The sequence below is a fragment of the Cricetulus griseus genome, chromosome 2 (assembly GCF_003668045.3).
Source record: "Cricetulus griseus strain 17A/GY chromosome 2, alternate assembly CriGri-PICRH-1.0, whole genome shotgun sequence".
Lineage (NCBI taxonomy): Eukaryota > Metazoa > Chordata > Mammalia > Rodentia > Cricetidae > Cricetulus > Cricetulus griseus.
The window spans coordinates 157,431,296-157,719,653 of NC_048595.1; the positions used below are offsets into that span (position 1 = coordinate 157,431,296).

The 288,358-nt window shown below is 39.4% G+C and overlaps 1 protein-coding gene across 2 annotated transcripts; it reads right to left on the reverse strand.

Moving 5' to 3' along the window:
• Positions 1-42,075: 42,075 nt before the first annotated feature.
• Positions 42,076-237,750, reverse strand: LOC113833778 (oxygen-regulated protein 1). Of its 2 annotated transcripts, XM_035439017.1 has the most exons (22): positions 237,121-237,744; positions 235,977-236,148; positions 195,479-195,642; positions 191,654-191,740; positions 179,474-179,606; positions 161,906-162,057; positions 158,295-158,373; positions 153,184-153,259; positions 151,235-151,311; positions 151,093-151,124; positions 150,808-150,937; positions 146,027-146,118; positions 144,253-144,429; positions 142,364-142,576; positions 127,215-127,392; positions 117,580-117,711; positions 91,252-91,451; positions 85,944-86,030; positions 71,811-71,943; positions 71,037-71,188; positions 68,281-68,435; positions 42,076-42,145 (listed from the first exon to the last, which is right to left on the reverse strand). In XM_035439017.1, exons 1-22 carry the CDS (start codon positions 237,742-237,744, stop codon positions 42,076-42,078), a joined length of 3,315 nt encoding a protein of 1,104 aa, XP_035294908.1. The 2 variants fall into 2 exon arrangements, with proteins under 2 accessions (XP_035294908.1, XP_035294907.1); XM_035439016.1 differs by lacking the exons at positions 42,076-42,145; positions 68,281-68,435; positions 71,037-71,188; ... (15 more) ...; positions 191,654-191,740; positions 195,479-195,642 and adding an exon at positions 228,533-234,108 and having other exon boundaries at positions 237,121-237,750.
• Between the last annotated feature and the right edge of the window lie 50,608 nt (positions 237,751-288,358).

The following is a 288,358-nucleotide window of genomic DNA, read 5'->3' on the forward strand; positions in this document are numbered from 1 at the left end:
AACATTCTCCATATCAAACTAGCAACCTAATAACATTCTCACAATTCAAATCACTGCTCTTTTTTCTTTTAGTTAATTTTAACACTATATTAAATATTTATGTGCTTCCAATTAAAACTTGAAGATGTATGTACACACACACACACACACACACGCCACAAGTCTTGCTTCTATGTCTGACCCCCTAGTTTATCATCTATCAGATAGATACTTATTTATTATCTTATGGTCTGCCAATTTTTATTTTTAATTAAAAACATGTCTACATGTGTTTGTATAAATATCTTAGGTAGGGTTCATTTTCTTAAATATATAGCATAATATATGTTATCCAGTTTTTAATTAAATATCATGTAAATAACATTTACTACAAGAAAATCACTTTGTTATACAACAAGCAACACGTTTTTAACTTCTTTTTGGTCTTTGTGCCTTTCACATCATGTATCTCCATGCCATTCATTTCCCTGTCCCTTTGAACAAGCAACTCTTAAAGAAATCATCCCACAATACCTCTTCCTATAACATTTGGAGTACAACACTCAGTGATGATGGTGTATGCCATGCTTTGGACCCATAGACCAATCCTCAGTTGCCTCAATTCCTCTGGGAGTCAATGAGAGTCAACACAGTGTTCATAGTGCCCAGAAATCGCTGGTGATCACTAATATCCCAGGAATGTTCCAGAAGTTCTCTTCTGTGTTTACCCATGATATCTGACTATTGTACCAACCACTACTGAGTCCTATACAGACTCTCTCCAAGCCTTTCTAAGCACCAAAAGTATAAGTCTTAGAAGCTGAGTCCTTAAGTCAGAGAGGACCCTCTGTTATAGTTACAAAATTTTAAAATAAACCCTGGTTAAACTTAAAACTATCACAGAAATTTGTTGTTTGGAAAAATAATACTTTGTAGCATTGATTTCCTGGTAAGTTCTAGATGTGGAAAATGGTGAGTGGGTAACTTTTATTGCATTGGAGCCTGAGAACTGTGGGAAACACAATGGAAAGCTGAGCTGCAAACCCACAGCTTCTTTCTATCCTGAATCTGAACTTTATAACTTACCTTGGTTCAAAGCCACTTCTTGTACCCAGATGAAAGGTCCATTAGTGCCTTTGTAGATTTTCCTTCCCCCAAACCCAAAAGAGAACCAATAATCCTTTCCTCAGTCCTTAAAGTACTCAGTAGTAAACTGCCCTATGGGCCCCTATGAAGCATTTCTGAAATCTTATCTTTGGATGTATACAGAGCATATACCCCAAAAGAGTTATTGCTAAATTTTATGGCTCTATACTTCATTGAGCAGTGTTATGTGGGATGTGTGTCCTCTGCAAGCACTTGAATTGACTAACACCTTTTGAAGACCATCACACTTGTAAAAAAAGTAGCAAGGGCATGGGGATGTACCTCAAAGGTAGAATGTATACTTTACCCAGCAACAATAACAAAAAAATGGATAGAGAAAGAAATAACAATTTGGTCATCCTAAAGTGTTTTTTGAGCAACTCTATGAAACATTTAATTTGGATTTTTATTTTATTTGATCTAAGAATTTTGATGGTGGTTTTTTGGTCTCTCCAGCTCCACATTGGAATTTGAACATTTATTTTGCTTTTTTCCTCATTAAAAAAAGCCTATGTTCTGAATGTTTAATACTCTGGACTGAGCACCATGGTTACACAGTTTTTTATAGACCCCATCTCTTGCTTATATGTTTGTTTCATCTAAATCAGGATATACTGAAATTGTCCAAATGATTGCTTAAATGCCTGAGGAAAAGAAACTATGATAAATATCATATCAAAGTTTGTTTGCCTTGATTATTTAGATCTTTCTTGAAACTTGAGTTTCTTTTGTTTCTATATAAGTCATTTGTACTCTTTTCAGAGACTATGGGGAGTTGATTTAGGTTTCTGAATAGTAATGTGTGTGTGTGTGTGTGTGTGTGTGTGTGTGTGTGTGTGTGTGTGTGTGTGTGTGTGTCTGTGTGTGTGTATTATCAAAGGTAGTAATGACAATTCTGAAAAATTGAAAAGAGAAGTAAATAAATCGATCTAAATATTTAAATAGTTATAGCTTAAGCTCAGAAATGTAAAGTCTGGAAGAATATATTGCTGTAGTTTCAGGAGAGTAAAAGCTACTCCTACTGCAGTTCAATAACCCCTATGGTGAGTCGTTATCACTGGAGATGACCATTGCTCACCTCCAGCCCCTAGGAAGCAGGGAACAGGATTCAGTTCTGAAGGACATCTCTTGGGTGAACTACTTCTTTCCAGATTATCCTCAGCTCCTATACTTCCCAGAACCTCTCAAAATAGCTGGAAACCAAGTCTTCAATATGGAAGTCTTGAAGGACACTATATCCAAATTCTAACAATGGCCTTCCATGAGAACTGGCTTTTTAGGTAAATATTAACCAGAACTCTTGGTAGAGGCCCAGAGAGAAAGCATACTTAAGCATCTGCTCATGGCGATCAAGTGCCAACAGCTGTCATGTAAGTCAGTAAAAGAATTCACCAATAAATTTTCAACAAATTCATAAAACCTGAGTGGGAGCCAAGTCAGGGCCCTGATCTCCCATACAGAGATTTCCTCCCAGAAGCCCATTGCCCCACTCTGTTTCAGAGTGAATATGCTGAGAAGTGTGATTTTCAGGTGTTGGCTATCACTGCTGAGTTCCTGAAACACATATTCTGTCTCTGATCACCGGGGAGAAGAGCTACAAAAATCCCTTCAGCCATTCATAGAATACCCTCCATCTTGGGGAGAACAACATGAAAAAACAAAGCCACTGGTATTCCGCTGCTGGTGGGTTCATTCCAGGCACACCTTGTCTGAATGAGTGTAAAACACTAGGAAGAACATGTCCTGCAGACTCAAGCTCCCAGAGCCTGTCTGAGAAGAGACCAAACCACAGCACTAAAGAACACAGCCTATGCCCTTTCATCACCACACTAATAAGTGATGTGTTAAAATAATCATAAAGTTCTGCTCAGGGGACTGCAATGGACATATCAAAGTGAAGTAGATGACCAAAACTAGCTGGGAAGGAAACACTGATTAATTAAATTATATGTCAAGCATCAGGGAGGAATGAGAAAATTAGGATACACTGAGGGTACCCACAGCACTGACATCATTATCTTAAGAGAGAGATGGTGCTAGAGGGTCAGTTCAGAAGTTAAGAACACTAGCTGGTCTTCCAGAAGACATGGATTCAATTCCCAGCACCCACATGACAGCTAACAACCATCGGTAACTCCAATTCCAAGGTATCTGGCGCCCTCCCCTGGCACCCATAGTCATTTGGCATACAAGTGGTGCAGACATATATGCAAGAAAAATGCCCATACATAAAATAAAATTAATTTTAACAAAAAAGAGAGAAAAAATAGAAACTTAAAAATTATGTTGCAGCTTTACATGTGCTGATGTTTAAGAAACACATGAGCCAAACCCAAACTGGTATTTTACCTTTTCAGACATTGCATTTTCTTGTAGAAGGAATTTGCAAAGTATCTCAGCATTGAGTTACTGTCAAGTGATAGAAGGGGGTCATCTGGAATTAGAAAGTTTCACCACCAGTGTGTCCAGGTAATGCTCATAACACACATGGTGCACTAAAGTAGCTGATAAACTTGAAATGAGCATGTATGTGTGTGTACATGTGTGCCCCTCTGTATGTGCATGTGTGTGTGTGTGTGTGTGTGTGTGTGTGTGTGTGTGTGTGTGTGCATGTGTATGTAGATGTGTGTGTGTCCCTGGGTGTGTGAATGCATGCATGTACAAGCACATGTATGTGGTTTCTATAGCCCTACATGAACTACTTCAGCCAAGTGGAATTTTTGGCATTCTTCGAGGGTTTCTGGTGGGTAAAATGTGCATGTACAATTAGGAAGTTTTAGTTTATGCTCAAATTGTACTTTAATGTATCAGTCCTGTTGGAACAAACTCACATTTTCAAGACTAGTATTTCAGCCAAACTTACTGTGCTTTGCCTCTTAACATCTGTTATCACATCTATTTCATATCCTAATTTCCTGTCTCAAAACTAAGAAGTGATGTCTTCTTGGTAAAAGTAACTCTTCTGACTGTAGCCTTGATAGTTCTTTAAATGCACAGATCTGAAAATTTCCCACAGAAAAAAAATGTCTCCCACCTGCCAATTTGGCTGTCCATCCAAAGTGGATGGGGTTTTTGTTTGTTTGTTTGTTTGTTCATTTGTTTGTTTGTTTGCTTTATGGTCAGAGTCAGTCCTACTGTCTACCTTGTCATCCCTACTCTCTTGTCACTTCTTCTTATAGTAAATGTGAAGTATATATAGCTTTCATTTCTCCTCATGCCAGGGAAGACATATTAGTACACGTACGTCATGTAGGGGCTCAGCAAGATCAGCAGCATGACTCTTCTAGAAGGCACTGAAACTCATCTTCCCACCCACCCACCTCAAGCCCTGCTGCAAATTCATCTCCTTTCCATTTGTCATTTCCAACTTAGTGTGGGATGGAGAGATCACCTTGGTAATCTCCTGGTGCTTTACTAGCAAAACACTAACAACTGGGGATCTTAAGCAATAGTCCCTGCTCTTCAAGTTCTGGGGACAGGGTGCCCTGAACAAACTGCCAACAGACCAAGCAATTTACAGATTCAATGCAATCCCACAACATTCCACAACATTCTTCACAGAAATAGGAAAAAATCCTGAACAAAAAGAATGATGCTGGAAGGATTACCAGTCCAGATCCTAAAACATATTACAGAGATATAGTATTAAAAACAATATGGTACTGGAACAAGAACAGACAGGTAGAAATGGAACATAATAGAAGACACAAACATGAGTGTATGAAACTACAGAAATATGGTATTTGGCAAAGATGCCCAAAACACACAATGGATGAAAGAGCATCTTCAGCACATGGTTCTGATAAAACTTGGTGTCCACATGGAGAAGAATGAAATTAGACCCATATTTATCACACTGTAACAAAGATGAGCTCCAAGTGAATCAAGATCTCACTTTGAAACCCAAAGTGCTAAATGTGCTAGAAGAAAGTACAGGCAGTACCCTACAAGATGTAAGTGCAGGAAAGGACTTTCTGAACTTTCTCCATTTGTCCAGAAATTAACGCCAATAATTGACAACTGGACCTTGTAATCTAAGATGCTTCTGTTCAGTGAAGGGAACAATGACATGAAGGAGAAACTCACAGAATGGGAGACACTGTCAGTTGCACATCTGACAGAGGATTAATATTCAGAACAATGAAGGAAACAAATGGCCCAGTTAAAAATGGGCTAGGATTCTAAACAGAGTTCTCGGTAGAAAAATAAAAATAACTAAGAAATACCTAAAAAATTGTTCATCAATCCTTAGGAATTAGGGAAATTCAAATCAAAACAACTCTGAAATTTCATCTTACCCTAGACAAAACAACTAAGAGCAACAAATCAACTGACATAAAAAGAAAGAGAAACCTTCAGTCATCGTAAACTGGTGCAGTCATTATGGCCTCCATTTTGTGCTTTGATTCCTTCCCTTTATATTTTATGTATCTACTACAGTGTTGTGTGTGTGTGTGTGTGTGTGTGTGTGTGTGTGTGTGTGTGTGTGTGTGTGTGTGTGTGGTAGCTAGTAGATCAGCTCTTCTAAGGGATGTATCATTCTAAACTGTGTAGATCTCACAGCCTGAAGAAATCAGTCTATGCCCTGATGCACAGTTCTCCACCCTGGACAGAGAGTTAGAAGCAACCCTATGCTGTGGTTTCACAGGCCCTAATTTATGGATCTATCCATTACTTCCCTTCTCAATGCTTGTAGTGGTTTGACTAAGAAATGCCCTCCTTAGTCTCAGACATTTGGATGTTTGGTCCCTAGTTGTTGTTGCTGTTTGGGGAGATTTTGGATGTGTGGCCTTGCTGAAGTAAGTAGTCATTGCAGTGGACTGTGAAAATGTAATTCCTCACTCTCTTTACAGGTGACTTTCTCTGTTTTTGTGCTTACAGTTCAAGATGTGAGAGGTCAGCTTCCTGGTCCAGCCTCTACACCTGCTGTTTGCTTTCCCCTGGATAGAGATATAATCCAATACAAACTCTCTTCCTTGGGTTTCCTTTGGATGTGATAGTTTATCACACCAACAGAAAAGTCATTAATACAATGCCCCTTGTCACATAGACTATTTGGACCAAGTCCTGTGCTGTACAACCTCTGTCCAGCACACGAAAGGATGTGGGTCAGATGATTTTTTTTTGGTGGAATTACTCTGAAACTCTCCTCTGGGACTCCTTCTATTATACTTTTCATGATAGGTATCTCTACTACTCTTGCTTTAAGTTACATCTTTTAAGGAAACTCCTCTTTGTGTTTGAAAGGGAAGTTTCTCTTTCTCTTTAAGGCTTGATCTCTAGTGTGAGCTATAATTCCTTTTCAGTGCTCTCTCATTTCAAGGCCCAATCATGATTCCCATGGTTACAAAGCCCCTTTCTCTTAAAGTTCATTTCTCAATGATGATTGTGCTAGGGTTTCATGGCAGAAGAATAACTTGGCAGATGTGGGGCAAAGAAATGCCACAAAGTCATACCATGCAACAGATCTCACTCAAGAAAAAAAAAATTGAGGAGAAATGTCTACAAAGGCTGCCTCTGAGTGAGAATGGAGGGAAAAGAGAACATGGGCTTCATAAAGAGGTACAGGGAGAATATGTGACTCCTGGTGACAGTAGAAATGTGTTGCAATTGATGGCTAGTGGTGACATGGCTGCTGGCACTGAGTTACTTAAGGGGGCTGATGAGGTAGGTCCTAGGTTCTGGAATGCAGGTGGTTCTTGGTTTTCTAACAGATTGTGTGTCAGCTCCTTCCCTGAACTAACTCATATACACCTTCTGTTTCTAGCAGTTGCCATAAGGCTGACATAAAATATCTTCTAATTTTCCCTTTCTGCTTTATAGTAACACCTAACTTCAAGTACACATACAACTTTATACCTCTGACTCTATCAGATCTTTAAATCACTGGTATGCAGCTTCTATTTCTTACATGTTCTATATGCAAAATAAATCATAGTCGTTTTGATTGGTGTATCTTTCACATTATATTTGAACTTGATCTATGTAGTATCATTATGAAGCTAGAAAATTCTGACTTTAAGCATATGTATTTAGAAGGTACAGAAACATCTGTTCATTTATGTGTCTTTGCAGTGAGAAGTAGCATTCCTTCACTTGAACTGGAAGATTGCTTTTGTCATTTCTTTTTTGTTTGTTTGTTTTTGTTTGTTTGTTTGTTTTTCAAGACAGAGTTTTTCTGTGGCTTTGGAGGCTGTCCTGGAACTAGCTCTTGTAGACCAGGCTGGTCTCGAACTCACAGAGATCCTCCTGCCTCTGCCTCCCGAATGCTTTTGGCATTTCTTATAAAGCAGATCTAGTTATGTTGAATCCCAGCTTCTGTCCATTTAGAAGTCTTTCTCTTGCACTTATGAAGAACAGGTGTCCTAGAGATAATATTGCTAATTGATATTTTTCTTTCAATTAAAAGACATTGTTACATTCATTTTGGACACAAGTGGGGCATATGCTACAACCTGGACAAAGGTCAAAGGACAATTTCTGGGAATCATTTCTTTCCTTCTACCATGTTATTCCAGTGGTCGAGGTCTGTTTGTCAGACTTAGTTACATGTACCTCCAACTCCTGCACCATATCACTGGCCCTATTTCAATATTTTCATCATATTATTCTGAGATTTCCAGGTCTACGAGTTTTTCTGCCTAGAAATTTACTGGTTGTTGTAAATGTAATCAATCATTTTCCTCATATACTTGCAAATTTTTCCTTGTATTTGAATTTTTAGAAGTCAACTATTATACATCTCCTCATTTCATCCTCTGGGTTACTTTTGTGCCACACTTATCGGTCTGTCCATTTCTCTACCCAAATTTGAGACATTCTCAAACATTATTTCTTCAAATATATTATCTCTATTTTTGTCTTCTCCTGAAGTCCTAAAATTCTATATATTATTTCATTCATTGGTTGCCCATAAGTCCCATAGGCTGTCATCACTATTTCAATCTTTTATGTTTTTTGCACTAGTGATGATATTTTCAAGTGGCCTGGTCATCAGTCCACTGATTCTGTCTTCTTTTTGAGCATGCCACTGAATCCCTCTGTTATGTAGTTTTATTTGTCTGTCACTGTATCTCTCACTTCTAGAAGTTTCTTCTCTTCTTCTTCTTCTTCTTCTTCTTCTTCTTCTTCTTCTTCTTCTTCTCCTTCTTCTTCTACTTCTTCTTCTTCTTGTTGTGCTGAGAGTTTGAGTTGTACTGCTCATCTGGGTATTCAACTGGCAGGTGAAATGGTTGGACTCTATGGTCAATGATATTGCTGCACTGGCTCCCTGGAGAGACAAGGACATCAGCTGGACTCTTTGGTCAGACAGGACCACAGACTGGGCTTCTGACTTGCATAAGTCTAAGAAGAGTCACACTACATAAATTGGCATCCATTGCTGTGATAAACACTATGACCAAAGAAAAATTGGAAGGAAAGGGGCTATTAAAGTTACAGATTACAGTCTATCATCAAGAGAAATCAAGGTAGGAACTCAGAGCAGAAACCTAGAGGCAGGAACAAGCAGAAGCCATAAAGAAATGCCGGGTCTTGGTGGCACACGCCTTTAATCCCAGCACTCGGAAGGCAGAGGCAGGCAGATCTCTGTGAGTTCGAGGCCTGCCTGGTCTCCAGAGCGAGTGCCAGGATAGGCTCCAAAGCTACACAGAGAAACCCTGTCTCGAAAAACCAAAAAAGAAAAGAAAAAGAAATGCTACTTACTCAGCTTTCTTTTTTATACAACCCAGACCTACTGCCCAAGGTGGCACCACCAACAGTTATCTGCCCCTTCCCCACATTAATCATTAATCAAGAAAATACCCCCTCAGATCTGCCTGCAGGCCAATCTGATAGATTTGTTTTCTCCATTGAGATCTGCTCTTTCCAACCGACTATCTTATGTCACCCATTAGAAAAAATATAAATACAAATTAAAACTAACCAGTACATAGGCTATGCTTTCTGGTCAAACTGCATAACTGCTTGGATTAATTATTGGATAGGGAGTCAGGCTGGGTTGGATAACTGTCCTTGAATGAGTGGGACTTCAGTTCTGCTCCCTGACAAGACAGTGCTATTGGCCAAAATCCACATTCAAGTGGAACAGCAGGCAGGGTTCTGCAAGCTGTAGTCTGGGTTCTCTTGATTGCATGAAGCTGTAGGTTATACTTTATAGTAAGAGCCATTGGCTAGTTTCTTTGCCTGCGCTGAATTTCTGTCTGTACTCTACAACCAGTAAGAATTAGTATGAGGCTTCAAGACTGAAAACATGTGCAGATTGTATGCTGCAGTTAGGCAGAGCTGCAAGGCTGTGGTTTGCTATTGACTGGGCTCTCTGGACTACTAGAGCTGTGAATTATGCAATATAATCAGGCAAGGTGTGAGTTGGACACCATGGCCAATCAGAATTTCCTCTCTCCCTGGTCAGGGACCCCAGAGTTGAGCAAACTTGCTTCTTTGTGAGAAGCAAGTAGAACCAATGTGAGTGGTTCCATATTTTGGTAGAGCCGTAGATTGTGCTCCATGACCAGTCTGCACCAGTCACTGGGTACTCAAGAAAACGAAACTATGTATGGCCAGTAAGTTCAGCTCTATGAGGAAGTTGTTTCAATGTCTGAAATTTCTGCTTGGGTACAAAAATGTCATCGGGGATGCAATACTTCCCTCATCTGTGCACTAGTCTCTCAGAACCTTACCACATTTCTGTGTTCATGGTTGGCTCGGGTGGTCTAGCCCTGCACATCTTTCCCACTGTTACCTATAAACCCAAGTGGACCTCCAAATGCAACATGGAACAATGGGATGTCTGCCTCAGATTTTCCTTTATCCACTATAGATAATGTAGGTCAGGGGAACCCTGTTTACGCAGAGTTGTGCACAGCAGACTGAGAAGATATTGACACAGGCAAAACTTCACTGACTTCTTCAATACTACTCTTCTAAGGCTCTTGTTTCAAGGAGTGTTTTAGCTTCACTCTTGGATTCTAGAATTTTTACAAAGTAATTTTAATAAGTTGATAGCTGGGAACTGATCTTTCAGTAAAGACCATCTATTCTGCCACCTTTCTGAGGTCACTTGTACTGGTATCTGTGGTGGTTAGTTTCATTAACTTGGGACAATCTAAAATCACCTTTGAAGCAAGTTTTAATGAAATATTAATTAGATTGGGTTGGCCTGTGGCATTATGGTTACATAATTTGAGATGAAGACTCAAGCACTGTGGGTGGTACCATTCCCTAGGCTGGAGATCCTGAACTATACAAAGATTGAAAAAGCAAAGGACTCACAGTGCTTGTTCTCTGCTCTTTACAATGGACACACCTGCTTCAAGTTCCTATTGCCTTGACTTCCTTACAATAATTGACAATAACCTGGTATTTCGAGCCAAAATAAACCCATTCTCTATAAATTGTTTTGACAGGGCATTTTATTACAGCAACAAATAAGAAACTAAGCCAGTATCTATTTCAAAATTCATTCTATATTCAAGAGAGAAAGCACCATTGATTCTACTGATAAGAACTCACAAGTGAAAATTCAGTGATTCAAATTTAGATGGCATTTTAAACAGTTTTAGGCTTTGTGACTGAGGTAAAAAAGCTCAAGGTAAACTGTCCCTAAACTCCAGTTGGTGTTGTGTATTATTATCAAGCCCCAAACTTTAATTCCACTGCAGTGGGAAAGAACTTACAAGAAAAGGAGTTAAGGGAAGAAAAGAAAAACATATAAAGAAGAACACAACAATACTGCCAAAATCAAGATAGCATGCTGACATATATCTAGTGTAGCAGTCTTTCTCTTTCGTTTGGATCACCAACCAGCTCCCAAATTATGACATGGAGACTTATTAGTTTTGAATGCTCAGTCTAGCTTAAGCTCATTTCAGCCTAGCTTTTAAAACTTAAATTAACCTGTTCTTTTTTATCTGCTTTTTGCCTGAGGGCTTTTTAACTTCTTTCTTTCTGTGTGTCCTACTCTTGTCTGTTGGCTGGTCTGGCCCCAGGTATCTCCCTCTCTTCTTCCCTCATCCTCTCCTCCTTCTTCTCTTCTCTTGTTCTTCTCTCATGAGTCTAGTTCTCCTTCTATTTATTCTTTCTTCCTGCCAGCCCTGCCTATCCTTTCTCTGCCTAACTCTTGGTCATTCAGCTCTTTATTAGATCAATCAAGAGCCTTATATAGGCAAGGTGAAGCAAATGCAACATATCTTTACACAGTTAAAGAAATTTTAAATGCCCTTCCCCCATAATGAGATTGCTGACTACCTTAAATGTCATCATAGAGCTTTCATCTAGTAGCTGATGGAAGCAGAAGCAGAGATTCACAGCTCAGCACTGAGCCGAATACCTGGAATCCAGTTGTAGAGAGGGAAGAGTGAGGAGCAAAAGGATCAAGACCATTCTGGGGAAACCCAAAGAAACAGCTGACCTGAGCAAGTGGGAGCTCATGGACCCCAGAATGATCGATGAGGAACCTGCATAAGATTGAATGAGGCCCCATGAATGGGGGTGTCAGTTGGGGGGGCTTGGGCAGTCTATGGGGCCTCTGGTAATGAAACCAATATTTATCCCTAATGCATGAACTGGCTTTTTGGAGCCCATTCCCTATGGAGGGATACTCTCTCAGCCTAGATACATGGGGGAGGGCCAAAGTCCTGTCCCAAATGATGTAACACTCTTGATGATCCCCCAGACTTGATGATTTCCCCATGGGAGGCCTCACCTTCCCTGAGGTGTAGATGGGTTTGGGATGGGGAGTTGGTGGGAGGAAATGGGAGCATGGGAGGGAGAGGGAACTGGGATTAGTATGTAAAATAGAGTGTTTTTATTTTAAATAAAAATTAATTTTTAAAAGGAGATATTCCATAGAATAAACAAATGTAACACATCTTTACATAGTTAAATATTCCACAACATTCTAGCTAATGGACAACAATGTGGGTGTCCATGACCATCTAACTTTCAAACAATGAAAAGGCCCAGAATAAATGTTCCTGCTATTACTTGGGCTCTCAATGACTTGGTCTAGGTTAGCCAACCTACTCTTGGCTCCATCTATTTCTTCCTCCTACTCCAGCCTCCAGACTCTTCTACACAGACCCCCATGCCAGCAATAGCCACCTACTTACCATCTGCCAAAGCTGCCTTCCTGCCTTCATTCATCTAAAAACCTGTCTAAAAGCCCACTCCAACAGCATCCTCTCCCAACTTGTGGGTGGGATCAAAAGAGTCAGTCTCAACAGAGTAATAATGTTTTATACTTTCATAAAGTATTTTAATATTAACTCTTTTAGTCTGTACTATAATAACAGAAGGGATTATTGTAGCTATTTTCCATGACTTCTGAAATGGCTAATTGAGGCCACTCTACAAATCTACTTTTCCACAAATGAATAACAAAAAGATTTCTGGAACTATGGAAATTTGCCAGGCAGTGGTAGCTCATGCCTTTAATCCAACACTCAGGAGGCAGAGTCAGGTGGATCTCTGTGAGTTGAAATCCAACCTGGTCTATAGAGTGATTTCTAGAATGGCCCTGGCTGTTACAGAGAAACCATGTTTGGAAAAAAAAAGAGAGAACTATGGAAAATTATCAAAGGCCATTTTAAAGGCTGGTAAGAACAAGAATCTGTGCTTTGTAGATTTATTGGCTCTCTCCCCTAATCACAGCTATACAGTGTCACTGAAAATTAATAACCCTGTAAGCATAGAAGTTGTGGAAACCAACAACAGTAAGGTGAGGCACATCTTGACATAACATAATCACACACTAAAAGGCACAAAGAAAAAGAACCTTGTAAGTAATACAAAGAAATAACATCACAAAGATGGAATCCTTTGTGATATCATGGATGACTTCTTGTCATAAACCAGGAGGTCCACAGATAGTAAGTAGCCCAACATCCTCAAAATGATGATGGAAAAATATCACCAAAGACCTTTATGTTCATAACTGAGATACTTTCAAATAGAGTAAACCTGGAATTCACCGGCAGATAATCCTACTAGGTACACTAACAGGAAGTCTCAGGGTGACTTGAAAGGGCACTAGGAGGCAATGAGAATATGTGTCAAGACAATGGAAAGAGAAAATGGGGAAGTGTTTGTGAATGAAATATAACATCAGAAATTCATATTCAGACTATATGATCACTCATTAACTTAAAAATCCATTTAAAAATGAACAAAGGACAATAATAGACATTTTTCAAAGATACACAAATTATTCATTAAGAACATTAAAAGAGACTGAACGCCCTTAGTTATTCAGCAAATGCATCTGAAACACATCGAGATAGGACTTTATACCCACTAGGATGCCTTTTTAAATAAATGACAGACAATAAAGAATTTTGGTAAGCTGGTGGCACACACCTTTAATCCCAGCACTTGGGAGGCAGAGGCAGGTGGATCTCTGTGAGTTCGAGGCCAGCATGGTCTACAGAGCAAGTGCCAGGATAGGCTCCAAAGCTACACAGAGGAACCCTGTCTCGGAAAAAAAAAAAAAAAAAAAAACAGAAGAAGAATTTTATTGAGAATCTAGGAAAAGAAGAAACCTACACAGTTTTGGCAGGAATATAACAAGTAATGAAATCACTTTTCAGTAAGTCAGCAGTTTGTTAATGTTAAGTGTGCTGTTGCCACATGACCCAAAAATTATATTTGTAATGGAATGATAACATGCTAACAATAACAACAACAAAAAAAACTTAGCCCATCAGTGGTGGTGCATGCCTTTAATCCCAGCACTTGGGAGGCAGAGGCAGGTGGATCTCTGTGAGTTCGAGGCCAGCCTGGTCTACAAGAGCTAGTTCCAGGACAGCCTCCAAAGCCACAAAGAAACCCTTTCTTGACCCCCCCCCAAAAAAAACCCAAAAACTTGTATAGTGATATACACAGTAATTGATAGTGGACATGACCCAAATGCCTATCAACTAATGGATGGATGAATTTCAGTGCATCCAGACAGTGGAATATAATTTAGCTACCAGAGAATGAAGTACTGATGCATGCTCTAACATGAGTTAACCTTAAAACCATTATGGAAAGTAAAAGAATACAGACTCAAAAGTTTTGTGTTATGTCACCCTATCACTCTGCTTTTGTGAAGTGCCCAGAGCAGTCAAGTTTTATACAGACAGAAAGAACGACAATGATAACGGTTTCCTAAAGTTGGGAGATAAGGAATTAGAAGGGAACCTGCTTTTGATTATGGCTTTTCTTTTAGGGTAAAAACAGTCTAAAATTAGAGTGTGCTGATTAGTGTGCTAATCTATGAATATATTAAACACCGTGAACTAGAGTGCAAATGTGTGAATGTTATAATGCACAAATTGTATTTCAATAAAGCTCTTAAAATAAGAAGACAAGCTTTAACATTCCTGGTGCCACCATCCCTGTCTGGAAAAGGAACCCAGACATTTAAATCAAAAGGTATTAAATAGTGTATATGACAGGAATAGAGGGCAATATGGTGTGCAGCAGTGATCAATAACAAGTAAAATTTATCATTTATTCACTGTGTCCCACTGGGTACTATACTTTATAAAGCAGATGTTTTAAAAAATGAAATTGGTAAAGCAATTCTTATATGAAAAGTATTATTTCTCAGAGTTTGTTATAAAACAGTTTTGTTAAAGAAGGAAGAAAGTTGAGGTCAAAGTTATGTTTACTGATTGCACCATTATTTATAGTGGTAAAGACTTAGAAGCCATTTAAGTGTTTAACAGTACCAAGGCATTTCATTTATCTGTGGCATAATCCTATAACCAATGAAAGCTATGATTAAGCAAACTATGTGGCTCCTTGCATGAGTTGTAAAATATGCACACAAAGTTGCTACAAAATTACATGTGAATTACAATCTTCGTCATAAATAGTTGAACAATTCAGACCATATAATAAGGATGATTTCATTATATCCTTTTAGAGTCGAGTTAAGGGGGAGTTTGTGGAGAAAACTAAGGCATGTGAAGTACTATTTACAGGCCACCATGTTTGTAGGTGTCAAAGGCAGCCTTCAAAGCCTTTCCATCAAAGCAACTCCATGACTTACGGCAGGTGCTGCCTTGGGAAGACAGGCATGAAACAGATACTGAGAAACAAAAGCATTCAGATTGCGGGGAGCATTAGTAATAATCTGTCCTGCTCTGTTTTCAAGATTTCTGCATTCATGTGTTTGTCCCTTTATTTATACAAACAAAACATAAAGAAGAAACAAAGTATCTTATATTCCTATTGCTTTTGAGAATTCCAAATTGACTTAACATAAAAGTTTTCATGCATTTAAAAAGAAAATGTGGTACAAATACATCACCAAAACAACAAAAAGTCATTCTTAAGTCCATTTTTGGGATGGTATATATCTTAAGGCCTTTATTGCTGTGAAGAGATACCATGACCATAGCTACTCTTATAAAGAAAACATTTAATTGGGGTGACTAGCTTATAGATTCAATGGTTCAGTCCCTGGTGGCATTGTGGAATGAAGTAGACTTGGTGCTGGAGGTGGGATTGCTAATCTTGCAGGAAACAGGAAGTCACCTGAGACACTGGATATCCTGAGCATAGAAAACCTCAAATCCCACCCCCACAGTGACAACACTTCCTCCAAGGCTATACCCAGCTCACATCTCCTAACAGTTCTACTCTCCTTTTGAGATTATGGAGGCCAATTACATTCAAACCATCACATTCCACTCCATGTGAACCCCCATAAGCTTATAATAATAGCATAGTAGCATAATTCAAAATGCATTTAGTACAACTTCAAAAGTCCCTGTTGTCTATCACAGTCTCAACAATATTTTACAGTCCAAAGTTTAAAGTCTCTTCTGAGATTCATGCAAGCTCTTAACTGTAATCGCCTGTAAAAATCAAAATAAAAAAGCAGATCACATCCTTCAAATATTTAATGGCACAGGATATACATTACCATTCTAAAATGTAGGGGAAGGAGTATAATGAGGAAATACTAGACTGAAGCAAGCCCAAAAAACATCTGTACAAACCCCAAACTGCATCTCCATGTCTGATGTCAAAACAACCTTTAGATCTTCAGTTCCATTAAGCTTGTTGACTGCAACACATTTACTTATATTGGGCTGGTTCAACTCCCTCCCTGTTAGCAGTTCTCCTCGGTATGTATGCCATGATTATGGCATCTCTAACATCTTGGGTTCCCCAAAACAATCTTCACAGCTTCACTCTATGGTCTCTTTACTAGGCCTCCATTCAGGGACACCCCTTACACATGCCTGGCCTCGGCAGCTTTATCTGGGCATGGGAGCAAATGTCATAACTTCTTTCTTCTATCCTTAATTCTAAAGCCATACCATGGCCTGAAAGTGCCAGGTTCTTCTGCTTACTGGGGTTAGAAGATGACCCCTATTTCAAGTATATCTTCACCAGTTTTCCATTCTTCACTGTCTAAGTTTGGCTGTCCTGATCAGGATTGAGTCCTGTCACAAGTGCTTCAAGAAGGGAGGAATGAAGGGAACATCCCCCTACCCCGTTTTGCAGCCATGGCAGGCTAACAGGTGCTTGCCTGAACTTGCCCTTCCTGTCCTGGTCACTAGGAGGTCAGATGCCCACCTGGTGGCAAGGAACCAATCAGAAGCTAGCTAGCGGGGCTGTGCTTTATGGCTCTGGGTGTGCTTTACAGACAAGTGCACAACAGTGATGTGCAGAGCATAGCAACTGCCCTGGGAGGCCCTATAGGCCATAACCACCAGTTAACCAATCAACACAGGGCAGGTTGTCCAAGCCTTGAAGCACACCAATCCTGAGTCTGTTGCATACCCCTAGACGCTCCCCTTACGATGCCCTATATGACCCCTGCCTCTTGGTTTCTCAGGGTCATTCTCCAGAAATCCACCACATGGATGGATGAAAGGCCCAAGCTAATGGGGTTAGCTCATTAAACAACTGCAATAAAAGACTCTTTGCTTGTTAAGAATAGTCACTGACTTGACTGAAGGAGTGAACTGTAAAAAACAAAAACAAAAAAAAAAACAGAAAAAAAAAAAAAAACAGTTTGGCTGTCCTGAAACTGGATCTCTAGACCAAGGTAGCCTCAACTTCAAAGAACCATGTGCCTCTGCCTTCCCAGGGCTGGGATTAAAGGTGTGCCCCACTACACCCAACTCTAAGCTTTTCTTTAGTTTCCTTTCACAAGTTGGAAACTTAGCTGGGTGGGACCTTGTCCAGAGGTAATCTTTTATTCCATTTCTTAAACTTGTTATATCCTTGAACAAAGAATTTAGTTCTATCCACTTTTTGGTGTTCCTTTTTACACTTTGTAACTTTACATTTTGCATTTTGTAATTTATCCTGCTCAGCTTGCTTGTTCTTTTTCATTATAAATCTTCATTAGTTACCTCTAATAACCACACAACAGAGTCTATACTAGGCTGTTTTGAGATTTCCTCTGCCAACATAATTAATCCAAAATTCTTCATTTTAGCCTCAGGCAAACTCTTTGGACAAGGGCAAAAATCAGACACTTTCTTCACCAAACTGTCACAAGAATGATCTCTAGGCAACATACTAAAATTCTTCCTCTCTGTAAACTCTTGAGCCAGTCCCCAACAGTTCAGATAACCCTTACCATCTATGTCTTAGATGTTCCTCCTAGTATGGCCCATTAAGCAGTGCTTAAAGCATTCCCCTGCTTTTCAAACACAAACTAGCAAAGTTACTTCCCTTCAAACAAAAACATGGCTAGTTCTATTACAGCAATACCCTGGTAAGAACTTCTGTCTTAGAGTTCCTATTGCTGTGAAGAAACACCATGACCATGGCAACTCTTATAAAGAAAACATTTAATTGGGGTGGCTCACTTAAAGTTTCAGAGGTTCAATCCATTGTCAGCATGGAGGGGAGAATGGTAGCATAGTGGTAGATGTGATACTGCAGGAGTAGCAGAGAGTGCTACATCTTGTAGGCTACAGGAAATCAACTGAGACACTGGGAGGTATCCTAAGCATAGTAAACCTCAAAACTTCCCACCCACAGTAACACACTTCCTCCAAAAAGGCCATACCTACTCCAACAAAGCCACACTTTCTAATAATGGCACTCTCCATGAGATTATGGGAGCCAATTATATTCAAACCACCATAGCATACCATAATATATCTTAGTGAACGAGTCAGAGTCAAGTGTATTTTACCTTGAATATATCTGCACTGTTGGGGTTAAACAGGTGGTGCTTTCCAGACCCCAAAATTATAGGTCCTGAACATTTTGCTTCTCCATAGACACAAAGGGATACTGTTGCCGTGGTGCCAGCATTTTCAAGATCTCCAGTGACAACTGTCACTTTCCAGTCCCCATCTGCAAAGAAAAAGGAAAGTGATAGAGGAAAACCCCATTGCTACTAGAAGACAGAGAATTCTGCTTAATTGGCTTTAGTTGGAGAATGAAGTTTGTGAACTAGATGGAAAATAACTGCTTACTGTGAACATCCTCTTTGGAGGCTAGCATATGAAAAAAAAAAACAGTTTTGGAAATGTTGCAGCATTTTAATTACAGAACAAACCACAGCGGTCTCTTGAGAACAATAAATGTTCCTCTTAGGAACAAAGTGTCTGAGGTGGAGGCATTTAGCACCACACATTGGCTGAAACATACAGAAGCGGGTTTCGGTGTCACAGTCAAAATCTTTGGAAATGAATGTCAGACATATCCTGGTAGGCGGACGTGAAGGCATTGTCTATCCCAGGGAACACCCATAAAACTGGCGTTAATGGCAGCGCAGTCAGCAGAACAGGAGAGCATTAGGGATAGGGAAGACTTAAAAAGGAACAAAGCAAGCTTTTTTTCCCATGAAAAGATGCTGAAATCACCTTAGAGTTAAACCTGCAAGAACAGGGAAAGAGAGTTCTAGATAAATAGAACTTTCTAGCAGAAGGAGCTGAGCTTGGGGGGATGCATGAAGAAAACACAGACTGAAAATACAGAAAGACAATGCATCCTGTAAGCAGAACAGATAATTTATCTCCTGCTGCAGCAAGGCTACAAGCAAAAAAAGGTTGAGACAGGCAACACATGATAAGAAACGTTTTCTCAAAAGACCTGTGCATTGTTTTATGATTGGTTTGGTTGGGAAGACAAACTGAGATAGTATTCATTTTAGCCTGTTTCTTTCTTTGGAAACTGCATCCTGAAACCCACAGCTAGAAGCTACCGTGACCTTTCAGCAGGTATTGAGTCCACACCATGCATACCAACACTACAAGAAGGCAGTGTTGCCTACCTATGCTGTGTATCACGTACATCTCTGCTCATCACAGATGCACCCCTAGGGCAGGGCAACTTAAAGATATATTTATTGTCATTCGGTAATGTTCCAGTAACATGCAGTCTTGTGTAAAAGTTTGACAATTCCAAGATGCTGGCATTATGACAATTCCAAGGCATTATGCTGGCCTGCCCCTGTTACCTGGCAGAACAGGCAGTGACCTGGTCAGCCCAGGATTCCATGAGAACTAAATCTGCACGGAGGTGCAGGGGACCCCTTTAATCCCTGCCCATTTATGCTCTCTCTACACTCTTCTTCTCTCTGCTTCTGCTCTTCTCTCTGTCTCTTTATGCCCTCTCTGCCTCTCTATGGCGACCGGCCATGGCAGTCAGCCATTAACCATGTTCCTCTTCTCTCTTAGTATCCCTACTCTGCCAGCCCTATAATAAACCGATTAATATGTGTAATATGTCTCTTAGTCTTATGTCTCATCTTGTGCTCCTCTTCTTTTCTTCTTTATGTCTAATTTAAGCAAAAATTTAGCACTACCACAATTGTGATTGAAGACTTCAGGATCCCCCACTGTTGTGGACATCAGAGTTGTCAATATTTCTTCTACTAAGATGTCATCTTTCCTTGTAATGTTTACTTACGGCCATTTCCTCAACCTTGTAAGCACAAATACCATTTAAAGGCCCCTAGCCACATAGTAAAGTTCATATCAAGGGCATCTTGTGATATTACATGTCATAATAAAGATGGAAGTAAAGCCTCAGCTCTGAGTTCCAGAAGTTTAGCAGAACCCACTGGATGAACCAGAGGGTGTCTACCCTGTAGCCTGTCTGCTTTGAAGAGCTTAGACTTGTGTGAAAAAAAAATGAACCAGAGGATTTTCAAGATGCAATCCCATTGAGAAGCCTGTGGTAATACTTGTTACAGAAAACCTCACACCTTTGCTTTGGTGCATAATCCAAGAATGTAAAGAGCATCCTAATTCTAGATTTTCTTTCCTTCTGCATCCTTATCTGCTTCCCTCCATCTGCAGCAGCCCTGGGATTTTCATCTCACACTTTAACCAGGAGAGGGACACACATGAATTTACATAGAAGCTTGGACTGTTGTTCATTAAAATAGAGATGACTAACAAAGAGCTGCTTGTACATGTGGAAATTTCCATCTTGCTGGGTCCTGCAGCCTTTCAGTCCCAAATAAACACAAAGAGTCTTATATTAATTATAAACTCTTTGACATATTACTCAGGGTTATTGCTAACAAACTCTTGCAATTTATAAATTAATTAATCCATAATTCTTATCTATGTTTTAGCCATGTGGCTCAGTATCTTTCCTCAGTGTGTCATTCTCATCTTGCTTCCTCTGTGTCTAGCTGGAGACTGTGTCTCTGCCTTTCCTCTTCTCTGAATTTTCCTAGTCTGGCAGTCCTGCCTATACTTCCTGCCTGGCTACTGGCCAGTCAGCATTTTATTAAACCAATTCGAGTGACAAATATTTACAGTGAGCATTATCCCACATCAGCTGCTAATTTATGCAAAACTGTGTCCTCCCTTTTCAGAATTAGCCTATTGCAATGACTTAAGTCTTAATGAAGAAATACTAAGCAAGCATTTTCTGCAGTTACTTCTGCTGCCCCTCAAATTTTCCTAAGCTTATTTTTCTTTCCTTAAAGTAGAAAATGTTTTTCATAATTTCTATAATATACTTTTAAAATTTGAACACTCTGTCTTTTTAAGGATGTCTCATTTCCTAAAATACAAAACAAAACAAAACAAAACAAACAAACAAACAAAAAAAACACTTACGGGCAGTTTGTAGCTGACAGTGATATATTTCATCTAAAGCCCAGGCACTCTGAAAGCTGACACAGAGGATCCTGAGTTCACAGTCAGCCTACACTACAGGATACCTTGTCTCAAACATCAAAGTGGCATTTGTAAATAAATAAATAAATAAATAAATAAATAAAAATAAAAAACAAAAAACAGCAAAACATGAGTCAATATCTAAATTCAACTGTCCTGTGAATAATTTATTTATAACACCGCTAAAAATATCTTTACAGTTTTTGAGTTGCTAATTTATGTGTCAAAAATTGCAAGCAGTCTTAAAAAATAATTTTCTAATGGTAATTTTCCACCAATAAGGAAATTCCCACAAGTTGTTTTTATTTCTTTTTTAGGTTTATTTGTTTTGTTTTGTTTTCTGGTTTTTTTGGGGGGGAGGGTCTTTTGTTTGTTTTTGTTTTGGGGTGTGTGCGTGTGTGTGTGTGTGTGTGTGTGTGTGTGTGTGTGTGTGTGTGTGTGTTCAATTTCTCATTCTTAAATGTCTTTTGAAAATCTTTTTCATTGCAGATTTAAAAAAAAAAGAAGAATGCATTGTGATTGAAGTCTAAATATTTACCTTACATTTGCGTGTATTCTGACAAGTTTCTAAAGTTTGTTGCTATGCGATGAACTGTGAATGCTCACCAGCCTTAAGTGGCCACTGTCTGTCTTTGGCTTCACCTGACACAACAGTCAGTGGCTTCCATTTAGAAAAATACTACTTTAGAAAAGAGGATTTTTTTTTTGGACACAACATCTAGGAAACTTCTTTTGCTTTGTCTTAATGATAATTTAAAGGTAGTCTAGATTAACTTCTGTAAACCCCAAAATATTCCATAATAAAGTTACATTTTTTCTCCTATGATAAGTAGTTTACCAGGAACCTACACTTTTATAATAAGGAGTGTGAGCTCTGCTGTTTCTGCATCATGCAGCTAGTATAGATGCATTTAAACTGGAAAACCCCAAACTAAACTCTAGGCCACACTTCTTTGATGGCAAGGGGAATTCATTACTTTTAGACCTTTATTATTTCATGTTAAACAATAGACTCTAAGTGAGCATGTGTCACAAGATCAAATCAGATTTGATAGAATTTATAGGTCTTACCTCATAACCAAGTTTATTAATGGTTCAATAGCAAGACACCATCTTCTTTTCCTTGGGAGAGGTCAGAGACCAGGTAAGCAAGTAGTAGTCCTTGGGTCAAATATGTCTTGTCATCTGTTTTGTGATCTAAGGTTCATTTACTAGATTCTGTGTAAAACAACCACCACATGGCCCATAAACCCTAAGGTGAATACATCTGGTTATTTCTCATTAAGGTTATCTGGAGGCTAGAGAGATAGCCCAGTGGTTTAGAATGCTTACTTCACAATCCTTGAGGATCAAATTGGGATCCCACAACTCATGTAACAAGCAGGGTGTCCTACAACTTCAGTCCTGAGGAATCTGGCACCCTCTACTGGCTTCTGTGCATGTACCAGCTTGAACATGTACACACACATTCTTATATACTTACAAGTAAGTGCACACATACAGAGGCATAATAAATACAATGAATCATTTTTGATATTAACTGGTTTCTCCCCTGTATAGCACCATACTTCAAAAATACCCTCCCTGCTGTGTTGGGACATGTGCTTATTGACATTAAATATTCAGGATTTAGCAATGGATGTGGAGGTATTAAGTGCTATTGATTATAATGCTACTAACTGATTACTATGCTTACTGACAATCGTAAGTTATGTTGCTAAATACCGACCACCTAGAGAGATTATCCTGCAGTGACATTTTACACTATTCATAAATGTCCTCACTGATGGCTGTCAAGCCACTTACTATTTTGCAAGATGGTAATTTAAACTTGGTGTGTTAAGATGTGAGATATTTCCATTTATGTGGGTGAGAGGCCTTTGGCCAGTAAACTGCTGCAGAATTGAGAAATTGGAGGCTTAAAGTTAGCTGGGCCTATGCAAAGCCTCTTCTCTGGTATTCTCTGTTAGAACCCAACAGCTAAGCTGTGAAAACTGAATGGCATAACAGGCCTCTGTGTAACCTCATTGGATCTTCTGCCTTATCAACAGGCAGCATGTGTAGGGCTCTGAAAGCCCAGTCTACTGTCTGTAGCTGTGGGTTGTCAAAGCTGAAGGGCTCCAACAACATCCGCCCAGCTAAGCTATACCATCCTGCTGAATCTTGACAAAGAGTGAAAACTATGAAGCTTGGAGTGACTCTCCCCATAGAAGTAGATGACTAGAACAACTGCTAAAAGCATTTCCCAATAAGCCCTCTCCATTGTCTTTTTATTCCTATCTCCAGTGTTTTTGGCAACCAAGTATTTTGAGACAGAATCTCACTGAGTTGCACAGCCCGAATTTAAAATAACTGTGTAGTCTAGGCAGGCCTTTAACTTATGGTCCTCTTGCCTCAATTACCAAGAATCTCAAATGATAGGGCTGTGCCAGCTTCCTAGTTTCCATTATCTTTTGATGTATAAATACTATGGTCTGCATATTATCATGGATAGAAGGGAATTTAACTAAGGTGAATCTTTCAGGTATCCCAAATAAAGGAAAAAGGAAAAAAAGAAATTGCAAGCCTGCCACTACCCATTTCCTTCACAGTGTTCTTACTAACTGAAGCTTCATTATTAGTATGGTGTTATTTCAGTGCAGCAAGTCCCCACAGCCAGGGAAGTTCCATAGACCTTCCTGAAATATTCACATTTGTCTTCCTCTTAGACTGCACATGCTGTCACAGAGGTTACGTGCATTTGACTTTGCAGCTCAGAAAATCAAAATCATTGTTGAATATAGAAACATCTGTGTCTAGACAGATTTTCACTTACTTGGCAACTTCCCACTGAATACTCAAAGATGTGCAGAAAGGGTGCATGAAAAATACGCTCTTACTATGCATAATGGGTAGTTTCTCCATATGAAAAGACTCACAGCTTACTTAAGGATCCATAGCACATAGAGGAAACTCCAAGACAACCTTCCTTGATGCAGCTGTGCAGCAGGCATTGGTCATGGCTCTGTGAGCCTGCCACAGTGGGACCCAGTGTGCAGTGGATGTGAGGAAACCCAGCAGGCCTCTGCTGACTGCAGCCTTCTACCCCTGATGGCAGTTGGATTGGACTGAGGCAGGCTGAGAACACCCCTATCATTGTGAAGGGACTGATTCCTTGGGCTTGGATGCTGGTGAAGGTGAGTATTGCAGTAAAGAAAGATGGAAAGTGGTAGCTTAGGAGAGAAACCCCTAGAGTGAAACAGATTCACCCCCACACAAGCTGTGATATTCCTGATGCTGTAGTGATTTGTCTGTACTCACTTCGATCCATGAGAAGGTCAGGGTAAATTAAACTTCCCCTGTTTGCTACTCCATGGTGGTATGTGTGTAGATAGATTTGTAAATAATATAAATGTATATGTAAATATATATGTAAAATACTTACAGATTACCATGCCTGTCAAATGTTCATTGTATCTTTTTCTATGTCTCTATTGCATTTCTGTTATTTTATGCTTTGTTTCTTTTTGAAGCAATCTTACTATGGCAAGACTGGTACTGAGCTCATGGTCTTCCTCCTTAGTCTCTTGAGTGATGGGTTTAGAGGTATGTGTCACCATGCCTTGCTCCTAGTTCTTTTTATGTTAGTGATGTCCAAATATCTATGATACTGTAGCATCAAGCACCTCTTCAGACTCCTCTTACATAGTGCCCTGCTTTATGATATCACTTGGACATTCTGGAGCACTCCAGGACTCCTACCTACCTCTAGGACTTGGTCAAATGCCTTTCTGATTGCGCTCTCTCAGCCTCCTCTGAACACCTTCCCTCTTTGTGCTCAGCTCACAAATCACCTTCCCTAAGAAGCAAACAACCCTCCCTGTAACTAGAAGGAACCATGCTCCCTGGATCCCTTGTTGCAGCCTGGCACAATCCACCTTTTCCCACGCAAATGAATCAATCTCTATCCACCCTGACTGTGAGTCCCTTAAAGGCTAAGTTCACACTGTTTCTGTATCTCTGGTGTTTAGTACAATATGTACACAATAGCTTCTCATACAAGGAATGAGACATTGATGTCTAGTACTCTATGATATCCCTTAAGAAATGTTCTAGGAAAACAAAGACTGCATGTGTGCAGAAAGATGTCCAAGAGAGTATTAAGGATTTCAGCAAAATACATAGCTTTCTCAATCACACCTTGTAGATGACGTGTCATTAGTGTTATTATATACAGGATGAGGCCATTGTCATTGCCTCGTAATTAATCTTATTACTAGCACAGGGATAGTGGAAACACAAATGTCCACATTTTGAAAGGCATATACATATATTTTAATGATAATTTAGCAAAGATCCTGTAAACAACACAAGTTATTAGTTTATTCTAATTTTTATTATTTTATCACCAAATTCTATGTATCTAAGTTCATGTCTTTCAAAACAATGACCTTGTAAGAGAATAATGTGATATTTTAAAATGTTAAGTACTTTAATAATATTTTTGTTCTTTCAAAAGACAAATATCATTAATCCTATTATTCATGTAGAGTAATATATAAATTATGTGCTGATTTCCACAGTATATGGGATTAGAAATGGTTGTTTCCTAGTCTAGGATAATTTCAAATAATGTTTAATTTTTTCTAAGTCCAGAAAATAACCACATGCAATTACCAGAAAATATTTTCTGTATATTTTATCTTGATAGTAGTTTAGCATGAGCCACATATCATGGGATTCAGTATATTGTCTGTTATTATGTGATGAGGAAGGAGCACCCTGCTATAGGGGGTTACTGATAACAAAGAGGACAAGAGAGGACAGGTGGGTATGCACCCATGGCAGTCCTAGGGTATACCAGTTGCACCCACTGCAGCTCTATGGTATACCATTTGCACCAACTGTGACCCTAGGGTATACCAGTTGCACCCACTACAACCCTAGTGTATACCATTTGGTCTGCAGCTACAGTGCTTAATTCCAGGTGCATTCTGTCTATGAAAAGATAAGCTTAAAGGTCAACATATTATAGACACTTCAGATGTCCTAGACTCTGTTCAATGTCTCACAATTTCATCAATTTCCCACAGCAGCCCTGAGAGGGTTTGTAATGAGGTCTTTGCTCCATAGGAGGAAACTTGAGGCACCAAGAGAAACAGCAATTTTGCAAATAAAGAATTTTGCAAATAAATGGTTTGGTTGGGATTCAGAATCTATACTATTACCAGGACAGGTGCTAGGAGCCTGGAGACTGTTACATAGCAGTATTGATTTCAGATGGCTAAACTTCAGCTTTACCTGCCCCTCTCTAGAACCCTCAATTCTCTAGCAAAGCATGATCATTGCCAGGCAGAACAGTGTGGTAAAGAATACCAAATTCTTACTGGTGCCTCAAGCTTTCACTGACCATTCTCAAGCTGAAGTTTCAAAGCTGGCAGTTCCACCTTGTCCTAACCCTGAAGCCCTTCAAGTTCATCCTGCGGTGATGCCTTCTTTCTCACGCAGCATGTTCTTGAACCAACACCTTTCCTTGGCTTACATTCGGACAGTGACTTACCTCTCTGTTTTGGGTTTTTTGGAGGGTGGTTTTTGGTTATGTTGCTGTTTTAATAAAAAATAATTAAGAACTCTCAAATATTTAAGTTTCAAACCTGAAAAGGCAAGTTTAAGATCATTTTAATATGTGCTGGTCAAGAAGATCACATACTTATGACCCAAGTCTTGATTTTGTATTTAGGTCTACATGAACAGCCCAGTTCTGCTAGAGTATTTTTACTGTCACGTAATAAAGCATTCTGTAGCTCATAACTGAAGACATTTTGTTTTGCTGTTGACTTTTCTTTGAAGTCAGGCTTGGCAAGAAAGATATCTTTGTTCCACAATGTCAGCTGGAGCCATTCAACTGTGGACAGAAGGGTTTGTTTCCATGACCAGCAAGTTACTGCTGGCCGAAAGCCCTGCCAGGATGCAAAGGAATAATCTTCACATCTCTCCACAAACATCTCTCTGTGTTGTCTAGGACACTTCAGAGTGTGGGGCTATGTTCCCTGAACTGACAACCTCAGATAGCCAGCAAGCAAGGGCAGCAACATGCAGAAGTGCAGCATTTCTGTTACATACTAAGAGTCGGCAAGCTGAAAGCCCTGCTCTGGTTGAGTCCGTCTATTCAAAGGAAAGTGGTGATGTTACAGAAAGAAACATGGAACACAAAATGTTGTTGCAGTTACAGGCATTTGTAGTTACACCTGTCTATTTTGATTTTATATTTAGGTCCACATGCACAGCCCAGTTCTGCTAGAGTATTTTTACTGTCACAAAATAAAGCATTCTGTAGTTCATAACTGAAGTTTTTTTTGCTGTTACCTATCTCAACAGTGTTCAGGATCCTCTTTAAACGGAACTCCCAGTCTCAAGGTCAATGGTTATCAATTGCGAAAGAACTGCTTAGGAATATTTAGTGATGGCAAAGACATTGTTTTGTAGTCACAACTCTGTGTGTGTGTGTGTGTGTGTGTGTGTGTGTGTGTGTGTGTGTGTGTGTGTGTGTGTGTCTGTGTGTCTGTGTGTCTGTGTGTGTGTGTGTGTGTCAGGTGAGCATCTGATATGTATGAACATGCATTTTTTTGGGGGGGTCAACAGTTCTTCACAATAGTCACAGTAAAATTTCAGTAGTCCCAAGGTTAAGACACCTAGCCTCTGATTCATTCTGACTGAGTCCTGTTGTGTCCCAAACCACCATGGTTTCTCTGTAAGAAGCATCTGTAAATGCAGATTAGTTGAGAAGTTGGCTTTTATGACAATGTTTCTGCAGATGCCGATAGCTCATTGTTACATGACCATTGTGGTGGCTTGAAAGAAAATGGCCCCCAAAGAGAGTGGCACTATTGGGAGCTGTGGTTTTGTTGGAGTGGGTGTGGCCTTATTGAAGAAAATGTGTCACTGTAGAAGCAGGCTTTGAGGTCTCATACATGCTCAGGCCACACCAAGTGCTTTGGACCACTTCCTGTTGCCTACAAGCCAAGACGTATGACACTTGCTACTTCTCCAGCACCATGTCTGCATGCACTCCACCATGTTTCACCATGATAATATAGCATAAGTGAATATACCCAAATAGTAACTGTTGGGTGTCAAAAAAGAGAAAACTTAAGCCAAAGGGGTACCTGAAAAGCAGTGTACCATCCTGGCATCTCACTGCCATGACAGAGTGTCTAGGAACCAAGCACTAAGAATAAGCAAATGCAGATGACTCCTAAGGAGAATCCATCAAGGTTTACCTTCTCCTGTTTTGATTCCACATGTGTTCAGACCGTTGTTGACTACTCTTTCCCATGTAGTTCCACTGGATTTGTTAACACAGCTTCATAATATTTGTATTGGGGCTAATGGGACAATCTTGAACATGGCTCTTCTGTCTACTTCATTTCTTACCATTCAACACTTCCCTAAGACAAAAACCTCTCAAGTACCCACTGGGTGTCTTCCTAGGCAAGAAACAAGAATGATCCAGTAGGCTGAATTCTCCAACCCAAGAGATCTATATATCACTTCATTATTATCCACACCATTACAAAAACAAAGTGTGCCCCAAATGATTCATGCCAAAGAATAATTGAAAGCCATCAAAAGTGTAGTAACAGTCAGGATATTTTATATATTAGTTCATGTTTAACTGAAACTTACATTTAACTTTCTTTTCTCAAGTAGAGACTAATTGGGTACCAAGACTAAATAAGCATAGTTGGGCAAATAGAATCAAGAGGACAGGGAAAATATTTTAATAGTCATTAACAGATAATCCACCAAAACACTAAAATTTATATTACAGTTATTAATTCCTGTTAACAAACAGGTAGTTTCTCTGAGAATTTAAATTCCCTCAAATCAAAATCTTTGAGAGTATGTTAGAAGCTGAGTAATAGAACAGTTTTGTGTAATACTTAAGAGTTCTAGCCCACAACTGAACTCTAAGAACCAAGGTAGGTGGAGCACAGCCAAGAATGGACTAACTCTGGCCTGCAACCAAACTCCAGCAAAGTGCCATAGGCACTAGGTGATGATCTTTTTGAGTTGAGAAAGCATGGCCCAGCCCAGCATCATTGTAACCTGAATGGGACAAGGAGACCCCCCCCCACAGGCCTGGAGCTGTCCACCCAGGCTCTGGGAAGAAAATAACAGCCCACTTGGCACCTTTGCAGCACCAGCCAGATGGGCACTATTAGAGAAAACAGAGGCATGGTGTGGTAGTGTGTGTGTGTGTGTGTGTGTGTGTGTGTGCGAGAGAGAGAGAGAGAGAGAGAGAGAGAGAGAGAGAGAGAGAGAGAGAGAGAGAGAGAGAGAAAGAGAGAGAAAGAAAGAAAGAAAGAAAGAAAGAAAGAAAGAAAGAAAGAAAGAAAGAAAGAAAGAAAGAAAGAAAGAAAGAAAGGTGTTCGGGTCCTGTGAACTGAGATATATGTGAAGAGGCAAGAGAAGGGAACAGGCTGAGATGGTAAGGAAGCTAACCCCTTGACCAGTGGCAACACACAGGAAAGGAAGATCTGCATGTTCCTGTGAGCTGCACAGCAGAGAGAGATAGCCCAGCTGATGAGAGCACAGGTAAGCCAAACCTGCGGAAAGGAGCACTGAAGACTAGCCCCACCCCTCATCTCCCACATTGCAGCATGGGCTGGGGAGAGAGGCCTTTTCCCACCCCCACCCATCAATGCCTAAGGCAGGTGGAAGAGTTGATCCGAAGGTAACAGCAAGAGTGCTGTTCCTGGCCCCCACAAGCTGCAACACTTGGGAGATCAGGCCCTGCACCTTGCCAGGGCAGCACAATACAGCCAAGTCTGTTAGCACAGGTGTGGGTGAGCCAGCCCTGAAGTTGCAAACACAGGAGAGCTATCCCCTTTATCATCTTGGCAGACCAACCCTACAGCTGTCCAGGACCAGACCCAGGGTTATGACTTGCCATCCCCCACCCTGAACATACACCCCATGTATGAACTGACTGAGCACAAGAAGGGACCTGACCCAAAGATACAATGCAGCAGGATCTCCACAATACAGGGCAACAACAGGATACCCAGGAGGAGTCCTAGTAAGGATCCAGAATCCATAGTGTAGTAGAAAACAGAGGACTAGAACCAGACCAATGACTCTACAATAAACACTAGCAAGTAATGTTTTATGGACAAAAGGGTTTATGGTGTGACTCACTAGATCATGCTGCAGATTCCATAACAATTTTTCCCTTTTCATTAATCCATTTTTGTCTTAAATTTTGTTTTATTGGGCGGGGGATGCAGGAGTGGAGGCCAGATGAGAAGGGATGGGGAAAATGAATGGAATCAAGATCCATGATGTAATAAATAAACAAACAAACAAACTCAAACTGGTATGGTTGTTCACACCTGTAATCAGCACTCCAGATATCGAGCCAGGAGAATTGCCACAAGCTTGAGGTCAGCCAGGGCTATACAGTGAGTTTTAGACCAGCCTTTGGTACATAATGAACACTTTGTCTCAAAAAATAATGACTAAAACCAAATTTCAATTCTAGTTCATCCACTTAAAAAATGCTTAGTGTTGGACAAGGTTCTTATACTTCTGAGCCATTTTTCTGGGAGAGTAATTTAAAACTCTCTCACTATTGTTAGTATTTGGGCATCTGTACTGGTCTGTCCTTGGAGTTCTGACAGGGTATGCCCTCAGCTTCAGCCACTAAGAGCAATACCTGTGCACATTCACTACGCTCCCTTTCAAAAGGGCCCTGTCCATCTTATATCTCTTTCTCTCTGCTCCTCTACCTGTCTCTCTCCCTCCCCCATCTCTGCCTCTCTCTTCTCTTCTGCCTCTCCTATGCCCAGAGGCCACTATCCCTTCTTCCCTCCCCCCTTTTCCCATTCACTTTCTCACAATAAAATATCCCTCCACACAAGCTCTGTTGCATGGCATCTTTCTCTTCTGCACTTTTTAAAATTACAACTATAACACAATTGGATTCTTAATAAAGTACAAAAGAGTCTCAGGTTTCTATCTCCAGGAAAGTAAAAAAAGTAATAATAATAGTAATAATAATAATAATAATAATAATAATAATAATAATAATAGTAACATTCAAAGCTACTATTAGCAGAAACTAAGTAATGAACATTCCACGGACAAGCTGCCTGGGCCTGTACCTACAACAAATGTCAAAGCTCTGGGACAAGAAAATTGGAGGCCACATTCTTCACTAGCATGAGAAAGACAACTGAGACTGTGAAGTAAAGCAAAGGCTGGACTCTAGATCAGTAGCACCAATGGAAGCTTAGCTGAAACCCAATCTACATTCACCATTCCAGATTTTTAAGGAAATGGTATATGGAGGGCTGGGAAGATGGCTTCATGGGTAAGAACACTCACTGTGCAAGCATGAGGACCTGATTTAAACCCCCAGGACCACCTTTAAAATTCCCAGGACTGTAGGGGGCAGAGACAGTAGAATCAGTATTGCTGGCATCAAACACACATGATCTTTCCTAACAAAAGCTTCCTTTCACTTGGACCAGGGACAAAGCAAATAACTATAGAACTAAAAAACTGGCCAAATGAGTTATACAATGCAACAAAATAAATCCAAACACATGAAAGATGTGCACCTGCCCACATACTCGATTAATGACCAGATCTGTTCGATGCAGCTCCTTTAAGCAAGCAAAGCTGCACCTCATCTTCAGACAAACCACTTTCATTCAAATTCTGAATGGGCTTTGGCCACCAGTGCAACCACAGCCAGTGGGGAAGAAACCCATGTCCTTTAGCTTGCTTGCATATGAAGTAGAGTAAGGACACCAGGCAACTCATGGGTTTATTACAAAGGTCAAATAAAGTGCTCTAGCAAAAAACACTTCATTATAAAGTATGCTAAATACCATGTGTTTCTTTAATGTTACCACAGTAGAGTCTAAATAGCATATTAGAAAAACAAAAGGTATCCTTACTAAAATATGAGATCACTGCCATCACAGATTTTTCAAGAAACACCTTGAAGAAATTTATTTAAATTAGCTTTTTAACTTATTTGCTGTACGTTGTAAATATGTTAAAATTAATGAATGGGTTTTCATCATAATGATGAAAAATAAAACCAACACTAACAGAAATTACTAACAGAAAATTCATTTCTAGATGTATTGATGATATGTATTCAATGTTCAACAATCTTAGTTGTCAGGGAAATGCAAATCAAGACTACTTTGAGATTTTATCTTATACCTGCCCGAATGGATAAAATAAAAATAATGAATGACAGCTCATGCAGGCAAGCATGTGGAGTAAGAGTACAAACTTGTACAGCCACTATGGAAATCAATAAGGATGTTCCTCAGAATATTGGGAATTGACCTATCTCAAGACCCAGCTATATTACCTTGGACATATACCCAAAAGACACCCCATCCTACCATAAGGAAACTTGCTCAAGTGTGTTCATAGCAGCTTCATTCATAAAAGCCAGAAATTAGAAACAACCTAGACTCAACCAAAGAATGGATAAAGAAAATGGGGTACATTTACACGACGAAGTATTACTCAACTGTTAAAAACAATGACAACATGAAATTTGCAGGCAAATGGAAGGAGGTAGAAAAAAAAAACACCCTGAGTGAGGTAACCCAGATCCAGAAAGATAAGCATGCTATGTGCTCACTTATTAGTTGACATTACCTATTAAGTAAATGATAATCACGCTACAATCCACAGACCCAGAGAGGCTGATCAATAAGGAGGGCTCAAGGTGGAGGGACACATAGATCTCCCTGGGTAGGGGAAATAGAATAGTTTTTGTGGGTGGACTGGGGTAGGTGGGGATTAGAACAGGGGCGTACATGTTGGGGAGAGGTGGAGAGAGGGGACACTGGGAAAGACTGGAATTGGGGGTCATCTGCGGGGTGATATAGGAACCTAGTACAGTGGAAACTCCCTGAAATCTATGAGAGTGACCATAGCAAAATATCCTAATAATGTGGGATACAGAGACAAACTATTCATCTTCTACAACCAGTCAAAGCTCCCAGCAGTGAGACTGGTACATAAACTCACCCAAAAAAAACCTTGAGCTATAATATGTCCTGCCTACAAGATGTGCTGGGGTAACGATGGTGCAGAATTTGTGGAAGTGGCCAACTAGTGACCAGTCCAATTGAAGGCCTACACCATATGTGGACGGCCAATAACAAGAAGCTCGGCTGCCCACAGTCCACAGACCTAGCATAGAACTAAATATGACTGGCAAAAATGTCAATGAAATGTTTCCTAATGAGATTCTGCTATAGTCATGCATAGATCAGTGCCTAGCCCAATTGCTGTCAGAGAGGCATCATCCAGCAACTAATGGGAACAGATGCAGAGACTCACAGACAAACAGTAGGCAGAGCCAAGGGAACCCCACAGAAGAGAGGGAGGAGGATTTTAGGAACCACAGAGGTCAAGGATACCATGAGAACACAATCCACAGAATCAACTAAGCAGGGATTATAGGGGATCCCAGAGACTGAATTAACAACCACAGACTCTGTATGGATATGAGCTGGATCCTCTGCATATATGTTATGGTTGTGTAGCTTGGTGTTCTTATGGGACTCCTAACAGTGGGAATGGGGATGCTCTGATGCTTATGCCTAGCCCTATTGTAATTGTTATGTCATGTATGGTTGATACCCCTGGGAGTCCTGCTCTTTTATTTTTAAGAAAAAAGGGTAGGGCCAGATCAGGCAGCGAGAAGAGGCAGTGGTGGCTGGGGGGGAGTGGAGGTAAGGGAAACTGCTGTCAGGATGTAACATATGTAAATAACAAAAATTTGAAAGAGAAAGTAAAAATTTTCTCTCAAACAACATGCCAATTACTCCCATGTGGTTCATATAATAAACTAGTGCCTTTGTATAAGTAAAAATCTACAGTGCTTTTCTAAAATCATATGTCAAGAAATATTAAATATTAAGATCATTCTTCAAATTTTTTAAATTAAATGAGAAAACAACTTATATATAATGATAGTACTACGTGAACTAACTCCTCTGACAAATCCACTTTTGTATGATAAAAATAGTAATCTTAATAAGGCTATTAAATATATAATAACCAACAAAGACACAAAAATAGTTTATTTTTATCCTAAGTATATTAATGGAACATGTCTAAGCAACACCTAGACAAACACTTTTGTGTAATATACCTTCATTCTCTCAGTAGCACACAGTAAATACTGTGGCCTAAACTGTTGTGTGAGTTGAAGTTCTCATCATTGTAACAAAAGCAGTTGTCAGTGGCAACTTAGGGAGGAAGCATTTGTTTGGGTTTTGATAGGATATATAGTCCATGATAATGAGAAAGACATGAAGGAATTCATGACATATGGGAGTGTGTAGCTGGGATCCCTCACATCTTTGGGAGACAGGAAGCAGAAAGCTGGGGCCAAAACCACAACCACTAAGGCCCACCCACCAGTAATCTACTTCCTCTAGGTATGCCTCTACATCCTAAATGTTCCATAACCTTCTAAAAGAATACAACCAGATGGAACAAAATGTTCCAACATGGGAGACTACAGGGAACATTTCATATCCAATCTGTGATAACCCTACCCTGTTCCCCAGGAGACATTTACTGCAATTTCAGAAATTCCCACGGTCTTAACAGTGCTAATTCTATTCAAAAATCTATTTTGTTCTGAGACTCTAAGCACTTTCTTAACTGTGAGCCTCTAAAACCTGTTTAAAAAATCCAAAAAACAAAAGAAGTTATATACTTCAAGTACACAATGCCACTGACTAAACAGAGATGAGGAGAGACACCTTGAGAAAGGACTGGAGCCAAACAAGATGGAAATCCAGTAAGGCCAACAACAAACCTAACAACGACAAAGCCAGCGTCCAGAGCTAGAGGCAGCAGCATCTGTGCTCTACTCAGTTTGGGAAGCCCGGCTCCTACAACCTTGCTAAGCAGAACATGTGAACTCTTCCTTCTGTCAGCTCCACTCAATGTCTTCCTTGACAGTTAGTCCATGTTCCCAAGATCTCCAGTATCCTGAGTCCTCCACTGAAACCTGGACATCAATTCACAGCTTCATGAATGGCATACACAGGAGCTCCATGCAGGAAATTCAATTTTGCTGCAAACTATCTTCATTAGTGTTTGTTAGAATACTGGTGCAAGCTCCATGACATTCAGATCTTGAATTCTTCATATCTACATAAGCAGGACTGCACGGATGATACCAACCCTTCCACCAGCTTGGGATGTACAAGGACCATAGCTGTTTTGGCTTCTCGACATCTACATGGTTTCATCTGAACTGGGGAGAAAATTTCCTTAGGTGGCTGCCTAGTCAGTGTTCTATTGCTGTAAAGAGACACCATGGCCATGGCAACTCTCATAAAAGAAAGCATTTAATGGGGGCTTGCTTTTAGTTTCAGAGGCTTAATCCATTATCATCATGTCAGGGGGCATGGTAGCACACAGGCAGTTATTGGAGCAATAGGTGAGAGCTTTGCATCCTGGTCCACAGGCAAGCAGGCAGAGAAAAATACGTTGGTCATGGCATGGGCTTTTAAAACCTCAAAGCCTACCCCTAGAGACATAACTATTCCAATGAGACTATACTTCCTAATACTTCCTAAACAGTTCACCAGTTGGGGACCAAACATGCAAATATATGAGCCTATGGGTCCATTCTCATTCAAACCACCAGAGTGGTCCTATTCTATATGAGAGCAGAGGTTCTGACTTCCCAAGTACTATCTTTTTAGGAATTCGCCTTCAAATTAATTTGCATTTTTATGCCTTGGGGACATCTTCAGGTGGCATATAGCCTTCAAGTCACCTTTCCTGCCCCCCAGTACAGTGTCGTATTTCTGTTTCAGAGCTACTTCCATTTTCTCTTTACCCACCTTGTCCACGCCTTTCTTGTGTGCAGTTTCAAAAGTCAACAAATATCTTTCCTCATCAAACAGTACATTTTTACAACATTCTGTGCCACATTTTGGTGTGGGTTTTCACTATAAAATACCTGGATAAATGGAGTGAGCAATAATGGTCTGAACACTTGGCTATCTTGAATTTTGGGCAACAACCAGCACCCAAATCATGACAGAGACTTATTAGTTGTGAATGCTGGGTCTAATTTAGGCACATGTCTGTCTAGCTCATTTAACTTAGATTAACCTGTTTCTCTTTAACTACCTTTTGCCTTGGGGCTTTTTACTTTTCTTTCCATCTGTACATCTTACTTTCCCTGATTCTGTGTCTGCTGTCTGGCAGTGGCTGGCTGCCATGCTTTTTACCCTGGGGCATGCCCCCTCCCTATTTCTTTCCTCTCTTCTCCATTCTCTATCCTAGATTTCTCCTCCTATTCATTCTCTCTGCCCACCAGCCCTGCCTATACTTTTTCTGCCTTGCTTTAGGCCATTCATTTCTTTATTAGACAAATCAGGTGACTTAGGCAGGCAAGGTGAAACAAATGCAATACATCTTTACATAATAAAACAGATGAATTACAAACAAGTGTAACACAGCTTTATACAGTTAAAATATTTCACAGCATAAACAACTATAACACATCTTTTGCCCAGTTAAAATAATATCTGACAGCATATCTTCATCAACACAAAATAGTGCCTAAATTCATTCTACTTCAAGTGTTCTGGACATAGAATGTAGCCAAACACTTTGCCATAATGTACTATGAATAGCATCTATCTAAGAGAATCTCTGTTCCCTACCTGAAACGTCATGAGGTTGACCTTGACTGTCCATGTTTCCATCCTGGCCTTTTGCGCTGTCACCAGAATAGTCTATTAAGCTCTGATCACAGCATTATGAGGCTCCTTTACACCACAGCTAAAGGGTTTCCTGTACCCTTCCCTCAAACCAGTTCCGAAAGCTTAGGAACCAATGGTCAGGTTTATCACTCTAATAACCCTACTCCTTGGTACCTTGTCTATATCAGTTACTGCCCTAGTTTGCTATACTGTTTCTGTGATAAACACCACAGCCAAATACAACTTGGGAAGGAAAAGGTTTGCTTCAGTTTACAACTTCCAGGTCATAATCCATCACTGAGGGTAGTGAGGGCATGAACTCAAGGCAGGAACTTAGAGCAGACACCATGGTAGAACATTTGCTTACTGGATTGCTATCAGACTCTAGTTTGTCTGAATTTCTTAAACAGCCCAGATCCACTCTCCTCGGGGTTTACCACAATAGGATGGGCCTTTCTACACCAACTAGTAATCAAGAAATTGCCCCCACAGACATGTCTACAGGTCAATCTGATAGAGGCAGTTCTTTAACCAACTTTCTCACGTCCCAGGTGACTTTCAGTTTGTGACAAGTTAACGAGCTGAAACCAACTATGAAAATTATTATGGTATTTGTAACAAAATCATCTGATAGAGTAACCTAAAGAAGTTAATCATGATGAGGAACGTGTGGGAGAGTCACAGTAGCAAGACAATATAGTTGGGATTCCTTATAAATCAGTGGATCAGGAAGCAGTGAGCATGGGCCAGAAACAGGGCTTGGCTTTAACACTCAGTGCCTTCCTCTTAGTGAACCACTTCCTTTGCCTGGGACCATATCATCTATAGGTTCTGCAACCTCCAAAAGAGCACCCTAGGGTCCAAGTCTTCAAATGAATGAAGCCACAGGGGGCATTTCACATTCAAACCATTGTAATTATTGACAATGCTTTTTACCATTTCAGCCATAAATAATTATAACCTTCTGTTCAAAATTATTGCTCTTTAACATTCATATGTGTTCTCTAATTTTCAGAAGTAATACATATAATTTATATTTAGAATGCCACTTCAAGCCTTATTATTTAAATATTTGTTATTTGTCACAAATGTTTTAAGTCCCCTTAAGATTACTAAAAGTTCCCAGAACACTGGTGAAATTTGCCCTACAGTATATGCATGCAAAATACTTTTCTTATAAAATCTTAAAAATAAAATATAACCTGAAGTAAAATTTTTGATAAAAGTAAATTCAAATGTTAGTCTTAATCAAATCTTTGTCTTTCAGTGGCAAACCTGATGAATATAATCTTAAGGAATGTCTCAGACTAATAGCTGGGAAATCAGCATAGGACTGATCCAGATCCCCTGAATGTGGGTGTCAGTGAGGAGACCTCGGAAATCTACGGGACCCCTTATAGTGGATCAGTACTTATCCCTAGCATAGGAAAGGATTTTGGGAGCCCATCCCACATGGAGGGATACTCCCTGAGCCTAGACACAAGGGGATGGGCCTAGACCCTGTCCCAAAGGATATGACCGACTCTGAAGAAAGACCCTCTATGGAAGGCTTACCCTCCCTGGGAAGCAGAAACGGTATGGATAGGTAGGGTGTTAGTTGGGAGGACAGGGGAGGAGGGGAGGGAGAGGGACTTGGGATTGACATGTAAAATAATCTTCTTTCTAATTAAAATTAAAAAAATTAAAAAAGGAATGTCATAGTATCATCATGAACCCTTCTTAGTTCCAAGTTATTGAAGAACACACACTTCATCTTTAAGATATGGAGATTTATTAACCTGTTGTGCATACTAATAATTGGAATTTATCCATCTTATCAAGATGCTCTTTAAAATATAAGCATATTATTTATATTATTAGCATGATTTCAGGTTGATCTGAAGAGGACCTGAGAGAAAAAAGCTAATCAAAAAGGACTTGCACAGAAAACTTTTAAGCCATTATAAAAGCACAATTAATAAAAAAATTTATAGAAATTTATTACTTCACAAAGTGGGTAAGATGACAGATTAGAAGCTGCCTAAGCATGGTCTGTAAATGTGAAGAGCCAGTGTAAAGAAAGTCAGCAGAACAAATGATGGGAAGCATAGAAAACATTAAATAATTCACTAGGACAAAGAAAGTTAATGTAAAGAAGTAAAAATGGTCCTCAGGTCCCGAGGGAGCTTAAGAGAATGAGGTAAGCCAGCATCCCTGACATCAGACTGGCACTACTAACAAGGTCATGATTTCAAGTTGACTGTGTCCCCATTGATATACTGGAGTTCTGTATCTGAGTGCCATCTTGAAGGAAGGGCTATTGCTTGAGATTGTTTTACTCTGGAGACCTGAGAACAAGGAGAAATCACAAGGCACCAAGCACAAGACACCTTGCCACAATGCCTTTGTAGAAATCAGCTGGCAGAAGTAGTCATGGAGATGGTTAGCATCTGCTTAGACATTCCAAGAAGTTTTCAGTGTTCATGAGCTCCAGTAAGGAACTTGGTTATTGGTGGCTGTATACTTTGTTATAAGTAGTAAACTCTGTAAGGGATGTGGTCTTTGGTGTGCTCTGTTGTAAGTAGTAAGTTCCATCTCCTCATGGTTACAGTGGAAGTTGATAATAAGTCTGAACCCACTGTCAGTAATTCCTCAGTGTCCAGAACTGTGTCCCTGCTGTTTATTGTTGGGTGAGAATGGAGCCTTGAGCCCCATATCCATGTACTGTTCAATGTTTCCTACCTATAAAACTGTGGACTGAATCTGTGGAACAGTGGGTAAGGGAATGGTTGCCAATAAGCAAAAATAAGAAGTCTCTAAGTGAGTACAGCCTGAAACTGACATCTAAACTGTGTGCTAGCTAATGTATAGTTTATTTGGATGCTGTTGTTTTATGAACTAGTTAATACTGGATATTGATACTGGAATGGATACTAAGGATTGAGCATACAAGAAAAAGTTGCAAAGAAGATGTAAAACATAGCCAAAAGAGAATCCCACCCTAACAGATGCACAGACTGCATGTTAAAAAGAAGAACAAGAGATATGAACAAACAAGGCAATGCGCCTCTGCCAAAAATACACAGCTCTTCAGTAACACAATATAGTGAAATGTCAGACAATAAAGTAAAATGTCTAGTTTAAAAATCACCCGTTACCACAAAGAGAATTAAAACAAAAAGGTAGCCTTGTCAATAAATGGTGGTGGGTAAGCTGACATTCACACTTAGAAGAATGGACTTATGTTCCTTTCTCTCACCCTGTAAAAAAAATCAATTCAAAATGGACCAAAGTCATTAAGGCAAAATTTAAAACTTGGTAGCTACTAGAGATAAAACACTTCAAGATGCAGGCCTAGGAAAAGACTTTCTGAAAGCTAGGACTCCAAATCCTAGAAAATAATATCAAGAACTGACAAATGAGATTGCATAAAATTGAGAAGCTTCTGTACAGCAAAGGAAAATTAGTAGTTTGAAGCCTACACAATGTGAGAAAATCAATGCAACATCCATGTGGCAGAGCATCAATGTCCAGAGTCTATTTAGAACTGTAAAATCTAAGTGCTAAAAGAACAATTAGCTCCTCCACTAAGTGGGCAAATAAAGTAAGCAGAAAGTTTTCAAATTGTGGAATACAAATGACTAAGTAATACATGAAAAGGGTTCAGCATTTGTGGACAGAGTTAAGACAAATCAGACTGTACTGTCATCCTATGTCACTTCACTCAGAATAGCTATCAAAAAATTGGCAATGAAGCTAGAAGGATGAGCAAAATTATGTAATTGACAGGAAAATGGATGAAATGAGAGGCCATCATATTAAGTAAAAGGGCCTGATTCAGAAAGACAAATTCTGCTTATTTATTCATTAAAAAGAAAAAAGGGGAGACCTGACATGAATATAGAAGGGGGGTGACTTTGGGGAAGGTAAGCCAAAAGAAACTAAATAGAGACAAAAGAATGTAAAAGATGAAAATAACCAGAGGTCATGATGAAGTCAAGATTTTTTTATATAAATAATACATACTAGAAAAGAGAAAACATAAGCCATTTGGAAGTGTTTGTTTTACATATATATTCATTAATGATAGGAGGGGCTGAATATGTTCATGTCTGCTTATTAAAATATATCAAATATTATGTTTTTAAACTCACTTAAAGTACTTTTAATCAATTGTTTAAATTTAATAGTAATATACTATAAAAATGTTCAAGACAAGAAATATCAAGAGTTATGTTAGATGATTAGAAGAATATGGGGGTCCAGACCAGGCTGGAGAAATCCACAGAAACAGCTGACCTGAACAACGGGGAACTCTTGTTCCCCAGACTGATAGCTGGGAAACCAGCATGGGACTGATCCAGACCCCAGGAACATGGGTTTCAGCGAGGAAACCTCGGAAATCTATGGGACCTCCTGTAGTACTCCTGTAGGGATAAGTTCAGTACCTATCCCTAGCATAGGTGTGGACTTTGGGAGCCCATTCCATATAGAGGAATACTCCCTGAGCCAAGACACACGGGGGTGGGTCTAGGCCCTATCCCAAATTATATGATAGACTCTTATGACCCCCTATGGAAGGCCTCACCCTCCCTGGGGAGCAGAAAGGATATGAGGATATGTGATAGTAGGGTTTTAGTGGGGAGGGGACATGGTAGGGGAGGAGAGGAAGGAGAAGGGAACTGGGATTATCTTGTAAAACAATCCTGTTTCTAATTCAAATAAAAAAAAGTTAAAAAAAAAGAATATGAAAACATTTACCATTTGCTTCCTCTTGTATTTTAGGTGGATGATTTATTTGCATTTCTGCAAAAGCAAAAGTAAAGTTAATATTAAATCTGTTTGATTACATTATAAGTGACAGCAGCAACAACAACAATAAAGGGGTGTGAGTTCAAACTCTTTAACAGTGACAAATCCCTCCGCTGATTACTAACACTCTATAGGGAAGGCATAAAACATCGCCAAGACACACTTTCATGTATTTATATTTCCTCTGTAAGGAATAGCCATCCATGTCATACTAGCAATGGGGACATTCAGGAGGTCATCTTCCATGATGTCCAGCTGGAACAAACATCTTGGACCTTCTTCTACTGCCAGTTGCCTTAATTCTCACCTTGACAATAAAGTTCAATTTCTGAATGCATTAAGCCTTGGGACATGAAGGGGATCCATCTGAAGAAAACAAAACAAAACAAAACAAAACAGAAGAAGAAAAAAGAAAACAAAATTCATTTTCTTAGTTTTTATAATGAATTGAGCTTGCTTCATTTCTGTACATTCAAAGGTAACTATAACAATAGCTTTAAAAAATGGCTAAGCCCAATCCAACATATTACATCCTCATTTTTAGGTTTCAAACCCATGACAAATGGCTGAGGTGCCCATTAGCATATCAAAGCATACCCTGGCCACTGGGTTCTTCTACTATCCCTAAGCAGCTACCTGTTACAGAGGCCTTCTGGCTGGCATACCCCATCCCTACCCTCAACTCTCCAACCCAGGTATTGAGCTAGGCTTTCCTCTCTCAGCTTCTTTATAATGAAGACGTTTTGGCTATGCCAGCTGTCTCTTGGCCCAGGTCATCCCTGGTTCATATGACCCAGCTCAGAGTCATGTTCACTCTGGACTCTCCCATATGTCTCTGTCTCTGCCTGAGCTCTCCTTTTTTATCAACAACAAACCTTCTCCTATCCCATACCTTTTATCTACAATAAAGCTTCTCCTCCACCATACCATGAAGAGCTCATTTCCTTGCTTTTTTATTTTCTTCATTCACCCAGTGCCCAGACCCTGGAGTGGCATTAAACGAGTTCCCTTCCACAGAATCAAACTGCTGGTTTGACTATCCTAAGGTATGTAGGGATCATTTGTTTCTGCTGGCTCCAGCCATCCATCCAATTTGACCCCAAATTCTAGAGTCTATCTACCAGCTACTTCTCCCTTCCACACACTCTAACCATTCCTCTCCTTATCTATGCTATTAGTGTCTCTCTGGCTCCTAGAGTCTTTTACACACACGCCCAGGCACTTATCATGCATCTCTGATTCTGGCCTATTACACCAGTCTGGGTATCTCTACTAAAGACACTTAGGGTCTCTCTTTTCCCCACTCAGCTAATTTTCTCTTACATCCCACTAGGGACTGCTGCCCTGCCTGTAGTCCCACTAAGCTATCTTCTGGCTCTTGCCTGCCTCCTGGAAGCCTTGCACCTCCTCTATGCCCTCATGGCCTCTATGATATTGGAACATTCCTTATGATGGAGTTCATTTCATGCATTCTCCTCCTTTTCTTCCTGGACTCAATTCCTTCCTTGGCCTCAAATATTTAGTAAAATCTTACTGCAAACAGCTTGGCTTTAGTACAGATCAATGGCCAAAGATGGCACACACAAGTTCCAAACTCTTGCAGATTGTAGGAACTTCTGCCACTGCACAAATAAATGATACCAAAATCTCTTCCATCTAAATTTTCTCTGCTCTACACTTCCCACTCTGAAAAATCTTTTATCCCTACAATTTCTCTTCACTTTGCTCTTTATAAAACAATCTCTTAAGACTATACTATAAACTCTGTCTCAGGATTTAGAAGTTCACTGGGTATAGTTTTAAAAAAATCTACAAAATATGTAACAAAATGTCTATATCTAGGTAATCTTAAACTCCTATAACTTACTATTTATTTGATTCAACTCATATTTAAAATATACTGTATTTTAAATAGCCACGTGACTGGCAGTCATCTTTACTAAGGTTGAAGAGTATATGTCATGTGACTTCACCACCTTAAAATGACCGCATTGTATAAAGCGGCAATTATAAACTTCTTAGTCATAATAAGCTCTCTGCTTTTCATTATGTCTCCTATTAGACTAAGGAGACAACAACGTATCTCTAAAATGTCTTGGATTAGGATGAAGTTTTTGATTAAATATAATCAAAGTTTTTAAATTCCTAAGGGTATAAAGACTGAAATAAACAAAAGCTGAGTTAAGATGAACATGTTATGTCTTTGCCAACTGTGCTCAACACCAAGTTTCTAAAAAATCTTGTGTGTAAGGAACAACACAGGTACATCTAATAAATAAGATTTGTAAATTCCTAATGTGTGCTCAGTTTAACAATAACTGACTTAAGGGTATTTGTCTTTGCTAACGTTATCAAGCTTTAGCTATCTGGATAAACTGAGTCATACAAGAAGCTATGATATTCTGTTACCCTATAAAATTATCAGGAAAGTTCCCAGCCAGTCTATGGACTATGTTTATGGTTTCAAGATTTATGTTGATGCTAAAGGATCTTCAATTAAATCTTCAACTCTAATTTTTCAATCTCAAACTTAACAGGGATAAAGCTATAAAATCCTAATCTTATTGGGATGGGGAGGTCGTGGGGGAATGGGAGGATGAGAGGAAAACTGGAATTGATATGTAAAATAAGATTGCTTCTAAATTAAATAAAATAAATACTAACTTGTAAAGTGTTGTGTATTGCATTAAATTACAAGCTTTATTTTGCCTCTTATGCATTTTCAAGGTTAAGCCTAAAGTAAGTAAATAACTCAAATACACTTAATAGATGGTCCTCAAACTCTTAGAGATCTTCTGGATATGACATTTTAAATGTTTCATAAAAAAGTTTCCCATAGTAGACATAAGTGTCCTCTCCTAGCAAGAACCCCAAAGGTCTCCCAAGAAGACAGATGGGACACTCCTCCTGAATTATGGTAATGCTAGCCACTGGGCAAAGAACTACCCCCATGCCTCACCTGTGGCCAGGGCCCTACACAAATGGTGGATGCTTTTGGGTTGACTGCTGTATTTTGCCTGGTCAACATAATGTCAATTTTCCCAAGTTCCTTCTCCACAAGAAAATCTCTCAGATCTGGATCTGACAGCCAAAGGCCATGCTGCTCTGTGTGACAGTTGACGATTGAATGCTGTCTTATATGATAGCTGGATACCTGCCACTGCCCCCAATGAAGCTGTGGAGATCATGGGAACCTAGGACAACCATCTAGGTAGTGGGTAAGTCTCTGTCAGTTTAACTGATACATAGGACATTTGGATTATGTTTCCAGCTACTATTTATCCTTCTCAGATCTCTGATGGTGTTGATGACTAGGCTAACTGTAGCTTTGTCAGTTTAGCAAAAGCAAGGACACCAGCTCCTCCTGCAAGGCTACACTGCCTTTGCTTCATACCTAAAAATCAGGCATCAGGCCACATTTTCCTATAGTACCAGGTCACCAGCTGAGGAAGACAGTTCACCTGCTACCAGACTCTGAAAAGTGATAAATTTACAGATGCTTTTAACCCAATATCATTTTGGGGTTCCTAAGTCTTTACTACAACTCAAAGGCTGCTCTTTCTACAGTGTGGATTTCAGTACCGATTACAAACAGTGGAAATGCTAACATATGTAAAACTTGTATCTCTTTATATAAACTCAAAAAATTCTCATAAGCTTCAGGGAATCAAGTTGAATCCACCTCCTATAGGTCCAATATGTTCCATTCAATTACTCCTAAGTTTCCCTACCTGCCTATTCCTGAGGCTGGCTCACCGGGTCTTAGCACTCACCTACCCCAACTACTAGGGCCCATGGGCCTAGAAGTTTCAAATGTACACCTTAGATAAAAATTTTCTCCTGAACTCATCAATTTTACCTCTCTGATATATATCTGTTCCAGCAGATTCCCAATCAACTAACCACTGCAAACTGCTCCAAACTCACCAGCCCCAGGCATTTCCAACCAGCCTGAGTACCTACATGCTAGATGACTCCAGAGCTACTGTCCCCAGGTGGTCCAGTCACAAACTGCTCCAAAGAGTCCTGCAGGTCCCTGGCCCCAGATGGTCCCACAGAGTCTGGACAGCTAGTGAAACAGCCTTCTTCTCCTGGCCTTGGCCAGTATTCCAGCTTTTTTTGTGTCTCCAACAACAACAATGTCAACAGGAAGTATTCATAGAAAAGACTACATCACCCCTCATTTATTTATTATCAAAGAAAAAAAAAAGGTAGGATGTTAGGTCTCAAACCCAGGACAAATGGCTAACCGAGGTGTCCATTAACATACCAAAATAGTCTCTGGCCACCAGGTTCTTGAATCATACCTAAGTTTCTACCTGTTACAGGTCCCTCCTGACTGGCATATCTGCCCACCCCTACCCTGAACTCTCAAACCAGGTATTGGGCTGGGCTTCCTCCCCGATGCTCCTCTGGCCCCTATATAACTCAACTGTTTTGGCCTTGCCAGTCTCTTGTCCCAGGCCACACCTTTTATCTACAATAAACCTTTCTCTCCATCATACCTAGAAGCAGTCACATCCTTCTTTTTTATTTCTTTTTTTTTCATTCACGCATCATTTGGTTATGTTGTAGCTATAGCGTGTAGAATAAAATGTCCCTGAGTTGGACTTAACAGACTCAATCACCAGCTTCCAGCGAAAGTCACAGGAGCTGCAGCAAGCTGCACTGAGCCAAACTGAAGGAAACTTTCCACAGAAAACTTAACCTTCACATCTTAATCTTTCCTTCATGGAAGTCTGTCTTGCTGTCACATGCCTTCATGTAAAATTCTTTCTTTGATGTCTGAATTATGTTATCTTAAAGCACATTGGAAATGAAGCCACTCTGGAGACTGTGTGTAAGGTAACAGTGCGTGCTAGCAGCTCCTCCTAATCATCCAAACTTCAGCGCCACAAGCTTCCTGTTGCAAGAGAGATCAAACCCGGATGGAGAAGCAGGCCATTTTTCAGTGACAAAATCCTAAGGGACAGGACCAGGATATTGGAAATAAAGAAGATAAAAAGGCTGGGCTCAGCAGGTCTTTCACAAGCTCTGTCTTATGCCAAATAAGCTTATTAAGAATCACGGCATCTTATATAAAGTTTGCAGAGGGAAAATGGGAAAAGGTCAGCAGAAAAATATCATAGGATGGGACGAAGTCAGCAGGAAGATAATCCAACAATGTTGCACAAACAGAACTCAGGATATCTCATGTGTCACAGACTGATAATCATAAGCGATTATCATAACCCTTTGGGGAGAAAGAATTGGTTTCTCGGGATCCAAAACTGCAGCTCCCCAAGGGCCTAGACCCACACCATCATTCCCTCAGCCAAACATATTCTTGATTTTAAACTAGGAACTGATTTTCTCCAAACACTATGCCCTTGGGGAAGTCTTGGATCAGCCTGGATCCCAACACTGGAATCAGAAAATCCATTTTCCTTTACTGATTGAGCTATCTTGGAGCCTAGTGTTTCTGACTAAATTATCTGCCTCATTCATAGAACTGTTGTCATGCTGAAATGAAGAAGCCATTAGAAGGATTTTGTGTGCTACTAAGTAATACAGAAATGCCATTATTGTACCCCTGCAAACCACAGTTACTACTACTCTGTTTTCAAATATACACCCATTCTTCCTGCCCACCTGTCTACTCAATAATGACCAAAATAAAGTCTCATCTGTGTGCCAGACAATTTGATAAATGTTGGGTCTAAAAGAGCAGCAAAATTATGGATTCTGACCTGGAGCTCCAACTATCATAGAAATATAAAAATAATGTGTATGAAAAATGTGGTAAATGTTTTAGGAAATACAACAGAAATCTCCAATGTCTTTTTCTCTTTACAATAAGCAAAATAACCAACAACGAATGGCAGGGATGAAAGGGTGCAAAAAAGAGCAAAAATAGTCAACAAAGAGGCAGCATTTAACAGAAGGATGGACAATAAGCAGTTGCCTGATAGGCACTGGAGAGGTCAGGAATGGTGCCACACAGTGAGACAGCAACAGTGACAAAACACATGATGAGATGGCTTCATGTGTTAGATATTAGGAGAGAGACTGGTACATGAGGCGGTAGGGGTGCAGGATGCTTGTGTGGGAAATCTGAGAATGTCAAGAGCCAAAGCTACAGGACCAATCCACCATACTAGCTTTGACATCACCAGATGATACGCAGATACATGCTTTAAGATGAACTGTCTGTGTGTACAGTCCTAGCCAGCTGTTTCGATCACTTATCTATTCATTTGAGAAAGCTACAAGAGATCTTATCTCCTGATTGTGGCAATTCACACTGTGCTTCATATTTCTTTGCTGCAATCTAATGATATATATGATAAATGTTAAACTTTCAGCTTTCCCCCAGTTACACAATCTTGATCGATTAAATGGATTTTGATTAATATACCCATCTTTCCAGAAAGAGTGTTTCCATAGTAAATGTGAACTATTAGGTACAGTAAACCTACTATCATTACAGCATTCAAGAGAATGAGATAGGAGAATGGTGAGTTTGAGGACTGAGCTAAATAGTGCAATCTTGTTTCAAAAATCTTTATATACGATTCAGATCTGGGGGATGAGGCCCATTTGGTAGACAATTCACATATAAATTGGGCACAGTAGTGAAAGCTGTACTTACAGCATTCAATTAACAATTGAAGACAAATCCTCAGATACAAAGTATATGCAATGCCAGGACCACATGAGACTTTCTTTCTTGGAGAGAGAGAGAGAGAGAGAGAGAGAGAGAGAGAGAGAGAGAGAGAGAGAGAGAGAGAATAGGATAAGAAAGGAAAGGAAAGGAAAGGAAAGGAAAGGAAAGGAAAGGAAAGGAAAAGGTAGGGTAGGGTAGGGTAGGGTAGGGTAGGGTAGGGTAGGATAGGATAGGATAGGATAGGATAGGATAGGATAGGATAGGATAGGATAGGATAGGATAGGATAGGACCTGTATCTCTCTAAACCTGTTTCCCCATCTTCAAGGAAAATAACCATAAGATAGCAAAATGGAATTAGACATGTATTAATTGAATCACGATTTCTGAACATGATAAATTAAGAAATACCAGTTAGTACTCTTGAGTATCATTACTTTATGCTTCATTGACAGCATAACAAATATGCTCAGGGTGATTGTTAGTGAACTAACAGGAACACATTCCTTCACAGACAGGCTATGAAAAGGTGGACCTTGGGTTTTAATGTTGGCAGTACAATGAGATGTCTGGATTAGTCAATTAGATATTGACACAGAAATGGTGATGAGATTCCTCTCACAAGGAGGCTCCACAGTATTCCTGAGGCTCATTTGGACTATGAGACCAAAAGCCAGCTAAGACTCAACAATATGTGAAAGAGGAACTTTCCAATAGAACAAAGAAACAGAAAGTACTTTAGTTTTACTTTTCTGTTGCCGGGACAGAACACCACCACCCAGGCAACTTATATATTGAGGCTTAAAATTTCCAAGGATGAGTCATGTCCATCATGGGAGGAGCATGGTAGCAGGCAGACAGGGTATTGGAGGGGGAGCTGAGAGCTTACATCTTGATACACAGCCACAAGTCAGAGAAAAGGCTAAGTGGGAATGGCATGGACTTTTGGAACCTCAAAGCCTTCTCCCAGTGATACACTTCCTCTAACAATGCCATACTGCCTAATGTTCCCAAACACTTCCACCAGCTAAGGACAAGTATTCAAACCACAACAGAAAACTTTGGTAAAGTGACAATCCAAAGGGAATGAATGGTTCTTTGATGTTATAATTCGTAAATACTTTGATCTCTTTCTTAAAACTGAGTCATATGATAGTCCCCATCAAGGTTATATTTTTTTCTTCTTTTTTGAGACAGGATTTCTCTTTAGCTTTGGAGCTTGTCCTGGAATTCACTCTGTAGACCAGGCTGGCCTTGATCTCACAGAAATCAACCTGTCTCTGCCTCCAGAGCACTGGGATTAAAAGTATACAGCTGGCTTAAGGTTATCTTTTGAAAACTAGTTTTCCTGAATTTTTCATTCTTGCCACCAAATCAGGGTATACTGAGTGACTTAAAAATATACTCTTAGTCTTGCCTCTTATCCATTTCTTTTTTCACCACTCATTCTTTTTCCTGAAAATGTGGGTTAAAAGTGATATAGAGACCCCCAAGCCACCACAGTGCCTGAATATTATTAGATACAATTCCCTCTAGATCCTGCTAGGCTCAGACTTATTGAAATTTTCACTAATTTTCATCAGTGGCAGTGGCCATCTCATTTGAAATAAATGAAGTCCTTAGAACTGATCCTAGGGATTGTTTAGAAAATAGTTTTATATTCTTGGCACAGTAAAACACACCTGTGATGCCAATACTCAGGAAGTCAAAAGAGCAGGATTCAGAGACTGAGGCCAGCATGGACTGTACAGTCACTCTCACTGTCAATCTCTCTGAATTTTAGCTCACCACCAAGTCTTCCTTCCAGAGTCTTTGCTCATAAAGACAGCAGAATGCATTGTAGCTGCCCTAAATGATCTGCCTACAGTATACACCTCCCCTATTTCATTTGTATTTCTGCAGGACTGTCTAACATGTAGTCAAGCTCCTCTCTTCTTTCATATGTCTGCTTCTCCATATCGGTCTAGGCATGCAGCCAAGCCCCTCATTGCATCCTTTAGTTTGTACATCAAACTGTGTTATGAGAAAACCCTCAAAAGCACAAAGTTAGCTAACCAGGGTTAGGAGTTAGACATTGTGACTCGGATTTTTGTATTAGGTCTGTAAAGTTCCCCAAAGTCCCAAACAGGAGTGGAGAGAACCAGGCTGTGAGGAAGTGATATAAAGGGAGTAGAATACAAAGCAAGCTGTTTAAGCTTGCAGGACCACTTTGCTGCACACGGTATCTAGACATTACCAAGTGAGTATATAGCATCCTTCTCCCAATTACCAGGGAGCCACTTTTCCCTGCCCTCATAGAACATCCAAAGCTAAAGGTTCTCTACATCTTCATGATAAGAATAGGAAAGGTTTTGGTAGCACTGCCCTATAGCTGCTTTTGCTGGCTTCCGCCACCCAACATATTTGACTCCAAACTCTAGAGGCAACATCTTCAGCCACTTCCTCCCTCCACCTCCTCTATCTGCCTCTCCTCACCTAATTTAGTAAGTGTCCCCTCTCTGGCTCCTAGAGCTTGGTATGCCCTTCAAGGCACCCAACACTTGGGCATCTCTCTTTTCTCTCTGTTTTCTGAAGCCCCAAGGAGGCATGGTTAGAGTGTTCCCTAAAATTCCCCTTTTAGTCTAAAAGAGATATTTAAGACATGCAATTTAAGCAGCAAGGCGAGAGAGCACCCATGTGCCTTGTCTGTCCCTTTAAACCTCTTCCGAGTCACCCTGACATGACCTTGGCACACCTGGAGCTAGCCCCGAGGAGGCATGGTTAGAGTGTTCCCTAAAATTCCCCTTTTAGTCTAAAAGAGGATTAAAACTTAACAGTGTAATGTATCCAAAATTAACAATCGAGATGGTCAAGTTGGGAGTGGAATGGAGGGGGAGGCCAACGAAAAAGATATCTTGATAGAGGGAGCCATTAGGGATTACGGAGAAACCTGGTGCCTGGGAGATTGCCACAAATCCACAAGGATAATACTCCTAGCAATACTGGAGAGGATGCCTGAACAGTCTTCCCCTATAATCAGTTTGGTGACTTCCCTAATTGTCATCATAGAGCCTTCATCCAGTAGTTTATGGAAGCAGATGCAGAGACCCACAGCCAAGCACCACACCAAGCTCCTGGAGTCCAGTTGAAGAGAAGAAGGAATTATATGAGAAACTGGGAGGTGGGGTCATCAAAATCATGACAGTGAAACCACTGACATAGCTAGAGAACCTGCATGGGACTGAACTAGGCCTTCTGTATGTGGGTGACAATTGTGTAGCCTGATCTGTTTGTGGGACCCTTGGCATGGGACCAGGATCTATCCCTGTGCATGAGCTAACTTTTTGGAGCCTATTCCATATGGTGAGATGCCTTGTTCAGCCTCAGCGCAGGGTCTTGCCTCAACTGAACAAACCAAGCTTTGTTGACTTCCCATGGGAGGCCTTACCCTTTCTGAGGAGTGGATTGGGTTGGGTTGTGGGGAGGTTGGGGGAACAGGAGCAGGGGAGGGAGCGGGAACCGTGGTTGGTATATAAAATGAATAAAATATTTTAAAGTAATATATCCACTAGGAAAATAGATCATTTAAATAGCAATCATGTGACTTGCCTCCATCATGGCTGATGACATCATCAAGATAGAAGCAATCATGTAACTGGCAGCCATCTTTACTAAGGTTAAGAGGTACATGTAACTTTATACCAACTTGGTTAAGATGACCTAAGATGACCATGTAGTATAAAGCAACGAAAGCAACAATTATAAAACTTATTAGTCTTACTGAGACTTCTGTTTATTATTCTGTCTCCTTTTTAAACTGAGGAACAACAACAGGTCTCCAAAATATCTTGGCTTAGGATGGATTTTTATAATTAAATGTCATTAAGGTTTTTAAATTCCTAAGGTTATGAAGGTCTACTCAAATTAACATAAACTGCCTTAGAGAAATATGTCTAACCACTTATGTCTTTCACAACTATGTTTAACACCAGGATAGATTCCTAAGCTTTACTCAGACTAACAAAAATTGACTTAAAGGTATATGTCTAAAGTTTTATATTTTTTTGAGGTGAAAAGATCTTCAATTAAATCTTCAACTCCAATTTTTAAGTCCTAAACTTAATAGGGATAAAGCTGTAAAATCTTAATCTTACAAAATCTACTAACTTGTAAACTGTTAAAGATATTTAAGACATGCAATTTAATGCTTAGTAACCTTATAAATGGTCAATTTTTAATGTTTTCAGAACTATGCTCATAGCCATTCTAAGTACAGATGTAATTCATTTAATGACAAATGTTATTTAGCTTCTTATATGTGTTTTCAAAGTATAGTCTAAAGCAAGTAACTAGAAAAAATAAAGTTTGTTAAAAATCAGGTATACTTGATAGATAATAGTTCTTAAACTTTTCAGAGATTTGCTGGATATGGCATTTAAAATGTTTAATGAAAATCTTCCCAGGCTAGACAGAAGTGCCAGCTCCTACACCCTAAGTTCTCCAAAGAAAACAATAGCTCATAGACCACCTGGATTGTGGTAATGCTAACCCCTGGGAAAAGAATTGCCCCATACCTCACCTGCTTCTAGGATCCTGCCCAAACTATAGACAACTTCGGTTGCCCTACCCTACCAAAATAGGTCAATTTTTCCACGTTCATTCTCTATAGGAAAATCTTTAAGACTTTCTAAGTCTGTCAGTCAAAGGCCAGTGCTGCTTTGTGTGGCAACTGAAGACCTATAACTTCTGCCCCCAACTGAGCCATGAAGACCATGGGCATCTAGGGTAAGCACCAAACACTGATAAGTCTCTCGCATTTCAGTTGATATGAAGACCATTTGGATTCTGCTATAATTTATCCTTCCCAGATCTCTGATGGTGTTGATGACTAAGCTACCTGTAGCTTCATCAGTTTAATAGTAGCAAGCAAAACAGCTCCTCTGCCAGCCCCAGGACTCACATTCCTAGGTGTCCAACTGAGAAAGACAAACATTTTATCTGCTACAAGACTCTGAAAGGAGATAAACTCATAGATGCCTTTAACTCCAAATCATTTTGGGGTTTGAAGTGTTTTACCATGACTCAAAGGAGTGAGTCTACTGCTTTTTCTACAAGGTGGATTTCAGAACAAATGGCCAACAGTGGCAATGCTGACATATCTAAATATTTATCTCTTTATATAAACTTAAAAAATTCATGTAAATTTCAGGGAGAACTGGAACCACCTCTCTCACAGGTCAAAAGTACTCCAGATAAATATCCCCATCAACAAACCAACATCCTTAGTTTCCCTACCTGCTGCTTAGTCTTGAGGGTAGGATCTCTCTCTCTCTCTCTCTCTCTCTCTCTCTCTCTCTCTCTCTCTCTCTCTCTGTATCTCTCTCTTTTCTGGTCTTGGAACTCCCCTCTCTTAACTACCAGGACCATGGGCCTGGAACTTTGCATTGTACAACTAAGATAAAATTTTCCCCCTGTTCTCTTTAACTTTACCTTCTGTCCCTAGTGTATATTTGCCCCCAACAAATTTCCAATCAACAGAAGACTATAAATTGCCAGCAATGCACTACCCCAGGTGTTCCTTGGAACCTACATCCCAGATAGTTCCAAAGTACCCTGTACTTCCCTGACCCCAGGTGGTTCCACAGAACCTGGGAAGGTAGTGAAACAGATGTGACCCAGCCTGCCCTTTGACCATCAGTCCAACCTTCCTGACAACACCCCAACAGACAATGTTGCCCTAATTTCAGCAAAAAGTAGCTATAGAAGATATTACTAAACTCCTTTATCATCAACAAAAGGCTAGAATGTCAGGTCTCAGACCCAGGACAAATCTTACAATGTGTGGATCCTTCCCAGCACTTCTCACCCCACACCTTAAATTTCCCTACCTCCCTACCAGTGAAGGGGAATGTACTTCTGTGTATGTTCATGTTATTGATTGTTGAATAAAGTACTGTTTGGCCAATGAGGCAGCAAGTTAGACGGGACTAGGAGTCAAGGAGGATTCTAGGAAATGTAGTAAAGAAGTGGTGATCCAGGCAGGAAGTGATATAACAGGGAGACTCATATTTAAGCAAGGACAAGCAGAAAGTGGTTCCTTTTCCCCTTCGTCCTTTCTCCTGCTCTCTGCTCAGAGCCACCATGTGATCCCGGGGATGAGGATGCCAACAGAAGGTGTTCGATGAGATAAGTCTTATAAAATATATAGATTTATGATAATTAAGACTGAGCTAGCAGATCAGAAATCCTAGTCATTGGCCAAGCTGCATTTGTACCTAATATAAGTCTCTGTATTCATCCACATGGCAGGCAGAACTCAAGCGAGTGGCGGAAAGATTTATTGTAACATACCAGGGGCTGGGCTTCCACTTCCCTTCCCCCAGCCTCATTCCTATATAACACAGCTATTGTAGCTACACAGATCTTTTGGTCTCTTGGCCCAGGCTGTCTCTCTTGGTTGGTGCCTCTTCTCTTGCTCTACCTTTCCCTCTCTCCTCTCGTGGTCTGGTTAGATCTGCTGACCAAATTCAGCATGGACTCTTCCTTCTGTCTGCTTTCTCTCTTATATCTACAATAAAAAACCTTCTCAATACTTAATAGTAGTCATGCAATATGTTTTTGATAGGGAACTGACTACTGGCATTGAAAATGGTAAAAGAAATATTTGAGTCTATGCCTCCACCCCCATCCAAAAAAGTGAGCAAGACTCATCCCTTTGCCTCATTCTGTCATTTTCCTACCATCACTTCTTGTCAGTTTCTCATCAAGGAATGGCTCAAAGTCACAAAGAAGAGCATGGAAATATGTGGCAACCAAATACATGCTCAGAATAGCAAGGGATGATTAATACTGGCCTCTTTCAGAAAAAAGTCAGTGAAGTTAAATGATTGCTCATTATTTCCTGATAATTTTTATTATTCTTTTCTTCTATAAAAAGAGTGTTTAACATTTCTGTACTTTATCAAAATGTCTATGTCTTTTTTAAATCTATATTGCTCATCATGTCCCTTTATTTTCAGAAAGGAAAAAGGAAATGATTTGTCCATAATTAATTATTTTGAAAATAAGCAGATGCGTAAAAGCTTTTAATGAGACACCTGACATTCCCGAGATAGAGAACTCACATAAATATTATGTTACCTCTAAGGGTTCCCAACTTAATGTTCCATGGTGCTCACCCTTTCCTCCCCTTCATCTTACTTTTCTTATTTATTTATTTTTTTCAGAAATATTGACTAAATCCCCACTTGGTACAAGAAACCATGCTGAAAATTAAAATGAAGTGCATGAGGCCCTATTCTTAAGAAGCTTATCATCTGGTACCCAAGAAAAAGACTTCCACAATGATAGTGATGCCATGTGTACATACTGAATAGAGGGATAATTGAAGCATGTGAGGATTTTAATGAGCATAAACATGAGTTTGCTCCTGATGAGAAACCAGGAAAAGTTTCATAAAATAGACAGCTGCTTGTCTTGCACATGGAAGGATGATGATTTCAACAAATAAGAGGGAATAAAATAAGCTACTACACATGAAGTCTTGAGAAATGAGCAGTGACCTGGAGAATACTTAAGGAAGGGTGCAAACTATACTGATAAGAATTTTAAAACTAGAAAGCCAGTGGCCAAAGTGTTTGACTGGTTCATTTGGAGCTCCACCACAACCCCTGCACACAGGGAGAGTCTTCCTATCAAATGGACTTATGCAAAAGAAGGGTACAGTGCCAGAGTCATTTCCTGTCCTTCCCACCACAGGACTGAGTCTATGACTTATTTGTAAGTCCACTAATTTAGAAAACACTTCCTGAGCCTCCATGATGTCTTCTTTGTCCTATGAACAAGACTTTGATTACAACTTCCTAAGGGCATTGGCATTTCCTGAAATCTTGGAATGACCTCAAGAACTTGCAAAGCCATTAAACAAGAGAAATGCTTGGTAAATCACAACAGTGGCGGTGAGGGGTTGAGCTTTGTGGGTAGATGGTAATCAAGCTTGCAGAGGCCCAATAATGTCTTGCTGTAAGTTGTAGCCCACCTGCCCTCAGGGACCTTGCAGGCACAGTATAGCAGTGGAGAGGTGGTCATGGGAGAATGTCTCTCATCCTAGGTAAACTGAAAGATTCCAGTTTTCAAGACTAAATTATCCTGAAACAAATATTGTGCTTTGATTAAAATTCTACATGAGCAAGACATCTATTGTTCCTTTCTTTCTTCCTTTCTTTCCTTCTTTCTTTCTTTCTTCCTTTCTTTCTTTCTTCCTCTGCCTTCCTTCCTTTCACATCCCTGTGTTAATTCTAAGAATCACTCTTGGACTTTGTTATTAATACTTGCAAATAAGAATTAAAAGATCATTTTGTTTATGAGTCATAGTAAGACTGAGACTTAAACCTTCAAGAGTTCATTTTCTAATCCCAAATAATCACCATGACTTTTCTTAAAGATCATGGTGTCTTGAGTACTCCATTATATTCTAGGAAACATGGTGGAGACAGAAAGTGAAAATGAGAGACATCTTCCAACATTGAAGAAATCTGTAAGTCTATTATAAGGTAAAATAAGGTAGGCAGATAAACACACACATCTGATTAAACACATTAGATGCTGGGTTAACAGCCTGTGTCCTGTGAAAGGTGATGATGGAAGCCACACAAGCTTCAGAAAACACTCCTGGGAAGAGGCTACCTGGCTTCTGTCAGTTCACTTGTGAATGGGGTGGTGAATGCCAAGTGGACTTCAGGCACCAGTGTCAAGAGTTAGGCAAGCACAGAAAGGTAGCACCAACTGAGAAAGCTGGAGGCCAGGGAGAGAAGAGAGCATTGTCTGCAGGTGCCAGTCTGGGCCTGCTGTGTGATACAGACAGCTTTAATGGCTCCCAGTGGGAGCAAGAAAGACCCAGTGAGTCTCACTGCCCAATGACTGGCCTTGTTTGTCCACAGAATCTGTAGTAATTTCAGTGAGGCAACTTACTTGAACACAGTCACTAGGACGATGTCAAGGAGTTTATAGATATGTACAGATTTGGGTCTTCTGATTTCAATGTGTGGTGCTCTGTAGTTCCAAGTTTTATAACAATGTTACTTAAAAATTAAAGAAATAGAAAGGCTGGATAAACAATCAGGAACTAAAGATGTCAGTATAACCAATAGAATTCAAGAGATGGAAGAGAAAAATCTCAGTTATTGAAGACTCGCTAGAGGATATACATTCATCCACCAAAGAAAATGTCAAGTCCAACAAACACCTAACACAAAATATCCAGGAAATATGGGACACCGTGAGAAGGCCAAACGCAAGAATAATAGGTATAGAAGAAGGTGAAGAAATACTGCTCAAAGGTACAGAAAACATATTCAACAAAATCATAGAAGAAAACTACCCCAACCTACAGAAGGATAAGCCTATGAAAGTACAAGAAGCTTACAGAACACCAAACAGATTGGACCACAAAGAGAAGTCCCCTCAACACATAATAATCAAAACACCAAATCTACAGAAAAAAAGAGAAAATATTAAGAGCAGCAAAGGAAAAAGACCAAGTAACATATAAAGGCAGACCTATCAGAATCACACCCGAATTCTCAATGGAAACTCTGAAAGCCAGAAGGTCCTGGATACATACCTTACAAACACTAAGGGAGCATGGATGTCAACCCAGATTACTGTACCCAGCAAAACTTTCAATCACTATAGATGGAGAAAACAAGATATTCCATGACAAAAACAGATTTAAATAATACTGATCCACAAATCCAGCACTACAGAAAGTTCTGGAAGGAAAATTCCAACCCAACGAAGATAACTACATTCACAAAAGCATAGGCAACAGATAATCCAATTTTACCAAACACGAAAAGAAACAGGAGGGCAAAATCCACACACAATGATACCACCAAAAATAAATCCAAAACAAACAAGAACCAACAGTCAGTGGACATTAATATCCTTAAATGTCAATGGTCTTAACTTACCCATGAAAAGATACAGGATAACAGAATGGATACAAAGACAGAATCCATCCTTCTGCTGTATACAAGATACACACCTCAACTTCCAAGACAGGCTTTTACTTCAGAGTAAAGGGTTGGGAAAAGATTTCCACTCAAATGGGCCCAACAAACAAGCTGGTGTAGCAATCCTACTATCTAACAAATTAGACCTCAAACTAAAATCAATCAAAAGAGATGAAGAAGGGCATTTCATACTCATCACAGCAAAAGTCCATCAAATGAAGTCTCAATCCTGAACATCTATGCCCCAAATACGAAGGCAGTCACATTTGTAAAAGAAACATTGCTAAAGCTCAAAACACACATAAAGCCATACACACTTATAGTAGGAGACTGCAACACCCTCCTTTCACCATAGAAAAGACTAACAGAAATTTAACAAAGAAACAAAGGATCTAACAGAAGTTATGACCCAACTGGTTTTAACAGATAACTATAGAACATTCCATCCAAACACAAAAGAATATACCTTCTTCTCAGCGCCACATGGAACCTTCTCTAAAATCGACCACATAGTTGGCAACAAAGCAAACCTCCACAGCTAAAAAACGAATTGAAATAACCCCCTGTATCTTATCAGATCACCATGCTTTAAAGCTAGAATTCAACAGCAATACAAATTGCAGAAAACCTACATATTAGTGGAAATTGAATAACACCTAATTGCACCATTCCTGAGGAAGAAATAAAAAAAAGAAAAGAAATTAGACTTCCTAGAATTTAATGAGAATGTAGACACAACATACTCAAACTTATGAGACACTCTGAAAGTAATGTTAAGAGGAAAGTTCATAGTGCTAAGTACCCACATGAAGTCACTGAAGAAAAGTCACACTAGAGAATTGACAGAACAACTGAAAGTTTTAGAGCAAAAAAAAGCAAACTCACCATGGAGGAGTAGACGCCAGGAAATAATCTAACTGAGGGCTGAAATCAATAAAGTAGAAACTAGGAAAACATTACAAAGAATCAATGAAACAAAGAGCTGGTTCTTTGAGAAGATCAACAAGATACACAAACCTCTATCCAAACTAACCAAAAGGCAAGGAGAGATCATGCTAATTAACAAAATCAGAAATGAAAAGGGGGACATAACAACAGACACTGAGGAAATCCAGAGAATCATCAGGTCATACTTTGAAAACATGTACTCCACAAAATTTGAAAATCAAAAGGAAATAGACAGGTTCCTGGATAGATATTGCTTACCAAAATTAAACCAAGAACACATAAGCAGTTTAAATCGACCTATAACACCTAATGAAATAGAAGCAGTCATCAAAAGCCTCCTAACCAAAATAAGCCCAGGCCCAGATGGCTTCACTGCAGAATTCTTCCAGAAATTCAAACAAGAGATAGCACCAGTACTCCTCAAACTGTTCCGCACAATAGAAGCAGAAGGGACTTTGCCAAACTTTTTACGAGGCTACAATCTCTTTGACTCCCAAGCCACACAAAGATACAACTAAAAAAGAGAACTACAGGCCAATATCCCTCATGAACATCGATGCAAAAATATTCAACAAAATATTGGCGAATGGAATCCAAGAACACATCAGAAAAATCATCCACTATGATCAAGTTGCTTCATCCCAGGGATGCAAGGATGGTTCAACATAAGAAAATCCATCAATGTAATCCACCATATAAACAAACTGAAAGAGAAAAACCACATGATCATCTCACTAGATGCTGAAAAAGCCTTTGACAAAATCCAACATCCATTCATGATAAAGATATTGGAGAGAACAGGATTAACAGGAACATATCTAAACATGATAAAAGCAATATACAGCAAACCAACAACCAATATCAAACTAAATGGAGAGAAACTCAAAGCAATTCCTCTAAAATCAGGAACAAGACATGGCTGTCCTCTCTCTATATAGCTCTTCAATATTGTACTTGAAGTTCTAGCTAGAGCAATAAGACAAGAAAAGGGGATCAAAGGGATACAAATTGGAAAGGAAGAAGTCAAAATTTCACTATTTAAAGATGATATGATAGTCTACATTAGTGACTGGAAAAACTCTACCAGGGAACTCCTACAGCTGATAAACACCTTCAGCAAAGTGGCTGGATACAAAATTAACTCAAAAAAATAAGTAGCCCTACTATATACAGATTATAAATTCAATGAGAAAGAAATCAGAGACACATCACCCTTCACAACATCCACAAGCAACATAAAATAGCTTGGAGTAACACTAACCAAAAAAAGTGAAAGACCTGTACAGTAAGAACTTTGAGTCTTTAAAGAAAGAAATTAAAGAAGATACCAGAAAATGGAAAGATCTCCCATGCTCTTGGATAGGTGGAATCAACATAGTAAAAATGGCAATCTTGCCAAAAGAAATTTACAGATTTAATGCAATCCCCATCAAAATCCCAACACAGTTTTTCACAGACATTGAACAAACGATACTCATCATTATATGGAAAAATAAAAAACCCAGGATAGCCAAAACAACCCTGTACAATAAAGGATCTTCTGGAGGCATCACCATCCCTGACTTCAAGCTCTATTATAGAGCCATAGTTCTGAAAACAGCTTGGTATTGGCACAAAAATAGATAGACAAATGGAATCAAATTGAAAACCCTGATACTAACCCACACCTCTACGAACACCTTATTTTTGACAAAGTTGCTAAATCTATACAATGGAAAAAAGATACCATCTTCAACAAATGGTGCTGGCACAACTGGATTCAGACATGCTGAAGATTGCAGATAGATCCATATCTGTCACCATGCACAAAACTTAAGTGCAAATGGTGACATAAATCTAGCCACACTGAATCTTCTAGAAGAGAAAGTGGGAGATAACCTTGAACGAATTGGCACAGGAGACTGCTTCCTGAACCTTACGCCAGTAGCACAGACATTGAGGTCTGCAATTAATAAATAGGACCTCCTGAAACCGAGAAGCTTCCGTAAGGCAAAGGACACAGTCAGTAAGACAAAACCACAGCCCACAGAATGGAAAAAGATCTTCACCAACCCCACCTATGACAGAGGGCTGATTTCCAAAATTTACAAGGAGCTCAAGAAGCTAGCCACCAAAACACCAAACAATGAAATTAAAAAGTGGGGTGCAGAATTAAATAGAGAATTCTCAACAGAGGAATCTGAAATGGCTGAAAGACCCTTAAGAAAGTGTTCAAATCCTTGGCCATCAGAAAACGAAACTCAAAACAACTCTGAGATACCATCTTATACCAGCCAGAATGGCTAAAATCAAAAACACCAATGACAATCTATGCTGGAGACAATGTGGAGAAAAAGGAACACTCCTCCATTGCTGGTGGGAGTGCAAACTTATAAGACCACTTTGGAAGTCAGTATGGCGGTTGCTCAGAAAAATGGGAATCAGTCTACCTCAAGATCCAGCAATTCCTCTCTTGGGCATATACCCAAATAATGCATGTTCATACAACAAGGGCATATGTTCAACCATGTTCATAGCAGCATTGTTTGTAATAGCCAGAACTTGGAAGCAACTTAGATGCCCCTCAACTGAAGAATGGATAGAGAAAATGTGGTACATTTATACAATGGAGTACTACTCAGCAGAAAAAAATAATGGACTCTTGAAATTCTCAGACAAATGGAGGGAACTAGAAGAAACCATCCTGAGTGAGATAACCCAGTCACAAAAAGACAAACATGGTATGTACTCACTCATATATGAATTTTAGATATAGAGCAAAGGATTACCAGCCTACAATCCTCTTCACCAAAGAAACTAGGAAACAAGAAAGACTCTAATGGAAAAATGCATGGACCCCAGAGAATGGGAAGGACAAGAACTCCTGAGCTAATTGGGATCATGAGGGGAGGGGAGAGGGAGCTGCCAGAATGAGAGAAGAGGAAGAGTGGAGAGGAGGAAATGGAGGAGCAGAAATATTGAGTTGGGGGAAGAATAGAGGAGAGCAGGATGAGAGATACCATATCAGAGTGAGTTATTATAGGTCCAAGGAGAGATCTGGCACTAGGGTGATTTCCAGTTATCTACAAGGATGACATGAACTGACAATCTAGGCAATGATGGAGAGGATAACCTAAATGCCCTTCCCCTATAATGAGACTGATGACTACTTTTTATGCCATCCTAGAGCCCTCATCCAGTGGCTGATGGAAGCAGAGGCAGACACCCACTGATATACACTGAACTGAACTCTGGAACCTAGTTGCAGAGAGGGAGGAATGAAGATCAAAGGGTTCGGTACAGGCTGGTGAAACCCACAGAAATAGCTGGCCTGAACAAGGGAGAGCACATGCACCCCAGACTGCTGTCTGGGAGGCCAGCATAGGACTGATTCAGACCCCTGAACATGAATGTCAATTAGGTAGCCTCTGTACTCTAGGGGGCCCCTGGTAGTGGATTAGTGTTTTTTCCTGATGTAAGAAGGGACTTTAAGAGCCCATCCCATGTGAAGGGATGCACTCTTGGCCTGTACACATGGGGGAGGGCCTAGGCCTGGCCCAGGATCATGTGATGGACTTTGGGGAGCCCTACTCTGCCTGGGGAGTGGAGGGTGGATTGTGTGGGGGTCAGTGGGGGGTTGTGGTGAGGGTTGGGGGAGTGGAGGGAGAGGGAGAAGCGATTGGCATGTGAAGCAAACTTGTTCATAATTTGAACTAATGAAAAAAAAAGAAAAAAATAATTAAGGTAGTCATCAATCTGTTTGCCCAAAGTATGTGCATTTAACCTTTCTCAAAGAGAAGAAGGAAAAGAAAAAGTAAGATGAGAGAGTGATGGTTGAAGAGGAGGAAGAAAGGAAGGAGGAGCTGAACTGACATAAGATTTTATGGTGTTAGCTGAGCTGTTAATCCTAAAGAACCCCCTGTTTCTTTAATGTGCCTGAGTGTCACTCTGCCTCTCTGCTCACAGTGTTGTTTGGAGGCAACAAGGCTGGTGGTGCTGTGCTCTGCCTTGAAATGTCAATTTAGTTTTTTAAATGTCAGGTTTTCAAATTTAACTTCATAATCCCCATGTCTGCCTTCCACAGGTAGGCCTTTCATTTCAAATAACTTGTTTTTGCAAGTTCGTATCAAGTCATCTTAGAAACAGCAGATGGTATCCATGGAAGTCTTGATATGCTGGCCTTTAAGCCTTTTAACTTACCATAAACATATCAGAAATCACAATGTTTCTATTAAGTATAGATAATAACTCATTGTTAATGATTTCACCACTACAAATAAGATCAAACACTCAAAATACTGCATGAAATTCAGTAGTTCAAAGAAATTTGCAGCTTTCAGTGAACAATATGTTGAAAGATTCTCTCCAGTTGCATCCTGAATTCGAATCCTTCCAAATCCACTTGCATTTGGACCCTCCCACTATTCAAAGCAGGCTCTTGCAAACAAAATCATTAGGTTCTCACTGGAGTTGGATGACCTTAGTCCAGTGACTAGTGTGTTATCAAAAGACACAAATGCCCCAAGTGGAGTCACATGACCATGGCAATAGTTTCCCAAATAATGCTGCTGAGATCCCTGGAACATCAAGGATCATAACAACCACCAGAAGCCAGAAGAGGCAAGCAGGAATAAGATCCCACAGTGTTCAGGGGCAGTATGGCTCAGCCAATTCTGAAATGCCTAAATTAATGTTATTTAAAAGTACCAGGTCTGTGGCCATTTGATACATCAGCCATAGAAAGTTAATGCAAATAGTAATAAGAAAATATAAATCTAGTCATAAAGTCATGCAGATATTTTCCTTATTCAACTAGGATATTTTTGTTGTTGTTATTCCAAACCTTAAGTGGCCAAACCTGCCTACATGACAGAAATTATGGGGTATGCAACTAACAATCTAAGCAATAATGGAGAGGCCACCTTAAATGACCTTCCCTGATAATGAGATTGATGACTACCTTATATACCATCCTAGAACCTTCATCCAGTAGCTGATGGAAGCAGAAGCAGAAGCAGACACCTACAGCTAAACACTGAGCTGGACTCCTGGATTCCAGTTACAGAGAGGGAGGAGTGATGAGCAAAGGGGTCAAGACCAGGCTGGAGAAACCCTCAGACACGGCTGACCTGAACAAGTGGCAACTCATGGACCCCAGACTGGTAGCTGGGAAACCAGTACAGGACCGATCCAGACTCCCTGAACATGGGTGTCAGTTAGGAGGCCTGGGCAATCTATGGGGCCTCTGGTAGTGGATCAGTATTTATCCCTAGGACAGGAATGGACTTTGGGAGCCCACTCCACATAGAGGGATACTCTCTCAGCCTAGATACATGGGGAAGGGCCTAGGTCCCGCTCCAAATGATATGACAGACTTTGAAGGCCTCACCCTCCTTGGGGAGCAGAAAAGGGATGGGTGGGTTAGGGGATCCGTGGGGGGCAGGGGAGGAGGTGAGGGAGAAGGAACTGGGATTGACATGTAAAACAAGCTTGTTTCTAATTTAAATTTTAAAAAGATTTGGCAGAAAAAAAAAGAAATCCTGTGGTATGTATTTTTCTCTATATTACACATACAAATGGCAGAAAATAGTATCTTTAGACATATAAATAAAGTGAAACCATAAGGACATGGGTGTTGAGGGGAAAGAATAATGATGAGAAACTCGTAGGAAGCGTCTATGGTGCAAAGTCGCGATGAGCTCTGCTCTGTTTTACCTAAGTGTTTCCACTTAGCTCTCAGAAGGCATGAGCAGCTGGCAATCCTTCACCCACATGCAGATGTCCACACTTGCTCTCTGAGAATTCTCCAGGGTTCATGACTGAGATGATATTGTTTTTCCCTTTGTGATGTGTCTACCTGCACATTTCTGTCCGCACAACTCAGAAAAAATGGCTCAAGGCACACCCTCCACAGCTCCTTCCTCTGGGGAAATGAGGACCTTATAGACCAGTCCTTGTGGAGCCGCTGACTCCTCTCACCCTGAATGCAACCTTCCAGACTCCATCTTTCCATGGAACACTACTCAGAGGCCATTGTTGGTGGCTTCTGAATGATCTTCTGCTGTGCTTTGCTCCATTTCCAAAGTTGTGATCCTGCTCCTTTCAGAACTGAGGAAGTAGACTCTCTCCCACCTCTTTTCTTTATGTCTGGAGGATGACCAAGCGGTGGTGGTGCATGCCTTTAATACAGCACTCAGGAGGCAGAGGCAGACAGATCTTTGTGAGTTCAAAGGCCAGTCTGGTTTACAAGAGCTACTTCTAGAACAGCTAGAGCTATGCCGAGAAACCCTGTCTCAAAACAAAACAACAAACAAAAAACAAAAGACTTATATCTGGAGAATGGGGAGGAATGGGTGTTTGGAAGGATGACCCACATCAGAGTACTGGAAGGATGGGCATCATGACCTACTCTGCTCTTGGCATTGAACATTAGCATTTGCTGTTCAGGGCATCAAACACTGGCATTTGATATGCCAGTATGGCACATATCTTTTAGCTGACTTTTGGTTGCTTCATGTATGTTGTCACTAAACTTATTTTAGCTCCAACTCTGTTAGCACTAATTATCCCTTCTTCCAAGATGATGTTATGTTAGCATCATAAATAAGAAGTAAGAAGACTTCGAATATTAAAGAAATCACCAGGGCTGGTATGACAGAATATAGGAAGAACATGAAAATCAAGGACAGGTGAAGGGCTCTCTCTAGCTCTCAGATGTACGGTGTAAGATAGGGTTGCCTATGATGCCTGAAAACAGTGTGGAGCAGGCTGTCTGTCTTCAGTGCTGTGTGACCCTATCACATGGAGATGACTGTGGCTTCTAGTTGACCACATCATGCTAAAGGTTAAATCTGAACAAGACCTTAAGGGGGGACTTGTGATAGGGAGAGGAGAATGTGAGCAGGCATCCCCAAGTAAAGCAGGGCACACTCCAAGGGTCAGAAGGCATGTAAGACAGAATGTTTACAAGTGATAAAACATGTTCCTGTTTCACAAAATCTTGCAAGAGGATAGTTATATAAGCAAATGGAAAGTTTTTGGGGACAGAGCTGGAGGACAAAGCCTTTAAAAGACAGAGCAACATGGTTTTTTGTTGTTGTTGTTTTCGTGTATATTTGTTTTGTTTAACTTTGTTTTTTATTAGGCAATTAAAATTGCTGAAAACAAAAACACAGAGAGATATGACTAAAATGCAGCTTTTAGAATATTTCCCCTCCTTTTAATCCAAAACTGTAAGAGGAAAAACTACCTGATAAAATATTAAAGGTATAGATTCGAATTACAACAAAGATAAGTGAGAAAAATTCAGGTGAAGTCTGAGTAATGCCAGAAACTTTAGTGGCTGGTGTAGTAAAGTTTCTGTTGCTACAATAAAACATTGACCAAAAGCATCTTGAGTACAAAGGGTTTATTTGCCTTAGAGCTTACAGACCACTATGGAATTAACCCAAGGTAGGAACCTGGAGTCAGGAACTGAAGCAGAAGCCATGGAGGAGTGTTGCTTATTGGTTTGCTCCGTAGGACTTGCTCAGCCTGCTTTCTTATACAACCCAGGACCACCTGTGCAGAGACGACACTGCCCACAGTGGGTTGGGTACTCCTTTGTCAATCTTTAGTCAAGAAAATGGTCCCACAGATGTGCCTGGAGGCCAATCTAATGGAGAGAGTTCCTCCACTTAGATTCTGCCTTCCCATGTGACCCCCCAAGTTGACAAACACTAACCAGTTCTGTGGTATAAGTGGTTTGAAAGTGGTGGGAAGGGTAAGTAAGAAGAAAAGGAACCTAATGAGAAGATGATTGCAATAATCTAGTATTGATGAAATAAGAACATTGGTCATGGTGGAGGCAGTAAGGGTAAAGAAGGAGGAAGACAGCCAAGGCCCTGGAGAGGGAACCTTAGTGACAAGAGGCAGGCAAAGGAAGAGCCCTGCAGTGCTCCCTGGTGTTCTCCCACTGCCCTTATGTGCTCTGCTGTCTTCAGATTTCCACGGCTATTCTTGTTAGTTGCATCACCTCCTTAAGTTCGGGTTCTGCTTTTTTGGTGGTACTCAAAGTTGAGATTGTCTTAGCATCTCTATACTCATGCCTTTGGGTTTCCCAATGCATTCATTCTGCCTGTCTTAGCTTATTTCTCCTGATTGTTTTATTAGGAAAGCTCAGCACAGTGAATATTCAAAATTCCAAGATGGAGCAGTGACTGTAGCCAGGAGTAGAGGGCTTGTCTCAGCAGGAGCAGCACTAAATTCAATCTCTATCACCACAAACAAAAAATTCAAATCAGACCCACAACTGGCCCACACAGTGTGTATAGTACTTTGGGGTTCAATCAGAAGCTCCATTCCATTCTTGAAGTTAGGGCTGGGCCCTTGCCTGTGACTGAGAAGCAAAACAATAATTAACATGGTCATCTTTAAGGCTGGGTGATTTGAGGTAGAAAGCCTAGGCAAACATTTGAAGACCAAGGCTGCCTCTTGTGTAAACAAGTGCTGCTTTTTCAGCAAGGTGTGGATTTCTTAGGAAGTTCTGGGCTTAAATCAGTGCTAGGTAAGGAATGGAGGGAGCTGCCTTCAGCACTCAAGAAGGCACACCCTACCTGGGGATGAATGTCTCTGTCTATCACATATTCTGTTCTGAAATTTCCCTCTAGGCTCCATTCATTATTGCCTCATAAAACTGTTTTAACTCTACACTTTACTAAACATTTCAACACATTGTCTGACTATTCACATAATGCTTTCCAGGGCTAAATGTTGACCTTTTATGACACATTGAGCAGACAGTGGAAATAGACTAAAATTCCTTAAATTCATAATGAAGAGCATTTACTGAGTCATGGATGAATGGCCCATTATGAGCCACCCTAGGGAGAGCAGGACAGGCACACACACAGGCTCAGCCTCAGCAGTTTTCTCTGGAAGACCATCAAGCACAGATTACCTTTCACACGTGAAGATGGATTCTGATGCTGTGTCTGGCTCTCTGATGATGACCTTCTCACAGTACCAGTACTGGGATTTGTCACTGGCCTCGCAGTGCAACAGCACCTTCTGCAGGTTGCCAAGAGACACTGCTTCTATTTGAAATGCATCAATCTGGTGGAGAAAACCCCGTGGAAATAAGTAGAATGCAGTAAATGACAAATGCTGGCAATAAGAGTAGCCCAAGGCTGTCAGGAGCAGTACAGCACTTGAAGAGAGAGAACGTTACTGCAACTAACAGCAAAATTGGCAATAGAGGGAGGAAACATAAGCAAATTACTATCTATTAAAATATATTTCTGGCTGTTTTCTCTTTTCCATTTTATTTTCTTCATTGGACTTTCAGATTTGAAAGAAAACACAACCAAAGGGCCTCCGGCTGCCCACCCTGAGATGTAGTTACTTAGGAAGCAGCTGGCAGCATGTTGAGTATTGATGCCTGAGAAGGCACAAGGGACAATTTTGATCTCACACATCCCTTTCCTCCTTTCTGCAGTAACACCTCTCATGCACCTTCCTCTGCAAATGGAGAGAGTGTGCCCTGGGGTTTGCTGTGACAGTGCAGCCTGTAATCCTCATTCCCACATAGAATCAGTTTATCCTGTCAGGATGCACTGATGTTCCTGTGATCCTCATTCCCACATAGAATCAGTTTATCCTGTCAGGACAAACTGATATTCCTTAGCAATGCAGGACCTCAGTGAAAGACTCTCCTGGTAAGAGTAAAGAGGCCTTCGTCATAGACTGCTGCTTTATCTGGGGAAAGGGTTGTGAGTTTAATTAAATTTGACAAATGTTTAGAAAAGACAGTTGCCTGCTAGCTACTGTTAATCTATTTCCTGGTTTTTAAAAAAAAGTGAATTCACACGTGTGTGTGTGTGTGTGTGTGTGTGTGTGTGTGTGTGTGTGTGTGTGTGTGTGTGTGCCTGTGTTGCCTTCTAGGGCTAGGCATTCTTAGCTTTGGTCTCCAATGTCACGAAGTTAAAGTTCAATTTAGTCACTGGAAGTACATTGCCAAGTCCGAGCTGTTGGTTGGTATTGATGGAAGCCTTCTCTTGCTTCATCCAGACTAAAGCTGCAGCTAGTTCAGTGGGGTGTGAATCTCCTGCACGGTCCAGAACACCTTTCGAAGCTTTCAAGGACATATTTAATGAAAAGTGTCACCTATTACAGCAGAGCTAGCTGGCTTCTTAACACTTTCAAGTCTATGAAATATCATGCATTAAGGAAAATGATTTTTTTTAAGGATAGAGTTTACAATGAACCATTTCTATGGTGATATCTTGCTAGTACAAATAAAGCCTGTCTGAAGATCAGAGGATGGAGCTTGCCACTAGCTAACCATATAGGTCAGGAGGTCTGTACAGACAGACAGAAGTGAGATGGCTGGGCCGAGAGAGGATATAAGCAGGTAGAAACAGGAACTCGCTCTCTTGTCTGATGAGATGCTAAGGATATAAAGGTGGCTTTGGCTTGCTCCTTCTCTCTAGTCTCTCAGCATTTTCCTATATATGTCTCTGGGTTTTTAATATTCAGGCCATTATTTATTATTTAAGAACTCCTTTTTACACATTTGTCTCTGATTCTAGACTTTAAATAATGCCATTGCACTTCTACTTTGACTCCTCTTTATTCAGCATGCAACTATACCTCCTATTCAAGTTCAGTTTCAATCCACAGAGCATCAGCCCCACTCTGGAGGAGATGCCATCCATGAAGGTGAACTGAAGAAGACCAGTCATGAAGATGCTTGTAAATGCTTAGCACGGCATCTTGGTTAGTTCACTTGATGTTGTGCTGCCTCAGAGCACTGCAAGTCAGGTGGGAATGTCGGTGCCCCCACCACTTATCAGAAAGTGAGAGGATGGGAGAGCCTGGACCTTACACAAATCCAGAGGACAATGTCACTGAGCCCTTAGAGTAAGATTAATTGCATAATATTTAAGCTTTCATTTCTGCTATGGCATTTTTGGCCTCATCCAATCAGAACTCATCTTGCTACTCATTACTGTGGAAACTCTTCTATAATATCCATGAGTAAAAGGCACAGGTTAGTTCCTCTGATGTTTCAGAGCTCATTAGGCAAACACACAAATCTGAGAACAGCACTATCAAACACTTCAAGGCACCGTTTTCTTAGGAATACATCTTTAGCTAACTCCTCACATTAATCCTACACTTACAAGTAGTGCCTTCTTCCCGAACACAACCAAAAAGTATTAGAAATTGAGGGATTTGCAGACACCCATAGAGAAATCCCAAATGTTCAATTACAGTCTTTTATATAGGGCAAAAGGGCCTAACATGGAGCTTGATTTCATTCTAGTTGTCTTAAAGGGAGGCCACTGTGGTAGTACATAAAATAAGTTGCACACGCCATGGCCTGACCGAGAACAATGCTTTGAGTCCATTGGGGGCATGCCTATGAGTATTTTCCTTTAAATCTTTTCAACTCAGTTTGTTCCTTTTCTTACACTACTAATTTAGTGTATTTTCTTTCTTGTATTGTTCACTATAGACTTAGCACACCCCATCGATTTTTCAAGAACAATCTCAAATAAAAGCTTTGAAAATGAACAAAAACAAGGCCCTTGAGGAAGTTAAGTCAGGACACTTGAATTACAGCTGCTCTAAAGTTCAGTGGAAGACTGCCAAGAGCCCTTCAGTATTTAACCTTCGTGGGGCCTCGTCAGAGAGAGCTTTGCACAAACTCACCTGTCCTCTTTGAAAGCGCACTGGCATGTTGGATCTGTGCAGCAGCCGAAGACCCGAGTCTCCCCTTTCCCCGTAGAGACAGAGGTAGACTTCAGACTCTGTTTCTGCTTGTTTCAACTGCCCAGTATACACATCAACATGGTATCTTACCACTGCCAAAGCAATGGGGAGAGAAATCAAGAAGAAATTTATCACCTTAGATTCAAGCCTAGATCTACATGTTCTCAGGCAGTAGCTATAAAACCTCACTTGGCAAATCTATCTATATTTCCTTCATACTGAAAAACCTTTGGTCCTTGGAGTTTAATTTTCATTCTAAATAGACATTTTCTTTTTCAAATGGAGACACAAAGAAATCCTTAAAAGGCTGGTATGCAAATGGCATAGAAAGGTATTTTATCCTTAGCAGTGAGAGAGATTTGCTTTTATGTATGATGCCTAATGTTGAAATGATGTCAAACTGTTCTGAGGAAATAAATGAAGGCTGCAAAGGTGGCTGAGTGGCCAGCTGACTCTGGGAAAGCCAAACAAGTCACATGTGTGACGCTCCTTATCTGACAGCCTTAGCTTTTCTGACTACTGCTGGGCATGAGAACCATTTTGAGATCTGTTTAATCCTGTATTCACCAATGACTGGGATGGTGCTTCTTAATGAGAAACAAGAATCTGAGAAGCAGAAAAATTATCCTCCAAATGCATAGTACAGAAGCAGATACAAGCACCTATAAAGTAGTTGGCACATGCAACATAGGCTACCAAAGATTAATGACACACATGGAAAAACAGGCTCTCCTTCTTTCATTACAGGAAGCTCACAAACAACGTCCCCATTTGCGTGATTCCGAGACAGCCTTGCATTTGCATCAAAATGTAGGGTCTTCTTGTTCTTCATATGTTCCATTGTTACCTGGAATTAAAATAATGGTCAAATTGAGTGATTTATAATTTTTCATCCATCTCTACATACGAAACCCACCATGGAGATTGTTCTAAGTGGCCGCTGTGGTGGCAGTGAGATGGTTGTTAGCAATGGCTTGTTAAGATCAGTGATCAGATCTTTATTTGGCAAATATTTTGCTAAATCATTTGTTTTCAGCTTTAAAAATTAATCTTTTAACCATCACTAAGCATGTTTGTAAATTTCTGATAATTTTATCCACAAGACAATACAATGGAAACTTGGGCATTTGGAATGGACTCTGTTCAATGGAAAGATCTCAATTCTGCCTGTGTCAGTGACCAAAAAGCAAACTACTGGAGAAATTCAAAAGGAGAGTTTGTGACACTGTTAATCACCGAAGTAAGGCATACAACAAAGTTTCTAGTGCCCTGCAAGTGCATTCCAACACACGCAAGCTGTAAAGAAGCCCCAAGCTGCTCACTCATCCTGGCATCAGGGCCCTTGCCTCCCCAGTAGCAGATTATCAGAAGCCTTGCTCCTTTGGGCCACTTTCCATGTCATTGTCTTCATATCCCAGCAAATCAGCACAAGTCTTCCAGATGGAACTTCACAATTGCTTGTCTTCCCAACTACATAAGGGATCAAATGTCCATGAGTTGTGTGAGTTTTTGGCCACCCAGTTCCAGTACCAGAAGACTCATTTGGTGACAAGAGATGACCAGTTGGGACTTGGTCACCCCCATTATTAAAGAGACCTCATCAGGGTCACCTTAATATATTTTGGGGATTTTCCACAGCACTAGGTTTCCTTACTATCCCTCAAATACACCTCAATTTTAGCCGTCTCTTCCTATATTCCCTTCCTTAACCCTATGTCACCTCCCCATCTGATCCTCCAATTCACATCTCACCCCACCCACAGTACACCCATAAAATCCATTCTATTTTCCCCTTCAGGGGATCCATGTGCGACCCGCCCCCAGTCCCTTACTCTATACCTAACCTCTCTATGTCAATGGATTGTAGGTTGGCTATCATTTACTTAATAGTTAGTATTGACATATAAATGAATATATACCATATTTATCTTTCTGATTCTGGTTTACCTCACTCAAAATGTTTTTTTCTAGACTCTGAGGGTTATCAAAAGAGAACTAAACACCAACCACAAAGTCTTTGACCTACAATATTTCCTCTCTACCAGATATTCTAGGGCAATAGTGGCATAGAACTTGCAGGAATAACCAATCAATGTCTGATTTGACTTAAATCCCACTCCATGAGATGGAATCCTTACTGAACACTGTTTGGGTGGCCAAAGGACAGAAACTAGATAGCTGATAGCTAAGAAACCTAAGGTAAAACCAAATGACACTAGTCTTAAAAAATGAGTAACAATAAAATGACTCTTAATGATATTCTGCTATACTGATAGATTGATGTCTTGCTCAACCATCATCAGAGAGGCTTTTTCCTGCAGCAGATGGGGACAAATACATAGATAGACCCACAACTAGGCATTAGAGAGACACAGAGAGAGGGGGAGACAGACAGAGGGGGAGAGAGAGATTTGAATTGAACACACCACTCTAAATGAGATGTCTCCATCAAATTCCTCCCCTTCAGAGCCCCTCAGAGCTCATGGAACCCTACATAAGAGGAAGCAGACAGGGTGTAAGAGCCAGAGGGGATGAAGGACACCAGGACAACAAGGCTATCTGAATCAACTGGGCAAAGCTCAGATGAGCTTAGAGACAGAAGTGGCAAGAACAGAGCATTCATGGATCTGTACAGGGTTCTCTGCATACACATTACAGCTTTCAGCTTTTTGTTTTTATGGAACTCCTGAGTGTATGAATAAGTGGGTCTCAGATTCCTGTGTCTACTCCTGGGACTATTTTCCTTCTGTTGGGTTGTCTTGTCCAACCTTGAGGTGATGGTTTTTGTTTTATCTTATTATACTTTACCTTGTCATGTTTGGTTGTTATCTCCTAGAAGCTTGTCCCTTTCTAATGAGAAACAAAAAGGGAGTGGATCCAGAGGAGAAAGGAGATGGTGAGGCACTGGGAAGAACAGGCAAAGGGGAAACTGTGATCAGGATATATTTTATAAGTCAGCAAACTGAGAGCCAACATCAAACTAAATGGAGAGAAATCCAAGGCAATTCCTCTAAAATCAGGAACAAGACAAGGTTTTCCACTCTTTCCATACATCTTCAATATTGTACTTGAAGTTCTTGCTAGAGCAATAAGACAACAAAAGGAGATCAAGGGGATATAAATTGGAAAAGAAGAAGTCAACTTTCACTATTTGCAGATGATATGATAGTCTACATAAGTGACCTGAAGAATTCTACCAGGGAACTCCTATAGCTGATAAAAAAACCTTCAGCAAAGTGGCAGGATACAAGACTAACTCAAAAAAATCATTAGCCCTAATATATACAGACAATAAAGGGGCTGAGAAAGAAATCAGAGAAACATCACACTTTACAATTGCCACAAACAACACAAAATATCTTGGGGTAACTCTAACCAAACAGGTGAAAGACCTGTATGACAAGAAATTTGAGTCATTAAAGAAAAAAGTAAAGAAGATACCAGAAAATGGAAAGATCTCCCATGCTCTTGGATAAGCAGGATCAACATAGTAAAAATGGCAATCTTGCCAAAAGCAATCTACAGATTCAATGCAATCCCCCATCAAAATCCCAGCACAATTCTTCGCAGACCTTGAAAGAACAATTCTCAACTTTATATGGAAAAACAAATGACCCAGGATAGCCAAAACAACACTGTACAATAAAGGACCTTCTGGAGGCATCACCATCCCTGACTTGAAGATATACTATAGAACTATAGTAATGAAAACAACTTGGTATTGGCACAAAAATGGGAAAAGATGTTCACCAACCCCACATCTGACAGAGGGATGATCTCCAAAATTTATGAGGAACTCAAGAAGCTAGTCTCCAAAACACCAAATAATTCGATTAAAAATTGGGTTACAGAACTACACAGAGAATTCTCAATAGAGGAATCTAAAATGCCTGAAAGACACTTAAGAAAGTGCTTAACATCCTTAGCCATCAGGGAAATGCAAATCAAAACAACTCTGAGATCCCATCTCACTCCTGTCAGAATGGCTAAAATCAAAAACACTAATGACAGTTTATGCTGAAGAGGATTGGAGAAAGGGGAACACTCCTCCACTGCTAGTGGGAGTGCCAACTCATACAGCCACTTTGGAAATCAGTATGGCAACTCCTTAGGAAAATGGGAATCAGTCTACCACAAGATCCAGCAATTCCACTCCTAGGCATATAACCAAAAGATGCACATTCATAAATAAGAATGTCTGTTCAACTATGTTCATAGTAGCTTTATTTGCAATAGCCAGAATCTGGAAGCAACCCAGATACCCCTCAACTGAAGAATGGATATAGAAAATGTGGTACATTTACACAATGGAGTACTACTCAGTGGAACAAAACAATGGAATCTTGAAATTTTCAGGCAAATGGATGGCACTAGAAGAAACCATCCTGAGTGAGGTAATCTAGTCACAAAAAGACAAACATGGTATGTACTAACTCTTATATGGATTTTAGACATGGAGCAGGGGATTGCCAGCCTACAATCCCATTGCCAGAGAGTTTTGGAAACAGGGAGGACCTTAAGAGAGACATGCATGGTCCCCAGGAGAAGGGGAATGTTATAGGATCTCCTGACCAAATTGGGAGCATGGGGGAGGTGAGAGAGAGCTGGGAGAAAGAGACAGGGAGAAGAGGAGGGGAGAGGAGGACATGGGGGAGCAGGAACGTTGAGTCGGAGGAAGAATAGAGGAGAGCAAGATAGGAGTTATCATAATAGAGGGAGCCATTATAGGTTTAAAGAGAAATTTGGCACTAGGGAGATTTCCAGAGATCTACAAGGATGATACCAACTGATGTGGGTGCGGGAGGAGGGGAGGGACAGGGAGCTGGGATTGACATGTGAAGCAAGCTTGTTACTAATCAAAAAAAAAATTAAAAATGAAAAAGATACATTGTATAAGAAAAGAAGCTATTTTCAGTAAATGAAAAAAATAAAAATAAATAAATAAAATTAGAAAATTGTGTTTCATTAAGAAAAATCCAAAGTCTATTTTAAAATGCAAAATGAAATGGGAATTTTTCAATCTGGTTTGGGATGTTTGGGGATCCTTTCTAATGTCTTCCGAGTGATATTCAGAGGAAACCTTAAGGATAAAGCTGACTACACACCAACACATTTTATGAGCATCTGAAGTGTGGAAGATATGCTACAAGGTCTGGTTCTGGGCAGGGAGTTCCACTGCCAAGGTCAGCAATTAACGTTTTCTTTCTGGTGCCAGAATGTGAAAAGGTCATAAGGCTGTAACTGCTCTTGAAGAACATTTTAAGTGTCCTTGCAAATCAGATGCAATGTCAGCCTTAGGCTCTGAATACTTACATTTTCTCCTGCACCTCATGCTACTTCTTTAGTTACAAGCACTGGAAAAGGGATCTGGGATAGATGACAGCTCTCTCAAATGCACAAATTTATCTTTGCTTCATATAAGCTAACACAACTTCGAGAGTGTGTCTATAAATTGTTGGCATCTTCTGAGATTAAACATTTGACTAAAGATTTTTCAGAAAGGAAGCTGGTTTTCTGCTGCTCAGTGAGCCAGAAACCATTTTTCCTGCTGTAGGTTAGTACTTGATCTTTTCTTTCAGTGGTTCTTTCTAGAACTCTGAAGTGAGGAAGTAACAAAAAATGAAAGGAAATGGAAATAAATACTTAGGATGTAATTCAGTTAAATCTAAAGATTTCCTGGGGTTCATACCAATTCTGCTATCATTTCATGTAATGAAAGTGTTACACAGATTCACCAAACCTATAACACATTCTAAGACTCGAAAGTATCAAGAGGTTTCCAGAGAGTTTTGTTCTATTTCAGCCACTTTATGAAAACAGTGTGTAGCAGAGGCAGACAGCCACTACGAGAAGGGCCTCTAGGCCAGCCTGGCCTCTTGAAGTATGAATGAGCCAGGCCTTCTAAAATGTTCCTTTACCTGTTCATCATACATGGCTATGGCTCAGCCATGGAATTCCAAGCAATACTATATGACTTCCCTTTCATTAACATGAACTTACAAAGTATTTCATACATCTTATAAATATTTCCTAAGTGAACAATATACATTTTATCAATTTCTTATTGATTTTCACAAATATTAGCCCAACTTCTGAAGAACAGCCCTAATGTAGGTTTGGAATCTATGGTAGAGTTCCTAGTCTGTGACTCACTTTCCAAATGAGGTCAGACAGCAAATACAAAGACATTAGATAAGAACTGTGGTACATAGAAAAGAAAAAGGGTTGATATAACTGAAAGCCCCTGGCTGCTCACTCTCAATTCTGAGTCACAGGCAGTCTGGGGCATGAGACCAGTGAAGCTTGAATGCTGTAACCAAGGGCATAGATGTCACAGGGGTGGGCAAGGCCAGCTGGGGATGAAGGTGATGTGATCTCTCTCTCTCTCTCTCTCTCTCTCTCTCTCTCTCTCTCTCTCTCTCTCTTGCTTGCTAATGATTAGGGAAAAGAAAGTGAAGCCATATAGGAGACTTTCAGCAGAAAGAAAATTAAAATGGAACTTGGACTAAAATGATGATAATTGAATGGAAAACTATATACATAATAGAGATATGCTCTAGCAGTGAGGTTACTGGGATTCCTGGGATTTTGGAAACAAGAGAAGTAACTAACTCAGAAGAATGTGTGTTTCTGAGATGGACTGCAGGTTGGGTGGCAACACCATCTATTCATGCAAGTAAGCCTGATGGAGAAGCAGGCTTGGGTCCCTAGTGAAGAATTCTCTAGAGTTTTACTTAACGATTTCACTTGGTATTTAGAATGTATGGGATAGAGCACAGTTAAAATTGTGCCTTACAGTTTACAGAAGCCTTAGAAAGTGTTAAGTTGTGAGAAATTAAACATTGTTTATACCTTTGACTTCAGTTTTAAAATTTATAACTTGATATGAAACAAGGAGAATTCCAGAGAAGGAAATACAAAAAAAATGAAAGATTAAAAAGTAATCAATTTTATTTGATAGCACTTGCTAAAATGCATTCCAGTCTTGCTTTCCTCAACAGTTGGAGTTAATTTCTGTCAGATGATGTTCAGTTATTGGAACCTTCTTTTGAGTCCAAGTTACTCAAAAGTTAAATTAGAATCAATTCAATCACCTAGATTACTGTTCTGTTATAATAGCATGGGCACTGACAAGAACAGATGGTCAATGTGTAAAAGGAAGTCAAACCTTCAAAATGCCCCTAATATTTGTTGTCAATAAGAAAGAAAAGTATAACAGTGTATAATACCATAGACTTCCTATTACACTGATGGCCCTATGACACAGACCCCCTTGTACCTGATGGCTCTATAACACAGACCCCCTTGTACACTGATGGCCCTATGACACAGACCCCCTTGTACACTGATGGCCCTATGACACAGACCCCCTTGTACCTGATGGCCCTATGACACAGACCCCCTTGTACACTGATGGCCCTATGACACAGACCTCCTACTATACAAGTAACCCTATGCCGCATATCTCCTACTACACTGAAGGCCTTCAGCAGTCAGAATGTCAGGGAGTAGGTGGCCGCTCCTTAAATTTTAATTTTGATATTTTACCAATTTTTTAAATCTTTTCCAAATTGAATTTGTTTTTAATATATTTGTAATCTTCCAAAATTTCAACAATATATTTTGATCATATTCACTCCTAATTCCTCCTACCTAAATCTTCCAATGTCTGCCTTCCCTTTCCTCATGCCTCCAAAATTCATGTCCTCTTTTTAAAAACAATGTATTCATTTTTGATTACTACACATTAGTGTTTTCCCTGAATGTTTTTTCTGTGTGAGGATGTTGGATCCCTGGAACTGGTGTTACAGACTGCTTTGAGCTGCCATATGGGTGCTGGGAATTGGATTCAGGTCCTCTGGAAGAGCACCCAGTGCTCTTAACCAGTGAGTCATCTCTCCAGCCCCATATCCTCTTTTTTTATATGTACACTTTTATTTTTTATGTTTTTTGAGAGTTTTATAAATGTGTACTGAATTAAATAAGCATGCTGAGAGTTACTGCAAAGTATTTTGCAGCTGAATAATTAAGCTTCCCACTGTGGGACAGAAATTAACATCACTGGAAGTTCCTTAACAACAGGAGGCCTTTTTATGGCCTGCCAATAAAGGATCCTGGAAATGTGACTGGAGAAGCACCAAAGGCCTTATGTAAACTATGATATCTAAGAAAGTAGCCTCCTCAAGTTTAGAAAACCATATTCAGGTGAATACCTTCTCATCAGTAGTAGACAGGTGTGCCACAAGAAATCTAAGTGTCCTCCAGATGCAACTCAACCATGTAAGGCCGTCACAGGCAGAGTCTGGTTGGTTCTCCAAATTTGAATTAATGGTGGAATCTTACGTGCCTGACAAAATCTGTCTTCATGTGACAGAAAGTTCTAGTTTGGGAGGTGAGTAACAGAGATCAGTGTATAAAAGTCTGGAGATACCACATACCATCCTACAATGCCATGAACAAGCTCAGACAAGGCATTTTACTTCTAGGATGCTATTCCTTATCCACAGAACAAGAATGAGAATCTAAGAAGTTTGCTGGGTGGTGACAAGTTTTATGAAGTGATACCTCAGAGCCCTCTTGTCACCAACACTAAGGAAATCTGCAGTGGTGAGATGCTCTAACATAGGGTATTAGATGAATAAGAAGAAACAGCATGTGCTAAGAATGTCTCTGCGGAGTTTCCACACATAATGTACTCAAAGATGGGGCTTTGTCCTTAGAAATGTCCACTTAAAGGAACCACTACATATTTAAGGCATCCACATATTTTCCCAGTGGTCTAGCCATGAGCCATAGTACACAGGGTGTTGTCATGCATAAGCATGAATGAATATAGATCCCAGTTGTATCTGTTTGAGAAATCCATTAATCTTATGGTTTCCTATATATTTGTTAATCATCTTGAAACTCTTAGAAGTTCAAATACTGGCTAGATTCACTGGCTTGCACCAAAGAGTAGCATGTTCTAAATGCATTCATCAGTAATCACAGATGCTATTGACAATAAGGGGTGCCTCAGTACCAGCTGGGGAAGGAGCATCATGGGACATGGCCTAATGATGGCAGATGCTCAGATTTCCTCACTCCAGAAAAGGCTACCATGGATCATCATAGAAACAAAGCTTCTCTTTAATTCATACATAGTATTTCTCCTGGCCTCCATACAGAAGCATGAACTCTTATTGTTCTATCGATATTAAAAGATCTGACACTGTGACTTTTGTCCTAGCTCTGATATAGAGCTACTAAGTATGAATAAGACCATGGAGCTGAGGAAAAAGTTCTGGCACCAGTTTAAATGCCAAATGAGGGGGGGGAAAGCATTAATTTCTAGAAGTAGGTTTTCATTGTAATATGAGCTATTTTAATGGGGGAATACCCTTCTGTATATATGTTTCTCTTATTGGTTGATGAATTAAACACTGATTGGCCAGTAGCCATCCTGGAAGTATAAGTGGGGCTACAAGACGAGGAGAATTCTGTGAAGAGGACACAGAGAGAGGTCAGGAGAGACGTCATGTAGCTGCTAAAGGTCTGGACGTTCTTTGGTAAGATAGTCATGTAGAAATACCTAGATTAAGTGTTATGGGTTAATAATTAAGAGAGGCAAGAAGAGACTTTGAGAGACATTCCCACGTGAAGTGTTACACTCTGGCCCTGGACACTTGGGGAAGGGCCCAGGACCAGCACAGGAAGATTTGGTGGACTTTGCAGAGCCCCCGTTGAGGGCCCTACCCTGCCTGGGGAGTGGTGGGTGGAGTGGGGGGTATGCTGGGGGTGGGGGAGGAGGATGGGGGTGAGGTGAGGGAGAGGGAGAAGGGACTTACATGTGAAACAAGCTTGTTCCCTAACTAGAACTAATAAATAAATTAAAAAAATAATTAAGAGAGAGCTAGTCAGTAAGAAGCCTGAGCCATCAGCCAAACAGTTTATAATTAATATATGAGTCAGTGTGTTTTTAGGAGGTTAATTGGCAGTGGAACCAGATGGGACAGAACCTCTGTCTACACTATTCATTTTCCTTTTTAAACAACAGAATGCAGAAAATAAGCATTGTCTTTACAATAAAATATTCAGCACTTGCTTTAGTTTCCTAAATGAATAGAAAGGTCTAGGAATCTCCTCAAGAGAAACTGCAGCTCAATTGCAGAGCTTGTCCTTATGAAGGATATCTTCAAATTCGAAGTGTTTTACAAGACAATATTGCTGTACAAAAATCACTTTATTTCTTAGAAACTTTTAATTTCTAGATTATCTTAAGAAATTACATCATATAGAAAAATTTCCAAAACATATCTGAGAGACACAGGAACATTTCCAATAACAGAATTACCAATAGAACTGAAAACCTAGATTAAAACACCTCAGCCACCCACCCTTTCTACTCAGAACCTCAGAGCAGGAGAGGAATCAATTCAGTTCTTCTAAAACTCTTTCAAGAGGGAGAGAGTGTCACTGGCTTATGAAAATTAACATTGTATTTTCAAGAATAGTCTAAGCATGTAACATGTCAATGATGGAATGAATTCTTGAAGACAGTAACTATACTTGTGTCATCTTGGCAAGTCCAAACATCAAGCATAATCATTCTTTATAATGTATGCACTAGAAATACTTGAAACATTTTACATATGAGTGAAATTTGTTAGTTTGTGCTGTGATTTATTTTATCATTAAAGTCAAAGGACTGAGCTATTGTTCTCTTCCTCAAACTGTGACATATTCAAGTATGAAATGAAAATCGCCATGGATTATCTGTCCTAAAACATCAAGTTAGTATGACTAGCCCATGCTATATAAGGAAGAATATTAAAAGACCAATAGATAAGACATTAAAATTACCAAATTATGCCACTGAGCAAAGCATATTGTCCACTGCACTCACACCAAGCAAAAAGACTGTCCGAAAGCTAATGCAAACATTTTGCACAGAGCTGTGTCTACACAATTGAGTAGTGTGATAAGAGATAATGGCAAAAGACCTCTGTACTTGTCAGCTGAATCTACTTGAATAAGAACAGGGGACATGCATCCATTCCATCTAGAGACCATTCAAGTAAAAGGAAACTACTTCAGAAACAGATACTTGCACTTGCAATGACAAATAAGCCACTTAAATGTGTGACTAAAAACATTTCATGACAATTTATGCCCCATCACTGATAACTGAGAGATACAACCTCTAAACATTTACCCCATTTACCCTAACTGGGCCCTCATTCCCCCCTCTCTACTCTCCAGGGTCCTCCCTTCATGAGTTCTTCCCAGCTGCTCTTGCTGGAAAATTGCTTTAACTATGGCTTCAAGTTTACTCATCCTCCAATTTCTGTTTACTAATAAATCTTGTTTCTCCTCCAAACTGACCATGAGACCCATTTTCATTCTAATTTGGGATCATTTTCATAGCTAAGGTTACACTCATATTAAATGTATGACTTTCTCTCAAATATACCATAATAATCCCTAATAACATACCACTCTTTCCAGATCAAAATTGTTTCTTGGGATCTCATGTTCATCATCTCATTTTCTAAGAGATAAACACCTAAGTAATGTTAATTGTGAGTAGATTCATACAAATATCTGTTGTTTTTCCATTTTATAATTGTCATACTAATGAGACAGAGATGGTCTCTGAATATTGGTCCCTATGTTTCTTACTACTTTTTGAAGCTTCAGCCCCAGGACAAAAAATAATCATGAACAATAAACTCAAAAACTTAAATATCCAATAAAACCTAAAATAGTCTATAGTGGGAAATTACCAATATGGAGTCAGGTAGAAATAAAAGGGTGGGGGAGGTGTTGCTTGTTTTTGTTTTGTTTCATTTTGTTTTTAGAGATATGGTTTCTCTGTATAACCCTGACTGTCCTGGAACCTGCTCTGTAGACTAGACTGGTCTTGAACTCAGAGATTCACCTGCTTCTGCATCCTGAGTGCTGTAATCAAAGATGTGTACCACCAATGCCCAGTCATGCTAATAGATTTTTTTCAGAAATATTTTGTCAATGATAAAGATAGTTTTAAATGCATTGGTAAACAGATCTCTTTGCAATCAGGCAACAAAGATACTCTACTGTATCTACTATGTACCTTGCCCCACTCAAGCTAGGAATAATAAGCTGTGTGCTATCACATTTCACCATGGAAACATTTACTAGGGAGCATCTTGTGAAAGCACATCCAGGCTCTCCCATCAAGGAAGTGTCCTCAGAGCTTAGGCATTAGTGGAAAATAACTTCTCAGATTGTCTCATATAAATAATGTTCAATCTTAACACCCTTCTCTGCTAGTGTTGCTTGAAATATAGCTGATTCTAAAGCCTTGACAAAAGAAAGTACCAAATAAGTCTGAAACATATTTTTAAGTGAGAAAGTTAAGAAGCTCTCATAAACCGAATAACAGCATATCAAAAGGATATAGAAGCTTAAAGGGTCAAGGATAATTTTAGCATCAAAACCAGAACAGAGAAAGCCTATCAAAATAAGAATCTTCTAGTGTAGGCACCCTTGATATGCCAGAAATTGGTTCTAGGGCTCCAAGGATATCAACATTAATGAATGCTTAAGTTCATATAATGAATAACATTGTCTTTGCATAGAGCCCTTATACTCTCATAAATAGCATAATAATTTCTAGATTATTTGTGATAACTAATACAATGAAATTCTGCAATAGATAGTTGTTAGACAATTTCAGGAATAATTACCTAAGAAGACTAGAATTTTACTGAAGACACTTTTTTTTCTCAAAATGTCTTCCATGTGTAGTTGGTTGAATGTGCATAGACAGTCCACAGATATGGAAAGCTGACTACATAAATGAATGAAACTTTTAATCAAGGGAAGGAGAGAGTTCTGTTTCAAAGAAGAATGACAGGACATGTGTAAGCAAAAATGTAACCAGAAATTCACTATTTGGCAACCAATGCAGTGATGACTGATTCAAGCTAGAATCTCCAGTGGATCCTACACTTTGTGGTTGGGAGTTTTATGATGAGTTAGATATTTCCACGACTAAAGTGCCACCGGTCTAAAACATCCTATAAATGACAAAACACACATGTCATAACAGAGATTGAAGAAGCAGATGGGTACCAGGTTAACAAGTGGCGACTGCTTTCATTACTGCAACTTTTATAAAGTTGAAGCCACCTGAAAAGAAAGTGTATACAGATAACCCTTCTTCCATATCACTTTGGTGTTTAGTTACAGTTCTAGGTGCTGAATTCATTTGCTGAATCTGTTATTTACTGTTCTTTTACTCTACTATTCACACAGGCCTTTACCACTGAGCAGGGGAAAGGATGGGCCCTTTCTTGGTTCCCGAAACTTGGTGGCTCTGCCTGCAGCAGATTCTGTTTGGGATTTGAGTTTGAAGGCTCCATGAGTTTTGTATCTTAGAAGTTCATTCCTGTCTATCTTTTGAAGTCTCTCAGTGCTTATGATTTCCTCCCAGTCTCCAGACCATTGACCATAATTCAGGGCTCTCCCAGTTGCTCAGACTTCTGCATTAACTACAATGCACTCACTTGTTGCCATGCTATAAAACTGCACTTTTTTGTGGTGGGTATGGGTATGATCTAAGCATGATTCATGGGTGCACAGATGGTCCAACAAGTGAAAATCTTCTACTCAAGCCAAGGGACCAAATCTCATCCCTGGAACTACATAAAGGTGAAAGGAGCGATCTAACACAAAATAGCCCTCTGATATCCACACACTATGACATACACACCACACATGCACATGCACATGCACACAAGTAGTAATGAGTACAACTTACACAAAAATTCATCAAATATCTCAGCAAACTTAACATTTTCTCATTCACCTTCATTATAAAACCAAAGATACAAAAATGAAAATCACAGATAAGATTATGAAATACTTAAAGCAGAAATACATTTTGTCAAATTTTACCAGTGCCATCCAAATTTTAAAGCTCAAATATTTTGAATGACATATCACACACTGTAAAGAAATCAGTGACAGATATAGATGTTAAAGTAGAGACATTCTATAACACAACTATATCATTTTACTCCAGTATAATTTGCTGTTTCCTTTAGAAATTTAAGAACAACTAAGGGTTTAATTACTATTTTTAAAAACAATGGATGAATGGCAATGCTTAAGATTCTCTAGAGACTAATGTACAAAACAGCCATTTGCTAAATGACTGTAGCAAAATTATCTGACTTCATTGAGCCTCAGTTTTCTCATCTATAAAGTAGGAACATCAATGGTAGACAAATTAAGAGTTAATGTTAAGTAAACATACAACAGCATTGGTAAAGCAGCTGGCATCTGGCAAGCTTTCAGCAGATATTGTTGACATGATTAATTGCAAACATATAAATAAATAGGATATCCAATGGAATCAAGATTTGATTCCATTAAAACAGAAAAAATGCACATTTGAATATAAATTTATTTATACTAACAAGCGCATATATTAACACTTTATACACAAGTGAATTGTATATACATATATATTTACAGAGACAATGAAGTTACAAGTATACATGGAAGAGATTCACAGAAAATGTTGCAAAGACCATGAACTACTTAGGTGATGATAAAGACCACAGAATTAAAATGTCCTTTGATTCTTACACTTTTTGTATTCTTTAAGTTTTCACCCATTAATAAATGTTTCCTTTACAAATATCATTATAAAAAGCTGTTGTTAAAATATATTTCACCATAGTGAAACACTTTAGAGTGTTGTAGCCACAATTTTTTGTTTACATTACTTAGGACAATTTGTAAAGTATTTTTCATTTCCCACTCTGTGTGGTCTGCCTGCTCTTTTCATCAGCATGAAACAAAGGAAGTCATTACCCTCTGTAAGCTCCATTCTGGTTGCCCACTAGTTCCGTCATGTCCTATCCTGATCTTGTATATTTCTCCGATGCTTCTCAGAACAACCTGGATGAAATGCAAAGGGGAAAAGTTGCTAAGGTGTTTTAAATTAGGCACAACACAATGTTCTTGCTCTTTTTCAGACTAAATGCACTTTGCAATTGTTGACGGCTGAGGCACTCTTAGAAGGACTTGCAGAACAGATTCCTCTCCAGAAGCCTGTCCATGAAACTCACAGACACAGAATGAGAAAAAAAAATGTAACTTGACTAAGAATATGGAAAAAGAAGTGAGATGAAAGAAGGAAATAAAAAGCATGTTATATTCTCTGACCACAATACATTTCTCACTACAACCAACACTTGTTGCATAGCAATGACAGCAAGAAGGGCTTTAATTTTAAGAAGAAAAACAAGAACTTTCATCAAATAAAAGCAAAATTATAGAAATTTTACAAGTTTATAGAAGGTGCCTATAAGTCCAGAACTTCCTTCTACTTTGAAAATCTTTGCCTCCTCCACTAAAACAACAATATCATAGCTCAAGGAAGAGACACAGTCCTACCCACAAATGTTTGTATTCAATTAGCTTTTATTTTGGAGAACTGGCATTGGAATTACCATGAGCTCAATGGAAATGCTTGTAATTTTAAACTGAAAACATTATGGCATACATCCCTGGCCCATATTTTTTTACATATTGAATGGACATAAGACATTTAAGACAAAAATCTAGACCTTGTTCAAGGTCACAAATATGAAACAATGAAAACAGTGGTACACTCTCATTTTGGGAAAATGTATAACATAGAGAAGAATCAATTTGAAGGCAGATATTTATAATATAATAAAATAGACCCAGATATGGAACTGTGGAGATTTAGAAAATGAACTATTGCACCGGACAAGCTAATTACTAAACAAAGAACTACTTAACTAATTGTTATGATAGGTAACCATCTACTGCTACAGACCACAGGTAGGAATTCATTAAAATGTCTTGCTGCAGGCTACTGTAGGCAGGTATGAGAAGGTTATGGCGAACTTCTATATTTGCCTGCCTGTGGCCCACAGAGATGACTCCAAAGCCATTAAAACTGTTTTACTTCCATATTCTAGGCACTAAAATTTTGATTTTCATTTTTCACGTGCCCACCACTGCTTTTCTCTGTAGACTAGGAGTTAGAGGAGCCCAGAGCCTGAAGTAACACCAGGTAATATGGTTTGTGCCAGAGCTGACTGGGAGATGAGAAATCGGGGTCTGGTTTCCTTATTTCCAGACTTGTGCTCAGTGGCAGAGCTGTAGGCTAGCTCTATGAGAGGAAGTAGGAAGTTGTTTCATGTTTGCAGCCCATTTTGTCTCAGAAAGGTAAATAAACCTTCAATTATACTTTTGTTGTCCTAAAACTCAATTTGCACTTGAGTATAAAATTACCCTTCGTCCACATGCTAAGTGAAGATACTAAAGGAGTATCTGAGCAGTATCTGAGCAGTCCGGTCACGTGAAACATGTAACTTTATGCCTGTACAGGTTACCACAGGAAACAAGAGCTATTCAACACAGCAATCAACTCCATAGCAGCCAAGTGCAAGTGCTTGGTATGCATTGCTTTTCAAAATGGCTTGGCTCCAGGGATTGACCTAACTAGGACAGCCAGGGAATAAAGAAAATACAAAAACAGAGAAGAGACACATAGAAAAGTTGGGAGCAGGTGGCAATGGCTCTCTGACAGAGAAACTGCAGCATGCAGAAAGATTGGCATGTTTACTATATACAGCTGTACAGGGAGGTAGGGTTTAAAGCATACAGCTGAATCGCTGAAGAAGGTACAGCTAAGCCCTGGAGTTGCTGTGTCTGGAAGGGAGCAAGCTGTGTAAATATCCAGGAGAGAAAACTATGATGGACATTTTCTGTACACTCTGATACTATCTGCACTTGGACCTGAGGAATGCTATGCCATCCCTCTGAGCCTTACCTAGGAAGAAGGCTTGCCAACTTCTATGGATCTGCAGCTTTGGTCTTTGACCCAGCAGAGTCCTGTCAGTAACACACACCCCAAGAACTTGACATACTTAGGGCTGCCTCAACCTCCCATAACGCAGGGTTTCTTCAATGGCTCAACACCCCACTGGAAAGGAAAGCTCTTCAAGAGTCTACTTTACAGGGTAAAGAAGTTAAGTCATTTCCTTAAGCATGCATGCACAAAAGGTTCTAGGAGTATAAGATGTGAACTCAAGTCCATTTGATCAGGTATGCTATGCTATCCTCACAGACACCTATATGAATACTTGAAGACTTAAAGGAAAAAGTGAAAGACAAAGTTAGAAGTGGCAAAGTATGCAGTACAAAGGAATACAGGAAACAGTACCACAGATTGAAGAGTGTGGATGAGCTAATCCTAGTTTAGGATTATCCAGTTACCAAGAGGCAGAGGTGCTGGCCCCAATGCCTCATGATCCCCAGCCCAGGCCTTCTTAAACTTTAGTATACATAAAACATTACCTGGGAAGCTTACTAAAACTTAGATTTTGAACCAGTCAGTGGGTATAGAAAAGAACCTAATATTCTGCAGGCTGCACTGGCTCCTGGTGTTACCTGATACTGTCCGAGTCCACACATCTACATTCTGAGGGACTTCCTAAACCCATCATCCATCACTGGAAAAATGGATAAGCAATCCATCCAAAGTAAAGGAACTAGTGAAAGGTTCATTTAATCTTAAATTCACAACACTGGGGCCTCTGTTCTTAACCAATTTACAATTAAGTTGGTGCAAAAGGAATAGTGGTTGCATATTGTAAACTTATTACTATACCTAAGCACAGATACATCTTAATTAATAAAACTAGGAACAATTATACGTTTTGTTGATAAAAATAAGTTTATTTATTCCTGTAACATAAAATTTGTGATTTGTGGAAGCTTTTCCCTACAAAAAGCAATGGATATATTTGAAGAGGTTGTAATTTGTTGCCAGAAGTCAGGGGAACACAGTGGATGAGGCAGAACTGTGTAGCCAATATTTTCATGCTCTGAAGCAGTGATTATGCCACGTGCAGTTAGGGATTGTGGGCATCATAGAGAAGAATTGGGCCCACTCCTGGAACAACACCAACACCACTGTTGCAGTTATGGGTGCATCCCATCAATTTCCTGAGCATATTTCTCAGGTGTGGTTTCCCTGGGATTTAGAAAGCTGTCATGGATCAGTCCTGCAGCATATGACCCAACTGTGACTGTGACTGTTTTATGCAAGTTTTGCTACATGCAATCTACTTTTTGACACACACCACAATCTCATCAAGAAACCATTCATTGGTGAATAGAATTAAGAGAGAATGACAGTTCAAAAATCACATTTTTTCCAGCCAGCTCATGGGCACCTGCTCATTGAACCTTTTGACCTTTCAGTTTGCTTCAAAGGGTCACCTCTAAGTTCTTTGGCAACTTCTCTATAGTATAAAAGAAGCAGATTTGACTCGCTCTCACTCATTGTGAATACCTAATGGTGGGACACTGGCTCCTGATGATGAAGCTTCTACCCTCTCTGCAAAACTACTTGATTCCCCACGCACTGCTCCTGAGCCAAATGTGTTTTGATGTTGCAAGTTCCTCTGCTGCTTTATAATCCATTTTGAACTCAAATAAGAATATAGCTTGAATCTGCTTTTTGTCTAACATAATTTCTGTAGTATAAAATAAATATAAAACAAACAGCAAGTCATTAGCCAAAGTCATAAAGGGATAGACATACACATTAAAATGATGTATGAGAAGGTATTCCAATTTTCAACACTGAAAATTTCAACACTGCAAAAACTGACACAATTGCTTTTTCACTGACCTGTTACATTTATTATGTAGTAAATAGGACTCTTTCTTAAGGTTTATCCATGTTTTCTGTCATACATCACCCCAGGGTTTACAAAGGATGGAAGTCATTGTCCCCATTCTACACATAAAAAGAAGAATACTGGTACAGAGAAATTCAATGACATATTCAAGGCCACACAGTTGTCACGCAGGAAGCCAACACCAATCCAGCTCACCTGGCTTACAGTCTGGTGTTGGAACCAGGACTACTGCTAGTGCTTGCACTTTAGAAGCACTTACGGTGCTTTTAAAAGCCTTGGTGCCCAGGTTGCACCCAAATGAAATGAGCTAGGCTCTCTGGGAGTGCAGGCAGTGGTCACTGGGTTTTAAAGCTCCCTAGGTGTTTCAGGGTGCAATCATGAGCCTCTAAGATTCCACAATGGCAAAAACTGTCCAGAAAAACAGTAACAAAATTTACCAGAACATCAATACATGTGGCATATGATACATTATGAGGAGCACCACGCTTCTGCTGGTGACTTGGGCTTCCAATCCTAACACACATTCTGAATTATGAACTATCATCCTCAAGAAACCATCAAAACACATGTATATAGGGAGTGAATGCCATGGGCCACATCAAAGTCCTCCTCTACCACTGTAGACAATCATGCTCCATCACTAAGGCCCCATTAATGAGTGTAAAGGTATAGTTATGAGCCCACAGCTGAAGATGCAAAAACCATCTGGGTATTGGTGAGGTCAGGTGCTAGCACTCCAAACAGCCTTGGCAGCCTGGTGACTCAGACTAGCCTCCATAATTTTCTATTCCCTAGTGTGCATAGGACACTGTCAAGGATGAGCAACTGCTGTTCAATTAATGCACTGAACAATTGTACAGCTACCACTTTGCAGGGGGTGAGAATTAGTAAAGTGCAACGTAGCTGTCCTAATTGAAATTGGCTAGTGCTCCTATAACTAGACAAGCAGACAGCTGTATTCAAATCACAGCAACTCAGACCTCTCACAGCAAGAAATAAGTGAGAGAGAGATTAAAATGGGCATGGGCAGAGCCTCAGAAGATGGCCTGTGAAAATGCTTAGGAAATTATTTCACACATTTGCAGTTCAGCTGAGCAATGTCTGAAAGTATAACAACTGTAGAAAGAGGAATTTCCATCACTCCAAGAGACTCATGTATCTTTTAATCAGGGTACAACTTGAGATGCACTTGATGATTTTTAGGATAATGGATTTTGATAAATTGTCCTTAAAAGAAGAAATTTTCTTCTGTAAAATTCTCACTTCCTTGCATAGGAGACTCGAGCAAATATTTTTTTTTATTATAACAGTAGGAAATAAGTTAACTAATGGTATTTATAACAGACTAAGTTTATTTTATATTCTCTCTATGTGTCCTTATTTCATACCTTTGTAATGTTCAAACAAATAAAATGACTGCTGATTTTGTTTACCTGAAACTCATCCTGCTGTCCTGGAAGGAATAGGTGCTCTGGGCTCTCCTTGGTAAGACTGATTGGTCCAGTGACTCCTTCGTCTCCATACACCCAGAGTGTGACATTGGCTTGAGTCCCCGTATCTCCAGTCAGCACCAACACCCTCCATTTATCTTCTGCCTGAAGAGTCTCAGTACTGTAGGAATGCCTGCTTTCTTCTGCATAAAGTGGGAGGAGGACATAAGGGGCAGATCAGGTACATTAGGCCAGCAGAATCCTTTGTCATGTTGGAGTCTAAGAATATCAAAGAACATCAAGAGGAGCATGGATGATGAGAGGTGAGGGGAGCACTGGAGTGTAAAGAATCCAGGGAGGTGGCTTGTGTTTATCTCATCACAGCAAGGTTCTGGACAACTGAGACTCGACTACTGAAGAAAACCACATTAAGGCAATAATCATGCCACGCCCCAGGATGCTTGTACTCAGTGATACAACACTGGGAGGTATGTTAGAGCCAACACTTGTGAGCCCATAGAGTTTTCATAAAGTTTCTAGGCTTTTACATAACCAGTAGCTACCAACAGAAAATAATAAAATAAATTAAAACATGCTTTCAAATAACATAAAAATATCATATCAAGGATAGAGAAAGTTTTTTCTGAGCTATTTCTGAAAATTACCAGGCTAGAGAGGGTTATAAAAAGGATTTAGAAATAAAGTGAGACCTTTCACATAAACAAATAGATAAAATGAACTAATTTTAAAATAATATGATGTATGAAATTAAAAAATGGAAATGTATGAAAAAATAATGTATGCTTTCTGAAAATTATTTTCTCTTGGTCTGGATGATCTCTGTCATCAAAATAATCACTATTTACTTATTTCTCTGCCCCCCTTCTGTGAGTGTGTGTGTGTGTGTGTGTGTGTGTGTGTGTGTGTGTGTGTGTGTATGATTGCTTGGTGGGTGGGTGGGTGGGTGGGTGGGTAGGTGAGTAGGTATGTATTTGGACTGAAGGTTGACATTGAGTATCTTTCCTTGATTGCTCTCTAATGTACAGAGTCTTCATTTTATGATACAGAGTCTTTCAATGTACATAAAGTTCATTGATTTGGTCAAGCTAACTACTCAGTGACCTTCTAGAAGTTACTTGTTTCTGACACTCCCAATACTGAAATTTTAGGCACCATGTCAGTTCTGTAAAATTCAGGTCTCATGTTTACATGGTGGTTACTTTATTTACTAAGCCATCTCTAGGCCCAATGATGACAATTTATCAAGACTCTACTATTTCTGAGCTCTGTGTTAAATGTGTCATATACAATTTTCACTCAATTATCACTTGTAAGTTTTAAGATGACTCAAATACTAAGGTCTGTTTTAAAATGTAGAAAAGAGGCAGAGATGTTAAATAATATGTGAGTTATATAAATAAACCACTAGTTATGTAAACTTAACTAACTCCACACCCTCTGAATTCAAACAAGCTTGAGTAGGTATTATATTCTGTAAACAGTTTAGCAGGTTGTAGCAATCATAGTATTGCTATTATTTAAGATGTTTTTGTGCCAAGTGCTATGCAAAAACTTATACAAATAACATCATTGTCATTCAGTTATCACATTAGTCCTACAAGATCCTTCACCCATGGAACAAGTGGGAAAACTAGGCCTCACAGATTAACAACTTGCATACTCATATATGGGCTTCAGCCCAGGCAGAGGAATGGCCTTCAAGTATTATATAAATTTGTCCAAGAAAACATTATGACACAGTCTAAATTTCAAAAGTCAAATAGTACCTAGGAGCTCCTCTTCTTACCATTTCTTATCAAGAACACTGCGAACTTCCCATGCAGTACTGTAACCAAATATCTCCAAGTTCTACTGGTACACCATGCATCAAGAGAGAAATTAGAGATCTTGGATCAGCAGTTATCCCTTGGAGTATCTTAGTTGTTTGAAAGAATCACTTTTATTGAAGAAAACTTTAATTCATTGTATTTACTAAACATAGACAAGTGCATTGCTCTCTTTCAATAATGGCCATGATGAAAATCAGAAAATATGTGCTATCTAGTAAAGAGGACAGGCAAACTAATATTTTATCTGAAGCATGCAAACACACTCATAGAAAACATAAGGAATATTGCAAAGTCCAGATGTAGCCCAGCCCAGAGAGTGATAGAGAAAGGAATTGGTAAGGCTTCATGGAGCACTCCACTGCTAGATAAAGGAAAGATGAAGATATGGAAGAAATGCTAGATATAAAAAGAGGAATCTAGATATTGTACACATAGACAGAAGGGACACTCTAGACAGAGATAACAACATGCCCAGCATGCCCATGGAAATTTTGTGTAGGTGTTACTGTAGAAAAACAAGGGCAAGGAGAAAAGAAGTTGAGACATGCTTGTGTATGTAACCGGGAGTGGTTTTAAAGTCCAGTGGTGTTCTTACACAAAGTGAACTGGGTTTCCGTGTGTGTGTGTGTGTGTGTGTGTGTGTGTGTGTGTGTGTGTGTGTGTGTGTGTGCTCACTTGTTTCATATAATCTGCAAATAATGGCTGTTAAGGATCCTTCTACACTAACATGTTCTTCCATCATTTGCATAAACACAATACAGACTGAGGGTGTGCTCAGAAAAATTGATGGTTTAATCTATAACATAATATGATGTAGTAAAGTCAGTACTGTCATCAATTAAATATGAATATCATTTAATGCCATGATCTTTTGGAAATGAACCAAAGTCCATTAGTCTCAGACTATAAATTTCTCCACCGAAGAACCATAAAAATGTTTTCTTTCTTGACTAAAGGTTTCAAAATGCCTAGAGATGGGAGAATATTTGAAGAAAACAGTGCCAGATTAAACACTAATCAACAGAAGGGTCTCCCTGAACAAAATCTAAAAGGGTTCTGCATGATTCAAGTATGTTCTTTCTGAACATTATCAAGCACTTTGATTATACTGTAACCAGGTTGACTTGAACAAAACATAACAAAATTCCTGACTACACTTGTGCTGCTGGTCCCCTGAAAGTAGGAAGAATAAAACAGCTGATGACCCTGACAACAAACAAGCAAGTGTTAATAGTTCACAGGAAGATGGATAAAAAGGTGTGGCATTCCAGGAGTTCAGCTCAGTGCTTAGCTGTGGATCTCTTTCGGAGGCCTCACCCTCCCTGGGGAGTGGATGCTGGGTGGGATGGAGGGGCTGGTGAGAGGGATGGTTGGATGGGAAGGAGAGGGAACTGGGATTGGTATGGAAAATAAGATTGTTTTTAATTTAAATAAAAAAGTTTAAAAGAGGAATACCTAAACATAATAAAAGCAATATACATACTGATCGTACTACAAGGGGCCCCATAGATTTCTGAGGTCTCCTCACTGACACCCACATTAGTGGGGTCTAGAGCAGTCCCATGCTTGTTCCCCAGCTATCAGTCTGAGGACCAAGAGCTCCCTCTTGTTCAGATCAGCTGTTTCTGTGGATTTCACCAGCCTGGTCTGGACCCCTTTGCACATCACTCCTCCTTCTCCACAACTGGATTCCAGTTCAGATTAGTGTTTAGCTGTGGTTGTCTGCTTCTACTTCGATCTGCTGCTGGATGAAGGGTATAGGATGGGATTTAGTAGATCAGTACTTATCCCTTGCATAGGAATGGACTTTGGGAGCCCATCCCTCATAGAAGGATACTCCCTGAGCCTAGACACATGGGATGGGCCCAGGCCCTATCCCAAAGGGTATGACAGACTCATAAGACCCCCTATGGAAGGCATCACCCTCCCTGGGGAGCAGAAAGGCTATGGGATAGGTAGGGTGTTAGTTGGAGGGTACGGGAGGGAGAGGGAACTGGGATTGACATGTAAAACAATCTTGTTTCTAATTCAAATTTAAAAAATTCAAAAAAACAGAAAGAAGAAAGAAAAAACATTTCTACTGGTACTAATAAAAGTATACATTAGCCTTAAACCTCAATACTTCCATTTTCTCAACTATAGAAAGTCTTCTAACTATACAGAATGGCTGTCTGTGGAATGGGTGGCTATCATCAACATTGACCATCTTGCAAAGTTGTCATAAGAGGAGATCAGCCAAAAAGTACCTGATCTGGCTCATATTAGAAAATTAACTGACAATGTGGTGGTTTGAAAGAAAATTGCCCCCAAAGGGAGTGGCACTATTGGGAGGTGTGACTTTGTTAGAATAGGTATGACTTTGTTGGATTAAGTGTGTCACTGTGGGAGTGGGCTTTGATCCTATGCTCAGGATACCACCCAGTGTCCCAGTCGACTTCCTGTTGTCTATAAGATGTGGGGCTCTCCAATACGACTCCAGCACCATGTCAGCCTCGACACCTCTGTGATCCCCACCACAATGATGATGGACTGAGCCTGTGAATCTGTAAGTGAGCCACCACAATTAAATGTTTTCCTTTTTAAGAAAACAAAAGTAAAAGCAATATACAGCAAAAAAGACATGTCATTGAAAGAATGTGGCAGTAGAGAGAGGGTTACAAACCTTTATAAAACTGATTACTTAAAGATAGTGTTTGAGTAAAGTGTTTTATAATACAATGTAAAGCAGACATTGAAAACAAATGACCTTTATCATTTGATAGATAGCATGCCATCACAAAAATGGTTCAATTTTAACCCAGCTTCAACAAAAGCATCACTATCTGGAAAAAGTATGCTCACTATAGTTAACTTGAAATGAAAATAAAATTTACTAAATTGACATTGAAGTTTTGAGTAATCACAAATTATCATTTTTTCTTCAAATTAAGATATAGCAGGCACTTAAACAAAAGGACGGGAAACAAAAACCTCATACAAACAGATAGCAAATAGATCAGAACATGAAATGTCTTCCAAAATGCCAGAGTGCTGCATTGACACACAGAAAAAAAGAAAAAAAACTAGCCAGGATCAAGGTAAAAGTCAGTCTCTGTACTCCAAACATTAAAAAGAGATTTTACACTCAAAGGATATGATATATAAAATATTCTAATAATCACAATATACAGAAGAAATAAAATAAAGATATTTAAAATAATATTTGCAAGTGGAAGCACTATGTACAGCTTTTCAAATGACATTAAAGCATTACTATCATTCTATACTCTTCCCATTTCATGGAAGGGGTTTTGAAGATTCAGAGTGTAAGGGAAATATTCATGCAACATCTAGAAATCATATATTCAGAGAAAGTAGTTAAAGAAAAAACAAAATAAATAAATAAAGTTAAAATAATATAAAAAACAACACAATTCACCTTTGGTGTGGATGATAGATAGATAGATAGATAGATAGATAGATAGATAGATAGATAGATAGATAGATAGATAGAAAGAAAGAATACATGTATAAATAACATGCTGAAAAAAATAAGAGCATACCAAAATTATAATAAAAAACAGCAAGGTTGTTTTATGCAGAAGGAAATTTGTGATATATTATTTATAATCTAATAAAGCTTATCTGGAGATCAGAATGCAAAGGTAGCCACAGCCATAGAGGCCAGGGAGTGGTGGTACACATATTTAATTTCAATAATCATACTAGTTATCCATATAAGCTGAGCAGTGGTGGCACATGAGAGAGGCATATAAGACAGAAGCAGGGTCTCAGAGAGGGCAATTAGTCCCCAGCCATGTTGAGAACAGGATTGCCCCAGACTTGGTAGAGGTAAGAGCTCTCTGGTGGCTTGGCTGCTTTGCTTTCCTTATCTTCAGCTTGAACTCCAATATCTATCTCTGGGCTTTTATTATTCATGCTACAAGGAACTGCTGAGCAAAAAAAGTTGAGTGGTTTTCTACTCAGTACTTAGAGGAAATTTGAATTGAGTCGGCTTATTTTAAATGAATGGAATAGTAGACTCAGACTTTTGGTGTGGACCTAGGATCACCCTATTCCCTCCTGGTAGCCCTTTTAGCATTTCCTTGTAATGTATCTTCTTTACATTACATCTGTTTACTACGCAAACAAACAGAACTGCTCTGTTTAGTCAGGGATCGCTAGAGAAAAAGAACTCATATATGAATTTAACTATCTAGCTAGCTGTTAACTATCTAGCTGTCTATCTATCATCTACTTATCATTCATACACATTTATGATAGCCATATATGTGTGTGTATGCATATATATATATATATATATATCGGATTTATTAGTATGTATTGCAGGCTATGGTATAGCAAATACAACAATGGCTGGCTATGAATGGCAAACTCAACAATCCAATAATTGTTCAGTCCATTAGGCTGGATGTCTCAGCAGGTCTTCTGTATATGCTAGAACCCTGAAGAAGTAGGCTCTTATGCTAATGAACGAATGGACTTGCTGGTAAGAGCAAGTGCAAGCAGGCAAAGAGAGAGAGCTCCCTTCTTCTATGTCCTTTATATAGGCTGCAGCAGATATATGGTCCACATTAAAGGTAGATCTGTCCACCTTAAAAGATCCAGATTAAAAGTAGGTCTTCCAACTTCAAGACATTAAGTTAAGATAAAACCCTCACAGGTGTGCTCAATCATTTGGGCTTTAGTTAAGTCCAGATACAGTAAAGTTGACAACCAAGAACAGATATATATCTCAAGCCTAAACCTTGTCAACTTGACACATAATCATATCTCCATAAGGCATACTTAACTTCCAAGTGAAAACAATAGCCAGGTCATATTTTAAACATGGTATAACTATCTACATGCAATCACAAATACATTACATATTTATACGGAAATAATTATGTCTAACATGATATAACTATGCCTCATGCAACCACAAACATCTTATAAATTTAGAATAGGTTGCAATGTCCCTTGAAGGACATTATTTTATTATTTCAAAAATAAATATGATAACCATTGATATTCTCTTTATTAATAATACATCATATGATATTAAAACTCAAAGAAAGAACACACAAATGTATGTATAAACACATTTTAAACAAAATATGACATGTCAATTTTAATTCTTATTTCCACAACTGGCCATATGGCCTTAGCTGATTTTTATAACTACCTTTCTCTACCACACATTCTGTATTTCCTCTACCCTCAGCAAGCACTTCAGCTGGTCTTGGCTCTTTTCCTGATGGAGTGACCTATGCCTTCATTCCTGATAGATCTGTACACTTTATCATCCTTCCTGGATTAAGCTATTGTAGTTTCCCATTGACTTTAATCACAGGACATGGCACCACTGAGAGATTCCCTAAAGGACCTCCTGCACTCCAGACATAATCTTTCTTACCACCACTGTGAAGAAGAATCCAATTTCCCCATGGTAATCTGGATCAATCACCCCTCCTAACACTGTTATTCCTTTCTTAGTCTTAGGCTTAAGAGCATCAGAACCTCAAAGTAGCCTGGGAAAGTCTGATATTCCAGATCACTGGAATGTTTGTTGTGTCTCCTAGTGGTGTGCTTCCACATCTAGAACCAAAATTAGGCTAACAAAGCTAAAGGTCATGGGAACAGAAGCAAATTTTTTTCCTAATGGGTCAATAGGGATGATGGTTGAAACTATTATCTTTTCCACCCCTTGATTCATGGATCTGTGGATTCTTGCTAGGGGAGAAATATACTGGGTTATGATTCAAATCATATACTGCCTTCTGGAGAACACTGGTACAGCCTCCAGGTTGCTGCCACTTAATTGTCATTGTAACTTTGAAAAGCCATGAATGCCTTTACTAACTGCTGACTCTCTGAGGCTGAGAATTGAATTTTTACTGTAATTGAGCCAACCTTGTAATGAGGGCTTTGTTTTGACTTTATGTAACTTGAGTCCTGTGGCTACTGGGGAGAAGATATTCTTTCAGGCACACTTAGAAACCTTTGGAATGATTATGTGCATGTGGATCCAGGCAATTTTATCACTGAGTTCATTACTGTCCTTCACCATATTCTGAGATGCTGAAAGTTAGTTATATCACAGAGCTCATTCCTCTCCTTTGTCAATTGTTAAGAGATGCTAGAAGCAACCAACCAGTATCATCGCTTTTGTTTTTGTCCACAAAATTTTAAAATTGTTATACACAAAATCACCAAATCTGTTCCTGCCTACAACTGGCAAATAGAAGTTTGTAAAACAGTTCATGGAATGGGATTTCAGTAACTGTAGGTGTTGGCAAATTGGAAAGCCTATTCCAGATACTTAAAAGATTCATCTTTATACTTCTGTTGTTCTAGAACCACTTCTGTTACCAAAATCTGTATTAACCTGTATTAGTCAGGGTTCTCTAAAGTAACAGAAATATATATATATATATATATATATATATATATATATATATTCCAAAAATCCAGTAGTTGTTCAGTCCACAAGCTTAACATCTCTGTTGATCTTCAGTAGACTCCAGAACACTAAAGGAGTAAGCTCTAATGCCCACGAAGGAATGGACTTGCTAGGCTGAACAAGGGCAATCAGGCAAAGAAAGAGAGCTCCCTTCTCCCATGTCCTTTATATAGGCTGCTGGCAGAAGGTGCAGTCCAAATTAAAGGTGGATCTTTCCACCTCAAAAGATCTGGATTAAAGGTTTACCTTCCCAACTCTAAAATCTGGTTTAGAAGTGGGTCTTCCCAAGTCAATGATTTAATTAATTAAAAAGTCTTCATGGATGTGCCCAGACATTTGGAATTTAGTTAATTTCAGATGTAGTAAAGTTGACAACCAAGAATAGCCATCAAAGTCTTTCTACCAAGAGCTCAAAGCTACCACACAAGGATAGGGCTCTGATGGGAACTTTCATCATCTTCTTGTCATGCTACATCAGTCCCTTTGGATTTACCCTTGGACCTGCTCCAACCTGTCCACAGGAGTCCCTTCTACCAGCCCATCCCCCTGCCCTAAAAACACAGCCTCTTGTTGCAGACGCACTGTTTCCTACTCTGTCTCAACCACCTCTCTCAGATTTTCCTTCTACGGTATGTCCATTCCTTCATGATTCTGCACTAATCTGCAGAGAACCTCTCTACTACTAACCCCACAACCAATACACTTAGCTAGGATACACAATTGCTCTCTACCAGGAACCTCACTACTGTCACATTTGGCTAGGGCCCAAATTGGACAATATCAATCAAAGAATGGAACACTCACCCAACAATGAGGAGACCAAGAAACACTTCAAATATATTCACTCCAGACACACTAATATGAACAACCAATACAACATCCCTCCTCAAGAAACCAGAAATCCAATTGTGTTAGGCCTTGGGAAAAGCAATTTATCAAATCACAAGAAAAATTCAAAATAGCAATCATCAATATGTTCATAGATCTTAATGATGACATGGATAAATAGCTTAGTGAAGAATATGAAAACATAAACATAGAATAAAATAATGAAAACAGTCAAGTTATGAGAGTAGAATTTAATACAGAAATAGAATTACTAAGTAAAAACTAAATTGAATTGGAACTGTAAATTAAATTTCTCAGGATGTCAAACAAAAACATGATAGTTAAGCTTCACCAGAATAAATGACAAGAAAGACAAAATTTGAGATCTTAAATATAAGGAAGAAGAAATGGATAACTCATTGAAAGAAAATATTAAATCCAAAATTATCCAGGCATAAAACATCTGGGGCATCTGGGACACTATGAAAAGACCAAATATTCTACTAATAAGTATAAAGGAAGAAGTAGAAACCTACATAAAGGCACAGAAAATATTTTCAACAAAATTGTAGGAGAAAATTTCCCCAACCCAAAGAATAAGTTGCTTATATAAAACATTAAATAGACCAAAAAATGAAACTCCCCACAACACCTGATAACACTAAACATACAGAATGAAGAAAAGAAATTAAAAACTGCAAGGGGAAAAGAATAGGTAATGTATAAAGGCACATCTATGAGATTAACTCCTGATTTTTCAATGTAGATTCTGAAAGCCCAGGGGGGATGAACTTACATTCTATAAGCTTGGAGAGACCAGAAATGCCAGCCTATTACTACTATCTCTAGCAGAACTGTCAGCAGAAAAATAAAAGCATCTCATGTTAAAAACAATTTTAAAAAATTTCTGGCCGGGTGTTGGTGGCATACACCTTTAATCCCAGCACTTGGGAGGCAGAGGCAGGCGGATCTCTGTGAGTTTGAGGCCAGCCTGGTCTCCAGAGTGAGTGCCAGGATAGGCTCCAAAGCTACACAGAGAAACCCTGTCTCGAAAAAAAAATTATGTCCACCAATCCAGACTTACAGGAGAAAACTTCAGTCTGGAGAAAAGGTTAACTGTACCCAAGAGGCCTTTTGGAATCAATATTCCCAAAATAGTCAAAAGAGGAGGAAAAGCAAAGCACCATAACAAAATAGCATGAATTATTTAACATCTCTTTAAGAAACCTCAATATTTGAAAACTGACAAAATAGACTTCAAACAAAAATTAATCTGAAGAAAAAATATTCATCAAAGTAAAAACCTACCAAGAGGATACTACAATTCTAAACAATACTCCTCAAATTATTTCACAAAATAGAAACTGGGTAAACATTTCCTGATTCTTTTTATGAAAACACTATTACCCTAAAGCCAAAATACACAGACCCAACCAAAAAGAAAGAAATAAAGGAAGGAAAGAAGAAAGAAAGAAAGAAAGAAAGGAAGGAAGGAAGGAAGGAAGGAAGAAAGAAAGAAAGAAAGAAAGGGGGAAAGAAAGAAAGGAAATTAATTACAGACAAATATCCCTTATAAGCACAAACACAAAAATTCTCAATAAAATACTTGCAAGCAAAATTCAAAACATATCAAAAATGATTTATCCATCAGGATCAATTTGGCTTCATTCCAGAACTGCTTTTGAATTTAAAAAAACACCATTGTTGAGAAAAAATGGCAGCATATAGATTGAGAAAAGATCTTTATCCATTACAAATTTACTAGAGTTAGTATTTAGAATATATAAGAATTCAAAACAACTAACATCAAGAAAACAAATACTACAATTTAAAAATGGGGTATAGTTATAACAGAAAGCTTTCAAAAGATGAAATGCAAGTAGCTGAGAAACACTTAAAAAATTGTTTGACATCCGTTGCCATAAAAAATGCAAATCAAACTACTTTGAGATTCCACATTATCTTTTAATTGTAATCCCCTATAGTATCAAAAATCAAAAAACAGGTCACATACTTCCAACATATAGTAACACAGGATATACATTACCCTTCCAAAATGGAGGAGAGAGAGCATAGCAAGCAAATACTGGAACAAAGCAAGACCAAAAACCAGGCAGGCAAACTTCAAACTATACATTGCTATGTCTGATGTCAATGTGCTCTTCAAATCTCCAACTACGTTCAGCTTTATTGACTGCCACACACTTCTCTCTTGGACTGGATCCATCCCTGTTAGTTTCCTCAACAGATATCCATAGCTCTGGCATCTCCAACATCTTGGGATTGCCAAGGCAATCCAGGCTTCACCTTCACAACTTTATACAATATCTTCTCTGAGCCTCCATAAAGAGACACCCCTGCAACATACATGGCATCAGCAGCATTCCTTGGTCACCAATGAAGATTCCATAACCCCTTTCTTCTATACATATGCTTATTTCATAATCACATGGCCTAAGCTGTCAAGTTCTAGTATTTGCTGGGGCTGCTATTCCATTACATCTTCATGGACTTTCTGTTTTCCTTGGTTTCCTTCACTAGTTTTCAACTGTGGCTGTCCTGAAATTTGATCTGTAGATCATAATAGCCTCAAACTCAGAGTTCTGCCAAACTCTGCCTTCTAAATATTGGTGTTAAAGGCATGTGCCGCCATGCCTAGACCTAAGCTGTTCCTTAATTCTTTTTCTCAAATTGGAAGATCACCTGGGTGGGGCCTTGCCTTGAGGACACCACTCCTTTTATTCCTAATCTGTTTATCTTCTTGAACACAAGACTTAGTTTCATTCCACTTCCTGTTGCTCCTTTTCTCCTCAAATTGTACATTTTCATTTTCCTTTCTCAACTTGAGATTTTTTTCATTATTGATCTGCATAAGAGTGATCACTAATAATCACATAACAGAATCAATACTAGGCTGTTTTTTATTTCCTCTGCCAACAGAATTAATTGAAATCTTTTCACTTAGTCTCAGTCGGACTCTTTCGAAAAGGGCAAAAGGTAGCCACATTCTTCACCAAAATATCAGAACAGCCGGGCGTTGGTGGTGTACACCTTTAATCCCAGCACTCGGGAGGCAGAGGCAGGTGGATCTCTGTGAGTTCGAGGCCAACCTGGTCTCCAAAGCGAGTGCTAGGATAGGTTCCAAAGCTACACAGAGAAACCCTGTTTCGAAAATATATATATATATATATTTTCAATATTATCAACAATCCCTAGGCAACATATGAAAATTTCTCTGGTCATGGTGTGTAGGGAGAATCCCCACCTACCTGAAGCGCTGACCATGCCCTTTTGAGAGTGGTCACAGGCACACAGAAGGAATGGGGTAAAAGGACTAAGGAGGAGCTCTCACCCTCTTTTGGGGGTTCAATTCAAGCCAGGTCTCGGAGTGCATCTGAGACTGGGCTGTTCCGAGTGCCTATCTGGTTATCAGCTACAATTATGCATTGTTCTCATTGTTATCATTTTTATAATATACCATCAAAACCATATCTTGTGTATGGTTGTATACCTTTTCACCTGGTGTATGGGCGTAGTCAGTGCTACAGGTAGGTGGGGATTCTCCCTACACACCATGACCTCAGAAACTCTTATAAAAGAAAAGATTTAATTTAGGCCGGCTTACAGTTTCAGAGGTTTAGTCCATTATCTTCATTGTGGTGTGCAGGCAGACATAGTGCTGGAGAAGGCGATGAGAGTTCTACATCTTGATCTCCAGGTAGCAGAAGAAACTATTTCCACATTGGGTGTAGCTTGACCTCAAAGCCCACACCCACACTTCCTCCAACAAGACCATACCTCCTAATAGCACCAATCTCTATGGACCAAGCATTCAAAGACATGGGTCTATATCTATTCAAACCACCACAATAATAAAAAATAAAAATGAACATATCCAAATCAAAGATTTCTCCAAGTAATGAAAACTTATGTCAACTTTTCATTGCTTTTTACTATACTAGTACAAACAGGAGACAGTAAACATATTTCATTCCCAATGTTGAGATGATTTTTAATATGGAAAGTTTTAGCAAGAAGAGCAAGTAATGCTGCCTATTACCCAGAATTTCCATTTCTAGAAAGTATTCTTAATATGCATGAGTGCTTTCATATTCAGACATGCAGTACAGATGAGTGCTCATTATAAGTTAGTAGAGTACCTAGTGGATATGTCTGTGCTATCTATTGGCTGTATTGCTTAAAGCAATTAAGTTGACTCACAAAAGAATATTTGATATTATTAAAATGTTTATAAATATTTGCTACTTTCTATTAACTGGAAAGCACATTATAAAACTCTGAACCCAATATAACCTATGTAGATGCTTTTAATTTTTGCTTTGTGCATTATTAATTCTACTGTTTTCAGAATAGATTTAATTTGAGAACTACTTATTTGAAAGAAAGCTTCAATTTTCAAATGGAAAGTAGAATCCATATTTTTTGCCCACATTTCTCTCTGTGTTTTAACATGCCAGGACAGGCACCTACATACTCTTGAAAAAAGAAGATACAATGTCAAATGTCAGCCCTGAAGACATACATACAGGTAGAATTATATGAACAGAACAGGTGGCATGATTGTAATTATATTATATATAATATATAATGTACATAATTATATATAATTCTATTGTAAACATTTATATAATGACAATAACAATAAAAAGGGGGATTTGACAAACAGGGAGGGTTTATGGAAAGCTTTTGAGGGAGGAAAGGGAAGGGGGACATGGTGTAATAATATCAAAATATTTAATTAAAATCTTAAAAAATAAAAGTGATGCAATGGCTTTGCTTCAAGAGACACCCAACAGCACCTCTTAACATTCACAGCAGACAGAAAATTGTGAGTGTGGCTGCCTTTCTGCCCTGGCAACACCAGAAGACAGGTGCTGACTCCATGACTGCAGGCAAAACCTCTAGCACTTTCTGGCCCCATGCCCCTCATCTGTAAGAATCTAGGAAGTTTTAGTTCAGAGGTCACATATATCTTCCCTGTCTATATTTGGGCTGAGTGTGTTTAGGTGAAGTGTTTCCAAACTTAAAACTAGACAGCAATAGCTAATTTTTAATAATATGAGTTTCTATTGTATTTATAAATAAAATGATTAGGTACATTAGATTTGCTTTTAAAAAGCCAGTTGGGATGATAGGATATTCTGTGGAGGGTCATCAAGGAAGAATGAGTTTTTGATAGGAATTTAAACCAGGTAATGGGTACATGAGGACTATATTATACTATAGCTATTTTTATGTAAGTTTGTGGTTTATATAATAAAATGTATAAACTTTTAATAAAAATAAGATTTCTGCCTGACATTGTCCATTATAAGAAAACTGACTATAATTTATCTTGATAATCTAAGCAATAGAGGAGAGGCTACCTTAAATGTCCTTCCCATATAATGATATTGATGTCTACCTTAAATGCCATGATAGAGCCTTCATCCAGTAGCTGACAGAAGCAGAAGCAGAAATCCACAGCTAAGCACTGAGCTGAACTCCTGGAATCCAGTTGTAGAAAGGGAAGAGTGATGAGCAAAGGGGTCAAGATCATATTGGGGAAACCCACAGAAACAGCAGACCTGAGCAAGTGGGAGCTCATGGACCCCGGACTGACAGCTGGAGAACCAGCATAGGACTGAACCAGGCCCCCTAAACTTTGTTGTCAGTTGGGAGGCCTGGACAGTATGGTGGAACCAGTATTTGTCCCTAGTGCACAAATGGCCTTTGGGAGCCCAATTCCTATGGAGGGATACTCTCTCAGTCTCAATACACATGGGAGGGCCCAGGTCACCAAATGATATGTCAGACATTGATGATCCCTCATGGGAGATCTCACCCTCCCTGAGGAGAGGATGGTGGGTAGGATGAGGGGTTGGTGGAGGGTATGAGAGGATTGGAGGGAGAGGGAACCAGGACTGATATGTAAAATAAGATTGCCTTTAATATAAATAAAAATTATTTAATAATAGTAATAATTTATCTTGATGTAAAGGAAAACCCTGTGTTAGTAATGGTAGAAATCCATCTGCTATTGCAGTGCGCTGTTTATTACACCATGCTGTTGTCAATTATTACACCATGCTGTTTTCAGTGCAGTGGGTTTTTTTTTTGCAGACTTTTTTATTTGAATTAGAAACAAGATTGTTTTATATGTCAATCCCAGTTCCCTCTCCCTCCCCTCCTTCCCTATCACCTCCCCAACTAAAGCCCTACATATCACGTATCCTTTCTGCTCCCCAGGGAGGGTGAGGCCTTCTATTGGGGGGGTCATCAGAGTCTATGTATACTTTGGGATAGGCCTAGGACCACCCCCGTGTGTCTAAGCTCAGGGAGAATCCCTCTATGTGGAATGGGATCCCAAAGTCCATACCTATGCTAGGGATAAGTAATGATCTATTGCAGAAGGCCCCATAGATTTCAAAGATCTCCTCACTGACACCCACATTCCTGGGGTCTGGATCAGTCCCATACTGGTTTTCCAGCTATCAGTCTGTGGGCCAAGAGATCCCCATTGTTCAGGTCAGCTGTTTCTGCAGGTTTCACTAGCCTTCTCACCACTAGTCCTTCTATGCAACTGGATTCCAGATCAGTTCAGTGATTAGTTGTGGGTGTCTTCTTCAACTTCCACCAGCTACTGGATGAAGGCTATGGCATGTCATATAAGTCAGTCATCAATCTCATTATCAGGGGAGGGCATTTAAGGTAGCCTCTCCTCTGTTGCTTAGATTGTTAGTTTGTGTGTAGATCTCCAGACATTTACCTAGTGTCTGATTTCTCTTTAAACCTAAATGTCTCCCTCTATCACAGTATCTCCTTTCTTGTTTTCTTCCATTTTCCCCCGACTCAAACTTTCTGGCCCTCATGTCCTCCTCACCCCTCCTCTTCTCCCAGTCTCTTTCTCCCAGTTCCCTCTCCCCTCCTGCCATGCTTCCAATTTGCTCAGGAGATCCTGTAACATTCCCCTTCTCCTGGGTATCATGCATGTCTCTCTTAAAGTCCTCCCTGTTTCCCAGACTCTAGCAGTGTTGATTGTAGGCTGGCAATCTCCTGCTCCATGTCTAAAATCCATATATGAGTAAGTACATACCATGTTTGTCTTTTTGTGACTGGGTTACCCACTCAGAATGGTTTCTTATAATGCCATCCATTTGCCTGCAAATTTCAAGATTCCATTGTTTTGTTCCAATGAGTAGTACTCCATTTCGTAAATGTTTTCTCTATCCATTCTCAGTTGAGGGGCATCTAGGTTGCTTCCAGGTTCAGGCTATTACAAATAATGCTGCTACGAACTTAGTTGAACAAATGTACTTGTTGGATGAATGTGATTCTTTCGGGTATATGCATAAGAGTGGAATTGATGGATCTTGGGGTAGAGGGATTCCCATTTTCCTGAGGAGTTGCCATACTGATTTCCAAAATGGCTGTATGATTTGGAACTCCCACCAGCAGTGGAGGAGTGTTCCCCTTTCTCCACATCCCCTCCAACATAAACTGTCATTGGTGTTTTTTGTTTTAGCCATTCTGACAGGAGTGAGATGGTATCTCAGAGTTGTTTTGATTTGCATTTCCCAGATGGCTAAGGATGTTGAACACTTTCTTATGTCTTCTAGAAATTTTATATTCCTCTATTGAGAATTGTCTATTTAGTTCTGTGCCCCACTTTTTAATTAGGTTGTTTGGTGTTTTGGAGACTAGCTTCTTGAGTTCTTTGTATATTTTGGAAATCAGCCCTCTGTCAGATTTGCGGTTTCCCAGTCTGTGGGCTGCTGTTTTGTCTTGCTGTCTCCTTTGTCTTACAGAAGCTTCTCAGTTTCAGGAGGTCCCACTTATCAATTGTTGAGCTCAATGTCTGTGCTACTTGTGTAATATTCAGGAATCAGTCTCCTGTACCAATTAATTCAAGGGTATTTCCCACTTTGTCTTCTAATAGATTCAGTGTGGTTGGATTTATGCTGAGGTCCTTGATCTATTTGGACTTAAGTTTTTCTGCATGACGATAGACATGAATCTACCTGCAGTCTTCTACATGCCAGCATCCAGTTATGCCAGCACCATTTGTTGAAGATGCTTTCTTTATTCCATCCTATAAATTTAGCTTCTTTGTCAAAAATCAGGTGTTCATAGGTGTGTGGGTTAATATCAGGGTTTTCAATTATATTCCATTGGTCTACTTGTCTATTTTTGTGCCAATACCAAGCTGTTTTCAGGACTGTAATAGAGTTTGAAGTCAGGGATGCTTTATTGTACAGGGTTGTTTTGGCTATCCTGGGTTTTTTGTTTTTCCATATAAAGTTGAGAATTCTTCTTTTTTCCATTCATTTATTTAGCTCATAAATAAAGTCATGTACAATTATGATACACAATACAGTATGTTCACAATGGCATGGATAAATTAAAACAATTAACATGTTATATCACACATATTCATCTTTTTGTTTTGAGAACACTTAAAGTATACTTTCTCACAACTTTTAAAATATAGCATATTGTTATTAACCATATTTATCATGCTCTCAGTAGACCTCAAGACATCACAGAGTCCATGCCTCTTGTCCAGCTGCAGTTTTATATCCTTAAACCAATCATTTCCCCATTGTTAAAAGTCCCACATTGAAGCCTAATAGCCACAATTCTGCTCTCTGTTCCCATAAGTTCATCATTTCTAGGTTACACATAAAATTGAAATTGTGTGACATTTGTCTTCCAGTGTGTCACTTACTTTTTTTTGGCAAGCATATAATTTTACTACTTACTAAAGATGAAATCAAATTTGCATGCACAGTGAGCACTCACTGAAACACCTTGGATTCATCACATATTTGAATATATATATATATATATATATATATATATATATATGAGCAATAATGGCAATATGTTATGCATCAATAGCAGCAACAGATTTTCTGGGTTCTGCAATCATTTGAACAAATTTGTAGAGACATCCAGCACACTCCATTTAAAAAAACAAACAAACAAACAAACAAAAAAAGTAAAAAACAAAATCCCAGAAAACAGCACAGTTCTGTTATTCTTGTGGTACTTGGCACCATTTTTTTTAAATTAACTTCTCAGTCATCATCTGGGAGGAAACCATTGTGAGCAACATCATTAAAAACAGCTCTGATAAAGCATGGTCACTACTATGTATCATAAAGCAGGTCCACATATGAGTGAGTACATATCATGTTTGTCTTTTTGTGATTGGGTTACCTCACTCAGAATGGTTTCTTCAAGTTCCATCCATTTTCCTGCAAATTTCAAGATTCCATTGTTGTTTTCTGCTGAGTGGTACTCCATTGTGTAAATGTACCACAATTTCTCTCTCCATTCTTCGGTTGAGGGGCATCTAGGTTGCTTCCAGTTTCTGGCTATTACAAATAATGCTGCTATGAACATGGTTGAACATATGTCCTTGTTATATGAATGTGCTTCTTTTGGGTATATGCCTAGGAATGGAATTGCTGGATCTTGTGGTAGACTCATTCCCATTTTCTTGAGGAGTCACCATACTGATTTCCACAGTGGCTGTACAAGTTGGCACTCCCACCAGCAGTGGAGGAGTGTTCCTCTTTCTCCGAATCCTCTCCAGCATAAACTGTCATTGGTGTTTTTGATTTTAGCCATTCTGGCAGGAGTAAGATGGTATCTTAGAGTTGTTTTGATTTGCATTTCCCTGATGACTAAGGATGTTGAGCACTTTCTTATGTGTCTTTCAGCCATTTTAGATTCCTCTATTGAGAAATGTCTATTTAGTTCTGTACCTCATTTTTTAATTGGGTTGTTTGGTGTTTGGGGACTAGCTTCTTGAGTTCTTTGTATATTTTGGAAATCAGCCCTCTGTCAGATGTGGGGTTGGTGAATATATTTTCCCAGTCTGTGGGCTGCCGTTTTGTCTTGGTGATTGTCTCCTTTGCCTAACAGAAGCTTCTCAGTTTCAGGAGGTCCCATTTATCAATTGTTGACCTGTGTCTGTGCTACTGGTGGAATGTTCAGGAAGCAGTCTCCTGTACCGATTAATTCAAGGTCTTTGTCTTCTAATAGGTTCAGTGTAGCTGGATTTATGTTGAGATCTTTGATCCATTTTGACTTAAGTTTTGTGCAAGGCAATAGACTTGGGTCTAACTACAGTCTTCTACATGTCTGCAACCAGTTATGCCAGCACCATTTGTTGAAGATGTTCTCTTTGTTCCATCATATAAATTTGGATTGTTTGCCAAAATCAGGTGTTCATAGGTGTGTGGGGTAATATCAGGGTTTTCAATTCTATTCCATTGGTCTACCAGTGTATTTTTGTGTCAATACCAAGCTGTTTTCAGGACTATAGCTCTGTAATAGAGCTTGAAGTCAGGGATGGTGATGCCTCCAGAAGTTCCTTTATTGTATAGGGATGTTTTGGCTATCCTGGGTCTTTTGTTTCTCCATATAAAGTTGAGAATTGTTCTTTCAAGGTCTGTGAAGAATTGGGTTGGGATTTTGATGGGGATTGCATTGAATCTGTAGATTGCTTTTGGCAAGGTTGCCATTTTTACTATGTTGATCCTACCTATCCAAGAGCATGGAGATATTTCCACTTTCTGGTGTCTTCTTTATTTTCTTTCGTTAGAGACTCAAAATTCTTATGGTACAGGTCTTTCACATTTTTAGTTAGTGTTACCCCAACATATTGTATGTGGTTTGTGGCAATTTAAAGGTTGGTGTTTCTGTTAATTCTTTCTCAGTCTATTTATCATCTGTATATAGTAGGGCTACTGATTTTTTGAGTTAATCTTATATCCTGCCACTTTGCTGAAGATGTTTATCAGCTATAGGAGTTCCCTGGTAGAGTTTTTTGGGTCACTTATGTTGACTATCATATCATCTGCAAATAGTGAGAGTTTGACTTCTTCCTTTCCGATTTGTATTCCATTGATCTCTTTTTGTTGTCTTATTGCTCTATCTAGAACTTCAAGGACAATATTGAAGATGTATGGAGAGAGTGAACAGCCTTGTCTTGTCCTCTATTTTAGAGGAATCGCCTTGAGTTTCTCTCCATTTAATTTGATATTGTTTATCGGCTTGCTGTATATTGATTTTATTATGTTAAGGCATGTTCCTGTTATCCCTGATCTCTCTAAGACCTTTATATTGATGTGGTGTTGGATTTTGTCAAAGGCTTTTTCAGCATCTAGTGAGATGATCATGTGGGTTTTTTTCCTCAGTCTGTTTACATGGTGGCTTGCATTGATAGATTTTTTTTATGTTGAACCATACTTGCATCCCTGGGATGGCACCTACTTGATCATGGTGGATGATTTCTCTGATGTGTTCTTGGATTCAATTTGCCAGTATTTTATTGAGTATTATTGCATCAATGTTCGTGAGGAATATTGGTCAGTAGTTCTCTTTCTTACTTGTGTCTTTGTGTGGCTTGGATATCAAGGTTATTTAAGCCTCGTAAAAACAGTTTGTCCATGACCCTTCTGCTTCTATTGTGTGGAATACTTTGAGGAGAACTGGTGTTAGCTGTTTCTTGAATTTCTGGTAAAATTCTGCACTGAAGCCATCTGGCCCTGAGCTTTTTTTGGTTGGGAGACTTTTGATGGCTGCTTCTATTTCATTATGGATTATAGGTCTATTCAAGTTCCTTATCTGTTCTTGATTTAATTTTGGTAAGTGAAATCTATCCAGAAAATTGTCCATTATCTTTAGATTTTCAAATTTTGAGGAATACAGGTTTTTGAAGTGTGACCTGATGAGTCTCTGGATTTCCTCTGTGTCTATTGTTATATCCCCTTTTCATTCCTGATTTTATTAATTTGCATGTTCCCTCTCTGCAGTTTGGTAAGTTTGGATAAAGGTTTGTCTATCTTGCTGATTTTCTCGAAGAACCAACTCTTCGTTATATTGATTCTTTGTATTGTTCACCTAGTTTCCACTTTGTTGATTTTATCCCTCAATTTGATTATTTCCTGGCATCTGCTCCTCTGGGAAGTATTGGCTTTTTTGTGTTCTAGTGCTTTCAGTTGTGCTGTTAATTCTCCAATATGATTATTCTCCTGTTTCTTCATGTGGGCACTTAACACTATCAACGTTCCTCTTAGCATTGCTTTGAAAATGTCCCATAAGTTTGGGTATGTTGTGACCGCCTTTGCATTGAATTTTAGGAAATATTTAACTTCTTTTTTTATTTTTTCCTTGACCCAGGAATTGTGCAATTGGGTGTTATTTAATTTCCATGAGTTTGTAGGTTTTCTGCAATTCCTGTTGTTGTTGAATTCTAATATTAAAGCATGATGGTCTGATAAGATACACAGGGTTATTTCAATTTTTTTGTACCTGTTGAGGTTTGCTATGTTGCCAGGTGGTCAATTTTAGAGAAGGTTCCATTTGCTGAGAAGAAGGTAAATTATTTTGTATTTGGATGGAATGTTCTATAGATGTCTGCTAAGACCAATTTGGCCGTAACTTTTATTAGTTCCTTTGTTTCTTTGTTAAGGAACTTGTTAAGTTCCTGTCTGGTGTCCCTGTCCAGTGGTGAGAGTGGGGTGTTGAAGTCTCCCACTATAAGTGTGTGTGGTTTTATGTGTGATTTGAGTTTTAGTAATGTTTCTTTTATGAACATGGATGCCATTGCATTTGGGGTATAAATGGTCAGAATTGAGACTTCATCCTGTTGGATTTCTCCTGTGATGAGTAGGAAGTGACCTCCTTCATCTCTTTTGATTGATTTAGTTTAAATTCCAATTTGTTGGATATTAGAATTGCTACCCCTGCTTGTTTCTTGGGTCCATTTGATTGGAAAATCTTTTCCCAACATTTAATTCTTAGGTAGCGTCTGTCTTTGAAGTTGAAGTGTGTTTCTTGTATGGAACAGAAGGATTGATTCTGTCTTCTTATCCATTCTGCTAACCTGTGTCTTTTTATGGGCGAGTTAAGACCATTAATATTGAGGGATATTAATGACCATTGATTGTTCATTCTTATTTGTTTTGGATTTGGTGGTGGTGGTGAAATTATGTGTGGGTTTCCATCCCTTTTTTCTTGTGGCTGTTGGTAAAGTGGGATTATCTATTGCCTATATTTTTCTGGTTGTTATTAACTTCCTTGGGTTGCAATTTTCCATCCAGAACTTTCTGTAGTGCTGGATTGGTGGATATATATTGTTTGAATCTGGTTTTGTCATGGAATATCTTGTTTTCTCCATCTATATTGATTGAAAGCTTTGCTGGGTATAGTAGTCTGGGCTGTCATCTGTGGTCTCTTAGTGTAGGTAGAATATCTATCCAGGACCTTCTTGCTTCAGAATTTCCATGGAAACGTCAGGTGAAATTCTGATAGGTTTGCCTTTATATGTTACTTGACCTTTTTCCTTTGCTGCTCTTAATACTTTCTCTTTATTCTGTATGTTTGAGGTTTTGATTATTATGTGTCAAGGAGACCTTCCTATTTTTGGTCCAGTCTATTTAGTGTTCTGTAGGCTTCTTGTACTTTCATTGGTATGTCTTTCTTTAGGTTGGAAAGGTTTTCTATGATTTTGTTAAATATGTTGTCTATGCCTTTGAGTTGGATTTCTTCACCTTCTTCTATATCTATTATTCTTAGGTTTGGTCTTTTCATGGTATCCCATATTTCCTGGATATTTTGTGTTAGGGATTTGTTGGACTTAAGATTTTCTTTGGTTGATGAATCTATTTCTCCTTGTGTATCTTCAACTCCTGAGATTCTCTCTTCCATCTCTTCTATTCTGTTGTTTATGCTTGTATCTGTAGTTCCTAGTTGTTTACCCAGCTTTTCTATTTCTACCATTCCCTCAGATTGTGCTTTCTTTATTGTCTCTATTTCAGTTTTTAGGTCTTGAAGTGTTTCCTTGAAAGATTTGTTGATATCTTGTATTTTTTGCTTGTTTTCTCCTCCATCTCTTTAAGAGATTTTCTCATATCCTCTTTGAGGCCCTCTATCATTTTTTATGAAGATGTTTTTAAGGTCCTTGTCTTCTGCTTCATCTGCATTGTGCCATTCAGTTCTTGCTGGTGTAGGGTCCCTAGTCTCAGGCAGTGTCATATTGGTTTTTCTGTTGTTGAATGTGCTTTTATATTGTCTTCTTCCCATCCTTTCTTCTGGTGGGTGTAGCAGGAGTCTCTTCCTCTCCTCATGGGTACAGGACCAAGGTTCCCATCTGGTAGATGCAAACAGTTCCAATACTCTGATGTTTGACATCTTCTCGTGGATGGAGGCTGAACTGTTACTGGGGCCTTGGCAGTCTCTGGGTGTGTTGGATCTTGCCGAGTTCAGGTCCCCTGAGCAGTCCCCTGGCTTCAGGTGTCTCCAATCAGGGCAGTGGAACCCGAACCGGAAACCCAGTGCAGTATTTATTACACTGTGGTATTGCCAATTATTACACCATGCAGTTGTCAGTACACTGTTTATTACACCATGCTGTTGTCAATTATTACACCATGCTATTGGCAGTGCAGTGTTGTGTTTATTACACCATGGTGTTTTCATTGCAGCATTTATTACACCATGCTTTTGATAGCTTCTAATTTCTGTGCCCCCTGGTATAAGTGACAAAAGTTTTATCCTTCTTGATAATTAAACATTTCACTTTGGGGTGGGTCTTACAGGAACTTCTTATGTCTTATAGGACATATGCTTAAAGGAGTTTCTAGAATATCCCTTTCTATCTTCCTCTCCCCCCTACTCTCCCTTACTCCCATCTCCCTCTCTCCCTTTCTCTCCAATCTCTATTCCAATTTGAAATGTAATCACTTGTTTGCTTCCAAAATTCATTTCTACCTTTGGCCTATGAAGCAATGCTATAAAAGGTCATTCCTGTTTTATACTATTATATGGACTTTGTAATTCAAACCTTAGAGCTAAATAAAATTTTTCTCTTTGTAAGACAATTGTCTGTGGTACATAGTCATAGTAATGCTAAGATAACTAGTAAATTTCATTTGCTTTATTCAAAAATTCTATAGTTCCTACACTCAAAATTTTAACAATGGCAACATTTAAAATGTTTTACAAGATCAATTTTATAGGAAATATGAAAGTTTTCACTAAGCTTTTTCTTCACTCATAAAAAAAAGTCTATTTCTGAAGACTTCAGCTAGCACACTATTTGAAACTATGCCAAATTTTGCTTGAGGTAGCCAACTTTAATTTAAAAGCCTTTACTTTCTGACTCAATTTGAATTCTTTGAGAAATTTTAAATAAGCACATGTTTCTTATGAGATTAATTCTTTACACTATTCCATGAATCTATGTTGTGTGTAAATACAGTCCATGATTAGTCCACTACAGTAAAAAGTCACAGTGGTGTGATGGTGGATGTCCTTTTGTATATGTTTCTCTTATTGGTTGATGAATAAAACACTGTTGGGTCAATGGTCAATGAGGCAGTAAGATAGGTGGGACTAGGAGAGGAGGAGAAGTCTGAGAAAGGCAGGCAAGAGAGGCCACCAAAATAGTAATGATGTAGCAGGCAAAGGAGTTGCAGGTCTGGAATTCTCTGGTAAGCCAAGACCATATGGAAATACATAGATTGGTAGTTATGTGTTGATAATTAAGACAGCGCTACCCAATAGAAGTCCTAGTCATCAGCCAACACTTTCATAATTAATATAATGTCCATGTGTTCATTTGGGGTAAGGCAGCTACAGAACCTGCTGGGCCAGAAAACTCATGCTTACAGTGGTGACTTACCTATGGCTAGTGGGCATCAGTGAGACTATTTATTATTTGACAGTCTCATACCTGTACTTGTTGGTTTTGAGGCATTTAACCCCTTTTGCATTCTCTTTCCCCCCTCTTCCTCTGAAAACCTTCTTTCCAACAAGCCTCCTTCTACTTTGATATCTGTCCCTTCTTCCTTTCTTCCTTCCTTTCTTTCTTTCTTTCTTTTCTTTTCTTTTCTTTCTTTCCTTCCTCCTTCTCCCTCCCTCCCTCCCTTCCTTCTTTCCTTTTTATTGTTTTCCTTGATTCCCTATTCCCTCCCTCTCTCTTTTCTTTCTTATTCATCAAGTTTGAGGTTGCCTGCATGAGCATAGTGGGGGTGGGTTTGGGTGTTATTTAATGGAATGTAGGAAACTTATCAGTAGCTATGCTACTGAAGAAGAATATTACCTCAGAACCCACTACCTGTCCATAGTCCCACAGTGAATAGAGACCTTAATAGTCCATCTTCATACATAACAAAATAGTAACAAGTCTGGTCTTCTGTGGATTTGGCATGGGTAACTACAGCTTCAGTGAGTTCACAGATAAAATGGTCATGTCATGCCCGGAAAACGCTTTTGTGGCACTATTCTCCAACCAGTAGCTCTGAAGTTCTTTCTGTCCCATATTCCCCATATCCCCTGAGCTTTGGTGGGGTGATATACATGACCTGTTTCAAGCTGAACACTCTACAGTCACTTATTCTCCATAATTTGACTAGCCATGATCTCCATATTGACTGCCACTCACTGCAGAAATAAGTTTCTCTGATGATGTTTGACAGACACCAGTTTGACATCATGTCCATTTAACAGAACAACAACAATGAGTTCTGTCTTAGGGCCTATGACCTCTTAAGCTACAGGCTCCTGGGAAGATTTACAGTACAGGCATCAGTTTTCTCTTGTAGAACAGGCATCAAACCCAATTAGAAAGGGTTTGGCTGGCCCCATAGTATCATGCATCAGTAGGCATATCTTGCCATGCAGGTCATTTTTATCAATTGCTATTTGAAAGAAGTAATAGTATAGCCAATATTTAATTATTAAAAACTGTTTTGTTAAAGGTAACATCCAAGTTATATATAAAAATGGGTTTGTTGAAAAAAGAAAACAAACAATGACTCAAAGGCTGGTGTGGTGACACACAACTCGCTTACAGTCTTCTGAGAGGGGAATCACAAGTTCTGGGCAAGACTGCGAGAGTACTCTACTATTTCCTTCTGTCCATTGATGGCTACATCACAAAGCACAGAACTTGATGAATGTGTATATTGCAACTACCAGTAAGGATATATTTGGGAAAAAAGAAAATCATCAAACAAACATAGCAACCAGAAATCCAAAACTTTAGGATTTGGAGTACTTTGTTCATGGTCCATCCGATTTTATAATCATAGAAATGCAAACTACTTTCATTACATTGAATAATACATTATTCTTCCTAAAGCAAAGTAGAAAAACAAACCAAAAGAAGAGGAAAAGGTTGCTGCTTACCTTCTGTTGACAACAGTGTGGGACGTCTGGCCTTGGGTTCTGGTGGCACTTCTTTCTGGTGTTTTGACACATGGATCTCATCTTCCCCTTGGCTTGGTGTTGCAGACATTCCCATTGGGTTTTCTCTGCCAACTGACATTCAGATTTTTAAAAACTGAAAGGCACTATCCTTCTCAAATCTCTGCTTCTTCTCGGAATGTTTACCATGTGCTCAGCACCAAGTCTAAGTTTCCCCATTGTTTGCATTTGCCCACTCAGATCACTTTACTCTTATTACCCCATTCGTAGAAAATGACTGTTCATTCTTACCAGCAGGCTGTGTATAAATGGCATTCCTGTAAAGCCTATTCACTGTTCTGTATTCCAAGCAGCAGCCTAACATCACAATATGAATCAAATGATGTATTCAAGATGTTTCCCATACAGATCTAAATGGGAGCTACTTGAGTAATCTGCTGGTTTGCCTCCTTCAAAAGAAAAAGCTGACTAAAGCAGCATTCAAACAGAACTTCATGCAATCTTACTAGAACAGCTAACCAAAGATATATAGTTATCTACAAGTGAAGAAAAGCACTAGCTACTTTTCTGTCATCTATATAAAAGCAAGCAGTTTGGGAGGCTGAAGCAAAAATAGGTATCTCCAGCTTTGTTGAAAAAAATGTGTATTAAAGCTGTATATTCCAAAGTGCTATTTATATTTAGAATTCCAAAGTTAAATTGTGTTTGTTCTTTAGAATAAAGCACAGGATGGATGATGACTCTTAGGTGACAGTCATTTAGACTGTGGATGTCAAGTTTCAGAGAGTGCACTGCAACATTTATATAGAAGCCTGACTGTGTAAGATTATAAACAGGAACACCACAACTTCTCTCAAAAACTCAGATGAGGCATAGAATTGGACAGCAAGCAAACCTCCTAGGTGTAGAGTGACCGACACTATGATATAAATGGTGCACAGACAACAGTATACTGGTGTCTGAAAAACTGCCTGAGCCTTTGTGCCTTATTTATGTCCTGCAAAGGTTATAAGGTATAATTTCAAAATAATGAGCTTTTCACCAACAAACCCATGAAGCACTGGTTTGCCCATTAAGTTTATTTATGGAATAATGGTTAAGCACTGGAGATGGATGATAATAAATGAATTCAAAACAAAACCGAAAGTTGACTAGACTTCTAGGTGTTCACTAGGATGAAATAAGAACTTAAAGGAAAAATATTCCTAAGCATAACTTAGGGTCCATTTGCCTATGTACATAATAAATATCTGGAATTATGATGGACTATGAACCAGTCTTCCAGTCACTGTCATAATCTTGGGAAAAAAAGGAAGTGCAAAAGACATGGCTTTTGGTGTTTATGGGGTTACAGTCCAGAGAGGATATGATGACCTCATATACTGGTGGAGAGTGCTTCACAAGACTTATGCAAAGGTATTCAGGAATATAATGAAGAAACTAATATCCCAGTCAAGAGACTGGAAACAAGCACAGACAGGGCTGCACATAGGTTCAGCTTAGACATGACTATGAAATAAGAAATAATGTCTCCAGTTTCTCTACCTTCCTTATACTAAATTCTCAAGGTCCCACCTGGGACTCTCCAACAGGTTGATGACATCTATTTCTATGGAAAATAAGTTCTGTAAATTCAAGAACAAAGAAACTCCCTTCTCTTTATGTAGAGGGAGCAGGTGACTCACAGAATGTGGTTCAAACTTCAAGTACCAAAGTAGCCCTCTGATGACACTCGGGATTGGGGTCTCTAATACCACTGTGCTCTCTTAACTGATTTTCACAATTGTCAAAGGAGTGTGAGGGGCTGTGAATATAGCTCAAGTGGTAGAGTGCTTTCCTAGCATATGCAAAGCTCTAGGTTTGATTCCTAGTACCCCATAAAACTGAGTGTGGTGGTACATGTCTAAAATCCTAGCACTCCGGAAGAGGAGAGAGGAAGACCAGTAGTTCAACAGTCATCTTTGGTTATTTGGGTACATAGTGAGTTTGAGAATAGCCTGAGCTGCATCAGACACTGTCTCAAAAATTAATTAAATTTAATTTAAATTTAAAAACTAAAATTAAGAAAATTAAAAGTTGAGTGTGAAAATTCATTAGCAGCAATGTAAAATGATAATTGTAATTAAGGTAAAAGAAGTATAATTTTTCATCTAGACAATTATTCACTTCTGATGGTATCATTATATGTAGAATGTCAGTTATGTCAGGACTCATCCAGACTTTACAAAGTCAATTAGTAAAAACATTTTGTATTATATTTTAAAAACAAAAACACATAAATAACTACGATAATGAATCTCTGTCATATTTTATAAGTTAGAGTATTATACACATAATTAGAATGTGATGTATTAGCTATTATTGCACTTAGATTTTACATATGAATAATTTTATTTTTAGATTTTCTTCAAACAAAAATGAATTTTCTGAATGTACTTTAACACAAATGTCTGTAAGACATCATAGGGGCATGGAGGTCTTTGACTCACAGACAGGCACCAGTGGAGCCTGAAAGGTTAATCACCCAGGGTTTTTCCCTCAAGGGAAGGAATCCAAAACCTGTTCTCCTTACCCAAGGTGGCAGCAGACATGCTTTCTAGCCTGGTGATCTTTGTGTTAACTGTGTGGCTGGATATCTTCTGGTACTGGATCCTTCCCCAGACTTGGACCTTAGACTTGTTTTTCTCAGTCCAGCTATAGAACCCACCTTTTGGACTTTACAAAGAGTTTTGATGTAGTCACATCTGATCTGCTTTTAGCTTACTTTCTTGTTAAGGAGATTTATGTATGCTTTGCTGTGCATGCAGGAGTGATATAATTATCACCAAAATAGTTTTCACCCAATTGTGCTGTGCTTAAATATGCCTAAAATAGACCATTTGAGGTCAAACTCCCAAAGTTTGAACAAACATCAGCTACTGAGTCCTGTTGAGCTGAACTACCTTTTTGCCTCCCATGGCTCATCACTTTGCTGGTTGTGAAAGTCACAGAGACCCTTAAAGACTTAAGCCTGAAATTCCTTTTATGACACTATGATGATGACATTGGTGTGTGTGTGTGTGTGTGTGTGTGTGTGTGTGTGTGTGTGTGTGTGATGACACACTCAAGTCATGGCACAAATGTAGCGTTTAAAAGGACACTTTTCTCATTGTTACTTTCCTTCCACATTTACATGGGTTCTAGGAATTGAACTCAATTTGTCAAACTTGTACAGAGAGCACCTTTACCCACTGAGTGATCTCAATGAACCCAAGAAATTCTTACTGTAACAAAAAAGTAGTAGCTAGCCAGTATCTTCAGTTCTATATCTTTTCAGATTATTGAGCTAGTGTCCATTCATTATTTTTTTTATAAATAGTGTAGCTCACACCATGTTACCTGGCCAGATTTATAATCAAAAAAGGCAAAATTTTGTATTTGAATTAAGCCTGTGTTCTAAAACTTTGAATGGGTCCGCTCTGGCTTCAGTGTTCTATAAGAGTAGGAGGACACTAAAGCTGAAGAACAGTTCAAGTTCCAACTAATCTAAATCTCTCTTCGCCCCACACAGAGGAGGTTTCATTTTCTGGGTTTATAAGTAATGGTATTGCCTGGTATAGTAGGGATGCATGAAATTCCCAAATAACCCATGGATCTGGATAACAGATAGAGAACTTCCTGCCAAGTTCAGCATAATAAATGCTCATATCAATTCAAACACTTTCGGTTTCTCTTATATATGAGGTTCATATGTTCTTAGTAAAAATTCATTAAAGAAAATGAAGACATTTTGCTATACAAACTGTCTGTCACAGCTAAATGATAGTGGGAATGGTTTTATTATAAATTCTCTATTTTCAATAATTAAATCAAATCCTAACCAAATTATACATGAAGAAATCAAGTTACAAAGAAATAATATGATTTGTCCAAAATGATTAGAAGTGGTGATGAAATCCCATTTCTTGCCTTCCAGAAATCTATGAACTCTTTAAATTATGAGACATACTATGAAATGTGTGTCTTCCGGAAATGACTATAACAGCAAATATGTGCACAGCACTCACGGAGTGCCAGACAGCCTTAAATGTTAACTCAGGTGGTTGTTACACCAGTGCTGAGTTAAGGCATTCTTGTCTTCATTTTACAGGAGAAGCATGAGGTCCCTTAGCTGTGTAGGTACACAGCTGCCAAAAGGCCAACTGGGGTCTGGACATTGACAGCCTTGCCCTTCCAGCCCACATGCTAAAACATCACCTCCCTGCTGAACCCAGCTACCCTCCTGAGCTTCTTGCTCTTTGGAGGGCAGACCCATCCATTAGAATGTCCTTGTCCTACAAGAGTATGCAACCTCCGTTCTCTTCCTGCCACTCTCTCCTCTCCACCCAAGCTCCCTTACTGTGCGCATTCTAGTCTGAATTTCAGACAAAGCTTGTGCTGTAAAAATAAGTTGTTGATTTGGGCTGTGTTGCAATACAAACAATTCAAGACTCAACCATTTCAAAGTTTTAGTACTCTATGCTTCTTCCTGGAGAAGATTCAATCTATCAACCATACTTACTTAGTACAGCTTCTATAAGATTCATATTATCTTAAAGTTATAAAACTACTGGGTAATTGCTGAAAAAGTTTTAATGTTCTGTCACACTCAAAAACCTTGAGAGACCTTTCTGGGTGAACACTGTATCTGTGGTACTTGGGACAAAACTAAGGCTTTGCACATGAGAGGAGCACTCTGTCTGTGAGCACTCTCCCACTCCAGTCTAGGAGACTTTTAAAGCATTTTCTGCATCACTTGTAAAGGATCCTTCGGAAGGACCTAAGGAAGATTGTCAATATATTTCTCTTTCCAATACACATCCCCACATATTTTCATAGGATTTATTTACTCAAAATATGCACACTTACAATTTCAAACATTCAAAGATTCAAGCAAAAAAAAAATCTCACCACAGTATAATGTACTTTTAAGTACATATGACAAAGCAAAATCTAAGATGTTTAATTAGGGGGAAAAATACCCAGACATGGCACATCACTGAGAAAATGCTACAACATTTGCTCCTTCAACCAATACACACAATTTACCAACTCTGAAGCAAGCACAATGTTGCATCAGCAGAAGCTGTGGGACAGAGTCAAGTGCTGCCTTGATGAACTTGGTGTTCAAAGAAGCCAGCTAAAGCCAGCGGGGAAACAAAGGCGTGGCGGGGTAAGTTACACAAATACCCACTCCTTTGCTTTCCTGGTCTGGGGAATAATTTAGCAATTCCTAGAAACTCAAGTGGGGTGAGGATGAACATCTGACCATGTAGGGCTCTTCCTGTGGCTCCTGCTCAGCCAACAAGAAGCGAGCTTTGTGTTTTCTTTCCCTGGACTGTTCAGTGTCTGTTAAGAGACGAAACTAAATCTCTGAGAGCAGTGGCAGCTGCTTACTCTGCAGTTGCACTCTCCATTACCCCAGATGGGAGGGCCACAAACTGGCCATAGAAGCTGAGAGGTTTCTGTGCCAGACTGTGAACATGAACTTCCCTGACATTGGGATTTCCCCCTCATAAGCACCAGAAACCAGCACTGGGAACTGCATGCAAGGAATGCCAACGCCTCTGCACACAAGTCAAGGTGCTATGATGAGACCTCTGAGACAGGGTCTCTGTATTTTGTGTTTGCTAAAATAAGAAGTTGCCCCTATAAAAGTTGTCCCTATAAACTGGGAAGGAAATGCAAAGTGCCCATGGCCTATAACAGAACAGATTGGGGAGTTTGTAAAGTGATTTTTGCCTATAAATTGACAAGTATGGTCTCTTAGTATCTCTCATCTCACTGCAGGTCACCCCTTCTTTTCATCCCCTCTTCTATTTATTTTAATAAATTTATTCATAATTATCATTATCTGTTCTTTATTATTATTTCTTCTCTGCTCCTTTCTTATCATGTGCACTTTCATCCTCCGTTTTCCTTCCACAGCTCACTACCTCCTGCTAGCTCTTCCTCACTGTTCCACTCCACCCTGCAACTTTCTGTGTTCTCAATCGTCTGGTGCCCTGCAGAGTTCCAGAGGCAGATTGCATACCCATTTGGCTAAATGGGGGTGTCACTCTCTGACAGCTTGTGGGAAACAGAGGGTGGAGCCACTGATGATTTTACTAGCCCGACAATTTATAACATCTTAAACTCAGAAACTAAAGGTTTAAATGGAGCCGATGCAGATAAATGTAAATAATTACTTTAAGATATATGGTCATGTATATACTCTCATGAAGTCAAACTACATTCTTGCTTTAAACCACCCTCTGTAAGATATTACACAAACACAGGCACCCACATACACACACACACACACACATACACACACATACACACACACAGGCATGCACACACACATACACACACATGAACATATGCATGCCCCCAAACACACACATTGGAGAGAAGAATCAATATGCTCTAACAAAAACAAACAAACAAAAAACAACAACAACCAAAAAAAGGAAGTCAAAAGTCACATTGACCAAGAAAAGCTAGATGTTGTTTTAACCACAAATCATGAAACAGCATCAGGCAAGACTTAAAAAGAAAAGGAAAACACCTTTGAGACAATCTTAAAATGCAGTATTATTACTTTGTGGCCTTCTTTGTTCAAGCCAGTATATTTCAAACCTAAATTATTTAAACAAATTTCTCAAGTCCTTAGTTTGTAAAGAACCTGAACTCAGATGTGTGAGAAACCACTCCAGAATATCCACACTTCTTTCTTATTCCTGGCCTTCTTTCCCCTGAATTTTATTTTTAAACCAAATCCCATTTATTTTTATCTTAATACTACCCCGTATCCCCTACTGTTTCTTTTGTTGTTGTTGTTAGGTAGCATATAGTTTATTCATAGAAGAATTGTTATCCCAAGTTGTATAACTTCAAATACATATTATGTAATTTTAACTAAACGTAGAATAATAACTTTCTGTGGCCTTTTCAATCATTCTTATTTGAACCTTCTTCTCTCCTTCTCCCCATCCCCAGATAAGTCTCTATCACCCATTTTCCCATTTTCCCCATTAGAGAAACTATGTTCCTCTCTAAGATTCCTGTCCCCACCAAACATCATGGTCCCTTTGTATCACTGGTATCTACAGTTCCTCAAAGTTATCAGTCACATCTGAAGATTAGAAACAAGGAACCACAAATAGGGGAAACCATGATTTTTTTAATCCCCTGCTGTTTATTTAAAACTGGAAACATTAAAAATTATTAGCTATGAAGCTAAGTATTCCAAGAGTTTTACCCTTTCTTGGAGTATACAGAAATATTCTTTAAAACAAAATATTTGATGTTCACTGTGCTGGCTAGTTTTATATCAACTGGATACCAAGGCAGAGTCTTCTGAGAGGAGGGAACACCAATTGAGAAAATGCCTCCAGAAGATCTGGCTGTATACAGGCAAGTCCAAAGAGTATTTTTCTTAATTAGTGATTGATGTGGAAGGTGGCGCCCATTGTCAGTGGGCTAGGCTGGTGGTCCTGGGTTCTATAAGAAAACAGGCTGAACAAGCCAACAAACAGCAATCTTTCATGGCCTCTGCATCAGCTTCTGCCTCCACATTCCTGCCCTGTCTGAGCACCTGCTCTAACTGCCTTTGGTGATGAATTATATATCTATATGTCTATATAGAGAGATAGATATATAGATATATATGGAACTGTGAAATAAACCCTTTTCTCCCCAAGTTGCTTTTGGTCATTCCATTTCATCACAGCAACAGTAACCCTAATCAAGACAAAAAATGGTAGCAAGATCATTGGGCATTGCTGTAATAGACCTGACCACATTGTTTGGGGACTTGAAATGTTGGGCTAGAAAAGCCACAGGGTATTCAAAGTTTCCTGAGTTGTTCTGTGGGAGGTTGGAGATAAGAATATTGAGAGGAATGCAGATTGGTAGACTCCTTATTTGTGAAGTTCCAAGGGAAGTGAGAGTGTCTCTTAAAGACTCTACTGGAGCTATTGCATATTTTGAATTAAGAATCTGTGGTGCCTCGAACCCCACCCCCCCAAAAAAAAAACTGTGGTTCCAGTTATTTGGGGGTGAAAATGGGCTGTGATTAACAGAATATCTAAACCACTAAAGTACTACTTTTCCTTTGCAGGGACACTTGATGCTGACCAGCTGGAGCTAAGAAATCAGCAGTGATTAAGAAGAAATCAGCATCACTGAGGTGAAACTTCTGGAAAGTTTTTCCTTGGAGTGAACATACCGAGGCTGTGTTCCAGAGCCAGCCAAGGTTGCACTTCATGCAGGCAACAGAACTTGGTGGTATAAGAGTCATACAGGTAGAATTGACTTTCAAGGCTCAAGGGGGTCATGGAAACTTGGAACTGTGTGGCAGGGCTGAAATTCAGGAAGAGAGACTGGAAGAGGCCATGAGAGAAAGGGCAGCCCAATTGTATCAAGAACCCCCAGCATTTTGAAAATGCCAGTACCATGGGATAACTATCAACAACAATGGAAGCTGTGGAGTGAAGCCAGCCTGAGCCTAGAAGATAAACTGTGTGTTCTGTAGAGAGCCAAGCCAGAGAAGTGACCCAGGTCCCAGGAGGAGCCCAGGAGACCCAGAGTGAATCCCAGGCATTGGACGGTAAGTTATTTACACTGTTGGGAATTGTGTTTTGCTTTGATCTAATTGTGACTGTGCTCTGGTGGTTCCTCTTGGAATTAGAGAATATTTCACTCTTTTTTTTATTTGTAGGAGCGCACAGCTGAGTGATGTTGAACTCTTAAATGCATTTTCAAGCTTTACAGAAACTGAACTCTGAAAGAAACTTTGTATATTTTAAAGACACTATAATCATTAAGTATTTTAATTGTTTTGTTTGTTGTTGTTTTTCCAGACAGGGTTTCTCTGTGTAGATTTGCAGCCTGTCATGGAACTCACTTTGTAGGCAAGGCTAACCTTGAACTCAGAGAGATACACCTACCTCTGCCTCTTGAGTGCTGGGATTAAAGTCGTGTGCCACCACCACTCAGTGAGTGTTTTAATTTTTAAAGACTGTAGAATTTTCAAAAGTTGAGACATTTTATACTATGATATTGATATTAATGTGTGATCTTTAGGATGAACAAGAAAAGAAAGGTTACAGCTTAAAACTGGTATGCTTGATTGTCAAGCTGACAAGGAGTTAATTGTGCTGGCTAGTTTTGTCTCAATTTGACATAAGCTATAGTTGTGTTCACATGCACATACAATTTAATGAAGTACCTCAAGATAGCCAAAACTCTGTACTTTTTATTACTTGAAAACTTGAGCCAGGTGTTGGTGGCACATGCCTTTAAATCCCAGCACTTGGGAGGCAGAGGCAGGCAGATCTCTATGAGTTCGAGGCCAGCCTGGTCTCCAGAGCAAGTGCCAGGATAGGCTCCAAAGCTACACAGAGAAACCCTGTCTCGAAAAACCAAAGAAGAAAAAAAAAAAGAAAGAAAACTTGATGGGAGCATTCTTCATTGTTTTTCTTATACCACCTTTAGTACAAGGAAAAGAGTCTAAGAACTGGCATTTTCTTATTAAAACTTCAAAGAAATTTTCAGACATTCTATATAGACCAACATAAAGTTGAATAGCTTTTAAGTATTTGAAATAAACATACATTGGATGACACGTGGATAAAAGCAAACATTCTCATCTTTAGTATAAATGACTGGTTTTGCCTGTCCGTCTGGCTGAAGTCCAACAAACAGTCCTGGGTTCTTCAGAGATTCCAGACTTATAGATGCATTTTCCAGGTTTCTCTTGATTTTAAAATGGCAATCAGTATCTCCAGTGCCCTACAATCAATATTAATTTCACAAATGTGAGCAAACACTGGACAGAACTGGAAACAACTCATTCTCAAGAATACTTTTATTTTTCAAGCCATCTGCATAAATCTAAGCCTTTTTTAGCTTTTTTCATAAGGTCCACAAACAAAGACTATATGACGGCCAAACAGAGAGCATAGGGCTGGGAACAGAGGGCTCCAAGTCACAGGGAAGCTTCGCCCAAGGAAAAGCTACTGTGTGATGTTTATTTCAGAGTTGCTCACCACCAAAGATGAATACAGAATATTAAAACATGAAATTATCCCTTTAGAAAATAAAGTCACACATTGCTTAATAACAAGGATACATCCTAATATATGTGTCACCCATCCATTTATCATTGTTAGAACATCACAGATTATTTATACAAACACACAAATGTGTGTATGTGTTGTAGGGGAAGTGTTACATCCTATTACTTCTATGGCCATGGTTATCAAAATAACATGGGATCCAACAAAGCCTGAGGGAAAATACTGCAATAACTTGTAAATGTAAGACCTTAAAACACATCCTACTATTTTTGTAGTAAACTTCTCAAATGTAAGAAGAAACATATTCTAATGTAGTTGTACATGGTAAGTAAATACACACCATTACAATAGTTTATCATAACTGCCAAGCTCTATGCACCATTTGTAATTGATCCACTATACTTTTATGCAACTGGCAGCACAGGTTTGTTTACACTAATATCACCACAAACACAAATAATGTCACATTATGACATTATAAATATGTCACCTGGTGAGAGGCATGTTTTAGCTCCATTATTATAAGATGAGCCTGCCAAAAAAAATCATCAAATGTGTGATATGACAGAACTCTAAAGCACAGAAAAGGGGGAAGCTTTGATCACACAGTCATTCACAGTGGAAACCACGTGTAATTCCACATGTGGCTGTGCAATTTTCAAGTACACATAGAGCATTTAAAGATTGTGAGTAGAACATGCAAGTCAAACACAGATGGCACACACCTTTAATCCCAGAGCTAGGAGGCAGAGACAGGTGGACCTTTGTGAGTTTGAGGCCAGCCTGGTCTACAGAGTGAGTTCCAGGACAGCCAGGGGTACACAGAAAAACCCTGTCTCAAAACAAAGCAAAAAAGAGTCAATATTAGAAGCCAACCAATATTGCCTCTGCCTTTTTAATTATTCATAATATTAGAAAATATTTCACTATTTTGAGCTTTGAAAAATTCATTATAAAATTTAAGAGCTCTAGAAAATGAGTTTTGTGAGAATGAAAGTTTCTTTTAGTAACTATTTTATTTATAATACAAGATTATGTTCTTAGTTCAAATGCTATGTTGCTGTAAGAAACAAATATCTGTGTCTCTCATTCTTGTCTTATAAATATGAATTAATCAGTGTCTACCTTCTTCCATTTTTACTTTGACTTGTCCATGGCCAAGCACCAGAAACCACCACAAAGAAAGGTAAGAATCGCCTAAATGTAATGGGGGTAGAAACAAGTTCTGGGGGCTCAGAAAATGCAAAAGAAAGGAGGACACTAAATTTGGGGGAATCAAGGAAGTCTTCCAGGAGATGGTAAAGTGTTAACTAAGTAGAGGATGGTAGGCTGAGTGTGGGATAGGATAGCTTCTACAAGAGGTCATTAAACGAGCTTCTGATGTGGGAAAACAGCAAGGTGGGGATGGCATTGGAGCAGTCAACTCAGTTTTCTGCACAACACTGGGGTTCAGGCCTGATCTTACACTGCAGAAGTCACAGGAGGTTTGTGAACAAATTTCAAAGGCTTTCAGGGCCAGCTCTTTAATACATTTCTTTTATGTCTCCAAAAGAAACTTTCAGCATTTAATCAGCTATGCATTCCTTGCCGTTTTCCAATAACAGTCTGAAGAAGTTCATTTCTTTTCCTTTCCTCCAGAGTAGAGCCTTGGGGTACTCTTTTAATTTAATCTTTTTATTTTTAATAGACTTTTTATTTTTTAGTTTCATTTTGTATTCCAACCACAGTTCTTCCTGTACTTAACTTTTTAAAAGAGCCTTAAAATTTCAAAAAACAACCCAAGAGGATGGTATACTGATCCCATCTTTCTGCAACTGTCACCATCTTATTTATGTTTAGTACAATAAATGAGCTAATGCTGAAGCATTATTAACTGATACTCTGGGCGTATTTCTTTTATTTTAGCCCAATGCCCTTTCCTACACCAATATCCTAACCTGTATACCCCATCCGTCTTCATGTCTCCTTATGTTCCATTTAGCAGTAAGTTTTCAGGTTACTCTTGGTCCTAACCACCTTGACATTTTCAGAAATACTGGTCAAGTGTTTGGTGGGATGATCACTACTAAAATGTGTCTGTTTCCCTCATGATTACACTTGGGTTGTGAATATAGGAAAACTGCAGAGGTAGCACTTAACAGACTTCTCCACCATAAGGCTTTTATACTGCCAAATTTGCATACTGTGGGCCTGACAGTTAGGGAAGTATGTTTCATCTCTTCGGAGGCAGGCCGCCTATATAAGTTGCTTTTCTCTTGCTATGGTAAAATGCTACGGTCTAACAAAAACAGAGAATGGGTTTATTTTGGCTTAGGTGAAGATATGGCCAAAGACAAGAAAGGCATGGTAGTATGAGTACAGAAATGGCTGATCTCATTACATCCACACTCAGGAGAAAAACAAAAAGTGGGGCCAGATTATAAAACTTCAAAGCCACCCCAGGGACATAACTCCTTCAGCAAGGCGCCATCTTGTGTGTGGTGTCTTCAACAAGAAGGTCTTTTCTTTAACTTGTGAAGGTTAGTCAATAGCACCGACAACAGCCTGTAATATTTGGGTGGCCTATAGGACTCCTTGGTTCAACATCTCAAAAAGATGTAACCCATCCCTAGTACTGCAGATTTTATTTGGTGTTTCACCGAGCCCTAATCAAAACAGCTATGATTAACAACAAATGATGGTAGATGCTGGTGAGAAGGCAATGAAAACTTATTCACACCTGTAGGGTTACAAACTAGAGCAGCTACTATGGAAATCAGTGGGTTCCTCCAAAACCTAGAAATCATTTTATATGGTGCCTGATTGGAGTATAGTTTAGAGTATCTATTTAGAGTATTGTCTCTACCATTATATGGTACTAAAGGGTTCACAAATTTGCCCTTGACTTACACAATTTAAAACATCTTCCTGGAGACTATCTTCCCTACCAACACCAACATGTGCTCTTACTTGTACTGTTGATCTTTTCACACTGGAGTATAACTGCCTGTTTACACTCCTTTAATTGAAGTTAAACAAGGGAGAAGGCATGCCATACTGCATTTACAACAACTCTGCCAACAGGCAGTCTCTACCTCCCCACAAAGCTCGACTGTTTGCTAGCACTGTTAAAAAGTTCCTGTTTTGCCAGTGTAATTGGTTTGTGTAATACCAAATGGGATTATTCTGTGTAAAATTCACCATCCCTGGAAACTTCTGACTACCATCCAATCAATGCTCTTTTTAAGCCTTCAGATAAGCAGTTGAACAGTAAATGGGATTTCTGGTTTTCTATTTTATCTAGATTATGGTTGTATACATATTTTTTCAGTGGCACCTCAAGGATGATATTTTTATCCTTTAAGCGAAAAACAGAGAATTAAATTTAATGTAACTAAATTTTAAAACACCATAGTTTTCCTTCAGTCCCTTTTCCTTAAAACCAAACAAACAACCCTGCTTTATATCTAACACAATATTATCAGGTTTAAAGAATTCATATGGAAGATAACAGAAAGTATGTTCATTCTATATACAAATGGGTGCTGTGTGGCCTCTTAATATTAACAACAATAACAAAGGATATGAAACTACTCTAGGGTATCAGGTACAGGCTTTTGCCATGCATCCTATGACCATGTCCCCGTGGCTAGTTAGAAAAGAAAATGTCCTAGTGACTTCACCCAAAGTGACAATTTTATCTTCTTTTTCATTCAATATTTATTGAGCATCTAACACATGTCAAGGATTCTGAATTGGGGAATAGTTTAACAAATAAAGCAACTACATCTTTTTTATTCTATTACCATAGATTCTCTATATTCAGTATTACTAATATTCCAATCAGCCATCTCTTCCAAGATGAATCACTTGTTTTTCTATTCCTTCAGCAAATCTGTTGGACCCTGATAATAAAATCATTGTTGCTATTTTAAGGCCCTCTGTATACCCTCAAAAACTAATGCATAAATTGTGGTCTAAAATTGCATTAAATATGAAGCAATTTGATAGAAAAGTTAACTGAACTACTTTACCTTGCATGTGGCTATACACAAATATGACTTTATTAAATTGATTTCTTTAAAAAATGTTTGATTTTATTTTCAAGTATCTTTTGAGTGAACAAAAAATGATAAATCTTCAATGAGATAATAGTCTTGGTTTCTTCAAACTGAACCTTCACCAGCATCCTGCTGGTGTAAGATAAGCCTGTCTGTACCAACTTAACATGTTGGTACACTAACCCTGGTTTTTATCAACTCCTACAGCTCTTTTTATTTGCATTCATTCTTAGTGAGCCAGTGAGTACCACCCATGCTTTTCTGAGGCTGTTTCTTCTTAAACTGTCCCTGGTGAACTGTGTGTTGTTTATTATGAGCCTAATCTCTGATACATCAAAACCTACTAAAGTGATTTACTCCTACAGAATAAGCATCTTCTGGTGACAGAAATAAAAACATTTGCTACAGGATCAACACACCTTGTTTAATGGTGTGTTTACCTATAAGAACTATTCTCAGATCTATGCTGGCAAACACATTGGAACCAGTCATGCTTTTATTCAATTCGATTTATTTACAGTAAGCGTTTGTGGAGTAACAGTCAGCACCAAGGCACTCAGGCTTTTAGGGCATTATGATATGAATGTGCATTACCATTTATCTCAAAGCACATTTTATATCCCCTTGGAGATAGTAAGCATGCTTTACCTCTGCCTCTAAATATATACAAACTATGGTAATTACGGTAATGTTCTCATTTGTTTCCAAAGGCAATGTTATTCCTGAAAAAGACTAGTGATTCTTGTCAGCCCCAAGGAGAGAAATGATGATGTTCACTGTTAGTCACTGGAGGAAAGGAACATGGGTATCTTGGCTACAAAGTCTCACTAACAAAACCTTCATGAAGAATTTCAAGTCACACAACCAAATTCAGTCATTAAATACATTATAACATGCAGAAAATGCTAAAGGGAAGTGGCCAGATTTTTTAACTTTAAAAACAAAGTAGGCAGTTGCTATTGACTGCTCCCAGAAGTTGAAGGTACAACTTTATTGCTGAAGGCACCATGAACTTTGGACATAGGACTCAAAAAGTGTGAACTGCATCTGCCCAGAAAGCATCCTCTCTGAGAGCTAACTTTCATGGTGTCAAACAGTGCTGAGTAGGCTGCCAAGGAAAGAAATCACTCAATAATCCTACCAAGCTATTACTCCTATGAACCACAACAATGTGGCTAGTGAGGTCATGGATCTTAGAGAACATACTACTACAACTTCTAAACAAATATACCTCAAAACTTCAGTCTAAAATTTATCCTTACACATACAGATAAGTCTAGTTTAATCCCTCATTTAAAAAAAATGAAGAAGCTTCTTTTTGCCCCAGACAGAGGCCATTAAAGAAAGCCACAACTGGCCAAAATGTAGAAAACAACTGACTATGGAGGTGCCCAGACCCAACTGATATATCTACAACTACACCTAAAGCTCACTGAAGAGGAGACAGAATGATTCTAAGAGCCAGAGGACCATGAAGCCTACTGAAAGATAGTGTCTTCCATATATGACAGGGTGGCTTCAATCATGAAAACTCAACAACATGGCTGCTTGAACAAGACCTAAACAATGACAACATCAGTGGATGAGGAGGATGTGGGAAATCTCACAAATTCCCACCCCTCGATGAAGAGCTACACACAATAAGAAATGGATGAGTCTCCTAGTTGGCTATTCAATACCAAGTGGCCAGGCCTAAAACCATATACATTCAAGCAACATTAAAATAATCCAGCAGTTTTGCATTTACTTACACACACACACACACAAACACACACACTAATTAAAGACAAAGAAGCCATAAATTTGAGAGGAAGGGGGAGGACCTGGAGGGAGAAGAGAATGTTGTAATTATATTTTCAATAAATTTAAAAACAAATTAAATGTTACACTTTTATGATGAGTAAATTATTAAATTCTGCTTTAAAAAGTGATGACTTTCTCTCTGAGGAGTGGGTGGAGGGTAGATGGGGCTATGGTGGGGAGAGTGGGAGTATGGAAGAGGGATCTGGGATTGGTATGTAAAATAAGATCATTTTTAATTTAAATAAAAAGTTAATAAACAGAGAAAAAAGGTGATGACTTTCCATGGAGACTCTTCTCTATAAAACCACCAGAGTAATCATAAGCACACCACAGGGATGCTTAGACATCACTCTTACTGCTATACCATTCACAAGATAAAGGAAAAAGCATATATGTCTATCCACAGGTGTACAGACACAGAATAGATTCAGATAAACATGAATTTGGCTTAAAGGAAAATAAAATTATGACATCCATATGAAAATGGATGGAAGTGGATATCATGACAAAAAAAAATGAACCAGAGACAGAAAAAAAAATGCATGTTTTCTCTCACATTTGAAATGTAGATTTTAATGTACGTGTGTGTGTGTGTGTGTGTGTGTGTGTGTGTGTGTGTGTGTGTATGAGAGAGAGAGAAAAAGAAAGAAATAAAAGATATAAAGGGGACTAGGACTTGTGTGTCACGAAAGCAGAAGGTGGGAACTCTGCAGGGATAAAGTAGACATCGAGAGGACAGAAGGGGGCAGTGGAGACCAGTGAGTATAAATACAACAAAGTATTACCATTTGTGGGTGTGAAATGTAAAAATAATAAAGCTAGGATAAAACTTATCTGAACCATACCTGCTTGTTTGAGGTGGAAAAAAAAAAAAAAAAAACATGATCCCAAAACATGGCACTGTAACTAACACTTAGAACCCATTTTACCTTCATTTTGTATGTTTCTTTTATTTTGGGTCATCTAGCTGCTTCATTCTACATGCAGCCTTTTAATCATTCAAGATTTCTGCTAAAAAACTGATGATACCCAACTCCTCTTATCCATTTTCAAGAATGAAAGTACAATTCTAAGACTAGTAGACCCATCTCACTGTCATCTTTTACAGTGTCCTGTTTCAGACCCCAGAAAGGTCTCTAAAGGATTCTAGTCATTGTCCTAACCCTCCAGTTACCTTCTATTCCAGAAATTAGAAGACTGATCAATAAGCATCTTTCTGAGAGATGCTTACTAAAACTACCTGCTGCTGCTGACAATGAGTTAATGACAATTATAGCTATGGTGAGCCTCAAAAATCAGACCAGTCCTCAAATGAAGGTGACTGAGGCTGTACCCTGGAGGATGATTAGAATAACCATCTCATGGCAGCCAGACTGCTTCCCTCTAGTAGTGACAGAGCCCTTCAACACCAGAACTGAGACAATGGTCAACTAGGTCATACCCTAGCCCTGTTCGCTAAATGTAAAGTTCATGTTAGTGTCCTGAAGACAGGTTGAGGGTCACTGAAGCTCTTATCTTTTCTTCACAACATTGTTGTGATTTAAATTCTCCTAGTCTTTGGAAACAAACAAGCCATCAAAACAAAATGAGGAACTGAGCTGAGTTGAGGGTTAAGACTCAAAAGGGCCACTGTGAAATTCCCCCCCCCCTTTCTAAAAATCCTCAGTGGCAGATAATCTACCAAGTAATCAGAATGACAAAACATCTCACAGGGACTCCAAGAAGCATTTGAAGAACTGTCCTTACTAAGTTCCCCACTATTCAGCAGCTTTGCCACTGAACAACTGGACTTACCAAGACCCTACTACTCAGCAGTTTTACCATTGAATGCCGGCTCTTACCAAGTCTGCACTATTCACTAGCTTTAACACTGAGCAATGGTACAATGGAAAGCTTTACTTCATCTCTACTACCCACCATTAGACCACACTCTTGCTCTTTGCTCATACCTCTCCCAGACTTTTCTGGGTCTTTGGTCTTCATCTATATTGGGTGCTAGATATTACTATTGGTTTCTCTGTCACATAATGTAAACCTGGGTTTTTCTGTTATTAATCTATCTTTTCTTGAATATATAAGCCATGACATTTCAATAGATGAGGAATGATATTACAACTAAAATCATTAAAGGTAGGATAGAAATTATCTTGTGGCAATTATTACAAGTACATAAAAATGAAGATCATTTACATGTGTCAGTTTTGGGTGCAAATCTGGGGTAATGATTGCTGCTTGCTGCTGCTAACAATGATGATAATGACAATGGTGTTGCCGGGCGTTGGTGGTACACGCCTTTAATCCCAGCACTTCGGAGGCAGAGGCAGGCGGATCTCTGTAAGTTCGAGGCCAGCCTGGTCTCCAGAGCGAGTGCCAGGATAGGCTCCAAAGCTACACAGAGAAACCCTGTCTTGAAAAACAAAAAACAAACAAAACAAAAAAACAAATAAGACAATGGTGTTAATGACTCCTTGATGGATAGCTTGCTATGTGATGTGAGGTAATGGCTATCTCTGCAGATAAGGGAGCCTACTGTATTCTTGCCTGTAGTAGACACTGAAACTGGTCCTCCCTTTGCTTTCCTCCCCAATCTGGTGATAATACCAGGGAGTGTGCTACTAGCTACAAGTGGTGCACTTTTTTATTTATGATCACTGAGCTGCCCATGTCCCCATATTTGCCACCCAAAGTAGAGACAAATTGCCAATGTTAATGATTAGAGCCATATTTATTTGTACCCCAGGAATTTTGGTGATTTCCAATATGCACATCACAGCACATATTACTTCAAAGTTTGCAAACCTTGTGCATGTTAATGATATGAATAAAAACTAACTCCTCCTATAGAGGCATCATTCTTAAGTAGTCCAAGCCTTCATTGTAATGCTACCTATTTTTATCCCAACTAGCCTGTGTATCTGTTTAAAGATCATGAGCAAAATACTTCCTCTGTCTAACTCAGCATTGATGGGGGAAATACTTCTGTGTATGTTTATCTTATTGATTGTTGAATAAAGTTCTATTTGGCCAATAAGGCAGCAAGTTAGATGGGACTAGAGTCAAAGAGGATTCTGGGAAATGTAGTAGAGAAGTGGTGATCCAGGCAGAAAGTGACATAGCAAGGAGACTCATATTTAAGCAAGGAGAAACAGGAAGTGTCCCTTTTCCCCTCTGCTCTTCCTCCAGCATCTCAATGTGATCCACCAGCAAGGGGGGGGGGGGCACCAATGGAAGGTATCCGATAAGTCTTATAAAATATGTAGATTTAAGATAATTAAGACTGAGCTAGCAGATGAGAAATCTTAATCATTGGCCAAGCAGCATTTGTACCTAATATGTCTCTGTATTATTTTGTCCATCCACGTGGCAGGCAGAACTTGGGCGGCTGGTGAGACTGCCCACGTAGCGGTAGGACTCGGGCAGCTTTTGGCAGAAAGATTTATCGTAACATAGCATCTTCTTCCGTGAAATTATAGTGTGAATGAATTCAATGTGTATTTGTAAGCTTATCTTCACTGTCAATTTAGTATGAATGTTAGCAAAAACTTTTTGTGTTGCTAGTATTACATATATATATATCCCAGTCAGAAGCAAAGACAGGAACCTGGAGGACCAGGGAAGTTCTGAACCTTCCCTGTCACTATCTCCATGAGTTCATGCATGATCCCCATTTAGCCAAGTATCAGGCTGGGAAGAAAGAAGAAGAACTGAGTTGATGGCTATTCCTGAGCATCAACTTGACTACATCTGGAATCAACTAAAACCCCAAAATAAAGGGCAAAGCTATAAGGGACTTTTGCTTAATTTGAAGTAGGAAGATCTACTTCTAATACAGGTCTTTGAGGTATGAAGGCACACATTGACTGTCATAGAACCTTCATCCAGTAACTGATGGAAGTAAATGAAGAGATCCACAGCCAAGCACCAAGCCAACCTCTGGGAGTCCAGTATAAAAGCGGGAAGAGGGATTATATGAGTAAATGGGGTCAAGAGCATGACGGAGAAACCCACAGAGACTGTTGACCTGAACTCCTGGGAGGTCACTGATTCTAGACCAACAGCTAGGAAGCCTGCATGGAATCAAACTAGAACTTCTGCATGTGAGTGACAGATGTGTAGCCTGGTCTGTTTATGGGACCCCTGGCAGTGGGACCAGGATTTATCTCTGGTGCATGAACTGGCTTTTTTGAGCCTGTTCATGAGCAGGGGGATGGTTTTGGTCCTGCCTCAACTGAACATGCCAGGCTTTGTTTACTCCCCATGGGAAGCCTTACCCTTTCTGAGGATTTGATGAGGAGTAGCTTAGAGGGAGGTGGAAGGAGAGGAGGAGGAGAGGAGGGAGGGGAACTGTGGTTGGTATGCAAAATGAATTTAAAAATTAATAAAAATATATAAAAACTAAAAAAAAATAAAAAGATATAAGATATATTCTCCCACAGAGGAGTGGATGGGGGTAGAGGGGAGGCGAGAGATAACAGAAGAAGAGAAAAGAGAAGAAACTGTAATTGGATATAAAATATTGAAATTTTTAATTAATTAAATAAAAAAAGAAGACATATTCTTTGTTTAAAAAAAAAGGCACGCTTTTAATCCTGACCCTTGCAGCTTATAAAGCCCACCTATACCAGTGACCATGTCTTCTTCTAGAAGCCTATATAAGGACATGGAAGAAGGAATCTTTTGCTCTTTGCCTCTTGCTCTCTCCTTGCTGGCATTGGAGCCTACTCCTTCAGGATTCCAACATATGCTGTATACCAAAGACCAGCTGAGACATCCAGTCTCAAGAATTGAAGAACTACTGGATTCTTGGACTTTCCATTAATAAACAGCCATTGCTACAGGATAAGCTGGCCCACAGCCTATAAGCCAGTCTAATAAATCATATATATATATATATATATATATATATATAGAGAGAGAGAGAGAGAGAGAGAGAGAGAGTCATAAGTTCTCTAAGTTCTATTACTCATTTGAACTAAGCCATTTCAAACAAAAAGATAGGAAATTTAATTTCCATTTAATATGGAAATTTAATTTGTGCTGGAAGTGGTGGTGTATGTTTGTAATACTAGCATCAAGAGGCAGGAACATGTAGATTTCTTTATATTTGAGGCCAGCCTAGAGCATATTGATTGGGGATGTCCTTCTGTATATATGTTTCCCTTATTGGTTGTTGAATAAACCAAACTGTTTGGCCTATAGCTAGCAAAAGCAGGGGCATAGGTGGGACTAGGAGATGAGAAGAATTCTGGGAAAGGTAGGTGGGGAGAGACCACAAAGAGTCGCCATGTAGTGGAGGAAGGAATAACAGGTATGGACCCTTCTCTGATAAGATAAGACCACGTGGAAATACATAAATAGATTAATAGAAATGGGTTAATAATTAAGACAGAGCTAGCCAATAAGAAGCCCTAGCCATCAGTCAACAGTTTAATAATTAATATAGCATCTCTATAGTATCTCTATGTGGCTGTGGGACCAGGCAGGAAAGAAAAAGCAGCAACAAAATGGCAGGTAAAACCTGACAAATCTTTAAAAGGGATTCTAAAAAAAAAAGAACAGAGACAAGCACAGCTTCTCAGGAGCAGCATATTCTCGGGTTGGCCCTGTTTGCTAGAGAAAAGCAGAGGCTTGAGGCTCCTTTAAGGGAGTCTTCCTGACTCATCATTAATGGCAAAAAGTGCATACAGCTCTTTTAAGACAATTAAGTGGTGTTTCCCAGCAGCCAGAAGCATGCTTATTCATGGTAGCATGAACTGAGAAACTTCACAGAGTTATGGCAATAAGCATGAAGCTAGAAATGAAGCTAGACTCTCAGAAAGCCAAGAAATAGAATGGGGCCACCTGCTACTTTAATTTTAGCAATACTGCTTACCAGAGAAAAGACTTGTGGCCAGAAAAAGATAGGGAAATACAGTAAAGACAGATTCAGATGAAGAAAAATCTCTAAAGGGTTTACAATGTGTTTAAAAATATAAGAAGGCTTGAGAGAGAAAAGAAAAAGGATAAATTGGTTAAAAAAGAAATAGAGTAGCTGGGTGTGGTGGCATGCACCTTTAATCCCAGTACTCAGAAAGCAGAGGCAAACTGATCTCTATGATTTCAAGGCCAGCCTGGAATAAATTCCAGGACAGGCAAAAGTACACAGAAAAAGCCTGTCTCAAAAAAAAATGAAAAAATAAAAGTAAAAGAAATAAAGTAATAAAAAAGCCACATAAAAGTGGAAAGTGCACACACAGAGTCTGGACACTCTATGTTATTGTGTTGTCTTTGAATTGTTTGATTGCTGAGGAAAGAGCAACAGCTGCTAACAGACATTTAATTATAAATGCTGCTGAATTAACCCAACCTATATATTTTGAAAATGCCTTGACTTCAAAATTTAAGTCTAAGGACAGGTTACTTTGGAAAAGAAGTTCTCTTTTTGTTTCCATAGAAAATGAAAAGCTATGGATTCCTTCCAGACTAATATGGTAGTTTGATCAAGCAAGACCCTCTGAAGCAGTGGCCCAGGTGTACCAACATCCAAAAACAACTGAGACAATGCAGCCTCAGACTACTAAGGCCAGGATTTGGCCAGGTTTCTGTACTTTCAAAGGATCCCCATGGTATTGATAGCACCCTCAAACAGCAGGAGGCAGTTTGGAGAAAACGATGCCCAAATTCCCAAATATTGTTTATAAATGTTTTTTCATTTAAATGAGATTAGTTATAAATGATTAATGATCACAGCCAATCTCTTTCTAAAGGAAAAAACGGAATATGAGATACAAATAAATACTTTGCATTGGTATGGATTTTGATTTATTGAAACAAATTTAAGGTCAATTGTTATAGGTATTTTTTCTTGTTTAGGTATTGTTTTTTATATAGCTCATTTTAAAATGAAATGTATAATTAAACACAGATTATAGTCACCTTTAATAATCAAAAATTATAGTTAGGTTAGGTTTTCTACATATAAAGAGATATGTTAGATGGATAGATATTCTTCAAACCTTTCAAAGACCTACAGAATATGGCATTTAAAATGGTTTAGGGGTTTTCATGACAGTGAGACACGACTGATCCTGGCAATACCAATTATGTCAGAGAGGAAGATGGGCATCAAAGAAACTCATTATGGAGCTTGCCTTTGACATGGCAAGACTAACCATTTGGACAAGAAACTGCTCTTGCCTGGACTATTTGACTGAATGCTTTATAAACTAGACATGCAGGACCCACAAGAAAGTGACTGCCGAATTTGCCAAAACAAAATGGGACTGAAAGATTCCTGCTTCATGGAAGAGTCTGCCAGACATTCTGCAAGACACAGAAAAATGACTGACAAACTGCCAATACAAGCAGAAAATTTAAAACTTTCTGCTTCACTGAGAAATCTGTAAGACACACTGTGACCTATGGGCTGAAGATGGATGTTCCAATATTACAAAGGGACTTAGAATGATTGTCCAGGCAGTGAAATGTCTCTGTTAATTCTAGAGTTTACATACTATCCTTCTGAGGTCTTTGATGGAGTTGGAGATAGATGGTTATGATTTTTAGTTATGATAAAAGATAAGTTACATATAAAACCTTAGACTCACAAAGATACAATAGATGATAAAATATTTTTTTTTTAATTTTGCCAAATGACTATGCTAGAGTTGAAACCTTCCTTTGTATTTAGGCAGAAAAGAGGAGATGATGGGGGATGTCCTTCTGTATATGTTTCACTTATTGATTATTGAATAAAACAGTTTGGCCTATGGCCAATAGAGGCAGGAAGATAGGAGGGACTAGGAGATGAGGAGAAATTCTGGGAAAGAAAGGTATAGAGAGACTGCCAGACACAGAGGACATGTAGCCAAAAAGGAGTAACAGGCCCAGGCATTCTCTGGAAAGCCAAGACCATGTGGAAATACATAGATTTATAGAAATTGGTTAATAATTAAGAGATAGCTAGCTAATTAGAAGCCCAAACCATCAGCCAACAGTTTCATAATCAATGTAAGTCTTTGTGTGTTCATTTGAGGCTGAAAGCAGCAGTGGGTCCTGGTGGGACAAGAAAATCCATCAACAGCATGTAGCAAGTTACAGGCTAGCCAGGGCTACATAATGAGGCTCAATATCAAATTTAAAAAATCATATATGCCTCTCACTCAAGGAAAATCATTCCTTTATATTCTCTTCAATAGCCTTCCTAAGGTTTAAGATTGCTAAAGTCAGATTTTCACTTAGAATTTAAAACTACTTACTCCCATGTATGGGGTTTTCAGGGGTGGGGATCCAGGCACTAAGAAGAAAAATGAGACAGTAAGTTGGGACTCTTTAGAGACTGGGTTTGTGGAGCAGGCTTGCCAAACAGCAACAGCAACAAGATCAGAGAGCTCATTAGAAGTGAAGGCATTCATCCAGGTGAGATGACTGCATATGCCTGGAAGCCTGGAACTCAGGAGGCTGAGGCAAGAGGACACAGCCATGGGTTCAACATTAGCCTGAATAGGAAGGGTCGGAAAGTGGAGGGAGGAGAGGTATAGGATAGGGCGGGAAGAAATGGAGACCTCATCTCCAGAGTCTTTGTCATCACAATCGACTTTGAATAAAAACACAATTCCCAGTGTTCTGTATGTGATCAATATTTCAAAAATCACCTTGGAGTCAGTCTTTGAGTATACCAGGCCAACAGCTACCCTCCCCACTCTGAACACCATACAAAGAGAATATGTCACATGTAATATCCAATTTCCAAGGTATTTGTAGATAAAACATAAAATCAATGCACTCAGAAAGTGCTGTCCTCATGGCTATTACACACAAACACCCTAAACAATTGCTGAGAGAAATAAGAGAGACGCTTACTGTTCCGTTACAGCGCCCATCCTTAATCCTCAGGTACATCCGTGCATTTTTCACACTTTCAAACATGCAAATCCCAGAACTGACTCTATGCACTCTCCAGTAGGATTGTTCTGACTGGTTGCCTGCTCCAGAGCAGGTCCCACCAGGCTGTAGACACAGGGCCTGACACAAGCTTGTTGCTAGTATAACCACAGCACTGTTGAGGAATATGCCCTTCAGAGAAACAAACAGAAAAGCAGTAAATATGAGGGTTTCATTCTGCTAGGAGGAGAAGGTTACAGCGAGGGTGCAGCAACCCACATCCTACCAACAGCTGGCAAATGAAAACGAACAAACAAATAAATAATTTAACAGCAGTAACAGCAAACCAGACTTATAGGAGGATTTATAGGTATGATTAGTTATTGAGAAGGTAAGGTTCTGAAGCTATAGACACTTTGAAAAGTAAGATACAAACATAAATGTTTCTCTCATGAAATTTTAAGAACTATTAACAAATAATTTTAATGTTCATACAAAATAATTTTTTTAAAAAAAGCGTGCTAGATACCTGAATTACAGAATGCATTGCATGGATTTCAATTAAATGGATGAATATAGGAAAGAGTGAAAAAAAAGCGAATACAATTAAAATATACTTGAATAATCCTTGTAATCCTATCTTAGGAATGTATAAAAAGCTCTTGAAATCTAATCAGAAATATGCTCACACCACAAAGAATTGGCTAAGACAAACTAGTGGGTTCACTAGTGTGGAACCCCAACATCACAAGATATGAATATGGGAAACAAAACAAGCAAAAGTAATCCATACTAGCAATTCAGAAAGAAACTATATGTTTATTCCTCTAGAAAACCGTCAGGGAAATACTATGTCAAGGACATACACACCTGACGTCAATGCTGAAGAGAGCAAGGGAATAAGGCCTAACTTTGACCTCATTTTCTGTCTTGTGATCTCTAAGCCCTGGAGCATTATGCCTGAGAGGAGTGTCTGACTGTATATCGAGGCTTCATGCTAGCCAGAAAATGGCAGTGTGAACTGCGGTGAGGATTTATATGCCATACCCCTTGTAGCAGCCAGAAAGTGTGAACTGAAGTTATTTTTGTGGCATACCTTGACAGTTAACCTATTGAGAACATGGAGACTAAGCCCAGCAATATGGACTCCTGCAGTGTGGAGCGTGGACCGTGGACCCCAGTGTTCAAGCAGCAAAGCTGTTGAAATGCCTTTGCAAGCCAGCCCTGAGAAATCATACCTGCCTGACTCCATAGGGAAAGGACAAGGGCAAATTCTGTGTGTTATCTGCCTTTCAGGGGCTCAGCTCTATATCTCTCCCACCTCGCTGATTTGATCTGTATCTTTTTTTCAGTGATAAACTGAAACTGTGAGCACAATAGCTTCCATGATTACACGAGTCCTTCCAGTGAATTATCAAGCCTGGCTAGTGAGCCCAGGGACCAAGCTGCAGTGGGGACAGACATGAACAGGTGTATACTGTGCCCTCTAATAGCGCACCTGCCTTAGCTTCCACAGGAGCAAAAACAGATTTCCAGAAGAAAAAAGTTGATGAATATTTTCCTTCAGCCTTAAATTTTTGTGTCTTAATTCCTAGACTCAATTTCTAGTTTTCAAAGCTAGGAAAATGAAAGGTATATGTGTAGGTACTCCCACTAGGTACAGGATGATACTGCCATCACAGTCTCATTGTTGCTAAAAATGTGCCCCAGTGCTTTTCAAAGTCAAGAAACAGAATGGTAATGCCATCAGTGCCCCCTAGTGGGAAAAGGTGTGATTGCTTCAGTAAGAGTTAACTCCAAACCTTCGGATAACACACAATTAATCGGGGTCTGGATCTGTAAGCTCTGATGATTTTCTTAGCGTTTACCTTAACAAAAACCAAGAATTCTTTTGAAAGCTCTGAATAGCCTACAGATGCCTCATCAGCTATTTTGCCATGACGATCAACAACCAGGGTATGACCCGGACACAGCGCTGACTCAAGCAGTGCACAGCGGTTGGGCTGATAGAGCACACGCAGCTCCGTGAGGGCTCCTCCACTAGGCTAAAAGAGAATGAGAGGAAACCAACCCTGAAATAGCAGGAAAAATAATTGAGCTTAAAATCTCTTGACATCAGTGTATAAATAATCCCTGAAGTAGGCATCAACTCACACCATTGTCACTCTCACATTTATTACCCAACCTTATTGGCAGTGACTTGTTCCAAGGACATTCTTTGGAAGCAAGAACCCATGAAGACTACTGGGTACAAATCACTCTGCTGTCAGGATGAATTCGTGAGATGTAATGTGCATTTTATCCTCACTTATTCTTTTTTTAATTATTTGAGTCCTTGTAATCTAAGACTTCTTATGACTGAAAAGTGAAATTAGCAACAATTTAGTCGCATTCGATATTTGCTTTTAAACTACATAACATTAGGAGAAGACACTTGAATTTCTGGACATGTTTAAGGGCCTATTCCATGCCCACTCTGTGCCCCACGGAGGAGGCAGGGCTCACTGACAACTCCTAAATGGCCGGTCCCAAGACCAACTTTGAGATAGTTCATCTAGTCAAAGGTGGCAGATACTCACAGAGCTATTGACCTTTAAACCACTAAAGGTTTCAGGAGAACATCACGGTGGGCAGAGTGGATCACACCATAAAGTTGGAAGCTCCATGCCAGTAAGACCTCATGTGAAACAGATAAACTCTGATAGTAGCTGACAGAATTCCCCACCAGCTGATTGGTGAAATTAGGAATCCCTACCAGCTGATTGGTAGAATCAGAATTCCCTACCAGGTGATTATATCCTAGCAAACAAAGGCTTAGGTGCCATTCAATTTTAGAAAAATGTAATGGAATTATTTTGTAAACATTTTTAAAAGAAAAATATAATGGGATTATTTTTTAGGTATTTTTTCTTATGTTCCCTTTGTATTAGTGTGTGTGTGTGCGTGCGTGCGTGTGTGTGTGTGTGTGCGTGCGTGCGTGCGTGCGTGCGTGCGTGCGTGCGTGCGTGCGTGCGTGCGTGTGTGTGTGTGTGTGTGATGGTGATGAGACTTTATAGACACTACACCCCGAACCACATACCTAGTCCTCTCATCTCTACATTGACCTGAGTAGAGTCCACCACATTCACATTGACTAAGCATTCACTAAGACCTTTTCCATGTACTATGAAGCACAATGCAGGTTACCTTTGTAAGTCCAAAGCAGAAAAGAGATGACTTCATAAAGAATGATAGCTTGATTAATCACTTAGCCTGAATTGTAGGTCTACAACTGACATTAGAAGCTTATTTAATGACATTTTTCCTTGTTAAATGTGGGTTCGAATCACTATGTAACATTATGTAAGGCAGATTGCCTGCTTCTATTTACTACACCATAACCCTGAGAACCTCAGCCCTATATTTCATGTCTACTTCTGTTAAATAGTAGAACATGAATTCTCTCATCGGGTAGATTAACAGATTAGACATCGTAATGCATATTAGCACTGAACACACTGCTTACCAATTATCCTATGTGGTATCATTTTAAAAAGAAATGCTGTAATCCCCACACTCAGGAGGGCAGGGCAGGAGCCTGGATTACATATATAAGTGTGGTCTGTATCTCAAAAGGTCACTACTACTCACCATTCCAGTGACAACATTATTGTCAAGGGCAAGGGACAGATGCCTCATCTCATGGCTTTGGAAAATGCATATATTCCCTTTGTTGAAAATCACATCGAAGATACCTGGAAAATATTCTTAATTGTGTAACAAGTACTTGAAAATCTCCTTCCACTTCAATTATACTCTGAAATCTTATACTAGTATATTCTAAATATTTCAGTTAAATGCTTGTAACTAGTAAAGAGATAAAGTATCTCTCATGATGTATATGAAAATTCATAACATATGGTATGTACTTTGGTTTGCTTATTAATTATTATTAATTATATTATATTAATTATTAATATATTTAAATTAAATGATTTTTAAATAAATGGTTTCTTGAGCCATGATTCATTTATTTACTAATAAGTATCTGAAATTTATTTTTCAATATATATATGTGTGTGTGTGTGTGTGTGTGTGTGTGTGTGTGTGTGTGTCTGTGTGTGTGTGTGTGTGTGTGTGTGTGTGTGTGTGTGTGTGTGTGATACCTTATATTGGTACACATAGATAATATAAACTACATAGATTAAGATACATAATATGGTGTGTCCATAGAATTATTGAATTGTCGCAAATTTGATTTTCTAAATTGAACCTGTCTTTCCTATCTATCCTACTGACGTAGCCTACTTTGCATTAATTAAAACATTGAAGCTTGTCAAAATATATCAAATGAGGGAGGGCTGTAGTAGCTATTCAGTGATATAAGTTCCTAAAACTCAATTTTTCACAAGGAACTATGCAATTTACTATATGTACAGATTCACATAGCATTGAGCAATGTAATTTATAAATTCAACATTTATATTTTTATTATAACTAACTACATGGTAAATAATTTTAGCTAAGAGCCAAGTCTGATGAAGAAGATAACTACAGACCCCTACATTAAAAAAACTCATTTATGTAATTACAGTTTAAATTCATTTAAAGTCATAGTTTTAATAGTGAAATGTTCAGATGACCATTCAGGATAGAAAGGCATTTGCTTAATTTAATCTGTCACTGGTGTTTTGTCTACTAATAAAGTATGTATCAATGGTTGATAATTAAACACTTGTGAAATTAAATCATACTGGTGAGTAATTACAGATTACTAGACAGGCTCCTAGACAATCCTAGTCATTGACATGTTATGAAATGACGAAAGAAGTAGGGGGCAGGAATCCTGACATGAGGCTAAAGGATGTTAAGTAAAGCAACCTTGAACAAATCACTTCTTTCTCAATTTTTTCATCAATAAGCTCAAGATAGTAGATCCCAAAGAAATAGTGTTCAGATGACATACTAATTGAGTGAACTAATGAGGTGATGATGAAGGGATCTCAGACTACAAATGTGCTAACACATTTTCAGATTAATTCAATTTCCCATTTGTTTTAATGATTCCATAAATGCCAAAATCTATATCCATAAATATATGTCTAATTTTATTGTTTTTAAACATCATAATTATTTTATTCCACATTTAAAAATAAGATATTTTTTTCAATTTGATGTGTATGAGTGTTTTGCATGCATTTATGTATGTGCACCATGTACTTTCTTGATGCCTGTAAAAAAGAGGACATCATATCCTTTGCAACTAAAGTTACAGAAGATTGTGAGCCATCATATAGGTGCTAGGAAACAAATCTGGGTCCTCTGCAAGAGTCAAGTTGACACAACCAAGAGTTACCTAGCAGAGGAAGATTCAACCAAAGAAATGTCCAGATCAGATTGGCCTGTGGCAATGTCTGTAAAGAATTGTCTTTATTGATGACTGCTTTGAGAAGGTGCCCCCTTATGTGGGCAATGCCAGCCACCTGAAGGTGATCTTGGTTTGTATAAGAAAGCTAGCTGAGCATAAACTAGAGAGAATGAGCCAGTAAAAGGCTCTCCTTCATGGTGCTTCCTCCAAGCCCCTGCCATGAGTTGCTGCCTTCACTTTCCTTGACAATGGATTGTAAAATAAAGTAAACTGTTTAATCCACTAAGTTGTTTTTGATCGTGGGGTTTAACACAGCCACAGAAAGGAAACTGGAACATACAATATCCAATTCATTCGTTGATTCATTCATTCATTTTAAAGATACATTGACAAAGTTGTGTAACCATTATCATAGTCAGTTTTAGAACATTTTATCACCCCCAAATGACTGGCAATCATTCCCTATCTCAGCCCCTAGTTCCACCTATTCTTCCCTCCTAACTTTGGACCCCACGCAGTCATTCACCTACTATCTATCTCTACATCTTTTACCATTGTAGATAATTTTTCTTCATATTTCATTTACATCGCTGTCCAACTCTCCCTGACATGACCAACTTTCTGTCCACCCAACTCCTTGGAAAACAACATTCTACTCCATCCTATGGAATTAGCATTTTCAGATTCCACAGAAGTCTTTCTGTTCCAAGAGGATTTTACTCACATTAAATTAATCCATTTCTACTTTTAATATCTAAGGATCCACTCTACGGTTTCCTTTTCTCCACATCTTCATCTCCATGGTTATCTGTCTTTTGGATGACTGCCATGCTCACCAGTATGAGCTGATATCTCATTGTGACTTTTATTGTCAATTGTCTGATGATTAATGATTCTGGGCAGTGACTTGTTGGCCATTTTCACTTTTCCTTTGGGAAAATATCTAGTCAAGCCTTCTTATAACATCTAGATATGAGGTTATTTTTCTTATTACTTAGTTGCCAGCTGGATGTCCTTATTTACTTTTGATACTAACTTTTTATTAGATACATTAGTTTTAAATACATCTCGAATTCTTTAGGATGTTTCTTTATTGGTTAATTCTTTTGTTATGCAGGAACTTTGTAGTTGGATATTCTACCATTTGTTTGCTTGGGCATTTGTTGCCTTTGCTTTTGAAAAGGTCATGCACAATGAAATCATTGTCAAGCACATGTTGGTTAATTTCATGCTTTTATAAAGTTTTTTCTTGAGTTATAATTTAATATCATGATGATCAGAAGATATTTAGTTAGTTAGTTAGTTAGTTAGTTAGTTAGTTAGTTAGTCATTTTACATGCCAAACACAGTTTCCCCTCCCTCCTTTCTTCCTGTCCCCTGCCTCCACTTCCCACCTCCCTTCTACCCCACCCCACACAAACACACCACCACATCCACTCCTCCTCCATCTTCATTCAGATGGGGTAAAGCCTCCCATGGGAGTCAATGAAGCATAGCATATCAAGTTGAGGCAGGACCCAGCTCCTCTGCCTTGCATCAAAGCTGGGCAAGGCATCCCACACCAAAGAGTCATGTGTCAGGGACAGGTCCTGGTCCCACTGCTAGGGGCCCCACAAAAGACCAAGCTACACAACTGTCACCCAGATGCAGGGGGCTTAGATAAGTTCCATGCCTGTTCCCTGACTGTTGGTCCAGAGTCTGTGAACTCACACAAGCTCAGGTTAGCTATGTCTGTGAATTTCCCCATCATGATCTTGACCCTCCTTGCTCATGTAATCCTGCCTTCCTCTCTTCAACTGGACTCCTGGAGCTCTCCTCAGTGCTTGGCTGTGGATCTCTGCATCTGCTTCCATCAGTTACTGGATGAAGGCTCATATTTGTCTTTCTAGGTCTGGGTTACCTCACTCAGGATGATTTTTTTCTAGTTCCATCCATTTGCCTGCAAATTTCATGATGTTATTTTTTTCCAGCTGAGTAATATTCCATTGTGTAAATATACCACGTTTTAATTATCCATTCTTTAGTTGAGGGACATCTAGGTTGTTTCCAGGTTCTGGCTATTATGAATAATGATGCTATGAACATAGTTGAGCAAGTATCCTTGTGGTAGGAATGAGCATCTTTGGGGTTTGTGCCCAAGAGTGGTATTTCTGGTTCTTGAGGTAGATTGATTCCCAATTCAGAAAAAAATTTTGGTATGATTTTTAACTCCTTAAGTTTTTCAGAATATGTTTCAGGACAAATATATTATCTTCCCTGAAGTTTGTGAAGTCAAGAAAAATGTGTATCTCCAACTGTTGGGCAGTACGTAAATATGTTTGCCCTATTTGGTGTAGAATAAAGTTTAAATCTGATGGAGTTTGTTAACTTCCTATCTGAAAAACCAGAACACTGCCGAGACTGGGGTGTATTAGTGATGCATTTCAATCCACTTCTTCAGAACTATCTGCTTTATATATTTGGATCCCCCGATGTAAATATATACAATCATGTCTAATAGAATATTAGTCAATATTACTAATAGAAATAGTCTGATAATGTGCCATTAAGTGATGTCATCATTGCATAGAGACTGTATATTTACACAGGTGTCGATAGTATATGTGTCAGCTGGGGGTATGATTGGGTTCTTAACTGAATTTGGGTATATAATATAAATTATATTGATAAATATAATTTATTTGTCATTTGTTCCTGTTGAAAGTGAACTCTGGGACCACAGCAGGCCCTCTAGTGTAAGACTTAAGCATATTTATCTCAAGTGTCTTCTGAGACTGTGTCCTAGAGTATCCTGGAGGCAACAGAGAAAAAAGAGAGCAGCAAAAAGAAGGGGATTAAAAACATCATGACCTTCAGAAAACTAGAAGGAAAACTCAACAGGGGTGACTATTTTTTTGTCCTGTCAGAGGTTGGGGGAAGCCTGCCATGAGAACGAGAAGTAGGATCTCATCTGATAAGAGGATGCTCTGTCAGACATCTACCAATCAGGAACCCTGCTCTGTTTCATCTGACTTCACTGAAGTTGAAGTTTTGAATGCACAACACACTCACTTTTCATAGGAAAGAATTACTTTACCGTATCTGTCTGTCTGCTCTCCAACAGCATCAACCATGCCATCAGGATGCAGACGGACAAACCCTCCAGTAAGTTTGTTGTAAAACTGAAGAGTATTTCCTTTCGTGAACTTCCAGCTCTCGGCTGCCCACTAAAACATAAGCAAAGCAGAGACCATCTGAGAGCAAACGAAGAGAAGAAACTACTAATCAACAGTCCTTACCAAAATGGCAAACTGTTTTTGTTTAACACATCAAAAAGCTGTTTTAAATTATTTGTACAAAATCATTTAAAATAAAATCTTACTATTTCTTTTCTCTTAAGTTCTAGCTTCTTCCCTGGAAATATAAAGGAGAAGTTGATTAATTTCTAGAATGTTGTGCTTTTTTTTTTTTTTTAGTCATGATAAAAATGTAATTTTTCCATGTATATTTATGATGACACTCACTCATAGAGAAGATAGTATTATCCCTAGCATATATTTCTCTGACAATTCTACCATCATCTTCTCCTTCATCCAACCATCTGTGGAAAGAAACATGTATCAGTTATCTTCAAGCTTTTTATTTACCCAATCCATTGGCACTTATCTTCCCAAGTCAATAATGGAAAGCAGGAATGGGGAAAATGCATGGGTACTGAGTTAATGAAGGGCACTGAGTCAATGAAGGTGATCAGTACAGATGGAAAAGAAAATTCTTATGTTACAGAAAGAATGTCAAGGGAGGAAGAACCAACCACCCACTGAAGAGCAAAAGTTTTCTTCAATCCACAGGCAGTCAGTCATCTCTAGTGCTAACTCTATGCCAATGGCATAGATTTTATATCCATTAAAATAATAACTTTGTCCTGTTCTTTGGCTACCAACTACAGTTCAAGCTCCTGTCAGATATTTAGACAATGCCTACTATTGATTTCATAAGAAAGAGGGAAGAAAAAGAGTGCTGAAAGAAACATTAAATTTGTCACTGCTGCTAGAGTAATGAGTTAGCAGTCAAGGTGATGGGGGAAGTGCTTCTGTGTATGTGTTTCTCTTACTGGATGATAAATAAAGTACTGTTTGGCCAATGAGGCAGCAAGTTAGGTGGGACTAAGAGACAAGGAGGAGTCTGGGAAATGTAGTAAAGAAGTGGTGATCCAGGCAGGAAATGACATAGCAGGGAGACTCATATTTAAGGAAAGACAAGCAGGAAGTGGCCCCTTTCCCCCTCCACTCTTCCTCCAGATTCACTATGTGATCCACCGGCAAGAGAGGACACCAATGGAAGCATCTGATAAGATAAGTCTTATAAAACATATAGATTTATGATAATTAAGACTGAGCTAGAAGATATGAAATCCTAGTCATTGGCCAAGCAGCATTTGTACCTAATATAAGTCTCTGTATTATTTTGTCCATCCACGTGTTGGGCAGAACTCAGGCAGCTGGCGGAGACCACCCACGTGGTAACAGTCAAGGTCCATTAGCAATGGCCCAGTGGTTTCATAAAAGTTACAATTAACAAATTGAGTATCTTTGAAGATAAGTTTGAACCTCATCAGAGAGACCACATTTTCACATAAACATTTACTTTGCTACAAAGGAAAATCATGCTTTAAGCTCTAACAAACTTTTCCAAAGTATTCTGTTTCAGTCACAAGAAGTGATTGTACATAAAATTGAGAATATTTTTACATAGAAGTATCCCTAAAGATTCATGTCCTCAGACTTTATCAAAGGAGCTTCACTGTGCCATGAATAGTAGCTCATGTATAGACTTGTAGCTGGTCAAGTTATTGAGATCAAGTAACTGTTGAGTGTTCATACTTAAATAGAACACCCATATTACCCCCTCCAAGGCTCAAAAAATCATGGGAGAGTGGATAGAAAGATTGTAAGAGCTGGATGATGGCAGGAATGAGGTACTTATAATAGATATGACATAGCTGTGACACAGTGAACTCACAGTAGCTGCAGTTGCCTGTACAAAACCTGGTCTATAAGCATGTAGTTATAAATGGACTCATGCAGCCATGCCTGGGATAGGTAATGGCAATCGATGTCTGCCAGGAGAGTTATTGTCTATAGCTCCACATACTTGTGCTCATGTGCCTGGTTAAAACTAATGGGACACAAAGCAGAAACAAGACCATCCCCAAAAAACATGAAAATGGGTGACAATTCATGGGAGGAGAGTGGAGGTTGGTGGGACAGAAGAAAGGTAATAGAGAGGTGGGGATAATGTATTATATATAAGCATAAAACTGTCAAAGAATAAATTAACAAAAAGATTAATGTTCATAAATGTTTTATAACAAAACCTCAGAGACCAGGAATAATGGATAAACTATCTAGTTCTCTTTAGTATATGAATTTATAACTATCTGATATGAGCCAACTTGCCTATGTAAACAGACCTGTGACAGAAGAAGGCATACTCATGGTTGGTAGTGGGATCCCTGACCACAACATCCTCAAGAAACCAGCCATTTCCTAAGGACAGAATTAAGAAGATAAAATATATTAATGGATATGTAAAGTATGTGTATTATTGCAGGATTTGGGTAACATGTCTCAATTCTAAATAAATTCTGTGCAACATAATGCTCTACTATTTCCAAAAAGCAATTTTTTAACAGAAGGATAATGGTAGACATGTTGACATAGTTCAGCAAAAGTACAACAATTTTTAAGGATTTTTATGACATATATTTCAATATGACTTTCCAAATAAATATAGTATAATTATACCCTTGATTGCAGAAATTATATTCACAATCCTAGACCTAACATCTTTAAGAATATATATTTCATGACTTAGAAATACTTTATATTTCCATAAAATCACCAAGGTTTCCCAAATACTATGTAAGCCTATATAAACAAAATATACATTTTCAAATATGCTAAAAATACAAAGCTACTTATAGCGTATCTAAGGACTCAGACAAGTAAAGATTGGTACATATAAATGTACCAATCTTTTTAAATGTTAAAATTCATATTCACTTGCAAACCAAACTTGGATAAAATACCATTTTATTTATTGGCAATGACAGAATATTCTAACTACTAATAGTAGTTTTGTCTGCACAGAGACACCCTTTTCAAATTAAAACTCATTAAGTTGATGTTCTAAGGCTGCACCACTTCAGAACAAAACTTAACAAAGCTAGTGTAGCCTCCCTTGTCTGTTCTCTGCCTTGTTCCATGCTTTCTCATGCTTCCCTGGCAGGCAGTGCAGGCTCCCCACAGTTCCCTGGACCACTGGTTGTCAAGCTTCAGTGAACATTTGAGTCACCATGGCCAATAATGATAATAAGCACTGCTGGCCCATACCGAATTTCTGGGTCAGGAGGGTTGAAATGTCCCAGTCTGTAGAAGAAGGAGGTGGTTTCCAGAACATGGAATTTTCTGTACTAATCCATAACAAACCCAAGAAAAATAGGATGGTTGTCTATCATAGATAAGACCCTAAGAACTGAATTTTCAGCAAGTTCCCAGATCACTTCAAAAATCACTGTCATAAGATGTTTTACAATCCATGGGTCATTCCTGTCACACACACACACCCAAAAAATGTTATTTTAATTTTACTCAGAAGTGAAAAAAATCTCTTTTTCTTTAAGAAAACCAGGTTACTAGAATTCTGAAGCAGGTTTAAGAAGCAACTGAGAAACCCAAGCAGTAACTTTTTTTAAGGTAAGCTTTAAATTTTGTGTTTTTAAGATATTTGAAAATTATTCTTCCACCCACCCTCTCTGAGAAATGGATGGGGGTTGGGATGGAGAGAGGGAGAGGGAAGTGGGAGGGCAGGAGGGAGAGGAAAGTGGGATTGGTATGTAAAATGAGATTATTTTTAAAAAAAAATTTAAAGGTCTAAATAAATCTAAAAATTGTTTTTATTAAATATTTTTCATTCAGTATATTTTGGTCATGTTTTTCTCTCCCCAACTCCTCTAGATCCATTCCACCCAATTTAATGTTCTTTCTGTCTCACTAAAAAACAAAAAAGAATAAACAAACAACAAAAAAAAAGCCCTGTAAGACAAAAAATGTCAAAACAAAACAAAAAGCCCACAAAATTGGATAGAGTTCATTTTATGTTATGTATGACTCTTCCTAGTCATGGGCCTGCCCTGGAGTGTGGTTGCTATTCCCACTGACACTCCATCGGAGAAAACTCGTTTTCCTTTCCCAGCAGGCACCCATTGCAAATAGCTTCTTGTTTAGGGATGGGACTTTGTGTCCACTTCCCCTTTTCAGTGTTGGGATTCTGAACCTGTGTAGGTCTTGGGCTTGCTGTCACAGTCTCTGTAAGTTCATATGAACAGCAGTACTGTTGTGTCTGGAAGACACAGTGCCCTTAGAGTGATTGATATACCAACTCCAGCTCTTCTGCCTCTTCTTTCAGAGACACCTGGTCGTTGAGACTGATGAAGACATCCCATTTAGGACTAAGTGTTCTAAAGTCTCTCACTCTCTGGACATTGTCTAATTATTGGTCTCTGTTTTAAATCCTATCTACTGCAAGAAGTTTCTCTGATGAGGTTGAAATTTGCCTAAGTACTAACTCTTAAAGGGAACGAGGAATTGATCTTACAATACCAACTTTGCAAATTAACAAGACAGCACAAAGCTATTCACATAAAAATATATTGTCTTGCCGGGCGTTGGTGGTGCATGCCTTTAATCCCAGCACTCAGAAGGCAGAGGCAGGCAGATCTCTGTGAGGCCAGCCTGGTCTCCAGAGCGAGTGCCAGGATAGGCTGCGAAGCAAAACAGAGAAACCCTATCTCAAAAAACCAAATATACGTGCATATATATATATATATATATATATATATATATATATAGTCTTTTTTCTCATTTTTGAGAAAAACTCAAGTCTAGATTTAGAACTAGACAGATTAATGACAGTAGTAAGAATTGGAGCCTTTAGGGAATGACTACATCATAAGAACTCTGCCCTTAGGACTGTTGTAAGTATGATATAAAAGGGCTACATAGGATACATTGGCCCTTTATGACCTTCCATCATGTGAAGATTAAGACAGATTTTCACCAAATACGAGAGAGAGAGAGAGAGAGAGAGAGAGAGAGACCGAGAGACCGAGAGACCAAGAGACAGACAGAGACAGAGACAGAGACAGAGACACAGAGAGAGACAGAGAGACAGAGACAGTGTTTCCTCAGTGCTAGGGATTGGACCTCCAGTTCTCTGTGAACTAGAAGCACTCTATATTTTGATGATAAACTTCACAGTTACTACAACAATAAGAAGTAAATCTCTGATCTTTATAAACTACCAAGTCAAGGCTATTTTGAAGCAGACTATAACCGAGATACTGAGAACCTGCTACCTATTATTTTGAGCCTCTGCAGAAAATCAGGCAATAAAGATACCATTGCACCACTGTATTACATTATAATGCTCTGATAAAGCACGGTCACTACTATGTATCATAAAGCAGGTCCACATATGAGTGAGTACATATCATGTTTGTCTTTTTGTGACTGGGTTACCTCGCTCAGAATGGTTTCTTCAAGTTCCATCCATTTTCCTGCAAGTTTTAAAATTCCATTGTTTTTTTCTGCTGAGTAGTACTCCATTTTGTAAATGTACCACATTTTCTCCATCCATTCTTCAGTTGAGGGGCATCTAGGCTGTTTCCAGTTTCTGGCTATTACAAATAGTGCTGCTATGAAAATCGTTGAACAGATGTCTTTGTTGTATGATTGTGCTTTTTTGGGGTATATGCCTAGGAATGGAATTGCTAGATCTTGTGGTAGACTCATTCCCATTTTCTTTCGGAGTCACCATACTGATTTCCAAAGTGGCTGTACAAGTTTGGACTCCCACCAGCAGTGGAGGAGTGTTCTTCTTTCTCCACATCCTCAGAATAAACTGTCATTGGTGTTTTTGATTTTAGCCATTCTTAAAGGAATAAGATGGTATCTCAGAGTTGTTTTGATTTGCATTTCCCTGATGGCTAAGGATATGAGCACTTTCTTATGTGTCTTTCAGCCATTTTATATTCCAATGGAATCTTGAAATTTGCAGGCAAATGGATGGAACTAGAAGAAACCATCCTGAGTGAGGTAACCCACTCACAAAAAGACAAACATGGTATATACGCACTCGTATATAGATTTTAGACATAGAGCAATGGATTATCAGCCTGCAATCCACACCACCAGAGAAGTTAGGAAACAAGGAGGACCCTAAGAAAGATATACATGGTCCCCTAGAGAAGGGGAAAGGGACAAGATCTCCTGAGCAAATTGGGAGTATGGCAGGAGGGAAGAGGGAGCTAGAAGAATGAGGAGAGAAGAGGAGGGGTGAGGAGGACATGAGGGAGCAAGAAGGTTGAGTCAGGGGAAGAATAGAGGAGAGCAAGATAAAAGATACCATAATAGAGGGAGATATTATAGGTTTAAAGAGAAATGAGGCACTAGGGAAATGTCTGGAGATCTACAAGGATAAGCAACACAGGAGAAGCTACCTTAAATGCCCTCCCCTGATAATGAGATTGATGACTGACTTATATGCCATCCTAGAACCTTCATCCAGCAGCTGATGGAAGTAGAAGCAGACACCCACAACTAAACACTGAACTGAACTGGAATCCAGTTGCAGACAGGGAAGAGTGATGAGCAAAAGGGTCAAGGCCAGGCTGGTGAAACCTGCAGAAACAGATGACCTGAACAAGGGGGAGCTCTTGGTTCCCAGACTGATAGCTGGGAAACCAGCATAAGACTGATCCAGACTCCTTGAATGTGGGTATCAGTGAAGAGTCCTCAGAAGTCTATGGGGCCTCTTGTAGTATCAGTACTTATCCCTAGCATAGGAATGGACTTTGGGAGCCCATCCCAAAAGGTCTCACCCTCCCTGGGGAGCAGAAAGGGTATGGGATAGGTAGGGTGTTAATGGGGGGGAGGGGGGCAGGGGAGGAGGGGAGGGAGATGGAACTGGGATTGACATGTAAAACAATCTTGTTTCTAATTTAAATAAAAATGGAAAAAAACAATAAAAAGAAATGTTTGAATTAACTCACATAGTTAATAGGAGGAAAACAGGAAAGACACATGAACAAAATGGAAGTAGGAAACAAAGCCAAGTCCTTACTGCCAAGACAGCTGTCTCAACCGACCACTGTTGGATAAGGAGAAGCCTTTCAAGAAATATCATTTCAGGAGACACTGTGGTTGCCTCCATCACATGCATGCTGTACAACATTCACACCCAAATACCACTTTCTGGCATCCAAGGCCTACTTTGTGGCATCCACTCAGTCAGCTTATTCCATTTTGAGGAAAAATACATTAATTTAATAGCAAGTCTGGGGAAATACTTTTATTTCGATAAAATATAATAGAATTCTCCTTTCCTTCCTTCCTTGGTTGCTTCCTTCTCTAAAGATTATCTTTCTGTAAGTTTTTCCTGCACTTTACTAGATTCATGCAGACTTTCGAACAGATGGACTAGAAAGCAGACATCCATTAGAGCTCTGTGAATAAGCCTTACCTTGGCCAAGGCCATCATGGCCTATCACAATCTTGCATAAATTTCCAAGGTTTACAGCTTCTAGGAAGAAGGTGTCAGTCTGCAACCAATAAACAAAAAGTAATTAGATGCAGATTGTAATTTTGATTTTTACCACAAATATAAATTCAGATGTGGCAAAACTCACTAGTAAAAAGTAAGCTCATTAAGAAAATATGCAAATCTGTCTACAGTAAGAAAATGAAGGCAAGTGTGAGAATGATCTATCTGTAACACTGGTCACCTGATTGACAAACAGGGTTAATTCAGCTGATCTGGCTGTGATTCTAAATCTGGTTGAGTTGACAATTAAGATTAACAGTTAAATCCCTGAAACAGGATTTGACTACACACTTAATGCTCCAGCTTCCAGCTACTGTCCATGGATCAAGCATTTTAGCCTCCATTTAAGAGCACAAGCAAAGGGCCTAACATTAGGCACTTCATACAGCTCTCCCCTGTGACTTGCTCCACATTGGAATTAGTCCCCAGCTAAGCATCTGTTTTTGGACTTGATGGGATCTGAAGGTCCCTGGCTACAATAAGCAACATAACAAAAGAGTTGGAAGTGCGAATTCTGAACTGGAGTACAAGCAGTTGCCATAGAATCCTCCTGGCTTTATAAAGACAATGAGAGAGAGCTGATAGCTCTTGGGTTCTCTAAGGAGAAAGGGAACAAGATTATTTGCATAACATACAACTGCTTCTCACAGACTGGCTTCCATCCTGCCTGTTCAGTCACTGACAAACTTTGTAACAACTTAGTGTTCTGGGGGAGAAACAGACAACACACATAAACAACATTTTAAAACTCTCCTTGGTGATATAGGGCCATAACTTCCTACCAGAGAAACTAAGGCAATAGGATTTCAAATTCAAGGCCAGCCTTCCTGGCTATATCCTAGACAAACTAATTGAGACCCAGTCTGAAAAATATTTTCTTTTTCTTTCTTTCTTTCTTTTTTTTTTTTTTTTTTTTTTTTTTTTTTTTTTTTTTTTTTTTTTTTTTTTTTCCCAAGGACAGACAGTATAGCTAAGTGATACAGCACTTGCCTCTCAGGCACAAAGTCATAGATTCAGTATCAAGTGCTAAAACATTAAGTAATAATTAGTAAACAAGAGTTTAGAATAACACTAAGTCTGTGGCTGGCAAGTTTACTTGCTGTGTGAAGCCAGACTGACAACATAGGACATGCAGGATTTGAACAAATACATAAAATCCAGAGGCGTAAAGAAGCAAGGTGATATGCTCTAAACAAAATGACAAAAGAAACTATAAATAAGTCCTAATGAAATGGAGAGAATTAAAAGTAACAGCCATAAGGATCTTAGGCCAGGAGGAGCAGTGAACAAACAAAGCGATAATTTTGATAAGGAGGAAATACAAAGAAAGATTTTGAGTCTACAGGCACAAATAACTTCTTTTTTGCCATTGTTGAGCTTTTGTGCTTTTCTTTTTGAGCACAAAATTACATTTCCTCCTTCCAAATTCTCTTAAATACCCCATCCTGCTCTCCTTCAAATTCTTCATCTCTTTTATTGAATAATCATTACTGTATTCATATGTGCATATGTATATACATACATAATGTATATTCCTAAGCATCTGTTTTTGGACTTGATGGGATCTGAAGGTCCCTGGCTACAATAAGGAACAAAACAAAAGAGTTGGAAGTGTGAATTCTGAACTGGAGTACAAGAATTTTCCATAGAACCCTCCTGGCTTTATAAAGACAATGAGATGCTGTTCCTTGGATGTATATTTTCAGAGATGACCATTTGGACTGGACAGGAAATTGTGGTGTTCTTCTCTGGGGAAGATGGCCTCTCCCATTCCCAACTTTACCTTGGTTGCCTATCATTTTTGTCTATGGGCTTCAAACTTTGTGGACTTTCCCCTGTCTACCTTATTGGTGTCATCTTTATTCAGTTCACACATGGGTGGTCATGTCAGTGAGACATTAAAGGTGTAGCTTCTGAGGTTGCTAGGAGACACATCTCACTGTAAAATCCCTGGCTCTTACAACCTTTCTACCCTTCTTCTGAGAACTTTTTATGATTCAACAATAACGGACAAAATTAACCCACTTAAAAACCACTAACAAGTCTTTCTATGCAAGTAGACAAGTATGTATGAATTGTTGAACATCACTAATTATTAGAGAAATGTAAATTAAAGCTAAAATGATCCATAACCCATGCTCACAAGAATGACTGTAGCTTAAGAAAGAAAATAATCAGGAACCCCTGGGATTGTCCATCATTGATAAAACTGTAAAATATTATAACCACTATTGAAAACAAGATGGCAGTTTCTCCAAGATTAAAAATAAACTACCATGTAGCCCACTAGTTCCCAACTCAAAGTAACTAAATAAATTATCTCAAGAATATTTGTAATTCCATGTATTATTTACTATACTCACAAAGTGGAAGCAATCCATTTATCTACCCATGAGTGAATTTATATACAGTGTTGTGTAGTATACAACAAAGTCAATATTAATCAGTATTTAAAAGAAGAAAATCCTATCACATCTGACTTCATAGATGAGATTTAAGATATTGTGCTAAGTGAAAAAAGCCAGTTATAAAAATTACTGTAAATCATTTTATATGAGGTATTTAAAGTAATCAATTCACACAAGCAGAAGAACAGGAAAATTACGTAATTTTTACTGAGTAATTATAGATTTACAGCTTGAGAAAATGAAAACTGTCTAGGAAGCATTTTATACATGGGACTATAGCTACTTCTTTAGTTATGATGTGGTCAAATTCCAATAAATCCATTGTAAGCTAAAGTGCATTTAATAATCTAATCTATGGAACATCTGATCTCAGCAATATATATAAATAGCCTTATCTGTTGCTCCAACAAATATGTGGCTAGGTAGGTACTATGGCTCATTTATGTCCCTCAGCTTTACTTAAGTGTCCCACTGTGTATCTCTAGCTTACAAAGGCAAAGAAAATGTGAATAAAAGTTAAAAAATTTAAGGGGCTGATTTCTACTAAGTGTGTGTCACTTTCACCTCCACCTTTTTGTCTTATTATCAGAAATTTTAAGCCAAACGATCTAAGAGGAATACCATCTGCCTTTATAAACTACTTGTCCCTGTTTGCTTTCTGACTCAACAATGGAACACTTAGGCCAAACCCAACCTTCGGAAGAAAGAGTTTGCTTGGCTTCTACATGCCAATTGCCATCTATCATTAAGTGAAATCTAGGCAGGAACTCAAGTAGGAGCAAAGGCTTGGACCATGGAGGAAAGCTGCTCACTGACTTGCTGGTTTTGTATACAACCCAGGACCACCTGTCCAGGCATTGCACCACCCACAGTAGGCTATGGCCCTCACACCAATCATTAATGAAGAAAATATCCCACAGACACATACACAGACCAATCTGTTGGGGCAATTCCTCAGTTCAGGTTCCCTCTTGCAGGGTGTCTTTAGTTTGTTTTATCTTGGCAAAAACTAAAGTGAACTATGTGTTTTAAATGCACAGGATGGCCACTGTGGCCAATTCCATGTGCTTTTACCACAATAATACTTTTAAAACCCAGACAAAGTAACTTTCATTTACTTACTTGTCCTCTTAAAAACTTTAAAGCGCTCTTTGATCTAAAGAGTCTCCTGGATCCTGTATCTCCTTTCTCCCCATAGATAGAAAGGTAGACATTTGCTACTGTTCCAGCATTCCAGAGCTCACCTGTTGTAATATGTACCTGATATGTGGTCACTGAGAACAAAAGAAAATAAATTTAAGTGCCACGAGTTACTGACATAATTGAAAATTAAGGTCATAAATATAGTCCTGAACCCAAACTTTAGGTAAGATGTAGCAAAATATGCCACCTAGGCATTATTATCCAATGCAGCCACATGACCTTCCTGAAGTGAGCTGCTGTGGAAGCACACAGGGAGAAGGCCAGTACAGTAAAGCAAGAATCACTTTAACCTTGTTCTTTCTTTACAGTTTCCCAGCCGGGACTCAGAGCACAGGAAATATGGATGTAGGCACTAGAGCTTAGACTCATGGCATCACAAGTCTCTGGTTTTGACCAGAAAACAAGAAATATAACTGCTAACATAAAGACAAAGGAAAGACACTACCTTCTTCCCATTTTCCAACCTCTAGAATCCCAGTGCCTACACCCAGAAGCCAAAAAGCCCACATTTTGAAAGAGAGGAAACTTCCCTTCTGTTCAGTGGAGCTAAACTGCAGTAGACTGAGCCATTAACACCCAATGCCTATTTTACTTTTCTTCCCTAAACAAAGGAAGACTGAAAGTATAGAAGACAATACAATTAAACCCCAGCTTTTCAGCCACTGGAACAAAAAGATCGGGGCTTGAAGAATTGAACAGATGTTTGAACCACAGTCCACAAAGTCACATGGGATCTGTGACCCAGAACTAACCAGTGTAGTCAACTGCATTCTAAAGCAAATCTATCAACATTCTTACTAAAGCTTATTAAGTAGAAACTCAAATTTCCAGTGTCCAAGATACAGTGTGAAATCACTCAAAATAATTAGCAATCTCAAAAATTGCAACTCATGTGGGTAGATTATAAAGAGACATGAACAGAGAGGTAGCAGCAGTTTTGGTTCACAGCTGATGGCATCCAAAGACACTGGTATTGTATAGCAAAGACTTTAGAGCATCTATCATACAAATGCCCCCACCAATAATTGTAAAGGCTCTTAAAACAAAACAAAGTCTCAGTCAGCAAACCTGAAAATTTAAAGATGATCCAATTAAAATTTATAGAACTGTAAAAACCCTCCAAAGCAAAATTTTAATTTCACTTAATAATCTCTTATAATAATAAGCAGACTAGAAAGGATGGAGAACATGAGGGAGAAACGCTTCGAAAAGTGATCAGAGGCTTCTGAATGCCATGTGTGGTGCTCCAGAGGCAAAGAAAGCTCTGATGCCAGAGTTCCAGGTACTCTTCCATACCATCTTCCCACATGTGTTCCATCCTTGGTATTTGAGCATCAGTGACCTTTTCACATGTGCCACTCATATACAAGTGGGATTTGCAAGGAGGAACCACTAAGAGCTACATTTATTTTGGAGAACAGCTACTTTAGCAATCATCCTCTGAAAGTTAATAACATGTCCCCATTAAAGTTATACCTCAGAGATATGAGCAGTCTGGTCTAGACATTAATTGTGTGCACTAAAGTAACTCAAATTTTGTTTTCCTAGTACATACAAAAGTTACATTCACAGAGACCAGGGCCAGTGCCACAAACCTGTAGTCCCAGATACTCAGGAGACTGAGGCAGGAGATCAGCTGGACCCTGATGTTCAAGGTCAATCTGCACAACATAACATATTTTAGACTATATTTCATTTTTAAATGCTATGTTCATACTATATTGTGTTGTATTTAATTCAATTTAATTGAACTTAGTCTAAAATTTGTGCTTCTTAATTTTTAAATACATCATTAGGGAAAATAAAAAGCTAAAAATCATTAGAACCATGTCTCCACCATTCTATGTTCTGCCAGTGGAGGATCTTTCTTTATGTTAATGGTGGCCATCTGGTCATGGCATGGTAGATATGGAAATTTCATAAAACAACAGAACTACACTGATGGATTCTACTTCTGACAAAGACTTTGTAGCACCCATCTGACAGAATTTTCCCACACTGGACTATCTTTCAAAATTGTAGTCAAACCTCTCAAATTATGGTGTTGCTATATCAGATATATTAATGTAGAATTCTAAATCCATTGTTATTATTTCAACAAAGTTCATAAATTTTTCAGCAAGAATATTTCCTCTCACAAAACCATTTTCTTTTTTTATCCACAAAAGGAAATTTTTCATTCTTTAAAGTTTTGTCTTGAGATTACTTCAAGCAATTCAATCACATCTAATGTCTTAGTTAGGATTTCTATTGCTGCAATGAAACACAATGACCAAAAAGCAAGTTAGGGAAGAAAGGGTTTATTTGGCTTAGACTTCCACAGCCCTGATCATCATCAAAAGAAGTAAGGACAGGAATTCAAACAGGGCAGAACCTGGAGGCAAGAGCTGATGCAGAGACCATGGAGGGGAGCTGCTTACTGTTTTGCTCCTCAGGGTTTGCTCAGCCTGCTTTCTCATAGAATCCAGGGCCCAGGAATGGCACCACCCACAATGAACTGGGCCTTCTCCCATCAATCACTAATTACGAAAATGTCCTACAGCCAGGTCTTTTTAATTTAAATTCTTTAATTACTGCTCATATTCACATACCCATCCCCCCATTCCCTCACCCTTCCATCCTCTCATGTTTCCTCTCAACCCCCCCAACCCACCCCTCAACTCCTCCTCAGGTATAGTGAGGCCCTCCACCAGGGACCTTTAAAGACTGTCATATTGTTTGGGGGAGGGCCTAGGCGCTCCTTGCTGTATCTGGGCTGCAATAGTATCCCTCCATAGGGAATGGGCTCCCACCAAGTCCATTTGTGCTCTAGGGATAAAGACTGGCTCCACTATTAGAGGTCCCATTGACTGTCTTGGTCTCCTAGCTGGCACCCACATTCAGAGGGCTTGGTTTGGTCCAATGCTGTTTCCCCAGCTTTATGACTAGGGTCTCCATGATATCAGTAGGTCAGGTCCATTGTTTCTGAAGGTCTCTCCAGCCCCTTGTTGGCTCCTATGCTCATCCTTCCTCCCTCTCCACAACTGAATTCCAGTAGTATTGTTCAGTGCTTAGCTGTGGTTGTCTGTTTCTGCTTCGAACAGCAACTGGATAAAGGCTCTCCTTCCTCTCCCTGCCCCCGGGCTCCCACTTTTGTCAGGGGTTCTTGTCCCCATCCCCTTCTTCGAGGGACTATGCAATCTTCTCCAGCCAGGTCTTATGAAAGCATTTTCTCAATTGAGTTGCCTCCTTTCAGATAATTCTATCTTGTGTCAAGTTGGCATAAAACTATGCAGCGATCTTGTTTGAATTACATAGCTAATCCCACCACATCTGCTTTGAAGTCTCCAACTTCTGAAAGTCATCCTTGAGGGTTACCATCAACTTCTCCAGACTCCCATTAGTATAGAATTATAATCTCTTCTCATCAATAATGAATATTCATAATGGTTTATTGAGTGGTGAATCCTTTGTAGAAGATTTTGCCAAGATCCACCAGAAGAATCAATATCTGTATTTCTTAGATAGACATTATGACTTAAAGTAGAAACAACCCTTGGGTCCACAGGCTATAGAAGGGATGTTGTGTTGATGGAATGAAAACATTAGTCCCATTGTACATCTCATCAGAGCTATTGGCTGACCAGTAGCATTGTCAGTAAGCAGTAATAATCTGAAAGGGTTTTTTTCTGAACAGTATGTTTAAATAGTGGACTTAAGATGTTCAACAATTCATATTGTAAACAAATGTCCTGTTATCTATGCTTTGCTGTCCAGTTGTGGAACACAGACAAGTACTGTAGGGTATCACCCACAGTAGCTCTGGGATTTTCAGAATAGTAAATGACTACTAACTTCAAAGTAAATGCATTCCCTAACAAAAAAATCAGTCCACCTCAAGACCCAGCAATACCACTCTATGGCATATACCCAAAAAACACACAATCATACCATGAGGATGTTTTCTCAACAGTGTTCATAGCAGGATTATTTGTAATAGCCAGAACCTAGAAACAAACTAGATGCCCATCAACCGAATTGATAAAGGAAATGTGGTACATTTACACAATGGAGTATTACTAGGCCCACTGAATGTAATGTATGTGACAGTTATATGGCTTGATCTGTTGGGGGTGGAGGCTGGCAGTGGCACCAAGTGCATGAATTGGCCTTTGGGAGCCCATTCCCTGTGGTGGGATACCTTGCTTAGCCTTGATACAACATGGGAGGGGATTGGTCCTGCCTCACCTTGGTATGCCAGACTTTGTTGACTCCCCAAGAAAGGTCTTACTCTGATAAATGGATGGAGGTTGGGAAAAGGAAGGTTGGGGGAGCAGAGGGAGGGGAGGGAAGGGGAGCTAGGGTTGGTATGTGAAATGAAAAATAATTTTTTAAATAAAAAAAGAGAATCAGTTTTGAAGACCAATAATGACTTCTTACCAGCTGCAGCACATGGGAGAGCCGGCACAGCACCTTGCCTGGGCAGCACAGTAGACCTGACCCTGTTGGCAGGGCAGAGGTGAGCTGAGCATGAGAGCAAGAAAGCTGTCCCCACTTCTTCCCTGATGCCATTGGATGGCAAAGGTAAGGGAAATATTCCATCCTCCCCATACACACCCCTTGCCACCTGCAACAGTAGAGAGAGACAACCTCAGGGGCAGCTGGTCCTGCCCCTCACCAAGTCAGCAATCAGGAGAATAGGCCCTGCACCTCACCTGAGAAAAACAGTAGAGCTGACCCTAGTGGTTGTGAGTATGGGTGAGCCAGACCTGAGGGTATGAGGGCAGAACTAGCTCCACTCCTTGACATCTGCCACACTGAGTGAGCTAGCAAGGGCAGTGCTGAAGAACTCACCTACATGGTGACAATTAGGGAAAGCTGACAGGCTGACCACCCCGTCTACCACCCAGGCTCAGAACCACGACTACAAGGTAGCCCACCCCATCACCCACCACATCTATGAACTGCTGTAGCATGTGAAGGTGCCGGATCTAAAGATCCAAAGCTATAGGATCTCCAGAACACAAGGTCACAACAGGCTATCCAAGAAGAGTCCCAGTGAGGGCCCATTATCAATAGTATAGCAGAAGTCAGAGGCCTCAAATCAGAACAATGACTCACTACAACACTTAAAAGTAAAGATGGACTAAAAGGTAAACTGTGAGACTCACTGTATCACACTACAGCTTCCAAGCCAAGATTTTTTTTAATTTAATTTTTGTTTGTTTTGTTTTTTAGCTTTGAAGTTTTTTTCTGTTTGTTTTCCTATTAAATTTTGTTTTGGGGGAGGTTTTGAGGGCAGAGAGTGAAAACAAGGGGATGGGGAGATGAGTGGGATCAGGATACATTAGGTGAACCAATCAAAAAATCAAGAAAAAATTGCATAGAATCAATAGGAGCACAGAGATTCAATAAAAAGTTTTTAGAAAGAAGGAAGGAAGGAAGGAAGGAAGGAAGGAAGGAAGGAAGGAAGGAAGGAAGGGAGAGAGGGAAGGAGGGAGAAAGGAAGGGAGGGAGGAAGGAAGGAAGGAAAACTCTTCAGCTAACATGAACTGGAGGGTGGGAGGCAGAGAGATTTTCCTCTAAAATAAAAAAACAAGATTAATCTATCATTTTTTCCGCTTCCATTCAACACATCAATGGAAGTTAGAGCTAAAACATGAGGCTAAACACATGGCTAAATCAACAGGAGGCTCCTGTGTCCGAAGAAAAGACAGTGTCATACATATAAAACCCAAAAGGTTACACATGATAAAGTCTGATAAAACAGCAAAGCTACTTTCAAAAGTAGTTGTATTACTATACATTAACAATAAGCATTCCAAAAAGGAAATAAGGAAAGGAGCTTTATTTTTCCAAATCTTTTTATTAAATAATTTATTTAAAAGTCATGCATGCACATAATGTGTTTGGATACAACCCACCCACACTATTTCCTCCAACCCAATTTCTCCTCTATCTCCTTCTGCTTTTCCCTGCCAACTTCATGTATACACTTTCTCTCTCTCTCTCTCTCTCTCTCTCTCTCTCTCTCTCTCTCTCTCTCTCTCTCTCTCTCTCTCTGCTATGAGATTCATCCCGTGCTGAAATGTCAATGGATGCGGGGCCATTGACTGAAGCATGGTAACCTCTCAAGTCCTGCATACCTCAAAAGAAGCGACTTTCCTTCCAGTAGCCATTGATTACCAACAGCCCCTCAAATAGGGGTGGGATTTAGTGGGTCTCTTCCCTATTCACACTGGAGCTTTGGCTGCCTTGACCTTGTGCTGCTCTTATGCACACAATCATAGCCACTGTGAGTTCATCTATGCAACTGAGCTGTCACAACCAGGAAATACTCTTTCTTGCTACAGGCATTTACCCACTCTGGCTCTTAAAAACTTCCCACATCTTCTTCCACAATAATCTCCAAGCCTCGGGTGGAATGGGGTGTGATATAGATGTCCCATTTAGAGATGAGTACTCCATAGTCTCATTCGCTGCATGTTGATCATTGTAGTTCACTGTATTTATCATCACCTACTGAAATAAAGGAACTCTCTGATAAGGGTTTAGAAATCCTCTACTCCAAATTTATATTTATAAGAACTTAAGGCAGTTTATTATTATATCCATGCAGCAGAATAACAATACAAGGTTCTAAGTTTTCCCATAAGGCCTATGACCTAACCAACTTCAGGTTTTGGCTCTGTTAACCGTAGTAGGCACTCCATCTTATGAAGCAGACTTCAAATGCAATTTTTAAAAAGTATCTTTTTTATTTCCACAACGTTCTTACCACTATTGCACCTATAGTTATTATATCTCTGTATTATATGTCACTATATCATACAGGTCACAGACAGATTATGACATTTCTTCCCTGATAGTATGTATAGAATCTTCCAGAATTGTGAAAGCTAGCAAGTAGGGATGAAGCTTCCAGCTTGACTTCTCTATACCCTATGTCTCAGGTATTTGGTGTCTTCATCAACAGTGTGTGATCATCAAGTTCCCCAAATCCCTCAAAAAATACTTTGGTCGATTTTCTAGGACAGATGACTGAAGATTGATGGTGCTCTGCAGTCTTTATTCCTGGACCCCAACCACATAGTTCTGATCACAGTGGATGAATCTAAGGTCACAGTCTAGGTGGCAGGTAAGCCAATCTCATTTGTCTCCGTACAGAGGCCTTATGGTCAGTCCCGCCTTCCTGCTCTAGCAAAACTTAGCCTCCACAGGTCTCTGTGTTGGGGGTTGACTATTGACCCCACAACACCCCAGATCCCCTGTTGGACATAATCAATGGCTTTCACTTGTCCCCTTCCTTTGTGGCAATATCTATCTGCCCACCCTGCCCCTTCATTAGAGGATACCTAATGCAATCTCTCCATCCTCCATCTCCCCCCAACTTCCCTCATAGTCAAATACTCTCTTTGTCCTCTCCAACATTTCCTCAAAACCAAAACCCATACCTCTCCACCCTCCTTTGTGAGTCCCATAGTATGGGACATTTCTAGCCTTGTTCTTATTTCCTATCAAGTTGACATATACCTCAGCATTTTCATTGTTGTTCTTGACAACCATCCCTCTTAAACATTGACTAGAAGTAAAACCTACCATCATTCATGAACTCACTCTTCCTGAAATGTCCCTATCCTTCCAGTAATTGAGCCAAATGACTCCTACCACTTGGTCCAGGACTCTGCCTCATTATCACTGCAGACCTATTTTCCCTGTCATTCTCAACCCATACATAGTTCTGCCTCACATCCTCTTAAGCTTGTCCTAGATTTAAAAGATGTTTTTTTCTATGCTGCTCCACCCTGACTCTTATGACTTCTTTGCCTTGACTGACCCAAATCTTAAGGAAAGGTGGAATGAGCTAATGCCATCATTAAACCACAAACTAACATTTACCATGGGTCCACCACCTTTCTCTTGTTCTAACCAAGACAAGACACACACACACACACACACACACACACACACACACACACACACACACATACACACCTGTGTTCCTTATTTTCTTAGCCCATTTGAGCTCATGTATGGATACCTCTTCTTTCTGAGTAATCATAATTACATGATTACTTTAACCCTCTCAAACACCTTCTCCCCTAGCCCATAGTTCATCCAACGAATCTATCTCCCATCCCTGGAGAACAGGTATACATTAAACAATCTCATTCCCAGAGCCTCCTGCTCCCCTAGACGAGACCTTACCTGGTCACTCTGAAGGTGGCTAACTTCCAAGGAGTCAGCAAAAGGGTTTACCTTTCAGCTCAAATGAGCCAAGCCAGGACAAGAAAACTCTACCTCACATGAAGGTAAGTATGCTTCTGATCCCACAGGGCCTCTTAAACTTAAGATCTCCTGTGTCCCCACACCTTTCCCAATACAAAATTCTTACTTTAAGATTGTTACTATCCTTTTCCACCATCCTCTTACCCCTCTACACAGAATTATGCTCTACTCCTCCATGTGCTTAGCATTTGGATGTTTTAGTCACTGAAAACAGGAGCAATGATGGTAAAGTCCTCAGCTCCAATTTCTGTCCTCTCTCTGGCTGCTCTAAGTCAATTAGTCCAGCCTTCTATTTCTGAGCTAACTGATTATAACACAAGGTACCCAGCCACACAAACAAAGGAACAGATCCTAACAAAATAGCTGTCTCACAAAAGACCAAATACAATCATGGTTCATCACATATTGACCACACTGAGGCAGCAGGTCCTTCCTGGAGGTGCCAGTAACCAAAGAACCATAAAGGGAGGGAAGAGAATCCAATCCTCCAAAGTAATTAAAAACAAAGAATATGTTACCTTCACCATCATAGGCCTTGCGATCTCCAGTGGATTGTGGGAATAAAAGGTATTATGGCTATTCATAAGTCTCACAGAGTTGGTAAACATAAAGATTATTAGATCTCTCCATACTTTTTACAGGTTGACCATCAGTCAGTCCAATAACCAATGAACTTGGGGGCTATAGCAGCTGCTAAAAATCAATTACAATGAAATCCTCTCAAATAATCCTTGAAGAATAATCCCAGAAAGATACACTCAGTGCCTCTTTAGTACTCCTCAAATCACTCAACTCTTTCCTCTATGTTCCTCTCTAAAACCCACTGATGACAGTAGTGCCCCTCATTGGGATCCTCCTCCTCCTCCTCCTCCTCCTCCTGCTCCTCCTCCTCCTGCTCCTCCTCCTCCTCCTCCTCCTTCTCCTCCTCCTCACTCCAGGTCTCTGCAATGCATTCAAAACCAGGTAACCAAATCACTCAAGAGTTATACTAACTCCTCCTAACCTGTTCATCTTCCTGCCATATCAGTCCCTAAGATCTGCTGAAGCAGATGCCACACTATGACATGAACAAGCCCCTGACCATCAGAAAGTAGGTAAAGGAGACTAGCAACACCCTGTAATCAATAAAAGGCTGGTATAATAGGCTGGTCCAAGTCCCTGGCCAAGAGGGAACCAGCCCCTTCCAGGAAATAAAAACTGCACATTCTACATGTCTCAGAAGTCTGGTCCAAGACAACAGCATCCTGTTATCTTAATTTCCACAGCATCTTGTTATCTTAACTCCCACAGCATCCTGTTATGACGTGAGGTCCCCTCATAAAAATTTCTATTTACGACAGTTTCTTTGTTTGCAGCAGTTCCCTTCCCCTTTAATGCTTCCCTGCCACTATTCCACAAAACTTAAACCATTCTATAAAAACCCAAACTCTATTTCAGTGGGGCTTCTCTCCCTTCTCTCAGAGACAGCCCAGCAGTGTGTAGATCACTAAAGCTTCTGGTGGTTTCACAGTCCTGTAAACTTTTATTAGAGAAAAAATAGATCTAAACAATGACTTCTAGACATGAGGAGGCTGATGCACTCATGAACTCACAGTATCTGTAGACTGATGCACGAGACCTACTCAAGATTAACCTTACAGCATGGAGGGCATCACAGGCTCATAAGCCCTCATCCTTAGCAGAAGACTTTTTTTTTTTGCATGTATCTGTTCAGTTCTTTTATTTATTTATTTATTAGTTCAAGTTAGGTAACAAGCTTGTTTCACAAGAAGGTAAGTCCCTTCTCCCTCTCCCTCTCCCTCTCCCTCCCCTCACCCCCATCACCCCCAAACTACCCCCCACCCCATCCACCCACCACTCCCCAGGCAGGGTAGGGCCCTCAACGGGGGCTCTGCAGTGTCAACCATATCTTCCTGTGCTGGGCCTGGGCCCTTCCCCATGTGTCCAGGCCAAAGTGTATCCCTTCATGTGGGATGGGCTCTCAAAGTCCCTTCTTACACCAGGGAAAAATACTAATCCACTACCAGAGGTTCCCTGGAGTGCAGAGGCCTCCTTATTGACATCCTTGTTCAGGGGTCTGGATCAGTCTTGTACTGGCCTCCCAGACAGCATCTGGGGTCGATGTGCTCTCCCTTGTTCAGGCCAACTCTTCCTGTGGGTTTCTCCAACCTGGTACAGTCCCCTTCGCTCTTCATTCCTCCCTCTCTTCAACTAAATTCCTGATTTCAGCTCAGTGTTTATCTGTGGATGTCTGTTTCTGCTTCCATCAGCCACTGGATGAGGGCTCTAGGATGGCATAAAGAGTAGTCATCAATCTCATTTTAGGGGAAGGGCTTTTAGGTTATCCTCTCCACCATTGCCTGGATTGTCAGATCGTGTCATCCTTGTAGGTCTCTGGAGATCTCCCTAGTTCCAGATCTCTTCTAGGACCTATAGTGGCTCCCTCTGATATGGTATCTCTCATCCTGCTCTCTCTCCTCTATTCTTCCCCCAACTGAATATTTCTGATCCTCCATTTTCTCTCCTCTACTCCTCTTCTCTTGCTCTTATTGTGGCATCTCCCTCTCCCCTACCCTCATGGTCCCAATTAGCTCAGGAGTTCATGCCACTTCCCATTCCTGGGGTCCATTTATCCCTTAGAGTCCTTCATGTTTCCTAGTTTCTTTGGTGAAGAGGATTATAAGCTGGTAATCCTTTGCTCTATATCTAAAATCAGAAAATGATATTTATGGTTGATGACTTCAGGGGAGGAAAATTCAGTGTTATGCTCCCATGCATGGTCCCACACCTATGAGCACATAAGTTATTACAAAAAAAAAAGATGAAAGCAAGAACAAGAAGTTGAGAGGGGCTGGGAAGGTGGAAATAGATCTGAAAGGAGTTAAGAGGAGTAAGGAGTATATATGATCAAAATATATAATATTAAATTCTCAGAGAATTCATAAAAATATTACTTTAATAAAGATGGAAAAATATATACAAACAAGAGGAAACTCAAAACTTAAAGAAGCAGCTCTACACACATCTTGAAAGTAAGTTTCATACTGAAATCAGAAGAGATGAGCAAGGGCAGTTGATTAAAGCAGGACATCATTGATAAAGCAACTACTCACTGAGAATGTCTTCAGTGACTATAAATATATAGAAACCAGTATATGCAGTTTCATAAAACAAACACTAATGGACAAGAAGGCAAAGATATACCAATAAGGCTTGCCTTCAATGTCCCCCACTCATTAATAGATACATACACAGATGGAAAAAATTCAATTAGGATATCCCATCCTACTTTAGTTGAAGAAAATTCTTCTCAATAGCTACATTTGTTTCTTTATCACTGTTGTGACAAGTTACTTGATAAACAAGGCTGTAAGAGAGGTTGGGTTTGTGGGCCAGTAAGACTGCTGGTCATGTCTGATGTCAAAGGACTGATAGGGGAGATCCTTCTGTGTATATGTTTGTTTTATTGGTTGATAAATAAAGTACTTTCGGCCAATAGGAAAGCAAGATAGTGGGACTAGGAGTCAAGGAGGATTCTGAGAATTGTAGTAAAGAAGGTGATCCAGGCAGGAAGTGACATAGCAGGAAGACTCATATAAGCAGGGACAAACCGGAAGTAGTCCTCTTCCTCTTGCTCCTCCTCCTCCTCTCTGTGGAGTCTCCTTGTTACCTCCAGGAAGATAGGATGCAAGACCTATGTCCATGATAAGATAAGTCTTTATGGTTGATAATTAAGACAGAGCTATTAGATGAGAAATCCTAGTCATTGGCCAAGCAGAATGTGTACCTAGTATAAGTCTCTGTGTGTTACTTGGGACCTTAATGCGGTGGTAGGTGGAACTTGGACGGCCTGGTGGAAAGTGCCCACATGGCAGCAGGGCTCGGATGGCTTGGCAGAAAGACTTAATTGTTACAAAGGACTCTTCAAATCTCTAACTCTTTTCAGCTGTGCTGACTGCAACATACTTCTCTGTCTTGGGCTGCTTCCATACTTGGTCTGCAACTTTCCTTGGCAAGTATCCCACAGCTCAGGGATCTCCAACACATTGGGGTCCCCAAGGCAATCCAGATTTCACCTTCACAGCTTCACACAGTGTCCTCTCTAGGCCTCCTTGCAGGGACACCTCTGACACATGCCCAGCCTCAGTGGCTTTCAATAATCATAGAGAGAGATTCTATAGCCCCTTTCTTGTATCCTTGACTTTAGAGCCAGAACCATGTAGTCAAAGCTGCCATATTCTGCTGCTTGCTGGGGCTGGAACATGGCCCCCTTTGAAAATTGCATTTTCATCAGCTTTCTATTTTGATGGTCTCCTTCACTGCTTAAGCTTTTCTTTAATTCTTTTTTCATAAGTTGAAAGCTTAGCTGGGTGAAGTCTTGCCCTGAGGTCACTACCCCCTTTATTACATTTGGCATCAGGCTTTTCTTTACTGTTTGCCTCCTTTAGTACACGACTTAGCCTTTTCTTCTCAAACTGTATGTTTCCTTGCTTAGCTTGCTTCTTTTCCTTATAGATCTGCATAAGACTCATTATTAATAACCATGTGACATAGTCAATACTAGGCTGCTTTGAAATCTCCTTTGCCAGCAGCATTAATAAATAACCCTTTAAATTAACCTCAGGCAGACTTTTCAGACAATGACAAAAAGAAGCCAGATTCTTCACAAAAAATATCACAGAATTAGTATTTAAGCCACTTACTAATATTCTTCTTCCATGAATCCTCTTGAACCAAGCCACCATATTCTACACCACTCTCAGAACCACCATCTTCCATACTCCTACTAGGATGGCCCAGTAAGCCCCACCTGAAGTATTCACCTGCTTTCCTAATCCAAAACCCCAAGGTCTACGTTCTACCCACATGCAGCATGGTCAGACCTGTGACACAGATTCCCTACCCCTTGGTACCAACTTCTGTCTCCGTTGCTGTTCTATTGCTGTGAAGAGACACCATGATCATGGCAATGCTTAGAAAGCATTTAAGTGGAATTTGCTTACATTTTCAGAATTTTAGTATATTATCATCATGGTAGGGAGCATGGAAGCACACAGGCATACAAGATGGTGAAAAAGGAGCTGAGAGTTCTACATTTGGATCCACAGGCAGAAGGAAACACTTGGTCTGGCTTGAGTGTTTGAAACTCCAATGTCTACCCCCACTTCTTCCAAAAAGGTCACAGTTACTCTAATAAGGCCACTACTCCTAATCCCTGTCATGTAGCACCACTCTCTAATGACCAAGCATTCAAATATAAGAGCCTATGGGGCCATTCCTATTCAAGCCACCATGCACTTTGAGGGTACAATTTATCAGGACAGAGAAGACATGGCAGCGGGAATATAAGTCAGATGTCAGGAAACACAAGCAAATGAATGTAGTTGTTCTGCTAGCTTTCTCCTTTCTATTCAGTGTGCAACCCTGAACAATGGAATTGTTTTGTCACATTCATGGTGGATCTTCCCAGTTCAGTGAAACCTCCATGGCAATGTCCTTATGGACATGCTTAAATAACTCTCTCTTGCCCAAGTGTCAAATTGACAATCACAACCTTAATACTCCCATTCCTTGTCAACTTGATAACCAAATGCATCACTTCCAAATAAATTCTAATCATGGCTCTTGGTTTTATTCATGATGCAAAATACACTTAGTCCATCTGTAAATGACCCCAAAGTCATAAATATCCCTAAGTTTCTCAAACCTATAAGTATAGATTCTATTCTTAGACTCATACAAACTATTAACTATGATTACTTATAAATAAAAATATACTTTCATTACACAGAACAAACATTCCCATTCCAAAAGAAAGATTGGTACCATAACAAAGAATATATCGGGCCAAAAAAAAAAAGATCAAAACCCACTTCAAGTGGAAGGTGCAAGAGGCAAGAACACAGCTCTATTTCATGTTGGCTCCTTAGCAAGTCAAAGCAAGATAATGTGGCCCACCAATGCTGCCAGAGATGGAGATATGTAAGGTAGCCTCCACAGAAATGCTCCACAGACAGGGATCTGGATGGCTTATGGAGAATTATTGTTTATTATGGAGTGTTAGACAGGATTGTGTACATTATTCTGTTGTGCCCCATACTAATCCTTTGAAGGATTAATACAAATGAGATCTTTTCATGTTGTATTGGACCTCACTAACTTTTAACTATTCCTCTAGCTGCTGTATTCCCAAGACAAAGTAAGACCTGCTTGGAGCATATGGCAGTGAGCTTTCAGAGATCCTGTTCACCCTCTACAAAGTGACTAGCTTATATATCTTGACACATGAACATCTTGTAGACTCACAGAAACACCTTGAAGAACAGTAAAAATAGCTCCTGAAGAGCTAGAACAAAGATTCAGCATGGCTTTTAAAAGCCATTTCCAGGAGCTGAATAGGTATCAGCAAGATCTTATGGACTACAAGTTGCTAGCTAGGGACACCCCACAAACAATGCAGTTATTATTACTGTTGTTAGTTTAATGACAGAAGTGCATGATAAAAATTTATTGACAAAAATAATGCGTAGTTTTGATGATAAAGACAGCAGGGAAGAAAAGGAGGGGGATCGTCAACCAAATATAAATACATATTTACATGCAATAATAACTGAATAAACAGAGACTGTTAATTTGAAGCAGGAAGGGGCTTATGGGAAGGTTTAGAGGGTAAGATGAAAGGGAGAAATGTTATAATTAAAGCACAATCTCAAAAATAAATAAAAATAAGGAAATTTAATACTAAGTAAGCTAATCAAAAATAAAATTTTTTAAGAAAAAAAAGCAAACAATCTAGGACTGAATTTGAAGTTCTCTACTTGATGGGTAGCACCTACAAATGCCAGAGTGTACCATGCAGACATTGAGGTAGAATTGTTTCTGACAATCATTCTCAGTAATGTAAACTATACACTATATAACTGTGCCTGTTGGTACAATAGTGGTATACTTGTTATAAATGCAACCAATGACTCTCTTTCTTAATAGATTTAAGGCATTAGATAAGTTAAAACTGGATACTTTGAAACTACTAGATGAGAATACAGATAAAAATACATTAGCATGTAGGCATATGTTGGTTTGAGCTAAGCTACTCCATGTCCTATGTCTGTAGTGTGTAGTGAGACCCAGCAACAAGGTCTTCAAGTTCTGGTAATTGTGGCCACAATGACAGCTTGTACTATTTGGGGTTTTCTTAGCCCCTCTTGACCAAAGATTCAAAGGATGCTTGCATATCTGGCACCAGAGTTTTTGTTAGTCTGTGAATGGCTCTTGTGGAGGAGCATTATTTAAGTTTATAAAATAATATTCATTCTATAGTTTTTACAAACACCTTTAATGTTATTTATCTCTCCATCCTCCTTCTCCCTCTATATTTCCTTCCAACTCTCCTCTCCAGTTAGGTCCTCTCCTCCTGTTTTCCCCCTTTCCATTCATAGCACCTGCATCCTACTAAGGTCTCCATCCCTCCTCCCATAGGTCCTTTCTACTATCCCACTTCTGAGGTTACTGCAGGTTACATATTCAAATCAAAATATTCATAACTAGGATCCACAAATGATACAAAAGGCTTTTTTCTTTCTAAGTCCAGATTCCCTCAATCAGTATATACTTTTTCTTATTCAGTCTAATTCAATCCATATACCTGCAAGTTTCATGACTTAATTTTTCTTTACAGCTGAATATAATTCCATTGTGCATATGCACATTTTTATTATCCATTCATCAGTTGAAGGTCATCTAGGTTGTGTCCCTGTCCTGGCTATTGTGAATAGAACAGTCAAGAATATGGCTGAGCAAGCATCTCTGTAGCAGAATAGTGAGTCTGGATAAATGCAAAGGAGTACTATATCTAAGTCACATAGTAGGTCTTTTTTTAGCTTTTGAATATTTTCCAAATTTATTCCTATAGTAGCTATATCACTTTACAATAATCCTTTCTCTGTATCCTCACCAGCATATGTTGTCAGTTGTTTTATTGGTTTTAGCCAATCTGACTGGGTAAGATTATATTTTAATTTGTATGCCCTTTTTACAAAGATATCAAATACTTTAAAGATGCTTATTAGCCACTTTTAATTGTTCTTTTGAATACTCTTTTCTCATATTCATAGCTGGTGTTTTAATTGAATTATTTGTTTCCTTGGTGTTTTTTAGTTTGTTTTGTTGGAGTTTTTAGGTTTTTTATATAGTCTGAATTCCCTCTAGAATGTATGGCTGGAAAAGATTCTCTATTACTCTGTGGGCTCCATTTTCACTCAGTTTATAGTTTCCTTTACTTTATAGTTTAATGGATTTTCTTGATCAACATTTCTTCAAGTGGGAAAAGCACCTTCCAGCAGAAGGTAAGGGGGCCCAATGGGAAACCTTTGTCTTTCTCCTGTTTGACTTAACACTTCATTGGCAAGTTCATCTGCCCTATTGCTGAATTCATCTACTCTATTGCTGCCTCTGCTGATACATTGCTTCATTGATAATAGAATATAGTTTCTGCATGCCTCCAGCACAGACTGAAAAGCAGTGCCTCTCTAGAAATCCTCCAGGCCTACAGTACCAGGTAGAGACGGCTGAGACATCCAACCTGGTAGATTGAGAAGGTAACCTGTTCTTGGTCTCACCAGTGTGAAGGCAACCATTACTGAACTACTCAGACTATACTATTACATGTATTATGTACAAGCTCTGCGAGACAGTAGAATAAGCCCACTTTTCTGTTCACTTAGTTCTATTCCTCTAGAGGAACAGTTTTTAACCTGTGGGTCATGACCATTTTGGCAAGCTTCTATCTCCAAAAATATGTATATTACAATTCATAACAATAGCAAAATTACAGCTATGAAGTAGTAATAAAAATGATTTTATTGTTGGGGTCACCACAGTATGAGGAACTGTATTAAAGGGTCTCAGCTTTAGGGAGGTTGAGGACCCCTGTTCTAGAGGATGTTGATCATTACCTTCTATGAATCAGTCTTATTTTCATTAAGTGGCATTTTAGTCAACCTAACTACAACAAAAACATATTACTGAACACTAATGTATAAAACAATTTAAAAACATTTGTATGCATTTGTCTTAAGAGCAACAATAATTGATTTAAACATTAACCATCTCAATCATTCACTCAACTACTTATTCAGCATGCATTTATTCAGTTGCTTGTTCTTCCACATCTGGGCATGCTGGTTTTATCTGTGGTACCTCTAGATGAGTCTTCCTTACCAGGAAGGACAGGTTGTCCTTTACTTAAAATCGGGAATTCTCGGCAGATTTCTCCATCCTCTTGCTCTTGTGCCAGCCATCGTTGAACAGGAATATAAAACTTTTCTCCAGAATTCATGTTTTGTAATTCTATCTGTAATAGCAAAAAAAGAAAAGGTATCAAAGAATAAAATGGATCTTGTTCAAGCCTCATACGTAGGTCATAGTTCAAACTTATAAACTATAGAGAATTGAATAAAATGGCAATAATCCATTATCAGGAATCTTTTTTAGCCAAAACAACAAACTATACAAGGCTTTTATTCTGCTCAGAATGAGAATCTGAATAAAGAATGTACCTTGTGTCTCAGGAACTGGAGGTAGCTCAGAGGTGGTGTAAGTTTACCATTCACAAAGCCCTGAGTTTACTCCCACAACCTCCCCTCCCTGTAACAGGAAAGTTCTCCTTTCTTCATGGGTTCCCAGGCAAAAACAGTGTCTTACAATGAGAATGTATTTGTGTTAGAGATAAATGGATGAGAGTGTTTCACTCTGAAGATCAGAGAGGCAAAGCAGCCAAGTCAACAGAGAGTTCTTACCTCTACCAAGGCTGGGGAGATCCTGTCCTCACAGTGGCTGGAAACCAATTGCGTAAGACTAAATGCTGAATCCCACATGAGACAATGAGCTCATGTCTTATATACATCTCTAGTGCTGAGATTGAAGATGTACACCACCACCCAGCTTCTATGGCTAACTAGTGTGGCTACTGGGATTAACAGTGTATACCATCACTGCCTGACCTCTATGGCTGTGGCTAGCTTTGCATTCTGATCTCCAGGTGAGCTTTATTAGATCATAAACAATATATCACCAGACTGATTGTTGTATTTTTCCAATGCAATCTGACATAATCTTTTCAAATCATTTAACAAGATTCCCAACACCCTAGCTTTATAGTTAATACAGTACTAATCAGTAGTTAGTAACTAAATGAGATGGCAAATGCATTTATGATAAACTTTTGCAAATTCATTAAACAATAAAAATGAAAATATGTAATTTTTAAAGTATCAACTTTAATAACCTACTTAGAAAGGTGTGAAAGGCAAAAAAGACCTTTATCTTACACAAAAGTCAGGGAGTAATTTGGAACGCTAACCACTACTTTCTGTATTTTCACAAAGTAGACTTAATTTTTCATCCTGCTTTGAGAATATGACTTTAAGGTAAAGGTGATGGTGTTACTAACAATTATTCATCCCTCATAACACAGTAAAAATGTGCTTTGGGTAATGATTTAGCTTCCATGAATTTTTCAATAATTTTCTCTTGTATTATAAAACTACAAGAAAGAAAACTTACCAAGTTCCTTAGTTACTTTTCCATTGGTGTGATAAACCACATGACCAAGGCCACTTATAAAAGAAAGTATTTAATTGGCTTATGGTTTCGAAGGGCTGGAGTTCATGATGGCAGAGCAAAGCAATGGTGGAAGGAACATGATCCACAAGCAGAAGGCAGAGAGAGGCATACTGGAAATGGCACCATTATTTTGAAACATCGAAGCCTATCCCCAGTGATACACCTCTCCAACAAGGCCAGAACTCCCAGTCCTTCCTAACAGTCTCACCAAACTAAGAACCAAGTGTTCAAACATATGAACCTTTAAGGGTTGTTTTTATACAAATTACAACATGTTACTCCCTAGTTCCCATAGGCTTCTGGCTATATCATAAGGCAAAATGTATTCCGTTCAACTTCAAACTTCTCTAATCTTTCATTGTCCTTTTTTGAAAAGTTATTTATAATTATTTCTATAAAAATAAATGCATACATCAACACAAAAATGATAGATTAATTACAAATAATTTTAATACATGATTAGTCATTGCACTAACTGGTTTTTGTGTGTCAACTTGACACAAGCTAGAGTCAACAGAGAGTAAGGAGTCTCAGTTGAGGTAATGCCTCCCTGAGATCCAGCTGTAAGGCATTTTCTCAATTAGTGATCAATAGGGGAGGGCCCAGTCATGGTGGGTGGTGACATCCCTGGGACATTGGTCCTGGGTTCTAAAAGCAGGTGGGTTGAGCAAGTCAGAGGAAGCAAGGCAGTAAGTAGCACTCCTTCATGGCCTCTACAAAAGCATCTGCCTCCTGAATCCTGGCCTGTTTGCTTTCCTGTGCTGACTTCTTTCAGTGGTAAACAGCAATGCTGAAGTGTAAGCCGAATAAACCCTTTCCTCACCAACTTGCTTTTTGATCATGATGTTCCATGGCAGTAATAGAAACCCTAAGACAAATTAGCACCAGCATGGTGGAGTATTGTTGTGACAGATCTGATCATGTTTGGAGGAAGATTGTGGGAGGACTTTGGAACTTTGGGCTAAAAAAGACATTGAGTATTAAGAGCTTTGTGGGAGGTTCTGTGAAAGCTTGGAAGATAATGTTGAAAACAGTGGAGAAGATGGAGGCCTGACTTGTGAAGTCAGAAGAAAATTTAAAGACTCTGTTGGGGTCATTTGTTTTAAACTAAGATTCTTTAGTCCTGGTTAGCTGGGGCTGAAGAATCAGCTGTGATTGACAAGATACCAGAACTACTAAAGCAAGACATTGCTTTGCTAGGATACTTGATGCTGGTCAGCTGGAGATAAGATATAAGCAATGAATAAAAAGAGACAAGCATCACTGAGGTGAAATCTTCTGGAAAGTGTTTCCTTGGAGCACAGAGAAGATGTGTTCCAGAGGCAGCCAGGGTTGTACCTTGTGCTGACAGACCAACTTGGTAATGTGTAAGCATCACCCAGGTGGTACTGGTTTTGAAGGCATGAAAGGGTTGTGGAGAGCAGATGAGGCTTGGCACTGTAAGAGGCCAGGAGAGGCCATTGATGAAGGTGCAGCCTCAGTGTCAGTTGAAGACCCAGGACTGAAGGAGTCATGCAAGAAGTTGAGGCTTGGCAATGTGAAAAGAGCCTGTGGGAAGCTATTTGTAAAAGCGCAACCCAGTTGGAGATGAAGGTGGAAAGGCCAGTACCATGGAATGACCACCAAAAATAGTAGCTGTGGCCGTGGAACCAGCTGGAGCCTAGAAGACAAGCTGCAGAATGTGGTATCCTGCTACTTTACTGAATGTCTTTATCAGATGTAGAAGTTCCCTGCTGGAGTCTTCAGGTCTGGTATGTATAAAATACTGCCATCTACAAATGAAAACACTTGTACTACATCCTTTTCTATTTGTATCCTTTGATGTCCTTCAGTTGTCCTATTGTTCTAGCTAAGACTTCAAGGACTATGTTGAAAAGGTTTGCAGAGAATAGGCATCCTTGTCTTGTCCCTGAGTTTCTCTCTACTAGATGTTCTCTGTGAGTTTATTTTGAGCTATGTCCCTCATATCCCTAGTTTCTTCAGGACTTCTATCATGAAGTGATGTTGGCCTTTTTCAACAGCCTTTTTTGGCTTCTAATCAAAATCAAGTGGATTTTGTCTTTCATTTGGTTTATGCAGTGTATTACATTTATGTATTTACATATACTGAATCATCCCTGAATCTCTGGAACAAAGTCAGCTTGATCATAGTGAATGATCTTTTTGATTTATCCTTGAGTTCAATTTGTAAGTATTTTGTTAAGAATTTGTAAGTATTTGTTGCTCATAAGCAAATTGGTCTATAATTTTCTTTCTTTCTTGGGTCTTTGTGAGCGTTATATATCAATGTAATTTGAGCCACATAAAAAGATTTTGGAAATGCTCCTTTAGTTTCAACTTTGCAGAAAAATATGAGGAATATTTATGGTAATCTGTTGAAAGTCTGAATCCATCTGGCCCTGGGCTCCTGGCTTGCTTTCTTGCTTGCTTGGGAGACTTGATTACAGCTCCTATTTCACTAGTTGTTATAGGTCTCATTAAATCGATTATTTGATCTTGGTTTAAATTTATAAGTGATATATAGAGAGTACATATTTCAGGTATGTCCTTATGATTATCTGGATTTCTTCTGTGTATGTAGTCATGTCCCCCTTTTCATCTCTGATTCTATTTATATATTCTCTTGACATCTTTTAGTTCACTTGGCTAAGCGCTTATCAATCTTACAGATTTTTCTCAAAGAACACAACTTTTTGTTTCATTGATTATTCATATTGTTTTTAGTTTGGTGTTATTTCCTTGATTTAGGTCTAAGTTTGTTTATTTCTTGCCATCTACTCTTTGGGGTTTTATTTATTCTTTCTGTTCTAGAGGTTTCTGCTGTGTCACTAAGTTGCTAGTATGAAATCTCTCCTTTTAATTTTCTAATGTAGACACTTAGTGCATGAACTTGCCTCTTAGAACTTCTTCAGTGTATCACATATTGAATATGTTGGTAGCCACCATCCTGGATTCTTCCCTCCCAATAAATCTCTTGTATGGAATTTTCCTGGCTCCCGACATTTAAAGTTTTTAATTTCTTAATTTCTGCCTTGGCCTATTTTTCATTAGGATTGAGTTGTTCGTTTCCATGAGTTTATAAGCTTTCTGTCGTTGATATCCATCTTTAGTCCATAGTCGTCAGATAGGATGCAGGGAGTTATTCCAATTTTCTTGTATCTATTGAGACTTGGGGTCAAATTGTGGTCACTTTTGAAAAAAGTTTTGTGAGTTGCTAAGTGGAAGGTATATTCTTTCATATTTGGGTGAAATGTTCTGTAAATATCTGCTATGTCTGTCCATTTGATTTATGACATCATTTAGCTCCAGTATTTCTCTGTTTAATTTTTGTCTAGATGACTTGTCTATTGGCAAGAGTTAAAGTCACCCACTATCACCATGGAAGGGTAAATAATGTGATTTTAGATGTAGCCATGTTTCTTTTGTGAACTTGTGTACCCTTGTGTTTGGTACATAAGTGTTTTGAATTAAAAAAACTATTCTAATTCTAATACTCTTGGTAGATTTTTTTCCTTTGATGTGTATCTGCTATGCTTTCCTAGCTCTCCTGATTAGTTTTGGTTTGAGGTCTGTTTTATCAGATATTAACATGTCCATATCTGTTTGTTTCTTGGGTCCATTTGTTTAGAATATCCTTTTCCATCACTTTACCCAGAGGTTACAGCTCTTGGGAAAATGTTTCCCCAATGCAAGTGTTATAGCTCTGAAGGGAAAAGTATTCTGGCAGTTGGGAGCAAGGAATACTACAAAGTCATACGACACAACAAACCTCATACAAGAGATTTATTGAGAGGGAAGAACCCAGGATGGTGGCTGCCTCTGTTCAGGTGAGAATCCACAGAGGACTTAAGAGAAGACGGGGTTCATATAGGGTTTCTTGGAGATGGAGCTTCTGTGGCAGAGATTTCCAGGATGGGGATTGGTGGGTTCTCAAATCCTGAGCCAAGGCTTTTTCCTCTGCAGGGTGCAGCTTGGTTGCCTATAGTCTGGCCATTACAGCTCCTAGTGTGTTCTGTGGGTGGAGCCTGATCATTGGAGTTCCTCAAGGTCAAGGGTCAGGGTCTGGCCACACACACACACCACACACACACACACACACACACACACACACACACACACACATACACACATACACACACACACACACACACACACACCTTAAAAGACTTTCAGTGATGCTTATCCTTGATGGAATAGAGTGTTTCTTGAATACAACAGAAAAATGGATCCTGTTTTCAAATCCAATTTATTGGTCTGTGTTTATTAATAGTTAATAATGAGTAATGTTTATTGATTCCTGTTATTTTTTGTAATGGTGTGGGATTTTTCTTCTTCTTTTGATTTATTGTTCTGGGTTATTTATTCCTTGTGTCATCTTGGTTGTAGTTAACCTCTCCAGACTGAAGTTTTCCTTCTAGTGTCTTCTAAAGAGCTAGATTTGTAGATAAAAACTGCAAAGATTTTGTTTTTCTTTATCCATTTATTGTAATTGATAATTTTGCTGGGTATGGTACTCTGGGCTGGGGTCTGTGGTATGTCAGAATTTTTAGTATATACATCAAGGCCCTTCTGTATTTTAGAGTCTCCATGAAGAAGTCAGGAATTATTATTTATAACTTTCTTGGTCTTTTCCCTTTGCAGCATTTAATATCTTTTTGGGTCCATACATTTAGTGTTTTGATTATTATGTGTCTTGAGAAATTGCCTTTATGATCCAGTATATTTGATGTTCTGCATGCTTCTTGAACCTTAATTACCACTGCCTTCTTTAAGTTGGGAAATATTTCCTTTGTGATTTTGTTGAATGTATTTTTGTGACTTTGACCTGTGATTTTTTTCCTTTCTCTATTCCTAATATTCATAGATTTGGTCTTTTCATGGTGTCCCAGATTTTCTGTATGTAAAGCACCTGGATTTGTCTAGATTTAACATTGTCTCTGACTGGTTTATATATTTCTTCTATCTTGTCTTCAATGCTAGAGATTTTCTCTTCCATGAGTTTTTTGTTTAATATCTGATTTTTTTCATTTTCAGCTTTATTTCAGCTTGGGTTTTTGTAGTTATTCTATTTCTATGTCCATGTCTTAAACTATTTTCATTATTGTAATTTACTGTTGTGTTTTCAACAGACTTCATTAAGGGATTTACTTTATCCTCTTTACAGTCCTTTAACATACTTTAATATCTATTTTAAAGTCTTGTACATTGGCTTTATTGCATTTCTCAGGGCCTAATGTAGTAGGGTTATTAGTTTCTAATGGAGACACATTATTTTGACTATTCATGTTTGTGTCTGCACTGGGGTCTAGACATCCAAATTTATGATAACTTGGGTGACTTCAGGTGTCAATATATGATATTGTCTTTGTTGGATGAGTGTTCTGTTCTTCTATTATTGTTGCCTTCTCTTGATACTCAGAAACTGTGGTTGCTATAGGTTGCCTAGTTGAGAGTACTTCTTTATATTAGTGGGTGGCAGAGAGGATTAGAAATGGGCTAGGAAAAAAAGGTTAGGAGAGGCTATGGGAAAGAGCTCTGGGTGTCCTGTGAACACAAAGAGCTGGGGGTCCCACTGAGTTGGAATTTTGGGGAGAGTGAAATTTCCTGAAAGTGGGCTGCAATAGGACAAAGTATATATCTGGAGAGACAGGGATGAGAGGGTAGGGGCACCCTGTGTCTATACCAAATGGCAGATCTATAATATATGGAGCTGAGGTAGAAGAGGCCCTTGTAGGAAGGTTGTTACTGGGGTGACAGTAAGAATTGAGAGTAATGGTGAACAAGGATAGTGAAAGTTGCCTAGCTGAGTCCAAGCCAAGTGTCACTGCTAGGAGTCTCTGGCAGAAAGTGTTTCAGAATGGAGATGGGAAAGAAGAGAAGTCTGAGAGGTTTACAAGAAAGAAATAAGCTGGATCAGCACCAAGCGGCAGTCCCCTGAGAATGGAGGTAGAGATGAAGAGGGGCACCTGCAAACAGGCTGCTACAGGGCTGAGGATCAGGCTAGGGAGGTTGCAATAGAACACAGAGAGGACAGTGAGAACCAGCTAAGTGTCGTCAGTGGGTGTTCCTGTGGCTATCTGAATGGAGTTGGGATAAGACAGAAGAAGTCTGAAAGAGATAATCCAGGCTCAGGCAGAATGTCCCTATTATAGTTTTATCTCTGTTTAAAGGTCCAAAGTCTCTTTTGAGACTTAAGGAGATGTCTTAGTTGCAAACCCCTGTTTTAGAAGCAAATTCCATACAAGACACATAATATGTTTTACTATTCCAAAAGAGAGGAATGGAATCTAATCATAGTGAGGAAACATTGGACCAAAGCAAGACTAAAAACTACAAATTCACATAGGCCACATGACAACCATTTGCTGCTTGACAAAGTTCTAGCAATCCAACTTTGCAGGTAATAATTCTCCAGTACCCCCTTGACTTTCATTTTTACTGATCCTCATTGTGTGTTGGGAGTTCCCTTAAAGGGACCAGCTCCCCATTTCAGCAGCCATGACAGTAACACATGCTTTTCTGACCTTGCCTTGGTCACTAGAGGTTAGGTGCCTGCCTCATGGCAAGGAACCAATCAGAAGTTAGCTGGTGGCACTATGCTTTATGGCTCTGGGTGTGCTTTACGGACAAGCACACAGCAATGACGTGCAGAGCATAGCAACTACCCTGGGAGGGCCTATGGGCCATAACAACCAATTGGCCAATCAATGCAGGGCAAGCCCTCCAAGCCTGGAGGAACACCAATCCTGAGCCTGTGAGTACCCCTAGACACTGCCCTACAAGATCTCCATGCAGCCCCTTCGAGCTGTCTTTGCTAGCCATCCGCCATGGCGTGTGGGTGAAAGACCCGAGCTAACATGGGGTTAGCTCATTGAAAAAACAATAAAGCCTCATGCAGTTTGCATCAAGCTCTCGAATCTGCCTGGTGATTGGGGTGACCACGGTCCTGGGCTGGGACCCCGGAGGCCTGACTTTTCTGGGGGTCTAACACCCTTGTACCTTTTCCTTTGGGAAATCTTGTGTAGGCTTGAAAGGATGAAAATGTGTAAAATGGCACATTCTTTAGACAGAGTAATTCTTGGGAAAAATCCCCACCTCTGTGAAATCATACAGCATGATAACTCTGCCTACCCTGACATAAATTAACAACAAGCTGCTAGACAATTTAAGTAAATGATATATGCTTGATAAATAAGGTATATAATCAAGATTTTTAATTTCCTAAGGTCTACCCAGGTTCACAGTGATATTTGTCTTGCTTTATCTTTGTTCTCTTTAAGCTTTAACTATTTGGATAAACTAAACCAAACAAAAACTGCAATATTCTGTAATGGAATGTCTGATCTCCCAAGAAAGTTCTTTTCCCAAGGTCAGCCATTTGGACAAAAAGTGCCTTTCCCCCAGGGGATGGAAGATATTTCCTGCTTGCTAAAAAAGAAGTCACCCTTCTTATCTCTGGCAAGAGGAAATTGTGGCCCTTCCATTAACATGTGACTATGGTGCCTATTACCCTGTCAAGGTCAATGCTAGCTTCCTCAGTCCAGCTCACAAGCCACACCCCAGCTCACAAGCCCCCTTTCTAAATCTTTGTGAAATTATAGAGCATGAAAGGTGCAGCCATCCTGATTCACCCTCAGATCATGTTAGCCTCCTCCTTCCCCTTGATGACTCCACACCTCCCTCTTTGAGACCTGAACCTCACTGGAGCTAGACTTAAGCAACAAATCTTGTACCTTTATTTCCAATGTTTAGGACTTAGATTTCTCTTCCCTTCAAGCTTTCTTGCCCATAACACACTCTTTTCTCTTAGGCCGGTTCCATGCCCCATATGCTGCTTTCCTTGGCAAATATATTTTTTCCTTGTTACCTCTAAGATTTTGGGTTCTCCAGTGCAATCCAGACTTCAATAGCCCTTCAGGGTTTCTTGCCCTTTCAGAGACTTCATGCAGACTATTCTGCTACATATTTATCCCCTGGCCTTAGGAGCTCTCCTTAACTGCAAGAGGAAGATTCTACAACCGCTTTACTCCTGTATCCTTAATGACTCTAAATCCAGAATCAGATGGACAACACTGCCAAGTTTTGCAGCCTCCTTGCAATGTAGCCTGGCTTCCTTTAAATACATTTATAGCAGCTTTCATATGTCCTATTTTTAGGAGCAGAAAATTCCATAGGCTTTTTCCTTTCACTGGTTGGAAGTTTAGCTGGGTGGCAGCATTTTGTCCTGAGTGTATCTCTCCCTTTATTTCTTTGCATATTGGGATCTCCTTAATTTCATTATTTCTTTCAGCATAAACCTTGACTCCAACAATAAATCTCCTGGTGTTCTTTTAATCTTTCAATAGTATGTTTTGTATTTCTTTTTTCCCTGCCCAATTTTTCACTGTAGACCTGTCTATCAGTGATTACTAGTAACCATGCAACAGAGTGAATATTAGGCAGTCTTAAATTCTCTTTTGCTATAGACATTAGTTTACTGCTTTTCAGGCAAATTCATAGGACAAGGACAAAAAACAGGCACACTCTTTGCCAAAATACCACAAAAATGGTCCCTAGCTCAGTTGTTAAAATTCTTGCCCTTTGAAACCTCTAATGCTAGGAGTCTACAGTTCACAGCAATACCATCTTCCAGGTTCTTATTAGAATGACCCATTAATCTCCACTTACAGCATTCAATCACTTTCTTAGGACAAGTCTCAAATTTTTCCATGTTCCTCTATTATCAAGTCTGTCACAGCAACCACCCACTTCTTGGAGGATGTGGGGAAAGAGGAACTCTCCTCCATTGCTGGTGGGAGTGCAAACTTGTACAACCACTTTGGAAATCAGTATGGCGGTTTCTCAAGAAAATGAGAATCAGTCTACCTCAAGATTCAGCAATTCCTCTCTTGGACATAGACCCAAAGAATGCACATTCATAAATAAGGACATGTGTTCAAATATGTTCATTGCAGCATTATTTGTAATAGCCAGAACCTGGAAGCAACCTAGATGCCCCTCAGCTGAAGAATGGATAGAGAAAATGTGGTACATTTACACAATGGAATACTACTCAGCGGAAAAAAAAAAAAAAAAAAACAATGGAATCTTGATTCTCAAGCAAATGGATGGAACTAGAAAAAAACATCCTGAGTGAGGTAACCCAATCACAAAAAGATAAACATGGTATGCACTCACTCATATATATGATTTTTAGACATAGAGCAAAGGAGTACCAGTCTACAATCCACACTGCCAGAGAAGCTAGGAAACAAGGAGGACCCCAAGAGAAGATTGCATAATCCCTTGAAGAAGGGGAGGGGGACAAGAATCCCTGACTGAAGTGAGAGCAGGATGGGGGGAGAGAGGAAGGAGGTGGGAAGGGAAAAGGGGGAGGAGGGAGGAGAACAAGAGGACTGAGACAGGGGAGGAATAGAGGAGGGCAAGAAAGGAGATGCCTTGATAAAGGGAGACAGTACAGGTTTGGAGAGAAGTCTGGCACAGAGGAAATGCTAGGGGATCCACAGGGATGACCCCAACTAAGAATCCAAGCAGTGGCGTAGAGGATGTCATTGACGCCCTTCCCCTATAATGAGATTGATGTCTAACTTGGTTACCATTCCTAGAGCCTTTATCCAGTAGCTCTTGAAAGCAGAAACAGGCACCCACAGCTAAGCACTGAACCATACTACTGGAATCCAGATGAGAAAAGGGAGGAGGGATGAGCAAAGGAGCCAAGACAGGGCTGGAGAAACCCACAGAAACAGTGGACCTGATCTACTAAGAGCATGGAGACCCTAGTCATAAAGCTGGGGAAATAGCATTGGACCAAACCAAGCCCTCTGAATGTGGGTGCCAGCTAGGAGGCCACAACATTCTATGGGACCTCTAACAGTGGAGCCAGTCTTTATCCATAGAGCACAAATGGACTTTGGAGCCCATTCCCTCTGGATGGATACTATTGCAGAGAGGGAATACTGGGAATGGGAAGAACCTTGTGAAACTTCAAAGTCAGTAATAACACACCTCTTCAAACAAAACCAGACCGCCTAATCATTTCAAAACAGATCCACTAACTGAGGACAAAGTTATCAAATACATGAAACTATAAGGGCCATTCCCATTCAAATTTCTATATCATGAATACTGGGAATTGGATCCAATTGTCATTTCTTCTTGAAAACTTTACTTAAAGATCCCTAATTTTTAATGATTGCAGCAGTAAATATGCCATTCACCAAAACATAAAACTGGAAATGAGGGAGATTACATTTACATCTAATAATGTAAATAAGCAGAATTTTTTTATTTTAAGCAGTATAGAAAAATTAATAGGTTTTCATCTTAAAGGGGGGGGGGCTTTCTCCTGATTAGCATATGTCTCCTAAATTCCAGAGCTCTCATCCAAGCCTAACAGGTTACTATGTCACTAAGGATGTATCTTCACACCTTCTATGAAGCAGACACTGTACAGACAATCATCACTTAATATTCAACATCATCTTTAAATTATGATCTTTAACTGTAATACAAGTACATACAGAACTCTTGAATTTCTCGGTGGGCCCAAGTATTCTCTTTTGTTTATAGAAAAGGAGAAATATTATTTAGTTGAAGCATTTCCCCTCAGTCAGTTGGGACTAATTAACTAATGAGAGCAAGAAGCAAGGCTGCCATCTAAGGAAAGCTTTAGCGACTCAGTAAGTTCACAGAACTTACAAAATGTATCACTGAAACAGATTTCTGGAGGGCATTTGTAAACATCTGTGTAAAATAGGAATGAAATAATATCCTTACCCCCTTACAGTGCCAAGAAGGGGAGCACCCAGAATTAGTGTGGCCAATACGAATCTTAAATGGCTTTCCTATATCCCCAACCGTGATCTATAAAAGAGTCAAGAAAACATGTTTTAGTTATACTTTTCAATACAGCTCAGACAAGAACATTGCAATCTATAAGGACATCAGCATGACAAACATGAACACCAAATACAGAGCACTGAAACATACAAAGCCAAACATGTGGTGTTATCAATTGAACCCAGAGCCCCACATATGCTGAGAACATGCTGTGTCACTATCCCAATGAAGCAAAATTTAACAAGATTGTGTAAAGAAATACCCACTCCACTATAATAAACTGTAGAAATATTGCTTAAATAACAGATAAAATAAACAGAATCAGAAGGAAGTAGAGAATACCAGCTTGGTCTAAGATCTATCCAACATTCCTTCAACAACAAATATACAATCTTCTCAAGTATGCATAGAACATTTGTTAGTATAAATGATGTGCTATATAATACAGCTAGTTCTTGACATTTTAAAAAAGATTATGAGAAGGTATGGCAGTACATACCTGTAAGTCCAGCACTCAAAAGGAAGAGGATTACAAGATTGAAGCCAGCCTGGTCCTATGCAGTAAATCGAAAGCCCATACTATATAGTAATACACTAACAAATAACGTACAGGGAGGAGGCTTTTTTAACAAACAAACATATGTAATTTTATACTATATATGATAGATATTATATAAATACAGTGGAATAAAACTAAAGATAAAGATTAGAAGGAAAATCAGGTTATATGTAAATTAAACAGAATAAACAAGAAATTCCACAGTAATTATAAAATATATGGAGATAAACTAAACCAAAACACAACATGTGGACAATAGTGTGAGTCAAGCTCAGAAGGAAATTCGTAACTATAACCACATACATAAAGAAAGAAACACCTTAAATACATAGCCTAGCTTTCTACCTTAAGAGAAAGTTCAGGGTAAATTAAACCTTAATCTAGCAGAAGGAATGCAATAATAAAAATTAACTCGATAAACACATATTAGAAAAGCAAAATAATCTGTCAAACAAAGGCAGTTCTTCAGAAAAATTATCAACAGAATTTACAGTCCTTTGTCTATTCCTACTATTAAGAAAAGAGAATGATTTAAAATGGTAAAATAAGAAATTTAATATGAGACATTATATAAAAACTTCACAAAATAAAAAGGTTTACAAAAATAAAGCATATAATTATAAAATATTGTGTATAATGTCAACAAATTAAATATACTAGCAATTAAATGTATTAAAAACTAAATTTACTAGAAAATTTATAGAAACACACAAACCACCAAAACTTATACAATCGACAAGACAAAAAGGGCTATAACAGGAGATTAGATTCATAATTTAAAAACATAGCAACTAAAAGAAGCATAGAACAGAAGTCTATTTTTACACATCTGATAGACACTGCTTAAATTTTGTTTTATTGTGGAATACTTTCTTTCTTTGTATATTGTGGTTGATAGTCTGGGCTGGCATTTTTGATCTTTTGGAGTCCATCCATCCAGGACCTTCTGACTTTTAGAGTCTCTACTGAGAAATCAGATGCTATCTAATGGGTCTGTCTTTATATATTACTTGGTCTTTTTCCCTTGTAGCCTTTCATATTTTTGTTGTATACACTTACTGTTTTGATTATTATATGCCATGGAATATTTCTTTCCTGATTATGTCTATTTGGTGTTCTGTATGCTACTTGGAACTTTTTAGGCACCTCTTTCTTTAGGGTTGGAAATTTTTGTTCTATGAGTTTCCTTGTTTTTTAAACATCTTCTGTACCTTTATCCTAGGTTTATTCTATTTCCTCTATTTCTATTATTCATAGATTTGATATTTCCACAGTATGATTTCCTGAGTGTTTGGTACCTGATTTTTTATTTATTTATTTAATATTTTCTGTGATGAGGTATCCATTTCTTCCTCCTTGTATTTGATGCCAGAGATTTTCTTGTCCATTTCTTGTACTATGTCAGTGAGTCTTACCTCTGATGTTTTTGTTGATATCCTTTTTTTTCATTTTCAGTTTTATTTTAGTTTGGGTTTTCTTCAGTGATTTCATGTCTTGAATTGTTTTCATCATTTCATTCCACTGTTTGTGTTTTCATGGACTTCATAAGTAATTTACTCATATCTTCTTTAAAGTCCTTGAATATAATCATAATTGCTATTTTGAAGCTTTTGTCTGAGGCTTTAGCTATAGTGCCTTTCTTGGGACGTACTGTAGAGGGATGTCTGAGTTTTGGTGGAGGGACAATGTCTTATTGTTAATATTTGTGTTTTATGCTAGAATCTAGACATCTGGTTTGGGATGACTGAGGTAATTCTAGCTCATGTTTTGTTGGACGGGTGTTCCTTTCCTTGGTTTCTGTTGCCCTCTCTGGATCTTAAGATACTGTGGTGAATGTGGGTTGTTTGGTAGAGTGCTTCTTAAGCTTCCTGGGTAGCACAGAGGATAGAAATCGGATAGAAGGAAAAGCCAAGGGGCAGTTCAGGAAGGAGCTAAGGGAATCCTATCCACACCAAGAGGTAGAGTCCCCAAGGAATTGGAAATGCAGTGGGAAGAAGGAAACCCACATGCAGGTGGCAGGAAGGCAAAGAATAATCTGAAAAGATAGGAATGAAAGGGCCAGGGGAACCCTGGGTCTGTAGCAAGAGCTGGTCTTGAATCAGTGGACAGAATTGAGGTGGGAGGGGTTACCTACAATCAAGGTGTTACCAGGCTTGAGAGTGAGAATAGAGATATCATAAGGGAAGGTAGGAAAAGCAATGTAAATCACCTACGTAAGTCCCTACCAAGTATGGTCAATGAAGGTCCCAGGTAAAAAGTTTCTAATTATCTGTGGCTGACACAAAGGAACAGAGATGTACTAGGAAGGTGTAACATGAAAAATAAGAGACGAGAGACTGATACTGGGGTTCAAGCTTCAACCTGAAGATCAAAGAAGCAAAGCAGCCAAGTCAGTAGATCTTATCTCTACCCAGCTGCAATGGCAGTCCTGTCTCCACAGATCCTCAGAGGCAAAAGGTCTCAGTCAGGTCCTGTCTCCTTCTCCTTATAGTCCTCTCTCCATCCAGCCATATCACTCCTGTCTCTACCTCCGTAGTTCTGGGATTAAAAGCATGTGATCCCAGATGCTGAGATTGTATTTTTGTGAGTTGTTTCTTTTAGATCTGGATCAATTTTGTGTAGTCATTGTGGCCTTGAACTAACAAAGATCCATCTGCCTCTTAATCCTGAGTCCTGGGATAAAGGTGTGTAGCACCACTGCCTGACTTCCATAGCTTGCTGCTGACTTTTCTTTCTGAATCCTCAGACAAGCTTTAATAAATCATAAACAATATATCACCACAGGAAGCGGTGCTAAAAGGGTCCATAGGAAGGAGGAAATCTGGGTTCACACCAAGGTTAATGAGGTTCACAGGGAATGGAAGTTGAATGGGAAAATGGGGCCCTGAAAGAAGTCTGCTACAGGGCTCTGATGAGACTGGGGAGACTTATCATGAAAGATAGGAAGGAGAGTAAAAGTTACCTATTCAGTCCCAACCTGGTGTGGCCAAGATCATATAAAATCACTATTAAACATAAAGCATTGCTCTCTAGCTCCCCCCCCCCATATTGTAGATTTAGTTGTGGTAAATCTGCTAGAACAAAGACAGCCATAAATTTCTGATCATCTACAAGACATATGGTGTTAATAGGAAGAGCTACACTCATTCCAAAGCTCCCACTTGCTGTATCACTTCATTAATAGGTTTTACTTCATGACTTACAGTAAAGATGTCTTTGTGTCCATCCTGAAACCGAGCCCCATCTCTTCCATAAAGATATATAGGCACTGAGCTTCTGTATTGTCCATACAATACAATATAAACTTGTGAGCTGGTCCCTGCATTTGGAAAGTCACTCGTGATTACTGAAACCTTCCAGTTTCCACCTACAGAAGCACAAATAGCATACAATGTTATGGCAGGCCACGGGGTTCAAGACAAATAAAAAGTTCTCTTTCTGCGCATCTGCAAAGGAATCATAACATTGGGCTTTTAATTTGGTTTTATACAGTCTCAATATAATCACAAAACTACACTGTAGTTGAGAATATTTCCCCAAATAAATTTTAAAACAAGGGTAGAGCTCCCGGCCTGGCTGGACCGTGTGAAGAATACTCTGAAGAATGCTGCAGTAAGCCTGAAAAGAAGGTTCTCTTGCAGTCCCTCCCTTTCTGCTCCTCCTCAGAGAACGCACAGCCCCTACAAAAGCGATCCTGGGGTGATAGAGTCTCCCACACACCAGCTTCCTGCCACTCCCTTCAAACTGAACGAAGCTTCAGGAGGAAGGCTGCAGCACCGACTCCTCAGAAGCGACTGCGCCTCTGCGAACAAACACAAAGGTAGGATGGACCACACTCCTGATTGGCTGGCCCTGGCGTCAAAAACAGGGCACTTGAACTGGTGAAAGGAGGGGACAAGGAGGGAAAGCTAGCTGTTGCCGGCGGGGATTGGCGGAAGGAACTGGTACTTTCTCTCTTCGTTGATAGGCAGAGAAGTAAGGAAGGGCCAATGCAGAAGCACAACTCGTGATTGTAGTTGGAATTGATCACACTTTTTCTGTTATACTTCAATCCTGAACTAATTTTTAAACACTTTCAAATATGGAGGCTAATCACCAATTTCTTATTTTTTGGTCCAGTTGGTTTCAATTTTTTGTTTAACATGATTTTTCTATTTTGTTACTGTCAAATGCTAGAAAAAGGCTCTTATTTATGATCCTTTTTGGTGGATTTTTAATGACTCTTTTTGGGTTGTTTGTCAGCTTAGTTTTTTTAGGCCAGGCCTTTACAATAATGCTAGTATATGTGTGGAGCCAAAGGAACCCATATGTCCGCATGAACTTTTTGGTCTTCTAAACTTCCAGGCCTCTGAAAGACCCCCGGAGGCTCAGGCCCCCAGGATCTCAGCCCAGGACCGAGGCCACCCCAATCACCATTCGGAGGCGGAAACTTCATGCAAACAGCATGAGGCTTTATTGTAGTTGTCTAATGAGCTAACCCCATGTTAGCTTGGGCTTTCATCTACACACCATGGTGGGTGGCTAGGGAAGCCACTGCATAGAGATCTTATAGGGCAGCGTAAGGGGAGTGTCTAGGGGTATGCACAGGCTCAGGATTGGTGTGTCTTCAGGCTTGGAGGGTTTGTCCTGTGTTGATTGGTTAACTGGCTGTTATGGCCCATAGGCCCTCCCAGGGTGGTTGCTATGCTCTGTGCGTCATTGCTGTGCACTTGTCCAAAAAGCATACCCAGAGCCATAAAGCATAGCAACACCAGCTAACTTCTGATTGGTTCCTTGCCACAAGGCAGGCATCTGACCTCCTAGTGACCAAGGCAAGGTCAGGCAAGCACGTGCTAGGCTGTTATGGCTGCTGAAATTCATTTCCCCATTTTCTTTTTTGGAGATTCCAATCATGGAATAGCTGTCTCTCCAGCATCCCCATCAGGGAGTGAGAGATATTGGCATCCCCTATTTAAGGGAGTTCCTTCTGACTTAGCATTTCAACCAGGGAAAAATGGGCAATGTATTCATTCCCATGCTACTTCCTGCTGACATTGGGACGAAGTTAGGGACCCAAAAAGGCTGAAATGCTTGTCAAAAGCAAAAAAGGGAATTTAGGCAACAGGGTATCCATTGGGAGCTTCTGGTTGTCAGACTCTGTTGCAGAGACAGGGGGTGTCCGCATCAACTTCACTGGTTGACATCCACAGCACGTCCAGGGCTCTCAGTCTACTTAGGAACAGCCTGTAGTCAGAAACTGATATACTCAGATGTGTCTGCCAGAAGCATAAACCTGTTTAAGACATGTTTAAACTAGGAACAGAAGTTAAAACTTATTTACTGAAGCCCACAGAGAAAAAAAAAAACAAATCAGATATCTGGATATCTGTTCAAACAGCAGGAACATATAACTTTGAGTCCTAGCAAAAACTACAGATTTGGGCTAGAAGCATGAACATTTTTCTTATGTCTAGAGAGCCAGGTATGGATTGGACAGAGTTGCCTTTGGCCTGATGAAAAGCCCTTTAAGTTTATAGTTAGATGACAACCAAAATAAACCTAAAACCCTTGAACTTGTAACTGAACAGTAGGTAGTTACTACTTTATCAGTGGATCTGACTGTCTGATGCTGTCAAGCTGACAACTATTAATACTTCAGAGATCTGAGAAGGGTAAATTTTATACAGTTTCCAAATCTATTTAAAAAGTGACAGAATCCAGTTAGAAGCCAGTCCATATACAGTTCGCCATACCCATACCTCCATTAGCATTGGAGGCAGAAGTATCAAAGAACAGCAATCTTTGCCAGGCCTATAAGGTGAGAGTTTTTTTCTCTCTATGGAAGATGGACATGGAAAAGACTGACCTTGTTTTGTCTAGGCAAAGGGGGTGCAATCAATTTTCCAGTGTCCAGCAGCTTTGTCCATAGTCTTGGCCAGGTCCTGGCAGTCAGCAGGTATTGCATCTGAGCATCTTGCTCACTGGTCAGCATTGTCATCATCCAGGTGCAGGAACTGGGGTGCCTCATAATCTTCTTTGGAGACTTTGGATCACTGTCAGGATCTGGCAGTCTGTCTGATATTACAAGCTTTTAAAACAACATTTTAAATGCCATATTCTGCAGGTCTCTGAAGCATTAGAGGTCTGTCTTGTCTGTTTTAGTTACTTGCCTTAAGCACATAGGTGGCTAGATAAATCCTTATTTCTGCAATCTATTTTCAGTCTGACTGTAACTGGTTTTAACTTAGTAAAATATTTGAAACTTAGCACAGTTGAATTTAAAACTGTGTATAGTCACTTTATATTCTTTAAACAGTAGCTACATGGACACATTTTAGCTGCTTGCTTAAACTTAACTTCTTTCTGAGACAGGGTTTCTCTGTGGCTTTGAAGCCTGTCCTGGAACTCGCTCTGTCAACCAGGCTGGCCTTGAATTCACAAAGATCCACCTGTCTCTGCCTCCTGAGTGCTGGGATTAAAGGTGTGTGCCACCAACACCCTAAACTTAACTTCTGAAAACATAAACTGTAACATCTTATAATAGATTAGCAGCTTTTATAAAACAAGAACTTTACATTGTCAGGCTTTGCTTAAAAAATGATTCTAAATTGAAGCTCTTTAAGTACAAACATTAATAGAAACACTTTAAAAACACATAAACATTCAAAAAACTGGTTTAAGAAAGAAATTTAAACTCCCTTAATGTCTTTCTCTAATATATAGAAGCATTAACATTTTAAATCTTAATTGAAAAACTTGTTTCTAAGATGGCACCTCCTAATTTCCATGTGGTCACCTTTAGTCAAGATGGTGGTTCAAGTATCTGTTTTCAACTTCAGCAAAATGGCTACCAGTCAGCCATGTGACCAGATTGCCATGTGGCTGGCTGCAAAATGGTGGTGACCTGCACCATTTGTTTTAGCTGTATGCTTGTAACAGAACTTCAATGAGTAATGATGCAGGGTGAAAGTTTTTGTATTCTTTTATTCTGTCCATGTGATGAATTGCACTGGTGAATTTCAGTATATTAAAAATTCTTGGCATAAACTTGAAGTTCTCATTTGGAACATGCAAATTAAAGACACAGAGAGGCACAGCCATGATGATAATGGCAGAAAAAGCTGAAGAAGGAAAGAAGCCTAGGAAGGAAGAGAGCAGCTGGATCTGTCAACATGATACAACACTTTCTTACAAAGTTAAACAAACTTAAAATAGATCTATGCAATTCTATTCTAGTGACTTACCCAAAATAATAGAATGTACTTTTCCATAAATGTTTCTAATGGGTTTGTTCACAAAGTCCAAATAAAGGAATCTTATCAATAAAATATAGCAAATTATACCTTTAGAAAAAAAATATGTTCACTTCCTAATCCCTGCTACTTATAAGGATGACCTCATTTGGAAGTAGAGTCATTATAAATGTAGTTGAAATGTAAATCCAAATAAAATTATACTAAAACTTCCCATAAAGATGGAAGATTAGAAGCTGCTTTTGTCTGAACTAGTTAAAGAGAAGAATCTGTTTAAGAATAGATTCCATTCAAAAAATGAGAAGGCTTCTAGGTCAACATTATGGTGTTACCTCCTGATGGGGGATGTCCTCCTTTATATATGTTTCTTTTATTGGTTGATGAATAAAACACTGATTGGCCAGTACCCAGGCAGGAAGTATAGGCATGGCTACCAGATGAGGAGAAAGCTGGGGAGCAGAGACACAGAGAAGCCAAGAGGTGATGCAATGTAGCAGAGGAAGGAGTAACAGGTCTAGACCCTTCTCCAATAAGATAAGGCCAAGTGGAAATACTTAGATTAATAGAAATGTGTTAATAATTAAGGAAGAACTATCAAATAAGAAACTCCATTGGCCAAATAGTTTAATAATTAATATAGAGTCTGTGTGTTTATTTGGGGCTAAATAGCTGTGGGACAGAAACCTCCATATTAAACCTCCAAGTTCTGGGAAGCATCCAAGGGCAAGGATAATAGCCTAAAGTTGTTTTGGAAGTTGTTTAGACACCACTGACCAAAAACATAAATGTAATTTTCCCCATGCCTGGTGTGAATTTTCATAGTGGCTGACCACTTTACACTCCCACTAACAGTGAATGAGTGTTCAGCTTTTCTCACACCCATACCATCAATTTGTCATTATTTTTTTTAATCATAGCCATTCTTACTAGAGTAATTCAAAATCCCAAAGTAATTATAAGTTACATTTTCATCACAACTGAGGATGTTAAATACTATTTAAATGTTTCTTGGCCATCTGTATTTCATCTTTTGAGAACTTTTTGTGTGGTTCAATGCTCAGTTTTAATAGGGTTGTTTGTTTTCTTGATGTTTAGTGGATTTTTTTTTTAGTTCTTTTTGTAGTCTAGATACCAACCCTCTCTCAGATGCATAGCTGATAAAGACATGTAAACATTCTGTAGGTTCCCTTTTCAATTAAATAGTGTTTTTCTTTGTTGTCTAGAAGTGTTTGAGTTTCATATGGTATCATTTATTAAATGATGTTATTAATCCCTTTGTTATTAGGGCCTTGTTCAGGAAGTCCTTTCCTATTTTCTCTTCTATCAAATTTAACATGTTGAGTTTTATATTGTTCTTGATATACTTGGTGTTGAATTTTTATTGGGTGAGATAAGAATCCACTTTCATTCCTATCCATGCAGCCATCAAGTTTAACAAGCACCATTTATTGATGATGCTGCCTTTTCTTCTATGTGTATTGTTGGCTACTTGTCAAAACTTAAGTGACCTAAGATGGTGAGATAACTCAGTGGATGAAGCCAAGCCAAATAAACTGACTTTGATGCCTGGGGCCCACATGGTACAAGGAGAGAACCAATTCACACAAGTTGACAAGTTGTCCTCTAATCTCCACCCATGGTCCATGATACAAACACACACACACACACACACACACACACACACACACACACACACACACACACACACACCATGAATAAACAAAATGTAATAATAATGTTTTTAAATCAGGTGATTGCAGGTGTGTGAACTTATATCTGGGTCTTTAATTCTATTCTATTAATAAATGAGTCTGGTTTTATCTCAGTACCATCTTGTTTTTATTTCTGTAGCTGTTCTAATTCAAGAAAAGCAGCATGAGAGAAAAAGATTCCATTCAGCAGGGTTCAAGCAGAGGGGCTTTTATTAGGGAAAGGGGTCACAAAAGGGGGAAAGGGGAGAGAGAGATCCCCCTTCAGGGACAGGAGAAGCAGGAGAGAGAGAAAAGGGGCAGAGAGAGAAAGAGAAGCAGACAGAGACAGAAACAGGGAGAGAGAGAGAGAAAGAGAGAGAGAGAGAGAGAGAGAGAGAGAGAGAGAGAGAGAGAGATGGGAGGTGGGCAGGGTCCTTTTAAAAGGGAACATGGTGAATATGCACAGATGGTGCTCTTAGTGACTGCAGCTGATTGCATACCCTGTCAGAACCCCAGGGTCAGGACAGTACAGATGCCTGAATACTAACAATAGCTTTATAGTATTTCTTGAAATGTAGAATGTGGATAGCTTCACCAGCTTTTTTATTATTAAGGATCATAATAGCTGTCCTGGGTCTTTTGTTTGTTCATATGAAGATTATTTTGTTAATTCATGTGAAGAACTGCATTGGAATTTTGATATGGATTCCATGAGATCTGCATATTGCTTTTTATAGTGTGGTCATTTTCACATTAATCCTACAAGTCCTTGATCATAGGAGACATCTCCATCTTGTAGTATTTTCTTCAATTACTTTTGTTTAGTGTCTTAAATTTTCATTATTCAAATATTTTATTTACTTAATTAGATTTATTACAAGATTTTTTGAGGCTACCAGTAATTGTTTCCTTAATTTCCTTCTCAGTGTATATAGAAATATATATCATATATATAATATAGTATGTAGTATATATAGTATATACTGTATATAAAAAGCTACTAGGTTTTACATGTTTTACATTTTGTGTTCTGCTACTTTGCTAAATGTGTTTATCGGCTGTATGTGTTTTCTGATGGAGTCTTTAGAGTCTTTTATGTCTATAAATTTTGCCTATAAATAAAGATACTTTTGACTTCTTTTTCTATGTGTAGCACATTTGTCTCCTTCACTTGTCTTGTTGTAGTAACTAAGACTTCAAGTGCTTATGTTGAACATGTGTGAGGAGAGTAGATACCCTTGCCTTTTTTCCTGATTTTATTGTAAATGCTATGAGTTTCCTCTCAGTTTGTTCCTATGTAGATAAGGATGGCCTCAAACTCACAAAGATACCCCTGCCTCTGCCTCTTAAGTACAAAAATTAAAAGTATGAACACCATGCCCTGATAGTTGGAAGACTTTTGATTACTACTTCTATATCCTTAGGTGTTAGAGGTCTATTTAAATTATTTATTTCATCTTGACTTAGCATTAGTAAATTGTATATATCTAGAAATTCATGTTTCCTTAGATTTTTCAAGTTTTGTGGAATATAGATTTCTTAACTATGCATTACAAATTTTTTATTTTTTCAGTGTCTGTTGTGATGTCTCCTTTTGATCTGTAACTTTATTAATTTTGGTCCTCCTTCTTTTAATTAATGTATATTCTTTTTTCCCCAAGAAATTATTTTTTATTAGTTCAAATTAGAAACAAACCTGCTTCACATGTCAATCCCTGCTCCCTCTTCTTCCCCTCCTCCCCCTCCCCCACTGCTCCCCAGGCAAGGTAAGGCCCTCCATAGAGGATCCCCAAAGTCTGTCATATCATGCTGGGCAGGTCCTAGGCCCTCTCCCATGTGTCCAGGCTGAGAGAGCATCCCTCCACGTGGGATGGGCTCCCAAGGATAAATACTGATCTACTACCAGAGGCCCCATAGGGTGTCCAGGCCTCCTGGATGACATCCATGTTCCGGGGTATTCTATAGCATATTGGTGTAATGTTCTGTATAGGTGTTATATCCACTGTTTACTTTGTTTCTGGATGACCTATCATTTGGTGAGAGTAGGATATTGACAGCACCCACTATCATTGTTCTGGAGTCAATCTGTAATTTTAAATTTAATAGTGTTTCTTTTATGAAAGTGTGTGATTCTGTGTTTGCTGCACATATGTGTAGGATTTTACTATTCGGTTAGTGGATTTTCTCTTTAGTAGATACAAAGCGTCCCTCCTTACCTCTTCTGACTGGTTTTTATTTGTCAAATATTAGAATAGGTATGTATGCTTGCTTCTTAGGTCCATTTGATAGGAATACCTTTTCATTTTAAGGTGGTGTCTGTCAATAAAGATAAGCTGTAGTTCTTGGACTTCAACTTGTTAGTCTGTTTTTCTTTATTAGCTAGATTGGGTCCATTAATATTACAAGCTATTGTTGAACAATATGTATTAATTTCTGTCATTGCATTGCTTTTGTGTTGTTTTAGTAAACTTCTTTGGATTCAATGTTCAACAGTTACATAGTGTTTCCTATGCATTCTTAGAAATGTTTAACCTCTTCAGACATAGATTTTTCCTTCCAGGATCCTTTGTAGTGCTGGATCAGTGGTCATAAATCTCTTTTTCTCATGGAAAGTTCTCCTTTCTTCTGGTACAATTGAGAGTTTGTCGGTGATAACAGTCTGGGCTGCCATCTGTGGTTTTTCTGAATTTGTAGAACATGGGTTCAAGCCATTTTGGCATTTGTAAATGAATCTTTTGTAGAAAAATCAGCTGTTATTTGAATGGGCCTGTGTTTGTTTATCTTTTCTTCTCTCTTTTGCAGCTTTCAATATCCTGTCTTTGCTCTGTAAACTTAGTATTTAGAATGTTATATGACATGGAGAGTTCCTTTTATGGTCCTGTCTGTTTGGTGTTCTGTATGTCTCTTGGAATTTGGTAGGCATCTTTTTCCTTAGATTAGGGTGGTGTACTCCTATGGTTTTATTGAAAATATTTTCTATGCCTTTGACATGGTCTCTTATTCTATATCTGTTTCATAGGCTTGAACTTTTATAGTTTCCCAGATTCCTTTCTTTGTATTTTTTTAAGATTTGATTTTTTCTTTGATTTAGAAATCCAGTTTCTCTAGTTTGTCTTTAAGACCTGATAATCTTGTTACACTTCATACAATCTATTGGAGTTTTCTCCTGACATTTTTGTTTAATTTTCTAAATTTTTCATTTTACATTTTGTTTCATTTTTTGGTTTCTTAAGGGATTCTATCTTTATTGTATTCCAAGTTCATAAAGCTTGAAGTTTTTCATTATTTCATTCATTGGTGGTGTTTTGTGGTTTTCATTCTGACATTTACTCATATACTCTTTGAGTTCTTTGATAACAGTTAAGATTGTTATCTTGAAACCACTGTCTTATATATCACCTAAGTTACTTTCCTTGGAGAACATTACTATAAAGTTTTGGTGGAGACAAAGGTCTTTATTACTTATGTTTGTGTTTTTATCAAAAGGACATAGGCATCTGGAGTTAGGTCATTGGTAATGCTTCATGGTGTGGAAATGTCTCTGCTTTGTCAAGGTGTGGTTTGAAGCTCAATTTCCTAGTGCCTAGGCTGTATGTGGCTTGGGGTTGAATCTTGGGGCAAGTCAGTGTTCATGTTCAAATAGGATCCTAGTTGAAGTCACATCTAAGTTTAAACTAAGTTTCTAAACCCAAGAGCAGACCTTCTGCAATGTTATAATATTGTAGTAGCCAATTTTCAGGATGCAGTAAGAGCTGTTCAGGACTTCTCTTCAAGCCAAGGGAGGTTGTGGAGTAAGTGCTACAAGTCTAGGATTCCTACCTAATGGAGGTGGAAGAAGGGAAACTGGGAAGCAGGAACATGGTCCTCAGGCAGGTCACAGGAGTGGATGGAGTTTTCAGCATGTATCTATGCCCTTTATCTGAAGAAGGGTCTCTTAGATCACATGGGTGGGCAAAGTAAGCAGTGAAAATCTATATTCCTATCTAAAAATGGAGGCTAATAGCATTCAACAAGGATGGGTGGAACTGGCTGTGTGAATCTGAGGTCCCCAGACATAGATAAGGTAAGGAGGGCAGGAAGGAGACATGTGGTCATCAGATAGGTCAAAGGGGGTGGTTTTGCATGTATAAAGTTCTTTATAATCACATCAGCTGTTCTTCCCAGCATACTACAAGCAATTTTTATACAAGAAAATACTTATAACCTTTAAAAAACACTAAATAGGAAGACATTAAACATTTCTAGAAATGAACATGATGAGAGATATGAATACCACAATGAATTGTTCACCACTCATCCTAAAATGGCCCAACTCTCCTGTGGTATTAGTACTTCCACTATGAAGACTGAACAAGATTTTTTTTTTTTTTTGGTTTTTCAAGACAGGGTTTCTCTGTGGCTTTAGAGGCTGTCCTGTTACTAGCTCTTGTAGACAAGGCTGGTCTCGAACTCACAGAGATCCACCTGCCTCTGCCTCCTGAGTGCTGGGATTAAAGGCATGCACCACCAATGCCAGGCAAAGAAAAGGATCTTTGACGTCACACAACTACCCTGAGAATAATGATTTAGAACTGTTTTAGATGTTAAACATTGCTTTAACTTGTCTGTTTATAAATTGGTTTTTATGAAAGTACAATGCCTGGTACATAATTGCTATTCAACAAAGAGAGTTTATTATGACTAGAGTTGTTCTATCTGAGCTTGCATCTCAACAGACACTACATTACCCCAAAGGACAAAACTGGTTCTTAAAGGGCAATAAAAAAATCATAAATGTTGTAAGAGCTTGTAGCCCTCTAAACTTTAAAGCTATTTGACAAAATAATACTTTTAGTATTTAATTACTCTCATAAATAGAGGCAATGATAAAATGTTGAGCAATTGATTTATTTAAATTACATATAAAGAGTATTATCACTGGGGTATAGCAAATTGTTTAGCAAGCATATGACCTGAGATTCAATTTCCAAACAAAAAACAAGCAAAGACTCAAACAAAATTATTATCAAACTTAATCTAGAGAAGCATAAATGTGCCTGTCAGCATACCTGAATAATTGCAATCCATTTATACAATAATAAAAAGAAGTAAGTAAGGATTGCAAGCTCAGCCCTAAACTTCATGTTTATTTTGTCACTTTCAGGGCTCAAGAAGGTTCACCACCAAAGAGGGAGAGAAAGAATGTAGGAGTCCAAAGACAAAGTTTTCAAAATGCCATCTTCTAGCCAATAGGTGGTTATTGCATTACAAATTCCCAATCACATGGGGTTTGGAGAAGAGGGATCCGGAGTCCCTACTCTCATGTTGAAGGACTTATTATGGATATAAAGAGGGAGGGAGTGGCAATAAAATGGGCAAAGCCTTTAGTTGTGCGCCCACTGGTGATCCCACCAGGCTTAAGTGGCTAGTACCAAATCAGTGGTCACATATATAGTCATGCTTAAAATAAGTGGGTTGAATAACAGAACTAGAAGTTATGGATCTTGGAAAGGGACAAATAGAGAGAAAGGGGAGCTCCTTGGAGAAGGTAAGAGAGGGTGGAGGAACATAGTAGTTAGAATACATTGTATACATGTATGAAAATGTAAAAGAACTAACTTAATTTTTAAAACCACCACTATTATTTTGAATGTTAAAAGGATGGCAATGTCTGACTGCCAAAGAACTCTGTAATCATATTATACAGTAAGCAAGAGCAATTGCTTCTTGATACTATAATAAAATGTTCACAATTTAAAAAGTAAACATTCCTCAAAGTGAACTATTCTAGCTTTGCTCAGGAACTGCATTTTCATAATGTATACATGGCATACTTCAGAGAGAGAACATTTGACATATATACAAACTATAATGAAAATTTATGATTAAATATCATGTCTTTTAACTGGCTCCCAAGTATGGGGGGGTGAAGATTTACCTATAATTCCACCACAAGGAAGTAGAAGCAAGAGGAACAGATTTGGAGCTCAAGTATATCTTAGCTACAAAGCACTTTTGAGGCTAACCCAAGATGTGTTGTACCATCTAAAAATAAACAAATGCCAGCCACACTCCAGAGCAGACAGGTAAAGCTCCCCATGCCCTGACCACTCTGTAAAAACTCCCTCTCAGCCAGGCTCCTGGTTTGCAGACCTAGAACCCCAGATTTGAAGCCCTGTCCACATTTGAACTAAGTCAGTTACTTCCAACTGCACAAAGCCCAAGAAAAAGTTAGTATGAAAATTCAAAACAACATGTCTCCCAAAAAATTCCTAACCCCATAATAATAGATCCCAATGACAGTGAGCTTCCAGAACAAATAAAAGAATGATTATAAGTATCCTCAAACACCTCAAAGAAGAAAAAAGATTAACAAAATAAATAAGTCAATACAAAATGTGAAAACAGAATTCAGTAATGAGATGGAATTTCTGAGGTAAAGTTAAACTGAAATGATGTTGGTAATGAAAAACAATACCCCCACTAAAAAAAAGTGGCAGTGGATTGGTCACCTTGTCCAGCCTTAATATGGGGGTGTTGTGCATATGTTTGGTTGATAGCCTTGAGAGGCTTGCCCTTTTCTGAATGGAAAATGGAGGAAGTCTGGATAGGAAGAAAGGAGGGAGCAGAAACTGTGGTCAGGATATAATATATGAGAGAAAAATATTTTTTAAAGACTCAGTGGAAAGCTTCACCAGTAATGTAGATTCTGTGGAAAACAGAGTATTCAGATTGGAAGACAAAGAAGAATTTGATTATTTTGAAAAGAACAATTAAAAATTTTAAAAGTCCATGAGAAGATTATAGTAGAGCTTTGGGATAGCAGCTTTCGGAAAGGATCCAACTTTTAGATTATGGGCATAGAGGAAGGAAAAATCCCATACAAAGGGCATAGGATATATTTTTAATAAAAGCATAAAAGAAAATTTTCAACAGCTGAAAAATCAGATGTCAATTTAGGTACAAGAGACCTGAAGATCTCTAAATCAACAAGAGCAGAAAATAAGCTACCTATAACATACTGTGGTTAAAACACTAAAAACATAAACTAAACAGACACTGAAGCACCAATCACAGGGCACACAGAGGTCTGCAACAGGTCCCCAGACTATATATTATAGCTTTCAGTTTAATATTTTTATGGGGATCCTGAATGTGTGAATAAGCAGGTCTCTGAATCTGGTGCCTGCTCTCAGGGCTCTTTTATTTTTCTGTTGGCTTAGTTTGTCCAACTTTGATATGGTTTTTGTTATATGCTATACTATTTTACTTTCCTCAAAAAAAATAAAAAATAATAAAAATATATAAACTAAAGAAAGGACATTGAAAGAGGCAAGACTGAAAATTCATCACTTATAAAGGTAGGCCCATCAGAATAACTCGTGATCATTCAACAAAAACTTTTAAAGCCAGAAGTATTGAAAAATCACAACTGTCAATTAGACCCAACAAAACTTTGTACTAAATTTGGAGAAGAATTTTAAAAAAAAAAACTTTCATGGTTAAAAAAAAAAGATTAAAGAAAGTTGAGACCTCTAAGTCCATCAAGCCATCTCTTTCATCTAAAGACACCCAAAAGCCACAGGGCATAAATGGACAATACCAGGATAGATAATAAAAAGACCAAAGAAAACACCAAAATTTAGCAAAATAATAGAAGTTAAAATACTGCTATTATACATAGCTCTGAATAAGAACAGTTTCAAATCTCTAATAACACAAACCACCAGCAGACAGGGTTAGAAAACAAGATACACTTTTTCTGCCTCCAAGAAATATAGCTTACCATCAACCACAGACACATGACCTTAGAGTAAAAGGATGGAAACAGATATTCAAAGCAAATATCTAAGAAACAAGCAGGTGTGGCTCTTCTGGTATCTGAAAAAACAGACTTCAAACTAAAAGTAATAAAAGAGATAAAATAGGTTACTTCACACTCACCAAGAGACCAATACACCAAAAGAATATTATAAACCTAAAATGAACATGCCAAGATCAGGTGCATCCAATTTCATTTTTGTAAATGAAATTTACAAATTAAATGTAAAACCACAAATTACTCCCAATACAGTGGTAGTGGGTGATTTCAACACCTCATTATCATGAATAAATAGGTCACATGAACAAAAACTCAACAGAGAAATTGTGAAATTAAATGATATCATAACTCCAAAGACCTATTAGATATCTACAAAATAGCCCACTTAAGTATAAAATAATACACATATTACTCAGAAGCACATGGAACTTTTTTTAATTAATAATGTATTAGGACACAAAGCAAGTTTCAACAAATAAAGGAAAATTGAAATAACATCTTTTATCCTATCACAATAGAATAAAGGTAAATGCCAACAGCAATGTAAACCACAGAAGGGATATATACACAACCACATAATCAGCTCAAGGAAAAAATTAAGGAAACTTAAAAATCTAAGAATTAATTTTTAAAAATGCAACAACAATGAAATCTATTTGACACAAGTTTAAAGTACTATGTGTTTACTTAAGAATATTAAAAGATTCTCAAATTAATAATCTAATGATTTACCTAAAGTCTTTGAAACACAGGAACAATCAAAATCCAAAAATATACAAGAAGTGATCACCAAAATTAGGGCTGATTTGGGAGAGAATTCCATGAAGTGCTGAGAAGAAGATACATGCTTTTGTATTTGAGTGAAATATTCGGTAAATACCTGTTCAGTCCATTTGGTTTACAGCATCTGTTAGCTCCAGTATTTCTCTCTTTAGTTTTTGTTTGGAAGACCTCTCCACTGGTATGAGTGGGGTGTTTAAAGTCTCCCACTATCTATGTGTGAGGGTCAATATGTGATTTAAGTTGTAGTACTGTTTCTTTTACAAAGATGGGTGCCCTCCTACTTGTGACATAGTTGCTAAAGATTGAAATGTTATCTTGGTGGAGTTTTTCTTTGATGAGTATGAAGTGTCCTTCTCTATCTCTTTTGATTAGTTTTGGTTTGAAGTCTATTATATTAGATACTAAAGTGACTACACCAACTTGCTTGGTCTATTTTCTTGGAATATTGTTTTCCAACTTTTACCCTGACTTAGTGTCTATCTTTGATGTTGGGGTGTGTTTCTTGGATGCACCAGAAGGATGGATCCTGTTTTAAGATGCATTCTGTTAGTCTGTCTCTTTGGGTGGGGGGATTGAGATCATTGATATTGAGAGATATCAATAGCCAATGATTGTTGATTCCTGTTAATTTGTTGCTGTTGCTGCTGCTGTTGTAGGTGATAGTAGCAGCAGTGGTTGTGGTGCCAGATGTGGCAGTGTGTATGTTGTGGGGGATGTCCCTTTTGTTGGTGTAAAATTATTAAGTTTCTGTGATTTTTCAGTTAGCCTCCTTAGGTTAGAGTTTTCTTCTAACACCTCTGTAGTGCTGGATAGCTATTATTTAAATTTGAATTGCCCAAACTCAGATGCAAAACAAGTCTCAATAGATATGAGAAAATTGAAATAACTCCCTGCATCCTATCATACCATCATGGATTAAAGATGGATATCAACAACAAAAGAAATAAGAGAAAGCCTACAAATGCATGAAATCTAAACAACTCTCTACTTAATGAAAAATGGTTTAAAACAGAAATAAAGAAATTAAAGATTTTCTAGAATTCAAGAAAAGTAAATACACAAAATACCCAAACTTATGAAATCAGTGTTAAGAGGAAAGTTCATAGAACAAAATGCCTACATTAAAAAATGGAAAGATCTCATACTAGCAACTTAACACCATGCCTAAAAGCTCTAGAATGAAAAGAAGTAAACATACCCAAGAGGAATAAACAGTAAGAAATAATCAAAGTGAGGGCTGTAACCAATAATATAGAAATGAAGAGAACAATATAAAGAATCAATGAAACAATGGGTTGGTTCTTTGAAAAAAATCAACAATATAGACAAATCCTTATCCAAACTAGCTAAAATGCAGAAAGAGGATATCCAAACCAACAAAATAAAAAACAAAAAGAGGGACATAACCACAGACACTGAGGAAATCCAGAGAATCCTAAGGACATACATAAAAACCTATACTCCACCAAATTGGAAAGTCTAAAAGAAATGAATGATTTTCTCAATAGATGCCATTTACCAAAGTTAAGTCAAAATCAGATAAACAATTTGAATAAACTTATAACCCCTAGTGAAATAAAAGCAGTCATTAAAAGTCTACCAACCAGAATCAATCTGCTTCCAGACCCAAAAATACCACTCTTGGGCATATACCAAAAGGATACACATACTCATAGCACAAGGACATTTGCTCAACTATCTTCATAGCAACATTATTCATAATAGCCAGAACCTAGGTGCCTCTCAATTGAAGAATGGATAAAGAAAATGTGGTACATTTACACAATGGAGTACTACTCAGAAGAAAAAAATGACATCTTGAAATTTGCAGACCAATGGATATACCTAGAAAAAAAAATCCTGAGTGAGGTAACTCAGACCCAGAAAAACAAACATGGTATGTATTCACTCATAAGTGAACATTAGACATCAAGCAAAGGATAACCAAAGAGTCCACAACCCAAGAGAAGCAAGGTAGCAAGAAGGACCCTAAGAGAGACATGCATGGATCCCTTGGGAAAGGGAAGTAGACAATATCTCTTGAGTAAATCATGAGCATTGGTGGCAGAAGGAGGATGTAAGGGGAGGGGAGGAGGAGAGAGGGAAGAGAACACGAGGGAATGTGATGGTTGAGTTGGGAGAAGGACAGAGAGGAAGAGCCAGGAAAGAGATATCTTGATAGCGGGAGTCATTATAGGATTATCAAGAAACCTGGCACTAGGGAAATTCCCAGGAATCCATAAGTATAACCCCACCTAAGACTCTAAACAATAGTAGAGAGGGTACCTTAACTGCCCTTCCCCTGTAATCAGATTGATGATTACCTTAATTGTCCTCATAGAACCTTCATCCAGTAACTAAAGCAGAAGCAGATGCAGAAATCCACAGCTAAAGCACTGGGTTGAGATCACAGAGTTCAGTTGAAGAGAGGGAGGAGCGATAATATGAGCAAAGGGGTAAAGACCATGTTAGAGAATCCAATAGAAACAGCTGATCTGAGCTAGTGGGAGCTAACTGACATCAGATTGACAGCTGGGAAATCTGCATAGGACCAAACTAGGCCCTCTGAATGTGGGTGACAGCTATGTGACTTGGGCCATTTATGGGGCAACTGGCAGTGGGACCAGTATTTATCCCTAGTGCATGAACTGGCTTTTTGGAACCCATTTCCTATGGAGGGATAACTTGCTCAGCCTAGATACAGGGGAGAAGGCCTTGGTCCTGCCTCAAGGTGATGTGACAGACTGTGTTGACTTCCCATGGGAGGCCTCACCCTTTCTGTAGAATGGATGGGAGTGGGGTGGGGTAGGTGGAAGGTGGTGGGGCCTGGATGGAGAATTGGGATTGGTATGTAAAATAAAAAAAATATTGTTTAAAATAAAATAAAAAGTATCCCACCTCCACCACCATGGCCCCCCCCCCAAAAAAAACAAGGTCAGATGGTTTTAGCACAGAATTTTACCAGACTTCCAAAGAGGAGGTAACACCAGTACTCCTTAAGTTAGTCCAGAAAATAGAAACAGAAGGAACATTACCCAATTCATTTTAGGAGGCCGCGGTTACCCTGATACCCAAACCTGATGGGGGAAGTGCTTCTGTGTATATGTTTGTCTTATTGGATGATAAATAAAATACTGTTTGGCCAAAGAGGCAGCAAGTCAGGCGGGACTAGGAGTCAAGGAGGATTCTGGGAAATGTAGGAAAGAAGTGGTGATCCAGACAGGAAGTGACATAGCAGGGAGACTCATATATATGCAAGGCCAAGAAGGAAGTTGCCCCTTTTGCTCTTCCTCCTGCTCTCTGTTCTGGAGTCGCCATGTGATCTGCTGGCAAGAGAGGGTGCCAGCAGAAGGCATTCTCGATAAGTTAAGTCTTATAAAATATATAGATTTATGATAATAAGACTGAGCTAGCATATAAGAAATCCTAGTCATTGGCCAAGCAGCATTTGTACCTAATGTAAGTCTCTGTGTGTTACTTAGGACCTTAACGTGGCGGCGGGCAGAAAGCACCCATGTGGCGGCAGGGCTCAGGCAGCTTGGAGTAAAGACATATTGTTACGCAAACCAGATAAAGACTCAAAAAAAAAGAAAGAAAATGACAGACCATTTTCCCTATGAACATAGATGCAGAAATACCCAATAAAATATTTGCAAATTGGATCCAAGAACACATTGAAAAGATCATCCACCATGATCAAGTAGGCTTCATCCCAGACATACATGGATGGTTCAATATATGAAAATCTGTCAATGTAATCCACCATGTAAACAAATGAAAGGGGGAAAAAATGTATGATCATCTCATTATATGCCAAAATATCCTTTGGCAAAATCCAGCACCCTTTCATAATAAAAGTCCTGGAGATTTTAGGAATACAAGGGACACCCTTAAATGTAATAAAGGCAGTTTACTATGGTGATATCTTGCTTGTACAAATAAAGCTTATCTAAAGGTCAGAGAATGGAGCTTGCCACTAGGTAACCAGAGAGGTCTGGAGGTCTGTGCAGACAAACAGGAAGTAGAATGTCTAGGTGAAAAGAGGATATAAGCAGACAGAAACAGGAGCATGTTCTCTTGTCTACAGAGACACTAAGCAGGTAAGGTGTCCCATGGCTTGCTTCTTCTCTCTGATCTCAGCGTTTTCCTCTATATCTGACTCCAGGTTTTATTACTTAGACCAATTAAGAACTCCAATTATAGTTTACTGCAAGCCTATAGCCAACATCAACTTCAGTGGAAAGAAACTCAAAGCAATTCCATTAAAAGAGGGAAAAAGACAAAGCTGACCACTCTCTCCAAACCTATTCAATATAGTACTTGATGTTTTTGCTAGAAAAATAGAACAGCTTAAGAATATCAAGGGGATATACTTTAGGAAGGAAGAAGACGAAGAATCTTGACTTGCAGATTATATGATATTATACGTAAGTGACCCTATAAATTCCACCGGGAAACTCCTATAACTGATAAACACTTTCAGTGAAGTAACTTGGTATGTAAAATAAGATTGTTTTTATTTAATTAAAAATTAATTTAAAAAAATATTAACTAAAAAAAACAGTAGCCTTCCTATATATAAATGATAAATGGACTAAGAAAAAATCAGGGAAATAACCGATATCATAATAGCCACAAATAATATAAAATATCTTGGGTTAATTCTAACACAGATACTCTTGCCATGTTCCTGAGCTTCATATGAAAGCTTTGAGGGTTTTTTTTTTTTAGCATGGTGTATAGATATGTTTCATATGAAGCTCAGGAACATGGCAAGAGTGTCCATTAGTATCACCATATGTGATTTCAAATTTTAATACATAATCTTATACCCTTTATTAAGAAAAGGATATTAAAGGGATATGAATAGGAAAAGATGTTGGTGTATCCATATTTGCAAATTATATGACATTTTTACATGAAACCCTAAAAACTGCAACAAAAAAATGATACAGCTGATAAATAATATCATCAAAATTGCAGGAGGCAAAATTAACACACAAAAATCAGCAGCTTTCCTACATACAAATAATAGACTGAAAAAAATAAATCATGGAGACAATCTAATTCACAATATTCAGAAAAGAAAGGGAGAGGAGAAGAGAGAGAGACAAACAGAGAGAGAGTAAACCTGGGAATAAACCTAACCTAGGAAATGGAGACCTCTATAAGCAAAATTCTAAGATATTGAATAAAGACTGAGGAAGACATTAGAAGATGAACAGACATACTGGCCTCATGGATTGGAAAAATACTGTGAAAAATGACCATCATACTAAAAGTTTTATCCACAGATTCAGTGCAATCTTAATCAAAACTTTAACACTATTTTTTACAGAAATGGAAAAAATGTTCACAACTTTCAGTGGAGGCACAAAAGAGCAAGTATAAATAAAACGACCTGAACCGAAGTATACTGTCAGAAACATCATCATACCTGATTTCAGTTTTACCACAGAAACATAGGAATAAAAATAACCAGACACACAGACCAATGGAATAGAACTGAGGACCAATATAATATGTAAGTCTATACAACTACAGCTACAGGGTTTTGTTTTTTTTAAGTCTAAAATATATACTGATGGGGGGGAGGGAAGTATCTTTAACCAACATACAGAAAAGTGAAACTAGATCCTTGTCTCTCACCTTACACAAAACTTCACTCCAAATGGATCAAGACCTTGATATAAACTGTATATCCTGAACATGATAGAGGAGGAAGCAGGGTATATGCTTGAATTCATTGGCACAGGAAGGGACTTTCTGATTAGGACCCCAGTAGCACAGAAATAAAGCAGAAACTGCCAAATGATATCTCATGACTAAAACACTTCTGTACAGTTAAGGAAATGGTCAAGCAAGTGAAAAGCCAGCCTATAAAACAAGGCACCATCATTGCCAGCTATACATCCAGTAGATTAGTGTCTAGAATATATAAAGAATTTCAAGCCCTGCAGTGGTGTCACACACCTTTAATCCCAGCACTCAGAGGCAGAGGCAGGTGGACCTCTATGAGTTCGAGGCCAGCCTGGTCTACAGAGTGAATTCCAGCACAGCCAGAGCTACACAGAGAAACCCTGCCTCCAAAAACAAAAACAAACAAAATAAAACTTAAACATTAAGAAAATAAACAGGCCAATTAAAAATGGGTCATGAAGGGGGCTAGAGAGATGTGTCAGCAGGTAGAAGCACTTGTTGCTCTTGCAGAGGACCCAGGTTCAGTTTCCAGCACTCACAGGGTAATTCCCAACCAGCCAGAACTCCCATTTCAGCATGCTTCTTTTCTGCCCTCCTGGCACCTGCTATGCTGGTAGAATGCATTCAATAAAACACTCATAAACATAAAATAAAATTAATTAATTTTAAAATTGTTAGTGGGCTATGGAACTAAAAATTATCTAAAAAGAAGTAATGCAAATAGATAGTAAACAATTTTAAATATGCTCAATATCCTTAGCCATCAGAGAAATGGAAATTAAAACTAAGGTACCAGCCCAAATGGCCATCATTAGGAATATAAATGACAACAATAACTGCCAAAAAGTGTGTTGAAGAAGGGAATTTTTTTCTTTCTTTTTTGTGAGATTATTCTTTTATTTTAAATGTTTATTTAATTTTAAATGTTTCATTTATTTGTTTATTTTATAGACCAACCACAATTTACCCTCCCTCCCCTCCTCCCATTCCCCACCACCACCACTGCCTACTTTCTATCTTCTGCTTCTCAGAAAGGGTAAGGCCTCCTGTGGAGTCAACAAAGCCTGCCTTATCCAATTGAGACAGGACCCAGCTCCTCCCCCTGCATCCCACCATAGGGAATAGGCTCCAAAATGCCAGCTAATGTGTCAGGATAGATCCTGGTCCTACTGCTAGGAGCCCCACAAACAAACCAAGCTCACAACTGTCACCCACATGCAGAAGGCCTAGGTGGTTCCAGGGGGAGTCAGCTGTCTCTGTGGGTTTCTCTGTCATGGTCTTGACTCCGCCCCCAACAAAAGAAGGGTTCTTATAGGTTGTTGGTGGGAGTGTAAATCAGTGCAGCTTTAGAAAGCAGTCTGGATAGACTTTCCATACGACCCTGTTCTGTCACTTCTGTGACTATACTTAAAGGACCTTTAGATTCTATTATATAGACACTTGCATGTCCACGTTCATTACTGCATTAGTCATAATGGCTAGAAAATTGACTCAGCCTATATGTCCACCAACAGATGAACAGACAAGGAAAATGAGCCACATATACACAATGGGATATTATTCAATTGTAAAGAAAACTGAAATCACAAAGTTTGAAAGCAAATTAATGAAACTGGAAAAAAATATACTTAGGTAACTCAGGTCCAGAAAGACAAAAGCCACATGTTCCCTGTCATATACAGATCCTACCTGCAAATCATGTGTTATGTATTTTAAACTTGGAGCACAATTGAAAGCCGGGAAACTGGAAAGGGACCTTGGGGATCACATTATGGGAGAAGGATAGTAAATTACAGGAAAAAGTAAAAGCAGTGATGTAGAATTCCAAGGGCAGAAAGGCTTACGCAGATGAGAATATGGGAGAAATCAAGGGGTGAAGAGGGGGACTCCCAAAGAAAGGAGTTATGAAAAGCCATATGTAAGCACACTATCTCACAATCCCACTTATAAAAATAAGTTGAAAGATGCTATAACCTGTGCTAAGAAACAGCAGGGAGGAAACTGAGAGCTAAAGGATTAATCTGGGATGGAGGTGAGAGGTTGGAGGTGATGAAGATGTAGTAAATAAGTCAACCAAAACTAAAGATGTACAAAAAAGGCCTTACAACTAGTAAACTCATTACAAAATATAACTTTTTAAAGAAGAGTTCAAATACGATAACCCATCATGAGTGAGCAATGATACTCCCAAAAGAAATGCGGTTACTAAGTAAAAACAACTACATAAAGCAGAGGCCAACTTACAAGTCTTGGGCCATGGGGGCCCTGATGTCTCCAAAACAACACAAGCTATTGTCGTTGCCCTTGAAGTACATGGTAACCCCCCCCTTTTTTTTAAAGATACCATATACTTTGTCCAAGACCATAGAGGCATAAACCTCAAACTGACCTGGAAATCCCACACACGCTTACTATATTTTACAGTACTAGAAGATGTTCTATAGGCTTCAAAGCAGGGGATAGTCATTAATGGTCCTACCCAATTCTGGGCAGTGCATGCTACAAGCCTACCAGGCAAGATGTGTCTTGTACAATAGTGGCATGACAACTAACTGCGTGGTTACTGCTTATTCTGACTCTGATATTCCCTTAACGAATTATCATAGAAGCCACTGAAAGATTAAAACCCTTTGCAGGGAAAAATTATAAAATACCTAAAACTGGACCAAAAATTAAATGTTATTGCAAGTATATTCTTAGTAGTTAACTCTAATTTTCTCTAAATTACTTTATAATTATGTAGATTATAAAAAGATAGTAAAGCAATATGGGAATATAAACTAGTGCATAGAGTAAAATATAGCTAATTATTGTTCCAGATAGACCCATATTCATCCCTTATCAGCCTACTTTGGGTGATACTGTGAACTTTCTTTGGAACCCATTGCACTATGCTAATGGCTTGTTTAACTAATTTGTAAGTTAAATTGCTGGTCCATATCTGCAGGGAATCATGGAGTTGGCCTGGTCTAGGTGCCTTGAGAGGCAGTGTCCTGGGTTTTTCAGGTTAGAGTCTGCAGTTCCTGGGGCACAGAGTGTCTTTCAGTTCCTAAGAAACTGAAGCTCTGGGGCAGTGAAGTGTTCCAGCCGCCTCTGTATCTCTGTGTTCCTTAGAAGTCAATGAAGCACATAGAAGCTTGACAGGACAATTGGTCTTAGACACTAATCATGTGTATACCCTGTATAGCTTGTCATTGTTTCCTATTTTATTCTGTTTCTGATAAGGGGATTAAAAGTCTGATTGCTTACAATAAACTTCTCACGTCCCCAGTTTTGCTTTGACTCCTCCAACCCAGCCTGGTTAAGATTCATTTCTCATTGACCATATCCGGTAACTTGGGTGGGTAACTAAGTGCTGGCATTCACATATAGCCACTTTACATCCATCAACTTCAACAACAGGGTACAAAAAGCAACTACCATCTTCTGTAAGTGGCATCAGGTGACCTGTGAAGTTAGTTTGCTCCTCTCTTGACCCAGAAATCCTACAAAATCACAAAAATCAAGAAGTTTGCTTTACTAACACCAATGAAACTTCAGAGGCCATCAATGGTAGCATATCCAAAAAGCCACCAAGTACTTGAAGGATGTCACTTTTAAGAGGTGAAATGTGCAGGCAGGCCCATGGCAAACAGTAGGGCTGGACCAAAGGGAGAGCTGCATTTTTGCTGCACATGCTTAAAAATACAGGAAGCAATGCTGAACTTAGTTGTTTAGAGGAAGATTCATCAGTCATTGAAATAACCAGATGAGCAAAGCCCTGAAGATACTTTTAGCATGTGAGACCATACCGTCAGGACCATAGCTAAAACATGATCCCTAGCTCTGAACATGTAATACTTTACAAATCTAATGACCATCTCATGAGCTTACAGGGTAACTCCTCCACAGAGTTTATTATATTGACTCGGTTTATTCATAATTGCTAGAAATATGAAATGTGATATCAAGAAATAATTGTAAATCTTGAAAATGGGTCATTGGACTGAAAGGCTAAAGGGAACAATCTGAATGTATCTTGTAAATCTTACCCCTACCCATTGAGAGAACAGCTCATTGACTTCAACTTGTGCTAAGACTTCTAATGCCTCACTAATATCTTCATCTGTTTTCTCTGGGATCGATTCTGACAACTGATGGTGGCATTTTACTTTATAATCCTCTACACTGGACCCACAACTCTGTTTACTAATAGAGTATTTCCTTTCATCTGAAAAATGTCTTGCTTCTAGTTTTAAGACCTGAGGAAATAGCTGCACAGTTAGCCCCACCCCTAGTCTGCTTCTTCCAAGCAGAAACAGACAGCTCAGACTATCCCTGAAAGTCAGTCATTCTCCAAAATCTTCTGATAATGCATTGCACAGCTGCCACCTGGTGTGCAAATGTGCAAGCCCACCACTCCATTTTGAGTCCATAGGCCCTGAGCTCAGCTAATCATTCTTCAGTGCCTAGTCATCTGTAGGGTATTCATTTATCAAGTTGTGTCCCATCATATGTTTAAAAAAAACATCTGAACTCTACTGTATACAAAAAACTAGACTTCCCTTTTTGGCCAGTCAAAGTCCTTAATATAAAAGCAAAAATGAGGAACAAAGTTGATGTCAATAGACAGGCTTGCATGGACTGGGAATGCTCAAGGGGCCTCAGCTTTGCATGAAGAACTACAGGCAACTAAGAGGAGAAACAGTCTTCTCCAGGGGAGAGCACACCAACTGGTTATCCAATACCAAATGGTCAGCCTTGAAAACACACACATAAAAGTACCATTATACAAACTGAGCAGGTTATATTTATATATTTAGGAGCACACACAAACAGATGCATATGCACACACAAACTCACACATACACACACACACACACACACACACACACACACACACACACACACACACACCAACAACAACAATAAAAAAGAGGCCACGGATTTGGAAGATCAAGGCGGGGGGAGACACTGGGAGGGCTTCTAGGGAGAAAAGGGAATGTAGAAATGGTGTGATTTTATTATAATTCCCCCAAATAAAAATAATATTAAAAAAAAAGCAAAAATGAGATCCACATGATCATAAATCTCCTTTACAATTTTCCTCAATATTCTAAATTTCACAGTATTGTGAGATGTTTTTCAAATGGGGCCTCACACTACAGTTCAGGCTGGCCTAAAACTTACTATGAGTTTTTGTTTGTCTGCTTGCTTGTTTGCTTGAGTGTAAGCCTTGTGAAAATGAAACATCCTTTAAATGTTTAAGAGCAAAATTCAGATATTTCTTGAAATTGTTGAAATATTGGTTTATAATATTGGTTTATAAAATACAAGGTAATTAGTGCTATCCTTTACTATTTTGAATATCCCTCTAAAGATAAAGATTTGAATCTATATAAACAAGCAAAAAATGCCAACAACAGCATTTCTCATCCACAGAGAATGCACTAGATGCATGTCCCAATAATGTGCTAGTCTGGACTATAAACAGGAACATTAATTACCATGACCTGAGACCTCAGAAATCAACACATGAATCTTTTCATTTAAAGTCAGAAGTACATTATATTTCAGCCATTACCAATTCCTCATTGTTTTCATTTTCATTTTCCTGTGTTACTGAGGTCACTTAGAACAATGGTATAGTATTATCCACAGAGTACATTGGACTGGTATTAACCACTAAGGACACTGGTATGGTATCACTGCCAAAATTCAAACAATTTACCTGTTTCTAAACTTGTAGTTGTTATGCTCTTCCCCCTAACTCATACACGTGCCTAAATATCACACTTACCAAATAAATGTGTGTGCATATAAATTTCTCTGAGAGCTAATATCTATAAACATTTACCTTTGCTTCCTCGGGTGAAGAGAACTAAACATGTAGGGAGAACAAAACATTGATTTGCAAGTATGAACGACTAGGTTCTGATATAGTAACTGCTGGACGCCAACAATAAAGTAATTCTCCTCCTCATTTCCAAGTTCTGATATATTGAAGTTCTAACGTATGGATTTGATATAGGTATAAAGGGGCCAAGCTAATACATAAAAATATTACATGTAATAAGGGTAACAGAATAAATCTATAATTCTTCCACCACCCCTGGTATACAACAGACACAAATTAATGTCAATGCATCCTATTATTTCTCCAAAACTTACATCTCTTCATTTCATTGCAACTTCTAACTGCTCACCACAGCAGCTTACCCAACGCTATGACTTCTCCACTTCAGTTAGCAGAGGGCATTGCTTTAATGCAGAAACAGTGTATGTCATATACAGGGGGTCTTCAGCTGGAGTACACAATTTTCCAGTGTTTTTGGATTTAGGAGTCATGCTGAAGGGAAACCAAAGCCTCCCCTTTTGTTCAATGCCAATCTTAGGTTCTATTAGAACCGCCATGTGTTTCTCCCCAGCACATTCCTCATTCTATTTTTCAGTCATTTCTAGAAAACAGATTTCTAAGATTTATAGAATTTATTTCTATAATATCACTGGGTAAGAGACTTTAAAGGTTTTCCTCATTGATACAGAGGCAATATACTGTAATTATTTTTAAAATGTTGTTCATAAAAGTGTATTTGTGCATCTACATGGTATGCTTTTATTTATATGCAATTAAGTGTTTCCATTAAGCAAGTAAACATACAAAAATGTTAATATCTTCATAGTAATTCTCTTTTGATTTGAAGAGAAGTTCAAGCTCTACTCCAGGTACAATAATTCCTTATATCCAATGTGGCATTGTGCAATAGAATAGCAAACAAAATTCTTATAAGCATATAAACTCATGGAAACTAAACAACTCATTGTGAATGTAGTGATTTCAAAGAAAACAGCCCCAAAAGAGAGTGGCACTAATGGGAGATGTGGCCTTGTTGGAGGAAGTGTGTCACTGTGGGGTCGGCTTTGAAGTCTCTTTTGCTCAAGTTTCCCTCAGTGTGTCAGTCAATTGACTTCCTATTCCCTGCAAGATGTAGGACACTCAGCTACCTCTCTAGCACTATGTCTGCCTGTAGGCCACTATGCTCCCCACCATAATGATAATGGACTGAACCTCTAAAACTGTAAGCAAGCTACCACAATTAAATGTTTCCCTTTATAAGAATTGCCACTGCAGATACAATAATAGAAGGAGCCATTATAGTTTTAAAGAGAAATCTGGTCCTAGGAAAATGTCCAGAGATATACAAGGTTGACCCCAACTAACAATCTAAGCAATAGTCGAGAGGCTGCCTTAAATGCCCTTCTCCAATAATGAGATTGATGACTACCGTATATGCCATCCTAGAGCCTTCATCCAGTAGCTGATGGAAGCAGAAGCAGATACCCACAGCTAAACACTGAGCTGAACTCTGGAATCCAGTTGCAGAGAGGGAAGAGTGATGAAAAGACCAGGCTGGAAAAACCCACAGAAACACCTGACCTGAACAAGAGGGAGCTCAGGGACCCCAGACTGATAGCTGGGAAACCAGCATAGGACTGAACCAGACCCCCTGAACAAGAATGTCAGTTTGAAGGTCTATTTAATCTATGGAGCCTCTGGTAGTGGATCAGTATTTATCCCTAGTACATGAATGGACTTTGGGAGCCCACTTCACATAGAGGGATACTCTCTCAGCCTAGACACGGGAGGGGGGGGGAGCTGATCCAAATGATATGGCAGACTCTGAAGATCCCCCATGGAAGGCCTCACCCTCCCTGGGGAGCAGAAATGGATGGGATGGGGGGGCGTGGGGGCCAGTGGAGGAGGGGAGGGCAAGGGAACTGGGATTGACATGTAAAACAAGCTTATTTCTAGTTTAAGTTTTTAAAGGGGGAAAAAAAGAATTGCCATTGTCATGGTATCTCTTCACAGCAATAGTATCCCTAAGACACTTAATGATGAATGGTCAAAGAAGAACTCAACAAAGAAATCAAATTATTCCTAAAACTAAATAAACAAAACAACAAAACAAGAGCAAATCAAAGCCAAAACAAGTACATGGCAAGAAATTTTTTAAAAGTATGGATTAGCCTTTAATCCCTGCACTCGGGAGGCAGAGGCAGGTGGATCTTGTTTTTCCAAAATTTTTAGTTGGATCATTAAGTAATTTATTTGTGCTCTTTCTAGCTTTTAAATGTAGACATGTAGGCCTATAAACTTCCCACTCGAGACTGCTTTTACTGTGTTTCAGATATTTTGTTTTGTTGGAGAAGAGAAAGGAAGGAAGGAAGGAAGGAAGGAAGGAAGGAAGGAAGGAAGGAAGGAAGGAAGAAAGGAAAAGGAAAACCAGACCTGCCCTCTCAGAGCAGTTTTCTCTGAACAGGTGGGAAGAAGCCATGACCCACCCAGTGACTTTGAAACAGGGCACCCAGAGACGATCTCACACATGCCATCTCAGAGCCCAGTGGTTGGGCTCCATTATGGTGAGCAAATATATTGTGGGGTATGGGAGGGAGGGAGAGACAGAGAGAAATTCATGCACTATAGAGAATGACTGATCTGAAGAGGCAAAGGCCAAGAAGAACAGGCTAATGTGGAAGGCCTGCTTGCCACATGGACATGGTGTCATCAGGTCCTGGGCTGCTCCAATGGGCCACATCTGGGTCCCTGGCCCTACCAAAGCCTTGGTCCACAATGATATCCATGGCCCTTGCCATGGAGGGGAATGGGGAGTAGGGATGCCTGGGATCAGGCCTGCCACATGTGGCCACTTAGGTGTCTGAGGGCCATACCACTGCAGGGATTATCCTGATAGATATCTCGTACCATGGCCTGGGTTTTTGCCCAGACCATGAAGTAGTCTGTGCCTGAGATGTGGCCATGGACCATATCTGGGTCTGTGACCCTAGTATAGCTAGGGTATGTGAAGATATCCTTGGGGCTAGTTACCATGGAGACTGTGTGGATACCTGGGGTCTAGGTCCCCACCTGGGGTCATGTTGGGACCTGAGAGCCACCCTGCATCAGGGTGAGGCCAATATGAGTGGCCTGCACTGCCACCCCGGGGCCACAGAAGCATCCAGGCCTGTGCTCTTCCAAGGACTATGTCTGGGTCCATGATCCTAGAGCAGCTGGGGTCTGTTATGATGTCCATGACCCATGTCATCACCAAGAGTCACGTGGATGCTTAGATTCTAGGCCACTACCTGTGGCTATGGTGGTAACCAAGGGATGTGCTATGGGTGGGTCAGTGATGATCTGGGTGGCCTGAATTGCCATCAGTAACCATGGTTTCTACGGCCCACAAGGTATTGACATGGACAATGTCTGGGTCTGTGGCCCTACTGCAGCCTGGGTCTGTGTCTATGTCAATGGCTCCAGTTACCAACAAAGGCATTTCAGATTCCTCGGGTTGTCATGGGAAATCTGGCCCCACCCCTAATGGAGAGCTGGTCCCCCACACTTGGAAAAGCTCACTGCACTCATCACCATGGGTTTGGGATAGCTGACTCCACCCTTCACCTGAGAGAAGTTGACCAACCAACTCAACTGCCACCCAAGCACATATCCAAGGCTTGGAGTTGACACACACCAATATCTACCCTATCTATGATCTGCTGGAGTGTTTGAAGGGACTGATCCTGCGGGACCATAGCTACAGGATCTCCATGATTCAGGGCAATAGTAGGATATTGGAAAGGAATGTCAGTGGGGGCCAGTTTTGATCATGAACCAAAGCCAGAGATCTTGAACCTAACCAACAGCTCATTATACAATGAACATTTGCAAGTAAAGCTGAGTGGACAAAGGGGTCTACTGCATGATATGCAGCAGCTCCCAATACCACTAAGATGAATGAAGAGGAAAGGGAGAGGCACGAAAGATAGAGGAGAAAAGTGTTTTCTCCCTTTTTTAATTATTGTTTATTTGTATCCTTTTTTAGCTTTCCTTTTGCGGGGGGCACTACACGAGTAAGGGACAGATATGGAGAGGCTGGGAGGTGAGCGGGATTATGGTGTATGATGTGAAATTCCCAAAGAATCAGTTCAAAACAAAACAAAACACCACCTCAAAGAGGATCAAAGACCTCAATTTGAAAAAGAAAAAAAAGCTGAACCCTACAAGACAAAGGCGTAGGAAAAGAACTTTCTAAATAAGACTCCATTTGCCAAGGAACTAAATCAAAACATTAACAACTGGGACCTCATGAAACTAAAACACTTCTAATGGGTCTGAACTAGGTCCTTTGCATATATATTACAGTTGTGTAGCTCAGTGTTCTTGTGGGAATCCTCACAGTGGGAGTGGTGTTGTCCTTGACCTTTTTGCCTGCATTTAAGACCCTTTTCCTCATAGTGGGTTGCCTCACCCAGCCTTGATATCAGGATTTGTGACTAGTCTTATTATAACTTGTTATGCCATATTCGTTTGATATCCCTGGGAGCCCTGCTATTTTCTGAAGGGAAATGGAGGAGGACTGGATCTTCGGAAAGGGAGAAGTAGTGGGGAAGGGACTGGAGAGAGGGGGGAAGGGAAACTGTATGGGATGTAATATATGAGAGAAGAATAAACAATTCTTAAAAACATTTTTGTTAAGATAAGGAAACAATGAAATAAGTGAAAGAGAAACACACAGGATGGGGAAAGTCCTTGCCAGCTACACATCTGACAGAGGATTAATATCCAAAATAACTCAAAAACACAAGGAGTCAAGAAAATGATGACCCAAAGAAAAAAATGGGCCAGGGATCTAAACAGAAAGTTCTAAATAGAAGAAATAAAAGTTGACTAAGAAATACCTTTAAAAGTGTTCATAATCCTTAGCAATTGGAGAAATGACAACTAAAACAATTTTGAGATTCCACCTGACCCTTGTCAGAATGGCTAAGATAACACAACAACTGACAACAAATGATGTGATGAGGTTGTAGGCAAAAGAGAACCTCATTCACTGTTGGTGAGAATGCAAATTGGTGCAGCCACTCTGGAAATCATGTGATGAACCCTCAAAATAGTAAAAATAAATCTATCATGTAATTCAACTATACCACTCTTTGGCATATTCCCAAAAGACTAGACATCCTACTCCACTTACAGTTACTCAGCTATGGTCATTATTGCCCATTCACAATAGCTAAAAAAATGAAAACCTAAATGACCTTCAGCAAATAAATGGATACTGAGAATGGAGTGGAGTACAATTCAGCTGTAAAGAAAAGTGAAATCATGACATTCCAAGTAAGTGGATGGACCTAGAAAAAAGTATATTGAGAAAGTTATACCAAACACCACATGTTCTCTTATCTGCAGTTCTTAACTCCAAATCTTCAGATGTGAATATAACAGGGAGTAACCACATAAGCCAGGAAAGCATAAAGGGATCACAGGGACAGGGAGAAGCTTGAGAGGGAAATAGTAGAATGTAGGTGATATTTAGATAGAAACAGAAAAATGAGAAGGCATCAACTGGGAATGGGAGTGAGGTTAATATAAAAGGAGGAAGAAATAAAACCAGGGTTATTTGATAAAGCTTCAAGAATCATTTTATATTTACATGATGTAATATACATATAGATATTAGAATACAACTTAGCTGTAAAGAAAAAGTTGAATCATGGAATTTTCAGGTATGGACCTAGAAAAGATTATTTTGAGTGAGGTATCCCAGATTTGTAAAGACAAATGCCACATGTTCTCTCAATATACAATTCTCCTAGATCCAGATAGAGAAGATAGATGATAGATAGATAGATAGATAGATAGATAGATAGAAGATGGATACATGATACATGATTGATAGATATAGATCATAGAAGAATGATATAGATAGATAGATAGATAGATAGATAGATAGATAGATAGATAGATAGATAGACAATAGAGAGATGGCAGATTATAAGAGCCTGAATGCTAGGAAGTCCTCTGTGAAACTGCATCTCTGAAAAATTGCTAAATAAATAAAACCTACCAATGATAGTATCAGTAGGCAATAGTAACACAGAAAAGTGAAACCTCGTGGGAGTCTAACCCCTACATAGAGAACTATAGGCAAATAATGAGTGCTGAGAGAAGAGAAAACAAGTAGCCTCACCCAGTTAACTGATACAAAGTGGCTAGGCCTGAAATCATATACATATAAACAACAAAAATGTAATCAGCAGGTTGTATGTACACATTGTTCATATACATGTAACAGTAATAGTCAAGGAGGCTATCAATTTGAGAGTTGGGGTGGATTGTTGGAGGGATTGGAAGGAGGGGATATGGGAGGTGTTGGAGTGGGGAAAAGAAAGGGAGAAGTGATATAATTCAATATGTAAAGCTTTTTGAAATAATTTTTAAATTTAATTTAGAGATTATAATTTCTAGGGAAAGTGCTAGAAGGGCAATTTAGTAGTGATATGCCCCTTTCTCATGAGAAAGTAGTAACTGCTATCCTAAAGAATACTTGGCAGCTTCTAGACACACGGGGTGGGCCTAGGCCCTATCCCAAAGGATGCAATAGACACTGATGACCCCCTATGGAATGCCTCACCATCCAAGAGGAGCAGAAAGGATATGTGATAGGTAGGGTGTTAGTTGTGGGGTGGGAGGGAGGTTGGTAGGGGAGGACGGGAGAAGGGAACTGGGATTGTCATGTAAAACAATCTTGTTTCTAATTCAAATAAAAAAAAGAATACTTGGCAGCTTCAATAGATGTTTGGGAAGACTAGAGCCAATTCTCTGAAACAAGAAATTTTCAGACTGTGATGGAGAGCTTGCCACCATACTTTTTATTCAATCAGCACTTAAGTTAATAAATGAAATACTTTAAAGTTACATTTATTCACTGATTATTCAATATATTCTATACATAGTTCACAATATTTTTAAAGACATATTTCTTATCCTGGCCATATTTCTGATATCCTGAACAAAAAAAGTTATAGGTACAGAAAATCATATAACTTTACAATGAAACCACACAAAATTGTAATTAATGAAAAATTGAAGAAAGCCAAGAGTATGTTTTCTGGAATATCCTCATTTTGAAAGTAAGAAATTCTTAGTGAGAATCTAGCCTAAATTCCATCCCATGAACTGTATCTTTTTATGGGAAAACATATTGACAGCTGAGTGGGTTCATACTGAAACTATAAATCATCTTGCTCATTAATGCTCTCAATATCTACTACATTTAATAGGCTTTCCTCTTCCCAAATAAAAAGAATTTCACCATCTAAAATGTAATGTATTTCTAATTTATTTCTGTTTCTAATATTTAGGGATTTCTCAACTTGCCAAATATCTAACAAGTAAGCTAGACCAAACAGTTCAAAGGGAAACTGATAACTGGTATTTTCTGTTACTACTTGGTTGGGATTTGTTCTTGAGTTCTGGAATCTGTTAATTAAGTTGTTATTCTCATCAACATTTTTTAAGTTATTTGTCCAATTTCTAGGATTTAAAGTAATGGAATTCATATCCTCTACAACTAGCAATGATGTATGCATGCTATCTGAAAACCTTTTCTTTAAATATAATTGGAATTCCTTCAAATTGATTTCTTCCTCTAATTCCAAAGAGTTAATATGTTTGTGTTTCATTCTTTTAGCCATCAACTCAACCATATTTTTGAAATAAAGTTGATCAAATGGATCACCAATGACATTATCAGTAAGTCTTCTGCTCACACTCACATTATTGCTCTCACCTTTGAGCATGTTTTTGTTTGACTGTAGCAGAAATGGGTATGTTTTCATCCATAAATGGAAACCCAAAGAATTTTCAATATCAGAATCTTTGCGATAAGCAAATCCTCTGTCTTCCTCATTTACAGGTTGAAAAATAACTGTTAGTATTGGACAATGTTGACCACAAAGAGCATAGAGTTTATCCAAAGAGTCACCTTCCTGAAGTGCACCATGAGTTATATTACTTCTAGGTAACGGCTGAGTTTTAATAGCATCATTGCCAACAGGGTGGACTTTATTACCAGCAGGAACAAAGGCTTGAGTAACAGATGTACACACTCTTTCTGATGGACAATTGCCCTTCTCCTCTTTGTGATGATTTGGAATTCTCTCTTTAGGATGGGCTTTATTCTGCACATCTAGAAAATCTTCACAAAAAGGCTCAGAGTCACTACCATGAGGAAAGTTAAAATAATTGCATTTCACTTCAAGGGGTTGAGTCATTTCCTCCAGTTCTGAAGAGGACAATTCAGCCATTGTTGGACCAGGAGCCAGATCTCCAAAATGTGAATATGGCACCCCAGTGCTGTTCTTATCAATTAGAGTATCCACTGATGTGGTGTCTGCATTGCCATACATGCCAGGATTGTCGGGTGACACCCTGCACAAATGATTTTCCCGCAAGAGCCATTTGCCATTGTCAATCAGTTCTCCTTTCTCTTTTTCCATAAGGTCCTTGTCATGCTCAACTGGTTTTGTAACATGTTCTATGGTGTTGTCCCCCAAACTGTCTCTCACACCATTAACATCACCATCACCTTCCTCCTGGGATTCCTGAAACATGAGTGAACTTCTAGATACCTGTTCAGAAGAGACCAATGACTGGCATTCAGAATCATAAAAGTTTGTTTTCTTAACACACTGAAGTTCCACAGGATTATAAGGACAAACTTGAGACCTATGTATAGACCCATGAAAAAATGGTGGTTTGATAATCTCAGCTTTGCCATAAAGCTTTTCTATTGCCCTTTTAACAATTCCTCTATTGTACTCTTTCTCTTGGGAAGTATCATCATTTTCATTGTGATCATCATTGGATATTTTGCAAGGATGTCCACTCTTATCATCTGGTCTACAGCCTGACCAATCTAAAGTCACAGGACTTCTGAGGTATTTTTTAGATTCTGTGTGATTTATATTTTCCATGCTTTCTACCATCATTTTAACTCTTACCTTAGTTTCTCCTACACTGATCTTCTTTTCTGTATTTTTATAAGAATCATAACAAAAATCTAAAGATGGTGGTGTCACCTGCCCCCTACCAATTGTCTCCAAAATCACAGTATTTCTTTTTTCCTCTTCCATAATATTCCTACGTGATGGGTGTAGCGATTTCAAACTCATCCTAGCCTCTAACTCTTTTTGCATTGATTCCTCCTTAGGTTGTTCTTTAGCACCTACCTTTATTTTAAAAATGTCTGTGTCTTGGCTTTCTAATTCTTCAAAAGATTCTAATTCTGAAATGTTATTTCTTTCACTTGATGTCATGCTATTGGTTATTGACCCTGGTTCTTCAGAAGTCCTTGATTCCTCCTTATCAAAAGATATATATTTCTTTTTATCCACAATTTTCTTAAGTGAGCATTTTTTAAATTCTTCTAGAGAACTATAGTCCTTATCAAATTCTGGATCAGTTTTATTTAGGAAAAGACTGTGGGAGCTTAAGTTACTGACATTTTGAGATGACATTGATACATTAGAGTCATTTTTATACATAGGGTCTGCCAAACTATTTAGATCTTTTGGAACTTCATTAACTGTTTTGAGTTCTTCGGTTAATTCCAAATTATCACTGCATTTGTTTTCTTTTGAATTCACAAAGTCAGTTGATTTGCAGACTCTGGTGGGAATGTAAGTCTCATCACTAGAGCAAGCTGCCTCATAGATGTTCCCCTTTTGAGAACAAGCATTATGAGAATATACACCATCTGTAAGTAAACAGGTCCCTCCTAGAATAGAACCATTTGTGAAGGGCTGGCTTATAGTATAACTATTACTAGTGAAAAAGCCATTGCTTGGGTTACCTGTGTCTTCTGGGGAATTAGCCATATTCACAGTACACATCTCATGTGGAGAGTTATGTACCTTGTCAATCATTTCTGAAACACATAACTCAGAGCCACAGTCCTCCCTAGTAGAGTAGCCTTCATCCAAGAGCATCTTCTGTGTTCTTTCACTTTCATTACACTTGACAACACTCTGAATGCTGGCTGCAGTACAATTTGCCGATACTGTATCCTGTTCTCTCTTACTGGGTTCACCGCAATTTTTGGTTGATTCCACTAAGTTGGCAACAGCAGCCTTCAAGTCATCAGCTTTCTCTGTGATGGCGATGTGCTTCAGAACTTCCAACAACGCAACTGTTTCTGCAGATCTGCTGGTAATCTTATGAGCATCACTTTGACAGAAGCTATTTATATTTCCCTTTAAGTTTAGTACCAAAAGCCAAGCTAGAAGGAGATTAGTGGATGAATTATATACTGTAGAAGGGAATGCAACATCTGCTAGTGAACCTGGTATTTGAGCAATTCCATTCTGATTTTTATGATTACTAGGAACAAAAGCTTCCAGGTGCTGAAGCAACAGGGCTGGTAAACAGTTTTTTGGAACATTCTCTCCGATAGTATCTACCTGAATGGCAGCCTCAATACTTTGCCCTTTTGTAGCTAGGTTCATTTCTTGGTAAATAAGACTCACTTCTGATTTGGACTTCTCAGTAGATAAATGACTTTTAGTACTATGATCATTAATAGTGGCTGGTGACAAAGTGCAGTGGTCACGCAGAGAAACCAAGTAAGAATCATGCAGAGACCCATCCTGGCTCTCACAGACATGTTTATTAAGCATGCCATTATCTTTAGCAATAAAAGATTTATCAGTCTCTTGATTTTTAGTGTCATTTTTAGTTTTGTGCTTATTACTTTCCATTACAAAACTATTTCTTTTTGAAGAAGTTGTGTGGAGATTACTTCCTGGAAAACCATTACTGTTATAATTTACCACATTACTGCCATTTTTGCTTAGTGGAGCTGACTTTCTATGCTCAAAATCTTGATACTGATTTATGTTCTGCAACCATCTTTGTACATAGTTCTTAACTGAATAATGGGGAATACCCTCAGAAAAATCAGGTTTTTTCAAAGAAGCTAACAAATCTGCCCTGGTTGTATCATGCTGTTCACTTACTATAGCACCTGACTTCAATTTATCCACCTTTTGTTTTTTCTGGTTTTTTAAAGTTACATGTAAATCATTACGTTTTGGGACTAAACTCTTTTTTGTCACTCCTCTCAAATTTCCAGTTACTACCTCCACTTCTGACTGTGGTCTGTGGAAAACTTTTTGGTTTTCCTTAAGGATATTAAACACATTAAGCAAACTTTGATTTTCCAAATTACCTTTATAAATGTTAGATTCACTATGGAGAAATACTTTATCTCCTTGACCAATTTCTTGTTTTCTGAGTCCTTCTAAGCTTACAACCTTTACTGGTCTGGATTTTCTTTTGACTAAAAGTTTTTGAGTCTTGGGATTTTGGAAAGCATTAAGTTTATTTTTATGGAAATTCTTGGAAATTTTGATATTGAGACTACTTTGGGGAGGAAAATTATTTGTATCAAGGCATTCCTCACAAGGTTTCCCTCCTTTAAGAGGACTGTCTGGAGCTTGTGATAGTGTTCCCTGTGTAATCATTCCTTCTCTGTTTATTTTCCCAACTTTATTAGAGGTTCCCTTGGTTTCTATCACTTTTTTCTTATACCTGGAATTTATCATTTGCTGCAGAGATTTCTTCTTCTTTTTGCTGGGAAAAGAGGATAAACCATGCTTTCTGTTTTCTCGAAGTTCTCTTAAACCACAATGAGAAAATTCATTTAAGAGTCTGTCCACTCGTGTGGTGACAGTCGAAGATTCAACAGAAGGAACCTCAGAAATACTGTTGTCAGTTCCCCAGTTGTCACCTGAGGAAAGTGTTCTATCTGCTGAGACAGAACTGAACTTGTCATTGGTGTTACTGTAAGTTCTGAAATGCTTGATACTATCTTTGTCTGATACTACACTCTCAACTATGCCTTCCTCCACAACTGAGTTCTCTGAAACAGAGGATGGTAAACCATTGTTATGGCACAACTTTAAGACCTTCTGACTTGTAATTTCTATAGCACCAGCATTTATGGCATTTGACTTGAGCAGGCCAGTTTCCTTTGTTCTTTCTAATGTTGACTCCAATTCATCATTGCTATGGATCTGAACAAGTTTATTAGATACTGATGACATTTTACTGCAAGAATGTGTAAACATGTGGTACTCGGATTTTTCTCCACTCTCTCTTTCTTCACTATAGGAAAACTGCTTTTCCTGAACCTCTGTTTCAGATACTACAGTGACAGTCCCTATCACAGACTTCTTCTGTCTCCTTCTCTTTGGCCCAGGGGTCGGGGGCCTATAGAAATGTTTTACTTGTTTCTGGCATCCCTGAATGATGTCTGTGTCCACAGAAGCATTCCCCCAAACAGCAGAGCTACATGATTCAGCCTGCTGAGCTGTTGCTTGGGTGTTTTCTTCCTCTGTCAAACTGCCCTGCTGAGTGGTGTCCGTGATGTCCTCAGACAATGAACACGATGTAAGCTTCAAACTAGATGGTCGATCATCTGATCTTGCTGGATAACTACTTTTCTTATTCTTTTCATCATTATTAGAAAGCCCAGCTCTATTGACAGTGGTTGTCCACTTTACAGTTTCTTCTTCTTTTATCTTGAATCGAACTTTCATCACAACTGTCATAGTACCATCTTGATTAAAAATAATTGACTTCTCAACACCATCATCAGGATATGTTGATAGATTGTGAGAATCATGTTTTTCTAAGGCCAAGTAATTTTCAGGGGCCACAGAACATTCTGAATAGCAGTCATATGTTTTCTCAGATGCCAAGGACTCAATCTGGGGGCTTAGGACTGAAGGCATATGTGTGCTCACTGTCAAGATTTTAAGAGTAAAAGATGTCATGTCAAAATACAACATGAAAAGCAGAGAAGTTGTAAATATCCCAAGGAAGAAGCAGAAAAGAAAGAAGAAAAGAAAAAATTAGTACAAAATCCTATTTTTCTGTGTCTTACAATAAAATGTTACAGATATATTTCTAAACTGTATGCAGTCATGGTTATTTGAGAAATATTACTGAAGATTCTGGGGTTTTTTTTCAACCCACTATTAATGGAGACATTCAGAGAACTTTAATTTTAACAATTTTATAAGGGAATATTAACAAGAAGTGTATAAAGTACAAATTACTAATGATTATATTGGGCAAAAGCATTTTCTGTGAGGTTTATTTGCTTACCAATACTAAAACTGGACTCTAACAAAGTTCTGTATATCTAAGTAAGAAAGGCAGTCAAGCATCCATTGACAGTGGTGTAAGTTCTTTATATCTAAGTAAGAAAGGCAGGCAAGTAGTCATGGTTACTGATGCTCCCTTTGAGAATATACAAGAGACTCAGAAGTGTGAGGAAAGCTAAGCATCTTTAGTACTTCATCAGTCAAATGATATTTAATTTGTATTTGTGTGGTCAGTGCAGTTAATTTATATACACAAAAACATCAGAGTTGCATATAGACAAGTGTGATTTTTTAATGTGAGGTCTGTCATTAACCTTGGCAGTTGTGTTTCTTAATGTGACAGATTTCCTCCTAGTGGTCCTTATAGATTTGCACATGTCCCCCAAAGTCATTGCCATTGAAGTTTCAGAGCCAATCCTAAAAATATTTTTATAATTTTTGATAAATAAAAATGTCTCATTCTTAATGTTGTGAAGTAAAACTTAACAAAGCTCTCCTAGCCCCAAAATCTATCAAAAATCATAATAAACAGCTGATAAGAGACACAAAAAGAACAACAAATCCACTTCAGAAAACTGACCAAGTTAAAACAGTATGACTCTATGTGTAATATGTATTTCACAGGTAATACCTACAGGTGCATTAGCAAATATACTCCTTTAACAATTGGGTGAAAGCAACAAATTATTTCAGCCAAACTAGCTATAAGAACAGGGATTACTACTCCTTAAAATAAAGATTATTCCAAATCTAGAGAGACTGAAAATTCAAATTCAAGTACAAATGGCAATCAGCACACTAGCACAGACCTTATATATTTCCTTGGCAATAGTGAGCACAGTAAATAATAGGGTAGCCTCTCTCACATTTTGGGACCTCAATATGCCCTCTTTCTCCCCTGTCCTGAGGACAATACCAAACTGTTAATCAAATACTAAAATTTTCAAATTTAGATTATTGTTAGTAGCATGAACTGGCTGCATGAACTACTTTATTTCAATCAAAAAATGTTTCCAAGAATTGATAATTTTACAGGAAAACTTTCAGAGGAGAGGGCATATTACTAGCTTAAAGAAAAAACAAACAACAAAAAAAAATCATGTAGCCCACTAACTTGCTGAACTCATCTATGAATTGCTCATTCAGACACAAGTCTACAACTACCACAGATGTCACATACACAATTCCACAAAACTCTTTCCAAAGCAAGAAATTCTGACATTTTGTTAACAACAACAACAAAAAAAGTATGCTTGACCCATGTAAAAGTGTGTATTATTGATTATCTGGGAAAGTCTTTCAAAAAGTCACCAGATATCTGTGAATATTTCCTACTATAAATTAACCAATTTCATTTTGGAATACTTATAATCCTCTTATATTTTGTTTTTGTGAGAGTGAATCTGGTCCTTTAAATATAATATTTTATTGGTGAGACCAAAAAAGAAAAAGAAAAAAAAAAACCAGTTTCAGAGCTAATAAGGTCTATTTATAAGTGACTTACTCTTTCTTTTTTCTAACACAGGTTTACCCTTCCGGTACACACGATGAGAGATCCCTGGTAACCTAGCAGGAAGCAAGTACTTTTGGATGTCGTAATTTCCGGGTTTAAATGGCTCTCTTCCAGCTGCCACCACAGCTCCTGAGCTCAGTATCACTGCCTGGAGACTAGGAACCTAGAAGAAACCAGAGTCATTGTCCTCACATGAGCAAGTACTGTCCGTTCCTGTGGTATATTTCTAACTTTAAATAGCTCAATATGACAGCCTCCTAGGCTTGATTCCAGTCATATACACAAAAATAATCTAGGCAGGGTGGGGAACGGGTGTAAACATCCATTGACACTATTGAGCTTGCGTATTAGCTAGAAAGTGGCAGGCTTGTTTTCTGGAATAACTAAAGTATCTTTAAAAGCAATGTGCTATTCCCCACCAAAGTCTGCAGTTACAGCCAAGTGCATGCCAATCCAGCACCAACTGCTCAAGGGCCTGTGAGACAGCAAGTCTGGAAGGTGATCTCTTACGTACTTTCTGTTAGCTGCAGACCCCACAGACCCTGCAGACCCAGCAAAAGAATACTAGGAAAATGCTTTTTCTAGATAGGAAAACACTACTCTTGGCCACTCCCTTCCAAAGGATACTATGAAAAATGGTATTCTTTTTTTGTTTTGTTTTGTTTTGTTTGAGACAGGGTTTCTCTGTGTAGCTTTAGAGCCTATCCTGGCACTCGCTCTGGAGACCAGGCTGGCCTCGAACTCACAGAGATCCGCCTGCCTCTGACTCCCGAGTGCTGGGATTAAAGGAATGTGCCACCAACGCCCCTGCAAAAATGGTATTCTTTAACGAAACATTGTAAGTCAGTGTTCAAGGACAATTGAAGAGGAGAAAGCAGAAACCTTCCAACACAATGACCCATCAGATTCTGACAAGAAGACAAAGGCAACTAGAACACACATGTGCATGTACAGACACACAGGCACTTGTGTACACACATACACACACACACGAATGCACTTACCCATGTGCACGTGCGCGCCGACACACACACACACACACACATACACACACACACACACACACACACACACACACACACACACACACACACACACACACGGGAGATGACTTAGGAGCCACCAAAATACTCACTTTTCTTCCATCTGTGGCATAAAGTTTGGCCACCGGACACTGCATGACCTGTGTCAGGTACTGCAGAAAGGTCTCAAAGGTCTGAGTAACCCTCCGGTTGAGAAGGACCACACGCCTGGTCTTCGGGTCACCATTCCGGAAGACCACGAGCCTTCTGGGAGCGCGGAGCATGCCAGGAGCAGTGGTGGGCACTGAGGCAGCAGCAGAGCTGAGGTGCACATGTGTGCTTATAGAGCGGCTACTGAGCCAGGGCCGCGGGCGCCTGCGAGCCTTGTCCAGATCAACTGGCAGCACCTTCCTATTGTGAGAACACAGATAGGACTCTCCATCCTCCAGCTCCTCCAGCCTGGTGATGCTGTGCCTTCCACGGGGCGTACTGATATTCCTCACCCCAAAGGGCAGGGGCACCTTCCTGGATAAATTGTCCAGCAGAGCGTCAAAGGTCTTAAAGGAACGAGGATTGACCACCACCTTCACACCGCCAAACTGGGGGTCTCCACTCTTGTAGAAGCTGATGCGTTTGGCCACTACAGGATGAGTGATGTTTGCACGAGGGGAAGGAACTTGACCTTCAGAAGAAGTCAGATGAATCATGGAGAATCTAGTAGAAGGTGTCTCACTCATTTTGGACGAGACCTAAAGAGGGAAGGAAAATGTCTTATTTCCACAATGTTCTGGAGCTGTACCACTGAGACTATGATAATGCTAAAGCTTGCTTGTTTACCCACTCCAACTTGTGGATTTAGAAGATAAAAGAATAATACAAGCTGGGGTTTGGAGAGATGGCTCAGCAGTTAAGAGCACTGACTGCCAGAAGAGCCAGATTTCATTCCCAGGACCCACATGGCAGCTCACAACTGTCTGTAACTCCAACATCTGACACCCTCCCACAGATATATATGCAGGCAAAACACCAAGGCACATAAAATAAATAATAAAAGAATACAAACTGGGGCTGTAGAGATGGCTCAGTGGTTAAGAGCACTGACTACTCTTCCAGAGGTCCTGAGTTCAATTCCCAGCACCCACATGGCAGCTCACAACTGTCTCTAACTCTAGTTCCATGGAACCCAATACCCACGGCAAAAACATCAGTGTACATAAAATAAAAAAAGTAAAAAAAAAGTAAAAAAAAGAATACAAACTGGACTGGAGATCAAAGCTTGTCACAATCTCAAGCAAGGACCTAAGTCATCTTGCTGACACAAAAACAGAGGTCCTGCCCATTTGGACATTAGAAGTGGACTTTACCGGCATTCAACCCAGCAGAGGGCATTGGTTCTTGCTGATTATGGAGTGTACATTCCAGATTGGGTAGAAGTGCCACCCAACTCAACAGAGAATTAACATGGAGTTTGCACACGTGACACCACCTTTAATCTTCAGGCCAAGCTGGGAAAATGAGTAAAACTTTTAAATGATACTGGCCAAACATTGCCAAGAAACAGACCTCCTTGGCAAGAAATTCTGCTATTTATTCCATTTTGGTTGCATTACACACACTGTAAATGATCTCCTGAGATCCTGTTTGGCCACCCGTTTCCATCACTTCCCAAAGACTCAGCTACCTCCAGGTGTCTGGACACACACCCATCTCCAGCAGTTTTTTGGCACTCCACAGAAAATTGCTTAAAGTTACAGGTATCGAACAACATATACACCCACACCAAGGTTACTGTGGATTCTATCGAGGAACCAACTGACTGTGAAAGCCAACAGAGACTGGCCTGAAATTGACCACTCAGAATGATCTCAGAATGAGGATGAAAGCTGATGTTAGGTACCACAGGATTGATGGGGAATGTCCTTCTGTGTATATGTTTCTCTTATTGGTTGATGAATAAACCACTGATTGGCCAATAGCCAGGCAGGAAGATAGAAGGGGCTATCAGACCAGGAGAGGGTTGGGGAGAGGAAGGCAGAGAGCAGTGGCAAAGAGATGCCATGTTGCTTAAGGAGTAACATGCTGGATTACGGGTAAGCCACAGCTTCATGGCAACACATAGATTAATAGAAATGAGTAACTAATTAAGACAGAGATAGCCAATAAGAAGCCTAAGCCATCAGCCAAACAGTTTATAAATTAATATAAATCTTTGTGTGTTTATTTGGGGCTAATTGGTTGTGGGACCAGGCTGGAAACTCAAGCAACACAGAATGGTACACCTGTGGTTAATATTGGTGGGATTGCTTTATTTCCTGTTTGGTTTTCAATACCAGGGATCTAAGCCAGGGGCACTTAGATATTAAACAACTGAGCATCATCCTCATCCCCATTTTTTAAATGTTATTAAACTGTGTAAATCTTTAAAATTAAAAAAATATTGTAGGATTTCAAAAATTCACAAAACAGATACAAATCAGAGCCCCTCCAACAAGAAAAGTAAGAGTTTGGCAATTCATCTATTTAATCCTTCATGGCCTGACAATGGCATTGGAGAGAGGAAAGGAAAGGCTTAAATTCAGATTGACTTTGGATGGAGGGGAATGAGTGTATCTAGAGGAATATGTATCATTAAGTAAAGAATGTGTCATGGCGCACCGTAATGGGTATGTTAAAATAGAATCAGATGCTTCCTGGGAAGATTAGGAAATGTAGTAAACCATCTGTCATGAAGCTTATGTTGAGAACCACTCACTGAATAAATGATTAAATTACTATGAACTGATAAAATGCTGCCATCTGACCTCTGTGTGCACCACCAGTTCTAAAACAAAAACATCAGGGGGAATGGAAGAAAAGCCACTTTTAGTAAGCCACAGAGCAGTTCCTTGACCTCAGAATCTCAGTGACAAAATTAGCAGCTTTGGAAGGGCATTCTCTGGCTGGGTCTTCCTTTAGAGTGTATTGTGGGTATTTCTGTTGTTTTAATTCATTTTAACTATTAGTGCCTTTGAAAGCATAAGATAGCCCTCAAGCCTTGAAGACAAATTGAATAAAATAGATTTAATTGGTAGTATAGAGATAGCAAAAGGCATGTTTGCGCTGTGCTAGCCTAAATCATCTACATAAATATTTGGAAATAATTGTCTAAGATTCTTTGTACATCTCCCAAGTGATTTGCAAATGTTTATGTGGAATTCAGAAAAAAAATTCTGTAATCAACCTAGATATTATTTGTCTCCCCTTTTCACTTCCCTGGAGATGTAAAGTGATTATAGTCTTTAAGACAATATGGGGAGCCCTAGCCCAAATGTGCACCAGGAGCTGGGAAATCCAGCTTTTCAGTAGTCAGCAAAACTGAAGAAGCCTCTTCTCATCCTCTTACAATCACTGACCTGACCTTGGGAAGCCTACTTAATCTCCTCTGGCAGTGGAACCAGTATTTATCCCTAGTTCACGAATGGGCTTTGTGAGTCCATTCCCCATGGAGGGATACTCTTTAAGCCGAGACACACCTAGGGGAAGGCCTAGGTCCTGCCTCAAATGATGTGACAGACTTAGATGATCCCCATGGGAGGCCTCACTATCCCTGGGGAGTGGATAGGGGGTGGGGTGGGGTGGGGCATGGAAGGACAGGAGGGAAAGGGAACTGGGATTGGTATGTAAAATAATAACATTTTTTAATTTAAATAAAATTTTATTTTAAAAAAGAAAGTAAGAGGCTGCTTCACCAGGGCATGACTACAAGAGGACAGGAAAAAATGACTACTGTTTGTTCTAGTCACTATGACTGACAGATAATTGAATACTTCAGATAGTTAGCAGAGATGTTATCTCTTTCCAACAAAAAAAGGAATGGCAAATGTCTAAGGAGCTAGTTAAACCATTCACCTTGGTCTGATCATTTTGTATTGTATTGGGTTGAAAGGCCACACTGCATTCCATAAATATGTACAAGTAAAATATTTTTAAACTTCCTTCATCACTTAAATACAGGACTTCAGAGCTCTTTGCCTCCAATTATTTTAGGTTGGTTCATTTACATGTTTATTTGGAAATTCATGAACAGGTATTTGAGATACATTTTTACCTCATTCTAGAAAAATGGAATACATCACTTCATAAGAACAGTGTGAAGATGCTGATGTTATTAGTCTGCATCTTACTGTTTGAAATGCTGTTAACTAGGTGGAGATTTGGGGAAGATTTGTACATGTGTGAAGACTTTTGAAAAGTTTTATATTTCTTTGAATTGGGCTAATATACAATACAGAAAAGTTTATACTGGGACCAAACAGGAGAAGATGTAAGACAAAACCCACAGCAGAGAGAAGTAGAACCCACCCCAACCTTTTCCTTATTTCATTACTGCCAGCCCTATTTAGAGCCTAATCCATAAAAGGCAAACTGAAGATTACCAGCCACCCAGCAGTGGAATAAGTCACTAGGGGAAGGTTTAGGGAGCTGTGTGATTTTGTACCCATGAAAGTGAGGCTTAAGAGCCCATGCTAATGTAGTCCCTGTGTGTTTAACACAAAACTTAATGGAGATTCAGCATTTACATCAAATAAAAGGTTCTGTCTTCATTCAGTGCATAGTGAAATCACTGGGGAAGGGGTTGCAAACCAAATTCCTTTCCAAGAAAGTGGGTCAGACTCCCCTCTTAGAATCCATGAACTGATGGTGTGTCATGGTGCCAAGAAAATCCTCAAAAAGGACATCTAGCCCAGATTAAAGGCAAGAACTAGAAAGTAACACTTTCCAAAGAAGATCCATGGAAGCATAGATACCAGGTGCAGAGTGGTGGAGATATGCTCAGGAGGAAAGGCAAACCAGGGCAGTACGTATGTAGCCACAACACACAAGCAAGACCAATGAGGTGAGCACTTAATCTTGATGGCGAAATGTGCCACTTGACGATTGTGCTTCTTTCTTAATTTATAAAACTATTCAAGGTTTATATGGAAAAGTTTTCTTACAAGCATTCCCAAACATATGCCCTCTGAGATTGGGATAATAAACTTTAGACTTACCTAGAAAGCAAACCAAGTAGCCTAACATGGTTTAATTCACTCACTTTGCACTGAGGACAAGTGGAGATAGGGTAATAAGAAAATTGGGATCCTGAGACCTACTTCTTTCCTCCACTGACTCCCTGGAAATAGCAAGAGAGCTGGCTAACAAAATATATTTGCCTCCAGCCCAATTTACACTAAAATTGGTTGCTACTGATGGGATAGCTTGCTACCAATAGATTCCCTCCTCTGTTCAGAACTTTTTCATTGCCAAAAGTTAGACAATGGAGCAGCTATTAATATTTTGTCAGATTAAGGAGGAAAATATAATACCTTTGGTTCGCTAGGTTTAGATGCAGTTAGGCTTGATTGCCTTTGATGGGTCTCAGTCAACAATACATTTAACTCTGTGGTACTCAGACCCGAACAGTTGCCTCTGCCAACACAATGCATCTGGTCCTCCACCCGTGTAACAAAATAAATGGTGGCTCTAAAAGACACTTGTGTCATTTCACTAATCATATACTGTTATATTTGCAATCAAATTTTCTTCCACTCGGTAGGAATCCAGGCAGTTGAGGAAGGATGATGTAGAAAACTGGTAAAACCAGAATGTTTATTCTCAGGGAAATTCACAGATGACATTGTAGTGAAACTAATTCATTTCATCACAAATTTCCGCAGCCCTGTTGGGCAGGAGGGAAAAGAGACCCAGAGGAAATATATAGTAGTTATTCACTATGGCAACCACAACCCTTGAATTTCAATGGGTTCTTTTCCTTAATGCATTGCAGTTTTCTATAATAAATATATAATGTGATTATAAGCACAAATAAAATAAACTTTCCTCATATCTCACTAAACTGGAGTGTCGATTTCCTAATGCTAAAGTTTTCTCCTCCTTCAATATCAGCATACATACTGCAAAGACTTCTGTCAGACTTGAGTACCAGAAATTATTAGTAACATTTATTATTCCGGTGGTTAACAATAAAACAGGTTTGTAATCTACATATGAAAGGGAAAAGCAAGATAAAATGAGCAATGCATAATTTTTAGGAGAAATAGTTTAAATAGTTTTGTACTTACCAGAACCTGAACTCTTCCTTATGAAGAAAAGAGGAAGTAGTTTGAGTGTTCATATAAACATCACTGAATATGCAACCTGCTCCATTTCATGTAAAGAAACAAGTGTCTCTGGATTTATAATTAGCATGTACACCCAGTGATTGGGTACAGCCAATTAATTTAATCCAAGGTGATGTTAATCGCCTGAAGGAGCTCACCTCAAGGGTGCCACAGCCAGGAAAGAAAGCAGCTGCTAGCACACTGAGCATCTGAAGTCTCTCTGCAGAGCATCCTCCTTACATTGTCTCTCTTACAGGCATCATCTTCTGCAGAAAGTTCTTCAACTCACAAATATCTCTTCTAATTGCCTTATTTATTTATATAGAAGAAATTACTGAAACAAAATGGTCTGACATTGAGTCATTCTTTTGGTGCTGGGAACTTGTTCTTTTTTGTCTGTTTAGTCTTTTAATTTTTTTAAAGTTTGATATTATAATTATATAATTTCCCCCTTCCCTCCAAGCCCTCCCATGTACCCCTTTTTGGTCTCTTTCAAGTTCATTGACTCTTTTCCTTTGTTAGGTTTGTGTGTGTGTGTGTGTGTGTGTGTGTGTGTGTGTGTGTGTGTGTGTGTGTGTGTGTGTGTGTAATCAGTTAGTGTGTCACCCCACAGGGGAAACTATTTCTCTAACTTTCATCATTACTTAGTTATGGTTTCTGTGTATGGTTGAGGCCTTGTGAGCACTTCCCCTTCCAAGTTAGCATATCTATTGGTGTTGTCCTTACTCACTCACTCGATGTTTGGGCAGCCATGTTGCTCAGACATCATGGCTGTGGTTTCTCTGACATTTCCAGGAGACATAATCTCACAGCAAATCCCTGTTTCTCTGGATCTTGGACTTAAAACACAATTAACAAGAGGGGAATCATGCCTAGTGCTGGAAACTTAGCCAATTCTCCAGAATTAGTGAGGTCATGTGTCTTGGAGAAGAACATTCATATACCACTTTACTAAGCCAACATAGTACCTAACTACATTCTATTTATCCCTATACACAGATGATTGTAGATTTCAACTACAATTTTTCCAACAGATAGAGGCCATTACAGAAACCACACTCAGTCCAAACACAGAGTTGGGGAGCCCCATCCAAGCTGAGGAATTGTTTGATAAATAACTCTGAGATGCTATTACTCACAATAGTGAAAGAAAAAAGACATAGACCTTTCTCATATGACTAAGTTATTCCTGCTTTTGACCAAAACAGGTGAAATTATGATGCACATGACTACAGATGTAAGCAATGTGGCCACTCAGCAAAAACAGTCCCTAACAAAATCACTGTTTCTGCACTCTCCTGCTGATGATTAATCGCAGTGGAACTTGAACATGTCACACATGATGTCTCTTATGGTACACCCTAACCCTTCTAAAGACTAATGTGACTAAGAAGCCTCACTTAATCTGGTTTCCCACTGGCTTCCCACCTTTGCTCTGAACAAGAAAAATTAAGTGGGGATTCTCTGGGTGGAAAGAACCAAGATTCATCATGTGTTCCAGATGGTTGTCTCCAAATATCGTGAAACTTTGTGCTTTGCCTATACACACTGACTTTGTCACAAGCCACCTGTTTATAAGGGAGATAAGGCGTAAGACACAGAAAAGTGTCAACAAAAGGAACAAAGGTGTTGAAGTTGATACACACTCCCAGTTATAGACATCACTGTCCCGATAGACATGGCTCATGAACCAAACAAGAAATCTGTGTTTTAATGGTGGCAACAAACATCAATGGCATCATTATCAGCTCCTAAGCAAAATGCATTTCTAGAATTCAGGTTAGATATGACCTGTTAAATACAGTCTGAGGTTGATAAAGCACTCGCATGTACCAGTTTTATTTCAACCCTGAAAGAATGGCAAGTCAGGAATTATGTATGGGGCCTTTTAGGAAAAATGAAACTTCTTATATACAAGATCACAGAAAAAGGGCTGTTGTTTTCTAAATGTCTCCTATAGTATACCCTACATGCCATAACGTTAGTCAAAAATGGAGATTGAGTATACCTGATGCCCAATCCATGCTCCATGCTATCTCTGACACTAAAGACACCACCATGTGTCAAAGACACTAAGATTTCTGATAAGCTGGTACTTTGTAATTCTGCTGATCCCAGACTAATTTGATTAATGAGTCTAGAAAATCCCAGCAGCCTCTATATCATGGTTTGTATTGGGCTTCTTCCCTCTGATATCTTCAACAGTCATGAGACTACCTATTTGTCATTTCTGAATTCATGAATCTTGTCTTGTTTCTGCTGATATAATATAGTCAGATCATGAGGAACCAGGTGGCAGTGGTTATCCATTCTTTGAAGTTGGTCAAACTTCAATTCAACTCCTCCCTCCTCAGTTTAGTTTTGTAACCTTGGATTACTCACTTAATTCTGCCATGTCTACTTCCATTATTATAACACATGAGGAAATGCATACTTTAAAAGCTTGATGCAAGGGTCAAATAAATAATATATAGAGTTACCCCTCTCTATGCACAGGGAGTTGATTCCAGGACCCCTTACCCCTTCAGACACCAGACTCTGAAGGTTCTCAAATCTTTTACAGGAAATAGTGTAATGTTCCATATAACCTACAAACATCCTGTCATATTAGTTAAGTCACCTCTAATATACAATACTGTCTAATACAATGCAATGCTATTTGTAAAGTCCTTAACCATGTTGTTTAAGGTATAAAGACAAGAAAATATATAAATGTTTCAAACAGATGGAAGTTCCAATGTTTTTCATTTGTGGTTGGTTAAATACACAGATGAAGAACCTATGGATAGGAGAACTGACTAAGTACCCTGACAGAGAAGGCAACAGGACCCACTGTCATTATAAATGTTCAGCAATAAAATAATCATTCTTCCCATGCCAGTCTTCCTGTAAAGCATAGCCCTGGTACTCAGGGCCTTTAATAGACTAGCCCTATTCTCTAGCATGACACACAAACTGTGATCTGACCCAAGTTTACTATTATGACTTTTTGTGTTGACCTGGTTATGTGAGTGCTTTCAGACCTGAGGACCTGAGAAGGAGAACAACCTCCCTTCCTTGCCGCAGACTGCATAGGGTAAGCTAGCAAAGGCAGTACTAGAGAGCTTGCCCAGGTGGTGACAATGAGGGAAAGTTGGAGGGCTAACCAGCCTAGCTACTACCCAGGCCCAGAACCAGAGCTATGAGTTAGCCCACCCCAACATCCACGAAATCTATGAACTGTTGTAACATGTGAAGGAGTTGAACCTACAGATCCGAAACAGCGGGATCTTCCCAGCACAAGACAAGATACCTAAGAGGAGCCCCAGTGAGAGCCCATTATCAGTGGTGTAGCAGAAGCCAGAGACCTTGAGCCAGACCAATGACTCATGGCAATTAACACTTACAAGTAAAGATGAAAGGACTAAAGGGTTAACTGTGTAACTCAAAAGGGCCACACTGCAGTTTCTGCGACAAGATTCTTCTCCCTCTCTTTTTGTTTTGTTTCATTTGTTTGTTATGTTTGGTTTTTGGGTTTTCTGTGAATTTTTGTTTTGTTTTTCAGGGGAGGTTGCATGGGTAGAGGGCAGATGGGAAGGGGTGGGGAGATAAGTGGGATCGGAATGCATGATGTGAAATCTACAAAGAATCAATAAATGTTTATAAAAAAATTTAAAAAGAAAGAAACCAGTACTCCTTAATCAAGACCCAGAGAGGCTAAGTAACAAGGAGGGCTCAAGTGGGGAAGCATGGATCTCCTGGGAAGGGGAAATCGAATAGATTTTGTGGGTGAACTGGGAGTAGATAGAAAAGGGAGGAGTTGAGAGTATTGGGGAAGAGAATACTGGGAGAGACAACTGGAATTGGGGGCGGCATTTCAAGGATGAGGTAGAAAACTAGTTTAGTGGAAAATCCCTGGAATCTATTACCGTTATCCTAGCAAAGATTCCTAGTAAGGAGGGATATGGAACCCATATTAGCCATCTTCTGTAACCAGGCAAGGCTTCCATTTCAGAAATTGGGACACCAACCGAGCCATTAAACCTTCAACCTATAGTCTGTACTGCCTACAAGATGTGCTAGGGTGAAGGTGGCACAGAGTAGCCAAATTGAGACCAATGCCGTGAAAGGGAGCCCATGCCTGACACTGTGTGGAGGGCCAGGAACCAGAGACTGGATAGCCCAGAGACCAAAGATAGAACCAAACATACCCAGAAAAAAAAAATGTTACTGAAATGATTGCCATTGACGAGTCTAGCATAATCATCCTCCGAGAGGGTTCACCCAGAAATTGACGGTAACAGATGCAGAGACCCACAACCAAACATTAGGCAGATCTAGGAGAATCCTGCAAAAGAGGTCAAGGAAGGATTGAAGGAGCCAGAGGAATCAAGGACACCACAAGAAAACAGCCCACAGAATCAACTAACCAGGTCCCATCGCTGCTCACAGAGACTGAAGTGACAAGGAGCTTAGATGGGTCTGACCTACATCCTCTGTATATATGTCATGATTGTGTAGCTTGATATTTTATGGGACTATAAATGGTGGAAGCGGGGGCTGTCTCTGCCTCTTTTGTCTGTTTTGGGGACTCTTTTCCTCCTACTGGGTTGCCTTGTCCAGACTTAGTAGGAGAGATGTACCTAGTTTTATTATATCCTGATATGCCATGTTCAGTTGATATCCCTGGGAGGCCTGTCCTTTTCTGAAGAGAAAGGAGGAGGAGCAGATCTGGGGAAGAGGGGGCATGGGGAGGAGAGGGCATTGGAGGACAGCAGGGAGGGGAAGCTATGGTTGGGATGTAATATATGAGAGAAGAATACATAGATAGGTAGTCAGATGATAGATGGAGGAGGAGGAGAAGGAGAAGGAGAAGAAGAAGAAGAAGAAGAAGAAGAAGAAGAAGAAGAAGAAGAAGAAGAAGAAGAAGAAGAAGAAGAAGAAGAAGAAGAAGATTCTTCTTCTGTGTGGAGAGTCCAGAGGTGAGCTGATTCGGCCCCTAACTTGGGCCCAACTTCTGCCTGCCCGCCCTGGCAAATCCCGCCCCGGGGTATGCAGGCAGACAGAATCGGTCCCTGAGGACCCTGGGATCCTGTCTCTGCTGAGATCGCTGGGCCATTCCAGCCCCCACAGAGTGCAGAGTGTGCAGAGGGGAGCTGATTCAGCCCCTAACTTGGACCCAACTTCCATCTGCCCACCCTGGCAAACCCTGCCCAGGGATCTTCGACAGGACGACTCAACCCCTGAGGACCAAGTAACCCAGAGTCTGCTGACATCTCTGCACCAGTGCTGCTCTCACCCTCCTGGAGAGCAAGTGCCTCAGACCTGCCTGCACCCAACTTGAAACCCATCAGAGTATCAAAGTCAGTTGCACACACCTGAAGAGAACACCGGACCCATACACACCAGGAAAGGAATTGTACCCACTGGAACAAGAGATGGAAAGATGACAATATAAGAACACATCCAACAACAGGAAAACCAATATGACTCCACCAGAGCCTAGGGACACTACACCAGCAAGACATGAATATCCCAACACAGAAGAAGCAGAAGAGAGCAACCTTAAAAACAACTTCATAAAAATGATAGAAAATCTAAGAGAGGAAATCAGAAAATCCTTCAGAGAAATGGAAGAAAAGACAAACCAAAAGATGCAAGAAATCAAGGAAAGCCAAAAAGCCAAGAAAATACAATTAAACAGCTGAAGGAAACAGTTCAGGACCTGAAAACTGAATTAGAGACAATAAAGAAAACACAAACTGAGGGAATCCTGGAAGTGGAAAAGTTTAGTAAACAATAAGGAACCACAGATGCAAGCATAACCAATAGAATACAAGAGATGGAAGACAGAATCTCAGACACTAAAGACAAACTAGAGGAAATAAACTTGTCAAGCAAAGAAAATCTGAAGTCTAACAAATCCATAACACAAAATATTCAGGAAATTTGGGACACTGTGAAAAGACCAAACCTAAGGATAATAGGAATAGAAGAAGGTGAAGAAACCCAACTCAAAGGTGCAGAAAACATATTCAACAAAATCATAGAAGAAAACTTTCCCAACCTAAAGAAAGACATGCCAATGAAAGTACAAGACGCCTACAGAACACCAAATAGAGTGGACCACAAAAGAAAGTCCCCTCGTCACATAATAATTAAAACACCAAATGTACAGAATAAAGAAAAAATATTAAGAGCAGCAAGGGGAAAGGGCCAAGTAACATATAAAGGCAAACCTATCAGATTTACACCAGACTTCTCCATGGAAACTCTGAAAGCTAGAAGGACCTGGATAGATATTCTACCAACTCTGAGAGAACATGGATGCCAGCCCAGACTACTATACCCAGCAAAGCTTTCAATCACTATAAATGGAGAAAACAAGATATTCCACGACAAAACCAGATTTAAACAATATGTAACCACTAATCCAGCCCTACAGAAAGTACTAGAAGGAAAACTCCAACCTAAAGAAATTAACTATACTCACATAAACATAGGCAATAGATAACCCCACTCTACAAGAACACAAAATAAAAGGCAGAGTAAATCCACATACAACACCAGTACCAACAACAAACCAAAAACAAACAAGAATAAACACTGAATGGAACTTAATTTCCTTCAATATTAATGGTCTTAACTCGCCCATAAAAAGACACAGGCTAACAGATTGGATACGAAGACAGAATCCATCCTTCTGCTGCATACAAGAAACACACCTCGAATTCAAAGACAGACATTACCTCAGAGTAAAAGGTTGGGATAAGATATTCCAATCAAATGGACCCAAGAAACGAGCTGGTGTAGCTATCCTTGTATCTAACAAGATAAACTTCAAACTAAAATAAATCAAAAGAGATGAAGAAGGTCATTTCATATTCATCACAGGAAAAATCCATCAGGAAGAAGTCTGAATTCTAAACATCTATGCCCCAAATACAAAGGCACCAACATTCATAAAAGAAACACTATTAAAACTCAAATGACAAATAAGGCCTCACACAGTTATAGTGGGAGACTTCAACACCCCACTCTCACTACTGAACATGACCGCCAGACAGAAACTTAACAAAGAGACAAAGGAACTAACAGAAGTTATGACCCAATTGGGATTAACAGATATTTATAGAACTTTCTATCCCAACACAAAAGAATATACCTTCTTTTCAGCATCACATGGAACCTTCTCAAAACTCGACCACATTCTTGGCAACATAGCAAACCTCAACAGGTACAAAAAAATTGGAATAATCCCCTGTGTCTTATCAGACAACCATGCTTTAAAGATAGAAATCAAAAACAAATCAAAGTGCAAAAAACCTACCAACTCATGGAAATTGAACAACACGAATTTGCAATATTCCTGGGTCAAGGAAGAAATAAAGAAAGAAATTAAAGACTTCTTAGAATTCAATGAAAATGTTGACACAACATACCCAAACTTATGGGACACCTTGAAAGCAGTACGAAGAGGAAAGTTCATAGCTCTAAGTGCTCACATGAAGAAACTAGAGAATACCCACACCAGAGATTTGACATCACAGCTTAAAACTCTGGAAAAAATGGAAGCAAATTCACCCTGGAGGAGCAGACACCAGGAAATAATCAAACAGAGGGCAGAAATCAATAAAATCTAAACAAAGAAAACAATTCAAAGAATCAATATAACAAAGAGTTGGTTCTTTGAGAAAATCAACAAAATAGACAAACCGTTATCCAAATTAACCAAAAGGCAGAGAGAGATCATGCAAATTAACAAAATCAGAAATGAAAAGGGGGACATAACAACGGACACTGAAGAAATCCAGAGAATCTTCAGGTCATACTTTGAAAACCTGTACTCCACAAAATTGGAAAGTTTAAAGGAAATGGACAATTTTCTGGACAGTTATCACTTACCAAAATTGAATCAAGAACAGATAAACAGCTTAAACAGACCTACAACCTCTAAGGAAATAGAAGCAGTCATCAAAAGTCTCCCAACCAAAAAAAGCCCGGGGCCAGATGGATTCACTGCAGAATTCTACCAGAAATTCAAAGAAGTGCTAATACCAATACTCCTCAAATTGTTCCACAAAATAGAAGCAGAAGGGACATTGCCAAACTCTTTTTATGAGGCTACAATAACCTTGATACCCAAGCCACACAAAGACACAACTAAGAAAGAGAACTACAGACCAATATCCCTCATGAACATTGATGCAAAAATTCTCAATAAAATCCTAGCAAATAGAATACAAGATCATATCAGAGAAATCATCCACCATGATCAAGTAGGCTTCATCCCAGGGATGCAAGGATGGTTCAACATACGAAAATCCATCAATGTAATCCACTATATAAACAGACTGAGAAAAAAAACACATGATCATCTCACTAGATGCCCAAAAAGCCTTTGACAAAATCCAACACCCCTTCATGATAAAGGTTTTGGAGAAATCAGGGATAACAGGAACATACCTCAACATAATAAAAGCAATATACAGCAAGCCAACAGCCAACATCAAATTAAATGGAGAGAAACTCGATCCAATTCCTCTAAAATCGGGGACAAGACAAGGCTGTCCACTCTCTCCATACCTCTTCAATATTGTCCTTGAAGTCATAGCTAGAGCAATAAGACAACAAAAGGAGATCAAGGGAATACAAATCAGAAAGGAAGAAGTCTACCAGGGAAAAACTCTACCAGGGAATTCCTACAGCTGATAAACACCTTCAGCAAAGTGGCAGGATACAAGATTAACTCAAAAAAAAAAAAATCCGTAGCCCTACTATACACTGATGACACATTGGTGGAGAAAGAAATCAGAGAAACATCACCCTTTACAATTGCCACAAACAACATAAAATACCTTGGGGTAACACTAACCAAAAATGGGAAACAACTGTACCATAAGAATTTTGAGTCTCTAAAGAAAGAAATTAAAGATACCAGAAAATGGAATGATCTCCCATGCTCTTGGATAGGTAGGATCAACATAGTAAAAATGCCAATCTTGCCAAAAGCAATCTACAGATTCAATGCAATCCCCATCAAAAGCCCAACCCAATTCTTCACAGACCTTGAAAGAAGAATTCTCAACTTTATATGGAGAAACAAAAGACCCAGAATAGCCAAAACATCCCTATACAGTAAAGGAACTTCTGGAGGCATCACCATCCCTGACTTCAAGCTCTATTACAGAGCTATAGTCCTGAAAACAGCTTGGTATTGGCACAAAAATACACTGGTAGACCAATGGAATAGAGTTGAAAACTCTGATATTAACCCACACACCTATGAACACCTGATTTTGGCAAACAATCCAAATTTATATGATGGAACAAAGAGAACATCTTCAACAAATGGTGCTGGCATAACTGGTTGCAGACATGTAGAAGACTGCAGTTAGACCCAAGCTATAGCCTTGCACAAAACTTAAGTCAAAATGGATCAAAGATCTCAACATAAATCCAGCTACACTGAACCTATTAGAAGACAAAGTGGGAAATACCCTTGAATTAATCGGTACAGGAGACTGTTTCCTGAACATTACACCAGTAGCACAGACACTGAGGTCAACAATTGATAAATGGGACCTCCTGAAACTGAGAAGCTTCTGTTAGGCAAAGGAGACAGTCAGCAAGACAAAACAGCAGCCCACAGACTGGGAAAAGATATTCACCAACCCCACATCTGACAGAGGGCTGATCTCCAAAATATACAAAGAACTCATGAAGCTAGTCCCCCAAACAGCAAACAACCCAATTAAAAAGTGAGGTACAGAACTAAATAGACATTTCTCAATAGAGGAATCTAAAATGGCTGAAAGACACATAAGAAAGTGCTCAACATCCTTAGTCATCAGGGAAATGCAAATCAAAACAACTCTGAGATACCATCTTACTCCTGCCAGAATGGCTAAAATCAAAAACACCAATGACAGTTTATGCTGGAGAGGATTCGGAGAAAGAGGAACACTCCTCCACTGCTGGTGGGAGTGCCAACTTGTACAGCCACTGTGGAAATCAGTATGGTGACTCCTCAAGAAAATGGGAATAAGTCTACCACAAGATCCAGCAATTCCACTCCTAGGCATATACCCAAAAGAAGCACATTCATATAACAAGGAAATATGTTCAACCATGTTCATAGCAGCACTACTTGTAATAGCCAGAACCTGGAAGCAACCTAGATGCCCCTCAACCGAAGAATGGATAGAGAAAATGTGATACATTTACACAATGGAGTACTACTCAGGGAAAAAAAACAATGGAATCTTGAAATTTGCAGGAAAATGGATGGATATAGAAGAAACCATTCTGAGTGAAGTAACCCAACTCACTCATATGCGGATTTTAGACATAGAGTAAGGACTACCAGCCACAATCCACAGTGCCAAAGAAGCTAATAAACATGGAGGTCCCTAAGAGAGACATACATGGTCCCCTGGAGAAGGGGAGAGTTTTAAGATCTGCTGAGCAAATTGGGAGCACGGGAAGAGGGGCGAGGGAAATAGGAGAATGAGAAGGGGAGAGGAAGAGGGATGGCGAGGACATGAGGGAGCAGAAAATATGAGTCAGGGGAAGAATACACGATAACAAGAATGGAGATATCATAATAGAGGGAGACATTTTTGGTTTACAGAGAAATCAGGCACTAGGGAAATGTCTGGAGATCTACAAAGATGACACCAGCTAACTATCTCAGCAATAGAGTGGAGGCTACCTTAAATGCCCTCCCCTGATTATGAGATTAATGACTGCCTTATATGCCTTTATCCAGCAGCTGGGGGACGTAGAAGCAGACACCCATAACTAATCACCGATCTGAACTGGAACCCAGATGCAGAGAAGGACCAGTGAAGAGCACAGAGATCCAGACCACACTGGTGAAACACACAGAAACAGCTGAACTGAACATCCGGGAACTCTTGTTCCCCAGTCTGATAGCTGGAATACCAGCATGGGATTGATCCAGACCCAAGGAACATGAGTTTCTGTGAGGAAACCCCAGAAATCTATAGGACCTCCTCTAGAAGCCCAGTATTTATCCCTAGCCTAGGTGTGGTCTTTGGGAGCCCAGTCCATATAGAGGAATACTCCCTGAGCCAAGACATACAGGGGTGGGCCTAGGCTCTATCCCAAAGGAAACGAAAGACTCTGATGACACCCTATGGAAGGCCTTACCATCCAGGGGGAGCAGAAAAGATATGTGACAGATAAGGTTTTAGTTGGGGGGGTACGGGAGGACGGGTGGGAGAAGGGAAATGGGGTTGTCATGTAAAACAATCCTGTTTCCAATTCAAATAAAAAAAAGTTGGAAAGAAAAAAAAAAAAGAAAACTTTCCCACCCAAAAAAAAGGGGGAAAAAGAAGAAGAAATATAGACAGATGATAAGAAACTAGTTCCCTTATTACAGATCTTGCTTCTGAAATGATGTCCCCCTTTAGACTTAGAGTTTTTACACAACCTTTACTTACTCACTTATATGTTGATTCCATTGTTCACTGTATACCAAGAACACACTGAAAAAAAAACATAACCAAAACAAAAAAATGTCCTTACCTTCATGGAGTCACATTGTCCAGTACAAACATATTGCTTGCTATTAGCTCTATAGTATGATAAATAGTTGTAATTGTTACAGAGAAAATTGAAATAGTGTGGGAGCAATAGTAGAGGGAAGGCCTGCACACCTCCACAGAAGGTCTGGCCTGACCAACTTGGCTACTATCTTGTGCCCAGATGTACTATCCATCACTTTGAGTTGGTCTACCCCAACATCTATTCCATTTACAAGCTGCAGAAGTTCATGGAGGGACCTATCTTGCAGAACCAGATATCATTACTGCATAGGACCAAGCCTATGGCCACCAGCTGCCCCCCAGCATGGAGCAGCTGTGACTGCAGCCTGCCCTGCTTACAACAGAAAGTGTGGAGCAGTGGTGCTGCACAAAGATCAATGGCTGGCATAGAGAGCACATGAGGTATGTGGCAGCCTTGAACTCGCATGGAACCTGCCTCTCAGATGCCTGCTTAGCCACAGGATTGCTCTGATTCTGGACAACAGCAAGATATCTGAGACGGGTCTTGGTAATGGTGTTTCAGAAACATAAACCTTGAACCAGACCAAAGATTCATTGAAATGAATATTTGCATGTAAAGATGTTTGGGTAAAAAATATATACTGTGTGACACACTGAAGTTTCCAATGCCACTATGATGAATGAATATGCATCTTTCCCATGAGACATAGGAAAGATGGAGGAACTGAGAAGTGAGTGCATGGTGAAGAGAGGCAAAACTAAAGAAGAGACAGATGTAAGAGAAGGCTGTGGTGGATGGGAGAATACATCATTGCTGAGTAGGGCCAACTGGGTGGTGTGCTTAAGCCTGGAGCTTGTGCAGATTCAGTCCCAAACACTCTGACCAGCCACATAAACTCTATTGTTCTGAGAAACAACAGGATGTCCAAGATGAAGAACTATTTATTTTGTGGGCTAGGTCTTCTTGAAATAATTCTATGGTCCCTGCTGCCCCAGATGCAGTGTTGGTATCTGTAGTCTGCTCCCCAGGCCTTGTAAAAGACCAAAGCTCATTGTATGCCAGTCGTATGGGCTGCCATTGGAGGCCAGGTGGATGTCCATAATCTGTGCTAGCACAGGAGGTCATATCAATGCCCGTGGGTTGTGCTACCACCAGCGGCCATGATGATGTGAGTGTCATGCATCCATCTGAAACTATACTGATATCTGTGATCTGTGCTATTACTGAAGGATATATCTGGGTCCTATTGCTGCTGAGAGCTGTAGTGATACATTATTTATGATTTATTAAAGCTTGACTGAGGATTCAGAAAAGCAAACTCAGCCTGAAGCTATAGAGAAGGCAGTGAAGGCACACACCTTTAATGTCAGCATCCAGAAGCTAGGAGGTGGTGGTACACACCTTTAATCCTGGGACTCAGTATTAAGAGATAGATGGATCTCTGTGAGTTTAAGACCACCTAGATCTCCATAAGAGTGAATCAGTCTAAAGGAGAATGATAGCTCACACCTTTAATCCCAACATTAGGGAAGTATATAAGACAAAAGCAAGATCTCAGAGAGGCATTCATTCTCCAGCCACGCTGAGAAGAGGTTATATAGTCTGAGGCTTGGTGAGAGCTTGTGGAGACAGGAACAGCTTATTCAGCCTGAGGTAGAGATAAAAAACTAGTGGCTGGCTGCTTTGCTTTTCTGATACTCAGCTTGAAGTTTGAACCACAATATCAGTCTCTGGGTCTTTTATTAATTCAAGTTACAGAGAGCCGTGATGATGTCTGTGGTCCATGTTACCATCAAAAGTCATGTGGATGCCATAGTCTGTGCTGCTTCCTGAAGCCATGTTGATGTCCATACACTGGGCTGCCACTGAGGATCATATTGGTGTCTGTGGCCTGTGTTGCCCCAGAGGCCAGATTGATGTACTTGGCTGTGCTTTCATTGATGGTCTATACTACAACCAGAGACCATGCTGAAGTCCACGTAACATGCTGTTACTGGAGACCATGTAGATGTCCAAGGTCCATTCTGTGGCCAAGAACCATGTGAAAGTGCATGATCTGTGTTCTTGCTGACTGTAAAGGGCAAGGAAGCTACTTTTGCATTGTATCCATGACTATAGACTCACAGCTGAGAAAGAGGGACATGGGAGGCTCTGTGATAAGCCCCACACAACCCCCCAAAAAGGAACAGCCTAGACAGAAAGCCATCAAAGAGAACTCTTAATATTATGATATAAGTATAGCTCTCCACAATTTATGACTTGTGGCCAGGGTTCAGGTGGGGAAGGACTCAGTTTTATTTAAGGAGTTAGCTACTGGGAGTTTGACTGTGCTCCAACTATGGGTGTATGAGCAACTATGAGTATATGGTCAACACAAATTGGACAATAATTACTATTCTTCCTTCTTCTTCTTCTTCTTCTTCTTCTTCTTCTTCTTCTTCTTCTTCTTCTTCTTCTTCTTCTTCTACTTCTTTTCCTCTTCCTCCTCCTTTTCATCATCCTCTTTCTTCTTCCTCCTCCTCCTCAGACTGCTTCTTCCTTCTTTTTTGGGGGGGGGGTGTCACAAAGGTGGAGAGGCAAACTTGGGAGGACTGGGAAGTGAGTGTGATCCAGATGCAGATGTGAAATTCTCAAATAATCAATAAAAATATTATGTTGGAAAAATACCCTCTCTACAATGCCCATTCTTTCTGCAAATATCTCAACATCATTTCTTCTTATCACTTGTAGATAAGACAAGAACTTATCAGCAATGAAGCATATTAGAAAATATCTACAAGTGCTAAGCAGGGGTGACTGGAAGAAGAAGGGGACATACTTGGTTACATGAGATGTCTAGCCCTTGGTAAATACTTTGACTTTAACTTTAAATGGGATGAGAAACCAAACAAGTAAAGATTTTGGGGTGTTGGGGGAGTATTCTGATTGACATTTCAAAGAAGTACTATACCAGTTATACTAAGATTTTAAGGTAAAAATACAGGTACACGAGAGGGGATGCCAGTAACTCATCTCTCCCCCTAAACAACTATAACCACTGCATAAGCAGGAAATGTATTATTTTGGATCATGTAGGTCTATTTGAATAATATCAGTTTCCGAGGGAAGGCATCACTGGTAAATTACAACTAAATTCTGTTAGTTTAGCCTGTAAACACTTTATTGTCTCCTCAGCTCCAATACAGGCAGACTATGAAGGATTTTAATCTGAAAAGATCTTATCCTCTAAAAGGTGAGATCCTGAGTCCTGATTGGTTGCTGTTATTTCTGATTGCAAAGATGCATGCAGAGGCATACAATCATTGAAATTTCCACTCTTCCCAGAGACTTAAGAACAGCATCTGCAGAGTTCCTTCTTTTAGCTGTTTCCTCATTAAAAAGTCAAGTATTTAAAGACTAGGAGAGTGAAAAGAAACTATCCAACTGGAAAAGCTAAAAGTTATCATGTGAAACCAACAAAAGACACAGGCTCAGAAAACATCCCAATTTTAGGCTTCCTTTGTGGTCTGGAAAAGAGAAATCCTACATATAAATGGATGAAGGACATTAAACACTGACCAAGAAAGGGCATTTGATTGCTAGATTTATAAAGTTCAAGCACTAGACTTAAAACACACACACACACACACACACACACACACACACACACACACACACACACACAAATCAACAACAACAATTCACCAAGGAAAAGTACAGACCATTAGAGTAGCAGCAACCACAGAAACTGCTACAGGATTCTCACATGACATACAGAGAATACAAATTCCAGAAAAACAACAACCCTAAAGGTGATCTAAGAAATAAAGGCAGATATTGACAAAGACAGTAAAATGATATATGGACAAAATAAGAGTATCAGTACAGGTAGGAAATCTAAAAACTAACTGCAGATCTAAAACATACAAGAACTGGAATAACAATTCATCATATAAATACAAAAAATAAGAAAAATAAGTGAGTAGAGCTTGAAAATTCCTTGAGTATAAGGTACTTAAAAAAAGGATTAAGGAAATGTGAATATAACTTAAGGAATAATGGAATCCTATCAATTTTACATATGTATTATAGGAATTTCAGAAGGAAAACAGAGAAAGAAGAGCTCATATTTGAAGAATATAGTTGGAATTTCCCAAATCTAATGAAGACATGAATCTAAAAATTCAAGAATCTCAATGGATTCAAGTAGGACAAATTAACAGAAACCCACTCTAGGACAGATTCTAACCAAACTGTAATACAAATACAAAAAGTATTAAGGTCAGCAAGAGGGAGCAATTGTTAGAAAATGAATAATGGTAGTCCAACATGCTAAAAGACAAAGAATGTCCAATGAAGCTATATGTGGGGAAATTAATACATTTTCAAATAAACAAATCACTGTTGATTGACAATGTTATGATTTATGAATTTATTAAGGACATGTTTAAATAGTAACAAGAGAAGAATCACACCTGAGAGCTAGGAACCTGGTAGCTACTTGGTGTTCGAGGCTGGGTGCCTCAGCAGTTGTAGTCATTGCACATGCTGTCTCTCACATGGGTAGAGTGGAGACTGACAATTGGTAGCTGCTCAGTCTTCAAGGCTGAGCTCCTCTTTACTTTCAATATAGCAGTAGAAATCCAGAAGATTCCAGGATAGACACTGATCCCTTGTCCACTGTGAAAGTTCAGAAATGTTGGTTTTCATCACAGCAAAGGAATCAGCAGCAGCAACAAAAATTAACTCAGTTGCAGTGAAGAAGGCTGAGAGAGCCAAGAAGAGACGAACTTCCTTCTTGCACACCCTTTTCACCTGGGTCAAGGAGAGATGAACTACCTTCTCAAATACCATTTTCACATGGGCTGCTACCAGAAGGTACATTCTGCAATCATGGTGCACCTTCCCATGACAATCAATGCAATCAGAGCAGTTCTTCAGTTGAGGCTTACTACATTGGTGATTCTCATCACTAGTAAGCTAACACTGATACAAACAGTAACACTCTGCCTTGAAAAATGTTGGGTCTTTTGAGGGAAGATAAAAGAGTATCTGATTAGATTGGATTGCTAAAAGTCAAATCAAATCTGAAACAAGCAGTAAGTTAGCATAACTCAAACCAAACTACAAACTGTGGCAATGGTAGAAACATTCCGAGCATTATGACTGCAAAGCTCAGAACATTAGCAGATAGTAGACATATAGATTTGGCTTGTTTGAAAGCAAACAAACTCTCAAGGATGACTGGCAATGATCCATGGCAACAACAAAGAATGGAGTAATGCAAAATACAAAACAAAAGAATAGAGTGATGATTGGATGGAAAAGACCCTCAACATCACAATTGAGGGGGACTAGAGAGAGAACTTGGTAGTTAATAGGACTGACTTCTCTTGCAGATAGCCAGAGTTTGGTTCCAAGCACTCACATCTCACAACCATCTGTAAATAAATCCCACCCTCCCCCAATCTGAAAAGCCATTGGCATTTGATGGCTGCTGGGGAGAGTTACTTTTCTTTAGAGTTGCAGGCCTCAAATGATGCTCACACTCCAGTAGATAGTCCCTGTCTTAGGTACAGTTACTACTGCTATAATTAAACTTCATGATCAAAAGCAGTGAGGGCAGGAACTCAAGCAGGGTTGGAACCTGGAGGTAAGACCTGATGCTGAGACCATGGAGGGGTGCTGCTTACTAGTTTGCTCCCCCTGCCTTGCTCAGCTTCCTTTCATATAGAACCCAGGATCACCCATCTAGGGTGGCCCCACCCACAATGAACTGGGTCCTCCCACATCAATTAAGAAAATGCTCTACAGGCTTGCATACAGTCTGATCTTACAGAGGTATTTTCTCAGTTGAGAAAATACAGTCATCATTCAGATGACTCTAGACTGTGTCAACTTGACATAAAACTAACCAGCTCAGGCCCACACTCCTGTACACATTGGCAGCACAAAATAAACTCTGTGGGTAAAGTTTTTATGTAAGAAAATAGATCAGGATTAAAGAGGTAGCCTACTCATTAAAGTGCTTGCCTTTAAAAAGGAGAGAGCACATAAAATCAGGAGGGAAAGGGAGTTGATAGGGTAGAAATTGGAGAGGAGATAATGGGGGTGGATTGGATCCAAATGCTATATATATAATATTTGATAAAAAGGAAAAACACATATCTACATATTGAATATACTTTATATTTTATTTCCATTTAGCTTGATTTTAATATTCACAGTAAAGACTTATCTTTGGCTGGGAACTCCTGCCCTGGGGTCTTCAGGCAGGTCAGCTAGGCCCCTGAGGACCAAGCTACCCGGACTCTGCTAAGATCGCTGGGCTATTCCTGACCCCACACAGTGCAGAGTGCAAAGTGCAGAGTTACCATTATATAGTACTGAAGATTTGGAGAGAGAGTAGAGTAAAAATTGAATGGCATGGGGCTGGAGAGATGACTCAGAGGTTAAGAGCACTGACTGCTCTTCCAGAGATCTTGAGTTCAATTCCCAGCAACCACATGGTGGCTCACAACCATCTGTAATGAGAACTGGTACCCTCTTCTGGCCTGCAGGCATGCAGGCAGGCAGAAGACCGTGTACGTAATAAATAAATAAATAAATAAATCTTTTAAAAAAAGTTTAAAAAATTGAGTGGCATTCTGGATATAGTGCTGGGAAGTAAGAATGGGAAATAGGAATAGTATCACTCATGCAGTAAAATAAACACAGCATAGCTTTGCAGGTGCAATGGGTAGGGACCAAAATGGAAACTATTTGAGTTATACTCAAATAACAAATAGATACCAAAGCCACACTAGAATTTCACATTTGCATGAATGGTTGAGTAAATGAAGCTGATGTAAATGTACTATAGGTTAAGATTAAAATTGAACAAAGTACTTGAGAGGGTGAAGCAGGAGGATTAAAAGGTTCAAAGCCAACCTAGGCTACATAGAAAGATCCTGCATCAGAAAAAGTAAAGAATGAAGGATGGCTCTAATTAATGCACAGAACACGTAGGAATGAAACACCATGTGACGTCTGTGAAACACTTAACAATACGGAGCCAAGCATCACTTACCAACGTGATACATTCTAAGAGGTGACATTAATGTGTCTACATAAACTAATATGGTTGTGACCACACTGAGTAGTGTGACCCTGGACCACCATCAAAGATACATGCATATCAGGATGCAGCCAGTGGCTGAAGTGCTTTATACATTCTAAGAATTTCTCTAAAACATAAAAGTAAAAACATACATTTTTGTTGCTTAACAGATATTTATTTTTAATTTAAGCCAAATTATTATTATTATTGCCAGTTGATCAGAATCCAATTAAGTATTTAATAAAAGAAAAATGAGAATATGAAAATAATGGCTTTCTCCAAAGTGTTTTCCTGTTGGAGATAATGGCCTTTGCATAGAGTGTCTTTTCCAGAGTGTGCAGAACACTAGAAAAGTCTATTTCATTTTTCCCTGGGCAAGAAAGAAAAATGTCACTATCCTCAATGTGTGTAACTAAACAGAGACATGCCAGCTTACTGAGCAGCTCCTAGTCAACTCCAGCCTAGAGGATTCAGTCCAGCAGAAGCTAGGCTTATGCTTCTCTGGAAACACAGAAATAATCCGTGAGAGTTCACATAAATTATTGGAAAATCCTTAGAAAAGATAAACCATGCCTAGTTGTTCCTTGCAAACTGCCACAGGGAAGAAGTTGATAGAAGGTTCTAATTTCCTAGGAAGAAACATTACAGAGTCTCATGCTACACAGACAAACTAAGCTCCTGGCTTAAGGCAGTTAGAGAACCCTTCGCCTAGAGGAAAGGAGATCCTGGAATAAAAATGTGTGTGAGAAAGTGATTGTTGTAAGATTCTTTGTGAAAGTCAGAAAAACATCTTGAAATGATTTCAACTGAATCACTTCTCAGCCACATTGACATCTCTGCCTTTAAAGGGTAAAGTTTAGATGTTCTGTCTCCAGCAAGCCTTACCACCAGCTGCTATCAGGAGAGTGTCCCTTTCCTTTTACAGGTTTTTTCTTTTTCCATTTCAGCTGTATAATTTTGTAATCCTAGGTTACTTGTCCTGGGTTGTTTATCATCAATGACAAACATCTGAGGGATGGCTTAGCAGTTGGACATGCTTCCCACCCCTGTAGAGGACAGGTCGAAGTTCCCAACACCCATGTCTGGCAGATCATAGCCTTCTATAACTGGAGTTACTGTAGCTGAAGCTCCAGAGGACCCAGTGCCCTCTTCTAGCCCCCTTGGGCACCCACACTCATCTGCACACACCCAAACAAATACAGATAATCATTTGAAATAAAATCCAAAATAATAATAAACCCTGCATTTGAGATCTCTGAAGCTCATGGTTTTTGCTTCCAGCCACAACTAATCAACGTGTTTTGGTTCTGAAAGATATTGCTGAAGCTGTTTGCAGATCTGTGGACCTAGCCTGGAGCCACACTTGTGCTAGGCAAGCCTCTAATAGTAAACTATAGAATAAGCAAAGAGCAGTTTTTAAATGTCCAACATGTTGTTTTGTTTGCTTGGTTTTGTTTTATTAGACAGGATCTTACTCGAAGGACAGCATGAGACTCACTGTGCAATTTAGCTGGGACACAAATCATTATCCTTGTGCCTGAGCTTCCTAAGTATGGGATCACAGGCACAACACCACCACCCCTGGAGCAAACAAGATGCTTTAATTTTGTTTTTAAATGGAAACATCTGAATTCTTGTTTAAATCCTACATGCCAGTGTTCTCCTTTCCCACAACTGTTATTCTCCAATGAGCAACTTCTACAATAAGTGCAGTGCCCTCTGGTGGCCATTTATTACTTTAGACTCCTTTTTCTCAAGTCTTTCTAAGAATCCTAATGAAAGAAGTAAATGATAGAATTATTCACTGACGTTCAAAGCTTGAATTTTAATTCTTAATCTTTCCTCTAAAACACCATAATAATTGTTTCTATGCTTACACCATTTCAATGTACAAAATGATTTAAAGTATTTTTCATTAAATAGATCAGTGTCATAGTCCTATGGCTTTTCAAAATGTGCTACAGCACATAGTGACGCATTTGTAACAGAGAAGGATACTTGCAAAAGCAAAAAAAAAAAAAAAAAGAGGAAAGTAAGACACACCAGTCCCTGCCTGAATGGGCACAGACTGGTTGCCAACAATGAGCTCCTGCAGAATTGGTGGAGCTCCACCCCTTGTCATCTGTGCTGAAGATTACCCTAGCCTGGGCGCCTCTGTTCCCTACATAGTGCAGCTCACCGCCCTTGTCCCTGTGAGCTTGTTTCCGTGCATACACAGTACACAGCAGCACGTAGCAGATGGCTCTGAGATTAGCTGGATTGGGAGTGATTATCAATTATACTGCTGGGATGGGGGAGGTAAGAAGCCAGTTAATACAAGGAGTAGGAGGCCAAATGACAGACTGAGAGGTACTGAAATAGAGAGGAGGGGAAGGAGAGGAGAAGAAGAAAATGGAATGCAGGATAACTTTTGCACCACCAGCAGCAGGAGTTGGAAAAGATTGAAGAGATGGAGTGAAAATGAGTTTTTAACAATATACCGTGGCCAGAATGAAATGGCTGTTCTAGAATGAAGACAAGAGGGAAGATACATTTTGAAGAATCTCCAGGGATAAATAAGGGATTAAGGATCAGTACACTAACAAACACTTTTCAAAGTCACGTGTTTACCAAACAGGATCAACATGTCAGCAGATGCGTATTTACCAAGCACTACGCTAGGTCCTAAAAAGTCTTTCTTCCTTCCATTTTATTTTTTATTTTATTGATTGATTGATTGTCTCGATGTGAAAATCAGGTTGGCCTCAAACTCACAGTCTCCCTGTCTCAGTCTCCTGCTTGGATTATAGGCATACACCACCCTACCCAAGCCAGAGATTCTAAATGAGGTTCTGAAATGCTCTCCCACCCTCAAAAGGGCCAAGTGCTAAAAGTCTGGACACTAGCTTATAGTGCTGTCAGAAAGTGGAGCAGCCTAGCAGAAAGAAGTGATATCATGTGGGAGTGACTTAAAAGGGAAGACTGTTTCTCAGGTCCCTCCTCTTTCTGTTGCTTTCCAGACAATGTGATGTGACCAACTTTCTTCCACCACACTCTCTCTACCATGATAACATTCAGTCTCCTCTCATGCTCAGAACTCCAAGACCAAGTGATGAGTAAATCTTCCCTACAATTTGATTTTCTCAGTTACCTTGTCTGAGTAACAGAAAGCTGACTAATGGTGTGATAAGTACTATCCATCACCTACACTGACACTCATGCTCAAGCTTTCTTCTGCCTTCTTCACTGGTGTTTGAGAACCAAACACCCTTCAGTCACCCTGCAGTGAGGGCCAATGTATACACACTGTTGCCATCTACAGGGATGCTTCTTAGAAACTTTTGTTTTGTGAAGAAAAGAATCTGCTCAACTGTTGCCATCTCCATCTCTTGCTGCATAGAAAAAGGAAGCCATTCTAGGAGCCACTCTGAGGCCACAGCATGGAGATAAAAGCACACTAAGGATGTGCAAGCAGGAGGATGAATGTGAGTCCTTGGCCAGCATGTGAGCAGATGGACTAATGTGGCATCCACTTCACTGTGCTTGCTACAGGAGAAAAGCCAACTCTGTTCTTGAAACCTTGTTGGAAACAGAACTCTTGGCTGCAAGCAACTGAATCTAACCTGGGGGATTATACATACACACACAAAAAAAGTTTATTAGCAGAATGTTGAGTAGATTATGGAATCTTCAAGTAGGTGTATAAAATAAAGCCAAATTTAAGATCCTAGAAACATCAAATCCTTTCTTGAAGCTAGCTGGCTGAAGAACTGACCAGCCAGAACTCTGGAATAAGAGGACTGGGGCAGAGGTGCAGCATCAAACACCCTCGCCACCTTCCTGCCAAAAAACACAATTGTTCTGAATTCAAATGAATTCCATGGGAGCCTGTGGGCTCACCTTGCTCACTTCCAAACTGCCCAAATCTTTGTGTACCAAATGGGAAGCAACGGGATGCATGCAGCTTGCTCAGCACCCACGGGAAGAAATGTGCTTTGTCCCTCAAAGATTAATAAGGTAATTCCCAGTTCAAAGTGGGATTCTTTTTTTAATTTTTATTTAAATTAAAATTATCTTATTTTCCATGCAAATCCAAGTTCCCTCTCCCTCCCCTCCTCCCTCATCCCCCACCAACTCCCCATCCCACCCCCTTCCACTCCCCACGGAGGGTGAGGCCTCCCACGGGGATCATCAAAGTCTGTCACATCATTTGGGGTAGGCCCTCCCGCATGTATCTAGGCTGAGAGAGTATCCTTCTATGGGGAATGGGCTCCCAAAGTCCATTCGTACACTAGGGATAAATACTGGTTCCACTACCATAGGCCCCACAGACTGCCCAGGCCTCCCAACTGACATGCACATTCAGGGGACCTGGTTTTGTCCTATGCTGGTTCCCCAGCTATCAGACTGGAGTCTGTGAGCTCCCACTTATTCAAGTCAGCTGTTTCTGTGGGTTTCCCCAGCATGGTCCCCTTTGCTCATTACTCCTCCCTGTCTACAACTGGATTCCAGGAGCTTGGCTTCTATCAGCTACTGGATGAAGGCTCTAGGATGACATTTAAGGTAGTCATCAATCTCATTAAAGGGGAAGGACATTTAAGGTAGCCTTTCCACTATTGCTTAGATTGTCAGTTGGGGTCATCTTTGTGGATCCATGGACATTTCCCTAGTGCCAGATTTCTCTTTAAACGTATAATGGCTCCCTCTGTTAAGGTATCTCTTTTCTTGCTCTCTTTCATTTCAATGGGAATAGAGAAATGTCTCAGAAGTTATGAGCACTTGCTCTTCCAGAGCTGGGTACCCATCACCCTAGTTGGGTGGTTCTCAACTGCCTGGAACTCTAGCTTGGTGGATCCAATGTCCTCTTCTGTTCCGCAGAGCACCATATGAACATGAACAAACCCACACACACAGATGTATGCACATAATTAAAATTGTTTTTTTTTATTTAAGGGGTTTACACACTAAGAATCCAAAATAAACTGCAAGTGTGAACCACTGTTATATTGTTTGAAAATGACTGCATCTTCCCTTTTTATCTCTACCTCGTTACAATGTCATCTGGAGCTGGGGCTCCTCCCATTCAGTTTCTGCCATGAGCTTTGGCTGTTTTGACACACAAATGAAAGAAAAGAAACATAGCGCTAGAGCTGAAAGCCAATCTCAAGAGAACTCGTACAGTTCTGTTCTTTCAACAACCCTTCCAGGCTGTGTGGGAAACCCTGGGCCAGGCCACAGGGTAATGAAGGCAGCCTGGCCCCTGGTGCCCCAGTCATCCCAACTAAAACACAGGAGCAGTACCTCTCCATCAGATCCTGTTCCAACTGGTCTACCCAAAGATCTTGAGTACTCAATAAATGCTTGTGGACTAAGTCTGGGGTCACCTTTCATGCCACAGAAGGTAGTCACTACAATAAAAGAAAACAGAGCTAAGAAAATTAGTAAATAAGATTTGGGGTATAGAAGTAATGTGAGAAAGATGGCGCTGTTTTAATGTTTTGTGGGAGGAATGGAAGAGTTTGGAACTTTGAGCTAAAACAGTCATTGAGGGCAAGAAGCAGAACTTAGTGGACCATTGCAGTGGAAGCTTGGAAGGCAGAAATTCAGACAGTGGAGACCTAGCTCATGATATTTCAGAAGGTAAAAGGGGGCTGTATCAGTAAGTGATATAGTATCCATTCATGTGAGATTTTGACTTTATTCTCCCCATGTCCTAAGAAGCTTTAAAAGGATGGGATAGTTTGTTTGGCAGAGGAAATTTCAAGACAGGAGAGCATTCCAGCTGGTGGTAATAAAGCAGCTGTGGTTGCTAAAGATATCAGCACTATCAAACTCTGCTTTGTGCTGGTACAAGAGGGAACTGTTTCCTTAGGGGCAACACACAGAAGCTAATGTTAAGCTGTGGTCCAAGGGCTGAGCCACATTCAAGATGGCAGCAGGACCTGGCAAATCACCTACGGCACTGGTTTGGAAGGCATGGATAATGTAAGATTCAGGGAATTCATGGATAGCACCTGAGGCCAGGCATTTTGTGGGATGCTGGGGGTTGGTACATAGAGGTCCTATGAAGCCATTATGTGAATTTGTGAAGGTAAAGCTTATGTTGCACTGGAGACCCCAGAATACTATACATAGCAGGGCATCCAACTAAGAAGGGATATAGATAGGATATAGATAAGGAGGAAGCCAGTAGTCCTGGGGTTACTATTGCTATCATCAAACACCAGGACTAGAAGTAACTTGGGAAGGAAAGAGTTTATTTCCATAAAATAGTTTGTCATCAAAAGCAGAGAGGGCAGGAACTCACACAGGGCAGAAACCTGAAGGCAGGAACTGATGCAGAGGCCATGGGGGAGTGCTGCTTACTGGCTTGCTCCTCATGGCTTACTAAGATTGTTTTCTTATGAAACCTAGGACCACCAGCCCAGGCCTGGCACCACCCACAATGGGCTGGGCCCTCCCACATCAATCACTAATTAAGAAAATGCCCTACAGGCTTGCCTACAGCCCAATCTTATGGAGGCATTTTCTCAATTGAGGTTTCCTCCTCTCAGATGACTCTCACTTTTTCAAGGTGACATAAAACTAGCTAGAACACCAGCCTAAGAAGGTTGTGTGTGTAGCTAGCAGCCTAGCTGGAGGAGTGGGGTTACCCAAGCTTTCTGGAGTCCAGTTGATTGCTTTTCAAGCCCAATATGCAAGACGTGGATCTGCCAGATACAATGTTTTCTCTGTTGAATTTGGGGTTTAGCCTTTTAGTTTAATTATATCTTGCTATGTTCTGATTCTTTACTTTTGAAATAGGAATGATTACTACCTGTGCCTCTGTATGTTCAAAGTATGCAACTTGCTTTTTTAGTTTATAGGTGCTTAGAATTAAGATGCTTTAGATTTTTTAAGTTTCAGAATATTTGAAGACTATGGAAACTTTTAAAGATGGACTGTTTTTACATTTTGAGATAAACACCTAGCTTTGGGGACAAGGAGAAGATATCTGTGTTAAAAGTGAAATGTTTATATGTCAGGTTGACAAGGGTTTTAATTTGTTTTAATTATGAATTTGACACAATATAGACTTGCCTAATGTGGTAGTTTGAATGAGAATGGCCCCCATAGGTTCATAAATTTAACTGCTTGGTCCCCAAATGGTGGAAATATTTTGGAAGGATAGGAGGACTGGCCTTGTTGAAGAAGGTGTGTAATAGTTTGAATATAATTGGCCCCCATAAACTCTTAGGTAGTGGCACTATTAGGAGGTATGGTTTTGTTGGAGTGGGGTATATGGCCTTGTTGGGGGAAGTGTGTTACTGTGAGGGTAGCCTTTTAGGATTCCTGTGCTCAAGATATCGCCCAGTGTCTCGGTCAACTTCCTGTTACCTGCAGGATGTAGTATTCTCAGCTACCTCTCCAATACCATGTCTGCCTGATGCCACTGTGCTCCCTGCTATGATGATAATGGATTGAACCACTGAACTATAAGCAAGCCATCTCAGTTAAATGTTTTCCTTTATAAGAGTTTCTGTGGTCATGGTGTCTCTTCACAGCAATAGAAACCCAAGACAAGGTGTGTCACAGGGGGTGGGATTTGAAATTTCAAAACCCCACACTAGGCCTAATCTCTTTCTCTCTGTCTCTCTCTGTCTCTCTCTGTCTGTCTCTTTCTCTCTCTCTCTCTCTCTCTCTCTCTCTCTCTCTCTCTCTCTCTCTCTCTCTCTCTCTCTCTCTCTGCCTGAAGATCAGATCAGGTTGTAAAGCTCCAGCACCAGGTCTGTCTACTTCCCACTATGATAATCATGAACTAACCTCTAAAACTTTAAACAAGCCCCCAATTAAGTGCATTGTTTGGAATTGCCTTGGACATGGTGTCTCTTCACAGCAATAGAAGCAGACATGTGAACTGATGCTGTTTAAGCCAGCAGCTACTGCTGGACTGCTTACAAGCATTAACCAGTATGTGTTTGACATAGCCATTCCTTCCATCCACAAGATACGGCAATAGCACATAAGCAGACTAGAACCATCTAAAACAGCAACTAAAGTATGGTGAAAAAGCTGCATATTCCTCTGTCTGCTGGCACTCTTTGGTAGGAAAGATCTCTCTCTCTCTCTCTCTCTCTCTCTCTCTCTCTCTCTCTCTCTCTCTCTCTCTCTCTCTCTCTCTCTGTGTGTGTGTGTGTGTGTGTGTGTGTGTGTGTGTGTGTGTGTGTGTCTGAAATTGAACATTTTAAATGCTTCCTTTAAGTCACTGAATTTTTCCAGAACCTCACAGTTGTCCAACTCAATAGCATAGTTACATTAGGGAACAAGGAAATCAAGACACTTTGCTTTCAAGCATCACAATAATGTCCTCTCTCCTGGCCAGTTTTATGTCAACTCAACATAAGCTAAAATCATCAGAGAGGAGGGATCCTCAATTGAGAAAATGCCTCCATAAGATTGGGCTGCCAGTAAACCTGTAGAGCATTTTCTTAGTTGGTGACTGATGCAAGAGAACCCAGCCTTTGCAGGTGATACCATGCCTGGGCTTGTGACCCTGGGTTGTATAAGAAAGCAGGCTGAACAAGCCAGTAAGCAGCACCCCTCCCTGGCCTCTGTATCAGCTCCTGACTCCAGGTTCCTACCCTCTTTGGTTCCTGTCCTGGTTTACTTCAGTGACAGACAACAATGTAGAAGTGGAAGCCAAATAAAGCCTTTTCTCCTCAACTGGTTTTTTGCCCATAGTGTGTTTTATCACACAATAGAAACCCTAACCAAGATGTCCTTCTATACAATAGAATCTTAGAGGGAAGAGTTTTCTTTTATGATTTTATCTCCTGAGGCACAATTATGTATCTTCTGTAAGGAGTGAGTGAAGTCTTGAATGAATGTATATTGTTGACATGGGAAAGGCCATGTCAAAAACCCCAATGCTTCATAGGGGAAAGGCTACCTTAAATGCCCATCCCCCTATAATGAGAATGATGAGTACCTTAAATGCCATCCTAGAGCCTTTATCCAGTAGCTTATGGAAGCAGAAGCAGAGATCCACAGCCAAGCACTGAGCCAAACTCCTGGAATCCAGTTTCAGAGAGGGAGGAATGATGAACAAAGGGGTTAAGACCATGCTTGGAAAACTCACAGAAACAGCTGACCTGAGCAAGTGTGAACTCATGGACCCCAGTCTGACAGATGGAGAACCAACAGAGGACCAAACCAGGACCCCTGAAACGTGGGTGTCATTTGGGAAGTCTGGGCAGTCTATGGGGCCTCTGGCAGTGGAACCAGAATGTATCCCTAGTGAAGGAATGGACTTCAGGAGCTCATTTCCCATGGACAAATACTCTCTTAACCTAGATACACGGGGGAGGGTCTAGCTCTGCCCCAAATGAGAACCCAGGAAAACAAATACTAGCTTTTCCATATGTGTGTCTGTTGTTTCTCTGTTTCCTTGTCACCCCTAGGCAAGGTTCTGGGAAACAAGTACATTAAGGATTTGACAATCCTCTATATCTAATTTATCCACCAGTAAAGGATTCATTAGGCTAGCACCATATTCATGATTGAATAGTTGCAGCTATGGCAAAATTATTGCTGGTGATGAACAAATCTGGCTTCTGAGATGTCTGGTTGTGGTGATTTGAATAGAAATGCCCCCCATACACTCGTGTGTTCAAATGTTTGGCCCATAGGAAGTGGCACTCTTTGGAGGTGTGGCCTTATTAAAGTAGGTGTGGCCTTGTTGGAGGAAGTGCATCACTGTGGAGGCAGGCTTTGAGATCTTATATGTTCAAGCTAGGCCTAGTGTCCATAGTCTCCTTCTACTGCCTGTGGATCAAGATGTAGAATTCTTAGCTCCTTCTCCAACATGATGTCAGCCTGATACCATACTACAATGCTTCTCACCATGATGATAATGTAAAGCTCAGAAATTGTAAGCCAGCTCTAATTAAATGTTTTCCTTTACAGGAGTTGTCATGATCAAAAAAAGTTCCCTCACCACATAATAATCAAAACATTAAACATACAGAATAAAGGAAGAATATTAAGAGCTACAAAAGAAAAAGGCCAAATAACATATAAAGGCAGACCTATCTGAATTACACCTGACTTCTCAATGGAAACTCTGAAAGCCAAAAGGTACTAGGATAGATGTTCTACAGAAACTAAGAGACCATGGATGCCAGCCCAGACTACTATGCCCAGCAAAGCTTTCAATCACTATAGATGGAGAAAACAAGATATTCCATGTCAAAACCAGATTTAAACAATACATATCCACAAATCCAGCCCTACAGAAAATACCAGAAGGAAAACTCCAACCCAAGGACATTAGCTACACCCACAAAAAACATAGACAATAGATAATCCCACATTACTAAAGCACCCCCAAAAAGGAGAAACACACAATGCCACCACCAACAGATCAAAAAAGAAAAAAAATAGGAATTAGCAATCACTGGTCATTAATATCTCTTACTATTAAGGGTCTCAACTGGCATCTGAAAAGACAGAGGCTAACACAATGGATATGAAGACAGATCCATCCTTCTGCTGCATACAAGAAACACAACTCAAATTCAAAGACAGACATTTCCTCAGAATAAAGGGTTGGGAAAAGATTTTCCAATCAAATGTACCTAAGAAACAAGCTGATGTAGCTATCCTAAGATCTAACAAAATAGACTTCAAACTAAAATTAATCAAAAGGGATGAAGAAGGACATTTCATATTTGTCACAGGAAAACTACATTAAGATGAAGTCTCAATTTTGAACATCTATGCCATGAATACAAGGGCACCCACATTTGTAAAAGAAACATTACTAAAGCTTAAATCACACATCAAACCTCACACACTAATAGTGGGAAACTTCAACACCCCACTCACACCACTGTACAGGACTACCAGCCAGAAAATTAACAGAAAAATAAAAGAACTAACAGAAGTTGTGATTCAATTGGGCTTAACAGACATCTATAGGACAATACACCCAAACAAAAGAATATACCTTCTTCTCATGGAAACTGCTCAGCAACAAAGCAAACCTCAAAAGATACAAAAAAATTGAATAGCTCCCTGTATCTTATAGGATCACCATGGTTTAAAGTTAGAATTCAATAGCAAAAAATGCAGAACGCCTACAAACTCATGGAAATTAAACAATGCTCAATTGCATCACCTCTAGGTCAAGGAAGAAATAAAGAAATAAATTAAAGACTTCCTAGAATTCAATGAAAATGAATGCATAACATACCAAAACTTATGGGACACTTTGAAAGCAATGCTAAGAGGAAAGTTCATAGCACTAAGTGCCTACATGAAGAAACTGGCAAACTCTCACACTAGTGACTGAACAGCACACCTGAAAGCTTTAGAACAAAAAGAAGCAAACTCACCCAGGAGGAGTAAACACCAGCAAATAATTAAATTGAGGATTGAAATCAATAAAGTAGAAACAAAGAAAACAATACAAAGAATCAAAGAAACAAAGAATAGTTACTTCAGATAATCAACCAGATAGAAAAACCTTTATCCAAACTAACCAAAAGGCAGAGAGAGCATATGCAAATTTAAAAAATCAGAAATGAAAAGAGGGACATAACAACAGACACTGAGGAAATTCAGAGAATCATAAGGTTATATTTCAAAAACCTGTACTCAACAAAATTGGAAAATTTAAAGGAAATGGACAATTTTCTGGAGAGGTGTCACATACCAAAACAAATCCAAAATAGATAAACAATTTAAATAGACCTATAGCCCCATAAGGAAATAGAATAGATGTCAAAAGTCTCCCAACCAAAAAAAGCTCAGGGACAGATGGTTTCAGTGAAGAATTCTACCAGAAATTCAAAGGACTTGTGCCAATACTCCTCAAATTTTTTCCACACAATAGAATCAGAAGGGACATTGTCAAACTCTTTTTACAAGGCTACAATTATGCTGCTAACTAAACCACCAAAACACAATTAAGAAAGAGAAATGCACACCAGCCTCAGGAACATTGATGCAAAAATGCTCAGTAAAATACTGGCAAACTGAATCCAAGAACACATCAAAAATCATCCACCATGATCATCAGTAGGCTTCATTCCAGTGATGCAGGAATGATTCAACATAAAAAAAAAATCTGTCAATGTAATCCACCATATAAACAAAAAACTATATGATCATCTCATTAGATGCTAGAAAAGCTTTTAACAAAATCCAACATCCCTTCTTGATAAAGGTCTTGGAGAGAATAAGGATACAAGGAACATACCTAAACATAATAAAGGCAATATACAACAAGCCAACAGCCAACATCAAACTAAATACAGAGAAACTCAAAGAAATTCAGGAAACTCAAATCAGGAACAAGCCAAAGCTGTCCATTCTCTCTAAATCTATCAAATACTGTGCTTGAAGTTATAGCTATAGCAATAAGACAACAAAAGGAGATCAAGGGGACACAAATTGGAAAGGAAGAAGTCAAACTTTCACTATTTGCAGGAGATTTATTAGTTTACATAAATAACTCAAAAAACTTCTACCAGGGAATTCCTACAGCTGATAAACATGTTCAGTAATGTGTCAGAATACAAGATTAACCAAAAATTCAGTAGCCCTCCTATGTACAGATGATAAATGGGCTGAGAAAAAAATCAGTGAAATATTACTCTTCACAATAGCCACAAACAACATAAAATATCTTGGGGTAACTCTAACCAAACAAGTGAAAGACCTGTGTGATAAGAACTTTAATTCTTTAAAGAAAGAAATTAAAGAAAATATCAGAAAATGGAAAGTCCTCTGATGCTCTTAGGTAGGATCAACAATGTAAAAATGGCAGTTTATCTACAGCAATCTACAGATTCAATGCAATCCCCATAAAAATTCCAGCACAATTCTTCACAGACTTTGAAAGAACAATATTCAACTTCATGTGGACAAACAAAAAACTAGGATAGCCAAAACAATCCGGTACAACAAACAAATTTCTGGAGGTATCACCATCAGTGACTTCGAGCTCTACTATACAGATATAGTAATGAAAACAGCTTGGTATTAGCACAAAAACAAGCAGGTAGACCAATGGAATCAAATTGAAAACGCTGATATTAATTCACACACCTATGAACAACTGTTTTTGACAAAGAAGTTAAAATTATACAATGGAAAAAAGAAAGTATCTTCAACAAATGGTGCTGGCATAACTGGATGCTGACATGTAGATGAATGCAAATGGATCCATATCTATCCCCATGTACAAAACTTTTTTCAACTTTTTTTATTTGAATTAGAAACAGGGTTGATTTACATGACAATCCCAGTTCCCTTCTCCCACGCATCCTCCCCTACCACCACCACCCCCAACAGACCTCCGGAAACTGAGAAGCTTCTGTTAAGGATAAGCACATAGTCAACATATCTATCTATAGATAGATAAAACCCTATATATCACACATCATTTCTGCTCCTCTTGGATGATGAAGCCTTCCATAGGGTGTCATCAGAGTCTATCCTTTCCTTTGGGATAGGGCCTAGGCCCACCCCTGTGTGTGTTGGCTCAGGGAGTATTTCTCTATATGGAATGGGCTCCCAATGCTAGGGATAAGTACTGAACTTCTACAGGAGGTCCGGTATATTTCCAAGGTTTTCTCACAGAAATCCATGTTCCTGGGATCTGGATCAATCCCATGCTGGTATTCCAGCTATCAGTCTGGGGAGCAAAAGTTCCCCGATGTTCATTTCAGCTGTTTCTGTGGGTTTCACCAGCCTGGTCTGGACCCCTGTGCTCTTCACTTGTCCTTCTCTAAATCTGGGTTTCAGTTTAGTTCAGTGATTAGTTGTGGGTATCTGCTTCTACTTCCACCAGCTGCTGGATGAAGGCTATAGGATGGCATATAAGTTAGTGATCAATCTCATTATCAGGGTAGGGCATTTAAGGTAGCCTCTCCTCTGTTGCTTAGACTGTTAGCTGGTGTCATCTTTGTAGATCTCCAGATAAGTCCATTCCGGGTGGTGGTGGTGCGCACCTTTAGTCCCAGCACTTGGGAGGCAGAGGCAGGTAGATCTCTGTGTGTTTGAGACCACCCTGGTCTACAAGAGCTAGTTCCATGACAGCCTCCAAAGCCACAGAGAAACCCTGTCTCGAAAAAAAAAAAAAAAAAAAAAAAAAGTCCAAATGAATCAAAGATCTCAACATAAATCCAACCATACTGAACCTGTTAAAAGACAAAGTGGGAAGTAACCTTGAACACATTGGCACAGGAGACCAGTTCCTGAACATAATACCAGTAGCACAGACATTGAAAATGACAATTAATAAACGAGACCTCCGGAAACAGAGAAGCTTCTGTTACGGAAAAGCACATAGTCAACAAGACAAAACAGCACCCTACAGAATGGGAAAAGATCTTTACCAACCCCACATCTGACAGAGGGCTGATCTCCAAAATATAGAAAGAACTCAAGAAACTAGACATCAAAACACCAAATAATCCAATTTAAAAATGGGGTACAGATCTAAACAGAGAATTCTCAACCGAGGAATCTCAAATGGCTGAAAGACACTTAAGGAATTGCTCAGCATCCTTACCCATCAGGGAAATGCAGCTCAAAACAACTCTGAGATACAATCTTCTACCTGTCAGAATGGCTAAAATCAAAAACAATAATGAAAGCTTATGCTGGAGATGATGTGGAATAAGGAGAACACTCCTCTATTGCTGGCAGGAGCACAAACTTGTACAGCTGCTTTCAAAATCAATATGGCAGTTTCACAGAAAATTGGGAAACTATATGCCTCAAGACCCAGCAATTCCACTCTTGGGCATATACCCAAAAGATGCACACTCATACCACAAGGACATTTGTTCAACTATGTTCATAGCAGCCTTATTTGTAACAGAAAAAACATGGAAGCAACCTAGATTTCCTCAACTGAAGAATGGATAAAGAAAATGTAGTATGGGCTGGAGGGATAGCTCAGCCATTAAAGGCTGGGTTCACAACCAAACTGTGGTACATGCTACTTACTCTGTGGTAAAGAAAAAAAAACCAATGACATCTTGACATTTGCAGGCAAATGGATAAAACTAGAAGAATCCATTCTGAGTAAGGTAACCCAGACATGGAAAGACATGTACTCACTCATAAATGGATATTAGACATAAAGCAAAAGATAACCAACCCACAATCCACAACAAACACCAGAGAAGCCAAGAAACAAGGAGTGTCCTAGGAGAGATATGTATAGACCCCCCAATAAGAGGAATTAGACAAGATATGAGTAAATTAGGAGCATGAGGGAGGGGAAAGGAGGGAGGAAAGAGAGGAGGGGAGGAGGGAAGAGAACATGAGGAATCAGGAAGGTCGAATTGGGGGAAGACAGAGAGTGAGAGCAAGGAAAGCCCTACCTTGATAGAGGGGGCCATTATGGGGTTAATGAGAAACCTGTCCCCAGGGAAATTCCCAGGAACCACAAGGATTACTCCAACTAAGAATCTAAGCAATGGTGGAGGGAGAGGCTAGTTTAAATGTCCTTCCCCTATAATGAGATTGATGACTGCCTTAAATCCATCATAGAGCCTTCATCCAGTAACATCCACAGCTAAGCCCTGGGCTGAAGTCCAGTTTTAGAGAGGGAGAAGTGATAATATGAGCAAAAGGGTAAAGACCACATTGGGGAATCCCACAGAAATAGCTGATCTGAGCATGTGGGAGCTCACTGACTCCAGACTGACAGCTAGAGAACCTGCATAAGACTGAACTAGGCTCCCTGAACATGGGTGTCAGTGTGGGCCTTGGGCAGTCTGTGAGACTGCTGGCAGTGGAACCAGTGTTTATCTCTAGTGCATAAACTGGCATTCTGGAACCCATTCCCTATGGAGGGATATATTGCTCAGCCTAGATATAGGGTGAGGGCCTCCGTCCTTCCCCAAATGATGTGACAAACTTAGATGATTCCCCATGGGAGGCCTCACCCTCTCTGAGGAGTGGATGGGGGTGGGATGGGGAGATGGTGGGGGGAGTGGGAGGATAGGAGGGAGAGGGAACTGGGATTGGCATATAAAATAAGATTGTTTTGAAAAGAAAAAAATGTAAAAAGGGTTGCCATGATCTTGGTATCTCTTCACATCAATAAAACCCTAAATAAGACAGAAGTTGTTACCAGGAACTGGGATATTGTTGTGATAGGCCTAACCATGCTTTTGTTTGGAGGAATGTGGCCTCTGGCACTTTGGATTAGAAAGGCAGTTGAATTATTTAAGTGGGGCTTAATGGGCCGTACTAGTAAGACCATGGAAGACGGTGGTACTAAAGGTGATTTGAACTGCAGGGGCCTGGCTCAAGAGTTTTAAGAGGACAAAAATATTTGTATTTGGCCTAGATACTGTTCTTGTGATAATTTTGTAAAGAATGTGGCTGCTTTTTATTCTTGTCCAAAAATTCTGCCTGAGGATAAACTGGAGAATTTTGAATTAATTCCATTGGCAGAGGAAATCTAAAAGCACTAGAAGCATCCCAGTGTTGACTCTGATATTGGTGCTCACTCTCATGAAGATCTATAATGAAAAGGGGCAGGCTGAGCAAGGAAAAATACAAAATGTACAGTATGAGGAGAAAAGGAGCACCAGGATGTGGAATGGAGCTAAGGTCTGTATTTAAGGATTTAAACAGATTAATGTAAAACCTGATATGAAAAGGAATGAAGGGGAATGGTGACTTCAGGGCAAGACTCTACCCAGCTAAGCTTCCAACTTGTGAAAAGGAATTAAATAGCCTGGTTCCAGGTGTAGTAATACATGCCTTTAACCCCAGCACTAAAGAGACAGAGGTGTGGATCTCTGAGTTCAAGGCCAGTCTGGTCTACAGATGGAATCCAGTACAGCCAAGCTTAAAAGGTGAAGAAAAACATTGAAAACAGAAAGCTGGTGAAGATGTAATTGAACAAGGAGGGCATGTTCCAGCCCCAGCAATCAGCAGAACTTGGTGGCCTTGGCCATATGGTTCTGTCTTTAGAGTCAAGGATATAAGAAAGGAATTATGGAAACTCCCTCTGAAATTAAGGAAAGTTGCTGAGAACAGGCATGGCTCAGTGGTGTTCCCTACATGGAGACCTAGAGACTCCATTGTGTGAGCTGTGAAGGTAAAGCCTAGATTGCCTTGGAGACCACAAGATGTTAGAGATGCCAGAATGTGGGATGCCTGCCAAGGAAAGCTGCTAGCAGGGAGTGAAACCAACCCCCCCAAAAAAGGGTGCAGGCAGCAGGAGACTGTGACAGTCAACCTAGCCTGAGCATGTAAGAACTCAAAGCCTACCTCCACAAGGACACACTTCCTCCAAGGCCACACCTACTCCCACAAGGCCACGCCTCTTAATAATGCCATTGCCTATGGGCCAAGCATTCAAACACATGAGTCTATGGGGGTCATTCCTATTCAAGCTGCCACATTCCACTCCCTGACCCCCACAAGCTTTTAAAAGTATCATAATGAAAAATGCATTTAGTTCAACTTCAAAAGTACCATAGTATATCATAGTCTTAAATTTTTTAAAAGTCCAAAGTCTCTTTTGAGACTCTTATAATCAAGATGTAGAATTCTTAGTACCCACTCCAGCACTATGTTGGTCTGCATGCTGCCATGCTTCTTGCTATGATGATAATTAGCTAAACACCTGAAACTGTAAGCTAGCCCTGATTAAATGTTTACCATTATAACAGCTGCCATGGTCATGGTATGTCTTCACAGCAATAAAACTAAGACACTGGTTTTATACAAGTTCCCTATTTGACTTCAGTAGAAGTTACAATATGATGTGTGGAAACTTCCTCCAAGAGAGCCCAGTATAAGGAAGACTGTGAGTGTGATGGCTGTACTGTGGCCCCAACAGAAGTCTGGGTGATGGAACACATTTTTTTTCATTCCTAGCTGAGTAGGCCCAGCTTGCACAACTAGGCAGAAATAGCAAGCTTCTGTTTTAAGATGGTTAATTTTGAATTTATCTCTGGAGTGGCTTCTTCTGGAACAGTAGATAACTGAAACTGAAAGGACTGAAAATGGTCCAAGGCACTGTTTCCCTCATCAGTGCATACCCTGAGGGGCTTGGATCAAAAGGCTCCACTAGCCCCACCAGCCTTAGTCCTGCTTAGACTAATGATGACCTTGCAGTAAGTATCACTACAGAGACTTTGTGTGCTTCTGATTAACTATTGTGATATTTGATCCTATTTTACATTACTGAAAAATCTACTCTTTGCCTCATAGACCTTGTTCAGTACAGCATGTTTTTTCAAAATTCAAATACTGAAAACACATTTGATCTGACCTTGAACTAAGGCAAGGTTTTTGTGCTGACTGAACGTCACTCCAGGTTCATTTGGAAGTCTCCTTCTCAAAAAACACCCCAGAGATGAGTTATGCTGCAGGCCTCTTTCTCTGGAGGCTTGTGTGTGTTCAGGGAGAATGGGGTTGTGATTGTTGGGGTCTGAGGGCAGTGCCCCAATATTAAAGACAGAACACTGACAGTTTCTCTTCCTTTTCTCTTCACAGCGATGGTGCCCACCTCCTTAAAGGTTAAATGCACACCGTAGACCCAGTGCAACCAGCTGATAGGGACATCTCAGCTCTGTTTGCTTTGGAAAAACCAAATGGAAAGTGAAGTCCAGGCCTCCCGGGAGCTTCTCTGCTTCATTCTTCTTGGACAAAAAAGAAGGTGATGACTGATTGAACTAAGTGAGGTTGAGACATCTGGTCCACTTCATGTCATTCTCCTAATCAAGTTTTATGACAAAAAAAAAAAAAAAACCACAGCATTGTGGTACAATAAGCATTGTCACCAAGCAATGCAACAGCAGAGAGGATGTCCAAAAATCTCTATTTAAACTCAAAATTCTATTACTAGGAGGGGTTTTTACTGCCAAGATTACAAGTTTGTATTACACCCAAAGGCTCCATTGTCCAAGAAACAAGTAAGTAATACCTATTTCATTCTCCAACATAGTATCAGAAACAGAAATAACTTTCCAGGGCTGGGTGTATAGCACAGAGGTGGACTGTTTGCCTAGCATGTACAAGTCCAGGTTTCCATAACCAGTGATGCAAGAAAAGAAGTAATTCTTCATAAAAATTAATTATTGGGCCAGAGAGATTCCTCAGTGGGTAAAGCATATCTGCCACCAAGCCCGATGACTTGAATTTGATCCCCAGGTGAAAGGAAAGAACCAGGTCCCTCAAGTTGTCTTCTCACCTCCATACACAGGTCACAGTACATGTATGTGCACACATGTTCACATGTGTGCATGCGTGTGCATACGCACACTAATTTTTTAAATTAGAAAAATTTTAAATTAGTTATTTTGAAGATGAAACAGCATATTGAAGTAACACATGCTCCAATGCTGCCAGCCCACTGGGAGTGACCTCCTGGTAAGCCGGGACTGCTCCTGTTGACAGAAGTGGGTGCCTTGTGTGCTGGTCCATCTCTCAAAAGTGGTAGACACTGAGTACACAAAAGTGTACAAAGAACTAAATGTGATGATACACACTGGTCACCCAGCTCTCAGGCAGCAGAGGACTGGGGACCAGAAGTTCAAGTCCAGCCTGAGCTACATAATGAGGCCTTATCTCAAAAATCAAAACTAAACTGAGGCAGGAGCCAAGTCTCCCCTTGGCTATTATCAGATCCAGCTCCCAGTAACTGGACATAGTGAAGCAGGAAGACACAGCACAACTGATTTCTTTTTCTACCTATAGAGGCCATTTCCTTAGAGCACTTCCATCCCTCAATATGCTAAGTTCCAGCCCAAATAGGGGGTAGAGGCTGCCTAAATCAGTATGAGAACATCGCTAACAGCACATTGAAATCCAGACAGTTAAGTGACATGTCTATGGCCACACAGCAAATGTTTAGCAAAATTTGAATTCTAATTTCAAAGTTTGGGTGACTGTAATTAAAATGTTGAAAAAATGATTTCCTTTCATTAATGGATTGTTGATCCATGATAAAGAGCAGCCTCTGTCACTGGGATAGACAAATGTGTCTATCCTAAGTTAGTCCAAAGCCCCAGAACACAGTTTTCCAAATTTAGTCAGCCAGCTCAAATATCCAAGCAGATTCCCTCTTCACATAGAACTAGTCTTTCCCTCTAATTCCCAATTTATGTTTACAAAGTGAAAGAAAAAAGACTATGCTTAGGACATTAGCACAATCCTATATTCTACACATGGTGGGTTAGTACAATCATCTTTCTGAAATGGGTCTCTCTCTGTCACTCCAGCAGGCTCCCAAATCATGACATGGAGACTTCTTATTAATGAAAGTTCAACCTTTGCTTAGGCTTGTGCCACTAGTTCTTATAACTTAAACTAACCCATTTATATTAATCTATGTTTTGCCTCATGACTTTTTACCATTTTTTTTCATTCTGTATGTCTGACACCTCCATGTCTTGTTAGCATCTCATGCACACCTAGATTCATCTCCTACATCCCCTCTGTCTGTCTGGAAATCCTGCCTATATCTCCTGCCTGCCTACATTAAGCTTTTACTTATACCAATCACAGCAATACATTTTCACACCATATACAAATATCTGACAACATCTTTCAACTGGGTAGATGAATTAAAGATTATGAACATAACTTCTGTTGTGAACTGAGCTGGATCTTCCAAAAAAGGTGGAATCCCAACCCCCAGTGTCTGTTAACATGGCCTTATCTGGAAAATGAACCTTATTAAACAATAAAGTAGGTGAAGTCATTAGGGTCACAAATGCCTAACCTCATGTTAGGTGCTCTTATAAGAAGGGAAAACGTGGACCCCTGGGAGAAAACCATATGAAGACTGGAACTTGATGTCACAAGCCAAGGAGCTCCAAAGAAGAGAGCATGGGGCCTGAGAGATATAATACTGACATGCCCCTCCTGACACTTAGGAGAGACCCATCTGGTCCCAGCTGTGGGAGGAATCCATATCACAGTTATCAGTGAGGTAGATCAACCCCTAGGCATGAAAACCTGACAATTCCTGGGGCTCTCATGGTAAGAGGGAGAGAACCAACTCCTACAGGTTGTCCTCTGACCTCCACACATATTGCGACATGTCTATGAACACACACATACATAAACAAAATGAATATTTTTAAAAAATTTTGAAAGATAATTACACTTGAGACTCTTTTAAAAGTTCAGATATTGATAGTCACGTTAAGTTGGCCCTTTCCCTAGAACTCTGTGACAGACCCCTGCATTTACCAGATGTGGGCATCTGTATTACTCACTTTTTGTGTGGCTGTGACTAAAATACCTGGCAAGAGCAGCTTGAGGACCAGTTTATTTTGTTTAAGGGCTTACGACGGGTGCCATCTACCACACAAAGAATCCATGGTGGCAGGAGTGTGAGGAAGCTGCTATTATGTCCAGTCTGGGAAGCCAAGAGTCATGACAGCACTCCACAGACTTTCTCCTTTGTATTCAGTCTGGAACACCCAACTCTGGGGTGCTACTGCCCACACTGCAGGTGGCACTTCCCACCTCAGTTAACCCTGACTGGGAACTCCCTCACAGATGTGCCTGGATGTTTGTCTCCTTGGTGATTGTAGATCCTGTCAACTTTCTCTATTAACCATCATAGCCTTCCTCTGTCTGAATATCTTAGCTAACTAGTAATGCAGTTCATTCTGTAAGGAAGACAGAAACTAGCAGGAACTCCAGCAGGCGTTTGTATGGAAAGCAACCACGTGGCTGTCTAGGCTCTCTCTCTCTCTCTCTCTCTCTCTCTCTCTCTCTCTCTCTCTCTCTCTCTCTCTCTCTCTCTCTCTCTCACACACACACACACACACACACACACACTAGACAGACAGACAGACAGACAGACAGACAATCAAAACTAAGAAGCAAAAATCAAATTGAAGCCAGGGGTGGCAGCACACACCTTTAATCTCAGCACTCGGAAGGCATAGGCAGGTGGATCTCTATGTGTTCGAGGCCAGCCTGGTCTACAGAGTGAGTTCCAGGACAGTCAGAACTGTTAAACAAAGAAGCACTGTCTCAAAAAAAAAGTCAAATTAAGTCTCAGCATTCAAATGAATTGCAGGGGACACCCAGCTCTGAGAATGAGCCCATCCTGCTGCCAGAACTTGCACATTGTTTAGATGGTTGTGTCTTCCTAGGAATGGCACCAGAGCCTATAGCCAAGTCCTGAGGGTTCACCCCACTGCTGCCATCAGCTGGTTTCCACTACGAATTCTAGGCTTTGAGGACTCTCCTACTTCACAAGCCAGACTCTGGATTCTATCCCTACCACCACCACCAAAAGTACCTCTGAGCTTAGCTGAGAGTTGCCTGCTAAAATCACAGTTCATACTAGAGAAAAATAATTACCTAACCATAGCTATCCTAGGAGAAACAGTAGTGTTAAGACAGCACCTGGTGGAAATGCTACACTTGAGTGGCACATGACTCCAGCCACCCAGGAGAAAAATACGGTGGTGGAGGTTGCCTGGTGGGGTTATTGATTCCCTTCCGGATAGAAGCAGGAAAGCATGTGGCTTATGAGTGGTGTGGAAGGTGTCTACACATGGCCTTATCTGTAGATTTACATCCTATCTTAGGACAGCTCAGGGAAGCTCAACCTTGTGAGACATAGCTTCAAGTATCCCATCTCCTTCTTTACCAAAAGAGTGCTGATGGAGTCAGGTTGAGATCAGTGGAGTAAGAAGAATGGAGGTATGGGTTGAACTGCCCCCAACAACCTTATTCCTGTCCCAGGCCCCAGCCCTGCAGCATGAGTTCTAATTGGTCTCAATGATAGATAGAGTATAAGGGTAATATCCTGTCATATCTACAGCCCAGTCAACACCATATACTAAAGGTCAAAACCTAGTTCCTCGGGACACGCTTCCTTTGAAATCAGCTTGTTATAAATGTAATTAACCAAGGTGAAGCTAAACTGAAGCAGGGTGAGTTTCTAATCTGTATGGCTGCATCTCCAGCCCGAGTGTGGTTGATCACAAACCACACTCAGGGAGAACAGCAGGTGACAGAAGGCAGAGCCATGCTCCTAGAAACCACAGAAAGCCAGATGTCCAGCAAAGCAGGTGTAGCTACAGAAGGCAGGGGCAGACCTCCTTCACAGCCCTCAGCATGAAGGACATTTTTTTAACTTTCTTTTTATTTATTCTTTGTGTCTTTCACATCACACATTCATTTCCCATCCCTGTGTATCCACCCTCGTCCCTTGCAGCTGCACCCCTCCCCAGAATAAAATTTAAGAGAAAAAAGAAGAAAGAAAAAGAAAGCTATAGTGTGGAAGCTGCTGTGTGACATAATGAGTCATATAATGAACCCTTTTGTCCCTATATCTTTACTTGCAAGTGTTCGTTGCAAAGAGTCACTGTTCTGGTTTGAGGCCTCTGGTTTCTGCTACACTATTGATGTTGCACCCTCTCTGGGACTCCTCTTGGTTATTCTGTTGTTGCCCTGTGTTGAGACCCTGCAGCTTTGTATCTACAGGAACATCTCCTCCACATGCTCCAGCAGATCACAGATCTTAACACCAACTAGAAAATAATCAGGGACATGGTACATGCACTATACATGTGCTGTTGGTAGGTGTTGTGAATTCCCCCTCCTGGTACCTTAGTGATTTCCATGAGAATGTCTCCCATAGGCCCGCATTTAAACACTTGTTTCCCCATTATTGATGGCTATTTGGGGAGGTCTAGGAGATATGGCCTTGAAGGGGGAAGTATGTCACTAGGAGATGGCTTTGAGGTTTCAGAGCCTCACTTCATTCCAAGTTTGCTGTTTCTTACCTGTGGTTCAAGATGTGAGTCCATCTCCACCCCTCCCCCAAACTGCCACCCCCAACTCTGTCCTACCCCTGCTACCTCGTCTCTCTGCTCTGCCATCATGGATTGTCACCCTTTAGAACCGTGAACTCTTTTTTTTTTCTATAAATTGCCCTGGTTGTGGTGTTTTATCACAAAACAGAAAAATGACTAATTACCTCTGTGAAGAGGAGCCTGGCAATCCTGACAGTGTGCGAAGCCTATAGGCTAACTGGCTGCTGAGGGATCAAGCTAGCCAAAGATTCAGCTACCCAATGTGCCCGCCTCCTTCATGTGCCTCAGATTTTCTTGACCTCCAAGGAATCGATCGCAGTAACCACCCTTCCAAGGACATAGCTATGAGTGCAAAGGCTACAGAAATTCTGTCCACCTGTGAATCCTGGCCCTGGCACATGTGTGCCTTTCTTCCTGCAGAGCTGGTTTCCCTAGAATACTGAAAACAGATCCGGAGGGTGAGTGTAAGCACACTTGGCAATCCTGCACTCTCTCCATTCTCAACAAGTTTATTTCATCCCTGTGGGCTCAAGCTCTACAACACTTAAAAGCATTCCACATGGGACTGGGAACACCACAGCCTTGGTGGGGTTTGTTCTCTGTAGCCTGCCAGACTAAGTCTGTGTTGATGTAATATCTCTTTTCATTTTTTTTCCAAAGACTATTTTCTCTGTCATAGGTGAATGTTAGAACATCTTCAAGGCTGTGTCCTCTGATCATCCAGGAAACTTCAGATGTCTTCTAGTGAAAAATATTACCCCACCTTCACTACTACTTCATATGAATATAACTATAAGAAGAAATTTAAGCCGAGCATTGTGGCAAGTACCTGTAATCCCAACACTTAAAAGGCTGAAATAGGAGGCTCGTGAACTGGAATCGAGCCTAGGCTATATATGAAAACCTTGTGTTTTTTTAAAAAAAAAAAATGACTGTTGATCATTTGAGTAATGTGAAAGCTCCTGAGTCCGGCACAGAGAGAACTCCTTCACACTGACCATAAGGATTATGACTGAAAATGAGGAGGGAAAAACCACATCTATGCTGAAGTTTCTACAAGACTGGTTGACTGATTAGGACATGATTGTGGAGAATCAGAACATGCCAATCTAGAGCTAGAGTGCCTTGAGTCATCTGTAGCCCTCTTTGTAGCTAGCTATCCATTGCCCGCTTCTGTTTCTGGCCCCATAGACCATTAGGTTAGCCTTTCAAAATCCAGTAACCCACCACTGGTTTCCACCAACCCAATGGTCAAAAATGCCATCAGACAGCACCTGTAGTCTATCTACAGCAGAAATTCCCCAATTTACTCTAGCCCACCTACCTGATGTGTCCACCAATATGTTTGAAAAGTGCCTTGATTTATGACTTTATTTTTTTCCTATAACATTTAAAACTTCATAGTGCTGTAATCATGTTGGAACATGGTATTGGGGTAATGAATCCACGTTCCCCAGCCATAGTTATTTTCATCCCTATTTCACAGTACTCACACTGAGTATAGTAATTGTATATGTAATGGTGTGGTATTTATTTGCCTATTTTCAGGGTCTATAATTAATTGAAATTTAGATTTATCAATCAAGCATTGTCTTACAAATTGCTCTAGCAATACTTGTTATTGATTTTTCTGTTCAATATGATACTTGAGGCTTTAAAATGTATGTAAAATTCTTTGACTATCAGTGCAGGGGGAATATGTTCAGTATATCATATATGCCTATAAGAAATTTTTTAACAAAAGAAATCAGGTTAAAAATTATTTGAGTGATTAAACTGAAGATAAATGGAACTGATGTGAAAGTTGGAACACCACTAATTTATCACCTGAACAGCCACAATTGACCTTTTAACCTGTATATCATCTGCAATGTCCTGTCTGTGAACTCAGCCAGTGAACCACTGCCTGCTGAATGCCTGCAGTGTGGTCCTGTACCACACTGAAGGAATCTCCAGTGCAAGTGTCCAGTCTCTATGGGTGACACTTTGCTTTCATGTCATGTTGCTATTACATGAATCTAAGCTACTAAATAAATATAAACAGAAACTAAACACTAATTGCTATGGCGTCCATGGCAAGCGATTTTCATAATCATTTTTGTTGACTCTGAGTTTACAGTGTAATACTATGAGTAAAGCTCTGTTTCACCAAAACAAGTGGAGGAGTATGGAATGGCATATTTTTTATGACAATGTGGAGCCATTAACTGAAAACTCAGCAAAGAAAAGGTAAGGAATTTGGGGTTTGTTAAGAAGCGCAGTTCGTAGGAACTTTTTTATTTAGTCAATTTTCAAGCTGGAGCTATATTGACAGATGATTCTTGTGTGGCTCCCTGTCTGCCACTCACCCAATGACACAGTCCACCACCACGTGCTTTTGCTGTGTGCCTACTTCTGGTAGCAGCATTCTCCATAGGCATCCAGAGGTTGTGGTTCCTGCAAAGTAGCTTCTGTGTCCAAGGATTAGAGGATAGAGCAAGCCAGTTATCTACAGTCCCCACATGGAGGCCAGTTCCAGGCCCACCTAGGGCCACTGAATATTATCCACAAGGATGGCACAGCCATGTGAGTCTCCCTGCCTGGACAACCTCACCATGTCAATTAAACATAGGATCTGTATGTTCCTATGCTGAGTGCTCACAGGGTACTCAGGGCTAAATGTGACCTCATAGGACCATACTCTTATCATTCTCAGTTTGCAGGTTTGGAAAATAGTAGCCCAATGGGACCTTGCAGATAGTTAGCAAATTAAAATGCAAATTGTGTCTTGATAAATTGTCCATGAGCTAACTTTGACACAAGCTTCAAAAGGTAAATGGCCTTCTTA

What these genes read in the sequence shown, in the direction of transcription:
- LOC113833778 (XM_035439016.1), bottom strand. Translation starts at nt 237,744, where the DNA reads ATGAGTGAGACACCTTCTACTAGATTCTCCATGATTCATCTGACTTCT. An exon ending in ATGCCACAGATGGAAGAAAA is followed by an intron (nt 236,149 to 237,120) that starts GTGAGTATTTTG and finishes GGTTTCTTCTAG; the next exon opens with GTTCCTAGTCTCCAGGCAGT. An exon ending in TGTGTTAGAAAAAAGAAAGA is followed by an intron (nt 234,109 to 235,976) that starts GTAAGTCACTTA and finishes AAATCTTGACAG; the next exon opens with TGAGCACACATATGCCTTCA.